This window comes from Hemiscyllium ocellatum, chromosome 2 (assembly GCF_020745735.1).
Source record: "Hemiscyllium ocellatum isolate sHemOce1 chromosome 2, sHemOce1.pat.X.cur, whole genome shotgun sequence".
NCBI classification, from domain to species: Eukaryota; Metazoa; Chordata; class Chondrichthyes; order Orectolobiformes; family Hemiscylliidae; genus Hemiscyllium; species Hemiscyllium ocellatum.
This window is the reverse complement of record NC_083402.1, coordinates 10,942,334-11,230,691: the sequence shown is the minus strand read 5'-3', so window position 1 is coordinate 11,230,691 and position 288,358 is coordinate 10,942,334. Positions and strand designations below refer to the sequence as shown.

Below are 288,358 nucleotides of genomic sequence, written 5' to 3'. Positions count from 1 at the left end.
CTGCAGTCATTTGGATGTGTAATGCTTTATATAAAAGAAAAGGGCTCAAGAAAATAATCTTTTTGAAAACACTTCATTGCTGTGAAAGAGCAGAAGAATAACTTGACCGTGTGTTTCCATAGTAGCGTCAATCAAGGTTCCTGGTCTAATTTGGTAAGGTTGTGAAAGTTTGAGCAAAAGCCTGACAATGTAACCTTTGCCTCAACAGTTACATCAAACTGATTCACCAGACAGCAACGTGTGTCAACTGCAAGAGGAGAACCGAGTGCTCAAACAGAAAGTACTTTATGTAAGTAGATTCAACCACGCCCCCTTTAAACCTGCAGTAAACAAGGCCTGTCTTTTTGTTCTAAAATTCCTGTCCTTTCCCGCCCCTTTTCCCCTTTGGGCTTTCCCGTTTACTGAGCTCTGCACGCTCTTTCCAGCCCTCTCCAGTTTTTGCATTCCTCTGGTTCTGGTCTCTTGAACAGCACCTGATTTCCTTCGCCTCACTCTTGGTGGCTGTGGTTTTGGTACTGAAATCTGGCAGATAGGGGTAAATGTAGAGGAATGGGTCTGGGTGGGTTGCGCTTCGACGGGTCGGTGTGAACTTGTTGGGCCGAAGAGTCTGTTTCCATACTGTAAGTAATCTAATCTAATCTTTAAAAAAAAAACTAGCAGCTCCTGCAAATACCAGTGAGATAAATGGCCAGTGAAGTGATTGGACAGGCCACCAAGAGAGTGTCCTTGCTCTTTTCAAAGTAGTTGCCATGGGATCTTTTACACCACTTGGGAGGACAGATGGTCGGGTGTTGAGTTTAACTTCATCTGAAAGACAGCCTTTTGTCATACTCTCTGATTCAAAGAGTAAAAAGTGAGGTCTGCAGATGCTGGAGATCAGAGCTGAAAATGTGTTGCTGGTTAAAGCACAGCAGGTCAGGCAGCATCCAAGGAACAGGAAATTCGACGTTTCGGGCCAGAGCCCTTCATCATTCCTGATGAAGGGCTCTGGCCCGAAACGTCGAATTTCCTGTTCCTTGGATGCTGCCTGACCTGCTGTGCTTTAACCAGCAACACATTTTCCTCTCTGATTCAAAGACCTGTGTGTTACACACTAAGCCCGAGTGCACTAGAAGTCACATGGTGTGTGTCGCTGGAGTCCCATGCCTGTTTGGTTGCTCTCTCATATCTGACGGTGAATACCCTTATTTACCAGGCTGTTTACAGGATTGACTGTAAAGATGTAGGAGCAGGAGGAGGTCGTTCAGCCCATCGGGTAGCTCCACCATTTGAAGAGATTATGACTGATCTGACTGTCATCAACTCCACTTTCCTCATAACCCTAGATTCCTTTACAGAATAATCTGTCTATCTCTGTCTTGAACATATTTGGCACCCCAGCCTCCCTAGCCGTCTGTGGTAAAGGATTCCATTGAGAAGAAGTTCCTCCTCCTCTTTGTCTTAAATGTGTGACCTTTATTCTGAGATAATACCCTGGTTCTAGATTCTCCCACAAGGGAAAAGAACTTCTCTGTATCCACCCAGTCAAATTCCCATAAGAACTCTTTGTTTCAAGAAGGTTATTCAGCTAAACCCCAATGAGTACAGGCCCGGTGGGCGGCACGGTGGCATAGTGTTAGACACTGCTGCCCCACAGCGCCAGAGACCCGGGTTCAATTCCCAACTCAGGTGACTGACTGACTGTGTGGAGTTTGCACATTCTCTGTGTCTGCGTGGGTTTCCTCCCACAGTCTAAAGATGTGCGGGTCAGGTGAATTAGCCATGCTAAATTGCCTGTAGTGTTAGGTAAAGGGATAAATGTAGAGGAATGGGTGTGTTGCGCTTCGGCAGGTCGGTGTGGACTTGTTGGGCCGAAGGGCCTGTTTCCACACTGTATGTAATCTAATCTAATCTAATCCAACCTACTCAACCTCTCCTTGTAAGACAGTCGTTCTGTACCCAGGATCAGTGTAGTGATCCTTCCTTCATTGCCAGTATATTTTGCTTCTACATAAGGGGTACAGGACTGTGGATAGTATTCCAGCTGTGGCCTTCGGTCTGAGGTTTCAGGATTATCACACTGTGGATGAAACAGTTGCCACTGGGTGTTAGGGAAGGTTGCTGATATTTTTCCCTAATCTCTGCTGCTCCCCTCCAGATTGGAGACTGCAGATCTGGGATCTCACTGAGTGCAGCACTATACACACAGCACTAACATAGCTAAGACTGTCCACGATTCCAAGCATGTGCGCTATTTAACAGTTCCTTACTCTTGAATCCTCTCAGGTGGAAGACCTTAATGCCAAATGGCAAAAGTATGACATCAGCCGAGAGGAGTATGTTAAGAACCTTCACCAGCAGCTGAAGGATCTGAAGTCCAGGGTTGACCGAACTGGACTTAGTGCCCCTCAGGCTAACGAGAATGTGCTGCAGCAGGAGATCTTGAGGCTGAACCGGCTGCTGGAGGAGAGTATGAAAGAATGTGGGCGCCTGGCAGGCTTCCGGGATGGCCTGGACAAGGAAAGGGTGACCATTCAACAACTCCGGGACGAGCTACAAACCGCACAGGCAGCTGAAGCTGCTGCCAATGAGAGAGTGCAAATGCTGGAGCAACAGGTACTGAGACAGAGAAACCACCACCAGCCCTGACCTTCCTGCTCTTTTTAAAATCGGAGTGAGTTAATATTGCCTCACTGTTCCGATCAAAATGCATGATTTCACATTTCCCTGCATTGTGTTTCATCTCCTATTTCCCCATCTGTTTGTCATTCTGTCGTCTCCAAATATCATTCTGTTTGCTCTTGATTGCATTATCAAGTTCTGGAAACTATATCCTATGCATCCAAACAGATGGAGGAGTGATGATGTCCGTGCTTATGGAGTTCAAAGCTCATTGGACTGATTGAGTGTGTCCCAGGCAGTTACTGATGCATCTTCAATCTCCCATTAACAAATTGCCCTAATTTCTGGCCGGGATATCTTTTTGGATTTACACATGTTTAGGGGAAATTCCTCTCTAACTCCCTGCAACTCCAGGCTCTTCATGACTCATCTCAGCCACAATTAGCTGGGGATTGGAAATATCATCTATTGTCAGGAACCTAGCAACTTCTCTTTTTTTTCACTAAAAGCCCTGAAGTGAATCATTGCTTGCCTTGGTAGTTCTGTTGTCATGGCCACTCTGACAAACCAGACTATTGTCCATCTTTGAAACTTGGCTTTGGTAGTTAGCAGGAATGTGTATTCCAACCCATCAATAAAGAGTTGACGAACTACTTTATAGTTATTGCAGCACAGAGGCCATTCAGTCGGTAGAGTTCACATCGGCTGTCTCTAGAATTAATATATGATGTCATTTACTGTTTTGGACCTTGACAGCATAAGTATTCTTTTAATGTAGGTGAAGTAGGAACCACCAGTCTCTAGTGAATCTTGTGGTAAAATGTGATTAGATTAGATTCCCTACAGCGTGGAAACAAGCCCTTCGGCCCAACCAGTCCACACCGACCCTCTGAAGAGCAACCCACCTAGACCCATTTCCCTCTGACTAATGCACCTAGCACTATGGGCAATTTAATGTGGCCAATTCACCTGACCTGCACATCTTTGGACTGTGGGAGGAAACCGGAACACCCGGAGGAAACCCACACAGACACTGGGAGAATGTGCAAACTCCACAGGAATCGAACCTGGGATTCTGGTGCTGTGAGGTTCCAGTGCTACCCACTGAGCCACTGTGCTACCCTTGATGATGGGTTGTGTAATGTTTCAGTGACAGTGCCTGATAGGCTGATTTCAGCATGAGGTGTGTTTCACTTTTATTCCCAAAAGGAATTTTCAGGTACTTTGTCTAAAGAATGTAAATCTTTGCTAATCTCAGGAAGAGCTACGCAAACTTTGTCCAGTTGTCTGTAGCCTAGTTTTGAGAGTCAGGTTTAGTATGGCTTCCCCCAGCCTTGGAACTCCTCCCCATGACCTCTCCCTATTCCAACCACAGTCCTACCCTCTCAGCCAGGACCCAGCGATGGACTTGGGATAAAATCTTGAAAATATTTGTTCCCCTCCTCCCACCAGTTCCCCAAATGAGGCAGAGCAAATCAACTAGAAAACCCTAATTCAATGATTAAAATCCAAACCCATCACAATCCAAACCTCTCCCTGTCACCCTGTCTCTGATCCACTGCCTGTGTATCTGCTGGTATGTTCTGGTGTTTTTGTCTTTGTTTTCCCCTCCCTCCCTGCATCCTCTAACTGAAGTTGACTTGGTTCCAGGTCCTCGTCTACAAAGATGATTTCCATTCAGAACGGGAGGACCGTGAACGGGCCCAAAGCCGGATTCAGGAGCTCGAGGAAGAGATGGCTTGCCTGAGGCTGCAGTTGCCAAGGAAACAGGTAAGAAAAAACAAAGGATAAGGCTGAAAAGAGGAAAATACACTGTGAAGGATCAGTGTGAGCTCAGCAAACAGTCTGTGCTGTGGGTTTCAGCCATAGCTCTGTGTGTTAATCCTATCCTTGGCTGGAGGTCCCAGTGTAGTACACTGTATGCAATACTCTCAGGGCAGTCTTTCTCCATACGCTAATCAAAATCTCTCACTGAGGGATGTTAATGTTTCTGTGGCACTGGTTCAGAGCAGGGGAGCTCTCCCTTGTTATCCTTCAAGCATCAACCACTAAAACAGATTACACAGATTTCACTTTGAGATCTTCTGTGCACAGAAGGGCTGGCACATTTCTGTTAGTGAACACACTTCAAAAAAATATGCCTATGTAAAGTGGTTCAGGATGACTGGGATCATATAGTTTTGAGTCTTTTGTTTTAATAATGCCATGCCAGCATCAACCACCCCCTGCCCCTTCATAATAATGTCAAAGGAAAAACAATCCTCTTGTGGAATCTTGCTGTGCCTTCAAATTTGACTACATCAGTGAATTCAATCTAGATTAGATTAGATTACTTAGATTAGATTACTTACAGTGTGGAAACAGGCCCTTCGGCCCAACAAGTCCACACCGACCCGCCGAAGCGCAACCCACCTATACCTCTACATTTACCCCTTACCTAACACTATGGGCAATTTAGCATGGCCAATTCACCTAACCCGCACATCTTTGGATTGTGGGAGGAAACCGGAGCACCCGGAGGAAACCCACGCAGACATGGGGAGAACGTGCAAACTCCACACAGTCAGTCGCCTGAGTCGGGAACTGAACTCAGGTCTCGGGCGCTGTGAGGCAGCAGTGCTAGCCACTGTGCCACCATGCCGCCCTCTGTGATAAAGAATGAATTGTATTTATGTGACAATGTTTGCAGCTTGGAAATTGCTTTATTGCTGAGAAACAATGAATTACCTTCTGGTGTCACTGTTGTAATGTTTATTTGATGAGGCTGTTGTATAAAGCCCTGAGCAAGGCTCATCGTGCCTGTTATCGTTTTGTAGGAACACCGGGATGCAGCTGCCCGTCACCATGGCAGGGTCAGCCCCTACTACTTGGAGCCTAATGTGCAGGCACCATTCCTTGGTAATAGTACGGAGACACCAGCAAAGATCTCCCACCCCTTACAGTCCAGCGGGAGCCCAGGTACTGAGGCCAGGCAACAAGGACTTCTGCAGTGCCCCAAGTGCATGAGACTCTTCAATGATGAGGTGAGCGATGAGTGCCTCAGGCACATCTCCGAGTGCTGCCAGTGAACCTACACCTCTCTCGTATCAAACCACCAGCAGCAAACATTGACTCTGAGGTGCCTTCATCCTGGGATCTTCCCATTGACACTGATTACATAACGTTCAGCACCATTTCTGACAACTCAGATACTGAAGCAGTCCATGTCCAAATACAGAAATACCTGGACACTGGCTGTTGATGAACCAACGTCAAGAAAATTCCTGGATTCATAGGAAAAGCCTGCACAATAGTAACTTTTAAACATTTTCGTACAAATGGTTCATCAATTACTTTTCATGATAAGGTCAGAAGTGGGAAGATTTATGAATTGTTAAGCAGTGTTTCATGGTTCCTCATGTACTGAAATAGTCCATGAGAGCAAACCTTGGACAATAACCAGAGAATGGAGAAGAGGCAAGCAACGTCGTCACATCACACAATTAGCAGACAATGGCCAATTGAACAAGAGAGAGTCTAACTATTATCCTTTGACATTCAATAGCACCACCATCACCGAATCCATCACTAACAACACCCTAATGGATCACTATTGACTAGAAATTGAACTGGACTATCCATGTAAATACAGTGCCTATAAGAGCATAAAGAGATGGAGTTTAATTTGGAACGTGAGGTGTGCATTTTGGAAATGCAAACCTATTGGAAGGATATTGTGAAACTTGAAAGGGTTCAGAAAAGATTTACAAGGATGTTGCCAGGGTTGGAGGGTTTGAGTTATAGGGAGAGGCTGAATAGGCTGGGGTTGTTTTCCCTGGAGCATTGGAGGCTGAGGGGTTGACTTTTATAGAGGTTTATAAAATCATGAGGTGCATGGATAAGATAAATAGACAATGTCTTTTTCCAGGGCTCGGGGAGTCTAGAACTAGAGAGCATAAGCTGAGTGGAAAGATATGAGAGTCCTAAGGCGCAACTTTTCCACACAGAGGGTGGTACGTGTATAGAATGAGTTGCCAGAAGAAATGGTGGAGGCTGGTACTATTACAGATTTAAAAGACATCTGGATGGGTAAGGTTTACAGGGATATGGGCTAGGTGCTGGCAAATGGGATTAGATTAGGTTGGGGTATCTGGTTGGCATGGACAAGTTGGACCAAATGGTTCTATGATTCTAAGAGCAGGTCAGTGGTTGAGAATCCTGCAGTGAGTAACTCACCTTCTCACTCCCCAAAGCCTGTTCACCATCTACAAGGCACAAATCAGAAGTGTGATGATATACTCCCCACTTGCCTAGATGGTGCAGCTCCAACATCACTCAAAGTTCGAGACCATCCAGGACAAAACAGCCTGCTTGATTGGTACCATACCCTCAAGCATCCACTTCCTCAACACCAACAGCAGCAGTGTGTTATATCTACAAGATGCACTGCAGAAATTCACCATAGATCCTAGGGCAGCATCTTCCAAACTCGTGACCACCTCTATCGAGAAGGGCAGCAGATACATGGGAACACCGCCACCATCCCGACCTGGAATAATATCAGTGTTCCTTCACTGTCACCAGGTCCCATTCCTGGGAACCCCCGCCTACCCCAAACCCCGATTTATGAAGTTGCTGTTTCTGGAAGCTTGCACATTACTTCATTGGCTGTGACGCATTTTGGAGCATTTGAGAAAAGCACTATATAAATGCAGAAGCCATGTGGTAAAACTAAATCTGTTGTTGGAGCCAGGAATAAAGCAGGTTCCAGCATTTAACACTATGTAAAGTCACTGTCTGGATACAGTGCACATTAGCTGGGGTTAAGTTACACCTTTCTCATTGAAAGTGTGGAACTGGGTTGGGAAGGAGGAGAGGGCTGAGGAGGGAAAGGGTATACCAATAGCAAGAGCTTGCATCCTGAAATTAAATGTGAGAGAGAGAGAGACAGCAAAATAGAATGTGGAATAAAATTAAAAATCACTTTACAAACAGCTGGTAACAGAGCTAATGAAGTGAGTTTTAAGTTGTAACCAAAAGAAGTTAATCACTTTAACCAAATCTGCAAGTGTACAACAGGTCATAAAATTAGTCAAATGAAGGAAACAGCCATAGTCCTGAAAACACCAGGTCCTCCAAAGCATGCCACATTCCTCACACATTGTGTCTCTGGTTCCTCCTACACTCAGCCTCAAACTATAACTGTCTGAGACTGGTACCTCCTGTTTCTGATGCCTGGGCCATTGTGCAAATGGGTAGCTTTCCCTTCACTCCTGAGATTGGTGCCTTAGGCATTGGGAAAATCCCATTAACTGCTGCTGGAATCATCAGCTTCACACTGTCTCTGAAGGCTAACACTAGTAGCCAGATGTGTCTCGCCACAAAGTTATGGTAGGATGGAGATTATCTCGAGTGCCAAACTTAAAATGTGTGTCGCACATTGAAGCGTGTAGGTAAAGCTCAACTATTGGGGAAATTCCACAATGGAAAATGGATTAAATCAAACAATTATTTATTGAGTTATTTAAAAAAGTGATAATTTTATTGCGCCAGTTTGTGTTAAGGCTCATTTGAAAACTCGTTATTTTAAAACTGATAAAGGTTGAGCCTGTTTTCTCTGCCATGAAGTTGTTCTGTGTCTGTACTTATTCAATGTAATTTTGCAGGGATTTCACCTGCTCAACTTTCTGACGTTGCTGAAAGTCTTGTTCTAAACCATTTCATCCTGGATAAAGAGGTTTGAGTGACTTGTTCTAAAACCATACAATCACATGGTACAATACACGTGAACTTGGTTAGGATGTGCTGGAAGTCACCTGTGTTTTGGTTTTACAAAGCTGACTGTGCGTGGGGGAAGCAGTACAGTGTCAATATCTGGGCTCAAGCTCTCATTGAGCACCAGAAATGATACTTGTTTGAAGAGCTGTTGCAGGTACAATGGGCAGAACAGCTATCTCCTACATCACAACAATTGTGATTTTTTTTTTCTGAGCTCTGGCGTCGCATGCAACCCCGAGCTGAACAGTTAGTCCAGGGTAGGCTGTGATCAAGCCTCCATACAAATGGAGCATCGGCTTTGTAATCCAACCACTGGGGAGGAGTGGAATAACAAAAAATGTTTCTATGGGCCAGCTACTATTGCGTCTTTCCCTGAGCCTCGACAACTTTGGGAGGCAGATTCCCACTTCCCCCTCTGAAGAAATCCTGATTTACCTGACTGGTCTAATTTTAATCAAAATTCCCTTCACCCTCACCCTTCTCCAACCAGAGTTTCCATTCAGCCTTGTGACATCTCCACATCCTTTAGTCATCTCCAGTTCCTCAACAGGGTATGAGACAGTAAAATACGTGATGGAATTTCCAGAATTCTTAATCAGGTTTCCAGATGTTTGTGTATGAAAAACACAAGAATGGACATTTTGTGAATAAATTGGTCCATTTAACGGTAGCAGCATCATTGGATCCAATACAGAGTATGGGCTCCAGTGGTCATTCATAATTGCACAATGTTTCAGCTGTGTCAGATCTATAATAATCTTTAATAATGCTCTAACTGTAATTTTCCTTGCATATTAGTCATGCTGCTTTGTATTTTTGTAACTTGTTCTACCAAAGTTTTACTTCCTGAATCCCCAGCCTTTCTCTAATAGGACACAACTTAAATGTGTTTAAATTATTTTTATATTAAAATAATTTTAAAGATTTTGGTGTATTGTAGCATTCAATATTTCAGTTTGAGAGAAATGTTAAAACCAACAATGCAGAAGGATGTCATTCAACTCATTGTCCTTGTCCGTCCATCTGATCCTGTAGATGTAGATCCTGGAAATCTGAAACCAACAAGAAAATGCTGAGACAGTTGGTAGGTCTCTGCAGACAGAGGGAGAACTAGAAAATGTTAACAATATTTAAGCGAGAGGTTTTTTTTGGGAGGTAGTATCTGAGCTGCTAAGAAATGACCAAGCAAGCACATCATGAAATTATATCCAAAATGGCAGCTTATCACCAACTTATTTAGATGGGCAATAAATGCTGCCTTTGTGTGGCCTGTCTTCTCCTGATTTGAATCTCTATTTGAACATCTATAGCTCTTGTTACAAACTGGATAAGAATTATTGCTCTATCAAATAATCCCCCAATATCAACATCCTGGGGGTTTATATCATCATATAAACATAGTGGCTACAAGAACAGCTCAAAGGTTTGGAATGCAAACTGCAGCGAGTAATTCACTTCCTGATTTCCCCAAAGCCTGTGAGGGAATACTCCTTGCTTGCCTTCATGAGTGTAGCTCCAATAACACTCAAAGTTTGACATCATCCAGGACAAATCAACCCTTTTGATTAGCACCACATCGACAAACATCCAGCCCTTTGCTACTGTTGCTCACTACCAAAAGCATGTACTATTATTCATAAGATGCATTGTAGAAATTAGGCAGCACCTTCCAAACCTATAAATACTTCCAACCAGAAGGACAAGGGCAGCAAGTAGATGGGAAAACCATCGGTTGCAAGTTCCCCTCCAAGCCACTCACCATCCTGGCTTGGAAATATATCGGCGTTCCTTCAGTGTCACTGCGTCGAAATCCTGGAATTCCCTCCCTAAGAGCATTATGGATCTACCTACAGCAACTCAAGAAGGCAGCTCATCACCCCCTTCTTAAGGGGGATCTAAGGGTGGGCAGTCCACTCGGACCCAGGCAACAATAAATAAATCAAAATCCACGATTCACAACCTCAGAATATGGCTTTCATTCTTGTTGTTTCTGGTCTTTGGCTTGAAGGTCTGACATCACAGCAAAACTGAAAAAACTGTGGATGCTGTAAATCAGAAACAATAACAAAAGTTGCTGGAAAAGCTCAGCAGGTCTGGCAGCATCTGCGAAGAGAAATCAGGGTTAATGTTTCAGGTCCGATGAGCCTTCCTCCGAAGTGAAGAACTGAGTTTTGAGGAAGGGTCACCAGACTTAAAACATTAACTCTGATTTCTACTCTCAGATGCTGCCAAACCTACTGAGCTTTTCCAGCAACTTCTGTTTTTGTTTCTGACACCACAGTATTTGGCTAACCTCCACTTTGCCCCGGGAAAAGAATTTGAATGAATTGAACATTGTAATTAAGATCACATGGGAGGTCTGAAATTGTGAAATCAAGAATGAGAAATGGCACAAATTCTGAGACCATACGTAGCAGAATTTGACATCTTTCATTTTGTAACACATTGGTTTATATATAGGACATGATGTGTCAACTAAAATGCCGTTGGCAAGTGTTTCCTCTGAGTCAGAAGGTTATGGGTTCAAGCGCCACTCTGGAAGTTGCCACATTGTGTAATATTGTATGAATACTGCCCTGAAAGAACAGCCAGTTTTCAGAGGGAACACTAACAAGGTGATGTCTACCTGCTCAGCTGGATGTCACGATTTGCACTGGCATTATCGTGAAGGAACTGACTGGTGGCTTCATTAAAATTAATTGCCCAGATAATTGCAGAAGCTCTGGCTATCTCTCATTTTATGGGTGTTTACTGGGTGTCGACTGCTTTTCCCACACTGCAGGCTGGACTTGGTGGTTTCCAATGGGGTGGGGCAGCAGATTGTATGTGAAAACAGCAGTTTGCTTGTTCCTTTCGTTTGAGCCAAGCAGGGGCTGGATGCAAAGATGTTAGTCAACTCTTATAGTGAAGGTGAGGTTTGTGGGGCAGGGGTGGGGATTAATCTCCATATCGAGCATCTGGGAGTGGGTGGGGAGGAGGAGTGAACTGGAGGTCAGCTCTATAGAAAATGTGTTCAAAAGGTATGGGGAGGAAACACTGGCTCATGGAATATTACAGTGCAATACAGGCCCTTCAGCCCTCTATGGTTTCACAGGTTTGTGCTACAATGTCAAGCCCATTTCACCTACAATATTCCATTATCATTCATATGTTTCTCCAATGACGATTTAAACCCCCTTAAAATTGACAAGTCTACTACTGTTGTAGGCAGTGCATTCTGCACCCTATCACTTTCTGAGTAAAGAAACTACCTCTGACATTTGTCCCATATCTATCACCCCTCAATTTAAAGCTATGTCCCCTCGTGCTAGTCGTCACCAACCGAGGAAAAAGGCTCTCATTGTCCACCCTATCTATCTAACCCTCTGATTGGAGGTTTAGATGGATAGGGTGGACAATGAGAGCCTTTTTCCTCGGTTGGTGACAGCTAGCACGAGGTGTCTTAGATCTAAGGCAGATGTCAGAGGTGAGAGGTGACTTAATTGAGATATCTTAGATATCTCAATTAAGTCACCTCTCAACCTCCTTCTCTCTAAGAAAAGCAGCCTGAAGTCCATCAGCCTTTCCTCATAAGACCTTCCCTCCAAACCAGGCAACATCCTAGTAAATCTCCTCTGAATCCATTCCAAAGCTTCCACATCCTTCCCATAATGCAGCAACCAGAACTGTACACAATATTTAAAGTGCAGCTGCACCAGAGTTTTGTACAGCTGCAACATGACCTAATGGCTCTGAAACCCAATCCCTCTACCAATAAAAGCTAACACACAGTATGCCCTCTTAGCAACCCTATCAACGTGGGTGGCAATTTTCAAGGATTTATATACATCGCCACCTAGATCTCTCTGTTCATCTACACTGCCAAGAATCTTACCAATAGCCCGGTACTCTGTATTCGTGTTACTCCTTCCAAAGTGAATCGCCTCACACTTTTCCACATTAAACTCCATTTGCCACCTCTCACCTCAGCTCTAGAGCTTATCTATGTCTCTCTGTAACTTATAACATTCTTCAGCACTATCCACAACTCCACCGACTTTAGTGTTATCTGCAAATTTACTAACTCATTCTTCTACGCCCTCATCCAGGTCATTTATAAAAATGACAAACAGCAGTGGACCCAAAACAGATCCTTGCAGTACACCACTAGTAACTGAACTCCAGGATGAGTTTCCCATCAACCACCACCTTCTGTCTTCTTTCAGATAGCCAATTTCAGATCCAAACTGCTAAATCACCCTCAATCCTATGCTTCTGTATTTTCTGCAGTTGCCTATCATGGGGAATTTTATCAAAACACCTGACTGAAACCTATATACACCACATCAACTGCTTTACCCTCATCCACCTGTTTGGTCACCTTCTCAAATAACACAATAAGGTTTGTGAGGCATGACCTACCTGTCACAAAATCATGTCGACTATCCCTAATCAAATTATTCCTTTCTAGACGATTATAAATCCTATCTCTTATAATCCTTTCCAATACCTTACCCACAACCGAAGTAAGGCTCACTTGCCAAGGTTGTTTCTACTCCCATTCTCGAGCAAGGGGACAACATTTGCTATCCTCCAGTCTTCTCGCACTATTCCTATAGACAATGGTGACATAAAGGCCCTGCAATCTCCTCCCAGAGAACCCTAGGATAAATCCCATCCAACCTAGGGGTCTTACCTATTTTCACACTTGGCCTCCTCCTGCATCACAACAATTCTATGATTCAGTTCTGGCCATCAATTTAATAGAGTATTTGAGTTCTACAGCACGTAAACAGACCCTTCAATCCAACTCATCCATGCTGACCAGTTATCTTAAATTACTCTTGTCCCATTTGCCAGCAGTTGGCTTATATCCCTTGAAACCCATCTTAATCATATACCCATCCAAATGACTTTTAAACGTTGTAATTGTACCAACCTCCACCACTGTCTTTGGCAGCTCATTCCATACACACCACCACCCTCTGCAAAAAGGTTGTCCCTTAGGTCCATTTTAAATCTTTCCTCTCTCACATTAAACCTGTGCCCTCTTGTTCTGGGCTCCCCCACCCCAGGGAAAAGACCTCATCTACGCACCCTATCCGTGCCCCTCATGATTTTATAAACCTCTATAAGGTCACCCCTCAGCCTCTGACGCTCCAGGGAAAGCAGCCCTAACGTATTCAGCCTCGCCCTGTAGCTCAAATCCTCCAACCCTGGCAACATCCTTGTAAATCGTTACTGAAGCCTTTCAACTTTCACAACATCCTTCCAATAGGAAGGAGACCAGAATTGCACATAATATTCCAACAGTGGCCTAATCAATGTCCTGGATCAGTGGTGCTGGAAGAGCACAGCAGTTCAGGCAACATCCAACGAGCAGCGAAATTGACGTTTCGGGCAAAAGCCATTCATCAGGAATAAAGGCAGTGAGCCTGAAGCGTGGAGAGATAAGCTAGGGGAGGGTGGGGGTGGGGAGAAAGTAGCACAGAGTACAATGGGTGACCTGGGAGTTGCAGTGGAGTTGCAGTGGGAGAAGGACTCCCTGAGATGAAGAAGTTTTCCTCCTCTCTCTATAAGAATCTCGATTTCGCTGCTCATTGGATGCTGCCTGAACTGCTGTGCTCTTCCAGCACCACTGATCCAGAATCTGGTTTCCAGCATCTGCAGTCATTGTTTTTACCTAACCAATGTCCTGTACAGCCACAACATGACCTCCCACCTCCTATACTCAATACTCTGACCAATAAAGGAAAGCATACCAAAAACCTTCTTCACTATCCTATCTACCCGTGACTCCACTTTTAACGCACTATGAACCTGCACTCCAAGGTCTTTTTGCTCAGCAACACTTCCCAGGACATTAGCATTAAGCGTATGAGTCCTGCCTTGAGTTGCCTTTCCAAAATGCAGCAACTTGCATTTATCTAAATTAAACTCCACCTGGTACTCCTTGGCCCATTGGATCAAGATCCTGTTGTACTCTGAGGTAACCTTCTTCACTGTTCACTACACCTCCACTTTTGGTGTCATCTGTAAACTTACCAACTATACCTCTTTTGTTCACATCCAAATCATTTACATAAATGATGAAAAACAGTGGACCAAGCACTGATCCTTGTGGCCCACCACTGATCACAAGCCTCCAGTCTGAAAGCTAACCCTCCAACACACCCTCTGTCTTCTACCTTCAAGCCAATTCTGTATCCAAATGGCTAGTTCTCCCTGTATTCATGTTATCTAACCTTGCTAACCAGTTTAGCATGAGAAACCTTGTCGAATGCCTTACTGAAGTCCATACAAATCGTGTCCACTGCTCTGGCCTCATCAATTCCCCCTCTTTGTTACTTCTTCAAAAAACCCAATCAAGTTAGTGAGACATGATTTCCCACACACAAAGCCATGTTGACTATCCCTAATCAGTCCTTGCCTTTCTAAATACATTTACATCCTGTCCCTCAGGATTCTCTCCAACAACTCGCCCAGCACCAACATCAGGCTCACCACTCTATAGTTCCCTAGTTTGTTCTTACCATCTTTCTTAAATAGTGGCATCATATTAGCCAACCTCAAGTCTTCTGGTACCTCACCTGTGACTATCAGTGGTACAAATATCTCAGCAAAGGACCCAGCAATCATTTCCCTAGCTTTCCACAGGGTTCTAGGGTACACCTGATCAGATCCTGGGAATTTGTGTTTTAAGGCATTCAGCACCACTTCCTCTGTAATATGGATATTTTTCAAGATGTCACATCAATTTCCCCATATTCTATATCTTCCATGTCCTTCTCCACAGTAAATATTGGTACAAAATACTCATTTAGTATCTCCTCCATCTCCTGCAGTTCCACACAAAGGCTGCCTTGCTGAGCTCTCCCTAGCTACCCTTTTGTCCTTAATGTATTTATAAAAACTCTTTGGATTCTCCTTAACCCTATTTGCCAAAGCTATCTCATGTTCCCTTTTGCCCTCCTGATTTCCCCCTTACTCCTTTATACTTTCTAAGGATTTGTTTGATCTCTGCTGTCCATACCTGACATATGCTTCCTTCTTTTTCTTGACCAAAACCTCAATTTCTGTAGTCATCCAGCATTCCCTACACCTACCAGCCTTGCCTTTCACCCGAACAGGAACATATCATCGCTGGAATCCCGTTACCTCATTTCTAAAGGTTTCCCATTTTCCAGCAATCCTTTTACCTTCAAACATCTATGCCCAATCAACTGTTGAAAGTTCTTGCCTAATACTGTCAAAATTGGCCTTCCTCCAATTCAGAAGTTTAACCTTTAGATCCAGTCTCTCTTATTTCATCACTGTTTTAAATCTAATAGAATTATGGTCACTGCCCTCAAAGTGCTCCCCCACTGACACCTCGGTCACCTGCCCTGCCTTATTTCCCAAGAGTAGGTCAAGTTTTGCACCTTCTCTCGTAGGTGTATCCACATACTGAATCAGAAAATTTTCTTGCATACTCTTAAATTCCTCTCTATCTAAACCCTTAACACTATGGCAATCCCAGTCTATGTTTGGAACATTAACATTTCCTACCATAACCACCCTATTATTCTTAGAAATAACTGAGATCTCCTTACAAATTTGTTTCTCAATTTCCAGCTGACCATTGGGATGGTCTATAACACAATCCCAATAAGGTGATCATCCCTTTCTTATTTCTCAGTTCCACTCAAATAACATCCCTGGACATATGGCCAGGAATATCCTCCCTTTGTATAGTTGCAATGTTATTCCTTATCAAAAACACCACTCCCCCTCCTCTTTTGTCCCACTCCCTCTTCCCCTTTCTATCCTTTCTACAGCATTTGTAGCCTGGAACATTAAGCTAATACTACGCAAATAAAGTCTGCTCACAGTCAAACATGTGACCTGTTGCAGTGGAGTCTGCTGCCACATGCATTGTGTGACCTCCTCATACCTGGTATAACTCATTCCCCAATGGTTTTGCTATGTAACTAGCAAACATAAAACCCAGAGTGGACAATGTAAATTTGAAGTTGATTTTCTTTTTAACTTGCGTAGTCATTCTGCCTCAGCTGCAGCCATGCACCCAGCTTTGGCACTGCACTGTGGTCTGCAATGATGACACTGGAGAGGTTTAGGTAAAGTCCAATCTTTGAATCTGTTCCTGTCCCATGAAACTCATCTCTTCCTACCTCGACTCAAATTCTTTTTCTCTTGCCCTTTCCCTTCCCACTTACACCCGCAATTCCTTTGATGCTTTGTGTCAGTTTCAAAATTTCCAGTTTGTGGGCTCTAGCTACCTTCTTTTTCCCATGGACATGCACTCCCTTAACACATCCATTCCTCCATCAGGATGGTCCCAGGGCTCTCTGCTTCTTCCTGGAAAAAAAAAGGCCTGATCTTTCCCTACCCACCACCGTCCTCCTCCGCCTGGCCGATCCCGTCCTTACCCTGAACAATTTCTCTTAACTCCTCTCACTTTCTTCAGGTCAAAGCTGTGTCTATGGATAACGACATGGGCCCCAGTTGTGCCTGTCTCTTTGTGGGGTACATGGAACATTCCTTGCTCCAGTCTTATTCCAATTCACCACCCACAACGCTTTCTCTGGTACATCGATGATATCATTGGTGCTGCCTCCCTCTCTCGACAAAATTGGAACAGTTTTATCAATTTTGCCTCCAAGTTCCACCTCATTCTCACCTTCACCTGGTCCATTTCTAACTTTCTTGGCATCTTGCTTTCAGTTCTGAGAATAGGCTGGCCACCAAAATCAACTACAAAGCCACTGGCTCCAACAATTACTTTGACTCTACATCATCCCACCTTACTTCCTGTAAAGACTCTATTCCCTTCTCCCAGTGTCTCTGTCTCCCTCACATATGTCCTGATGATGCCAACTTTGACAAAGGGGGGGGGAGGGGCTCCACAACATCCACCTTCTTCCTTAGCCAAGGATTCCCCAGCACCACATGTGACAGAGTCCTCAGCCAGGTCCAACCTATCCCCCACACTTCAGCCCCCACTCCATCTCTTCCATCCCCAACAGCGATACAGTCCCTGGTCCTCATTTATCACTCCACCAACATCCACATCCAGAGGACCATTAGCTGCCATTTCTGCCACCACCAGTTGGATGCCATCACCAGATACATTTTCACCTCCCCTGCCAGCCTTCTGCCAGGACTGGAACACACTGGTCCAGTCCTCCATCACTCCCATACCCACAACCACCTCTCCCCTCCGCTTAGGAGTTAGACAATCAGCCTCTCCTGCCTGTTCTGCCATCAAATGAGATTATGGCTGAGATGTGGCCTGACTATATAATATATATCTCAGTATATATTAACAAAAAATGATTTAACTCAGTTTTACAATTAACAACTGATCCAACCTCCACTGCTATTTGTAGAAGAGCTCCAAAACTCTACCATCCTCTGTGTGTAGAAGTGCTTCCTAACATCACTCCTGAATGGTCTGGCCCTAATTCTCAGACTCTGCCCCTAGATTAGATTAGATTCCTTACAGGGAGGAAACAGGCCCTTTGGCCCAACAAGCCCACACCAACCCTCCGAAGAGTAACCCACCCAGACCTATCTCCCTCTGACTAATGCACCTATCACTTTAACATGGCCAATCCAGCTGACTTGCACAGCTTTGGACTGTGGGAGGAAGTCAGAATATCTGCAGGAAACCCACGCAGACACAGGGAGAATACGTAATCTCTGCACAGTCGCCCAAGGCTAGAATGGAACCCAGGTCCCTGGCGCAGTGACAATGCTAACCAATGTCACTGAGTTAGCATTGGTGACTCAGTGCTAACCAATGAATCACCTACCTCAGGTATTCTGTTTGGACCATCACTGCATTTAACTTCACACCATCTAAAAAGTACCCTGATTTATCCATGATGAAAATACTCCCACTTATGAAGGGATTGAGAATGAGAGAGCATAGACTCAAACAGATTAGAATCCCCACAGTGTGGAAACAGACCATTAGACCCAACAAGTCCACACTGACCCTCCGAAGAGTATCCCACCCAGACCCATTCCCCTACCCTATTAATTGCCATTACCCCTGAACACTATAAACAATTTAGCATGACCAATGCACCCAACCTGCTCATCTTTGTGACGGTTGGAAGAAACTAGAGCACCCAGAGGAAACCTGCACAGATAGTCGCCCAAGGCTGGAATTGAACCTTGGTCCCTGGCACTGTGAAGCAGGAGTGGAAACCACTGAGCCACAGTGCCGCCACTGGATTAGTAAAAGAAGCGCAAGTATTTTGAGGAAAAACCTTTCACTTTATGAATGGTTAGGACGTAGAATGCACTGCCTGAATATGTGGTGAGGGCAGGTTCAATTCAAGCTTTCAAAATAGAATTGGGTGGGGAGAAGGAAGGAGAGTGGCACTAAGTTATGATGGGCAATATGGCTTCCTCCTGTGCTGTAACAGTTCTGTGATTTTGTAATTTTCTTTGAAAAGGATGGACAGGTTTCTGATTTCAGCACCTATTTGCCTTCCATTATCTAAGAGATTGCGTGACCATGTTGGATTGCCAAGAATACAACATCTCACCCTACTTTACATAAATGGGATTGGGAGTGATAGGGGCACTTGATTTGCAGCTGTAAAAATCAAGTCCTACATTAAATTGAATTTGATATGTCTTGTAATTGTGAAAGTCTCATTAAAGTCTCATCCCAAGACCAATTGATGTATACACCCTCCCTTATTCTCAATCTCACTCAAACAGAAAGGTTTGTGCTTGGATTAATAACCCAGAGGGGGAGTTAACAGCCTGGAGCCATGAGGTCAAGTCCGACAGCAGCTCGAGGAAATCTGAATTCTCTCAAATGCCAGCAATAGTGACCATGAAGAACCCCATTAGGTTTATTAATGTTCCTCCATTTTAGGGAAGGAAATCTGCCACTCTTACCTGCTCTGGCCTACATGTAACTCCAGACCCACAGTAGTGTGACTAACTCTGAAAAAACCGAGCAAACCACCCAGTTAGTAAGAGGACTGCTCACCTTCAGTGCTCTCAAGGATAATTAGGATAACTGAGAAAAGCTGACTTTGCTGACACTGCTCACATCCTGTGAATGAATGTTTAAAAAACCCCAAGCAGAGCTCAGTTAACTCATGAGAGGCAAACTTTTTAACATTTAAATAAAACGTGCTTCATGAGTGAACAGTTTGCAGGAAGGAGTATTCTTAAAAATGAGGGCAGGGCTTTCCCCACCTCCCACATAGAAGCTAACCTGATCTATTACACCAGACCTCAGAACCACCTCTTACACTCCTCGACACACGCCCCCAAAGTCCTCCCCATCACTCTTCAGTCAAGGATGACAATCAAACTCCCCCTGACATTGAAGAATGACTGTCACCTGTTTGAAAGGTCTGCTGGAAAAAAGATAGTCATCACACTTTGTGCTTGGTGGAGACAGAGGAGAATGGGGTTTGTTCCCCTTGTAATGAAGAAGGCACATGGGAGATTTAACATAAGTGTTCAAAATAGTGAAGAATTTTCAGAATGTCAGTAAAAGCTTGCTTCCAGCAACAGAAAGGTTAGCATCCAGATTTGTGATCATTGGTAAGGAAACACATAAGATCCTGAGGGGACCTCACCTGGTGAATGTTGAAAAGATGTATCCTCTTGTCGTGGAATCTAGGACTAAAAGTCAGAGTTTAAATGTAAAGGCACGCCCATTTAAAGACAGATGAGGAAATATTGTTTCTCTCGGAGGCTTGAGATTCTTTGGAATTCTCTTCCTCGAAGACAGTGGATTGCAGGATCTTTAAATATTTTTAAGGCAGAGGTAGACTGATTTTTGATTCCCAAGAGGTTGAAAGATTATTGGGAAATGCAGGAATGTAAAGTTGAGGTTAAAATCAGATTAGTCATGATCTTATTGAATGGATGTTCAACAAAAGTAAGGCAGAAGTAAAGTTAATTCATTTTTTTTTAAAAAAAAGAAATACAGCAAGTTCTGGTGATCCAGAATGCACTGCCCAAAAGGGTGGCAATTGATGTTTGCAAAAGACAACGGAACAAATATTCAAAAAGGAATAATTTCCCAGGTTGTGGGGACACTGCAGTGTAGATGGCACTAATCAGAAAACCTTTTCAAAGAGATAGAACAGGGATGATGGGCCAGGTATCCACCTTCTGTGCTGTTCCACTCTGTGTCACTTGGAGGTCTAATCACGATAATTAAAAACTTTATAAAACATAAATGGTATGTCCTGGTTCCACATTCTTTATTATTCTTCACTATAGCCTTCTGACACTAACCATTTGATAATGAGGTATCAGCATGTGGTATTATGGGTGCCATGTTGAAGTAGCCTGAAATGTGGATTTGATGCCTGGGATTAAGTTTCGCATCCACCAGCTAAAGCCTCTCTTTCATCTCAGGGATGGAAGAAGCGTAAGTAGCAGAACAGATTTTTCCAAACTCAACCCCTCCCCACAAACTTCAAAAGGATAATCAACCACTCTCAGATTAGCTGCTGGTTGATTCAACAAGAGTTTAGTGCTGGCTACAGTTAATTCCAGTCTGTGACAACACAGACTTCAGAACTGTAACAACCGTTCATGGATTGAAAGAATCAGCAATAACTTTCAGAATAAACTGTTTCTTGAAATGAAACGTACAAGGAGAAACTGTTATAAAGGGATTAAAAGCAACATGTGAATTAACCATCTCTGAAAGAAGCAACATGTACAATCTGGACACTTTCAGAGAAAGACAGTGTTGGTGAAATCCTGGCCAGATTGCACCATTAATCAGTAATAGGCAAATTAGGTTGACAGGTTTAACTTACTTACTTGAGAGAATCTTATATAGTTGCTACATGCAATAAAGTTTCAATCATTGTTTCAGTAATTGATTGTCTGCGAGATTTCTTAATAAGTCACCGAATTAAAGCTAAGTTGTGATGATTTATCCACAAACTAGAATGATTTACAGGGAATTGTTGCGACAAGCTCTGAAGGAGGTTTTTTTTCCTCTGATGTCAAGTTTCCACTCAGACCAGCTGTGCCCTAGCGTGGGTGGCCAATTGGAGCTTCCTCTGCGTTTTTGTTCACTGTTCCAGCTGTAGTTTACTGGTGCCCAATGCATCATCATGTGCAGATTTAGCCTCATTGTAAGCACAGATGGCTAGAGTGACGCTGACGATGAAAGCGAAATCCTTTCACTTGCAATAGCAGTTCATGGAAGCCCTGGCTGGCCTCATGCTTGGGGAATGTTGCCCCTCAAGCTATACATAACCAATTATCTCTGCCTACTGTTTAAAAAATCTATTACACTTCAAATTGACAGTCAATGTTTATATCTGGTACAGTAAAAATACTAGCAACAGATCCACAAGCATCCACTCCCTCCGCTGCTGATGTTCAATATCAGCAGTGTATATCAGCCAAAAGAAATTCACCAAAGATTCTTAGACAGTTCATTCCAAACCCAAGCCCATCTAGAATGACAAAAGCAGCAGGTACATGGGAACACCACCACGTGCCACTCACTATCCCGATTCGGCTGTTCCTTCAGTTTTGCTGCATCGAAATCCTGGACAACTTCTGAAGAATACACCAGTTTAACTTCACAAAATTATAAATGTTACAAATTATTAATGCACAATATGATGTCATATTGACTCAATCAGGAGAAAAACTTTGGAACTTGAATAAGTCAGCGACAACAGAGGTCTCCCTCAGTCCCAGTAACAATGCCAATTGAACCAATAGAACTCAGAACACAAAAACAGAAATTGATGAAGCAGCTCAGCAGGTCTGGAAGCAGCTGTGGAGAGAAGAGAGACTTAATATGTTGAGTCCAGTGATCCTTCTTCAGACCCTGTGATCAAAATATTTGGTCTTGACTGGGTCTTGCAATAAATTACATTGTGTGTAAAAGCCTGTTCCTATCAGACTACTAAGTGATCTCCTTCTATCAAAATAGGTCAAGCAGCTCCCGTAGATCATGACTAGGAGAGGGGTAATGGTAACACATTTACCAGATGAACCTAGTAGATACATGGCAGCAGCAGCAAACTCAAGTTTGGGCTGTTGATGGCATCAGTTGTGGCAGCATTAGCAAGGTCCATTGAGGACTCTTAGTGACGAGTGCATTGTTGAGGGTGAGATAGTGCTGAAGAGAGACTGACTTTCATTCCAGCAGTGGTGGGACTCATACCTGGCCACCTCGCCTCTGGCGGATTATGTAACAAAAAGAACTGTAACTTCAAATACTTTAAAAAAAAATTTTGTAATTTCTTTGCCGTTATATTCTAATTTTTGGTCTATTTTTCTGAGCTTTAAGATGACACTGGAGAGTGGCGATGCTGTGCAACACTTTTCATTGTTGCTGACCTATAGGGAAAGGCTGAGGCTATTTTCTTGGAGCGTCGGAAGCTGACAGGTTACCTTATAGAGGTGCATAAAATCACAAGGGGCATAGAGAGGGTGAATAGATAAGGTCAAGGTTAGAGTAGTGCTGGAAAAGCACAGCAGGTCATGCAGCATCAAAGCAGGAAAATCAACGCTTCCGGCAAATGCCCATTCCTGATGAAGGACTTTTGCCCGAAACGTTGATTTTCCTGCTCCTTGGATGCTGCCTAACCTGCTGTTCTTTCCCAGCGCTACTCTAATCTGGACTCTAACCGCAGCATCTGCATACCCACTTTCACCTGAGTAAATAAGGTCTTTTAGGAGAAAGTGAGGTCTGCAGATGCTGGAGATCAGAGCTGAAAATGTGTTGCTCGAAAAGCGCAGCAGGTCAGGCAGCATCCAAGGAACAGGACATTTGACGTTTTGGGTGTAAGCCCTTCTTCAGGAATGAGGTCTTTTCCCTGGGGTGGGGGAGTCCAGAACTAAAGGATATTGGTTTAAGGTGAGAGGGGAAAGATTTAAAAGGAATCTAAAGGGCAGCTTTTTCATGCAGACGATGGTGCGTGTATGGACTGAGCTGCCAGAAGAAGTGGTGGTGGCTGGTACAATTGCAACATTTAAAAAGCATCTGGATGTGTATATGAATTGGAAAGGTTTAGAGGGATATGGGCAAAATGCTGGCAAATGGGACTAGATTAATTTAGGATATCTGGTCAGCACGGAAGAGTTGGAGCGAAGGGTCTGTTTCCGTGCTGTGCATCTCTAAGACTCTATTTATAGCAAAATACACAATAAATAAAATAAATCCAATCAATCTTCTAAATCCCAATACGCACAACTCCCGTCAGTCCCACTTTCCTCAAAGTAACTCCTTCATCCCAGAATTCAGTCAAGCAAAGGGATTGTCAACGTAGAAGTAAATTTGCAAAGATGTTCTATGAAATTGCCTTTACAGATTGTGAGGAACATGTTTTGTTAGTGTAGTGAGTTCACAACAATATTGGTCCCTATGTGAATGAGTGCTACGTTTGAACTTGCAAGTGTAGTCCTGCACTGTATAAATGTGTTATTTGTGTGCGTGTTCATGAGTATACATGTGTTTGAGTCCTAGAGCTCTATAATTCAAAAAAGACTCCCTGAAGGCAGAGGGGGTTCAGGAGCTGTTTGAACTTCAACAGTGGCAGATCTGATACAAGTAATTAAATAACCGACCTGTAAATGAAAGTTTAGTGTTGAAAACCACACACAGCCCACGCAGAGATGTCATTAATGGGACCAGCCTGGGTGTGGGGGAGGGGGTTGGGGAATTCCTGCTGTAGTTGACATGAAAGCAAGTTGTGGGATAGAAATCAGAGTCCAACCCATCATTATTCAAAAGTGACAGGGGGATTTACTAAAATGATTTGTGGATGTGGCAAGAGCTAGTGGGGGGAGGTGGGCAGTTTCTGTTTCTAACAAATAGGCGTGAAGGGTATTTTAGAAAACCAAATATGATTGGGTCATGCTTTATTTTACCCCACTAGCGGGAGAGCCCCATTACCTATCCCCCCCAGCTCAGTGGACGTGTCTGACATCAGAAGTGGTCTCATCTATTTACTGCAAGAACCCTTTAAAAGAATATTTCCTCATGAATCTCCATAACTCAAGAACCGGCTGAATTATACAGATTCATCAATAGACCTCAGCATAGACACTCAGCCACTGCATGGGATGTTTTACTGCTGGAGACAGCTGGAAATGTGAGTGAAATTAATAAATTGCCAGACAGTTGCTTGTGCTAATAAACATTCAGCTACACATTTTCTTTGAGACCCATCAATATGTCTCCATGTTTTTATTTCAAAAATATACTTTATTCCTAAAAATATCTTTATATACATACAAAGTCACTAAAGCAGCTTGGTTCTGTACAATAGCATATGAAGCAAACATTGGAATTTGACTCTATCCAACAAACAAACCAAGGCATTTCTAACTTGTACAAGATGAAATTTACATACATTTGACGCACTAGGAGTGTCCAATAAATGAATAGACCCCCATTTAACTTTGGCAGAAAGGTCATTGATGGTGGTCTGTCCCCAGTGTGCCCTTGGTGGCAACTGCCCTAAGCTTTAGTACGTCCCTCAGCACGTAGTCCTGGACCTTGGAATGTGCCAGTCTGCAACACTTGGTCAAGGTCAACTCCTTGCTCTGGAAGACCAATATGCTTCAGGCAAATTAAAGAGCATCTTTCACTGAAGTGATGGCCCTCTGGGTGCAGTTGACGTTTGTCTCTGTGTGCGTCCCAGGGAACAGATTATACAGTACAGAGCCACTCGGGATGAACCTTGACAAAATCCACTGCATCTTGCTCCAGACTTCCTTTGCAAAGGCACATTCCAGCAGATGTAATACAGTCTCTATTACCCTGTGCCACTTTGAGGGCAGTGTGGTGGTACTGAGTCTGGGCATATGTGAAGGCTCTCACCAGGTAATGCACTTTTGCCAAATGACCGAGTCTGCACAGGGAACAACCCGACAGCTCCCACCCTCTCCTTAGCCCTCAGGATCTCAAGGACGCTACATGCTGACCACTTCCTGATGGACTTGTGGTCAATGATGGTTTTCTTTCCAAATTTCTCCACAAAGGGCAGATAGTACACAACAGTATGCCTCCACTGCCCTAATGACTGTTGCTGTACAAGACCTTGATTAGATGACAACTCTGTGCAGTTCTGCTCACCACACTATAGGAAGGATGTGATTATACTAGAAAGAGTGCAGAGGAGATTCACCAGGATATTCCGTGGGCTGGAACACCTTATTGGAAAAGAAACTGGATCAGCTTGGATTGTTTTCTCTGGAGCAGAGAAGACTGGAAGGGGACCTGATAGAGGTGTATAAGATAATGAAAGGCATGGACAGGGTGAATAGAAAGCATCTGCTCTTCTTGTCAATAACAAGGGGACATAACTTTAAGGGGAAGGGCTGGAGGTTTAGAGGGAATGGGAGGAAAAGAATTTTCACCCAGAGGGTGGTGGGAATCTGGAATGCAGTACCTGGGAATCCCACGGTTCTTGGACGAGTACTTGAAATGTCATAACATTCAAGGTAATGGATCAAGTGCTGGAAAGTGCGGCTAGCATAGCATAGTGTAGTCTCAATAGGTGATGATTCTATGATTAACATCTTGAAAGTCACATCTGCATAAAGCAAATACTAATTAGTTTTGGGCCCTGGTTTTGGACTCCAGTTGAATGGCTTGGATAATATTTCAGTCAGACTGGCAGCAGAGGATTCTTTGAAACCTGAAATCCAGATAAATGGGAGCATTTTGAAGCAAGGGACGTTTTACAGTGAAAGAAAGGTTGAAAGGGAGTCAGGGCAGATAACCAGAGATGGTCTAGGTAGGAGAGTAGGTCAGCAACTAACAACCAAAAAAATTAAAGCAATTAGTTTAAGGATTTGAGAGGCATAGTGGTGAAACCTTTTCACCCAGAGGATGATAGTGAGCATTTGCTTTGTCTACTTGCTCAATGCAAGATGACACTGTGGAAACGCTAGCAATCATTGCCACTCAAGAACAATTGCTGAGGGCATGGAGTCACTTGTAGGCCAGAATAGGTAAGAACAATAGATTTCCTTCTCCAAAAGCTGTTAATGAACCAGATGTGTTTTTACAAAAATTGACAACGATCGCTATTAATTCCAGAGTTTAATGAAATTTAATTCAAATTGCATGATCTGTCACTGTGGGATTCAAACCCATGTGCTCCAAAATTTAGCTGGGGGTCTCTGAATTACTGGTCCAGTGACATGACCACCACAGCACCATGACCCAATTCTGGAAAGCTCTTGCAGAAGGGATGTTAGAAAGAAGCAGAAGCTCTGAACACACATTACAATTTTCACACCTTATTGCTGTAACCTACAGGCTACAGACTAAGGATTGCAAAGTTCTTTTACGATTGCAATACGTTCCTTTTCCTGTTGTAAATTTCTTTGATTCATAAAAATTAAAAATGCTGTGACCTGTGGAATTGCAATTCAGGACGTGTACAAAATTAAATCAAAACACTGGCAGAACAATTGGGAAGAGAAGTGGAGGGGAAGAGAGGGAAAAAGGTGAATGAAGAAATTACAGGGAGTTGGGAAGAAAAATGGACAGGTGAGCAAGAGAAGCTCTGTTATTGAACTGCACTGAGTTAGGGTTCAGATTGCTTACCAGGCACACACGAGATTTTTTTTTAATTAAGAAAAGCAGAACACACTCTGAACTCAGGTTTAAAATTTTCAAATTCTCTCATATGTGTATCCATGTGTACCAGCAGATATGTATTACACTATACCTTTAATGGGCTATTTAACCAGTAACTTCCCTCTTTGGCTGCAAGGAAGTGGTTAGACATTAAAGTCTGATGCACAACTTATTAATAACATAACTACTAAACTTCCTGTGGATTTACAGGGAGACTTCCTTGCTCAGGATATGTCAGCAGATAACTGAAGGGACTGGGAAGAACCTCAGGCTGAGAATCTTTATTAATGATCCGTGTCCGAGCACTTGAGTGCCCTGGTTATCATTTGTCCCTGAACCTACACCATCAGGAACAGATTACTTGGTCGTGGAAAATATTATTGATCATGGATTGTGAAATCCTGCTGTGTGCCAATTGGCCAATATGTCCAGCGTTACATTTGAAAAGTACTTAAGTGGAATTTTTTAAACAAGTTCTTCCACTGGACATAGAGGTCACTGGCAAGAACACAATCTATTGCCAGCTCCCAGTACTGCAAGACTTACTAAGCCATTTCAGACATCATTAAGAACCAACCATGTTGCTGAGATCCTGGAGTCACATGGAGACCAGACTGAGCACAAATGGTAAACTTTCTTCTCTAAAGACTTAGTGAGGCAGACAAGATTTACAACAATTGATGATAGCTTCTTGGTCACCATTACCTTGATGAGCTTTACATTCCACATTTAACTTATTGAACTGAAATCCCTCCATAGTGGGATTTGATCACATCTCCAAAGCATTAGCCTGGGCTGCTGCTATCCTAGGCCAGTGACAACACCACCATACCACTGCCTCCCCATAATCAGATGAGACTTCTCCTTACCTCATGAAGGCTTACATAAAACAAATTCTTTTATCTTGGCTCACTATCATAACTTAAGGGAAATCCCACCGTTGATCCAATAAACACAAATATCATCAAGGGATTAGTACTATCAATCAGGATGAAGTTCAAAAATACCGATCTCCAGAGAGCATTACCAATGATTTCAACATGTAAATTGAGATTCCCCTCTACTGTGGCTACTCAAAACATTCATCCTTCAGCATTTCCCTGCTTAAAGATCACTGGCGCATGCCAGTCAGTTTAAAGATCAGTGGTTGCTAAGGCTTTGGAAACAATAATCACTTGGAAGTTGGAGTGAATGAAGAAGGGTAAGGATTTGGAAAAAACTGACTGCACTCAACAAAATCTTATTGTTATTACATCCAAAACTTCAAAGTTGAAGAAAGGAATATGGTGGATGTCATGCAAATGGATTTTATGAAAGCATTTGATTAACTACCTGGTGGTACAAAACTAAGGCAGTTGGAACAGGAAACTCAATGAACATTTGGGTAAAATGGAGATAAGTTCAGATAATGTTTTCCTGATTGGAGCGTGGCAGACAGTGGTGTTCCCAAGGGCCAATGCACTGATCATTTGTTTTTTGCCATGTATAAATGAATAGAAATTTGAATACAAAATAAGATTTTGAACTCTGATGATGATACCATACTTGAAGGAGTGGCAAATGGTTAGGATTGTAATCTCAGAGATTGCACACTTAAGACAGAGATGAGAAGGAGTGTTTTTTTTTCCCCCTTAGCAGGGAATCTGTAAAATTCTTTACTGCAGAAAGCTGTAAGGTATATTCAAGACTGAGATAGATTTTTAATCAGTCAGCGAGGAAATCAATGTTCTGGGGGGATTATGGGGTAAAGGCAGGAATTGGATTTGAGGATTTTTAGATCAGCCATAATCTCATTGAATCTCAGCAGACTCCACGAGTTGAATGGTTTACTTCTGCTTCTAGGTTTTATGTTTTAGGATGAAACAAATTTCCAACAGGCATAGAGTAGCAGAAAGCGCTTTGGCAGAAAGGACAGGTAGAGGTACTACAGAGTGAATGGCACAATTCTGTGAGCAACTGCATGGAACAAAGGAACCTGAGGGAGAATGGATGTCAATCTTTGAAAGTTGTAGAACATATTGAGAGAGTAGTTAGCAAAACGTAGAAACCTTTGGATTGACGAGTGGGGAATAAAGAGTATAAAAGTAGGGCGGTTATGGTGAATCTTTATAAAACTCAGATCAGGCTCCAAAGAATGTACTGTGTTCAATAATGGTCAGCACACTTTTTTATTCATTATTATGTGAAGATACTCAAGGGCTACAACACAGATTTGTCAGAATAGTTCTAGGGACAGGAGCTTTAGGTTCAAGATTTGGCTGCAGAAGTTGGGGCTGTTTTCCTTTGAGCTAAGGAGAATGAAGGAAAATCTGTCATAGGTCTACAAGGTTATAACAAATCTAGATAAGGTACACAAAGAAACTCTTCCCATTAGCTGAAGGCACAAAAGCAATACTGAAGGCAAATTTTGGATTCTGGGCCGGTGATGTTGGAGGAATGTGAGCAGCAAAAGGCAATAACCTGGAACTGGCTTCTCATAAGGGCAGTGAAAGTTGGTCTGAAAGGCATATACTATACAAATATTGGTATTTGGATTTTAAAATAAAGATGAAGAACTTGGGTCAGGTCTGTAAAACTATTTGGTTTTTGAACAGGTCAGGAAGTCACTTGGGACAGTGACCAGGGGCATTAATTCCAGGAAAGCATATGACTGCAGTCGGATGCTTGGAAGACCCCTTTAACGTTGATGAATGGAATGTTTATTTTTTAACGAGTGAGATGGATGTGGGCTTCTCTATTTGGGTCAGCATTTATTGCCCATCCTAGTTACTCTCGAGAAGGTGATGGTGAGCTACCTTCTTGAACTGTTGTAGACAATGTGCTGTAGGTAGACTCACAACGGTGAGATTTCCAGGATTTTGATTCAGCAACACTGAAGGAACTGTAATGTATTTCCAAGACAGGATGATGAGTGGCTTAAAGGGCAGTTTGAAAGTTGTAGTGTTCCCTTGTACCCACTCTCCTTGTCCTTCTAGGTGAAATCAGTTGCATGCTTGGAAAGTGCTGTCTAAGGATCTTTGGCAAATTACTACAGTACACCTTAGCCTCTCATCTGCTCTTGTAGCCCATTGTATTTACATGGTGATTTTGGATTAGTGGTGCTGGATGAGCACAGCAGTTCAGGCAGCATCCGAGGAGCAGCAAAATCGACGTTTCAGTCAAAAGCCCTTCCTTTTACCTATTTACATGGTGAGTCCAGTTCAGTTTCTGCTCAATAACCCCTTGGATATTCATAGTAATAGATTCAGTGATGGTATCACACAATGTTAAAAGGCAGTGATGAGATTCTCTCTTATTGGAGCACTGCTGCTAGACTTGCTGAGTTTAGCCCTTTGTTTTTATTTCAGGTTGCTAGCATGCATACTTCTTTGTTTTATTTTAATCAAACTTTGTTTCCCACTTTAAGATCTCTCTGATTATCCTCTCAATAGCTTAAGAATATTCTATTGTTAAATACATCTTGTGTGACTGTTTTAGTGACTAATCACGATGGTAACCAAACATACAAACTGAACACATGATCTATCAAGCCAGGTCTACACCTGGAATCTGACTTGCCCAGTAACATCATCAGTTGGGATCATAATGACAATGACTTCCTTCAATGCAGTAAACACCTCTATCGACCAGATCAGTCAATCAATTAGTCTATGCTGGTGTTTACAAACAAGCCTCCTATAACTTCTCATCCAACTACCATAATTGTCCTTTCTTCATGACTCTACTGACTTAAATTACACTCTCACTTCTGCCTCTCCTTCCTTGGAAGTTCTCCAGCAAGTTCCTCAAGCAGAGGAGCTGGCTAGACAACAACTTCCTGAACAGCCAAGGGTGAATTTCCCTGGGGAAGTACCTCCGCTTCTATGCTTAGCCCTTCTTTGCACACTGAAAACTCAGTACTCTGGGCATTAGCAAGTAGAAACCTGCACATCCCCACTAGGCCTACTGAATAATGTCTTTTTAGAAATTACTTAGCTAATGTAAATCCCCAGAGTGTCGCCACAAGTACAACAAGTGTTTTCTAACAAGGAACCCAATGGCAGAGATTGACTGCACAGTAGTTCTAGTTTGCTCTAAAACTGATTAGCAAGGTGCTATTTTGCTGTGGTAGTTCAAAGCCCAACATTTAATAAATAGGGTCTGCCACAAGGACCCTGTGATTTCCTGTACTTTGCATTCCATGATTCAATGCTACCTGTTGGTGGACTCTGCTCAGGGAGCTTGCTCAGAAGTGAAGCCAGCAGTAGGGGGGTTGAAAAGGTCATTGTGGAGTGGGCAAGCGAACAGCATTATGGATGGTTTCACCAGCTTGTGGGTTTCCGTCAACCAACAGATGTGCAGAAAGAAGAGTGATGCTTGTGAAGACAGAAAGCTGAGGAGGGTTGTTGAGCTGCGTTTATTGATGCACATTGCTGCAATATCTTATCAGTACGGTCGAATGAGATTATGCATTAATTAGTCTGTAGCCATCGTGGTAGATGAACAGTTCTTTGTTGGCACTGGCATCGTGAAGATGGAATATAGTGGATATGGTTTTACAGAGTTTCCATTTGAGATGCTGTGTACTGTTATAGTCTGCCAATTTCCCAACCTCTTCATTAAGAATCTGTCCAGAGTGCAGAAAGATGGAGCTTAGATGATTTCAGACAGAAACGAGGAGGAATTTCTTCTCTCAGAGGGTTGTGAATCTGTAGGATTCTTTACAGCATGGGCTGACAAGGCTGTGTTGTTAAGTGTATTCAAAGCTGAGACATTTTTAAATCAGCAAGGGAACCAAGGATGAAGGGGAAAAGAAGTGGAGCTGAGGATTATCAGTGTCAGTCATAATCTCAGTGAATGTCAGACTAGTCTTGAAGGACCGAATGCCCATTTCTGCTTCTACGTTTTATGGTGTAATGGGAGGCACAACCCGTCATCAGCATTGAAGACGAAGGATGCGACAGTCAGCTGGCCATTTATATACATGCTGAATAGCTTTAGGATTGAGCTAATATTCCAAATAATGAGTTCCAACAAATTCAGGACGATATTTGACCTTAAATGGACACAGCCAGAGTGCCTGAATTAAGATCAGTTTAAAATAATCTGGTCAAGTGGTCAGTCTCACCGGGGCTAATGTTGGAGTGGTAATGTTGACCTCAATACCATGAGTTTAGGTAGAAGACACAATGTCGTAGATACATGGAATCATGCCGCACAGAAGGCAGCTATTCAGCCCACCATACCTATGCTAGCTCTCAGAAAAAGTCCTCTTCGTTCTTTCCCACAGTGAATTTACCTTCATCTCTCGGGGAGTTACAAGTAAATCCACTCCCAGCAGTCTTTGTTTTCCAGGACGTACGATAGTTCTGTGCCACTGGAAACAGCTCCTCTCCATTCAGTTATGAAATCCTGCACCATCTTAAAAATCACTTTCAACTCTCAACTTGCTCAGCTTCGATTAGCTTTCATCCGTTTTAGATGAGAATACAATATCAAACTAACAAAGGCTTTTGTTAGCTCAATCATTAAACTCAATCTATTGAGATTCCATACATCAAAACCTCTTCCAACCATCTCCTCTTAAGTTCACAGGGCACAAAAACCTTTGCATCCCATGGAGATTATTACCTACTTACTGGAGTCCAATTCCCAGGTTTCTGTTCTCCATTCCAGCAATTTGGCATCACAGTATGCCAGACTTATCCACATTCATCACACGAACCTTCTACCATTTCAATGGGTAGTTGCGTCTGTATGCTGTACTGAAAAATAAGCTCATTCTGGTCCTTACGGAAATGAAAGTTGAAGCCAGAAACAATAGTCATTTGGACAAATATAGACTAATGAAGGAAAGTGATGTACATGGACTTCCAAATGGTACCTATAAAAAATACGTCACTCAACAGACCTGCAAGTGAAATTAGAGCTCATGGAATGAAAGGGACAACAGCACCATGGATACATAACTGGCCCAGTGACTGGAAAGAGAGAATGGTGACTTTTCAGATGGGAGGAGCGACCCTTTTATTTTGTGATATACAGGTCACTATCCTGCATCCTGTTAGAACTAAATCCACTTCCACAGCCCCTTGCTTCTAGTGTATAGGAAACTGTCAAAATTTGCAGTTGTCACAATGCATTATGAATTAAGAAAATGAGAATGTGGACCTTCAAAAGAATATCAACAGGTTGGTGGAATAGGCAAACAAGCTGATGACATTTAAGGCAGAGAACTAAGCAGGAATTCACTCTGACAGAACAAACCCAGGCAATATAAAGGAGGTTCAATACAAAGGAACACAAAGGGGCACATGGACCAAAGCCAAACAGGAGCCTGGGTTTTATAAATAGGATACAGAATACAAAAGCAAGGAAATTCTGACTAACCAGTAATGGAAAGGTTGCGTCCGCCTCAACTAGAGCTTCGGGCTCACGTGTGGGCACTGCATATCAATATGTACTTGAAGGCAAACACTCTCAGTTCTGAATGTGAATTCAAAATCTTGAAGGGTCTGCCCATGGTAAAGGAGAAATTATTCCCGTTGATGGAGGGATCAAAAAACCAGAGAACATGGATTTAGGGAGATAGATAAAAGTAACAATTATGACTTGAGGAAAAAAATGTTTTAGTCTGAGTGGTTTCTACGTGGAACATGCTGCCCGAGAGTGTGACTGGGACAGATGCAATTGTGGCATTCAAAAAAGGAATTGGATTATTATCTAAAAAGGATAAATGTGCAGTGCTGCAGGGAAAAGGCAGAGAGAGCAGCGCTGGGGCAATTCCGCTTGGAAACAGTTAGACTAGGCACTGTGGGCCAGATGGTTCTGCCTATAATTCTAATCCACCTCCACCACAAGTACCAGCACTTTGTAGTCCTAAAGCCAAGACAGAAACAGTTTGTGCTTCATTTCCGATCTTTGAGTAATTTCATCAGTAGGTTAACAGGTGACAGAATGCTTGGATTTGCAAGTCCTTCATGTTCTTTGTTCTTGTGTGGCGGAGGCACTGATGGGAACCTGCTCTGTAACAAGAGAAAGGAAGCAGTGAAGCGTTTGGCAGGAAATGGTAAATAGCAGTTGGAAATATCAACCATTCACAAGTGACTGTAATCCTGAGATCTTCTAACATTCCTGTAGCGTTCTGTGGGTGTTTCTTCAGTTAATCAAAAGACTAGCAAACCTTCCTGTAAATTATTTGTTCTCAGCTATGTACTATTATCTAATTTACAGGGAAGGCAAAGAATAAGCAACACAGATACCCCAAAGTCATGCCAGAGTATGTGATGGCCTGGCAGTATTACTGCCAGACTATTAATCCACAGGCCCAGGCAATGTTCTGGGGACCTGGGTTCGAATGCCATGGCAGATGATAGTTATTGAATTCAATAACAATCTGGAAATAAGAGAGTCTAATGATGACCATGAAATCAATCATCAGGAAAACCCATCTGGTTCAATAATGTCCTTTTAGGGAAGGAAACACCATCTTTACCTGGTTTGGTCTACATGTGACTCTAGACTCTCAGCAATGTGGTTGACTCTTAACTGCCCTCTGGGCAATTAGGAATAGGCAATAAATGGTGGCCCAGCCAGTGATGCCCACATCCTGTAAATGAATAAAAAAGTCATTGCATCTACCTTACCAAAAGTAGTCGCCATTTTTTATTTCCCTCATTAGTAAGGCCTAATCTCCATGGAAGGAACAGCAATCTGGTTTAGGAATTTACATGATTTAACCTCACTGTCTCTGTCTAAAATCAGCTCCACTCCCATAACTCTCTAAGACACAAACATAAGAAATAGGAGGTGATTAGCTATGATCATTTGAATTGTGGATCGAGATCTTGTTCCACCAGAATATGATCGTGTCTGATCTAACTCAACTCCATTGATATTTGTGCTTCCCCAACTCTTGCCTCTTGCACCTCCCTGATTTCAATCACTTTCATCAGAGGAGATGCTCAGTAATTGCAAGAGATTGCAGATATCTGGGTGATGCTCTGGGGACCTGGGTGCAAATCCTGCCATGGCATGGTCATGGAATTTGAATTGAATAAAAATAACCTTGAATTGAGAGTCTACTAACTATGATACTATTGGTGAATTGTCAGAAAAACCCTTCTGGTTCACAATACTATTTAAGAATGGAAACTGCTGTCCTACTTGGTCTGACCTACATGTGACTTTGGACACATAGCAATGTGGTTGACTCTTAACTAGGGTTGGATAAATGCTGATCTAACCAGTGATGCCCACGTTATCTGTATGTTGTTTTGGGAGTGTGAATGATATAGCCTATCGCAACAGTAGTGGAATGCAAGTGGCAACCAGGGCTCATGAAAACTGAAGCAGAGGAGGTGCCTCTCACTGAAGGTGGAGGTCCTAAACTGTGAACTGCAGGAGGCTTCAAGCACAATCTGTTACTCGCCCCTAGGACAGAATGGACCGGCTGCAGAACCCCAACCGTTCCATCCTGAGTACACCGTGTATGTGTGCTTGTCAATATTACTTTATATTTCAAATCAAAATGTAGCATCTGGGAAAGTAGAGAATAACAAAAATGTTTTTTTTTAAATTGCAGCATAACAACTTTCACAGATCAGCAGTCATGGATCTCACAAGACTAGAACCATCGACATTGTTGCAGATGAGTGAGATTCTCATGTCGCTATTCAATTGCATGGGGAGAACCCAGTGCTCATTCAGACATCCTCTATACTTCTCTGCAGTACCCATTCGTCACTGCTTACCACTTGGAAAAAGACCGATTTATTCCTATTTCCTGCCCTACAACTAGTTCTCTATCCGTATCAATATACTAACCCCAATCCCACATGCTTTAATTTTACTTGCAAATCTTTTATGTGGAATCTTATCAAAAATTCAAACTACATCCACCAGCTCTCCCTTATCAACTCTTACATCCTTGAAAAAGTCCAATAGATTTGCCAAGCATGATTTCCCTTTCAAATCAATCAGTTTATCCTCCTTTGTGAAAATCTAAATGATTGTCAAACCTGCTGCTTTTGTTGGCCTTTCCTTGGGTCTAGCAAAAGGTCTAATTTTTTTCTTTAGGCATGGTCCCTTTCCTGTTTTATCTTGTGCCAGAGGAATGAACAATTGTTGCAGTTTGTCTAAGTGCTGCTTAAATGTTTATCATTGTCTACCCACCATCATCCCTTTAAGTTACATTCCTCAATTTATCATGGGCCGCTCACACATCATATCATTGTGGTGTTCTTGATTCAGATTCAGGACTAAGAATCTAAGAACTGATGCCTAAGTTTCAACTATGAAATGCTCCATCTTATTAAAGAATTGTATCAAATTATAGTCACACTTCCCCAAGAGGCCTCACAGTTAGACTACCATTTATTCCTTTCTCATTACACAAAGGATGGCCTGTTGTCTAATTGGTCTAGATCTAGAAAACTCTCATATATATATATATATATATATATATATATTCATATTCGAGGAACCCCAGGTCTATAGCATTGTTACTATCCAATCCAAATACGGATTACACTTGCCCATGATTACAGCTACAACTTTATTGTTTGTGTCCCTCATTTCCTGTCAAATACTTTCCCCAACATCACCCTTTCAGTTTATAGGTTATATACAATCCTCAAGTTTTTTTGTCCCTTCATGTTGCTAAGCTCTACCAAGTCAGATTCCCCTTCACCACTTTATCTTTCGTCAATACTGCATTGTTTTCTTCTTTAAATAGGAATGCTACCCCGCTGTCTTGTCGTTTTTGTCTGTCTTCTGAAAAACTGAATAGACTTAGATATTCAGTTCCCATCTCTTATCACCATGCAGCCACATTTCCGTAATCACAACGATATCATCCTGTTTACATTTATTTGCATTGCTAACATTTCCTTATTTCCTATTCTTTCATTTTTGCCCTCGTTTCCCTGTATAGGTTCCTACTCCCCTGCCATTTTAGTTTAAAGCCACCCAAATGTATTAGCAAAAGCTCTCTCTCAGACATCAGTTCTGGTCTTGCCCAAGTGCAACCTATCCCAGTTCGAGTTAGCCTCACCTCCCCAGAACTGGCCTCAATGTCCCAGGAATCTGAAACCTTCTCCATTGCACTGACGCTCCAACCACATACTCATTTGATATATCTGGCTATTCCTACTCTAGGCAGCATATGACACTGGTAACAATCCTATGATTACTGCCTTTGAGATCCTACTTTTTGACTTGCTTCCTAACTCCCTGTATTCTGCTTTTCTGTCGTTGATACTGAGATGTACCACAACCAATGGCACCAGCTCCAAAATGTCCTGCAGGTGATCCGAGACATCATTGATGCCAGTACCCAGTGGGCAGCATACCAGCCTTGTTTATGGTCACAGACATGTCCACCGATTCACCTTACAATTGAACTCCCTATTACCAAAGCCTTCCCACATTTACTCCGTCCTTCTCAAAAAGCTCAGCCAAAAATGGTGCAAGAAATTTGGCTGCTATCACTTTCCTCAGATGCCCTGGCGTGTAGCATCCAAAACACAGTCTGTTTGGCAAGGAAATGGCCACAGGGGATTCCTGGACTGCCTCCCTTGTGGTCATCCATTCATAGGCCATTCAATCCCCTGAACCATTTATTGCGATCATGGTTGGCCTTTGGCTGAACTTGATACACCCACTTTTGGTCCATATCCCAGAATATTTTTGCTCAATGAAGAATTTCTCATATTTAAAATTACCAACTAATCCACAGCTATTGTGGAACAGAGTTCCAAACATATACCACCTTTGGTGTGCAGAAATGCTTTTTAACATCTCTCCTGAACAGTTTGGGCCCCTAGTTCTCCATTCCTCTCCCTAGGTGACTCTCTGCCTGCGCAGTCTTAATCTATGAGTGTTCGCCTCTCTACATATTCTCAACCTCACCAGTACTCCAGTGTCTCCAGCCACCACTCCAACTCCAGCAGCTTCAGCTCAACAGAGTTTCTGCACACATTCTGATCCCAGGCCATCGAACTGCTCAAATTCCCAGTTACAGTAGCATATCACAGCTCTCCTTCCATGACTCAGTCTGTTAAATTAAACCCTTAGATTGCCCTTAAAATAAAATATTAAGTAATTAAGATCCTTTTTTCCTGGATCTCTGCATTATTTCCTTTCCAAACTAACCCAAAATATAAGTGATAAAAAATAACATAAATACTCACCTAATTGTATTCAGTCAGCTGTTTTCTCTCTCCATGTGACTTTTTGACAACCTTCTCCAACTGCTTCACTGTGATGCTGACTGTGGGATACTCTTCCCAGACTGCGTCACCATGCTGTTGACTGTGGTACGTGTCCTGGACTGCCTCATGGCTATGTTGTCTGCACATTTTTTCCAGCTATATTTCCACATATAACTTTAAAGATATCTTCATTATCATGTTCATGGATAAAGTATTTACAAGGTCTTTTCCCTGGAGTGGAGAAGACCAAAACTAGAGGCCTAAGCTGAGAAAGGAAAAGATTTGAGAGAGACCTACGGCAATTTTTTTCACGCAGAGGGTGGTGTTTGTATGGAATGAGCTGCCAGAGGAAGTGGTGGAGGCTGGTACAATTATAGCATTCTAATGGCATCTGGATGGGTATTAGAGGGATATAGGCCAAATGCTGGCAAATGGGACTAATTTATTTCGGATATCAGGACGGCATGGACGAGTTGGACCGAAGTGTCTGTTTCCGTGCTGTACATCTCTGTGGCTCTATGTTTAAAACTTCTTGAATGTCAAACTGCAACCACAGCAATCAGTATCCCTCCTCCTAAAACCTTAATCATGGGAGGTGGGTTTCACAGTTGTCCAGCCCTAAATGCCCCAGCAAGGTGGTATATTTCCAAGTCAGGATGGTGAGCATCTTGAAAGAGAATTTGCTGATAGTTGTGTTACCATGTATCTGCTGCTTGTGTTCTTCCATATGGTAGTAGCTGTGGGTTCGGTAGTTGCTAGAAGTATTAGATTAGATTAGATTAGATTACAGTGTGGAAACAGGCCGTTCGTCCCAACAAGTCCACATCAACCCTCCGAAGAGCAACCCATTCCCCTACACCAAACACTACGGGCAATTTAGCATGGCCAATTCACCTAACCTGTACATTTTTGGACTGTGGGAGGAAACCCACGCAGACACAGGGAGAATGCGCAAACTCCACACAGATAGTTTGATCTCAGAGTAGGATAAAAGGTCGGCACATCATCGAGGGCTGAAGGGCCAGTAGTGTGCTGTACTGTTCTATGTTTTTTGTGTTCTATATAGGGAGAGTTACAATGGGACACAGTTGTTTCAGAAAGTTGGAGATGAGATCTGAAGGAAGAGACACAAATAGAAGGGGTTGCGAGGAATGTCAGAAGTAACAGAGACAGCAATGGTCTGATCTGGAGCAGACGATCCAGGTTTCGAGGGATCTGGGGATTGGACGTGGTTTCAACTATGAAGGAGGACCGTAGAGCCACAGGGTGTTTCAAAAATGTGGAGAGCTATAGGCCTACAGGAGTTCATGGAGATGGGGAGGTTGTGAGGGATGGACCAGTTTAAAGGCATAAGGATGTTGGGAGGATGGAGTGGCTTACACAGACAGGGAGTGCTTTAAGAGCAGATCACGGAGCTAAAGTGGGTTGTACAAATTGAGAGAACAAACAGACATATGCAGGGTAGTGAGACCGAAGATATTCATTGATATAGGAAGGCTGAAGTTCTGGAGTTTATTTGGATATGGAGGGTGTGGAGTCTGACAGATCTTCTGAGAGATAAGGACAGCTATATTGATTGGAGACAATTTCACAGAAAAAAGGGAACATTAGTGAGCTCCTGCAGTTTGGTCAAGGGAAGGGTTATAGGGGAGAGTGACATTTACACATATTGGGATGTCAAAGCTGGAGAAGATTATGGAGATGAGTAGATGGATGGAGAGACTGGAGGCGCTTACATTGACAAGGTGTGCGCTAGCGACAGAAGGATGTTACACAGATAGTGGGTCTTGTAGGAATGGAATCAGGAGAGTAACAGGCATTGGAGTGAGTTCTACAGATCGGGAGTGCGACAGGGACCTAAGAGCATTGTAGGGTCTCCACAGATTGATCGTGACTTTCGGACTGGAAGAAGTTACGTAGATACAAAAACCTTAAAGCCAACATATGCGGTTTTCTTTTTCCTGAACAGAGCCTCAATATCCCTCATCAGCCACATTTCCCTAAACCTGCCAGCTTTTCCCTTCACCCTAACCGGGATATACTGGTCCTGGATTCTTGAGATCACACTCTTAAAAGCCTCCCATTTGTCAGTCGTTCCTTTTTATTCAAACTGACTCACCCAATCGATAGTAGTCAGGATTTGGAAATGCTGGTGTTGGAGTGGGGTGGGCAAAGTTAAAAATCTCACAGCACCACGTCCAGCAGGTTTATCTGGAAGCATCAGTTATCGGAACGTTGCTTCTTTATCGGATTTCACTGCAGGATTTATTGGCCAGTTATCATTGTGCATTTTGTAGATGGTGGGGACAGTCAGAAAACGGGCTGCTTTTTCCGGGCTTCAAGTGATGAACACTGTGGAAGGAGGACTGGGCATAGGTGGGAGATGGTAAAGTAGCACTGACACAGAGGCTGATCTGTACTCTCATAAAGGTCACTGTAGACAGGAAATGAGAAAACCAATCCCCTAAAAGAGGAAGACAGCACAGATGCCTGCACTGATAGACTCAGAGATCACACAACCCACACAAACTGTTCAGATAAAACTGACAGCCTCCTCCTTTTGTCACAGCTTAATAAAACCCCATGGTGATATTTTTAGGGAATTACTGAAGCCACAGCAGATGATTCTAGTGTATACACACAAACGCCCACCCCCTTCTTTTCCAGTGGTGGACCTTTATTGTCTGTGCTCATTGCTTTTTATATTTGAGATGATGTCATAACCAGTAACTGAACTGAGTGAGGGAGACTGTCGATTTTCACCTTGGTATTTCATTGTCCTCAAGTGGACGAAAGAAACACTACTTCAGATGGGAACATGGTGGGGAACATCGGTAAGGATCAAAAGTAGCCAACAGGATGAACTTCAGAGGCAAGGGGGTCTGAGGATTACATATTGTGCCGTGAGGATTACATATTGTTCAGAGTCCAATCATTTCCTTTTACCTCTATCAGCTTTGGCTTAGTGGGCTGCAGACAAGGCTCAGTGTTCAAGTCGCACCCCAAGGATCTAGCACAAACATGAAATCTGATACTCAATCCATTTCTGCACTGTCAGAGGTGCCATCTTTCAGATGAGAAATTAAACCAAGGTCCAATTGGTTTGTTTGGTTCGACAAAGCATCCTACTGAAATTATTTTGAAGAACAGGGATTAATGTCAGTCCCATATTGATATTTTCACCTCAAATCAAAATGACAAAAACATTATTAACTATCACAGTGCTATGCTGAGAGTTTGTTGAGTGCAAATTAGGAGTGATGGGTGAATGGGTTTTTGTGCAGATTAAGATATGGGCAGCAGTGAATACGAGAAAATGCTCTAGGCTCCGACAATATTTCAGCACAGATACAACATACTTGACAATGTAGAAAACTATTTACGTCCTGACTTTTTTTTTGTCGATTTTTAAAGAAAATGGATAGAAACAATATAACCTTACTCAGGAAACAGTACCTTACAATGTCCCAGTCATCATTTCTAGATATGACCTGTTCAACCAGTCATCAAACCCAGAAGAGGTGGTGGAACCGTGGTATATAATTAGGAAGGAGTTGCCTTGGGAGCCATCAAGATTAATTCCAGGATACCAAGAAGTTTCATGGCATCCAGGTACCATCCTCCGTTGGCTGATGAATCAGTGCTTCCCAATGTTAAGCAACATTTGGAGGAGTGGCATGTTGTGCCCTTAAGGTAGCAAGGTCACAGAATATACCGGGTGGAGAATTTCAATGTCCACCGCCAAGTGTGGCTTGGCAGAAGCATCACTAAGCTGGTAGAGTCCGAAAGAATATAGTTGTTAGATGAGCTCTGAGATAAGTGGTGAGGTAACCAACATGAGGGGAAAAAACATACTTGACCTTGTTCTCAGCAAGCTGCCTGTAGCAGATGTCTCTGTCCATGACAATATTGATAAGAATGACACCATTCAGACCTTGTGGAGATGAAGTCCTGCCTTCACACATATTACCTTACACTGTGTTGTGTGACAGCATCACTGTGCTAAATGAGAGTGTTTGAACAGATCTAGCAACTCCAGACTGGGCAGCCATGTGATCTAAGTCCTGCCACATCAATCATGCATGATCTTGGACAGTTAAACAACTCACTGGAGAAGGCAGGCCCACAAAAATGCCCAACCTCAATGTTGGGGAGCACAGGACATCATTGCAAAAGGCAAGGCAGAAGTGGTGAGTAGATGATCCATCTTGGACTCTGATCCAGAGGTCTCCAGTATCAGATGTCAGACTTCAGCCAATTCAATTCACTCCATGCAATATCAAGAAATGGTTGGAGACACTGGATACTGCAAAGGTTGTGGGCCTGTTGACATTCCGGCAACAGTACTGAAGACATGGGCTCCAGAACGTGTCATATTCCCTGTCAAGTTTTTGCAGTTCAGCAACAACACCGGTATCTATTCAACAATCTGGAAAACCAGCCATACAGGAAAACAAAAGTACAAATCTAAGCTAACCCCATACCCTTGATCATCAGTAAAGTGATGGAAAGTGTCGTCAAAAGTGCTCAGCAATAACCTAATCACTAGTGCCGGTTTGGGTTCTACTAGGGCCACTCAGCTCCTGACCTCATTATAGCCTTGGGTCTGACATGGACAAAACAGCTGAATTCCAGCAGTGTGGCAAAGTGATAGCCCTTGACAAGGCTGCATTCAACCAAGTGTAACATCAAGGAATCTTAGTAAAACTGGAGACAAGAAGAATCAAAGGAATTTCATTGCTGGTTGGAGACACAACTAGCACAAAACAAGATGATTGTAGTTGTTGGAGTCAGTTAACTCCACAGGAGTTCCTCAGGGTAGTGTCCTAGGCCCAACCATCTTCATAAATGACCTTCCCTCCATTGTAAGATCAAAAGTGAGGTTGTTCGTCAATGACTACACAATGTTCAGCACAATTCATGATTCTTCACAAAATGAAACAGTCCATGTCTACCTGCAGAAAGACCTGGATAATATTCAGGCTTGGGCTGAAAAATGGCAAGTAACATTCATATGACACAGATGTGAGGCAATGATCATTTCCAATAAGAGACAATCTAATCACCAACTCTTGACATTCAAAGGCATTACCATTACTAAAATCACACACTGACCAGAATGTCAACTGAACTATCCACATAAATTCAGGATAGAGGCTCGGAATCATGTTGCAAAAAACTCACCTAAGTTCCCAAATCCTCTCCACCATCTAGATGCACAAGTAAGGTGTGTAATGGAATACTCTCCACTTGCTTATGCAGCTCCAACACTCACGAAGATTGACACCATCTAAGACAAAGCAGCCCATTTGACTGGCACCATATCCACTCCCTCCACTACCAATGCTCAGAAGCAGCAATGTGTATCAGCTACAAGATTCATCAAAGCTCTTCAGACAGCACCTCAAACGTCACGGCCAGTTCCTTCCAGAAAGATGAAGGACAACAGATACATGGGAATTTCACCACTGCAAGTTCCCCTCTAAGCCGCACACCATCCTGACTTGGAAATGTACTGTCATTCCTTCAGTGCCACTATGTCAAAATCCTGGAATTCCCTCCCTGATAGTATTGTGGGTCAACCTACAGCACATGTATTGCAGTGGTTCAAAGTGGCCGTTTGCTGCCACCTTCTCAAGGGCAACCAGGGACGAGCAATAAATGCTGGCCCAGCCAGAAACACCTACATTTGGTCCACCTTTGACTGGTGGGTGTGCAGTGGGCTAAAGGGTCTTTTCTGTGCTACAAATTGGAGTGAATAAAATTTTGAAATAAAGTCTTCATTCCAAAGTGCATGACTTAACATTTGTCTACATTAAACTCCATCCCCAAGTTAACACTTAGTTATGAGCAGGGGAAAATTGGATTGACTGGTCTTTCAAAAACTGACACAGGCAAAATAAGCATAATGGTCTCGTATGTTGTATGATTTGGAGAGATATTTCAATAGATGATGATTGCTAAATCAGTACTGTATAACCTAGCTAATAAATTATTGGGCAAGTCACTTCAAATTTGCATAACACAACATAAAATACATCCACATTATCTGTGTGCCATCAGTGAATACACACTGTTCAGACAGGTAAAATACCTACAAGGAAATATTAAAACATATGCAATGTCATTCTTTAGACAAATCAATTAACACAATGGGAAGTTACTTAATTAACTCAGCATTGGCTAGGTCTGTGCGAAAGTTCAGAAAAATGGGTGAAAAGAGAACAGAAGGGAAAAAAAAATCAGGAAGTTGGACTTTAAATGCATCTGGCATGAGCCCAGGATGTCTGTGTTTTATTGCTAAATAAATATTTCTGAAGTATAATCACTTGTAAGATAAGTGATATTTTCACCTTTTTTTTTCCATATTTAACACTGCTTTAGTTACAAACTGAGCCAACAGAATCTGATGACAGTATTGGTTTAATCAGAAGAGTAGCTTACTTTCATTGACCACCTTGCTCTTGAATTATGGGACCGAAGTGGGTAGATGGACTTAGTATATAGATGAACCATGACTGAACTGAATGACACAACAGGCCCAAGGGTCTGAGTAGTTTATTCCCATTCCTAAGCTATATTACACATTTTGTTCTCTCCTCTGCTTTCCAGAGGAGAAATTCTGCTCAGTTAGACAGTCTTACCTACTTTTCCTTGGACCAGATCTTGAAAAGACAAGTTTAATGATAAATGTCTTTTCAGATTTTGAAATAGATTTGATAAGGTAGCAAAAGATGTCTTCATTATCTGTGTGAACTTTAAAACTACAGAACATCAATTTAAGATAACTACTTACAAACAAATCCAATAAGGAATTCAGAGACACTTCTTTATCTCAACTGTGGCTAGAACGCAGCACTTGCACCAATGAGTAGTTGAGGTGAAGAACCATACTTATGTATTTAAGGAGAAACTGCATAAACATGAGGGCAGTAAAGGTGAAAATCAATAGAAAGTTATACTGATAGGGTTAAATGAATTCTGGGTGTGAGGAGTATGAAGTGTGGCATGTTTGTATGCTGGCTTTTCTATGTAACTATTGCAGTTTCAGCTGCAAGAAGGGACTCAGCTCAACCATAAATCTCCCACCCTTTACTCTGGTAGTACAAATATAACATCAGATGGGATGACTTGCACTATCATATTTATAAGTGACAATACACAAATCATTGAATTTTTTTTTCTTAAACTCATTCACAGGATATGGCAATGCAGGAGAGGACAGCATTTGAATAGAATTAGAATCCCTAGGATGTGGAAGCAGGCCAATTGACTAGAGTCCACGCCAACTCTGAACAGTATCCTACCCAAACCATTCCCCCTACCCTATCCCTGTAATTCTGCACTCCCCATTGATAACCCACTTGTCTTGCACATCCCTGGACACTATGGGTCAACCTCTTTGGACCGTGGGAAGAAACTGGAGCAATTTAACAATCCTGAATTTCCCTTAGAAAGTGGTGAACTTCCTTCTTGAAGATGACTGATCTAGGACATTTCAGAGGGCAATTAAGAGTCGTCCACATTACTGGAGTCACACATAGGTCAGACTAAGGAGTGCTGATTATCCCCCAACAAACAAGATACTTTTTCACAACAACTCAGTCGTTTGATGCTCACTATAACTGATGCACTTCTTAGAAATTCCAAATTTTTCATTTTGTTAATTGAATTCAATAACCTGCACTGTGGGATATGAACACTCACCTCTGATGCTAAGTCCAAGCCTCTGAATTACTAGTTCAGTAACATAACCACAATGCTCATGTAAAGTCATGCAACCAGACCATAGGGATGCTCTCTCATTAAAAAGGGAGATGACTGCTGGTGGTTTAACCTGAGGGTGTCCATGCCTCAAGGTGAGGGGAGATGACGGAAAGAGCCCTTCATGGTCACAGTTGGTATGGGAATTGAACCCAAGCTGTTAGTATCACTCTGCAAATCAGTTGTGCAGCCAACTGAGCTAACCAACAAATGCTAGCGTATGTCCTGTAGGAAGGGGTAAGCCAGAGTGCAATCAGGGTAAACTGTGAGGCAACATTCACAGGTAACGTTTGGTGTCACTAGACATTGAATTGACAGTTCTTGGAATTAAAACTAATTGCAACGTATCTGTGTTGTCTGCGTACCAAGTACTGAGGGACTTTAAGAAATAACACTGCACAAGTGGATGCTCTCAATTCCTTTAATTTTTGAAGCCATTTAATCTGTGATAGATATAAAACTGCCCTCCTCCTGTCGTGACTTGGACTGATTGCAGGTGTGGGGTTCCCCAGGGCACTGCTCAATCTCAGGCAATCTTTCTCTGAGAACCTTGAAAGCAAGTTTCAAAAGACTGTTCAACCATAGGGAAGAAGAATGCAAGGGTTGACTGGATGGTGATGGAGTGGTCGAATCCAATTCTACCTTACCATCAACACAGTATCGATACTAACTGTTAGGCAAAGAATTATAATTCCACCTTATTTTAATTCATAAATTCCAGACTCCCTTTCATAAATATAGCTGTGATCAGTACAAATAGCAATAACTTGCCTTTATGCAGTTTATTTAACATAGTAAAGCTATTTTGATCAATTAGGTCAATGGATGTAGTTTTGCTCGCTGAGCTGGAAGGTTTGTTTTCGAAAACGAACCTTCTAGCTCAGCGAGCAAACTACATCCAGAACCTCAACCTGAGCTAAAAGTCTTCTCAAAATTCGCTAATTAGGTCAATCAGCTGAGGAGGTGCAGATGAAGTTTAATTTAGAAAAATGTGAGGCATTTTGGTAAAACAAACAAAGGACTTTTACAGTTAATGGTAGGACCCTAGGTAGTGTTGGAAAACAGAAACCTAGGGGTTCAGATGCATAGTCCTTTGAAATTTGTGACACTGGTAGTCAAAGTGGTTAAGGCAGCATTTAGCATGTTTGCCTTCATTGTTTAGTTGCTGAGGCCTCTTCTGGAGTACTGTATGCAGTTCTGGTCACCCTTTTATAGGAAGGATATTATCAAACTGAAAAAGATTCAGAAAGATTTACCAGGAATGTTGCCAGGAGTGCAGTTATAAAAATAGGCTGGGACTTTTTTCCCAGAGCCTAGGAGGTTGAGACGTGACCGTACAGATGTTTATAAAATTGCAAAAGTCATAGGTAATGTGAATAGCAAAAGTCTTTTCCCTAAGGTGGGGGGAGTTCAAAACTAGGGAATTTTTTTTGAAGGTGGGAGGAGAAAGATTTAAAAAGAATATGCGGGGCAACTTTTGTTTAATACAGAGTGCGGTTAGTATGTGGAATGAACTGCCAGAGGGTGCAGGTGCACTTATAACATTTAAAGGACATTTGGATAAATTCATGAACAGGAAAGATTTGGAGGGATATGGGCCAGGTGCAGGCAGATGGGACCGGTTGAACTGATGGGTCTGTTTCCATGTTGTATCACAGGAAGGTCAACAAGCAAAGGCTTATCAATGCATAATGTGAAGAAATGAGGAGGAAAGGTGGCCAACAGCTCAGTTAAATAAGTTCTTAAAGAATATCTTCAGCAAAGTTGACAAAGTGAAGACATTCAGGGAAATAATTCCAGAGGTTTTAAATTGCAACAAAATTTGATGGCATGAGTTAAAATGCCTTGCGCCAATTGTAGAGAATCTTTGTGGGACCACTTTTGGAGTGCTGTTCAACAGAATGAATCCTGAGGAAGTGGGACTTCCCTTTGAAGAAAGACTGAGGAATCAAAGCCTGACTTTTCTGGGGTTTAGAAGAATGGGAAGAGATCTCATTGAAACATCAAAATTATTAATGGTATCTATTTAGCACACTGCCTCCATTACAAATACATATCCCTTCCATTGTGAACCTTTATTTTCTGCAATAGCCTTTGATGAAGCAACTTCTTAAATGACTTCTGGTAATCTAAGAAAAAGATTTTATCCTTTTCAGCACGTTACTCCTTCAAAGTCACCAAAGAAATTGGTTAAACATAATTTCTTCTTCATAAGATCATATTGACTCTTTATTACCTTGAGTTTTTCTAAATTTATGACTATAATCTCTTTAATGAATTATTTTAACACTTGCTCCATGACAAACCTCAAACTGACTTATGATTTCTTTTTTTCTGCCTTCCTCCCTTCTCAATGCAGAGGGATTTATCACCTCTTAACTTACACTATCCTCCAATATTCAAGTAAATATTATTTCTTAATATTGGAAAAATGGCACCTTGTGTAAGAATTCTGTTTATTTCAACCATCTTAAATGTCAGATTAAATTTTAACACAAGGTAAAGAACTAAATTGTATGCATTATCAGGAGTAAGAGACATCATCCCTCGACATCTTAGGTTTCTTGGTTGATCTCCAATAAATTAACTGAGAATGCACACTTGTGAGAACAAGAATTGGCCATGCAGCTCATGAGCCTGTTCCACCGTTGAACTGGATCCTGCCTGATCTCTATCGTAATTCAATCTACCTAGCTGTCCTCCCCTCAGATTTGATTGTCGCTCAAGTTTGAAATTTTCAAATTAATGTTAATTCTCTTAAAATTCTGAGCAACATACCCCCATACTTGAGTTAACATGATTATTTAATTTGCTGGTTACAACCTAAAGGACCAAACATAGATATCTAACATGTTTACTGGGTTGTTCAGTGATCGCTAATTAAGAAACCTGGTGATTGATATTGCTGATTCTATCTCAAACTTCCTATAGCCTCTGAATATCTTTTCTTCTCTCGTACACCTCCAATTCCCATGGGTCTGACACAGATGGCCCCAAGTTCGGGAATTCCTTCTTAAACCCCTCTGCTTCAGTGAATTGCTCCTTCAAATTTACCACTGCTTTGGAGTTTTTGGCCATCTGCCTTAATTCTATGATTATGCCAAATTCAGCCGGGGAGTGTTTCTATGAAGGATCTTGTTATATTAAACAGAATTGCACTTACCATCCTGTTGTGACATACTGTAGCACCAACATCTCAAAGGCAGTAAACAATAATACAAACGTGACTCTTGGATTATCATGACATAAATCATCCTCACACACTTCAACACTGGTTTTGGAAGAAGCAAAATTAAAATACAAACCCATGTCCTACCTGTTGGCAGCTGACTTTAGAATCGTGTGTTGTTCTGTTCCATAGGTTACACACACAGTTCATTCACCAATGAGTGAGCCAGCGAAATCAAGGATATCCAAATGCTTAGCAGCACTCAGCCAATACTTAACTCTCCTTTACCACATAACCCTTATGTGGCAATCAGATCAGTCCAAAGTTATCAACTTGCTCTATAGAAACAGAAGTACGGCTAAATTCATAAACAATGCTCTGGCCATCCCACCATTATACTGCAGAAACACCGATACATTGAGCAATATGCAATAGGATGCAAAACGTGATGGGACACGATATATGAAACAAAATCAATGGCTCGGGCTTTCATTTACAGAAGGAGGGAAGAGAAATTACAGGCCAGAGGGCTTCAGGCAACAGGTCAAATGTGTGAGAATGAAGATGCACAGGAAAGAAGGGAAGTGATCATGGAAAGTGACTGAAGCAGAAAAGACCAATATATGATAGGCTTTGAACAAGGCAGATGGATGAGAATGGTCTTCTCAAGTGTAAGAACTGACAGCACCAAGGCCATTCACCTTATCGCACTGTTGGCAGCTCTGAAACACAAACATTTATCTGTACATGCCTCTGCCCAGCACACTTCTCTCTTTTTTTCCAGAATAATTATCTAAACATTATTAATGTATACATATCAGATTCAGCTTTCTGGGTAAAATGGATCATAACATGCTGCAATTCAAAAAAACATTCCTCACCTTCCTATTTGTTCCTTTGTCAATAATTTTCAACGTAGGCCCACTTGTGACTGAATCACCACCACCGAAATAGCTTTTCCTTCAATTTAATTTTCATAACTTCCCATCATTTTGGAACACTTTAAGGGTATGGTTTTCTTGCCAAATTTCAAGATCCTCATCCCTGGAATCACTTCAGTGAGAATTTTCTACCCTCCATGGCCTTGATATGCTTCCTGAGACAGTGAATCTAAAGCTGGGCACTATTTCAAATGTGGCCTTAAAATGAGTGGTTTCAGCATTACCTTTTTACTTCTGTCCTCCATGCTACTACACAACTTTATGTGCTATGAACCATGGCTCAGAGAATAAATATACAGACATATAAATGAGCAAAAGTAGACCATTTGAGCTTGCTCCCACATTCAATAAAATCATAGACAATCTAATTAATCCATGCTCCTGCCTACCTCAGAGAACCTTTCATCCCACTGAAAGTAGTATTCTCACCTCAGAATCCAATGACTGTACTTTCAAGTTCAACTTCAGAGGCGAGTGGATGTAATTTAGGTTCAGTTCACTGGATTAATTGGGGGGAGGGCTGCACTGTTGGAGATACAGACAACATTTAAAGAGAACACATCATTGTATGAGTGTATGTAGAAGACACCACTGAACTATTCAGAAGATGGGGTGGCATGGTGGCTCAGTGGTTAGCACTGCTGCCTTACAGCACCAGGGTCCCAGGTTCAATTCCAGTGGAGTTTGTGTGGGTTTCCTCCGGGTGCTCCGGTTTCGCCCCACAGCCCAAAGATGTGTAGGTCAGGTAAATTGGCCTTGCTAAATTGCCCATAGTGTTAGGTGCATTAGTCAGAGGGAAATGGGTCTGGGTGGGTTACTCTTCAGAGGGTCAGTGTGGATTTGTTGGGCCAAAAGACCTGTTTCCACACTGTAGGGAATCTAATCTAATCTAATCAAATCAAATCATCTGGGAGCTCTTAGCAGTGCCTAGCCAAGAAATATCACTGAACTGACATCAATAAAATTAGATATTGTAACATTGCTGTTTGTCTGAGCTTGCTACATGGAGACATTTTGCCACATTTTCTACAACACAATACTGATAATTCAACGAAGTCTCATACTGGCAGTAAAGCACTTGTGACATCGAGGCTGATAAGTGCAATAGAAGTGCAAGTCTTTTGATCAATTAATTATTCCACTTGTAAAAGTTGGTCTATCTCAAGACCCAGATTCTTGACGTTTGCTGAAAAGAGACATGTTGCTGAAGTATTGTGTCTGGCACTCATTAGGACAATGCAAGAATGCTAAATTTAATCAATCAATCACAACAACTTATACGACCAGAGCAGAGTGTACTGATTAGTTGGCTAGTTGATTTGGATTGGGTAGTCAATGCCTTGAAGAAAACGAGGAAATACAAGCTCCCAAAGTCCCTGTTAATTCATAAAAAAGGCTTAAAGCTTGAACATAGTAATTCCTCCGGATACAGGAGGGTTCCGTTCCTGAGAACCCCTGTCAATGATGGAATTTGTAAGTTTGGAGCTCATTTAAAATTAAGTTTAAAATTGCAGACATAATTTTTGCCTACAACTGTTGATTTTTATTGATTTAATTTTTGGCACGGATAGGCAAATCCACAATTTGAGAGTTTGTGGATACAGAGGATCTACTGCATTCCTTTAGCTTGTACAGAACAGATCCCTGTGAATGAAAGTATATCACTTCCAGCAAATGTAAATGCACCACTTTGCAAACTTAATGATTATCCTTAAATGTTCATTTGTGCAGCTATTAGCACACAAAATTGTTCAAATGCCTAATCTCTCACAATTGTAGATGTTTTGGTTTGGGGTTTGCATGTGAGAGCTGGTTGAGCCCTGTCTGCATTCTGTCCAATATGAACGTACTGTTAGATTTGATTAACCATTTGTGACACATACAACCCATGTACCTGGGAGTGCATGATACGCAAATCTATGCATGCTCAATCGTGTGGTTCTCAGGACATCCTTTTGGACAAAAGGCAGCATCCTTCTAGTGGAAAATACCACTTGCATACCACTACACGACAGCTGCAAGAATCAGCTTTCTTAATCTATTTTCACAAAGTTGAGACATGGTTTGTTGCCGGCCCTGGCAAACCAGGGCTCTTTTCTCCAACAGCAGAAATTGCTGTGATTCCATGAGCCTTAGCGCACTTTGTTTGTCTTGAGTGAAGAATGAAATGCTTTGCAACATGCCTTTCTTTTCAGCAATATTCAGATTCTTTCCTACCAACTTTCAACTCAAAATGCCTTTTACAGTGTTTCTGTTTACTATACATGTCCCCTCTTCAGTCTTCATCTTACGTACATTCGAAAGAAATGCAAAGCTATAAAAAGACATTTTTAGATTGAGAAAAATGCAAGTCAGACGTTCACCTTTCTGCCATACTACTGTATTCCATCTTTCAAAAAGAAAGACATGATTTTTTAATATTACTTAACAATATGTTAAAAAAGTAGCCAGTTTAGGCTTCAGTGTTAATACAATTATACACTCTATAACAGGTCGATAGTGTGAGCATTGTTCTTTTGAATTCATTCTGCAAGTATTCTTACACAAGCTGGCTACAAGTCAGAAATCAAACACAATATAGCGTAACCTTGTACACTTTAAACAGTGAATTTGTGAAGGAGTACTGGAGGCAACTGGGATTTCACTGCCCAGTTCAGTATGAGCATTCCCATCGGTCAATTCATCTCGTTAAGGGAATGCTGGAGCAATGACGAATAAAAACTGATGAAGTCCATTCCCTTGTCAGTAGTTGGATTGTATGTACAGTGCTGAATGCAAGACGTGAATAAAAAGTCACGGTGGATTGATGCAAAGGAGGGAACAAACAGATTGACCTTCACCCAAGCACATGCTTGGGCAGACACTAGGGAAGAAGAGTCAGAGACAGAAGATTGTTTGAGTTCCAACCCGAGCAGGTTATGACTACTTTTGAACAAGTCCCACTCACAGACTACAAACACACAAGCAAACAAAAGAATAAATCAGGTAAGGAGGATGTGGAGTGACATCCAGCCAACTCTTTCTCCAAACACTGTAAGGAAGTTTCTAGGGCCAAGGCGCCCTGCACCTATCCCAGTGCAGAACCACACACAGCAGTGGGGAGATGGGATGGTGAGGGCAGAAGGATGAAGGGCAGAAAAAGGCAAGGCAGTTCCAGAACAACCTGGTTAGCTCTCAGCGCAGCAGAGTACTGTATATTCGGGTGAGAATATTCAGTGGAGTCACAAGTTGGGAACTCTTAATCTGATCAGTGAGCAGCAAACGTGGTTTTCTTCAGGCTGAAGTTCGACCAGTTGATGGAGAGTCTCTGTCTGTTTTGCCGGGCTGAATCTAAGCAGAATCTGTGAAGGTAAAGGAGAAGATAATGAATTTTAAAATAAAAAGTGCACTGGAAACGCTCAGCAAGTCTGACAGCATCCATGGAGAGGGAAACAGAGTTAACACTGGAGGTTGATAATCTTCCGTAGAAGAATGCAATGAGCCCAAGGCAAGCCAAGAGACATTGATGAACAGCTCGTTAAGTAAATACAAGTCATAAGAATGGCTTGCTGTGACCCAACCACCTGAAAACCTGATCAGCTTCCACATCTTTCAATGTTGCTTTCATTCTCTCAACTCTTAGTTGAGCTAACAATCAGGAATGACCATCATATTTTACCTTCTCTCATCTGTGGAATAATGGTTTATTACGAGTCCCAACCATGAGTGCCGACAGGTCATTCAATAAGGGAAATGTGGACCTCACCGATAAGCCCAAACTGATCCCTGATTTCATCTTTCCATGTGGAATGTGGGACAATTATCAGGAATGTGCCCAACAGCCAAGAAACAAGAGTAGGCCACATAGCTCTTTGAGCCTGCTCCGTCATTGGATATCCTTGATAATCTTTCAACACGGGACAATACAGGAACAGGAGGCGGCCATTCAGCCTCTCGAGCCTGTTCTGCCATTCAATGAGATAATGGCCCATTTGTGACTCAACACCATAAACCTGCCTACATCCCTTAGTACCATTACTTAACAGAAAAAAAAGATTTAAAATTAACAATTGATCTAGCATCCACTGCTATTTGTGTGGAAGAAAGCTCCAAACGATCACCCTTCGTGTGTAGAAGTGCTTCCCAACATCTCTCCTCAATGGTCTGGCCCTGATTTTCAGACTATGCCCCTTAGTTCTAGAATCCTCAACCAGTAGAAATAGTTTATCTACCCTTACTATCTTGAAGACTTCAGTCAGATCACTCCATAACCTTCTAAATTCTCTCGGAAACTGGCCTTATTTGCCCAATATTTGCTTGTAACTTAACGCCTGAAGTCTAGATATCAATCTTGTACTCCCTTAAGGCCTATATATCTTTCCTAAGATGCAGCCCCTAGATCTGCACTCAGGGTACTCCAAGAAAGATTGAACCAGGGTTTTGTAAAACTGCAGCATAACTTTTTGAATCCTTAAAGCCAAGTCCTTTAGATTAAAAAAAAGTCAACATTCCATTAGCTTCCTTGATTATTTTCATCCCCTTGCTAATCAAAAATCTATTATCCTGCTTTTAAAATATTTTAAAATTATGCAACCATTGCTTTTTGAGGAAGGGAGTTCCAAAGACGTACAACCCTCAGACAGAGTTAAAAAAAAGTTTCCTCATCTCAGTTTTTATTTTTAAACTCTGACCCCTGATCCTTTTTAAACTCTGACAGTTCGAGATAAGAGGAAACATCCTTTCAATACCAACTGAAAGCTTTCCAATTGATCTAGTTAAGTTGCCACACTTGCTAAAATGACAAGTTGCAGAAATCAGGCTCACATTTAACACAGCACATTGTTGAAACACACGGCGCCATCCTACAGAACTGCAGACTAGTTACAGAACAGGTAGAGGTCATTCGGTCCATTGTGCCTGTGCTGGCTCACTGCAAGGAATTTCAACTCCCTCCCTCTCGTACCTCTTTATTTTTAAAGCTAACCTATTTTTGTAATCAGTCTAGTCAGAGAGACTTTATTATACACCTTTGGAGCAGGTGGGACTTGAACCTGGGCCCCTCAGTCCAGAGGTAGGGACACTATTACTGTGTCAGAACAGGTCCTCCCTCCTGTGCCTCTCAGTCCATGGCCCTGCAAATGTCCTGCTGCTTATCCAATACAGTTTTAAAAACCTGAATTAACCCTTCTTCCACCACACTTGGGCATTGCATTCTACATTTCAACCACATTCTGCATGAAAACAGTTTCCTCACATCAGAGATGATCCTTTTACCAACTAGTACTCTCTGGTTTTAAATCTTGCTGCTAATGGGAACTGTTTCTTTTATCGACACTGATTATAGCTCTCATGAATATGAAACCAATCTGTTTCTGAGATTAATTAGTAAACAACTGTTTGATGCACTCTTGGACTGAACGAAATGCTGTGAAAATTCTGTGTTAAGTCTAGTTTGAACAGAGCTGGATCCAGGCTTTATCCCTGGACCATGAAGAAATATCATAATTAGCCATTGCAACTCTGAATGTAGAGCACAAAAAACATTACAGTACAGGAAGCCAGGCTGTTTTTTTCTCCTGATCTTGCATGTGGATGTAGTGATCTGTGCTAATTGGCGCGCACTGGAAGATGACTCTGTGGTCAAATAACCCCTGAAAAGTCAGCAAGATGGCAGCAAATACAAGGCTACAGCCGCATGCACAGCAATGCCACCACACATCACCAAACCACCAAAAATTCATACCTCTTGAAGTATTCCACTTCACGCTCAGTCTCATCCATCTCCACACTGTCTAAGTCAATGTCTTTAGGGAGAAACACATCATCTGTTTTAAAGACAAGATAAAGTGGTCATGAACAGATATTTCCAGATGCAAAAGTTAGATTTCTTAAATAACGTTGTTGATTATGGTACAGGAATAATCTGAGACAGTGTTTGTGATGAGGAAGTGAATTTTGTGCTTAGGGTTGCCAAATCTCTGCACAGGGTTTATTTTCCTCGTTTCACATTGAGAGGAACTGCTATGATCATCAACAATTCTAGTACTGTTGCACCATATAATGATCAGACTTTTAGATGGACTTACTTTGCTGTCATCTAGCAGTGTTGTTTCAATTATAATCCTTAGGAACATTAGATTACATTGACTGAAAAGGTAGGTTTTTCTTCTTCCAAGCAGAGTTTTTTTTTGTAGAAAATGCCAATGTTGTTCAGAATGCAGGTCATTTTGTTATAACGTGTATTTCAGCAACTTGAATTCGCTGTAACGCAATTGACGAATTGGGGACAGTGTTTCTACAATGTGAACTTTAAAAACACAATTACAGCACCAACACTTTAAGTGCTGTTTCTAAAGCGTGATTTTTCTATAATGTGAGGTTGCACAAGAATATAATCATCACAAAGTGGAAGAGCTGACTGTTGTTTTGCAAAAGGAGCATTGAAATATAGAAGTGGAATAGGCCATTCAGTGCATTAGTGAAAAGTGAGGTCTGCAGATGCTGGAGATCAGAGCTGAAAATGTGTTGCTGGTTAAAGCTCAGCAGGTCAGGCAGCATCCAAGGAACAGGAAATTCGACATTTCGGGCATAAGCCCTTCATCAGGCTTATGCCCGAAACGTTGAATTTCCTGTACCTTGGATGCTGCCTGACCTGCTGAGCTTTAACCAGCAACACATTTTCAGCTCATTCAGTGCATTAAGCTTACTCGACTTTTCATTCGATTGTGGCTGATCACGCCACTGGGGCTCAACAAACATATTTACCTAGATGATTTGTTATTAATTTAATGCCTTAAATCGCACTTCACAAAACAATATTACCCCCCAAATGAATCAAAAGCAATTTTGTCTTCTGAGGTGTAAGAGCCATTGCCAATGCCTTAACTGTCTGTCCATTCATAGTGTGCTTCCAATTAAACCTGTTGGACTATAACCTGGTGTTGTGTGATTTTTAACTTTGTACACCCCAGTCCAACACCGGCATCTCCAAATCATGTCCATTCTTAATTATCCTTGGCAAGGTGTGTTAAGCTGCCTTCTGCAGTCCATGCATTGTAATGACACCAAAGATATTGTCAGGAGCTCCAGAATTCTAATGTAGTAACAATGAAGGAACAACAATATAGTGCCAAATCAGGACAGTGTACCTCAACCGGAGGGAAACCTATAGGCAATGGTGTTGGTGTTCACAGCCATCTTCTGCCTTTGCCATTCTAGGTGAGAGAAGTTATGGGTTTGGAAGATGCTGCCAAAACAGCCTGGCTAAGTTGTTGCAGTATGTCTCAGAGATGGTACATATGGCTAACACTCAAGTGTCATGAATGAAAGCTCCTTTGTCATGAATGATGAATTCCCGAGTGTTATTTCGAACAGTAAAATTAGTGGCATCTTGAAAGCACTACATAGCAAAAATGAAGAATACTACATTAAAGAACACAAGGAGTATTAGGCATACAGGCCCAAAAGCCTCCTCCACCATTTAATAAGATTCTGGGTGATCTAACCTTGGGCTCAGCACCACTTAACTGCCTGTTCACCATATACTAGACACCTTTATGGTTCGAACATACTGCTCTGAATACAGAAGTGCTCCACAGCTCTCCTGGATATAGATGTTCAAAGATTCATCACCCTTGCAAAAATTCCTCATGACATCAGACTGAAATGGGCAATTCCTTATTCGGAAACTGTGACCTCAGTTCTGAAGACGGGTCACTGGACTCGAAACATTAACTGTGCTTTCTCTCCACAGATACTGCCAGACTTGCTGGATTTCTGCAGCAATCTTTGTTCTTATTTCAGATTTCCAGCATCCCCACATCTTGGCCTTTTTTTTGGTCTTTAGTTCTAGATTGTTCAAGGAGTTTTCAAGATCAGTAGATATATTTGTTAGATAGAAAGACAAAGGAGTTTGGTGCAAATCAGGCATGATTTGAATTGGGGTGGCACAATCTTCTTGGACAGGATGGCCACTCCTGTTCCTTTGTTCTTGCACCATGATTCACGTACACTAGTCATTCACTGTGACCACTGGAACATTGAGAATACTATCATATCACTGTAAAACTACTCTCTCAAACTTCAGTCTGGGTCACCAATACAGGAGGATCTGTATGAATCCATACAACTAGCAATGAAACAACTGACCAACTCTTCCTCAAGACTCCACAATGAGGAGTGAACACTTGGTGCAAAGTGCCATTCAGACAGAGCCAAAAAATACTGAGTATCACTGCAAAGAGAGTCAGAGTCAAACAGCACAGAAACAGACCCTTTGGTCCAACTCGTTCATGCCCACCAAGTTTGCCAAAATAAACATTTGCCTGCACTCAGCCCTTACCCCTCCAAAGCTTTCCTATTAATGTACTTGTCCAAATGTCTTCCAAACCTTTCAAGTGTACCTGCATCGACCATTTCCTCTGGCAATTCATTCCATATACTTATTAAATCTTTTTCTTCTCACCTTAAAATTATGCCCTCTAGTTTTTAACTTCCCAACCCTAGGGAAAAGGTCTTTGCTGTTTACCTTATCTGTGGCTTATCATGGCTTTACTCCTCAACCTCCTACACATCAGTGAAAGAAGTCCCAGCTTATCCAGCCTCTCCTTGTATTAAACTGCTCAGCCTCAGTAATATCTTTTTAAATTTCATCTGCACCCTCTGCAATCCTTTTAGTTGGGTGACCAGAATTGTGCACAGTACTCCAAAGGGGCCTCACCAATGTCCTGTAGAACCACGACACCATGTTCCAATCCCTATACTCAATGTTTTGAGCCAATGAAGCAAGCACACCAAATGCTGCCTTTACCACCCTGTCTACCTGAGACACAACATACAATGAATTACAGCAAAAGGAAGGGAATTAATTATCAGCTTCCAATGAGGTTTTCCAATACACAGTAAAATACTTCAACTCAACTGTTTTACAGAACCCTGACTAACAGGAGGAAGTTTAATGATATAAATTAGTGAATCAAAAAACATCAGGCAACCCAAAAGGCAAAGAGATCAGAATAACGAAGCAATATTGAAGAAAAAAAGGAAAGATTTATTTTATAGACTGTAGTAACGGATGGCATTGACAATAAGAAAGTGCCAAAAGAGATTGAGCAATTGGGGGTGGGGGGTTAATTTTAAAACCTCAATCAAGTAAACATAAGGAAAACTCAGCAGGTCTGGCAGCATCTGTGAAGAGAGAAACAGAGTTAACATTTTGAGTCCGATTATAGCTCTTCTTCAGGAAAGACCCAGGTCAGATTTCAAAATTGACCAAAAAAAGTGTTAGTGTATTAGGGACAGATTACTTGGCAGTAGTCCTCCTTCTGTAGTTTAAACAAGAACCTCTCAAGAAGCACAGATATCACAAGTTATGGCTTGGTTATGACAATCTTTATGATGGGTTGGAGAAAAGGATCAGTGTGGGTATATGCACTTGGAGTTGATTTTTGAGACAGGATATCAAGATTTTGAAGTTATTTACAATACGATTAAATGCTACAGAGGAAACATTAATGAGCTTTAGTGTGCTTGTTCTAATAAATGTTTAGAATGTTAAAGCAAGGTTATAAGTCCAACAATTTTATTTGGAGGTACAAGCTTTCAGAGTGCTGCTCCTTTGTCAGATAGCGAGTGGGACAGTATCATAATGCGTAGGTTTTATAGCAAAAGACCAAAGTGTCATACAACTGATGCGATGTATTGATTGTTAACAGCAATCTAGGTTTGTCTAATATATCGCATCAGTTGTATGACACTTTGACCTTTTGCTATAAAATCTGTGTATTATGATACTGTTCCACTCGCTATCTAACAAAGGAGCAGCACTCTGAAAGCTTGTACCTCCAAATAAAGTTGTTGGACTTATAACCTTGCTTTAACATTCTAAACAAGTCCAACAACTTTATTTGGAGGTACAAGCTTTCAGAGTGCTGCTCCTTTGTTAGATAGCGAGTGGAACAGTATCATAATACACAGATTTTATAGCAAAAGGTCAAAGTGTCATACAACTGATGCGATATATTAGACAAACCTAGATTGTCTCATATATCGCAAACAAACACATCAATACATCGCATCAGTTGTATGGCACTTTGATTTTTTATTATAAAATCTGTGCCCTATGATGTTGCCCCACTAGCCACAGGATGAAGGAGCAGCACTCCGAAAGCTTGTACCTTCAAATAAACCTACTGGACTTTAACCTGGTGTTGTGTGATTTTAAAGTAGGCTCTGCAGTAATTTGTTTTAATCAAACTAATCTCAGAGCTCCCTCTCCTGGCGAAACGTACTATAGCATAACAATCTACAGAACTCTGAATGCTGTTCATTACCACCTCAAATCATTGGGATCGTCATATGGGTGAGGATTACCACGGAATAGGAGTGCAAAGAGAGAGAACGGGAATGCAAAAGGGAGAAGAATATATAGAATGAGATAATATGCAAGGAAGACAATTCTGATATCAATACTGTGCACACATGCATGCAGGACAGGGTGTGTGAAAGGTGTTTAGCTGGTATAGAAACATGATGAAGTTTTGATGGACCAGCTAGCTGGTCCTTCCCTGCCTATCATTTCTGTATGCTTCACAAAAGCCAATCAGTTACAAAGATCGACCAGAGGTATGTTGAAAGTGATTAAAATATATTAGCACACAACTAAACAGACACTTTTTAGTACTTGCAAACAAGAAGGTTTTTTTTGTTTTTAAAAAGTTATTGCGATATGAATGTTGCTGGTTCAGCCAGTACTTCTTGCCAATTCCTAATTTCTCTTCAGAAGATGGTGGACAGCTGGATTCTTGAACTTCTGCAGTCTAATTAGTATGGATTTTGAATAGCTTTCAGAGTGTAGCGCTGGAAATGCACAGCAGGTCAGGCAGCATTCAACGAGCAGGAGAATAGACGTTTCAGACATGAGCCCTTCATTGGGAATGAGGCTTTTGGGTGGGGGGCTAAGAGATAAATGGGAGGGTGGTAAGGAGGTGGAGCTTGGGGCGGGAGGGGGCAAGGTAGCTGAGAATGCAATTGGTAGATTAGAGTGGTGGCGAAGGTGATAGGTCGGAGAGGAGGGTGGAGTGGATAGATGGGAAAGACTCTGGACAGGTCAAAAGGATGGTGCCGATTTGGAGGCTTGGGACTGGGATAAGGTGGAGGAAGGGGAAATGAGGGAACTAGTGATACCCACATTAATCCCAAGTGGTTGCAGGGTCCCAAGGCAGAAGACGAGATAAGATTACCCACAGTGTGGAAACAGGCCCTTCAGACCAACAGGTCTACCACCCCTCCCTCTGACTAATGCACCTTACAACTACGGACAATTTAACATGGCCAATTCACCTGATCTGCACATCTTTGGAATGTGGGTGGAAACCCACGCAGACACAGGGAGAATGTGCAAACCCTACACAGACAGTCACCCAAGGCTGGAATCGAACCTGGACCCTGGCGCTGAGAGACAGCAGAGCTAACCACTGCCATCGTGCCGCCAGATGTTCTTGCTCCAGGCTTCAGGTGGTTAAAGTTTGGAGATAGAGGAGGCCCAGGCATGTCTTTGGTGAAGTAGGACGGGAGTTGAAGTGTTCAGTCACGGGGCGGTGGGATTGGTTGGTGCAGGTGTCCCAGAGATGTTCTCGGAAACGTTCCACAAGTTGAAGTCCTGTCTCCCCGATGTAGAGGGGACCACATCGGGTGCAAAGGATACAGTAGATGATATTTGTGGAAGTATTGGTGAATTCCTGTCGGATGTGGAAGAATCCTTTGGGTCCTTGGACAGAGGTGAGAGAGAAGGTGTGGGCACAGGTTTTATACTTCCTGTGGTGGCAGGGGAAGGTGCCAGAAGTGGGATGTGGGCTGGTGGGAGGCATGGATCTGACAAGGGAGTCATGGAGAATGGTCTCTCTGAAACACTGATGGGGTGGAGAGGGAAATAAATGCCTTGTGGTGGGGTCTGTTTGTAGGTGGCAGAAGTGGTGGAGGATCGTGCAATGTATACGGAAGTTGGTGGGGTAGAAGGTGAAGGGGGGGTTCTGTTCTTGTTGCGTTGGGAGGGGTGGGGTTCAAGGGCGGAGGTGCATGAAATGGAGGAGATACACTGGAGGGTATTGACCACCATGTGGTAGAGAAAATTGCAATCTTTGGAGGAGGCCATCTGGGATTTATTTTATGGTGGAATTGTCATCCTGGAAACAGATGCAGCAGAGGCAGAGGAATAGCGTGAATAGCATTGGCCATGACTGATTTAACACTAAAACTTCTTTTAGCTGTCCAAGCGAACACTGATAAGTGGTATTCACTCACATGACTGAGTAACATTACTGGCAAGGCTAACTGGGTCAAAGCATTCCTTCTTTTCAAACAAAAGTAGTGTGACACTTACCAATAGAGTTGTTTAGCTTGTCGCCTTTCTTCTTTTTGTTTTTCTTGGTTTTTCCTTTGGGTTGGGGTGATTCCGCAGTGTATTTGTTAACTTGTTGCTGGTCATTAGAAGGGGCAGGCTCACTCACTGCTAACACCTTTTCTTCTTTCACATGGTTGAGCTTCTTCCCGTTGCCATTAACTCCTTTTTTCTCCTCCTTTCTGGTTTCCACCACCATTTGGCACTCAGACAGCTTTGGTTTGGGTGTTCCCAATTCTGCCTGACATTTGGCTGAACTTTTCGGATGCATCTCGCAAGGTCTGAAGCCCTCAGTTGGTTTCAATGGCCGTTCAGTACTCTGTTTGACCACCTGCGATTTTACCTTCTGCTTGCCATTTACTTCATTGTGGACTGAGAGTTCCAGGCTGATGTTGGCGTCTGGTTGCTTGGCCTTACCCTCCCGCTGAGATGGTGCCTGGGGCAGTCTGGGATCTTTGCCATTAGCTGGTGACTGCTGTGTTGTACTAGATTCTGGCAGCGCTTTCTGCTCCTCTTTGCTGTTTGTTTGTATCAGTGGTAGGTTGGGAGGTTTTGCTACAGTATCTGGCTGCTGGGATTTGCAGTTATCATTTACCAGATCCACAGCAGTTTCCTTTAAACGTGCATTTTGTAAAAAGCATTCATTTTTTTGGGATTCTTTAATTCTCTCTTTTTTCTTTTTCTTAGCTGATCTTATTTGCTGCAGTTCTTGAAGCCGTTGTAATTCCTGTTTTAGCTGCTCTGCCTCTTCCTGCCGTCTCTGCTCCTCGAGTAGTTGTAACTGTTCTCTCTCACGGGCTTCAGCCTCAAGTCGTGCCTTCTCTTCCTGCTGGAGGAAAACAGCAGTAAGTTTATTGAGCTAAAGCTTTTGTGGCTGTTATAAGAAGGTGTATTACTCACCCCATTGTAGTTCTGTGGTCTTCAGTTAAGCTTTACACCCGAGCTAACACATTAACAATCAGGTTCCTCAACTTGGAAGTGAAAAAAATTACATACACCTTGCTTTCTTCATGAAATTCATTTTTTTCATGACTCAAGCTAAGCCTACAGAAAATACATGACTGGTTGAGACGTGTCTCCTCAGAAACATGTCTCTCTCTCTCTCTCCACAGTTGGTGCCTGGCCAGCTGAGTTTTCCAGAAACCAACAATAACATAAGCTTTTGGCTTTTCCATATGATAAGTGTATTTGAACAGTTCAGTTGCATCTCATTAGACTCAACTTGGTGACCTCTTCAATGTTCAACGGATGTTATGCATTTTCACTTTCACACAGGTAAGTTTTGTTATCCAATCAATACTGCAACTCCCAGAACCCTGGGGAAGCAGGAAGTGCAAACTGCTCACCCTGACTGAAAAACATAATTTACTTCAATATAAAACTTGGCCAATCCAATCCACAAGTGCCAATCTTTGTAATACAGAATTGCAAACAATACTCTAGTTACATAAAATAGAGCTATATACAAGTTCAAGAGTGTGGTACTGGAAAAGCACAGCCGATCTGGCAACACCCAAGGAGCAGGGGAATCGATGGTTCAGGCATAACTCTTTGATCAGTAAAGTGAGCAGTGTTTACATTCTCACAGCTGATTATACACAAGCTCAACATAACTTCTCCACTTTGGCAGTCAACACTCAGATTTATGAAGGAGGAGAAAGCGAGGACTGCAGAGCTGATGAAGAGCTCATCCTTGGACCGTTGATTCTCCTGCTCCTTGGACGCTACCTGACCTGCTGTGCTTTTGTAGCACCTCACTTTTGGACTCCGACCTCCATTTATGAAATCTAATATCCCATTTATTTTTTTCCTGCCACTTTTATAAATCTAGATTAGCAAACCTAGAGGTGTCCCTGTACACTAATTTGAACAGTGCCATTTAGTTTATATCACTTCCCTCTAGTCTTTCTGTTAAATGAGAAACGCAATGTCTTTAGAAACTCCCTTGTTTCTAGAATTCAAAACTCATTAACAAGTACTCAAACCCCAAAGGCCTAAATCTAATAATGTTTAAAGCACAGATTCAGCCGTTCATGCCAGCTCACAAGAACAATACCAAACTAATTTCTTTGTTTCCACACATTCCCACAGCCCAATGCCTCCTGCACAAGTCAGGCTGGCTCTCAAAACAGAAGTCCTGGCAACCTTTACAGTAATACACAAAATTAAACAAGTACTAAGCAAGTTAAAGCACATTTTCTCCACTTCATGAGTTCCAAATGGTGAGCTTCAATGAGGATATCAATTTGTTCAATTCAATTTAAAAAATTATAAAACATACAAAATTGCATAAAAATTTATTTTGAAATTTTCAAATGCAAACACAAATAGAGTATTTTACTTTTATGTGGGATTCATTTATAAGCCACAAAATTCTGATGCTGAATTTATTTCCAATGTCTTACCCCATACAAAACATAATTTGGTCAAGACAAATGAAAAATATATAACTATTCCAGAATGGAGAGACAATCATATTGATAAACTGGCAACTTAATATTCCCAACTCTATGAATAAAGATGTTGAAATAGAGGTTATAAAAGAACATAAGGAAACCTACAAATGGATATGAGTAAGATAGTGGGCAAAAATTTGGCAGATGGAGTATGTGAGAAAATAGTAACCCCATCTACTATGACAGGAAGAGTAGAAAAACAGCATGTTGTTTAAGTGGAAAGAGATTGCAGAATTCTGCATTACAGAGGAATAGGAGTGTCGTGAATCTCAAAATGTTAGTATGAAGGCACAAATGGAATGTTGTTGTTTATTACAAGGGGAATGGAACATAAAACCAGCAAAGTTTTGCTCTGGTTGTACATGGCATTAATGATGTTATGTGCAAAGTTACAATCTCCTTACTTTATGAAATGCTGACATGGAAAGGAAAGGTCAGACAGGTTGGAACTGCCTAGACCTACATTAGTTGCAGAAAAGATTGGAGAGAAATATAATATGTATGTTCAAAAGATGAGATGAAACAAGTCATTGAATTTGGACAAGGAATTGAGCACCAAGTGACAAATACAATCAATCAGTCAAAGGCTTCGAGCATGGATGGTGATCTGGAGGAACTTTTTCTCCCACAGGGCGCTGGGTCTATGGAACACTCTCCCATAGGTTAAAGTTTCTTTGTTGTAATTCCTTTGATGGGAAAACAGTATCACTGGCCTTTTCTCAGTGTCCTCAAGGATCCAAGCCATGTTTTTGAACCATTCCAGTCCATTTCATGACAGCACACACAGTGTTGTTAGGAAAACAGCTCCAGAATTTTATCTCATGACAGGGAGGGAACAGTAATATTGTTCAAGTTCAGATTTGTATGTGGCTTGGAGAGGAACCTGGTTGTGTTCCCGTGTTTTTAATATCAAAGATGGTAGGTTTAGAAGCTGCTATCAAAGGAGCCTTGGTGAGTTGCTACCATTTATCTTATAGATAGTATGTACAGCTGTCACTGGTGATGGAAGGGATGACTGTTGGAGGAGGTGGAAAGGATGTAAATCAAGTGTACTGCCTTGTCCTAGATAATGTTCAAAGTATTGGGATTACAATAGGTGGCACAGTGGCTCAGTGGTTAGTACTGCTGCCTTACACCGTCAGGGACCCGGGTTAGATTCCAGCCTCAGGTGACTGTCGGTGTGGAGTTTATATATTTTTCTCGTATCTGCGTGGGTTGCCTCGAGATGTTCCATTTCCTCCCACAGGCCAAAGATGTGCAGATTAGGTAAACTGACAATGCCAAATTGCCCTAGTGTTCAGGGATGTTTAAGTTACGTACATTAGTCAGGGGAAATATAAGGTAATGCAATAGACGAATGGGTCTGGGTGGGTTACTCTTTGGAGGGTCAGTGTGGACTTATTGGGCCAAATGGCCTGGTTCCACAATGTAGGGATTCTATAATGCTTCTATAACACAACATCTTGTACAACAACAAATGCGATTTCAATAACAATGTCTACCTTAACAAAGAAACATAACGTTGCCATTTCTGCTGTATAACTTGAGCACTGAAAAGGACTACATTATCCAACTGAATGACCACCTTTGTCTCAGTTAGTAGAGTTGCAAAAGACTGACAAAGGGCCTGTAGTATGGAGAAATCTCTTACCTTTCGCTGTTTGTGCCGTGCTCGTTTAGCTGCCCTTGTGCTGCTGACTGGTTTAGATTCTGTGCTATTTATAAATTGCAATAGGTCTTCCACTTTTCGATGATCTACTATCTGCTCCTTCTCAAGGATCTGGTCTGCTTTCTTTGGCTGTTCTTCTTTTCGCTTTGTGAGTCGTAACCGGAGTTTTTCACGCATTTCTGCATAGTTTCTACTTGTTGGTGCAGCAGGTGGCTGAAAGACATGAGCAGTAACATTTAGTTGCAGGCCATGATTTATTAGTTGTGTTAATTCAAACCAATGATAAAGTTAATGAGATAACAAGTTTAAACCATCACGCAAAGAAAAATCATGTACCATTAACAAAATCTGCCAATTAATTGTTGCTGCTTTTGCAACTGCTAGGAAAATGAATCATAAAAGCACTACCATTGTATCAAAGATCACATCTACAGGCTATGCAATGCACAACCTTGACAATTAGACATTATGCAAATTACTTTCAGCTGTTTATATATAGTTACTTTAGTTGAAGTTATGAACCAAGTCAAGACATCAAAATCGTGCATTTGAAAGGAAGTAGAAAACTGGCCTTTGGAAGTGCGCTGTGAACTTGGTGCATATATAACTGAAGCTTTTATTCTTCCTCAATTCTGTGGCAATGCAGCCAAACTTGATTGTGATGGTGTGAAGTGTACTGCATTTGGCATTGAAGCTTACCCACCTGCCTAACTCCCCAAACACTTTGCCAAAATTTGGAAGATCAGAACTCCCACCCATGATTTCTAACTGGTAAACCTTGCATCGTGTGATAAACACAAAATCTCACACGTGGTTACAATGGTTTTAACAGAACCATTAATGCTGGCAAGGGTCACAAATGACTAATAGCCCTTCAGGTGAGGCATTACAGAAACTATTCCTCCCAAGCAATCACCACTTTCAGAGAATAACAAATTACAAAAAAACATTAAAACCAAAAAAGCCTCTGCATTATCACAAGAAAATTTTATACAATAAACTTCTTCACAAAGCAACTGAAGGAGATATGGTATAAGGCTACATTCTGATTCTGTCCAACTCGTCCTAACCTCCACTGACATAAACTGTTTCAAATATCCAAACGCTGACAAGACAGGATCTGAAGCAGGGACAGTGAATATCTCTAAGCAAAAACTGTTCCATTAGAAACATAAAGAATAGGAGGAGACCATTCGCCCCACTAGTGGCAGATCCTCCATATCGCTGCCATATTGCTGCTCTCCTCTGATACACCTCAACATTGTGAGCATCTAAAAATCTATTTTTTTTAAAAAACAATATTCAGAAACATTACCTCCATGTCGCAGCAAATTCCAAGAGTTCACCACTCAGTGAAAAAAATTCTCATCTCTGTCCAAAACTGTCTACTGCATATCTTGGATGGGGGTGGGGAGGGGAGGGGAGGCGGGGGGGGGGGGGGATATCATCCCTGCATTCAGTCTGTTCTACTTTGTCAGAATTTTACATTTCAAGGAGATCCCCTCATTCTTTACTCCAGTAAAATCAGGTGAAATCTTTCCTCATACGACAAACCTGCACATTGCAGGAATCAGTCTGGTGAACTTTTGCTGCAGTCCCTCAATGGCAGGTGAATGTTTTCTTCAATAAGACGACCAAAATTGCTCATACTCCAGCTGTGGTCTGACCAAGGCCCTGCACAGGTGCTTGTTTCTGTACTCAAACACTCTTGCAATGAATGTCAATATACCATGTGCCTTCCTAACTCTTAGCTGAACCTGTATGCTTGTTTTCAAGATGTGTTTCCCAATTTATCACCATTTAAATAATATTCTGGCATTTTGTTTTGTCCAAATTTCATATATCTAGTTTATACTGCGTCTGCTAAATATTTAACCACTCACTCAACCTAAACTTTCCTGAAGCCTCAAAGCATTCCTAATCAATCACAGTCCCACCTAGTTTTTGTCGCCAACAAACTTGGAAATGTAACCTTTCATTCCCTCATACAAATTCTTAACATACATTGTGAATAGCTGGCACCAAGCAACAATGCCTGCCTTCTTCACTGAAGCTTTTACTTCAGAAATGACTCATTTATTTATTTTCTGTCTGGTAACAAATTCTCAATTCATGCTGGTATATTATCATCAATCCCAAGTGATCTGATTTTATACACAAAGATTTTATGTAGGATTTTATCACTTTCCAAAAATCCAAATACACCACATCCACTGGTTGTCCATATCCATTCTACTAGTTATGCCCTCAAAAAAAATCCAATAAGTTTGTCAACGACTTCCCTTTCATAAATCCATGTTGGCTTTGAGAGATCCCTTTGGTGTTTAGTAAGTGTTGCCTCTACTCTTGATCCTAATCTGAGTTGGAAGGGCACTTGTATACAACGTGACTATTATTTGTTGCCAGGTTCTGCTGCCAGAATTAATCTGTACAATCCTCCTCAACCTAAAACAAGTTGTACAATTTCCTTACTCAAATAAAGCTGAAAATGTGTTGCTGGAAAAGCGCAGCAGGTCAGGCAGCACCCAAAGAGCAGGAGAATCGACGTTTCGGGCATGAGCCCTTCTTCAGGAATGTTCTCCAGCATCTGCAGTCCTCACTTTCTCCTTACTCAAATAAGCCTGTTGGATTCATCTGCCATCATGGGACCAGTGAGAATAATTCTATTTGTTTTAAAATAGTGATAGATAGGATCTAAAAGTTAAAGGTCTAAATTAGAGGAAGGCCACTTTTGACGGTATTATGCAATAACTTTCATAATTTAAGTGGGGGCAGATGTTCGCAGGCAAAGAGATGGCTGGAAAATGGAAAGCCTTCAAAAATTAGATGATGAGAGTCCAGAAACAGTATATTCCTGTTAGGGAGAAAGGCAAGGCTAGTAGCTGTAGGGAATGCTGGATGACGAGAAAAGTTGAGGTTTTGGTTAAGAAAAAGAAAGCATGTGTCAGGTATACACAGCAGAGATCGAGTGAATCCTTAGAAGAGTATGAAGGCAGTAGGAGTATACTTGAGAGAAATCAGGAGGGCAAAAAGGGGACATGAGATAGCTTTGGCAAATAGAGTTAAGGAGAATCCAAAGCGTTTTAATAAATACATTAAAGGAGAATAGGGTAACTAGGGAGAGATCAGCAAGGAAGCCGATTTGTGGAACTACAGGAGATGGAGGCAATACTAAATGAGTATGGTGCATCAATGTTTACTGTGGAGGAGGGCATGGAAGATACAGAATGTGGGGAAATAGATGGTGACGTCTTGAAAAATGTCCCGATTACAGAGGTGGTGGTGCTGGATGTCTTAAAATGCGTAAAGGTGCATAAATCCCCAGCACCTGATCGAAGTCTTTTCCTGTGTGGGGCATCCAGAACTAGAGGGCATAGGTTTAGGGTGAGAAGGCAAAGATATAAAAGAGACCTAAGGGGCAACTTTTTCACGCAGAGGGTAGTACATGTATGGAATGAGCTGCCAGAGGAAGTGGTGGAAGCTGGTACAATTGCAACATTTAAAAGGCATCTGGATGGGTATATGAATAGGAGGGATATGGGCTGGTTGCTGCCAGGTGGGACTAGATTGGGTTGGGATATCTGGTCAGCATGGACGAGTTGAACGGAAGGAAGGGTCTGTTTCTGTGCTGTACATCGCTATGACTCCATGTTACTTGTTCCATCCAGTGAGGAGGATGAAAATGCATAATGTAGAGCGAAAATGATATATAATTTACGGCAGAGGTCTAGCCACCTTACATCAAAAATGATCACTGTATGCACAATATTATCCGCAATTTTCACCAAATGTAGAATGGGGAGGCGTTTCACATGCAGAAGTGAAATATTCGTTTGCACTGTAGCCCTTTTGGGTAGGTGGGGAAATCAATCTTTGACTCCCCAAACAATTTGTTTTTGACCCTCCCCCACTGGAAGTTTCTTCTCCAAATCAACTCTGGTGTAATTTTAAATATCTCTATTCACTGAACGTGGATATTTCTTTGGAAGTGTCTCAGTCTGCTAGATTATGCACCGGATAGTACGCTTTCTATGTGCATCTTTAAAAGTTGGTGAGGATCCTTACGAACATGCCAAATTTCCTAAGCTGCCTAAGGAAGAGGTGTTGGAGTATAAGAGTCGGGAGTCTTTGTAACTGTACAAGGTGCTGGTGAGGCCAAATCTAAGTTACCGCCAATAGTTTTTAAAGATACAGTTTCATTGCAAGCAGTTCAGAGAAGGTTCACTTGAATGATCTAGGTGGGATTGTCTGATAAGAGGCTAAACAAGTTGGGACTGTTCTCACTGCAGTTTGTAAGAATGAGAGGCGATCTCATTGAAACATGTAGAATTCTTAAGGGGCATGACACGGTAAATACTGAGAGGATATCTCCCTACATGGGAGAGGTGAGGTCCATGCAGCATTGTCTCAGAATAGAAGGGTACCAATTTAAGACCAAGATGAGGTGGTATTTGTTCTCTCAGAAGGTACTGTGACTTTGGAACTCCTTGCTACAGCCAGCCATAATGGTACAGTCCTCCTTTATACTTAAGGCTGAGACGCATAGATTCTTGATCTGGAGGGGAATCAAGGGTTATGAGGAAAAAGGCAGGTAAGTGGACATGAAAAACTTATGCCTGTACCATCGATTCTCCTCTCCTTGGATGCTGCCTGACCTGCTGTGCTTTTCTAGGATCACACTCAACTCTGATCTCCAGCATCTACAGTCCTCACTTTCTCAATGAGAAACGTATGATCAGCCATCCTACTGAATGGCCTATTCCTGTTTCTATTTCTTATGGTCTGTCTTAAGTGGAGGCAACAACCTTGTAGAATTATTGCTAGATATTGCTATTAATCCAGATATCCAGGTAGTGTCCGGGGGACCTTGGTTTGAATGCCACCATGAGGGCTGGTAAATTTTAATTCAATAAACATCTGGAAGAATGAGTCAAATGACAACCATATTCCCAATTGTTGGGAAATATCATCTAGTTCCCAAGCAGCCTTCGGGGAAAGCTGTTGCCTCCTTACTGATCAGATCTACATGTGACTCCAGACCCAGTGTGATGTGGCTGACTCTTAACTGCTCTCCGGTTATTAGTGCTGGGCAAAAGATGCATAGCCACATCCAAATCCTCTGAATTAAAAGAATCCAAAGCTGGATAATGTACATGAGGGAAAAAGAAATGGAAGAATATGATGATTGAGGTGGATACAAGTGTAAGATTATTTATTTGGGGCACGGCCACTAAATAGACCTAATAGGTCGATGTCGTGTTTGTTTGCAAATTCTATATAGCTCTCTGGATAAGGCAGGGAGAGAAATATTCGAAGCCTGAGGGAAACATCTGCAGGTTTAGTTCATAACTGATGTATCTCTTGAACTTCGTTGGAATCACAAGAGGAGGGTTGAGGTCTTTAGTACAACTGTTTACTTCACAGGGCACTGTATTTGGTATTTCTTGGGATAAATGTCGGTCTTCATGGTCTGGTTGGCAATCCGGGGTGCAATACACTGGCCTGGGTGACAACTTGGTTGATCAACTTGGAATTAAGATGCAACATCTTTCTAGAAGGCAACCTGAAAGAATGGTTACTGCATAATGTGGAAATCCATGTAATCAAAAATTTGCCGAACAGGCAGGTTAATGAAATAGCTCCACGAAGGCCAGTATCCCATCACCAAGTTACCTGTTATTTACACATGGAGTGTCTTTGACACTGATCCAGTTCCCTCAGAGCCAGCTCTAAGAGTGAACAGAATCTCTGACTCTCCTGTTCTTCTCTGTCAGCCAGGGCTCCCTGATTGGACAAGACTAACAGTCCAAATTAGGGATCTCATTCTGAGATCCACCTCGACGTCCTCATTACAATTACTACATTCCTTCCCCCTCTGAGTCCGAGAGCATCGGCCGGTTCTTTCTTTTGTAGCACCTCCTGAGGCATTTCAGCACCAGATCAGGTTCCTCCAACTCCACCTCTGATACAGGCAGCATGCAATGTACAGTAGCTTGCCTCTTGCACCTGTGGCGCCTTGGAAGAAATTCATTCCCTTCTTCAGGCTGCAAGGGCAGTCAGGCAAGATCGAGATATTGTCAATGCTTGATGGAGAGGGAGACCCCATGGGTTCTAGAACAGTCAGAAAGGCTGTCAACCTATTTTCTCCTGCATCGTTTGCAAGTTCACACCTTTCATATGGTCAACATGCTTGTTCAGGGTAGTCGCACCTACCTGAACTGTGTGTCAATGAACCGGACCTCATGTCAACCGTGCCTTTTACCCAGGCAAAGCCAATCCCATGGTTCCTGCACCAAAATTAGTCCTCTGAAGTAAAAGGTCTCTCTTGTTTAGTGGAGTCTTATGTTTGACATTGGTGTTCCTGATGCCATTTCATCCCCACCTCCCCTCCCCCTCCTTCCTGCCCCCAAGTTCCAGGAAGATCAGACTCAACCTGGTGTGGAGTCATTTCCCCATTAGCAACTCTGCTGGAGCTATCCCTGTACTTGCATGAGGGGTGACCCTATAACCAAATAGGGATCTGGACAGTTTGATATCTAGTGAAGTGTAGGCTGCTTATTTAAGTCCGACTTCAAAGTTTGGACTGCTTTTCTGCACGCACCCAACCCCTCATGTAGATATGTCTGCATCCAAATCTAGCCATCAGACATAACCACTTGCCAACATCTTCATTTTGGAAACCCCTGGATGACCCTAGCAGAGTTCAGCCAATATCTGGCTACAACTTTTGCTTGGAACAATACTCTTGGTCTCCATAACAAGATGCCGCTCTTTACTGTGATATGGTCTCTTCAAGTGGGAAAAGATTTCAACTCTGGTTGAGGTGGTCCTTTTGTTTCCACCATCACCAACAGCTATTCCAGTTTTGGCAGGAGCAGATTTTTCTGCGTCCAAAGTCTGATATTGTCAGCTGTGACGGCAAGTCATGGAGTCATACAGCATGGAACCAGACCCTTTGGTCCAACCAATCCATGCTGGCCATGTTCTAAAATAAAACTACGCCCAACTTGCCTGCCTTTGGCCTACATCCATCCAAACCTTTCCTATTCATGTACTTATCCAAATATCTTCTAAATGTTTTTAACTGTATCTGCATCCATCACCTCCTCTGGCAATTCATTCCACAGATAAACCACGCTGTTTATAAAATTAGATTTTCACTCATGTCCTTTTTAAAACTTTCTCCTGTCACCTTAAAAATGTACTCTAGTTTTGAACTACTAGGGAGAGAATAGGATCCCTCAACGATTGGCAAGGCTGTCTTTGTGTAGAGCTGCAGAAAATGGGGGAGATACTAAACAAGTATTTTGCATCAGTATTTACTGTGGAAAAGGATATGGAAGATATAGAATGTAGGGAAATAGATGGTGACACCTTGCAAAATGCCCATATTAGAGGAGGAAGTGCTGGATGTCCTGAAATGCATAAAGGTAGATAAATCCCCAGGATCTGATCAGGTGTACCCTAGAACTCTGTGGGAAGCTAGAGAAGTGATTGCTAGGTCTCTTTCTGAGATATTTGTATCATCGATAGTCACAGGTGAGGTGCCGGAAGACTGGAGGTTGGCTAATGTGGTGCTACTGTTTAAGAAAGGTGGTAAGGACAAGCCAGGAAACTACAGACCAGTGAGCCTGACCTTGGTGATGGGCAAGTTGTTGGACGGAATCCTGAGGGACAGTGTATTTGGAAAGGCAAGGACTGATTAGGGATAGTCAACATGGCTTTGTGTGGGGGAAATAATGTCTCACAAACTTGATTTGAGTTTTTTGAAGAAGTAACAAAGACGATTATGAGGGCAGAGCAGTAGATGTGATCTAGATGGACTTCAGTAAGGCATTCGACATGGTTCCCCATGGGAGACTGATTACCAAGGTTACATCTCATGGAATACAGGGAGAACTAGCCATTTGGATACAGAATTGACTCAAAGGTAGAAAACAGAGGGTGGTGGTGGAGGGCTGTGACTAGTGGAGTGCCACAAGGATCGGTGCTGGGTCCACTACTTTTTGTCATTTGCATAAATGGTTTGGATGTGAGCATAAGAGGTACAGTTGGTAAGTTTGCAGATGACACCAAAATTGGAGGTGTAGTGAATAGCGAAGAAGGCTACCTCAGATTACAACAGGATGTTGACCAGATGGGCCAATGGGCTGAGAAGTAGCAGATGGTGCTTAATTCAGATAAATGCGAAGTGCTGCATTTTGGGAAAGCAAATCTTAGCAGGACTTATACAGTGCAGGTTCATAGCTCCTTGAAAGTGGAGTCACAGGTAGATAGGATAGTGAAGATGGTGTTAGGTGCAGGGGTAGGCTATTCTGCCCTTCGAGCCTGTAACACCATTCAATATGATCATAGCTGATCATCCTTAATCAGTGTCCTGTTCCTGCCTTATCTCCATAACCCTTGATTCCACAATCCTTGAGAGCTCTATCCAACTCTTTCTTAAATGAATCCAGAGACTGGGTCTCCACTGCCCTCTGGGGCAGAGCATTCCACACAGCCACCACTCTCTGGGTGAAGAAGTTTCTCCTCATCTCTGTCCTAAATCATCTACCCCGTATTTTTAAGCTGTGTCCTCTGGTTCGGCACTCACCCATCAGCAGAAACATGTTTCCAGACTCCAGAGTGTCCAATCCTTTAATAATCTTATATGTCTCAATCAGATCCCCTATCAGTCTTCTAAACTCAAGGGTATACAAGCCCAGTCGCTCCAATCTTTCAGTGTAAAGTAATCCCTCCATTCCAGGAATTGATCTTGTAAACCTACGCTGCACTCCCTCAACAGCCAGAATGTCTTTCCTCAAATTTGGAGACCAGAACTGCACGCAGTACTCCAGGTGTGGTCTCACCAGGGCCCTGTACAGTTGCAGAAGAACCTCTTTGCTTCTATACTCAATTCCTCTTGTTATGAAAGCCAGCATGCTATTAGCCTTCTTCACTACCTGCTATAGCTGCATGCTTACCTTCATTGATTGGTGTACAAGAACACCCAGATCTCTCTGTACTGCCCCTTTACCTAAATTAATTCCATTTAGGTAGTAATCTGCCTTCCTGTTCTTGCCACCAAAGTGGATAACCATACATTTATCCACATTAAACTGCATCTGCCATGCATCTGACCACACACCTAACCTGTCCAGGTCACCCTGTAATCTCCTAACATCCTCATCACATTTCACCATGCCACCCAGCTTAGTATCATCAGCAAACTTGCTAATACCATCTTCTATATCATTAACATATATTGTAAAAAGCTGCGGTCCTAGTACTGATCCCTGCGGTATCCCACTGGTCACTGCCTGCCATTCCAAAATGGAACCGTTTATCACTACTCTTTGTTTCCTATCAGTCAACCAACTTTCAATCCAAGTTAGTACTTTGCCCCAATACCATGCGCCCTAATTTTACTCACTAATTATGCTTTCCTTTACTGGTCAGAGTATTGATTACAGGAGTTGGGAGGTCATGTTGCGACTGTACAGGACATTGGTTAGGCCACTGTAGGAATATTGCGTGCAATTCTGGTCTCCTTCCTATCGGAAAGATGTTGTGAAACTTGAAAGGGTTCAGAAAAGACTTACAAGGATGTTGCCAGGATTAGAGGATTTGAGCTATAGGGAGAGGTTGGGACTGTTTTCCCTGGAGCGTCGGAGGTTGAGGGGTGACCTTATAGAGGTTTACAAAATCATGAGGGGCACGGATAGGATAAATAGACAAAGTCTTTTCCCTGGGGTCGGGGAGTCCAGAACAAGAGGGCATAATTTTAGGGTGAGAGGGGAACAATGTAAAAGAGACCTTTTTCACAGAGGGTGGTACGTGTATGGAATGAGCTGCCAGGGAAGTGGTGGAGGCTGGTACAATTGCAACATTTAAAAGGCATTTGGATGAGTATATGAATAGGAAGGGTTTGGAGGGATATGGGCCAGGTGCTGGCAGGTGGGACTGGATTGGGTTGGAACATCTGGTCGGCATGGACGGATTGGACCGAAGGGTCTGTTTCCATGCTGTACATTTCTATGACTCTACTCCATCCTACGGGAAAGGCCTTTGCTGTTCACCTTATCTGTGCTCATGATTTTATAAACCTCTGTCACCCCTCAACCTTCTATGCTTCAGTGAAAAAAATTCCAATCTATTTTTATACCTCAAACCCTCTACTGCCAGCAACATCCTCGTAAATCTTTTCTGAATCCTTTCCAATTTAATAGTATCCTTTCTGGGGATCCAAGATGGCGGCGACCCAGCAAGACTGAGTCCACAGTGCTCTACCCAAAACTTGGGAAAAGTGGGCTATCCACCCCCACCACACTCACTAAACCATTTATAATAGTTGTTAACCTTAAATAGTTACCTATTAGTACATTTAAATAGTCTAATACTAGCTGGAAAATGAGTAAAGGGAAGGGAACAGGCGGCTCTAAGAAAGCAGGGACCCCTCCCCCACCCTCTCCCTCTTCAGCTGCAACAAAGGTGTCTTCAGCTACTTCAGGAGATTTACCAATGAAGATGAGCTTTGAGGAGATGTTTGCCAGGTGGGAGGCGAAGATTGATGCTTTTATCGATCAGTCTCGGCAGAGCAGAGAAGCACTATCAGCCGAGCTGCAGAAGCAGGGCAGAGACATTCAGGAATTGGAGTGCCGAGTCAGAGAGGTGGAGTCGAAGGCCGCAGCCTCAGAGACTGGGATAAAATCAACAGCCGACCACATCCGTTTTCTCGAGAATTGAGTCCAGAACCTAGAAAACCACACTGATGACCTCGAAAATCGATGTCGTAGAAAAAATATTCGGTTGTTGGGCCTGCCCGAGCAGGAACAGGGAGGTCAGCTGACAGCATTCTTAGAGCATTGGCTGCCACAACTTTTAAATCTGCATAATGGATCAGGCCAGGTAAGGGTAGAATGGGCCTACCGGGTCGCAGTACGTGGGCCCGGCTCAACCCAGCGCCCACGCCCGGTCCTGTTCCAGCTGCAGAGCTATAGGGAGAGGCAGATGCTCCTGGAAGCCTCAAGAAATCTGGGAAAAGATCCCCAAGCTATGACCCACAAAGGATCCAGGATCATGCTGTTCCAGGACTTCTCCCCAGCTTTGGTCCGAAAGAGGAAGGCATTCGATGAGGCGAAGAAGCGTTTAAGGGACTTAAATATCCAGTACTCCTTACGATATCCAGCGACGCTACGCCTTAGCCACGAAGGATCCATATATAACTTCGGATCACCAGAGAAGGCTAAGGAATTCTTGGACTCTCTTAAATAAACTGTAAGAGATTGTGGACGCTGGTCTGCCTTTCCCATTATTTTGGTTTACATCCCTTCATCTTTTCTTATCTTTCCCCCTATGCGTGTATATATATATATATATATATATATATATGTTGGGGCGTTTGGTTAATGTTGATGGGGAAAGGTGGTTACCTTATTCTATTTTACTTCTGTTTTTAGGAGCGGGGTTGTTTTTCTTTCCCCTGTTATTTTGTGGTATTATATTTAAGTATTACATGTTGAGATTGTAATCTTATAGTTATATATGGTATTAATATTCCCAAATATATTTAGATGTGGGTGGGGGTGGGGTGTTCACTGTTAACTCTAGCTTTATATTATATTTGAATTCTCCTCATTTTATTGAGGAACACCTGGGTCAAGGGTGGGGCACTGGTTGGAAGAGGGTAAGATGGACTGTGGGAGAGGAAGTGACGCTCCCTGGGAACAAGGGAGAAAATCTCCAATTCGGAATGTTTTATATTTTTTATACTTAGAAAGAGTTTTTTGTTATATTGTTTTGAGTGTATCAGAGAGTCTTTACTTTTGTAAATCTTGTATGCTCCATGCTCGGGATGTTCTAGATAGGGTTTCCCCTCCCGAGGGGTCTCGGATCTGTCCAGATGATTATGGCTGAACAGTCGGTTAAGTGGTGCACCTGGAATGTCAGGGGGAGTAATTCGCCAGTTAAAAGGAAGAAAATATTATCAAATCTTAAGAAGGAGAGAGTTGATATAGCTCTCCTACAGGAGACACACCTGTCGGATAAAGAACACTTAAAATTACGACAGGGCGGATTTGATCAGGCCTTTTTTTCCTCTTTTAATTCAAAAAGCAGGGGAGTCGTTATCCTTGTCCAGAAGAACTTCCCTTTGAAAATTCTAAATCAGATAAAAGACGAATCTGGACGATATATTTTGATTAAAGCCCTCATAAATGGAGAGGAATATGGGATCTTAAATGTATACTGCCCCCCGGCACACCCCTTTAAATTCATAACGGAAGCTTTTTCAAAACTGATGGCCTTTGGTGCCCGTCATACAATTATAGGGGGAGACTTTAATTGTATTATGGATCCGGAAATAGACAGGATTCCCAAGAGTGCCGCTGGAGTATCTCCCAGATCTAGACAACTGGCGGACCTGAATAAAGAATTAGGATTGGTAGATGTATGGAGATGTCTCCATCCACAGGGTAGAGATTTTTCTTTCTACTCTAATCCACATAAATGTCACACAAGAATTGATATGTTTTTTGCCCCATCGATTTTTCTAAACTCTATAGCAACCTGTAAAATAGGTACTATAGCAATCTCTGACCATGCCGCTGTATACATGGAAACTAAGGTAAAGAACAATGGGACATCTGCTCGGCATTGGCGTATGGACCCCTTCCTGATAAAAGATAGCAAATTTTTAAAGTACTTCTCCCAAGAACGTAAAACTTTTTTTTAGAAATTAATACTGGTACGGCTAGCAATCCGCCAATGATGTGGGAGACCATGAAAGCTTATGCACGAGGTTTGATCATCTCCTATTCAGCGACCCAGAGGAAAATGAAGGGAGAGCAACAGCGTCTGCTCGAAGCTCGCCTAAAAGCAGCTGAAACAGCATACGCTGATAGACCTTCTATCGCAAAATTGCAGAGGATTACAGCTCTTAGGACAGCTTTAAACACCGCGCTTACTCAAACGGCTAAAAGGGAAATATTATTTGCGAAACAAAGATTATATGAATATGGCGACAAACCGGGTAGATACTTAGCATTTCTTGCAAAGAAAAAGAAAGCCCCTCAAACTATTCCGACCATCAAGGAAAGTACAGGTACCCTGACTCATGATCATAAAAAGATCAATGTGACCTTTAAAGAATTTTATTCTGAACTATATAGATCGCAGGATTGTGAAGATAGGATTAGGAGGATGCAGTCATTTTTTAAAAATTTGACCTTCCCGGGCCTGACTCCGGAACAGGTGTCGGCCCTAAATACCCCTTTAACAGTCCAAGAAATACTTGAGGCAATTAGGCAACTTCAGAGTGGAAAAGCACCGGGCCCGGATGGTTTTCAAGCTGAATTCTATAAAGAATTTACAGGAATATTGGTTGACCCACTTATGGATATGTATAATTTTGCGCATAGTCAGGTCTGTCTCCCGCCCACGCTGAAAGAAGCAAATATTTCTCTTATCCTCAAAAAGACCCAGAAGATTGTGCATCTTACAGACCAATCTCCTTACTAAATGTAGACTTTAAAATTCTCTCAAAAATGTTAGCACTAAGACTAGAAAGGGTACTGCCATATATTATAAAGGAGGACCAGACGGGATTTATTAAGGGCCGCAGATCATCCAATAATATCAGAAGGGTCTTGAATATGATCCAAGCCTGTCATCAGGGAAAGATACCAGGAGTAGTAATTTCATTGGATGCGGAAAAGGCATTTGATAGGGTTGAATGGTCATATTTATTTTACACATTGGAAAGGTTTGGCGTTGGACAGGTGTTTACCAAATGGGTTTCAACATTGTATAATGACCCCAAAGCAGCTGTTATTACTAACGGGTTAAGATCGGATGGCTTCAGTGTGGGTAGGGGTTGCCGTCAAGGATGTCCTCTCTCACCATTGTTGTTAACACTGATAATCGAACCATTAGCAGAAGCCATCCGGACTGATCCTAATATAACGGCCCCGAGGATTGGTACAGGTAAACACAAAATTACCCTCTATGCAGATGACGTTCTCTTATTCCTCAGTAATCCTTTAATGTCAGTGCCTCGTCTAATTTAAGTTATTAATACATTTAGTGCATTCTCAGGCTATAAAATTAATTTTTCAAAATCGGAAGCCATGCCAATGGGTGGTCTGGCTATGATACCCCACTTAATGGACGGATCCCCTTTTCCCTTCCGTTGGTCCCTGGAGGGCTTCTTATATTTAGGTATTTTTATCACGCCAGTATTTGATCAGCTGTATAGGGCTAATTTTGTACAATTAATGGAAAGGATAAGGCAGGACCTCCAGCGATGGAGAGACCTTCCGATTTCCTGGCTAGGGAGAATAGCATTAATTAAAATGAATGTTCTGCCCCGTCTCTTATATCCTATGAGAATGCTCCCGCTGATGCTGCCAAGGCTAGCCCTACGTAAATTATATGGCTGGTTGGGCTCCTTTATTTGGAACCATAGACGGCCCCTTATTAAGCTGAAGAAGCTACAGCTTCCACAGGCAAGGGGAGGACTGGACTTCCCAGACTTTAGGAAATATCAGTTAAGCTCCCTACTAGGTTACATAGCTGATTGGGTTTCATCTGATCCACAATCAATTTGGCTGGATATCGAAGCCTCCCAAGGAAAATACCCACTTATTAACCTTTTATTTTCAGATAAGAGGAAAATCATCACAGACCACTGTAAAAATCCCATAATATTAAACACAATCAAGGCCTGGAATATAATGCGGCAAAATGAGGGTAACTCACATAAAACATCCCCCCATGCACCAATAGTAGGCGCATGGGGATTCCAACCGGGGATTACAGATGCCACCTTTAAACTCTGGAGATCCAGGGGCATCTCATGCTTAGGGGACCTATTTAAAGATGGGATCCTGATGTCCTTTGAGCAGCTGCGTCTGAAATTCGGAATACCTAATGGGGATCTCTTTCGATACTTCCAAGTTCGAGATTATATACAGAGGAAGACTACATTAATAGATAGTCTTTATAAATCAGACAGAGAACGTAATGTCTTACGACCAGCGGGGGCATCCTCCGTTAGTACTATATACCATTTGCTACATGATGGAGTCTCAGGAGACATGGATGACCTGCTTAAAACATGGGAGCAGGACTTGGGGCTAGAAATCTCTGAGGATATGTGGAATGACATTTGGGAAAATGCTAGAAGAATTGCTATCTGTAACAGAACTCAGGCTATCCAACTAAAGATACTTCATAGGGCCCATATAGCTCCGGCTCGACTGGCAAAATTTAAGGCAGGAGCATCTCCAATGTGTCCTAAATGCAAAATAGAGGTGGGTACTCTTGTACATTGTCTGTGGACTTGTCAGAAAATCCGCAGATACTGGACTTAAGTGGCAAATACCCTGACAGAAATTTTAGGAACGGAAATTAGGGTGGACCCTGTATCTCTCCTTTTGGGCTTTTCGAACCTCTCATCTCTGGATATGCATGGGAAGAGACTATTTTCTATTCTCTCTTTCTGTGCAAGGAAAAATATTTTGGTGAACTGGGTGGCTGAGGGCCCCCCTGGACTTTCAAATTGGCACAGATTAATTATGGAATATACCCCCCTTGACTTCCTCACAAATATGGTGCACCGAAAGACTGAATTATTTTATAAAATATGGCAGCCCTTTTTGAATTATATAAATGCAGATATTTCGGCTATCCTAACAAGGGCTTTTATTTAGTGAAGATTTCAGACCGGGCTGCTCCGGGGCCCCTTGGGAGAGGAATCCTGCGCGAATACGGGTTTTATTATATTTGATGTTTATACATTCCGAGCATGTAAGAGACTTAGGTATACACTCTGGTTAGTTAAAGGTTAGATTAGTAGAAAGTTGAGTGTTTTTTTCTTTTTTCGTTTCTTTTTTTTCTTTTTTTGTTTTCTTTCTTTCTCTTTTCTTTGTTAAATTATGACTATTGTATATATGATTTAATTGTACATCAATGTTTGTATTTGAGAGTTTTGTTTATTTTTGTAAATTTGCAAAAATGTTAAATTTCAATAAAAATATCTACAAAAAAAATAGTATCCTTTCTATAGAAGGCAACCAGAACTGTACATAGTACTCAACAGGAGGCCTCACTAATGTCCTATACAAACTCAACATGACATCCCAATGCCTATACTCTGAGGAATAACAGTAAATATGTTAAATGCCTTGTTAATCACCATCTACGCATTCAGATAGCGCATCCACAAAATTTAAAACCATTACAGACTTCACTGAGACAGCCATTTCTTAATTGAAAAATGTTGAGCCAAACTAGGTGAATTTTTCTCAACTAATTTTACTTCATCAAGCTTGGGCCCGAGACTTGTACAACAATCAGTGATAACTGAACCAGATACTTCTTGTAAGAGACTGGAACTGAAGTTGTACCCTCAGTCTGTAAAGGTTCCCTGGTGTACGTTCTCTGTCTAGCCAAGGTCTTGTGCAAACTTCTGAGTTGGAGTCCAGAGCGAATTTTGTTAAAGATTGGTTCTGCGATCACTGAAATGGCTGTACCGGTATCGACCTCCATTACACCAAGGTGACTATATAACCAGATGCTTATTTTGATTGGTTGCGAGCAAAATCCAAATCAGATATAGATGTACTTTCCAGGGTGTTCACTCTCCTGGATACTGGCCTATGAATTCTCTTATTCCACTTCGGTCTAGTAGGATTTATTTGCTGTTTCCGCATACTGACAGCAGTACAATGGCTTTCCAGCCCGAATCCTGAAAAAACGTCAACTGTTCAGTCAAGGCTTGGCTTTGTTTTGCAGAGTTTTGCTGTGGGCTGATCTAAAGCCCCTCTAATCAGAATATGTCCCAAGTGTGGCTATTCAATTATTCGCACTCAAGTGGTGCTCCCCAAACTCAGTTGGACTAACAAGGACGTCCACTTCCACTGGAATTCCCTGCAAATGTCTTTGCTCCATTTGCCGCATTTTCCAATGACAAAGCCAGTTATACTGCCTGTTTGAAGTCCACTTGGGCTTCAGCTAGTAGGCGCTTTTACATGGATACATCATTACCCCACTCTGGTCGCTGAAGTAACTCCAGGGAGATTGGTATCCCATCACTAAGTCACCCATTATTTACACATGGAAAATCGCTAGCACTAATCCAGCTCCCTCAGAGCCAGTTCCCAGACTGAACAGGATGTCTGACACTGCTACTCTCATCCATCAGCCACGGCTCCCTGATTGGGACAGTCAACCTGGTCCAATCAGGAACTCATATTCTAAGGTCAAGCTGGCTAACCACATGACAGTCACTACAGTTACTATTCAGAAAACGGTGTTGGAAATGTACCCCTATTTCATTGGCTATAAAACAAAGTTGTCATTTGGCACAACTTGTTCATTCCTGTCTTTCTGCACTACCTCCTTCCACTTCTCTTCACGCGACTATCTGCACATGCTTCTATTCCCTTCTCCCTTGCAATTATCTAACTTCCCCTTAAAAGGCCGTTATTCCATTTATTCAACATCCTTGTCATCTTGAGTTCCACATTCTGTCCAACCTGAGGAAGAAATTCCTTGTTTGAATTTTTTTAGTTATATTACAGTCATGGCTGTGATTATTATTATTCTCCCCTATAACAAAAATATTTCTCTACTTTTACAATTGACTTATGTCACTGGCTGGTATAGCACTGCAATTCACACTCATTACAATAATACGAAACAGTGGCTCTTAACTTATTAAGAGCAAAAAGCAATTCCTTGAGAAAACCCATGCCTTTCTTTTCTGTGGAAACATACAAGGTGCATGTTTGCAAGCATATAATGGACCACAGTTGGAACCAAAAGCAGCAGCTCTTGCTGAATCATGACTCCATCTACCCAAACCACCCAACAGCATGAATCACTCACCCCGCCATGCCCAAAGAATTCACAGTAGCAGCAGTCACAGTATTTTCCTTCCTTCTGATTGGTTGATGTTGAGGTACTAGAGCTGTGTTCAGAGCAGCTGTCTTCATCTTGACTCTCCTCACCATCAAATTGCTGATGATCGTACACATTGCTGCTTTCACACGGGTGTCCCTCGCAGTCAGGGTCACTACAGAAGCAACAAATTGCATTTAGACGAGAGATGAACTGAACTCATGAGGATGGGATGAGCAAGAAATACACAAATATGATTTCATTTCTACAATTTCATACAAGTACTTTTCAACCGCCATTATCCTCTTAAGCAGCTTGCTTTTATAAGTTCAATGATTGATCTATTACTCAACAAATTATAATTTCTCTTCAATCACAGCTCCCATGCTCTCAAATTCTGAGCAACATGAAGCATTTTTTTTCCTCCATAGATGGTGCCAGTCCTGCTGATCTTTATACTTGTTTTTGGTATAGCTCTGAGACACTTGTTGCAAGACTTTTCCTTACTCTTTGCCATTGCAAGTGAGTTAGCAGAAGGCAGTTCCATCTTGTTCCCTCTGTTGAGCCTGTTCCATCATTGAATGATGCTGATCAGGGGTAAATTCAACTCAGAGTAAACACTCAGTCCCACCTGAGAATCTTTCACCACCTTGTTTACCAAGAATCTATTCTCCTTGGTCTTATAAACATTCAAGAATTCTCTTTCTCGAAAGGTGGTGGTAGCAGAGTTCCAAAGTTTTGAGGCCTCCAAAAAAAAATTCTTATCCTTATTTAACAACTCAGTTCTAAATTCTCCCATGAGATGGATGATCTTCCCCATGTCCATGCTCTAGACTGTAGATAGCAGGTACTTTGGGGGGAAAAAAGTCAAGGTAATCAGGCTAAGTCAGCATGAATTTGTGAAAGAGAAATTGTGGATAAGGCCGTGAGAGCTCAAGAGCTCAACAGGTGCTGCTGTTGGACTGAAGTAGGCAAAGTTAAAAATCACACAACATCAGGTTGTAGTCGAATAAACTTGCTGGACTATAACCCTGGTGTTGTGGGATTGTTAACAGACTCTAGATAGGCTAGGCTTATATTCATTCATGCTTTCTTACAAGATATCCCATTCATTTTAGGTATCAAACAAGTAAATCAGATATGGTGTCACTAATGCCCTATATAACTGAAGGATAACTTCAATTGCAATCAATTTCTCTTGCAACAAATTATAACATTTTATTAGCTTTCCTAATTAGTTGCTATACCTGAATACAAGTCTTTCATATTTCATGAATTAGGATTCCCAGGTCCCACTGCATCTCAAAGCTCTGCGTCACTCACCATTTAGAAAACGTGTTTAGTTTTTCTCTTGCCAAAATGTTCAATTTCAAATATTCACATCATACTCCATTTGCAAGATCTTTGCCATCTCACTTGTCTATCTATAGCCCTTGTAGCCGTATGTCTGACTCCTATCTCCTGTTTTTGCCAACCCACTGTTACTAGCAAATTTAACGACCGTTTCTTGGATCCCTGCATTCAAATTATTTATGGAAATTGTAATATGTTTAAGCTCCAGCCACTGATCCCTGTGACACAATACTGGTTTTGTCCTGCCAACCATGAAATCTATGCTGACACACTTTGCTGTGAGCTTACTGGTCTGGCTATGCCAATGTGCTATTCCTTACTTTACTAGCTTTTATTTCCTGCAATAAAGCTTGATATAGCACTTCATGAAACATCTTCTGGAAATCTAAGTCGAATCCGCCCACCATTTCCCTTTTATCCAAAGTACATATTACTTCTTCAAAGAAATCCACTGAATTGGTAAAACACAATTTCCCTTTCACAAATCCATGCTGACTTGGCCTGATTACCTTGACTTTTTCCCCCCCAAAGTACTAACTATAATGTCTCCAGCAACAACTTCTAGCATCTACCTTATGATAAATGTTAAGTTTACTACATTTTCACATTTGTCTGATTCCTTTTTAAATAATGGAGTCACAACCTTTTGATCTAAGGAAGCTTTCCCTGAATCTAGGGAATTTTGGAAAATTGAAACTAATGCATTATCGTCTGCCTGGCCACTTCAGTTAATCCCCAGCTCTAACAAGTGATTTAGCACCATTATCCTGGTGATTACAATTTTCTCAAATAGTTCTCTTCCTTCCAATTCCTCATGTAAAGTTGTTTGGGATGTATTACATGTATCCTATACACTGATGAAAAACACTGCTCAATCCATTTGCCATTCTTTATTTACCATTAATTTCTCCAGACTTACTAAGTCAATGTTCACTGTGTTAACTCTTTTCAACAATTAATGATAGGAACTTGTTTTTAATAACTTTCTCTCAGATTCTATTTTTGTGACCTTTATTAACCTTTCAGTCAACTTTCACTCTTTTGTCTAGTCTTCTGACTGATCACTAATATGTGCAAGTAATGGCTTCTCCTTAAGTTAGATATCTTTAACTTCTTTAATTCACCCCTTGAAATGTTACTTTTTTTATATACAATTGTACTTTATCTTAAAATATTCCCTTGAATGTTTGCCACTGCATCTGTGTTGACCAATCTTTTTAACTTAACTTGGCAGCTCAATTTCATTAGCTTTGCTTTCATGCATCTACTTAGTTTAAACTAAGAGTATTGGACCCACTTTGCTCCCCCTCAGCTCTGCTGTTCAGTGAGACTTGCTGTTGCTCCATAATACAATTAGATACTTCTATGTTTAAATTTTTGTATTTCAGTCAACTTAGCAACTTTGCTCTCTCAAAATTGTCTTTGTGCACAACAAATTATGTAGGTAAATGTAGAAAATAATGAATGTATTGCACAATGCCACAGGGCAGTAATTCAGTGTAGCTGGTAGTACTGGGTGAGACGGGAGTCACAGGACCACTTACTATTCATCTGAACCAAATAAACTGACAACTCATCCAAAAGGTGGCATGACTAACAATGTAGCTCTCCCTCTGCAGCGCATAGGAGTAGTCTGCATCATCTATTAAGATTGTCCGTTTATCAATATTTGGGAACAAGACTTTGGTGACTGCCTAATTTACATAAAGAAAGTAGAATGAAATCAGGATCAATGCTGCCTCCACCATTCTAACATCAGCTGCTGCCAAAGGACAGCAAACTTCTTGGGTGAATGCAACTCAGCAGCAGGCATTTAATTATTCAACAGGAAATTTACATATAAATGTTAGATACATTTTGTTCCAGAGCTGCTTTGCACAACACATTACATAAAGATGCTTCACTGAAACGGAAATAAATAACAGGAAGAAATACTCACCTGCAGACACTGGCTGAAGCACTGACTGAACCTTCTGTCGTTGCTGTAGGGGCGGCAGTTGAGGTGGGACAGAGTCCAGAATGGGGATCGACAAAACCTGGAGCAGTTGAAGCTGTCTTTGGAAAAGGCGAAGTCACAAGGTTAGACATGTGAGGTGCAGAGGCAGGGGACAGCGGCGTGGGTGTGAGAGATGGAAGAGATGTTAAACCTGTGGGGCTATTCCTCGGTGCGACTGGTGTGGGATGCCTGTGATCTTCTTTACCTAAACTGTGGAACACTTCACCTGTGCCAAAAGCAAAACAAAAACTGTCAACATCTTGACTTAGCACCATCTGAAATGTAAACACCCAACAGCTTTGGTTGATGCATTTCCTCAATTACATAAACATTTCAAACACATGCTGTTCTTTTGCAACAGTTTCTAGTTTTTTTAAGCTTAGAAAAGCTCATAGCCTTTGCCTCCCATATTCATTTTTTCCCATGCAACACTGTCTGCATCCCAACTTTCAGTTGACCTCGTTTAGGAGTCAGGCTATATTCAGTGTGCAAAATTTTGAAAGAATTTGACAAGGAGTAGTTTATCAAGATCTACCCTATGGAGAAGGCAGAACATAAGTGGACATTCATTAACTCCCCATTTTAAGCTGCCACATTCAACACTATATCTCTTTAGTACCAGATATTTTAGATATGACTTGGAGGTGCTGGTGTTGGACTGGGGTGGACAAAGTTAAAAATCAGAATCAAAAAGTTACAGAATCAGTGTCAAGATTAGAATGGTGCTGGAAAAGCACAAGTCAGGCAGCATCTGAAGCAGGAAAATCGACGTTTGTCGATTTTCCTGCTCCTCGGATGCTGCCTGATCTGCTGTGCTTTTCCAGCACCATTCTGATCTTGACTCCAATCTCCAGGTGCTGGCAGGTGGGACTAACTGGATTGGGATATCTGGTTGGCATGGATGAGTTGGACTGAAGGGGCTGTTTCAGTGCTGTACATCTGTGACTCTGGGACTTTTGCCTTGTACAGATTCAGTGCCTGCTTGCCTACCTGAATGTCCTACATACACAATGCTCCTGAACAGAGCTGAATTCCAGATGTGGATGAAATTGATTGCCCCTTGACATCAAGACCATGTTTGACCTTAATTTGACAAGAAGCAGCCCTAGCAAAACGGGAATTAGATGGAAAGCTCTTCACTAGTTGAAGTCATATGTGGCACAAAGAAAGATGGCTGTGATTGTTGGAGGTCAATTAGCACTGAGTCAGGACATCTGTGCAGGAGTTCCTCAGGATCAGCCAAACACCTTCAGTTGCTTTATCAATAACCTTTCCTTGGTCATAAGGTCATGAGTGGGAATGTTCACTAATGATTGTACTATGCAGCATCATTTGTGACTCCTCAGGTACGGAAGTAGTCCACGGCCAAATACAGCAAGACTGGGACAATTTCCAGGTTTGGGCTGACAAGTGGCAATTAACATTCACGTCACACAAGTGCCAGGCAATGAGCAGCTCCAACTGGAGCAATCTAACCATCGTCCTTTGACATCCAAAGACATTTTCATCACTGAATTCTTTATTGATCATAAACTGAACTGGTTTAGCAAGATACAACGTTATACCAACCATACCTAATCAGCCCCTTACTTTCAAAGTGCATGTAAATCCTGTCTCTCAGAATCTCCTCCAACTCAGTGACATCAGGCTCACCGGTCTGTAGTTGCTTGGCTTTTTCTTGCAGCCTTTCTTATACAATGGCGGAATATTTGCCACCACCGATCTCCTGATACCTCATCCATGGCTATCAATGATATAAATATCTCAGCTAGATGCCTTGCAATTTCTTCCCTTGCTTCCTACAATGTCCTGGGAGACCCTCAAACAGGTTAAAGCGAGTTAATGACCTTTATTTGTTTCAAGACCTCCAGCACCACCTTTTCTATAATGTGGACTCTTTTCAAGACATCAGTATTTATTTCCCAGAGTTGCCTAATTTCCTAGTCTTTGTCCTCAATAAATACAGACGTAAATGATTAGTTTAGGGTCTCACTGATCTCCTGCGGTTCCACTGATAGATGGCCTCATCAATCTTTAACTCTCCCTAGTTACTCTTTTGCCCTAAATAATAATCATACTGGAGAGTTTCTTAGAACAGCATGTTCTGAAGCAGATTATATCAGACCTCATATATAACAAAGAGATAGGAGTGTCTTTGCTATAAAAATTATAAATTCTGTTTCAGAAACCATACTATGATTTAATACTCCATTCCGTTTGAGGGAGAGGGGAATGGATTTGAGTCTAGTATTAATAACTTAAACAAAGACAATAATGAGACCATGAAACCATAGCAAGAAAAAGTGAATTGGCAAATCAGATTAAATGTTGGGTTGAAAGAAACGCAATGATAGAATGTTAAGGGATATTTCAGAATACACAGAATAGATACAATCCAATGAGTAAGAAAAATTCCAAGGGATGAACCCAACATCCAAATTCAACTAGAAAGATTAAAGACTGTGTCTACCACAAAGTAAAAGTATACATTTTGCAAGGAGAGTTGGCAGATCAGAAGTTTGCACTTTTTAGATTATGTCCAAGGAATAACTAAAAATTTACAACGGAAAACATAATTGCACAAGGGAAAGGGCAGCACAGTGGCTAGTGGTCAGCACTTCTGCCTTACAATGCCAGGGATCTGGGTTCGATTCCAAACTTGGGTGACTGTCTCTGAGAAACTTGCACATTCTCCCAATGTCTGCATGTCCAAAGATGTGCAGGCTAGGTGTATTAGCCACAGAAAATAGAGTAGGGAGCTGGATCTGAGTGGGAAAGTGTGAAGTTGACCATTTTTGACATGAATGAAAAGGAGAATAACATTACATGGTTAGAAATTGCAGAGTTCAGAGATGCAGAGGGATCTGGGTATCCTATTACATGAATTGCAGAAAGTAATTACACACACAAAATAATTAGGAAATCTAATAGAATGCTATTATTTATTGCAAAGGAAACTGAACAGAAAAGGAGGTTATGCCTCAGTCATACAGGGCACTAGTGATACCACATCAACAGTACTGCTTCACCATCAAGCCAGTGGATTAAGGGGGTGCAGTGGCAGTTTGGTGCACTGACCTCTATATCTCTGAAGCCAGAAGCCAACTCGAAGACACCTCCTCCTATAACCCTCTCGACCATGACCCCACTGCGCCCATCACCAAGCCATTATCTCCCAGACCATACAGAACCTCATCACCTCAGAAGATCTCCAACCCACAGCTTCCAACCTCATAGACGGGAACCCTGCACCGCCTGATTCTACCTCCTTCCCAAGATCCACAAGCCAGACCACCCAGGCTGACCCATTGTCTCAGCGTGCTCCTGCTCCACCGAACTCATCTCCACCTACCTCGATACTGTCCTATCCTCCCAGTCCAGGAACTCCCCAAATACATTCGAGACACCACCCACACCTTCCAACTCCTCCAAGACTTCAGTTTCCCCAGCCCCCAACGCCTCATCTTCACCATGGACATTCAATCCCTCTACACCTCCATTCACCATGACCAGGGCATCCAAGCCCTCTGTTTCTACCTCTCCTGACGTCCCCAACAGTACCCTTCCACTGACACACACATTTGTTTAGCTGAATGGGTTCTCACCCTCAACATTTTCTCCTTCGAATCCTCCCAGTTCCTCCAGACCAAAGGGGTAGCCATCGGCATCCGTATGGGCCCCAGCTATGCCCGTCTCTTTGTCGGCTACGTAGAACAGTCCATCTTCCATAGTTACACCAACACCACTCCCCACCTCTTCCTCTGCTACATTGATGTCTGCATCGGCGCCACCTTGTGCTCCCGCGAGGAGGTTGAGCAGTTCATCAACTTCACCAACATATTCCACCCCAACCTTAAATTCACCTGGACCATCCCTGACACATCCCTCCCCTTCCTGGACCTCTCCATCTCCACTAATGACAACCGACTTGACTCTGACATTCTTTATAAACCCACCGACTCCCACAGCTACCTGGATTACACCTCTTCCCACCATACCTCCTGTAAAAATGCTATCCCATATTCCCAATTCCTCTACCTCCACCGTATCTGCTCCCAGGACGACCAGTTCCGCCATAAAACACACTAGTTGGCCTCTTTCTTTAGAGACTGCAATTTTCCATCCCACATGGTTGAAGATGCCCTCCAATGCATCTCATCCACACCCCGTACCACCGCCATCAAACCCCACCCCTCTAACTGTAACAAGGACAGAATTCCCCTGATCCTCACCTTCCACTCTACCAACCTTCGCATAAACCAAATCATCCATCGACATTTCCGCCAACTCCAAACGGATCCAACCACCAGGGGTATATTTCCCTCCCCACCCCTTTCCGCAAAGACCGTTCCCTCCGTGACTACCTGGTCAGGTCCACGGTCCCCAACAACCCACCCACCCATCCTGGCATCCTCCCCTGCCACCGCAGGAACTGTAAACCCTGCACCCACACCTCCTCCCTCACCTCCATCCAAGGCCCCAAAGGACCCTTCCACATCCAAAGCTTCACCTGCACATCCACCTACGTCATTTATTGTATCTGTTGCTCCTGATGCGGTCTCCTCTACATTGTGGAGACTGGACGCCTCCTAGCAGAGCGCTTTAGGGAACATCTCCAGGATACGGTGGCACAGTGGTTAGCACTGCTGTCTCACAACGCCCGAGACCCGGGTTCAATTCCCGACTCAGGCGACTGACTGTGTGGAGTTTGCACATTCTCTCCGTGTCTGCGTGGGTTTCCTCCGGGTGCTCCGGTTTCCTCCCACAGTCCAAAGATGTGCAGGCTAGGTGAATTGGCCATGCTAAATTGCCCGTAGTGTTAGGTAAAGGGGTAAATGTAGGGGAATGGGTCTGGGTGGGTTGCACTTCGGTGGGTCGGTGTGGACTTGTTGGGCCGAAGGGCCTGTTTCTACACTGTAAGTAATCTAATCTAATACCCACACCAATCAACCCCACTGCCCCTTGGCCCAACATTTCAACTCTCCTCCCACTCTGCCGAGGACATGCAGGTCCTGGGCCGCCTCCACCGCTGCTCTCTCACCAGCCGACACCTGGAGGAAGAACACCTCATCTTCCGCCTCAGAACACTTCAACCCCAGGGCATCAATGTAGATTTCACCAGTTTCCTCATTTCCCCTCTCCCCACCTTACCCCAGTTCCTAACTTCCAGTTCAGCACTGTCCTCATGACCTGTCCTACTTGCCAATCTCCCTTCCCACCTATCTGCTCCACCCTCCCCTCTGACCGATCATCTTCATCCCCACCCCAACCATTGTACTCTTTGCTACCTTCCCCCACCCGCCTCTCTAACTTTTCACCTCCATCCCTACCCCCATTCACCTACTATACTGTTTGCTACCTTATCCCCAGCCCCACCTGCCCGCAATTATCTCTCCACTCTGGAGGTTCCCTGCCTCTATTCCTGATGAAGGGCTTTTGCCAGAAATGCCGATTTTCCTGCTCCTCGGATGCTGCCTGACTTGCTGTGCTTTTCCAGCACCACTCTAATCCAGACTGTGTACAGTACTGGTCACCTTATTAAAGGAAGGTTGTAAATACATTGCGCAAAATTTTCAGTAAAGGTTTACCAGACAGGAATGAGTGGATAGGAGGAAACATTGGATACATCTGGAGTTCAGAAGAGATGACTTGTTTGAACATATAATCCTGAGGGATCTTAATAAGGTCATCATAGAGAGGAATAAAGCAGGACGTGAGATCACTCGTTTATGTTAGAGAGGAGGCACAATTTTTGCTCTCAGAGGGACTCTCTTGAAAAGGTGACAAGAGCAGAGGTAGATAAACTCTTGCTAAGCAATGGGGTGAAAGGTTATAAGCAGTAGGCAAGAATGTGGATTTGAGGTTACAATCAGATCAGCCATGAAGATCAAAGTATTACCTTCAAGCCAGACCATTAAGAGTTAATTGCTCAGGGCAATGAGCAACTGAAGCAAAGTGGAAAGATATATGAAAAATAGGCCTGATGCAAATAACATGCCTTTTTTGACCAGGAGATAACTACATAACTTTGATTGGTTATGGGAACTTGCTTTTTGTGTAGTTAACATGGAACCACCTGGAGAGGTTTTCAACTTATTTACTTTTCCAGAGATTCCATTGTGGAGAAAAGTGTTACAAAACGGGGATTCATGATCTTCGATTGCAAAAAAGAGTTAAATATTAATATTCGCCCCATTCATCAGACTTTTCATCCTCAATCTGGGGCTCACAAAAATTGTGCCTGGAATCTGAGATATGACTCAGAGTGCCACCGTCACCAAAGTCCCCAATAGATGGGGCGGCATGGCGGCTCAATGGCAAGCAATGCTGCCTTACAGCACCAGGGACCTGGGTTCGATTCCTGCCTGTGTGGAGTTTGCACATTCTCCCCATGTCTGTGTGGGTTTCCTCTGGGTGCTCTGGTTTCCTCCCACAGTCCAAAGATGTGCGGGTCAGGTGAATAGGCCATGCTAAATTGCGCAAGTGTTAGGTGCATTAGTTGAAGGTAAGTGTAGGGTAGGGGAATGGGTCTGAGTGGGTTACTGTTTGGAGGGTCAGTGTGGACTTGGGCCAAATGGCCTGTTTCCATACTGTAGGGAATCTAGTCAGATAGTAGGCTGTGTGGGACTCACTTAGATAATTGATTCACTCAGTTATTTGCATATGTCTCTAATATACATCAAGTAGATTAAGCTAATAAATTTGATTTACATTGAAGTGCACATGTTTTTTGTAATCATTTTGATCAGACCCTTGGGCGGCACAATGGTTAGCACTGCTGCCTCACAGTGCCAGAGACCCGGGTTCAATTCCTGCCTTAGGTGACACTGTGTGGGGTTTGCACAGTCTCCCCGTGTCTGCGTGGGTTTCCTCTGGGTGCTCCGGTTTTCTCTCACAATCCAAAAAAATGTGCAGGTAAGGTGGATTGGCCATGCTAAATTGCCCATAGAGTTAGGTGAAGGGGTAAATGGGTGGGTTGCGCTTCGGCGGGTCGGTGTGGACTTGTTGGGCCGAAGGGCCTGTTTCCACATTGTAAGTAATCTAATCTAACCCATGAGGTACTTTTAGCCTAACAAAGCCTTCTGGTGCCAAGCGGCTTACTTCTACTCCTTGTCTGTTTGTAAACAAAAACTGAAATAATTAGCGAACCATCCTTTTTGAATGAAAATGATGACGTTGACAGATAAGTACTGGTTAGAAGTCTGGGAAAAAGTGCCTGACTTCCTGGCACTTTTTACACACTGCTGAGTGTGCACGCAGATCCTTGGTTTAAGGCAAATCTGCTTTGGTGCAGTCCAAATTTTAAAAAAATTGTTCAGAGTGTGGGCGTCAACTCCTTGGTCAGCATTTACCGTCCATCCTTAATTGCCCAGAGTCACCAAAATTCCTGTGGGTCTGCGGTCACAAGGACAGATCAAGTAAGGACAACGGATTCCTTCCCTGAAGGATGTAAGAGAACAAGATGGATTTTTCCAACAATCGACAACGATTTCATGGTCACCATTAGATTCTTAACTGCAAATATTTTTTATTGATTTTAAATTCCATCATCTGCCATGGCAGGATTCAAAGCAGGGTCCCCCAGAATATCACCCAGGTCTCTGGATTACTAGTTTCATGATAGTACCACCAGGCCATCTCCTCCCAAGTCAAGAAATTAGATTATGTTAAAATCTTTGGAGTGGGGCTTGAACACAATCCCTCAGCAAGAGCCACAGCTATAAAATGCACAAATATCTAACATCATTAAGGTGAGATCATTGTAGCCCTCTTCCCAAAAGGAATACTCTCTAGAGTGGATAAATTTATTAACCTTCCAAGTTAACTGATCTAAACAGTTGAACTTTGGGATGGCAAGAGAACACTACATTTACAGGAGGATAGCACTGGGACTTAGCTGCAGCAGCTTCAGTTATCAAATATATTTTTAAAAATTATAATTCTGGAAATATTATGGGGACCTGCCCAACACTTCTGGAAATGGAGCCTAGCATGTAGCAAACCTGTCAAGAAATTAGACCAATGACCAACAGAAGGAAAACCAACAAGACAACAATAATATCAATAGCAATGACAAAAATGAAACCTCTGTAGATATGATCAGCTAAAGGCATTCTTCTGTACAACACTGACTGATTAAATCCAAACACACTGGAAGATATATTGGATAAAAGAGCATTTAGAAAGGACACCTGTGTAAATTTGATGTGTCAAATAATGTGGCTTCACCTGAAGTGAAACCACATTGAATAGGTTGGCTTTACCTAGCGACGTTGGTCTTTTGGATGAAACCTTAAATTGGTTGGAGCTAGATTGTACAGTTGTGGCTGTTGATGAGACAGAGGAGGTGGCTGAGGATGTTGCCATGATGACTTTATTTGTTTCCACAGAAGGAGGGGTGTTGTAGAGACATTTTTTCCTAGATGTGGGCTTTTTCTCCTTGGTGTCCGTGACAGCTGTTTCTGCGCTCGTTGTGGGGGGAAGTGCTTCGGGCCTAATCTCTGGGAGTGGTGACCCCAACATATCACCTATAGTAAATGAGAAATGTAGATGGTAGTTACTGCAAACTAATCTTCTGCCTTTACTAAATTACCTTGGACCTGTAATACCTTCACAGGGACCATAATTTCAGACCATACTTGGATCATGTTAATATTATTCCAGTTTTTTTTTAAGAAAGGTATTAAATTAATTTGTCCTCCAGTCAATAAAGCCTCATCTAGCAGGCTGATAAAGGTGCAGGCAAGACTTCGAACCACTGATTTAGTCAGAACATTTATGTATGGACATATCAAAGTCTTTTGAGAATATTTTGACCAGCTCCTTGGGTGTTTTGGCATACGATATTAAATGGGTGAACCAAATTTGCTGAGACAAGTATTCAAGGTGACAATGTTCTCATGCGGCTTGCTAGTTGACTTTCAGAACAGGTGAGAAAATACCAGAGCTGCCCTCCAGCCACACAGCTGGTATGTTGCCAATTCACTCTTCTGCAAAGAGGTGACAAGCCCATCTCATGACTAGAATCACCACAGTTGAATTGAACCCTCTTTTCACAGGTCTAACTCTATTGGCAGTGCACTTAAGTAGGACGGAAATAGACTAATTTCACACAGGGAGCAGGATTCTGCAAAGTACAAACTCAATGAGGTTAGTTACAATCATAATTGTGTCGGGGAGAATTTGGTGATTAGCGTGCATTTCTGAACACAGACATTTTGTCCAAAAGTTTCATCTTACATATGAGAATTCATAAAAATGCGAATAAAAAATTAAAACTTTATGGAAGTAACCTGTTTTTATATGAAAGGACAGCACTGACTCATTGGTAGATGCGCTGCCGGAAAATATGATAGTTGGATATAAGCTTCCCAAACTTAACATGCACATGACCCTTATGGCTCAAGGAATTCCATTCCTTCATCCTGGACTGGACTTAAACATGCAATAAAGAGTATAAAGGATTATCTGACACATTGCCCGTTCCTGCTGTCTGTAAGTTTTGAAAAAGGAAAGGGATGCAATCAATTAGATTTTTTGTTCAAAGATACCAGAATTTAGAAATTTCAAAGTTACTGTTTTAGAATCAAAGCTATAGTATTAAATTAATGCTGCCTTCTGAAAAGTCAAGCAGTAGCAATTTATAGGACAGTGTCAAAGAGTGACCAAAATTAAAGGGTTTCTTTTCCTTTAAGTTAATTGAAATATGAAGTGCAGTTCCTTACCAGATAATGTCTCTGGTAGAAAAGCAGCAGGGTTCCACGGCTTATCCCCATTGATTAACTCTGATCCCCACAGACTTGCCAATTTATGGGATGTAAGCAGTGGGTTGTTCCAGTCTGTACTACCAAAACAACTTGGATAGATGTGGTCCTGCAGGGAAGCATTGAACACCTGATGTTTGCTCGTATGATTGGGAGGTGGGGCTGATGGAAGAGCCTGCAAAGGAAAGCAAAATTATACAGTTATAATTAATTACACCATGGCACTGTGTTGAGACCCAGTACTCTACATTATATAGAGGAAAGACTCATTATTGATAATAGTTCTGAACAAACATGTTTTGTAATATAATTATTAAAGAGAGAAACACAACACTACAGACAGAAAAAATGTCAAGTTTCAGCTGTCAAAGGTTAGCAGCATTCTTGCTTCAACACACAAGGTTCTGAGGTTTTAAAAATTCAGTGGGTGTGCATTTCGCCGCTTGACTCAACAATGAATGCCCACCCTCCCATTCCCTCAAGATCTTGCTGGCGCCTTCTTGAACTGCTGTAGTATATATGGTGCAGGTACATCCACAATACTGTTAGGAAGGGAATTCCCAAATATCTGACATCATACAACAGCGATGTATTTCAAGTCTGGATTGTGACTGCCTTGGATAGTAACTTGCAGGTGGTACTCCCATGTACCTGCTGCCCTTGTCCTTCTAGATGATCGTGGCTATAGGTTTAGTAGGTACAGACTAATCAGCATTGGTGAATTTCTGCAGTGCATCTTGAAGATGGTACACACCCCTGTTATTGAGCACTTGTAGGTCATGAATATTTGTGATGTGGTGCCAACTAAGTGGTCTGTTTTATGCTGGATGGCATCAAGCTCCCTGAGCACTGTTGGAGTTGCACTCATCAGGCATAATCCTGACTTGTCCTATAGATGGGGGACATGCTTTAGCATGTCAGCAGTTGAGGTTATTCACTGTAGGATTCCTAAACTCTGGCTTGCACTGGATGTAGGTTTGCTCACTGAACTAGAAGGTTTATTTTCAGACATTTTGTCACCATACTAGGTAACATCTTCAAGTCAGCCTTTGAATGAAGCACTAGTGGTGTAGCCCGCTTTCTAATTTATATGTTTGCTTCTCCTTGGGTTGCTGAAGTCATTCCTGTGGTGACATCATTTCCTGTTCTTTTCCTCGGAGTGGTAAATGGAATCCAAGTCAATGTGTTTGTTGATAGAGTTCTGGTTGGATCATCAAACATCTGAAAATGAACCTTCCAGCTCAGTGAGCAAACATACATCCAGAATCTCAACCTGAACCTCAATTTTCTCAAAACTCACTCTGACCCGTTTTTGTGGCTGTAGTATTTCCACAGCTTGCCCAGCTCAAGTCTGGTCAATTGCTATTATAAGTCAATATTATATTAAAATATTCTCTCCTGTTGATGATCATTGGTGCTATACAAATACCAGACAATATTACCTGCCACTTTTTTTCCCAAACCTGAATATTGTCCAGACCTTGCAGCATTTGGCCATTGACTACTTTGGTTTCAGAGGAGTCACAAAACAGTGCTCAACACTGTAAACATCAGTTAGTATTTTTTTTACTTCTGACCTTATGATGAAGGGAAAGTCATTGATGTAGCAGCTGAAGTCAGTTGGACCAAGGACAACCTTGAGGAATTCTGCAGAGATGTCCTGAAGCTGAAATGACTGACATATAACTATTTTCATTTGTGCTAGGTATGATTCCAACCAGCTTCGTGTATTCGCACTGAACTTTATTTTGCTTCACCTCCTTGTTGCCCTACTTGGTGAAATGATGACCTTATGTCAAGGGCAGTCACCTCACCTCATGACTAAGGCTGCAATAAAGTCAGAGGCTGAGTGACACTGGCAGAATTCAGAAATGAAAATCAATGAACAGGCTACTGCCAAGCAAATGCTGCTTGATAGCAATATTCTTGACCACTTCCATCACTTTGATGATGATTGAGAGTAGACTAATGGGGCTGTGGTCAGCTAAGTTGGATTTGTGCTGCTGTATGTGTACAGGACTACCAGGTCAATTTTCCACATTGCCAGGTAGATGCCAGTGTTGTAGCTATATAACGCTTAGCTAGGGGCACAGCAAGTTCTGGAGCAAGAGTTTTAGTCAGGATTTATCAGAGCCCCTACCCCTTGAAGTTCTTCAGTTTCTTGCGTCAGTCTTCACAGTGAAAGACATGAGTAATATCCCAACAATTAAAGGGAGTCAGGGGGCTGAGTTGAGTATGGTTGCCATTACAAAACAGAAAGTGCTAGAAAAGCTAAAAGGTCTTAAAATTGATAAATCTCCTGGCCAAGATGGGCTAAATCCTAGAGTTCTGAGAAAGGTGGCTGAGGAAATAGTGGAGGCATTGCTTGAGATCTTTCAAAAGTCACTGGAGTCAGGGAAAGTCCCAGATGATTGGAAGATCGCTGTTGTAACCCCCTTGTTCGAGAAAGGATCAAGACAAAAGATGGAATATTATGGGCCAATTAGCCTAACCTCAGTTCTTGAAAAAATTCTAGAATCCATCATTATGGATGAGGTTTCTAAATTCTTGGAAGAGCAGAGTCTGATTAGAACAAGTCAACATGGATTTAGTAAGGGGAGGTCGTGTCTGACAAACCTGTTGGAATTCTTTGAAGAGGTGACAAGTAGGTTAAACCAGGGAAACCCTGTGGATGTGATCTATCTAGATTTCCAAAAGGCCTTTGACAAGGTGCCACATGGGAGACTGCTGAGCAACGTGAGGGCCCATGGTGTTCGAGGTGAGCTACTGGTATGGATTGAGGATTGGCTGTCTGACAGAAGGCAGAGAGTTGGGATAAAAGGTTCTTTTTCGGAATGGCAGCCGGTGACAAGTGGTGTTGGGGCCGCAGCTGTCCGCATTATATATTAATGATCTGGATGAAGGGACTGGGGCATTCTAGCAAAGTTTGCCGATGATACGAAGTTAGGTGGACAGGCAGGTAGTATTGAGGAAGTGGGGAGGCTGCAGAAGGATCCAGACAGTTTGGGAGAGTGGTCCAGGAAATGGCTGATGGAATTCAATGTGAGCAAATGCAAGGTCTTGCACTTTGGAAAAACGAATTCAAGCATGGACTACTTTCTAAACGGTGAGAAAATTCGTACAGCCAAAGTACAAAGGGATCTGGGAGTGCTAGTGGAGGATTCTCTAAAGGTAAACATGCAGGTTGAGTCTGTGATTAAGAAAGCGAATGCAATGTTGTCATTTATCTCAAGAGGGCTGGAATATAAAAGCACAGTTGTGCTACTGAGACTTTACAAAGCTCTGGTTAGGCCCCATTTGGCGTACTGTGTCCAGTTTTGGTCCCCACACCTCAGGAAGGACATACTGGCACTGGAGCATGTCCAGCGGAGATTCACATGGATGATCCCTGGAATGGTAGGTCTAACACACGAGGAACGGCTGAGGATCCTGGGATTGTATTCATTGGAGTTTAGAAAATTAAGGGGAGATTTAATAGAAACTTACAAGATAATACATGGCTTGGAAATGGTGGTCGCTAAGAAATTGTTACCGTTAGGCAAGGAGACTAGGACCCGTGGACACAGCCTTAGAGTTAGAGAGGGTCAATTCAGAACAGAAATGCGGAGACATTTCTTCAGCCAGAGAGTGGTGGGCCTGTGGAATTCATTGCCGCACAGTGCAGTGGGGGCCGGGACGCTAAATGTCTTCAAGGCAGAGATTGATAAATTCTTGATGTCACAAGGAATTAAGGGATACGGGGAGAATGACGGTAAGTGGAGTTGAAATGCCCATCAGCCATGATTGAATGGCGGAGTGGACTCGATGGGCCGAATGGTCTTACTTCCACTTCTATGTCTTATGGTCTTAATATCATACGGAATCAATTTGGCTGAAGACTGGCACCTATAATTATAGGGATCTCTGAAGAAGGTTGAGATGGATCTTGGGACATCTGGCTGAAGACTAACAAATGAGTCAGTCTGATCTTTTGTACTGATGGATATGCTCCCCACTATTGAGGATGGGGACACTTGTGCAGGCGCCATCTCTTCCAGTGAGTTGTTTAATTATTTGCAACTGGATGCAGTAGAATTGCAGAGCTTTCACCTGATCCATTGATTATGGAACTGCTTAGCTTGTCTACCACTTGCTACTTATGCTGTTTGGCATGCAAGTAGTCCTGCTTTGTAACTTCACCAGGTTGACACCTCACTTTTAGCTACGCTTCGTGCTGTTTCTTGTATGCCTTCCATCACTCTTCTTTGAATCGGGACTGATCACCTGGCTTGGTGATAATGGCAGAGTGGGGGATATACCAGGCTTTTGGTAGCAGATTGTGTTTGAGTACAATTCTACTGTTGCTGATGCCCTACAGTACCTATGTCCAGTCTTGAGTTGCAATATCTGTTTGAAATCCTATTTTGTGTGGTGATACCCTCCATCATCATGTGGGACCTTCTTCAATAAGACTCCTACTACTAGTGATACAGACAGGCTAGCAGGCTGATTAGTGAGGATGAAGTCAAGTATATTTTTCCCTCTTGTTGGTTCCCTCACCACCCTCAGTCTAGCAGCAGCCATGTCTTTTTGGATTTGACCAACTCAGCAAGTAGAGGGGTTAGGCCACATGTAATGATGGACACTGATGCCACGACCCAGAACATATTCTATGCCCTTCCCATCCCAAATAGCTTCCAAGTGGCGTTCAACAAGCAAAAGCACTAATTCATCAGCTGACTGGAAGGTGTACATGGTAATCAGCAGAAAGTTTACCTGTCAATGTTTAATTGAATGCCATAACACTTCATAGAGTCTGGAGTAATGCTGAGGATTCCCAAAGGAACCCTCTCCCATATACATCATTGCACTGCTACCCCTATTGGGTCTGTCCTGCTGGTGGGACAGGTCATACTCACTAATGGCACCTGAGACACGAAGGTACAATTCTGAGAGCATGACCATGTTTTGTTATCATTTGAGTAGTTTGTCAGATAGCTCTCCCAATTTTGGCTTTAAACCTCAGGTGTTACAAAGAAAAACCTCACAAGGTTGACAGAGCTGAGTGTGCTGCTGTTGTTTCCAGTGTTTAGGTGTTGTTCCTGTATCATACATTTTCTGACATTTTTTAGTGGTTATATTACAACTGAATGGCTTGTTAGATCATTTCAGAGGTAAGTTAAGAATCAACCACAGTGCTTTGGATCTCGAGAAACATGTAGGCTGGGCAAGACCAGTTAAGGATGGTAGATCTCCCTTCCCAAAAAGAAAACTGTGAATCAGATGGATTTTCACAATTGGCAATGATAATATAGTCTTCTGACCACCTGCTGTGGTGTAATTTGAGCCCAGTCCCCCCAGAGCATGACTGGCATCCTGGATTAGCAAGCTAGTGACATCACCAATATACTACTGCCTTTAACAAAGTTCCACCTCATGACTTCAGCACAAAAATCACGATCATCCTCCCAGTGCAGTTCTGTGCGAGTCCTGCAAAGTTACAGTTATGATCTTCAGGTGAGACAATAATTTGAGATCATTATTTGCTTGGGAGCTAGCTTCCATGGCACTACTCTGAAGAGCAGAAGTTCTCAGGTGTGCTGCTCACACTTTGTCCTTCAATTAACTTACAAAAGGAGAGATCTGGTCAGTATTACTTCGCTGTTCATGTGAGGTTTCTATGAGCAAGCCAGCTGCTCTGCTTCCTACAGTGCAGCAGTGATTACACTTCAAATGCATTTAGTTGGCTATGAACTGCTTTGGGACTAAGGTGGTCATACGAAGTGTCATATAAATGCGAGTCGTTCTTTAAGAAATGCATAGAACCCCAACAAATACATAATTGACTGCACTTCTAGGAAAATAATGTAAGGAAGTGAAAAAGTTACTTTATGCACATCAAGACAGCAACGAGATATCTAACAGTTAGTCTAAGTTACATGTTGTCAGAAGATCATTGGCCAGAACATGCAAGGAACAGATTGCTCTTTAAATGGTGCAACAGGTATAACACCTGGCCTGAGCTCTTGCAAAAAATCTGTCTGTGTCTGTCTCTCTCAATGCACTGGGGCACCAATTTCAGTTTATTAATTTTTACTATTTCTTTCCCCTTGCTGACTAAACTACATCTGCTTGCTATTCCTATTTATCCCAAAGGAACATCCATTCTTTCTAATAGTGCTCCAACACTGGAGACCATTCAATCTTGAGCTTATTCTGCCATTCACAGAGATCATGTGTGATCTGTATATTAACTCTATCCACGCACCAGAGTTGGACATGCTTTTCTAAATTGGGTGCATAAAAATTGGCTGATAATAGATTTAAAATAAATTGAGTTTGGTCTACATGTTTTTGTGGGAGAGGGTTCCACACTTCTCAAACTTTGGGGGATAGAGTGTTTCCTAACTTCTCCTGAAAGACGTGGCTTTAAGGTTGTTTTCCCCTTAATCTAGGCATCCCCGATCAGTAGGAAAAACTTGGATCCTCATTTGGAATTCATTTCAGAATCTTAAAACATCAAATGGATCTTCAGCCTTCTAAATTCCAAGATGTACAAACATGGTTTAATGATCACTCCCCATAATCTAACTTTCATCACAATTCCTTCGGATTCCAATGGGAATTCATACATTACACAGGTACATGTGTAGCATTTGGATAACTGCCCTCTCAGCCCACTAAGCTAATGTGTTCCAAATGATTTTCCTTAAAGCGAGAGACAGAATGACAAAGATACTAGGAACAGAAAAGATAGATGTGCAGTCTTCAGCCATGTATCAATGGGGAGTTTCAGCTGTTTGCCAAAACAAAGAACAAAATCAGTTCCAAAAATCATACAGCGTAGAAACAGACCCTTTAATCCAACTTATCCATACTGACAAGACATCCCAATCTGACCTAGTCCCATTTGCCAGCATTTAGCCCATATCCTTCTAACTTCTTCCTATTCATGTACTTGCCCAAATGTCTTAAATGCTGTAATTGTACCAGCCTCCACCACTTCCTCTGGCAGCTTGTTCCATTATATACACCATTCTCTGCTTGATAAAGTTGCCACTGAGGTCCTTTTTAAATCTTTCCCCTCTAACCTTAAACCTACGCAGTCTAGTTTTTGGACTTCCATATGCTAGAAAAATTATACTGGCTACTCATCCTTTCTATGCCTCTCAATTTTATAAACCTCTATAAAGTCACCCCTCAGCCTATTCAGCCTCTCCCTGTCGCTCAAACCCTCTAGTCCTGGCAACATTCTTGTAATTCTTTTCTGCACACTCTCACAACATCCTTTCTATAGAAGGGTGACCAGAATTGTACGCAGTATTCTGAAAGTGGCCTCTCCTAAGTCCTGTACAACCACAATGTGATGTACCGATTCCTACACTCAATGTCCTGATCAATGAAGGCAAATGTGCCAATGCCATCTTCACCACCCTGTCTACCTGTGACTCCACTTTCAAGGAAACAAGTTGTTAGGTTTGAAGCTAAAATCAACTGAAATCCTAAATACAATACGCGTCAAATCTGTACTGCTGGTGCACATAAAAATTAAACGATTTTCAAGATAATATCATTCAGAAAGGTGCTTGGGTACAAGTCAAATATTCCTGATGAAGGGCTCTGGCCCGAAATGTCGAATTTCCTGTTCCTTGGATGCTGCCTAACCTGCTGTGCTTTAACCAGCAACACATTTTCAGCTCTGATCTCCAGCATCTGCAGACCTCACTTTTTACTACAAGTCAAATAAACATGGAAGGAAAACTCTCTCCTTTCCACACCAGGAGAATGTCTTACCTTGTTGTGTGTGAATGGTGGAGTTGCTGCATACAGAGTCGGATGGAGAAGAGGCCGAGGCAGATGAGGGATGGTGTGTAGTGGTAAATGCCCATGGATATGGGGGTAGAGGTGAAGAGCAGGATGGGAAGGCTTTTCTGTGGGTAAAAACTGGTGGCTGCTAGGGAGACGCCCAGCTGCAAGTGCAGATGTGTTCAACCCTGAGCCTTCTTGCTTACAGACATGGCATTCACAAACATTTTGGACCTGGTCAGCCTTTGAAAGAAAAGAAAACACCTTAAGCAGTTTTATCAGACATTAAATACTTTTTAAAAAAATGTGCATCTTGTATGAACTGACACCATTACTGAGGGGTCGACAATACATTAGTTCTATTGTTGTCTGTAAATTTTGTCAGACTTGCTGAGTTTTTCTGCATGCTCTCTCTCTTTCACTGATTTAATATGAGTTGCTAAACAACTCCAATTTTTCAAGTACTGTCTAATACAAAGATCTTCATACCTTTTATCATTGTGGTAAATCTTTTTTGCCACGGTCTTGAGTGTTGCACAAATTCAAAAACAGAAATCTAACAGCAGCTTAACCAATGACTTATGTATATTTTGTATCACCACTGGAACACAATGTCCCATTTTTTAAAAAGGCTACAATTCCATTAAAAAAAACAGCCTCAAACTTATCCTCCCTCCAAAAACATTAACATATAATAATGTGGTTGGTTGTAAAAGAGATTGCCTTGGCTGATGGGCTAAAGAATGAGATGCAGGAGGTTCACTGCTGCTTTCTCCATCATCACCATCTTCATCATCAACCTATGAACAGCTACTACTAGTGCTGCTTACCTGTAGAGACTAGAGTGTAAAAGATATTGTACATTTAGTAAGTTCATATCTACAGCTTTCTGTGGTACAGATTTTCAAAATCTAAATTTCAACTATCTTCCTTTTCACTGGAAATGACCAAAGAAGAGTCGACACTATCATTTAGATGTTACCTCCGGTTTTATTTCCAGAATTTGTTTTCAGTTATTTCATTTTCAAACACTGGTCTTTCTTGGCCCTGCACCCCTTCTTAGGTTGTTAATGCATTGAGTACCTGCTGACTTGGATAAGATGGTGGTGGACTGTCCCTCCTTACTTCCTCCTTTCTAGCAGTTCTCTTCCCAGCCATCTCCTCTGGATGAGACGCAGGAGGTTCACTGCTGCTTTCTCCATCATCACCATCTTCATCATCAACTTCTGAAGAACTACTACTAGTGCTGCTTACCTGTGGAGACTAGTGTGTAAATTTAAAAATAATAAAAAGGCATTAAGAAATGAATTAATTAACTTGCTTCCATAAAGCACATTATATGTTCTTTGGGATATCCCAAGTATTCCACAACTTCAGAACTGTTAATTATGTGAAAATATGAAGGCTAATTGTTACAGCAAATTCCCACAAACAGTAATGAGACAAACAGGAACATAATTAGTCTCAAGCATGAAGTCAGATATACAGCGTGGAAACAGAACATTCAGTCTAACTCATCCATGCTGACCAGGTATCTTAAATTAACCTAGTCCCAATTGCCTCTAAACCCTTCCTATTCACATATCCATCCAGATGCCTTTTAAGTATAGCAATTATACCAGCTCATGCCATACATGCACCACACCCTGCTTGAAAAGGTTGCTATTAGATCCCTTTTAAATCCTTCCACACTCACTTTAAATGCATGCTCTCTAGCTTTGGACTCCCCCCAATCCAGAGAAAATACCTTGTCTATTCACCCTATCCATGCCCCTCGTGATTTTATAAACCTCTATAAGGTCACCCCTCATCCTCCGACATTCCAGGGAAAACAGCCCCAACCTATTCAGCCTCTCCCTATTGCTCAAATCCTCCAACCCTGGCAACATCCTTGTAATCTTTTCAAAACCATTTTAAGTTTCACAACATTCTTCCTACAGCAGGAGACCAGAATTGAATGTAGTATTCCAATACTGCAACCAATATCCTGCAGCCACAACGCAACTTCCCAACTCCTATACTCAATGCTCTGATCAATAAAGGAAAGCATACCAAACCTTCTTCACTATCCTATCTACCTGCGACTCTGCTTTCAAGGAACTATGAATCTGCACTCCAAGGTCTATGTGTTCAGCAACACTCCCCAAGACCTTACCATTAAGTGTATACGTCCTGCTCTGATTTGTCTTTCCAAAATGCATCACCTCACATTTATCTACACTAAAGTCCATCAGCCACTCCTGGACCCAACTGATCAAATCTTATTGTAATCTGAGGTAATCTTCTTTGCTGTCCACTACACCTCTATTTTTGTGTCATCTGCAAACTTACTAACTATACCTCCTATGTTCTCATCCAAATCATTTATATAAAATGACGGAAAGCACCGGACCCTGCACTGATCGTAGTGGCACACCGCTAGTCACAGGCCTCTGTCTGAAAAGCAATTCACTACTAACACGATCAGTCTTCTACCTTCGAGCCAGGTCTGTGTCCAAGTAGCTGGTTCTCCCTCTATTCAGTGTGTTCTAACCAGTCTACCATGAGGAACCTGGTCGAATGCCTTACTGAAGTCCATCTAGTTCATGTCCATCACTCTGCCCTCATCAATCCTCTTTGTTACTTCTTCAAAAGACTTAATCAAGTTAGTGAGACACTATTTTCCACGAACAAAGCCATGTTGACTATCCCTAATCAGTCCTTGCCTTTCCAAATACATGTACATCCTGTCCCTCAGGAGCCCCTCCAACAACTTGCCCACCACCGATGTCAGGCTCACTGGTCTATACTTCCCTGGCTTGTCCTTATCACCTTTCTTAACTGGTGGCACCATGTTTGCCAACCTCCAGTCTTCCAAAGCCTCACCTATGGCTATCGATGATACAATACCTCAGCAAGGGGCCCAGCAAATCACTTCCCTAGCTTCCCAGAGTTCTAGGGTACGCCTGATCAGGACCCAGGGATTTATTCACCTTTATGCGTTTTGAGATCATTCAGCAGCACCTCCTCTGTAAAATGGACACTTTTCATGATGTCACTATTTATTTCCCCATGTTCTTTATCTTTCACATCCTTCTCCACAGTAAATACTGATGCAAAATACTTATTTAGTATCTCCTCTACCACCTGCAGTTCCACCCATTTGCAGCCTTGTTGATCTTCAAGGGGCCCTATTCTTTCCCAAGTTACCCTTTTGTCCTTAACATATTTGTAGAATCCCTGTGGATCCTCCTTAGCCTATTTGCCCTCCTGATTTCCCTCCTAAGTATATCCTATTGCCTTTATACTTTTCTAGGAAATCACTCAGTTTCTGCTACCTATACCGGATGCATTCTTTTTCTCGAATGAAACCTCAATTTCTCTCGTCATCCAGCATTCCCCACGCCTATGAACCTTGCCCTTCACCCTATTAGGAACATCTTTCTCTGGATCTTGTTATCTCAGTTTTGAAGGCTTCCCATTTTCCGCCCTCAATTAAGTTTTGAAAGTTCTTGCCTAATACCAACAATATTTGCCTTCTCTAATTTAGAACTTTAACTTTTAGATCCAGTCTATCTTTTTCCATCACTATTTTAAAACTAATAGAATTATGGTCACTAGCCTCAAAGTGGTCTTCCCCCACTGACAACTCAGTTACCTGCCCTGCCTTATTTCCTAAGAGTAGGTCAAAGTTTTGCACCAGTAAATACTGCCAAGAATGTAGATGAAATAGCAGGAATTCTATCAGCTAACCCCATATAGTCCCAGAATGGCAATGTGAAAAAGTCACATGCTGTTTAGAATGGAATGTTTAACAGTCCCAGATCTTAAAGCCAACATAAGGTTCGATGAGGCACATCAGATGTCGAGAAACTGTTGTGTCCAATTAGTTTTACTCATTGAACTATATATTGGAATTTACATTTACATTCCCTGATCCTTAAAAGGAGTAAAAAGAAACAAGTGAAGAGTAATAGCACACAAAAAAAAAATCAGCACAAGAAAAATCTGATCTCTTCATTGGTGCTAATGGTTTCATTGAAATTTTAAAATACAACTTGGGTGGAACCTGGAAAGAACAGAAAAACTGGACACAGTCTATTTGGAATCCAAAAAAATCTTGGTGAGCACTGAACAAGGTTTTTGCAGTTACAGACACCCCTTGTTTTGATCATTTAGAGCACAGGAAGCTATACAAAATCAATAACTTGCCCTGCAAAAAAGAAAAAACGAAAAGAACAGCTCCATTAAAATGAAATTGTGGTAACTTGTGCACTGTAGTATAGGCAGAAAAATGGAACTCAAAATCTCCTGGAACAGTTTATGAAGCACAGGGATGCGCTGCATCTCATTTCCCAGCTTTTATTTATGTTACCTACCTCATCCTTTAATGCCATATTTTCACCCCCACCATTGAGTTCTCCATGAATACCATTCATGTTGGCTACAACTTCTGCATCATCATAGCTGTTGAGTGGGTATATGTCAGCAAATTTAGCCGATAAAGGGGTGACATCTTCATCATCACTGCCACTGAGGAAAAAAAAACAAAACTGACATGATCAGGCTATAAAGTCATGATGCGGAGAAGCCTGTGTTGGACTAGGGTGTACAAAGTTAAAAATCACACAACACCATATCCTTAGACTATGAAGTGTTTAACAGAATCCCATGGTACTCGTGAAAGACTAACAAATACAGTCCCCCATGTCCCGACCAACAGTTAACTTCCAATCAACGTAATTCACCTAAATGTGTAATAAGGACAGTATTGCAAACTGGCTAAAGTATTTCTGACATCGCAGTAATGCCAATACTTCATGAGCTCAAATGGAGCCTAAACAGTGGAATGGATCCATTAGACTGATTGTCTGTTTGTGTTCTGTCCTATGAAGCAGTTAGGGATTCCCAGGCATTGTAAATGATGGTACATAAAAACACATTCTTTCTAGCTGAATAGGGTAACAGTCTTAACTGTTCAGATGAGGGAATGGTATCAAAAACAGTGCCTCACTCAATCAGGCACTGTATTACCAAGCAACTGAGTTAATTTCAGATCCCCAAAAACAGTCCTTTTGGACCCAGACACGAGAATTCACTGAGTCAAGCATCACAAAAATACACAAGCAGCTGTCCACAAAGCGTTTGCTTGACTCAGCTTTAGATGTTTAATGTAGGATTACAAAATACTTCAGAGAACTCGCGTTAAGAGTTTAGCCTCCTTCTGCTCCATATATCATTCTCAAACATCGTAAGCAACGCTGCGGACTTGAGCACTTACAAGGTGGGGGCTGAGTTGCTATCAGCCAGAATGAGTCGCGGGTGTTGCTGAATGGTGATTGGCGAGCTTGAGCCAGATCCCGAGCTTGCAGATGACATGCTAGGTGGGCGAATCTCCGAGAGGTAATCTGGAGCAGATTCCACTTGTAACGGTAATGTGTTTATGGAAAGGTCATCAGGAATGGGTGAGTCCATGATGCCACACGTGAGTATATGAGACAGGCTGCAATCGTCACAGGTACACCTGCAGAAAGGTCAAAGCAAAGTTAAAGCATCTGAATAATATACAGATGTGTAATATCTTGTGTAATATACAGTATCACAGGGGGCTGGATGGGTAGCAGAAAGTCAAACGTGCTCTCTTTTAACATCTCGTATATGAGTAGGCACTTGGCCACAATTCACTGAATGAAAAGCTCCTTTCTTGCTGGATTGAAGGCAGCTAAAATGACTCACTGGGGAAGATGAGAAGCTTGTTGTAGTGAGGAGAGGACTCGAGCACTAAAGAATAACAACTATTTCTCCAAGGGCTTCCACAAGGGCTCAGTTACCTAAAACAATGAGCCCCATAAAGAATCGAAGTTAATTCTGAGAAAACCAATAGGATTGGTTTTACCAGATTTTACTCTCCACTTAATATTGTTGTTTCAGTCCTCTGCATTTCCCAACTGGCAATGTTAGATTACAATGACAGTCTTCATTTCTGCTGAATTAACTAACCTCAGCTACTAGGGGGCACTTTCACTGATCTCAATGCTCCACTGTGAAGGGAAGAACTCACTACACTCCCCAATTCTGATCACCATCCAGTGACTTGGTGAAGGATGTATGGACATCAGATTCAGGACCAGATTCTTTTGGGCTATTATGCTCCCTGGGCTGACAAACCTTTCAGCACTCACCATCAAGACTCACAAGAACTGTACCCAGCATGGAGCCAAAACCTTCAGGGAGCGAGAGCACTGGCAGCGTGAGGGATAAAACTTTACATACTGGAGGTCTGAAAATATACCCATGGATATCTGACTGAATAAACAGACCAAACCGATATTTAGCATGATGATGAAAACGTTAATAAATATGGCTTAGGATGAGGGATTACATACAGATATATGGGAAAATGTCAGTTGAATAAAACAACTGCATGAGAAACTTTCTAGCGAACCTTCTCCCTATCACTATTCTAGGAACAAAATGGATATAAGGTACAGGGAGAAGACTACTAACAAAAAAAAATTCCAATTTTTTTTAAACACTTAATACAGAGAAATATTGAGTCATAATCATTCCACATACATGTTCTCTGGACACTTACCTACGCCTATAATTACAGTTGGGACAATCAGGCATGCTCAGTCGTGATGACAGCATATGCCTCATTGTGTCTGTGAAATTATTCTCCCCAGTTAGTGCTTTCTTGCTGTTTGTAAGCTGGAAGAAAATGGTGATTCTTAACAAATAGAACACAGAACATGAAAAGACCATAAAGAATAGGAAATGTCACGATTGCATTATCACGACATTAATACAAAGTAGAGGGGTAAACAATTAGGGTCTTTCAACTTTAAGAACTTGACCTCAAATCTAGTCCAAACTATGGTCATGAAAATCTTCCCTCTCTGCAGATCCTGAAGTAGCTTATATATAGTCCTATTAATGCAGGTTAAGGAAACCTGCTATGCACAAAATGGCTGCTGTGTTTACAACACTTAGTAAACTTAAAAAAACGATTGCCTCCAAAAGATTGCAAATGCGCAATTCAGAATTTATCGTGTTTTAGTATATAATTTTAGTTTTAGGAAGTAAAGTTTAATGGTAGAAAATGGAATAAATGCAACAGAAGTACTTTAAAGCCTCGTGCACTTGAAACATTAGGGTCATGCTGATTTGAAACATGAACAACTAGGCAGGAAAGGTAGTTAACACGGTGGGCTTTAGTGATTGCTAGAAAACCTAAAACAAATGTCATTTTAGAAGGCTATCCATATTTGTTTAATAAAATCAGAATAAAAGATGGATTCACAAAAACAGCAAGTGGCTAACTTAGCTAGAGGTGTGTTGCAAAAATGGTAGACCACCGCTTAAAAGCTCAGAGTAAATGCAAGAATAGAAATTGTTTTGGGGATGGCTGGGAGTGTAATTCCATGCTGTAAAATTGTTAAACTCAAAGGTTGTAAGATGCTGAAAATGTAGTGTTGTTCTTCCAGCTTGCATTGAGCTTCGCTGGAGTGTGGATATATCCTGATGTCATGTAAAATGTACATTTATTGTCCACCTCCTAATCTTTCCTAATTATTTTCATTCAGTCGCTAATTTGTGTGTTAACAATTATTAGTCTGACAGGAAGGTGCTGTTTTAATCTCATTCAATTTGAATCACTGGATGACTTGAATATTTCCAGCACAATTTATCATCTCAAACAACCTTCCACTCATTAAGTAATGCATCATTTTAGAACATTGAACAAATTAATTTGTCTGTGTTCCCTCCCATGAAGCTGACAGGACAACTATCAAGCAACCACAGGCCATGAATGAGCTATCTCAGATGGTGATCTAATTATCAAGTTGTCTGAAGGAGCAGCTGCTTAGCCCAGGAATAACAGAAAGGCTTTGGCCTATGCTGTCAATTTTCTTGACTTTACATCAACTTCAACAAAAAGATAGGACCTTGGCAATTAACGCCTTTTCCAAGTTACAGCATTTCTGGTGAAGTAGCAACCTTTCAGTGATGCACTGAAGTGGCAAACTCAGTTTTAGGTACTTCAGTGCTGGTATAGAGCTCAAGTTCCCAGTCATCTGACTGTGAGGCAAACAAGCCAAGTAGTCAGTTTAATATTTATATATGATGCGACAACCCCCTTGGCCATATTAACTCTTGTAAATAACAATTTGAATCAGCGTTCTAAACTCTGCTGCTTTGCATTCAAATCTGAAGATTTATCAAATAATCAATTGAGAATGATTTGTGATACAAGGGAACATAAGGACATAAATTATCCATTCAGTTCTTTGTGCATGTTCCATTACAGGGAGATCAGGCATGGTTGTTATTTTAACTCAAGTTAACCTCTTGATTATGCAACCCTTAATAACCTCTCCCAAACAATCAATTTCCATTCTGAAATTTGCAACCTTAAAAGGGAAAAGTTACAGATTTTCATTCTTGAATGAGAATTATTTCCTGACATCATTTCTAAACACTAAAGTTTAAGATCATGTCTCTTTGTGCTGTACAAGCCAAGATGTTCAGATCACATGATTCACAAACACGTTAGCAGAAGTTATCAGCTTACCTGCTCTTCCAATAAGCGACGCTGTTTGAAGAACTCCCAGTCCTCCTTCAGCATACGTTGTTTTGTCTTCATTGCCATCTAACAACGAGAGAAAAGTAGCTATTCAGATGTGGTCCAATAGTTCTAGAGTCCAACTCTGTTCACTGATTTTTATTCTTCAAATCAAATCATCTAACACCAAGTGATTTCTTAACTCAGCAGAAGCTCTCGTGCCACCAGAACATGCTACAAAGTCCAGTTCAGGGACTTGAGCACATCACCACAGCAAAACTAGAGTCAATAAGAATTAAGGAGAAACTTTCTTCTGGTCGGTGTTATATCTAGCACACAAAGGAAGATGGTTGTAATTGTTTGGGGGCAATCACTTCAGCTTCAGGTCACCTCTGCAGGAGGTCCTCAGGGTAGTGACCTTGGCCCAATCATCTCTATCTAGCTGCTTCATCAATGACCTTCTCTCCATCATGAACTCAGAAGTGGTTCACTGATGATTGTGTAGTGTTCAGTACTGTTTGTGATTCCTCAGACACTGAGGAATTTACTGCCAAATGCAGCAAGACCTGGACAATATCCATTGACAAGTGACAAATCACATTTGTGCCATTCAAATGCCAAACAACAACGGTTGCCAACACCTGAGCATCTCACTATTGCTTCCTGACATTCAATGGCCTTATCATCACTGAATACCCCATTAGCACCATCCTTTGGGTCACTGACCAGAAACAGAAGAGGACTAGCCAAATAAATTTTGTCACGACAGGAGTAAGTTGGAAGCTAAGAATCCTGCAGTGATTAACTCACCTCCTGACTCCTCAAAGTCTATCAATTATCTCCAAGGCACATTTCAGGAGTGCGATGCAATACTTCCCACTTGCCTTGATGAGTGCAGCTTCATCACTACTCAAGAAGCTTGACATCACCTGAGACAAAGTTGCCTGCTTGCTCGGCATCATGCCCACAAACATTCCTTAAGACCATGAGATAGTGGTGCAGAAATTGACTATTCAGCCCAGTGAATCTGCTCTGCTATTCAATAAGGTTCTAGTTCATCTGATAATCCTTATCTTCACCCTCCCGCCCTTTCCCCATAATTACTGATATCTTTACTGAATATAAGATTTTCCATCTCTGCTTTGAATATATTTAATGATCCAGCCTCGGCAAACCTATATGGTAAAGAATTCCACAAACTTTCTACCTTTGAGAAGAAATTTCTCATCTGTCTTACATATGTAACACCTAAGTCTGAGATTATATACTTTGGTCCTAAGACTCCCCCACTAATGGGTAAAACTTTTCCACATTAGCCTGTCAAATCTCCCATGAATCTTGTGTATTTCAATAAGGGCACGTCTCATTCATCTAAATTTCAATGAATACAGACCCAGCCGACTCAACCTCTCTTCTTAAGATGGTCCCTTCATACCCACCAACAGTTTTGTTAAGTTTCTCTAAACTTCCTCCAATGCCAATTTATCCTTCCTTGGATAAGGGGATCAAAACTGTTCACAACGTTTTAGCTGTGGTCTTCAAACAACTTGTTAGAATAAAGGCCTGCATTCCATTTGCCTTCCCTACAGTGAGGCAGGATGACTCAGTGGTTAGCATGCTGTCTCACAGCGCCAGGGACCCAGATTCGATTCCAACCTTGGGCAGTTGTCTGCATGCCCACATGGGTTTCCAGTTTCCTCCCACATTCCAAAGGTGCACAGGCTGGGTGGGTTAGCTATGCTAAATGCTGGGTCCGGGGAATAGAGTGGGGAGTCTGGATCTGTGTGGGATGGTCTTTGAAAGTCAGTGCAAATTGATGGGCCGAGTGGTCTCTTTTTGTACTGTGGAGATTTTATGATTCTATTTCCTGTAGAACTTAACTCTTTGTGATTTATGCACAAGTCCTCCCAAACCCCTTTGTGCTGGAGTTTTCTGCAATCTTTTTCTATGTAAATGATATCTAGCTCCTTCATTCTTCCTCCCAAATTACATAAGCTCACACATCGCTGCATTATATCCCACCTAGCAAGTGTTTGCCCATTTTCTTTGCCTATTCTAAATCTGCATATCATCCTCACCACTTGCATTCCAAACTCTTCGTGTCATCCACAAACTTGACTTTCACTTTCTTCACTAATACCAATGCAGAGTAGTAGCAATGTGCAACAGCTACAAGATCCTTTGCAAAAATTTACCAAGGCTCCTTCAACAGTAACTTCCAAACCCACAATCATTACCACCTATAAGGATGAGAGCAACATGGGAATCCTAGCACCTCACAGCCTAATGGCATAAAGTATCGAAAGGCATTTCAGCAGAGAAGAAGATAAAATTTGACACTACATTTGACAATGTAGTGTCAAGCAACTTCTAGATTTTACCTTCTCATGGTCTCACTACTGATCTTTGTAATCTCCTCTAGCTGCACAATTGCCCAAGACTTATGTTCCAAAAAGTAACTGGTTTTTGAAACAGAATTCTCGTCCATACTTTTACATGAGCTATATTTCAGTTAGACGCACTCACCTCACTGACTATTAATGCGCCACAGTCATAAACCAATTCAAACTTAATTCGCTCAGCTAATATATCCATCACCTATTCCTCATTCCATTAGATCTAAAGTCTTCTCCACATTAGATCACAACGAGATGCCTGCACTCCTCTTGAACAGCTCTTAACCTCTTCACCATGGGTGGTCTTCTCGTCAGTTGCACAGCTTCTGAACTTTGGAATACCGTCCTTGAACTTTCTACCTCTTGGTTTTCTCTGTTGAGATATTCCTTCAAACGTCTCCTTACATGACTTGTTGTGCTGCTAGCATTACACTCTTTACAAGAAAAGATTTACTTTTTTGGGGGGGGGTCATGGCAAGTGAAAGAAGAGAGTAGGGGAGGGACACAGTATGATGGGATCAATTCACTTTCTCAGAAATCCTGGGACGCTGCTGGACATTGTTGAGAAAAGCAAAATAGATGTGAAAAGTATTTGGGAAATCCCAATTTTTGAAATTACATTAATATAAAACTCCTTTACTTGATAGCTAGCTCTGAGGAAGCGTTATAACAGTGGTCTTACTTGTCCTTCTTCCCAGGGACATTCTACCCACCTCGGCTAGAATTAGGATATGTGCAGTCTGTAGACAAACTGAAACAGATGACAAATGGCCTGTGTTTGCTGCTTGCTGCAGTGTTTTATGCTTTGAATTGGTTCGTTAAAAATGAAGTCATAACAAATAGCTATTACACTATATAAAAATTGGATAAGACAATTTAGTTGATCTCCACTGTAAAGATCGTCAGACCTATAGTTCTATAATTAACGTAGGCATTTTTCAAATACATTCCAGAAAACAAACTGGTAGCAGTCATTTTAAGACTCATTGAAATGTGTGCATACTTTTTGAAAAATGTTTCAAAGCATTTAAGTTTTGAGCTTGAAATTGCAAAATGATTGTAGTAGGAAAAAACTTCACCTGTTCATCCACATAATCATCTATTCGCTTTTGACACTCTAACCACTCTGCAGCAACTCGACTCATCTCTTGGTCCATCTGTAAGTACCTTTGTAGTAATGTACTATACATGTCCTCACTGTACGAGTCGTGCGATGCCGTCCCCAGCCTTAAAAGATCAGTGTCAGTATAAATATCCAAGTCAAACAGATGAGAATATAAACTACAGAGCATTGTTACATAAACTGCAATAAAGTACACTACCAATCCCAACTACTGTCAATATTAATTACTGGGTGGGAGGATAAAAAAATAACAGAGGGAAAATCTTCAGCAACCAATTTCAGAAAGATTATTATTGTACAGGAATTTGAGGAAATCATTGACTGGAACTGAAACTCAAAAAGTAACAAAAATAAACAATAGGGCAGTTATTTCACAGAACAATATATTTGATGGGCCAAATGGTCTCCTTTTGTACTGTCTGGCACTGGGAAGGGTTATGATGAGATAGACAGTTATAGATGGACAGGGCTTTCGTTGACAAATATGCTGAAAGTGAAAGGGGTTTAAAAAAAAGTGATGATTGGTTTAAGGCTACAAACATTTGCTAACCTACAGGTCACTATCTCTTATAGATTTTCTGTAAGCAACAATAAAATGCAATGGAAGCCCACTGCATTTTCAATGAGCTCTCAAACTCAGTCTCAGGATGCATAATCAATTGATTACAATCCTTGACTGAGTTACAGAAACAGGGGTGGCTCAAACTGTCCTTAATATGATCATAATCTTCAACTCAAAAGGACAATAATTTAGCAAATGACCAGTGCTTCTACAGCATGACTCAAGGAGGCAGCTGAAATGTCAGTGTGCTAATTTTCTTTTGATATTGTCCAAATCTCTAATGACACTGTTCAATACCAAGAACCCATTATGGTGGTACAATAGATTTCTAGTTTAACTATGTTAGTCAAAATAATGCAATTTTACAGGATGTAAAGTCCAGTAGATTTCATTGGCATCAGGATCTTAATTCAGGTACCAATGATTTGTTATTATGAGAATGAGGACACTCATTGAGCTATGAGACATGCCAGGTGATGGTTAACAAAATTGATTAACATAGTGCAAGCCACTCTCAAGATGAAAGGCAACAAATGTATTCACAATCTAACAGTGAACAAAGGCACTAACATATGCAATAGCTGGCCATAGTTTTAAATATTCTTCATTAAAAAAAATTCTGTCATTTTACTCCTCAGCTCTCGCTTTTCCTGTTGAAGGCTGTAACTTGTTGCAACTTTCGTGGCAACTCAAATTAACGGTCATTTGTCTACTACCTCAGCTGTTGTTCAAATGTTGACAGGTTATTTGGCTACAGGTGACATCGCATCAACACTATTTTCAGTTAGTATGAACATGCGATTGGATTACTAATACACATCATTGAGTCAAGATTAATGGGAGGAGCCTGCTTCTCTAATTCACCAGACTGGCTGTAAACAGCCTTTCCAAAGAGGCAGAAATCAGTATTTGTTAAGATAATTTACAAACATTTTTTCAAACACTAAATAAATTCAACTTAATTTCTGATAAACTGATCACATACTGACCACAATCATTAATAGTGCAAGAACTCCAGCTTGAATTCAAAATTCTTAGCAATGCTGAAAGAAGTAAAATGTGAAAACAGAAAAAACTTAAAACTAAAAATAAAAACAAAAAATAAATAAAATGGAGATCCTAACGCAGAGACTCTCCTTAAATGCAGTGGGGGAGGGTTTCAGCTGTGTATCATTGCGATGGTTTCCAAGAAAGGCACGATTCTATCAAAGAAGAATGAGTAGCACCTAAACTGTGTGCGCACGCGTACGTGTGTGCACAGGTGCTGATGGTGGTGGTGGTGTGGGGAGTCTCCTAGCAGGGAGGATTGATAATGCTATTCAGGAAGGTTTAAACTAGTGTGGCAAGGGGGTGGGAACTGGAGCAGCAAGTCAGTTGTATAGATACTGGAGAAGGGCTTAAGACTAAGGCAAACATAGATAAAAGGAAGAGCAGTCATGGAGAGGTTGCTGAGTTCAGCGACACTGGAGTTTTAGACTGTGTTTGCTTCAATATGAGTATAAAAGGTACAGCAGATGAACTGAGAGCTTGAATTAATGCATGCAATTATGATGTTGTTGCTATCACAGAAAAATCGTTCAAAGAGGGATAGTATTGGCAGTTTAACAGGACATTTATGTTTAAGAAAGAAAGCAAAAAAGATGGGGCAGTTGCATTACTGGTTGAGAATATATCACAGCTGAGGGATGACACCTTGGAGGATTCTTGTAGCAAGGCATTATGGGCCGAGCTCAGGAACAGAAAGCGTGCAATCACAATGCTGGGATTGCACTACAGATCTCATAGTTGCCAGTGGGTGATAGAGGAAGAGATATATAGTCAGATTGTGGAAAGATGTAGGGGTAAAAAAAAAAGGGCTGATTTAAATTCCCTCATATTGACTGGGATTCCCTAGGATGGGAGCAATTTGTTATGTATTTCCAGGAGGGTTTGTTAAACACAGTATGTGGATAGTCCAACTGGGAAGGGGCCATTCTGGGCCTGGTACTGGAAAATGAACCCAGCCCCATGATTAAAGTTTCAGTGGGGATCATTTTGGGAATAGTGACCATAATTCCATAGATTTTCAGATACTTACAGATGATAAGAGTGGATCTTGGATGAAGGTGTTAAATTGGGGGAGGGCAGCTATAACAGAATTAGGCACAAATTGGAGGATGTGGATTGGGAACAGCTGTTTAAGGGTAAATCTGCATCTGAAAAGTGGGAGTCTTTAAAGACTAGTTGATTAGAGTGCAGGACAGGAATGGCAGGATTTGGGAATGCTGGATGACAGAGGAAATTATCAGCTTACTCAAAAAAGGAAGGACACCTAAGGACAAGTGAAAAAGAGACAAAGTCCTTCAAGCATATAAGAAAGTGGGAAGGAACTCAAACATGGAGTTAGGAAGGCTAAAGGGGCCATGAAATGTCATTTGCCATCAGGGTTAAGGACAATCCCAAGGCATTGTATACACGTATCAGGAGCAAGAGGGTAACTAGGCAAAGAGCAGGCCCACTCAAGGATAAAGGAGGGAGGTTACGTGCGAAGCCACTGGAAATGGGCAAGATCCTAAACAAATACTTTACATCGGTATTCACCAGAGGGACGTGAGGGATGTTAAGGTTCGGGAAAGGTGTGCAAATACTCAACATAATGAAGGAGGAAGTGTTGGGTTTCGTAAAATATATTAAGGTTCACAAGTCCCCAGAGCCAGTGGGATCTATCTCAGGATACGGTGGGAGGCAAGGGAGGAAATAGCTGGGGCCTTGACAGATATCTCTGCATCCTCTTTGACCTCAGTTGAGAGGACTGGAGAATTGTCAATCTTGTTCCTTCGTTTAAGGGAAAGAGATAATCCAGGAAATTACAGGCCAGTGAGCCTGACATCAGTGGTAGGAAGCTGAAGATATGGAGGACAGGTTTATTCAAATTTGGAATCAATGGACTTGTTAGTGATAGGCAGCATGGGCTTGGTGCGGAGATGGAAATGTCTCACCAACTTGGTTCATTTTTTACTTAAGGTGGTGACAAGAATGATGAAGAAATGATTGATGTTACCTATGTGGACTTTAGTAAGACATTTGAAAAAGTATCTCACGGCAGGCTGGTATAAAAGGGATCTGGGGTAGGCTGGCTCAATGGATACAGAACATAGAAGACAGAGTAGGGGTGGAAGGGTGCTTTTCAAATTGGAGATCAGCGACTAATGGTATTATGCAGGGATCAAAGCTGGAACCTTTACTGTCTGTAATCATATATACAAAATCTGGATGAAAATATAAGAAGTCTGATTAGCAAATTTACAGATGACACCAAAATTGACTGAGTTGCAGATTGTGAGGAGGATTGTTCAAAGGATACATTGGGATATCGATAGAACGCAGATTTGGACAGGGTAACTACAGGTGGAGTTTAATCCAGACAAATGCAAGGTGATGCATTTTGGAAGATCAAATTCAACTGCAAAATATACTATAAGTGTCAGCATCCTCAGGAGCATTGATAGAGGGGGATCTGGGCACACAGGCTTACAGATCCCTGAAAATGGTTACGGTAAGGGTCACTCAACCTGAAATGTTAACTCTGATTTCTCTCCGCAGATGTTTCTTGGCCTGCTGAGCTTTTCCAGCAATCTCTGTTTTTGTACCAGTATGTGCAAGTTCTCCTCTAAGTCACTCACTTTCTTGACTTGTCACTGTTCCTTCAGTGTTGTTGCATCAAAATCTCAACTCCCTTCCTCATGGCATTGTAGGGCTAGCAAATGGACTGCAGTGGTTCAAGAAGCCAGCTCACCGCTACCTTCAAGGTCAACTAAGGATGGGTAGTAAGTTTTGGCCCAGCCAGCCATGTTCACACCCCACATGGTGTACAGAAAAGTGAATACATGTGGGGAAGCTGATGCATTTTCCAATGATTTCACCAAGTATAGCACAAAGATAAGAAATGAGGAGGAGGCAAGGACAAATCTTTGGTGAACACGAGAGGCAATGATGCAGGAATATGAAGAGAAGCCAAGTCAGTTGAGTATGTGCTATGATCAGACAGATGAGATGAGAACCAAGTGAGTGCAAAAGCATCTAGCTGGACAACAGTGGAGAGAGATTGGTGGAGGGAATGGGGAGAGTAAGGTGCACCACGTCAAAGAATGACACATTTAGATGGAACAGAGGGTGAAAGTTTACATTTGTCAGTTATACACAAATGTTTGAGACTTTGCTAAGAACAATTTTAGTAATATTGCAAGGCAAATCATGGAGGGACTAAAGTATGGAGCTCTGGGAAAAATGGGCGAATGTTTTGAATTTAAAATGGCTTTTCTCCAGTGAAGAGGAGTCATGCCAGATTCAAAATATTAACTTTGTTTGTCTCTCCACAGATACTGTTTTAATAAAACATTCAATGACATTACATAGTAAAGGGGATTTGAAGTTGGGCAGTTGTTTCAAAGAATGAAGAGACCAAGGTTTTGTTTTTATTTGAGGACAGTGCTGAATACAATATCCACATCAACTAACATGGGAGCCAGGAAGGATATGGGGTTGTCAGCAACCTAGAATGGATTCCATCTGGATGAAGTGACGTAGCAAATTTCAGTAATTTTAATCTAGTAGTACTTGTGTGTTTTATGTTCAATTTACTGGAAGATCTCTCTGCCAGCACTTCTCTCAGTACTCAGACTAGATTATCCCCTCAAGTCTCTAAAATACATTCAGACGGCCACTAAGGTGCAACGTTTAATTGGTAAATTAATTCATAGCTCTCCAGAGGTCATGCAAATCAACTTCCAAAATGTGTCACCATCCTCATTCCACATACCATGAGCCTAATGTAAGAGGCCATAAACATGGATAGCATCAAAGAGGAAATACTGGCATTAGAACAGCACACAATGTCTTTTGGAGGTCAGTAAACTGAGTTGAATAGAAGATACTTTACACTTCATATTATCCAATGATATCTGGCAAGGACACTGGGTATCAAAAAAAAAATGAAAAAAAGGACTTGTCCATGTCAGCAGCGGTGTTAAGTACAAAAACACCATTATGAACTATTATGCTTTCCTTACTATCTTTATCTAATAAATCATTAAATCTAAAGCTTGTAAGTTGTAGAGAATCTTACCGGAGCTGTGCTACTAGTGATGGTAAGCTACTCTGCAGAAGTGGCTCAGAGAACACCAAGTTTTCAAAGAGGTGCTTATTATGTAGTTCCCACGTGACCTGGAATTTCTTCAAATGTTCACTTTCCTAAAGGAGAAAACAAAGAAGACATCTATAGCTCATGCAACTGGAACAAGTTTTCAGTATATAAGGAATGCAATGAAGCAGGGAATTAATACATCCCACAGAAGATAAATACAAATCCAGGGCTACTGAAAAGTTCAGCTGCAAGAGTTCAACAGATTTATCACAAAAACGTCCATCATTTAGCAATCTCGCTCAAAGTCGCCATAGGAAGGAGTACATTCTGGAAATAGTGCTGATGACAGTAGTAGGTCTGCATCCACGATTCAAATGGATGCTTGTATTTTAACCATGATCTAGCTTTTCTGTATGATTCACAAAGCAGTACATTACTGTGACTTGCTCTCTGAAAATTACAGTCTTCAACTGTAAGAAAATGATTTGGATGAGAATATAGAAAGCACGGTCAGTAAGTTTATGGGTGACACCAAAATTGGGAATACAGACAGTGAAAAGGGTTTTCTAAGATTACAAAGGTATCTTGATCAGATGGTCAGTGGGCTGAAAAATGGTAGATGGAGTTCAATTTGTGTAAATGTGCGGCATTGCATTTTACTATAACAAACAAGGGCAGGACTGAATAAATTAGGTCTTGGGTAATGTTGTAGAACAGAGGGACTAGGGCGTAGGTACACAATTCTTTGAAGTTTGTATCACAGGATGGTTAAAAGGCATTTGGCATGCTTGCCTTCAGTGCTCAGTCCTTTGAGTATAGGAGGTAGAGGTCATGTAGAGGTTGTACAGGACATTGAGGCCTTTTCTGGAATACTGTGTCCAATTCTGGTGCACAGTTATAGGAAGGATATTATCAAGCTGGAGAGGGTTCAGAAGAGATTTACCAGGATGTTGCTGGGTATAGAAGTTTTGAGTTATAAAGAAAGGCTAAATAGGCTGAGACTTTTTTCACTGGAGCATAGGAGACTGCGAGGCAGTGTTAGTTTATGAAATGAGGGTTTTAGATAGAGTTAATGGTGCTTATTTTTTCCCTTAGGATGGGGATTTCAAGACTAGAGGAAACCTTTTAAAAATTTTTCTTTCTCACTTTAAAGACATGGGGAAGATTGTTTCAAGAGGGTAGCTTGTGTACGGAATGGACTTCCCAAGGAAGTGGTGGATGTGCGTACAAATCCAAAATGTCTTAAACGTTGTGAAAGTACATGAATAGGAAAGGTTTGGAGGAACATGGGCTAAAAGCAGTCGGTGGTGGGGTTGGGGGTGTGTGGTGTGTATATATGTGTGTAGACACCTAGTTTACTTTGGAATTATGTTCGGCATGGACAGGTTAGACAGTTTCTGTGCTGTGTAACTCTATGACTGAAGTGTTTAAGATTCTGAACAGTATTGACACTGATAAATGTGAAAAGGATGTTTCCTCTTGTGGCTGAGTTCAGAACTACATTTGGGTTAGCTGAGATTATTACATGGCAGAGCAAGTTCAAGCAGTTGAATGGCCGGCCCCCACTTGTCTGCATGTAAGGTAACTTTTATTTTCAGAATTTCAACTTTTATTGCCCAGATTAGTAATCTAGAACATTATTTCAGTCACCTTTTAATATATTTTGTTTAAAATTGGTAACAAAAGGGTACTGATTTCCTTTATTTAGGATAAAGAGCCAGATGCAATGAGAACTTAGATGCAACAAGTGGTTAGCAATTGAAATGCATTTATGGTGATGGGTACGGATTCAATCGTCTGTCTTTCAAAAGCATATTAGATACATGTTTGAAGAACAATGACAAAATTAGGGAGAAACTGGGACTAACTGAACTTCCCTTGCCATTGACACTGATATGGGCTCAGACCAGTCACGCTCAGGGCTATTCTATAGTTCTAGTTAAGTTAGTGAGTTTTGAGAAGATTTGTAGCTCAGGTTCTGGATGTAAGTTTGCTCGCTGAGTTGGAAGGTTCGTTTTTGGACGTTTCGTCACTATACTAGGTAACTTCAGTGAGCCTCCGGTGAAGCACTGCTGTTAATGACCTGCTTTCTATTTACGTGTTTAGGTTTCCTTGGGTTGGTAATGTCATTTCCTGTGATGTCAGTTCTTGTGGTGATGTCATTTTCTGTTCTTTTTCTCAGAGGATGGTAAATGGGTCCTAGAAGCACAGAATTCCAAATGAACCTCAATCAACAAACATATCAACTTGGACCTTACTTACCACCCTCTGAAAAAATGAAAAGGAAATTACATCACCAATCCAAGGAAACCTAAATACATAAATACAAAGCGGGTCAGTAATACCAGTGCTTCACCAGAGGCTCACTGATGATGTTACCTAGTATGGTTACGAAATGTCTGAAAACGAACCTCCCAGCTCAGCAAGCAAACTTACATCCAGTTCTAATTAAGCATCTAGGTTTTTTTGCCACAACAGATGCTATGCAAAAGTAAGTGTTGTATGCGTACACTAAACTGTGATGTCAACAATGGTTCTTCTATTGGAGCAAGTTCCATGATGCTAAATGCTTGCTATTGGTGAAAATGGAGGATTAAAGATCATTTAAGATCTTGTGGAAAAATTACATTTTGGAACTGGAAAAGATAACTTGCTCATTTGCTGTCCATGCTTTTCACCATCAGTCATTCCCCCTCTCATAATTGCTCTCATGCCTTGAGCTCATTCACGGTAGCTCTCCCAAGGAAAGAAAGAACTTTATTTAGTGCTTAGCATGCTTGCCAGGCATCCCAAAGTACTTTACAATTGAAGTACTTTGCAATTCTTGTAATTTGGAAAATCTGGTTGTCAGTTTGTACAGTGCAAGTTGCTGCAAACAGCACTGTGACAATATGATGTTGGTTGAAGAATAAATATTGGTCAGAACAGTAACCTTGTAATTTATTCCACACTCTTAATATCTGTGTTGAGGTGGGGAATGGTCAGCCAGGTAAGCTAACTGTTTCCATTTCTCATTGATAACCTCTTGAAATTGAATCCCCATTACGTGAAGTTTAGTCCAGAGTGAGCATGTTTTACCTGGATCAATTACTTAAGTTTATAATTTGCTTGGCTTGATTTTCCCTTATTCACAAAGATAACGTGCCTAACCTTCTCCCAAAATTTCAGTTTCCTGATGCCAGGGAGTAGCTTTGCTTCCCTGTTTACCCTGAGGGTAGTTCTATGGATCAATGGATAGAATTCTCTCCTTTGAGTCAGCAGATTGTGGATTGACATCCCACTCCAGAGTCTTCACTCAATCTATAGTGACACTCAGCCATTTTTGGGTGAGGCATTAAAATGAAGCATCCTTTGGTCTTTTGGCTGATTTTATAAACAATTGGGGAAGTAGGAGGCCAATCAGCTCCTCGAAGCTGCACCCCCATAAGATCATGACTGATTTGAAAATTTCACATCCTGCCTGTCTCGATTCCCTTGTCTATACCTGGCCAACATAATTTGTTTTCAATCTTTGTGAAAACATATGGTGGGAAGCATAATTTTATAAAATGACCAAAGAATTCAAGATTATGTTGTTTGACATGGACTGGTTAGATCGAAGAGTCTGTTTGTGTTGTATGACTATGATCTCAATTCTGTTTGTGGGAGTTACTGATGCATTTCCTACTTTACAATAGCAATTGCACTTCAGAAATATGCAGTCAATTGTGAGTCACTTTGAGCCACTGCAGTCTTGAAAGACACTCTGGAATTACATTTTATATTTGACTGTAAATAGTGTTCCCAGATTAGCTGTAGCCAACATCCTGTCAATTAAAGCAGTCGAACCTGCTCAAATTTGTACCTTATCAAAATGTTTTAACAACTTTTATGAAATATTAATTTGTGAAATGTTTGTAAGCAATCTAAATAGTTTAGGCCCATATTGCAGAGGCATTTTGCAATGAGTGTTTGGGAGTAAAATGAAACAAGGTAACTGCAACTTTCTGCTTTGGTGGATCAATCTATTCTGGTGACATGTTTTATGTGAAGGGAAACATTCTGTTCATAACAATACATCAAAATTGGCGAATAATATACCAAGGGCAGGGCCAATTGGTCCCTCACTAATTAGAGAAAATCTTGTGATTTGGTGCCTATTATTTGTTCATGGATATGGGTACTGCTGGTTGGGCCAGCATTTATTGCCCATCACTAATTGCCTAGAAAGCGGAGTTAACCAAATTGCAGGTCTGGAGTCATGTGGAGGTCAGATCAGGTAAGGACAGACTTAATTTCTGAAAAGGATATTAGTGAATCAGGTAGGTTTTTTTCTTAGTAAGAGATGAAATTGGTTGTTATTAAGCAATCTCTTTATTCCAAACATTTACTGAAATCAATTTTCACCAATTTCCATGGTGGAATTCAAGTGTATGACTCAGAGCATTGGCCTGGGTGCCTTGTCTGTTACTCCTGTGTTATTACCATGAAGCCACTGCCTTCACTAAAATTATATTGCAGGGAGACATTGGACCAGCATCTACACTGAAAACACATATTTTTCATAAAAAGCAGAAGAGTGCATTAATTAAACCAAAACAATGTCTTTATGGCTGGAGCAATGCTGTAGAACTTTTCAGATCTTGAAAGTAGAGTTGATGCAGAAGATCAGCCACAATTATCGAATGGTGGAGGGGACTCAAGGGCTTGAACTTCACTACTGTAAGTAACTCTCAGGACCTGTTGTACTAGTGAAGTTTGCTGCGAAAAGGAAAGCAATTTTGAGGAACAGTAATGAGTATAAGCCTGTCACTAAACTTCCCTGGCATATAATGACATTTGCGATTTTTGAGAAGAATTGTAGCTCAGATTGAGGCTCTGGTTGTAAGTTTGCTCACTGAGCTAGCAGGTGTGTTTTCAGACGTTTCATCATCATATTAGGTGACATCATACTGAGCCTCCGCTGAAGCGCTGGTGTTATGTCCCACTTTTTATTTGTGTCTTGGTTTCTTAAGGTGGCTGATATTATTTCCACTTCTTTTTCCTCAGGGGATGAAAGATGGGGTCCAAATTGATGTGTTTATTGAAGTACCAGTTAGAATGCCAGTCATCTAGGAATTCCCATCCATGTCTCTGTTAGCTTGTCCTATGATGGATATGTTAGAGGAAACCTACAACACCATCAACAATATCCTTACTGGCATAATATTCACAAAAGAAGAGGAGAACGATAACAGACCCCTATTCCTAGGTGTCACAGTAGAACGAACACTGACCAAATACTTAACTAGAGAAGAAATCATCGCATTCAGAAAGTATTTTAACTCAAACCTATACAAAGCAACAAAGTAATTAACTAAGCAGAGATGGCTGGGCAGGTAAGGTGCTGTAGCTGTATGATGTGGGAGCTGGCTGATCCCATTGTGAACGGCAGTGACCACATCTGCAGCAAGTGTTGGTTGCTGGAAAAACTCCGGATCAGAGTTGATGATCTGGAATCTGAGCTCCAAACACTGCGGCACATTCGGGAGGGGAGTGTTACCTGGACGCTTTGTTTCAGGAGGCAGTCACACCTGGGAGATTAAGTAATTCACACTCAATTAGTGATCAGGGACATCAGAGTGTGACTGTAAGTGAGGCAGGTAGGGGGAACCTGAGTTCAGGAGTCTCAGTCCTTGACCTTGTCCAGCAGGTATGAGATTCTTGCTCCATATACGGATGAGGAAATGGGCTCTGGACAGGATGAGCCAGCTGACCACGGCACCATGGTGCAGAAGGCCATTCAAGAGGGGGGAGCAAAAAGACAAGTAGTTGTTATAGGGGATTCTCTAATTAGGGGGACAGATAGTATCCTTTGCAAGCCGATCGGGAGTCTCGCATGATGTGTTGCCTGCCCGGTGCAAGGGTGCAGGACATCTCGGACTGGCTTGAAAGGATATTGGAGCGGGAGGGGTAGGATCCAGTGGTTGTGGTCCATGTTGGGACTAACAACATAGGCAAAGCTAGGGTGGAGGACCTGTTTGGGGATTATCAAGCACTAGGAAGGAAATTGAAGTCCAGGTCCTCAAGGGTCATAATCTCCGGATTACTGCCTGAGCCACGTGCCAACAGGCATAGGGATAAGAAAATTAGGGAAGTAAACACGTGGCTAAGGGATTGGTGTGGGAAAGAGGGATTCCATTTCATGGGGCATGGGCATCAGTTTTGGAACAGGGGGGATCTGTACCGTTAGGACGGTCTCCACCTGAACCGATCAGGTACCAATGTTCTAGTGAAGAGGATAAATAGGGTGGTCAGTAGGACTTTAAACTTCTGAGCTTGGGTGGGTGGGTGGGTGGGTGGGGGGAGTGAAAGCGACAGGGAGTATGGAGTTAAATGGAAAGATAAGCAGGAGGATAGCATATGTGCAGGCGGATTTAACCTTGAGGCAGACTGGGAATGCAGCAAAAAGGAAGGATAACTTAGGACATCTTATGACTTCCAATATCTCTAATGATAAAGTTAGCATTAAGGCACTTTACCTAAATGCTTGTAGCATTCGGAACAAAGCAGGTGAACTAATGGCACAGATCATTGTGAATGATTATGATGTAGTAGGCATCACAGAGACGTGGTTACAGGGGGGTCAGGACTGGCAGTTAAACATCCAAGGATTTTCAACTTATCGAAAAGACAGGGAGGTGGGGTTGCCTTGTTAGTTAAGAGCAAAATTAAATCTATGGCACTGAATGGCATAGTGTCGGATGATGTGGAGTCTGTGTGGGTGGAATTGAGGAACCACAAAGGCAAAAAAGCCATAATGGGAGTTATGTACAGACCTCCTAACAGTGGTCAGGACCAGGGGCGCAACATGTACCGGGAAATAGAGAAGGCATGTCAGAAAGGCAAGGTCACAGTGATCATGGGAGACTTCAATATGCAGGTGGACTGGGTAAATAATGTTGCCAGTGGATCGAAAGAAAGGGAATTCATGGAATGCTTAAAGGATGGTTTTTTTTGGAACAGCTGGTCATGGAGCCCACAAGGGAGCAGGCTATTCTGGACCTAGTGCTATGTAATGAACCAGCCTTTATAAAAAAATCTTTAAGGAAGGGAACACTTAGGAAGCAGCGATCATAATATGGTAGAGTTCAGTCTGCAACTTGAAAGAGAGAAGGCAAAATCGGATGTAACGGTGTTTCAGTTAAATAAAGGTAATTACGAGGGCATGAGAGAGGAACTGACGAAAATAGACTGGAAGCAGAGCCTAGCGGGGAAGACAGTAGAGCAAAAATGGCAGGAGTTTGTGGGTATAATTGAGAACACTGTACAGAGGTTCATCCCCAAGAAAAGAAAGATTATCCAGGGAGGGATTAGACAGCCATGGCTGACAAAGGAAGTCAGGAAATGTATTAAATAAAGAGGGATCCTATAAAGTGGCCAAGAGCACTGGGAAATCAGAAGATTGGGAAGGCTACAAAAACAAACAGAGGATAACAAAGAGAGAAATAAGGAAGGAGAGGATCAAATATGAAGGTAGGCTAGCCAGTAATATTAGGAATGATAGTAAAAGTTTCTTTCAATACATAAGAAACAAACGACAGGCAAAAGTAGACAATGGGCCACTTCGAACTGATGTTGGAAGCCTCGTGATGGGAGATAAGGAAATAGCAGGAGAACTTAACAAGTACTTTGCGTCAGTATTCACAGTGGAAGACATGAGTAATATCCCAACAATTAAAGGGAGTCAAGGGGCTGAGTTGAGTATGGTTGCCATTACAAAAGAGAAAGCGCTAGAAAAAGGTCTTAAAATTGATAAATCTCCTGGCCCCGATGGGATACATCCTAGAGTTCTGAGAGAGGTGGCTGAGGAAATAGTGGAGGCGTTGGTTGAGATCTTTCAAAAATCACTGGAGTCAGGGAAAGTCCCGGATAATTGGAAGATCGCTGTTGCAACCCCCTTGTTCAAGAAAGGATCAAGACAAAAGATGGAAAATTATAGGCCAATTAGCCTAACCTCGGTTGTTGGTAAAATTCTAGAATCCATCATTAAGGATGAGGTTTCTAAATTCTTGGAAGAGCACAGTCTGATTAGAACAAGTCAACATGGTTTTAGTAAGGGGAGGTCATGCCTGACAAACCTGTTGGAATTCTTTGAAGAGGTGACAAGTAGGTTAGACCAGGGAAACCCAGTGGATGTGGTCTATCTAGACTTCCAAAAGGTCTTTGATAAGGTGCCACATGGGAGGCTGCTGAGCAAGGTGAGGGCCCATGGTGTTCAAGGTGAGCTACTGGTATGGATTGAGGATTGGCTGTCTGCCAGAAGGCAGAGAGTTGGGATAAAAGGTTCTTTTTCGGAATGGCAGCCAGTGACAAGCAGTGTCCCGCAGGGTTCAGTGTTGGGGCCACAGCTGTTCATGTTATATATTAATGATCTGGATGAAGCAACTGGGGGCATTCTAGCAAAGTTTGCCGATGATACGAAGTTAGGTGGACAGGCAGGTAGTACTGAGGAAGTGGGGAGGCTACAGAAGGATCTAGGCAGTTTGGGAGAGTGGTCCAGGAAATGGCTGATGGAATTCAATGTGAGCAAATGCAAGGTCTTGCACTTTGGAAAAAAGAATACAAGCATGGACTACTTTCTAAACGGTGAGAAAATTCGTAAAGCCAAAGTACAAAGGGATCTGGGAGTGCTAGTCGAGGATTCTCTAAAGGTAAACATGCAGGTTGAGTCTGTGATCAAGAAAGCGAATGCAATGTTGTCATTTATCTCAACAGTGTTGGAATATAAAAGCACCGTTGTGCTACTGAGACTTTATAAAGCTCTGGTTAGGCCCCATTTGGCGTACTGTGTCCAGTTTTGGTCTCTGCACCTCAGGAAGGACATACTGGCACTGGAGCGTGTCCAGTGGAGATTCACACAGATGATCCCTGGAATGGTAGGTCTAACATATGAGGAACAGCTGAGGATCCTGGGATTGTATTCATTGGAGTTTAGAAGATTAAGGGGAGATCTAATAGAAACTTACAAGACAATACATGGCTTGGAAAGGGTGGACGCTAGGAAATTGTTTCCATTAGGCGAGGGGACTAGGACCCGTGGACACAGCCTTAGAATTAGAGGGGGTCAATTCAGAACAGAAATGTGGAGACATTTCTTCAGCCAGAGAGTGGTGGGCCTGTGGAATTCATTGCCGCAGTGTGCAGTGGAGGCCGGGATGCGAAATGTCTTCAAGGCAGAGATTGATAAATTCTTGATGTCACAAGGAATTAGGGCTACGGGGAGAATGAGGGTAAGTGGAGTTGAAATGCCCATCAGCCATGATTGAATGGCGGAGTGGACGTGATGGGCCGAATGGCCTTACTTCCACTCCTATGTCTTATGGTCTTAAAACCCACCAACAGAGCTGCATCAGGACATTATTTCAACAAGCCACAACATACTGCAACACCCAGGAACTATGAACAGCTGAAGGAAAATACCTATACAGCGTATTCAGGAAGAATTGATACCCAATAAGCCCAGTCTGCAGATTTCTCAACAACAAATTCAAACAAGCAGACACAACATGCCCAGAACCTCTAACCACATTACCTTACATCAAGGGCATCTCTGAAATGACTTCCAGACTACTCAGACCTTTTGGCATCATGGTAGCCCACAAACCTACCAAAAGAATTGAACAGTGGCTGACGAATCAAAAAGACCCTAAACAAACAACCAGCAAAACGAATGCCATTTACAAAATACCATGCAAGGACTGTAACAAACATTACATTGGACAAACAGGGAGAAAACTAGCCACCAAAAGATGTCACCCACTATCACTAATATCCTTACATATAGACGAAGAATGACCCCACTTTGACTGGGACAACGCATCCACTGGGGGACAAGCGAAACAGAGACATGCTCAGGAATTTCTCGAGGCCTGGCAATCTAACCGGAACTCCATCAGTAAACACACCAATTCCAACCCCATCTACCATCCTCTGAGAAAAAGAAACGGAAATGATATCAGCCACCTGAAGAAACCATGACACAAATAGAAAGTGAGATGTAACACCAGCATTTCACTGGAGGCTCACTGATGATGTTATCTAGTATTGTGATGAAACATTTGAAAAAAGCGTTTCAGCTCAGTGAGCAAACTTATAACCAGAATAATGGCCTGTTAGCTGCTTTCTGCCAGTCTGATGGATTGTACCAATGCTTTGTCACTTGATTTCCCAATCTTGGAAGAAAGGAAACTGAAGTGGCTTGCGTTTTGTTGTTTAACATGGTCAACTTAATCTTCAGGAAAGTTTGCTACTTAGCCAGTAAGACTAATTATTTGTTCAGGCACATCCATATGTGACACAAAGGCTATTGGTGCAGATTAGTACATCCAAATATCACTACTTGATAACAGGAAAATGCCAACACCATCTATGACCAGCATGCACTGTCCTGACCAATGGCTAGAAGTTTGACAACAATGACTGCAGTAGCCAATACAGACAATTTTCAATGCTTGCAAGCTTCATGTTTGGCACTCGTGACAGAAAAAGATTCTGCCACAGATCGGCCTCTACATAGTGCATCTTTTGCTGATGTATGAAGACAGCGCATCTGAATTGGATTTTGTTTTTGTCTTCCTCCTTTCATAGACGGAAGAATGCTGAATGAGTGGGACTGAAGGGTAAATAGTGCAATTTCTCAGTCAAAAGTTAGTTTAGAATAGTTGGGAACTGAGAGAAGTATCAAGGCTTGGTTTTTGCATTGAAATCTTACAAACTTAATTCTGCAAGCCCCGGTTTATCCTACCTGTAGAACATGTTCAACAACTGTATACTCATAAATGCTACAATGAAACTTTAGAATTGAATGGATTTGATCACTGATCCTAGACTTAAATCTAACCAAATCTTTAAATCTTTTGAAATACTGTGTGCAATTCCGGTCTCCCTGCTATAAGAAAGATTATATAAAATTTGAAAGGGTTCAGAAAACTTTACAAGGATATTGCCAGGGTTTGAGCTATAGAGAGGCTGAATCAACTGGGGCTGTTTTCCCTGGAGCTTCAGAGACTGAAGGGGACCTGAGAAGTTCATAAAAATCATGAGAGGCATTGATAGGGTAAATAGACAAAGTCTTTTGCCTGGGGTAGGAGAGTCCAAAACTAGAGGGCAGAGACTTAAGGTGAGGGAGGAAAGACTTAAAAGGGACCTAAGGGGCAGCTTTTTCATGCAGAGGGTGGTGCGTGTGTGGGAATGAGCTGCCAGAAGAAGTGGAGGAGGCAGGTACAGTTAGAACATTTATAAGGCATTGAATGGGAGGGTTTAAAGGGATATAGGTCAAATGCTGGCAAATGGGACTAGATTAATTTAGGATATTTGGTCAGCATGGATAAGTTGGACTGAAATTGTTTCCATGCTGTACAGATGTATGACTCGATAACCAAAAAGTGAGGAATTAAACTAAGAAAAAATTAGGACAAGCTGCAAAAGATCGATGTACAAATTGCCTTACTAGAGAATTCAGTCATGATCTAATTATATTTTCCCAGTTTGACTCCATCTCCCTTTATAACCTTACCAAACTGAAAACTGTTTTAGTTACCCCAAAATCTACAGACTTCTCAGAGGAGTGTTCCAGATTTTGACTATTCTGTGTGAAAGTGTTTGCCCTATTTCTCTCCTGACTGGCTTAGCTCCAATTTTAATACTACTTTCCATCCAAAGGCAAAAAGTTCTTCTGGATCAGAATCACTCCCGATGAAGTAGAAGACGACATTAGGGACAATACTGAAATTATTCATGAGAAAGTTTCATGTCCTTTGAACCAATTTCCTGAATTTCCTGATCAGGTCTGCTCTCAACCTTCTTTGAAAATTTTCCAATTTTCCTTTTAAATCATAAGAGATCTGGCCATAGTAGACAGTGCAAAACCAATCACATTGGAGGGAATACCAAGAAGCAGAGGCCACTGACTTAAGATGATTAACAAAAGAGATAGTATGACATGAGAAGACTTTTGTAGTGAATGTTTAGAATCCAAAATGCATTGTGTGATGGAGGCAGAGGCTTATAAAATCATGAGGGGCATGGATAGGATAAATAGACAAAGTCTTTTCCCTGGGATGGGGGAGTCCAGAACTAGGAGTTTGAAGTGAGAGGGCAAAGGTATAAAAGGGACAATCTTTTCACGCAGAGGGTGGTGCGTGTATGGAATTGGCTGCCAGAGGAAGTGGTGGAGCCACTTATTTAAATTACAACATTTAAATAGCGTCTGGATGGGTAGATGAACAGGAAGGGTTTAGAAGGATGTGGGCCAAATGCTGGCAAATGGGACTTGCTTAATTTAAGATATCTGGTCAGCATGGATGAGTTGGACCAAAGGGTCTGTTTCCTTGATGTATATCTTGATGAGAATGCTATGTTTAACAGGGAGAGCATTTGAGTTTGAATCATTGTCAAGGTAAGTTAAATCATGAGAGGATAGGAAAACAGCAACCATGTTTACCAGCATGGATTCGATGTGCCAAAGGGTCTCTTGCCATGTAACATACACCACTACTTTTATAGTATGAAATGAGAGATCAAACAAAGTTAAACTCTATCTGACTAAAAAAAGCAGATCTGCACAATGCAAAAAAGGGATCCAGTCAAAATAAACTGAGTTAAAAACAGAAGATAAACATGCATCACTTTGTATTCTGTGAGAGGATCAAAAGAAGTGGAAGCTGGGTCACTGATTATTTTAGACAGAGCTAGATCGATTCCTGATGAGCAATGGGTGAAAGGTTATTTGGAATGTGTGGAAATGTGGAGTAGTCAGGTCAGCTATTATCTAATTGTATGGCAGAGCAGGTTCAAAGGCTGAATGGCCTACTCTTGATACATAGGTTCATATGAGTCAAAAATAAGAAATAAATTCAGAATGGAGAAAAAATGAAAAAAACAAAAGAAGAAAGATTTAATATCATATCAACCTTCAGTTCAAAAGAGTTCAACAATCTCTTCTACTAAGTGACTGATGAGCAGAAATGATTAACCTCCACCATATTTTCATTAAAGCTCTTGTTAATTCTGGATCTCTCATTTAATGTCTTCTTAAATGTTTCTACTCTGGTGAAAAAATTTCCAGTTGCTCATGTCTCATAAGTACATCTTATCCCTGGTATCAGCTCAGTGAAACTCTGGCGCATCTTTCAAAGCTTTCCAAAAACAAGACATGCAAAACTGGATAAAATATTCTAACTACAGCCCTGTTAACAAGTACTGTTCAGTAGTCTCTTACTGCTTTACTGTTATGTGCCAACTTTCTCATTTTTGTCTATTGTTTAAACATTTATGTATCTGTACCCCAAGACTTTCTCCTCTTAAACACATTTATTGTATTACCGTTGTATGTTTGACACTTTGCATTTCCTCTTGAAATCAAATTTCATCTAACATTTATGCCCAATTTGTTAATCTGCCTCAGGTTTGCAGAATTCACTCAGTGTTCTACATCATGAACTACAATTCCTAATTTGCAAATGCTGCAATTTCGGTTCAGTTCGAAAAGGTTACATGAAATAACTGTTGAACATTTTAGCAATAAGCAATTTTTAGGAATAAATGCTGTCTTTGGACTGATTCTGAAGTCCTTGGAGGTCTTCACACATTTGTGATGCTGTTCGGACCTTCATAGATGTGGGTAATAGGCCTGATAAATTGACGCAGAGTATTGTGGCAATAGCTTATTCTTGTAACTTACCAGTGTAATGAGGAAGGTGCTGATTGTGCGAGCAGCTTGACAGAGTGCGCTGTATTCCTCCAATAAGAGTGAGATGAACTGATGAGCCTGTGGTGGGCCTTGAGCCACAGTTGTGATCTTGGACCCAAGTGACAAATGTCGGAGCAAGCGTACCTTCATTTCCAAAACATACTCTCTGGCCTGCTGTTCTAAACGTTGGTATAGCTGGTAGGGGTCCCGTTCACATAGCCTAAGGCCAAGGAAACAAATAAAAAAGACAGCACATTAAACATCTACAAGTCTCCATTTTCACATTAAAAACAAAACTATATGTGTATAAAAATAATTAAGCCTACTCCAGCAGGCATTCATACATCAGGAATACAGTCAAGTGAGGGAGTACAGTGTAAGCCTCGCGACATATTACATCTCATTCACAACACATTCAAAACACACCACGTTTTGGTTTAGAGACTTCCAATGTAAAGTGCCTTTTGTGCTATGCAAAACTTAATTTATACGGTGCTCTATATAATTTAATGCAATTATCTACGATAATTAAAATTTGTCATAAACAAACAGAATTTAACAGAGTTAATCATTCAAGTGGAGAACAGCAGGAAGAGAAATCCAAATTTATCCAAGCCTAAACTGATCAAAAGTTGCTACAAAGTTTAATGACTTCCACATCAACAGAACGCAAAAGTATTCAAGGGCTTGGTTTCCACTACCTTAACAGGAGGAGTTCCAAAGTCTCATGACCCTCAGTTTCTAGTCTGCTTGAATGGGTGAACCTTGATTTACAGATGCTGCCAGACCTGCTGAGATTTTCCAGCATTTTCTCTTTTGGTTTCAGATTCCAACATCTGCAGTAATTTGCTTTTATCAAAGGGGTTTGAGCTGGCTGTCATCTTCATACAATTTGCATCAATGGCTTAGGTGAGGGGAGGAAAAGCATGATAGTTAAATTGTCAGACAACACCAATTTAGGTAGAAATGTATATTGTGAGGAAGACTCAAGAAAGCTGTGGGGATAAAAAAAATCTGGCAGATGGAGTATAATGTGGGAAAATGTCAAGATTCTGACTTGGGCAGGAATTAAAAAATACAAAGTTCGAATTAAATGAAGAATGAATGAATGTAGAATTCCAAGGTGCAGAGATATTTAGGTTTTCTGGTGCATGAGTTGCAATAAGTTCGAATGTAGGTCAACATGAAATCAAAAGGATTATAGGAACATTATCCTTTACTTTGAAAGGAACTGAAATCGGGATAAAAGGAAGGACGTTGTGCTTCATTCTACAGGGCATTGGTGAGACCAGCAGAAATATTTGCGCAGTTTTGTTCTCCTTATTTAAGGAAGCATATAAATACACTGCAGACAGTACAGAAATGGTTTGGGAGATCGATACCTGGAATGAGCAGGTTGGTAGAAGGATAAGTTGGACTGGATGCCTTGTTTGGACTGGAGTTTAGAAGATTGAGAGGTGACTTGGATTGAAGTGATGAGATCCAGAATGGCATGAAAAAGATATTTTCTCTACTGGGTCAGTCCAGAACTTAGGGACACTTTTAAAAGTTACGGGTCACCCCCTTTTAAGACAAATGAGATTTTCCTTTTCTCTCAGAGGATTGTGCTCTGGAACTCTTCGCTTCAGAAGGTGCTGGAGGCAGGATCGTGGAATATTTTAAAAATAGAAGTTGATAGATTCTCGTTAAGCAGAGGAATTAATGAATTGGGGATGGCTAGGAGTATGCATGATCTTATTGAATGGCAGAGCAGGTTCATGGGGCTAAATGGTCTACTTCTGATCCTATTTCAGATGTTCACTCACTTAATTCTTCTCTATCTTTTTGCAGCCTTGTGTCACCTTCACAACTTACCATCTACTTAGATTTGTGTCATCAATTTGGCAACTGTACTATGCAACCCTTCATCCAAGTCAATTGTACAAATTATATAAACATGCGAAATCCCAGCACTGATCCCTGCAGAACAGTACTCATTACATCTTGCAAGCTTGAAAAAGACTATACTTCAAATCTACTCTCTTCTACTCATTAGCCAGCCAACCTTCTGTACAAACCTATTCTAGTCCCTACATCGCAAGCTTTTATTTCCTATACAACTTTTGATGTGGCACTTCATCCAGTAAAGTGTATCTATTGGTTCCCCTTTATCTGTAGCAGTGGTTATTTCCTCAAAGAACACCAAATAGGTTGGTTAAACATAATGTCACATTCACAAAATCATATTGAGTGTACCCAATTATCTTGAATTTACCCAAGTGCTATACTATAACTTATTTTATAGATTCTAATATTCCCGCTTTCTTCCAGATGTTAAGCTAACTGGCCTGCAGTTTCCTGCTTTCATTCTTGAATGAAGGATTCACATTTGTTAATTTCTAATTTAATGGGACCCTTCCTAAAATAGAGAAATTTTTGAAAATTAAAACTACTTAATTAACTATCTCACAAGCCACTTCTTTTAAGACCCTTGACATTTTCAACAAGTGTACTTAACTCAATCATTAAATGAGCATTCATAAAATAGAAACCATTGAAAAGGAAGAGAACAAGGTTCAGCCTTTTCTATTCTTTGGATCTCTTCCTTTGAATCTTTAGAAATTACTTGGTGTTGCCTTGGATAACATTCACAGAGAAATGGCACAACATTTAAAGATGTACATAAGCAAATTTAGCATGCCAAATTAAATCTTCCAACTTGTCTTTTGTACATAGTATTTTCAATGGCTCCACCTTGGATTGGTCAACCATCCAATGAGAAAATGGATTTTTAAAAAAGGGTTTTTCAAGCAACTATAGGGATTTCCACAATACATTTTAATAAATTATTAACCACCTACCTGTCTACCAGTTCTTTCATTCCCTCCTTATCTGGCACCAATGACTGATCCTGATCATCAGCTAACGGTGTCCCAGCTTGGCGATAAATACATCGAACCATGTATCGTACCTCTGACCAATAATGCTGAAGCTGTTGAGATTCACGCTCGTTCTCTGCTGATATTTCTCTGCAAAAGGGAATATTCAGTAAATATTATCTCGCTCTTCAAGGACAAAATATTCACAACTTTAAGCAACCGCTTTGTTGAAACAACTCCTGTTCACAAAACAGAACCTACACACTGATTAAACTGTGCGTCTTCAAGTTACTGAGAGGCACGTAAATTTGGAGCCAGGCAGCTTAGAAGCGACGTCAGGCGGACATCCTCACATTAAGAGTAGTGGACATTCAAAACACACTCCTCCAAACTGCTATTGAGACCATGCAACAGTGAAAATGTCAAAATTGAGATCACCTTGCCTTTATGAGGTGATAATATTAAAGGTTATTGAATCCAAACCAGGTAAATGAAATTAAAATACACATTTGATCTTGAGTTTAAGGAGTGAGTATACACTCCTGTTTTTAATTTCCTGTTCACATTAGAACAAATTGCAGTTATTGAATCAAATTCTGTAACTTATAAAGCTACTCTAAAATTGATTACTTGCTCTTGCTCGTGAAGATGCAGAGGAAATATCCAATTTTCCCATTCATCATTCCCATTCCAGCAATGATCTTTATTTTTCTAGCCTCAACTCCACCTTCATATCTGCCACCCATTCAGGAACGTAGGCACTCAGAAGTACCTCCACATAAGCATCTATTCTCTGCACACAAGCTTGAACAAAATTGTCACCAAACTATTCCACTATAGAAGTCATCACTATAAAGTCAAACCTATCCTTAAATAACATCCAAGTACATAAATCTCCAGTATTTGAATTGGCAACTATTAGGCTGACAATTATTCAAACTTGGCAAACGCCAGATTCAAATTCAATGCTCCGGCTCACATTAACACCCACAGTAACTCTGATAATTGACAAATTAAGGAGTTATGCTGTATTTAAGGACAATTAAGTATTAAAGAAACTGAAGGAAAAAATGCCTTGCACTCAAATAAGCAACACTGCCTAGTTACACACAACCTAATAAAAATCCACACATTTGACTGTGAAAACTGGGAAACTGAAGATGTTGAACTGATTAAGAAAGAACTGCCACTTTCGTTACCATGAAATGGAGGAACAAGTTGGGAAGGGAGGAGGGAAGGGCAAAAATGATACTTCCAAGAGGAATTGTAATATGATTAAATGTAGCTACCACAGAAGCTGCTGGGCTAAAAAAGCTATTTCAACCTTGAGTTACGTGAAGGTCCCTCACTACCTCAACTTAATGAGGGTCTACAACATCATTGTCATGATCATTCTCAATTTGTGAAACATTGGAAAATCTTTGTTCCAATGCACTAACCTGTAACAACCTCTGATTTTTATACCGATGACCCAAATCCAAGCACAACCACATCTACATAAGTATTCTTGAACACAGTAATCGAGTCACCAGTGTTCTCTAAAAGCATACCACGATCACCTACTTACATTTCTAAAGGTACCTAAAAATACAGAAGAATCATTCAACTGTGTTTTTAAAACAGGCAAATGGCCATGAAATAGCCAATTTGCTGGGGCTGCAATGTAACAATGTATACTTGCAAGGACGGATCTCAGGCCTCAACTGTGTAAATGGTGTGCAACATTCATCAGTGAGGCAGAAGTCATTATTTTGGAGAGGGATAGATAAACTGAAAGCTACATAGCTCACAAAAGCACAAAAATCAAGAGGTCATTCAGCCTTCTAGAGACTGTTCCACTATTCATGGCAATCTGATTTCTAGCCTCAACTCCACCTTCATACCTGCCACCCATTCTCATCCCAATTTCCAGAACCTGATCCACAACTTTTGTGGGTTACAGTGCTTCAGGTGCAGATCCAAGTTCCTTTTAAAACAGGTTTCAACCTCAGCTACTGAAAGCAGCTGCAAATTACGGGTGCCAACTACCCTTCAAGTGAGAAAGCTTTTCCTGGTAGAATCCTTTTATCGATCATCTGAAACAAACCTTTTTGTTGAGGAAAACATTCTATTCAAACCCTTTCATTATTTTGTATATCTCAAATAAGTTACTCTTCAGTCTCCTGTGTTCTAAGGAAAACAACCCTAGCCTATGCAATCTTTCTTCTTTAAATTTCAATCTGTAATGTAGTCTCCCTGCAGCATTAACTGTGTTGACCAAGCGATACCCAAAACTCAAGGGCTGGCCAATCAGGGTCTGATATAGTTCCAACATTATATCCCTACTTTTATATTCAATACCTTGCCCAATGATAGAATGCATCCCAGATACCTTCTTTACTACCTTATCTACCTACCTTTCTACTTAAATGGAGCTGTGGACATGCCATATCAAAATGTTCTATGATTCCCTTATTATCTGTGTTCTAAACTCCAATATGTATAGGTCCAAACTTCTCAACTTTTCCGTTTATGACATGCTCTTCAACCCAGAAACTGAGCTGTTTCATATATGTACTTTGTGTACTAACCTTTTACATGGTTCAATGCCTTATGAAAATCTAGGTACACCACATCCACAGGTTAGAATTATAGAATCCCTACAGTGCAGTTAGATGCCATTCAGCCCATCATGTCTCCACCGACCTTCCAGACACCATCCCATCCTATCCTTACAGCCCTGCATTTACCGTGGCACATTCCTGGATACTATAGCGCAAATTTAGTATGACCAATCTACCCAACCTGTACTTCTTTGGACTGTGGGAGGAAACCAGGGTCCTGGCAGAACCCATGCAGACACGATGAGAACATGCAAGTTCCTCACAGACAGCCATCCAAGGCTGATATCAAACTGGGGTCCCTGGTGGTGAGAGATGGGAGTGTTAACCACACAGCCACCATGCCACCCCTCAGCTCCTCTCAACATTTCAAGGAATTCTAATATATTAGTCAAATAATGATTCCACCAAAATTGGAGGTGTAGTGGACAGCGAAGTGGGTTACCTCAGATTATAACAGGATTTGGACCAGATGGGCCAATGGGCTGAGAAGTGGCAGATACAGTTTAAATCAGATAAATGCGAGGTGCTGCATTTTGGGAAAGCAAATCTTAGCAGGACTTATACACTTAATGGTAAGGTCCTAGGGAGTGTTGCTGAACAAAGATACCTTGGAATGCAGGTTCATAGCTCCTTGAAAGTGGAGTCGCAGGTAGATAGGATAGTGAAGATGGCAATTGGTATGCTTTCCTTTACTGGTCAGAGTATTGAGTACAGGAGTTGGGAGGTCATGTTGTGGCTGTACAGGACATTGGTTAGGCCACTTTTGGAATATTGCGTGCAATTCTGGTCTCCTTCTTATCGGAAAGATCTTGTGAAACTTGAAAGGGTTCAGAAAAGATTTACAAGGATGTTGCCAGGGTTGGAGGATCTGAGCTATAGGGAGAGGCTGAACAGGCTGGAGCTGTTTTCCCTGGAGGCTGACGGGTGACCTTATAGAGGTTTACAAAATCATGAGAGGCATAGATATGATAAATAGGCAAAGTCTTTTCCCTAGGGTCAGGGAGTCCAGAACTAGAGAGCATAGGTTTAGGGTGAGGGGGGAAAGATATAAAAGAGAACTAAGGGGCAGCTTTTTCACGCAGAGGGTGGTACGTGTATGGAATGAGCTGCCAGAGGATGTGGTGGAGGCTGGTACAATTGCAACATTTAAGAGACAGTTGGATGGGTAAATGAATAGGAATGGTTTGGAGGGATATGGGCCGGGTGCTGGCAGGTGGGACTTGCTTGGATTGGGATATCTGGTCGGTGTGGATGGGTTGGACCGAAGGGTCTGTTTCCATGCTGTACATCTCTATGACTCTCACAAAACCATGTTGATTCTGCCTCATTGGATTAGGTTTCCTAAATTGTCTTGCAATAACTGCCCAACTGCCTAACATTTTTCTAGAACAGGTGTACGGTTAAATTGTTTGTAGTTTACTGCTCTGTTTCCCTCCTTTAGTTCAAAAGAGGACTCTTAGTGATTTTCTAAAACTGCAACTTCAGTTCTAATACACAGGGTCCATAACACCATAAGTTTTGGAGTGCAAGTAAGCCTTTCAATCATGGCTGATGGGCATTTCAATGCCACTTACCCACACTCTCCCATATCCCTTAATTCCTTGCGAGATTAAGAATTTATCAATTCCTGCCTTGAAGACATTTAACGTCTCAGCCTCCACTGCGCTCCTTGGCAGTGAATTCCACAGGCCCACCACACTCTGTCTCCTCATTTCCATTTTAAAGTGACCCCCACTAATTCTAAGGCTGTGCCCATGAGTCCTAGACTACCCATCGGACAGAAACAATTTCCTAGCGTCCACCCTGTCTAAGCCATGCATTATTTTATAAGTTTCTATTAGATTTCCCCCCAACCTTCTGAACGCTAATGAATACAATCCCAGGATCCTCAGCTGTTCATCGCATGTTAGGCCTGTCATTTCAGGGATCATTCTTGTGAATCACCGCCGTACATGCTCCAGTGCCAGTATGTCCTTCCTGAAGTGAGGGGCCCAAAAATGGACACAGTATTCTAAATGGGGCCTACCCAAAACATTATAAAGTCTCAGTAGCACTTCACTGCTTTTATATCCCAACCCTCTTGAAATAAATGACAACATTACATTTGCTTTCTTAACCATGGACTCAATAAGGGTTTTGTGGCCCAGTACCTGCAAATTCCTTTAAAAGGAATGGCACAGACATTAAATGAATATTAAGAATATTTACTAAAACTATAAGTGACACAAGACAACATAATGGAAACATTTTTGTGAAAGCAATAAGATTCAGAAAAGAATTAGAAGATGAACTTCTAAATAAAGCCATCCATAACACAGCAGTTTGCCTGATTGGCACCTTTGCCACTAATCTCAAACATACACCTATTTTATCAATAACATATTGCTGCTGCAAAACATATATAATCTGTAGGATGCATTGTACTTGAATGATCTCTACCTCACAGTACAAAAGCAGCAATGAGGTGGGAATACCATTATTTCCAAGTTGTCCGATCAAACAATAGAATATTCTGATATATTTCTGATATTACATTGACTGTTGGGCTATGTTCCAAGATGTCCCTAATTGACACAATCATGGAATCACTATAAAGATGGCAGCAATACATACCGAATGCTGCCTTCTCAAAGTGCCTGAGGGCAATAAATCTCAACTATTAACAGTGGTATGTGACTACTTTTGAAGTATGACATGATCCACTGGTAGTAGTGAGTCTAGATCTGACTCAATCCATTATTATCAATATTATTATTATCATTATTATATCTTCCCCCATACATGAAAACATTATAAGTCTGGAAGCAAGTGGCCAAACAATTAGATCATAGATAATACAACAGTGAGGACCAAAGCCCAAAGTATAATATTTCATTCAGGCAAATTTTAAATTAAACTAGGTTGAAATAAAATTATGTTCAACACAAAATGATTAGTTCAGGTATAATTGGAAACCTTAAGAGTTTCAATGAAACGATGTTAAGGTAACTAAACAAAAATAAGCTAATTCAACAAACAGTGGAAAGACAGGATGCAACATGGGAATAAGAAAAACAATATAAAGCAGAAAAAAAGGGTGATACAAAACACAACAGGTTAAAAATGGGAATCGTGTTTCAAACAGGACACTAGAGGGCTACACTGGAAGAGATGTGCAGCACACTAATGAAACAATTTATTACTGTAATTATGTAAGGATTGGCTGTGGGAGGAATTCAACCTTTGAAGGATAATAGTAGAAGAGAAATTGAAAATGAAAGGCAAATAGCAAATTACTGAATGATTGCTTTAGAAAACTATTTAATTGACAGAAAAATACTGATTTATTATTCAATTACCACAGTGCATTGAATTTCTGAGGGGAATTTTAACTTAGCCTGCAGTAGATTCAACAAATGAGCAGAAGACTAATACATTCTCTGGAAGATAGAGCAACAAGTTGGATACTAAAAGAGCACGAAGGAAACATGAACATTTCAGAATATAATCACAAAACAAGAAATTACCTATTCCTGGGGCTGTACAGATAGGAGGGGCATGTAGTATTTAATAATTCAAGGCCTTAATGATGGGATTGAGCACAACATTTGACTGGAAGACAAATTACACGAAACAATTTCAATCTTAGCTTCTAATATAGTAGGCAAAACGTACTAGAGGAATCTTGATTATCCAAATATCAGATTATCTGAAGGAGATCTCAAAGCCCTGATAAAAACATTACATCAAAGATGTGTTTCCAACAGTGATCGCTGTCTGTTGTAGACAGTGATTAAACAGGCACCGTCTCCAAATGACTGACCTCCTGCCCCCCCCCCTCTCTTCCCACACTTACCCTGAAGTTCTACAGAGGGGTGTACCCTAAACCCCCCCCCCTTCCCCAGATAATCTGACCAACATTGTCCTGTACAAGGCAAAGGTGGAACCTGTCAAAAAGTTGCAGTAAAAAGTCGTGTGCGCGGCTGTGTGTATGTGTGTGCATGCGTGCACGTGTACTATTTGGAGACTTACCTCACAAAGGCAGCTGCAGCAGCAGCAGTGTTATTGTTGGTGTCTAGTCCGGCTGCCCCGGAGAGGGAGCGGGAGCAGTGATGGAGGGGCGGGGCAGGTGGTGCAGGTGGAGGTGTTGGATGGGGTTGGGGGGCGGGGGTGGTATTGGTTGGGGTTGGGGTCGGGGCAGGGTCTCACATGCTGTGTGCTGCTGCAGTCTCCTGAACAAGGAGAAGACTTTAAAAACTCTGAGCCCCAGATGAAAGGCATTTAATCGATTAACCGAATAATCAATTATCCAAACAAAATAGTGCCCGCCCACCTCGTTTGGATAATCGAGGTTCCCCTGTGACTGGTTTCTTCAAGCATGGTGACATAGACCAATAAAAGCAGAAATTGTTGGAAATAGCCAGATTAGGGAACATTTGTAGATACAGAAGCAGAAATAACTTTTCAGATTAATTGCTTTTCTGTACAATTTCTAACCCATTTCCAGAATTCGCTATTTTTATTTTCAAGTTCCAGCATGTTTACATTTCCACTTTGACTAGTGGCGTACACCACCTTTCTTTAGGTATGTTTCATCAGACAGAGAAACCTATCTGAAGCATTTCTTCCTTCTTCGCAATTGTTTTCTCATTTCATTGCAGTCTGAAGTTTGCTTGAGAGGAGACCAGTGCTTACAGGCTGCTGTTTTTTAGCAGCTTGCTCAAATGGCTAGACTTCACATGGTCAGAATTACAGAAGCAAGGGCAAGTTTCTTGATGGGTGTGGGACAGCATTTATCTAAAATTCTAAGGAACACTTACCTGCGCTCATTGCATGCCTCACAGTTGCAAGCTATTTCTGAAGGTGTGGTCGTGTTGACATCCGTACCAGGTACGGACTGTGTTCCGACAGCCAGTCTTCCACCTATTGAATCCTGGGGCGCTCCATTAGTAGCCATTGGCATATGCAGCAAGAAATCCTGGTTCTTTAGATATGTTGCACAGAAAAACAGAAAGGAAATCAAATTAGTGACCTGAACTAACTTTAGAAAACAAATGCAGCTATACATAACAAAATTTGGAGATGCCAGCGTTTTACTGGGGTGTACAAAGTTAAAAATCACACAACACCAGGTTATAGTCCAACAGGTTTAATTGGAAGCACACTAGCTTTTGGAGCGACGCTCCTTCATCAGGTGATTGTGGAGGGCTCGATCGTAACACAGAATTTATAGCAAAGACTTGCAGTGTGATGTAACTGAAATTATACATTGAAAAACTGATTGTCTGTTTAGCCTTTCATCAGATAAAACCCAATGTGAAACAAAGCAATTAAAAATGAAAATAATATGCTAGCCTTTCCTAGAGGTTGGTTGGAGTGTACAGCTAATGGAAGTGTGCTGAAATTATGTACTGACCCTTCTTCTGTCAACATTCCAGATTTGAATCCCTGCAGGACAGATAATAAATAAACAATTCTGGGATTAAGAGCCTAATGATGACCATTAAACCACTGCGGATTGTCAGTTTGCTGATGCCCTTTAGGGAAGGAAACTGCCATCCTTACCTGGTCTGGTGTAAATGTGACTCCAGACCCACAGCAACATGATTGGCTCTCAACTGCCTTCTGGGCAATTAGGGATTGGGCAAGAAATGCTGACTTAGCCAACGCCATGTTTGAGGATTCATCTACTGAGCTAGTATGGGCTGAGATTAGAAACAGGAAAGGAGAGGTTACACTGTTGGGAGTTTTCTATATGCATTCAATACTTCCAAAGGTGTAGAGGATAGGATAGCAAAGATGATCCTCGATAGGAGCGTGAGTGACAGGGTAGTCATTATGGGGGACTTGAACTTTCCAAATATTGACTGGAAATACTGTAGTTCAAGTACTTTAGATGGGTCAGTTTTTGTCCAATTTGTTCAGGAGGGTTTCCTGACACAGCATGTAGACAGGCCAACAAGGGGTGGAGCCACAGTAGATTTGGTTCTGGGTAATGAACCCGGCCAGGTATTAGATTTGGAGATAGGTGAGCACTTTGGTGATAGTGACCACAAATCAATTAAGTTTATTTAGTGATGGAAGGGGACAGGTATATACGCAGGGCAAAAGTTACAGCTGGGGGAAAGGCAATTACGATGCAATTAGGCAAGATTTAGGATGCATCGAATGGGGAAGGAAACTGCAGGGGATGGGCACAATTGAAACATGGAGATTATTCAAGGACCAGGTACTGCGGGTCCTTGATAAGCATGTACCGGTCAGGCAGGGAGGAATTTGTCGAGCCCGGGAGCCATGGTTTACTAAGGAAGTTGAATTTCTTGTCAAGAGAAAGAAGGTGGCTTAAAGACCTAAAGAGAGAGGTAAGAGGAGTCAGGAGGGGATATGAGAAGTCACTGGTGGATAGGATCAAGGAAAACTCCAAGGCTTTCTAGAGGTATATCAGGAATAAAAGAATGACTAGAGTAAGGCTAGGGCCAATCAAGCACAGTAGTGAAAAATTGTGCGTGGAGTCATGGGAGATGAGGGAAATGCTAAATGAATACCTTTCGTCAGTATTCACGTTAGAAAAAGACAATGGGGACAAGAAAAATGCTGAGATACAGGCTTCTACATTAGGTGGGATTGAGGTGCATAAGGACGAGGTGTTAGCAATTCTGGAAGGTGCAAAAATAGGTAAGTCTCCTGGGCTGGGTGGGATTTATCCTTGGATTCTCTGGGAGATTGCTGAGCCTTTGGCTTTAATCTTTATATCATCATTGCCTACAGGAACAGTGCCAGAAGACCTGATGATAGCAAATGTTCCCTTGTTCAAGAAGGGGAGCAGAGACAACCCTGGAAATTATAGACCTGTGAGCCTTACTTCAGTTGTGGGTAAAGTGTTGGAAAGGTTTATGAGAGACAGGATTTATAATCACCCATGAAGGAATATGTTGATTAGTGATAGTCAATTCAGTGTTGTGAAGGGTAGGTCATGCTCACAAAGCTTATTGATTTCTTTGAGAAGGTGATCAAACAGGTGGATGAGAGTAAAGCAGTTGATATGGTGTATCTGCATTTCATTAAAGTGTTTGATAAGGTTCCCCATGGTAGGCTTTTATACAAAATATGGAGGCGTGGGATTGAAGGTGATTTAGTGATTTGGATCAGAAAGTGGCTAGCTGAAAAAAGACAGAGTGGTGATTGATGAAATGTTCACCCTGAAGTTCAGTTCCTAGTGGGTACTGCAAGGATATGTTTTGGATCCATTCTTGTTTGTTGTTTTCATAAATGACCTGGATGAGGGCATAGAAGGATGGGTTAGTAAATTTGCAGATGATACTAAGATCGATAGAGTTGTGGATAGTGACGAAGGATGTTGTAGGTTACAGAGAGACATAGATAACCTGCAGAGCTGGGCTGAGGGGCGGCAAATGGAGTTTAATGCAGAAAAGTGTAAGGTGATTCCCATTGGAAGGAGCACCAGGAATGCAGAATACTGGGTTAATGGTAAGATTCTTGGTAGTGTAGATGAAAGAGAGATTTTAGTGTCCACATACACAGATCCTTGAAAGTTGCCACCGAGGTTGATAGGGTTGTTCAGAAGGAATACAGTGTGTTAGCTTTTATTGGTAAAGGGATTGAGTTTCGGAACCATGAGATCATGCTGCACCTGTACAAAACTCTGGTGTAGCCACATTTGGAGCATTGCGTATAGTTCTGGTCACTGCATTATAGGAAACACGTGGAAGCTTTGGAAAGGGCTCAGAAGAGATTTACAGGAGGTTGCCTGGTTTGGAGGATAGGTCTTATAAGGCTGAAGGACTTGAGGCTATTTTCCTGAGAGGAGGAGGTGGTTGAGAGGCAGTATTCCTGTAGACAATGATGATATAAAGGTTAATTGAGACATAAGATAATCGGAGGGTTAGATAGTTTGGACAGTGAGAGTCTTTTTCCTTGGATGGTGATGGCTAGCATGAGGTGATATAGCTTTAAATTGAGGGATGATAGATAGAAGACAAATGTCAGAGATAGTTTCTTTACTCAGTAGTAGTCATAGAATGCACTGCCTGCAACAGTACATAGAACATGGAACATTACAGCGCAGTACAGACCCTTCAGTCCTCGATGTTGTGCCTACCTGTCATACCAATCTGAAGCCCATCTAACCTACACTATTCCATGTACATCCATATGCTTGTCCAATGACGACTTAAATGTACTTAAAGTTGGCGAATCTACTACCGTTGCAGGCAAAGCATTCCATACCCTTACTACTCTCTGAGTAAAGAAACTACCTCTGACATCTGTTCTATATTTATCACCCCTCAATTTAAAGCTATGCCCCCTTGTGCTCACCGTCACCATTCTTGGAAAAAGGCTCTCCCTGCCTACCCTATCTAACCCTCTGATTATCTTATATGTCTCTATTCAGTCACCTCTCAACCTTCTCCTCTCTAACGAAAACAACCTCAAGGCCCTCAGCCTTTCCTCGTAAGACATTCCTTCCATACCAGGCAACATCTTATTAAATCTCCTCTGCACCCTTTCCAAAGCTTCCACATCCTTCTTATAATGTGGTGACCAGAACTGTACACAATACTCCAAGTGAGGCTGCACCAGAGTTTTGTACAGCTGTAGCATAACCTCATGGTTCCGGAACTGATCCCTCTGTTAATAAAAGCTAAAACACTGTAACCAAATCATCCGCCGACATTTCCGCCACCTCCAAAAAGACCCCACCACCAGGGATATATTTCCCTCCCCACCCCTTTCCGCCTTCCGCAAAAGACCGTTCCCTCCGTGACTACCTGGTCAGGTCCACGCCCCCCTACGACCCACCCTCCCATCCTGGCACTTTACCCTGCCACCGCAGGAACTGTAAAACCTGTGCCCACACCTCCTCCCTCACCTCTATCCAAGGCCCTAAAAGGAGCCTTCCACATCCATCAAAGTTTTACCTGCACATCCACCAATATCATTTATTGTATCCGTTGCTCCCGACGCTGTCTCCTCTACACTGGGGAGACTGGGTGCCTCCTAGCAGAGCGCTTTAGGGAACATCTCCGAGACACCCGCACCAATCAACCACACCGCCCTGTGGCCCAACATTTCAACTCCCCCTCCCACTCTGCCGAGGACATGGAGGTTCTGGGCCTCCTTCACCACTGCTCCCTCACCACCAGACGCCTGGAGGAAGAACGCCTCATCTTCCGCCTCAGAACACTTCAACCCCAGGGCATCAATGTGGACTTCAACAGTTTCCTCATTTCCCCTTCCCCCACCTCATCCTAGTTTCAAGCTTCCAGCTCAGCACTGTCCCCATGACTTGTCCGGACTTGTCCTACCTGCTTAGCTCCTTTTCCACCTATCCACTCCACCCTCTCCTCCCTGACCTATCATCTTCATCCCCTCCCCCACTCACCCATTGTACTCTATGCTACTCTCTCCCCATCCCCACCCTCCTCTAGCTTATCTCTCCACGCTTTCAGGCTCACTGCCTTTACTCCTGATGAAAGGCTTTTGCCCAAAACGTCGATTTCGCTGCTCCTTGGATGCTGACTGAACTGCTGTGCTCTTCCAGCACCACTGATCCAGAATCTGGTTTCCAGCATCTGCAGTCATTGTTTTTACCTTCTTAACAACCCTTTCGACCTGGGTGGCAACTTTCAAGGATCTGTGTACCTGGACACTGAGATCTCTCTGCTCATCTACACTACCAAGAATATTACCATTAGCTCAGTACTTTGCATTCCGGTTACTCCAACCAAAGTGAATCACCTCACCCTTGTCTGCATTAAACTCCATTTGCCACCTCTCAGCCCAGCTCTGCAGCTTATCTATGTCTCTCTGTAACCTACAACATCCTTCATCAGTACCCACAACTCCACCGACCTTAGTGTCATCTGCAAATTTACTAACCCACCCTTCTACGCCCTCATCCAGGTCATTTATAAAAATGACGAACAGCAGTGGACCTAATACCGACCTTTGCGGAACACCACTGATAACGGGACTCCAGCATGAACATTTCCCATTAACCACCACCCTCTGTCTTCATTCAGCAAGCCAATTACTGATCCAAACTAATATATCTCCCACAATCCCGTTCCTCCGCATTTTGTACAATCGCCTACTGTGGGGAACCTTATCGAATGCCTTGCTGAAATCCATATACACCACATCAACCGGTTTACTCTGATCTACCTGTTTGGTCACCTTCTCAAAGAACTAGTAGACTCGTCAACTTTAAGGGTATTTAATGGTCATTGGATAGGCATATGGACAAGAATGGATTAGCATTGGTTAGATGGGCTTCAGATAGGTTCCACATGTCAGCACAACATCAAGAGCCAAAGGGCCTGTACTGCCACAGATGCTGCCAGATATGAGTTTCTTCAGAATTGTTTTTTTTCAAATCTCCAGCATCATAGTGTTTTGCTTATAATTCCTTGAATTTAGTGGGAGAGATAATCATATTGCAGAAAAGAAATTGTAAAACAACTAGAAAGTTTTACCTGGCTAGGCAGATGTAACGGAATAACAGGTCATAATCTAAAGTTAAAGAGTCAACTCAAAGACTGAGACGGAGAGAAATTTCTTCACTCACAGGGTTGCAATTATGTGAGACTATGTTAGAAACTTGCAGATGATCAATTACTGAGATACTCAAGACTGATGTCAATCACCTTTCATGGGGCTCAAAAATTAGAGAAGCAGGAAAGAGAAGTTGAAGATTCCTCAACTGTGATCTTATTGAATAGAAGATCAATCTCGAAAACGCACAAACAGTTTACTCCTGCTCATATTTCTCAACTCCTTACAAATTTGAGTGTGGACAAAAAATGGGTTTCTTTAAAACAAGCTGGGGCTCAAGCCAGAGTGACCCAAGCCTGAAGGATCTCAATATGGGGTATAGAAACAAACTAACTTAGACATAACCAGGGGAAAGTGGAGAGGATGGGAAAACATGAACTAAAATTGGTTACAAAATTGGGGGGTGGGTGAAATCGACTTAGGTGACAGATACATAATACAAGTTATCATAAACATGCAAGACACCATGTAATCCTGTCATAACACAACCAGGACTTAATCAAACTTCACAAATCAAATGAACCTTCGTTTCAGCCATTATATCAAGCAGAATCCAAATGTCACGGATATCAGAAACACAGACTATATTTAAACAAAGTTAATGCAATGAATGTCAAGTAAAAGCAACATTTCAGCAAAAATAGTATTACTTATAGGTCTGATCTCATAAAATACACGATTTATTATAAAATGTTCAACATTGTGCCATGAACCATTGAGAGAATGCTGTGCTACCAAAAGATTTATGCACCTTAAAATTTCTTTTGTTATTAAATATGGTGTAAGGAACATTAATGAGGCTGTTTTTATGAAAACTCTATGCATGTTTTATTGAATTTTCCATGTTTGATTAAATTCTATGCTATTGCACCATGACTAGAGCACATAAGATGCCAAACCTGAACAGTTACTCACAACCTGCTTTCACAAATAATGAAATGTACCATGTGAAAACAGATGGGAATGATTCTCAATAGAGCATATTCTTCACATCTGTGACAGCAACACACTGAACATGTCATGAAAGAAGATTACAAATCAAACCACAAATTATCCAAGCAACTTCTGCACTGATTTCTTCAGCTAGCAGAATAGGTTACATCTGAAAAGTACATCTGCAACCAAAACTAAAGAAAAAGAAATTGCAATTCAAGAGCATCTTTCAAGACCTCAGGCTGTTGAAAAGACATTGCTGCCAATGAGATACTTTTTGTGAAGTGTAATTATTTTTGCAATTACAATGAAGGCTTTATTCTCAGGTTTTGTAAAATTGCATTTGATGAAGTGGACACTTCGATTGACTTTCTTAAAAAAGTGAAAATACATTTGAATATTTTTTTTGAAAAACAAGGTGCATCTTGGAAATTCATGTCTCTAGATAATTACTGGTCTTGTTTGCTTGAACTCACTTGAGGGAAAATAACTTTTTACTACTGGAAGAGTGCTAGCTCTGCTCAAAGATTATGTTCCCTCAAGTTTTTCCTGTTACAGCATAGATCTCTGGTACGAGAAGTCAACATATTTGCAAGCCAATCGGCATTCAACAGACCCTCAGAGGTTATGCTGTCTTGGAGGATACAGGGAACATTATTCCAAGAACATGTGGATTTAAGTTGGGGATGAGCCGACTGAAAGAAACAAATCATCAGTTCAATTGTCCTGTTTCTGTTGTAAGTTCAGTATGGGACCCTTGTATACAACACGGAGAAAAGGCAGGAAAGTTGAGTTGAGAATTATCAGATCAGTATGGTTTCATTGAATAGTGGAGCTCATTATTTGGGCTGAATAGCCTACTTCTGAGCCTACACCTTATGGTCAGAGTGCACGTGTTTGTGCGTTTTGGGTTACTTAGATTAGATTTTCTACAGTATGGAAACAGGCCCTTCGGCCCAACAAGTCCACATAGATGCTCCGAAGAGTAATCCACCCAGATCCATTCCCCTACCCTATCTTTACTCCCAACTAATGCACCTAACACCATGGGCAATTTAGCATGGCCAATTCACCTGACCTACACATCTTTGGACTGTGGGAGGAAACCGAAGCACCCGGAGGAAACCCACGTAGGGAGAATGTGCAAACTCCACACAGTCACCTGAGGCAGGAATCGAACCCGGGTCCCTGGCACTGTGAGGCAGCAGTGCAAACTACTGAGCTACAGTGCCGTCCCAGACTTAAACATTTATATTTTCAGATTGTAAACAGTATTAATAAATTCAGTGTTTGTCCAATAAGTTTTGTTTTATATAAACCAATGTTTGTATTTATTGCAGAATCTTGGCTATCATTTATTTGGTTCAAAGTCTGATATCCTGAAAGGATATGTCTGGTCTTATGAACCAATTAAATATACGTTGTGACCTGCAGAGTCATGGAGTAGTGAAAGACAATGCATTTATCCTGTCATAACATAGCAGCCATTTCCCACACAGCAAGCTCCCACAATTTGCAATTAGGTCAACAGAATATTCTTTTTAGTGATGTTAGTTGGAGGATAAATATTGAACACAAAACCAGGGAGAACTCTTTGCTTCTTCTGGAATCATGTCCAAGGTAACTCTTAAGGATGATGAGGGAGGAACACAGGCCCTTAATGTCTCAACCAAAAGACAAGACACAAGATAAACTGAATTTGCCTTGTCCACACATGTTCTTTGCGATGTAAACAATATATTGGATCCACCAAAACTAGAGTACAACAGAATGTGTTGACATCATCTACAACCATTTCACACTTACTCTATCGTCCAAATATCTGGAACAGGAAGTGAAGTGGAGTAAGCTACGAATATAGCTGTGCAAAAGCTTTAGCGAGAGCAAAGAAATAAAAGAAAATGGATTGAATGGCCAATCAGGATCATTTGGGGAAACTGTTGGGCAACAAATTCCACTGCAGCATTAACCACTGGGTAGTGGTTAATCATTCATAATTAGATGTGGCAGGCTGGCCGAATTTTAATTTGATTTAGGATTGCTCACTCTGCCTATTGCATGCTGCTTCTGCTGTTTGGAATGCAAGTAGTCTGTGCTGTAGCTTCATCTGATAGACACCTAATTTTTAAATATTCTTTGTGCCAGACCCAGCACGGTTTCCTGTCCTCTTCAACAAACCAGAGTTAATCTTTTGCCTTTATGGTAAAGGCAGAACAGGGATAGGAAGAAACCGGCCTTTTTCCAAGCAGTGACCATTGACTAGGAGGGTACCACAGGGATAAATGCTTAGACCCCAGTTATACACAACACAGTAAATCCTCTGTATTCGCAAGATCATGATTCGTGGATTTGCCTATTCATGTCACAAACTAAGGAACAACGAAATTCAACATCTGTGAGCAAAACTTGTATATCTACAATTTTTATCCAGTATGTTTTAACAAACTCCACACTCGCAAATTTCATCATTTGCAGGGGCTGTCAGGAACGGAACTCTTGCATCTATGGAGGAATGACAGCATATATTAATGATTTAGATAAGTGAGCCAAATGTAATATCTCTAAGCTTGCAGACAGCACGAATTTAGGTGGGAGGATGAACTATGAGGATATTGCAGAGATATGTTGGTACCAAAATAGATAATTTCACATTCATTGAATTAGAGAATCATAGAAGCATACAGTACAGAACAGGCTCTTCAGTCTATCAGGTCTGACAAAAAAACCTCTAAAATCTACATTAGCTCCACTTTCCACCACTAAGGCCAGAGCCTTCAGCGTTACCATATTTCAAGTGCTCATCCACATTGTTTTTTAAGGTTGTGAGGTTTCCCACCACAACGACCCTCTTAGTGTATTCCAAATTCCCACCACCCTCTAGATGACATAATTGTTCCTCAACTGCCTTCTTAATCTCCTGCCTTTCACCTTAAAAATACATCCCTTGTTACTTACCCTTCAACTGAAGGGAACAGAACTTAACCTATTCTATTCACCCTGCCCATGCCCCTCAATAAGATAACTCATTGCCTTCTTTGCTCCACAGTATATGACCCAAGCTGACCCAGTCTCTCTTCATTACTAAACCTCTCCATCACAGGCAACAAACCTGTGTATCTCCTTTGCAATCCTTTCAATGTAACAAAATCCTTCCTATAGTGCAGTGGCCAGAACTGTGCACATTACTCCAGCTACTGAGAATGTGTATAGGGTATAAGCAGGCAGGGAAAGAGTTAAGTTGAGTTTTGTGAAACAAGAAGTTCAGCTGAGCATGACTCAGAGCAGATAAGAACTTAGTTAACAATGGAGTGCTGCAGGCAAGGGTTATGGGTTAACAAGGTAGAAAAGCATTCATTACGAGAAGCCATTTAACATGGTGAGGTAGCATTCAGTGAAAGGTCAGTTTAACAAGGTGAAAAGTATTCATTATGTGAAGCCAGTTATTCATTGTGTAACAGCAAACTGTTTAATCTTTACTATTGATACTCGTTGATTGTAACAGTCACCCAATTAGTATGTATGTTGTCTAAGATTAGATTAGATTACTTACAGTGCGGAAACAGGCCCTTCGGGCCAACAAATCCACACCGACCCACCGAAGCACAACCCACCCAAACCCGAACACTACTGCACATTTTTGGATTGTGGGAGGAAACTGGAGTACCCGGAGGAAACCCACGTAGACACGGGGAGAATGTGCAAACTCCACACAGAGTCGCCTGAAGCAGGAATTGAACCGGGTCTCTGGCACTGTGAGGCAGCAGTGCTAACCACTGTGCTGCCCCTAATCTGGAAGCTCCTTCCTGTAAAATGACTATGTCTCTGTGGACATGGGTGATCGCACTCTCTCCCCCCAGGGCCTGGAATAAAGATAAAGGTAAAAGTATACTGTGTCTCTGAACATTTTGCTTCGACTGAGGGAGGAAATGGGACGTCGCTGTGGCCTATCAAAGTTTTGTATGACTTCACCACAACCTTCCTGCTCTTTTAATCTATGCCACGACTGATAAAGGCAAGCATTCTTTACGCTGTCTTAACTACTCTCTTAACCTGTAAGTAAAAAATGAGGTCTGCAGATGCTGGAGATCACAGCTGCAAATGTGTTGCTGGTCAAAGCACAGCAGGCCAGGCAGCATCTCAGGAATACCTGCCACCTACAGGGGATCTATGAATAAATACCACAAGCCCCTCAGTTCTTCTGAGCTTCTTAATGTCATGCCATTCTTCAAATATACTCATGTCTTGTACTTGGAAGCAGTAACACCAACTCATATTTATCAGAGTTAAATTATGTCTACCTGATCTCCCCATCTGATCAATCCATCAATGTCCTTCTGTAATCCAAGACCACTTTCACTCTCAACCACCTGACCAATCTTCATTTTACCAACAAACATTTCCCCCCACATTTCTGTATATCACGAACAACAAGGGATCCCTGTAGTATGCCATGAACAGTCACACATGCAGCTTTCTACAACCGCCTCCAAGCCAATTTTGGATCCAACTTGCCAAGTTTACTGGATCCCAGGTGCTCTTAGCTTTTAATTTAAAAAATCAGTCTCCCACGTGGGGCCTTGTCAAAACCCTTGATGAAACTTAGAACTTTAACTGCTCTGTCCTCATCTACATTACTGGCCATCTCCTGACAAAATTAAAATTAAATGTGTTAGGCATGACGCCCCTCTGGCAAAACCACACTGTCCATTCCTGAACAAATTTTGCCCTTCCTTCAGGACTTTCTCCAATAATTTTCCTTCTGGTCTGTAATTTTCCTGGTCATCTCCACTACCTTCTTGGAAAGCAGGATCACATTAGCTATCTAGGAGAAAGTGAGGACTGGAGACCAGAGTTGAAAAATATGGTGCTGGAAAAGCGCAGCAGGCCAGGCAGCATCCGAGGAGCAGGAGAATCGACGTTTCAGGCATAAGCCCTTCTTAAGGAATGAGGCTGGTGTGCCAATCTTTTTGGAGGAATTGGGAATATGGGATGGCGTTTTTAGAGGTGTAATCTAGGTAGCTGTGGGAGTCGGTCGGTTTATTGTAAATGTCTGTGTTGAGTAGGCTGCTTGAGATAGAAATGGAGATGTCTAGGAAGGGGAGGGAGGAGTCTGAGATGGTCCAGATAAATTTGAGGTCAGGGTGGAAGGTGTTAGTAAAGTGGATGAACTGTTCAACCACCTCGTGGGAGCACGAGGTAGCGCCCTATTTGGTACACCAGCCTCATTCCTGAAGAAGAGTTTATACCCAAAACATTGATTCTCCTGCTCCTCGGAGGCTGCCTGGCCTGCTGCGCTTTTCCAGCATCACACTTTTCAACTCACATTAGCTATCTCCCAGTCCTCCGTGGTCAGTGGAAAATTAAAAATTTGGTTCAGAGTTGTGTAATTTCCACTCTCATTTGCAACAGCAATCTTGGATACAACTCATTTGGACCTGGGGATCTGTCCTGGCAAAGCTTCCACTTCTCTTCATTCACAACATCAAATTAGATCCTTTCGTTCCTCTTCCTGAATTCTGGATCCACAACATCTGTCTTCACTTGGAGGAGGAGGATAAGTGGTTGTTTAACACCTACCAATGCTGTCAGGCTCAGAGTGTCCACTTGGGCCCCAATGCACCCTATTCGTTCCCTGGTTATCTACGTTCCCTTGATTCGCCCTCATCTTACCTACCAGTGTATATTCATGCCTCCTTTCGCTGTAATTGCTTTCTTAGGTCACTCCCAGAACTTTCTATACTCCATTAATGCCTGCTTTGCATTGCTTCCCTTATATCTATTAAATGGCTCTTTTCTTTTTTTTGAATCAATTCCTGAATATTCTTCTATATCCAGAGTTCTTTAGGTTTTCCTACATTGGATTTCACTTTATATATTCGTTCATGGGATATCGCTGCTAGTGAGGTCAGTATTTATCGCCCATCCTTAATTGCCTATGGGACAGTTAGCAATTTATCACTTTTCTTTGTGGGTCTGGTGGACAGGCCAGGTAAGGAATGCTGATTTCTAACTCTAAAAGGTATTTGTAAGCCAGACAAGTATTTACAACAATGGCTGCATGATTGCCATGAGGCTAACTTGTCATTCCAGATTTTTATTTAATTCAAAGTTTTTAATGATAGAATTCAAACCCACGCCTCCAGAACATTACATTGTATTCTAGGTTTCTAGCCCAATGACATTACCATTATGGCACTGCAATGTATTTGCCTTTTCACTGAACCTCTCTATCTTTTCACTGCATACTCTTTAGGTCTTCGTCACAACTTACTTTCTCAACTAAATCTGTATCATGAGTATATAACCCATTTATGCCTACACTGTTTCCTGTTAGCCACTAAATCTTCCATCCTTTCATGAACTTTTAGATTCCACAACAATTCTTGTCATGGCACATGAACATACGGCAATGCTGTTGTTGTTAAGGAACTTATACACCCAGAGGATGGAGACAAGCCCATCGACCAAACAGGTCCATGCTAATAATAACGTCTATCAACACTAATTCCATTTCCCTGCACTTGGCCTATATCCTTCTAAACCCTTCCTTATCCATTTATTTGTCTAAATGCATTTTAAAATGTTGTTAACATATTCAACCACTTCCTTCAACAGCTCATTCCCAGATGTGTACCACCCTCCATGTTAAGAAAGTTGTCCCTCAGGTTCCCTTTTCTCTTTCCCCTCTAACCTTAATCTGATGCCCTCAAGTCCTCAATTCCCCAACCCTAAGAAAATGACTGAGCACATTCACCCTATCCATGTCTCTCATGATCTTATGCACTTCTATAAAGATCTCCCCTCACAGTCTCCTACGCTCTAAAGAAAATAGTCCTAGATTGTCCAACCTCTCCCTGTTATGCAGACCCTCGAGTGCTGGCAACATCCTTGTAAATTTCTTCTCCACTCTTTCCAGTTTAATAACATCCTTCCTATAGCAAGGTGACCAAAACAGAATACAATACTCCAAGTGCAACCTCACCAACATCCTGTACAACTGCAACATAACTTCCCAACTTCTATACTCAGTGCTCTGACTGAGGAAGGCCAGTGTGCCAAAAGCCTTCTTTACTGCTCCATCTACCTGTGACTTCAAGTTCAGAGAACCGTTCACATGAACTCCAAGGTCCCTCTGTTCCATTACACTTCTTAATGCACTACCATTCGCCACGAAACTCCTATCTTGGTTTGACTTTCCAAAATGCAACACTTCACACTTATCTATATTAAGCTCCATTTGCCATTTCTCAGCCCACTTCCCCAGCTGATCAGATCCTGCTGGCAATCTTTCTCAATGTCCACGATATTTTGTAGCCTGTCATCTGCAAACTTACTAATTATGCCTTGTACAATTAACTTCTTGCTTTTGTCATTTCTCATGTCTCCATTTCTTTTGTTTCTTCACTTATTCGTGTGATTTCTGACATAATATTCAAGATTATGGGCCTAGGCACTGGGAAGTGGGACTGGTGTAGGTTTAGAATAGTTTTTGTCAGTGCAACATCAACACAATTGAAGGTCCTCTCATGTGAGAGGTGAATTCCCATGCACAACTGTATGATTCTACAGTTCTTTATTGTGCTCATGCCATCATTAACTAACACAGCCAGTTGTTCACTTTTGTTTGACACTGTCCTTCCTATATGCCCTGTCCCCTTCAAGATTCAGGTTCTAAACCATGTTACCCTGCTAACACGTGTGTATCAGCTTTCAGATTGTACTTATTTCTATTTGTGCTCTCAGTTAATCTGTTTTGTCTCCAAAGCTACGTCCATATCTTTTATTCTAGTGTCCAGTGGTACCAACATTGTAAATTCTAGTCTAACTGTTGGTTTATTCTTAGGTTTGTACTCTCTACCCCTTTTTACTATGGGATGTTTACCATTTATACCTCTCTCTCTGGCCTGGACACTCAGCTTTCATTCCTTACTATCACTATTTAGTTTAAAATCACCTCTATGTTGCTAGTTATGCAGTTGGCAATAACATCAGCCCTAGAATGGTTCAGTTGGGCATGTCCCCAATGCACCATATACCAGAATCATGCATTAATCCTCCAACCTACACCAGACTGGAGATTACAGTCAAATGCTATTTTGCTGCTGCGTATGTCCCACAATAATTCATCAATGCCTAAATCTGGAGATGCTAGCTCTGTTCTAAATGCTTCAATTTAGTATAGTGATAGCGCTGCACAATATGGTGGAGGGTATCCTCAGCGTGAAGTGAACTGATACAAGACAAACAGCATTCCCACCGCACAAGTGCTGGCCAATAACTAACAATGATGAGTCGATTCATTTCACTTTGATTTTCAACAGGATTACTACTACTCTTATGTTCCCATCATCAATCCACAATTCTGGATCAGTGGTGCTGGAAGAGCACAGCAGTTCAGGCAGCATCCAAGGAGCAGCGAAATCGACGTTTCGGGCAAAAGCCCTTCATCAGGAATAAAGGCAGAGAGCCTGAAACGTGGAGAGATTGGCTGGAGGAGGGTGGGGGTGGGGAGAAAGTAGCATAGAGTACAATAGGTGAGTGGGGGAGGGGATGAAGGTGATAGGTCGGGGGTGGGGGGAGTGGATAGGTGGAAAAGGAGATAGGCAGGTACGACAAGTCTGGACAAGTCACGGGGACAGTGCTCAGCTGGAAGTTTGGAACTAGGGCGAGGTGGGGGGGAAGGGGAAATGAGGAAACTGTTGAAGTCCACATTGATGCCCTGGGGTTGAAGTATTATGAGGTGGAAGATGAGGCGTTCTTCCTCCAGGCGTCTAGTGGTGAGGGAGTGGCGGTGAAGGAGGCCCAGGACCTCCATGTCCTCGGCAGATTGGGAGAGGGAGTTGAAACGTTGGGCCATGGGGCAGATGTGGTTGATTGGTGCCGGTGTCTCGGAGATGTTCCCTAAAAAGTGCTCTGCTAGGAGGCGCCCAGTCTCCCCAATGTAGAGGGGACCGCATCGGGAGCAACGGATACAATAAATGATATTAGTGGATGTGCAGGTAAAACTTTGATGGATGTGGAAGGTTCCTTTAGGGCCTTGGATAGAGGTGAGGGAGGAGGTGTGGGCGCAGGTTTTACAGTTCCTGCGGTGGCAGGGGAAGGTACCAGGATGGGAGGGTGGGTTGTAGGGGGCGTGGACCTGACCAAGTAGTCACGGAGGGAACGGTCTTTGCGGAAGGCGGAAAGGGGTGGGGAGGGAAATATATCCCTGGTGGTGGGGTCTTTTTGGAGGTGGCGGAAATGTCAGCGGATGATTTGGTTTATGCGAAGGTTGGTAGGGTGGAAGGTGAGCACCAGGGGTGTTCTGTCCTTGTTACGGTTGGAGGGGTGCGGCCTGAGGGCGGAGGTGCGGAATGTGGATGAGATTCGTTGGAGGGCATCTTTAACCAAATGGGAAGGGAAATTGCAGTCTCTAAAGAAAGAGGCCATCTGCTGTGTTCTGTGGTGGAACTGGTCCTCCTGGGAACAGATATGGTGGAGGCATCCAGCATTTCCTCCTCTATAATATGGACATTTTTCAAGATGTCACTATTTATTTCTCCACATTCTCTCTCTTCCAAGTCCTTTCCACAGTAAATACTGATGCAAAATACTCATTTAATATCTCCCCCATCTCCTGCGACTCCACACAAAGGCCACCTTGCTAATCTTTCAGAGGCCCTATTCTCTCCATGGTTACCCTTTTGTCCTTAATGTATTTGTAAAAACCCTTTGAATTCTCCTTAATTGTATTTGCCAAAGCTATCTCATGTCCCCTTTTTGCCCTCCTGATTTCCCTCTTAAGTGTACTCCTACTTTCTTTATACTCTTCTAAGGATTCACTCGATCTATCTTGTCTATACCTGATATATGCTTAACCAAACCTTCAATTTCTTTAGTCATCCAGCATTCCCTGCACCTACCAGCCTTTCCTTTCACCCTGACAGGAATTATTTACTCAATCTTAATTTATTTTGTTGACATTGCCTCCTCAAACTCTTAAACAAGCTAACTCAGCTCACCCATTTCTTAACATTGGCTCGTTAACACTGTCATGAACACCTTGTAGATTATCTTCCTCTCTGACATGCTTCTGTTTCTGGCTTTCTTTTAAGCAACTCAGGACATCTTCCCCAGCTCCAAGACCCTGGTTTTGATCTCAGCCGACATTAATACACCGTCACTATATGTCAGATGAATAACATCTGACTTGACAGACCAACTTCTAAACTTGATATGATGGTCCTTTCATTGGAACGTAAGCGCATCAGCTTCAGGTTTGGATTCAACAATAAACCAAGTTTATTATGCAAAAGGGAAAAAAAACAAACTACACTATCTACGTAGAACAGAGTTTAAAATATTTCAAACATGCAGTACAATAATCTCATTTACTCCCAACACCATCAGTTTACAGTTAATCAAAATCTAGGGAATATTTCCATCCCCATAAGAACTGGAAGGTGACTTCACTGCTTCTTTTCAGTTCCTGTCATATGAGCTGCCAAACCTTTTGACTCTCTCAGCTGAGATCTCATCTTTGAAGAACCAAAGCAAATTCCTAACTAGAACACCCTAGTCTGAAGAGGTATTCAAGGATTGAAGTGTCATTGAACTTGAAACTCTAACTTTGCTTTGTCACCACAGATGTTGCCAGATCGGAGTCCCATCAGCAATTTCTGTTTTTGTTTCAGATTTCCAGCATCTGCAGTTATCTGTTTTATTCTAGTTCGGAAGCTTTCAAAAGCTTACGTCCTTATACTGAGCTAACGCATTTCTGTAACTGCTCTGAACAGATTCCTTTCCCTAGTAGAGATTATGCTTGTGCCTGATTCTGATTCTAGTCAGGTTTCCTTCAAATTTCATTCAAAAGCTCTTAACTTTTGTAAGCCTGTTCATGTTAACTTCTGCTAGTTAAAAGTGGCTTAACTTAGTTTTCCCTCTTGTCGTAGACCCCACAATATGAACAAATTTCCATTAACACTCCAGAAGGCAGTCAGCTGTAGTCTGACAAATCATGGTTATGAAACAATTATTATTTTGTGTTAATTATTAAACCCCTTCACACAAATAGACCAAACTCATATGCCAATAGCTTGAAATCCAAACTCCTTAAAAAAAAAATCATCCATCTTTCAAGAGAATTGCTCATAAGAACACCTTCGAAATTAAGGATTTATTTTCATCTATCTTCTTTTTCACATTCTGGGCTGTAAAACGCAAGTCACCAAACACCCCAGTCATTATCTCCTCAATGGCTTGTAGCCCATTTATTTAAAATCTCATGATTTCTTGGAAATGTTGCTGTTTATTAAATTCTGCCCTTCACAGAACTAAGACTCAAATTCATCTTTCCTCTCCTATCAAACCCAAGTTTCCAAATAACATATTATGAGCTTTCACTACAATCTGCACTAAAGAAAACAACACAACAAACTTCATGGATGGAATGACATGAGAGGATTTGCAGCACTGAGGGACTTCTAAGTATTATCAAACACTAACGTTCATTGCAAAACACTTTCCAACAATGAGGTTCATGACCTGTTGCACATTTACAACAGCCCTATACATTAGAAAAGAATCGTATCACAGAATGTTAATGCTTCATGGTAACAATAAACCACAGGATCTAAAACCCATCTAGAACACTAAGGTAACTAGAAGTAGAATATTTAAACTGCCAAGAAAAAACCTCAGAGCACTGTAAACATCAGCAGGGCAGAAACACATATAATGCCAGCGTTGTCAACTTGAAGAGTTTGTTAACTTCTCAACTGTGCATCGGAGGTGTCAAACACAAGTAGTAGTTTGTGGTCCCTCAAGCAGACAATTAAAGCATCTTGCAATGTTCATTTTACCTCAAATTTTACAATACAAAACAAACTGCTAAATATTTGAGCATCATTTTTGTGGTGTCCAGAAAAAGAATCTCACACTTGAGACATTTTGTTTCAAGTTTCAACATGTAGCACAGAAACAGATCATCAGGCCCAATCAATCCAATCCAGTTTTTATATTTCAATCAAGCTTTCTCCCATTTTTTTCTCATCTAAATCTACCATTATAATCTCCAATACCCTTCTCCCTCAAATGCTTGCGTGGGTTTCCCCTGTGGGAGCAAGTGCTACATTCTTACGAAACTTTAAGTAAATAAGTTTCTCCTGAAAGCTCCTGAAAGGTTTGGCGTGAAATTGGAGGCTGTAGTTTTTCCGTTACAGCACAGAAATGTCTTCTGTATAACACCATTCTCAACTATGGATCAAATTCATTCAGCTTCGGAGCCAGCCTGGGTCCAGCAACACACTTTGCAAATCACATTCGAAACATATCATTTTTGAAAAAAGAGTTTGAACTGCTTATTCAGCACCACTACCAGGCTAACTGGTAGACTTTCCATTGTTAAAAGACTATGTTGCATCAATAAATTAAAATATACATGCAATCCAGTGTTACCAAAATCTCTCAAAGTGAGTTTACCAAAAACTTTCAAACCTACATTTCCCGAGTTTGAAGTTGGTTCGCTATTCCTATGATAGAAAAATCCAGCCTCTCTCTTCCCTTCGGTTTGCTGGGCAGATCACGCAGGAGCTAACCAGACATAACTATTGCATTCATCAATAAAAGACTTATTTGAGCCTGACTGCCCACACATTCCCTGCTTCTATTCCTTATTCAGGCGGCTCTTCAATTATGTCATCTTCATTCATGCAACGATTCCAAATTTTTGCCCTCATACTCCACGGCACCACAATTTAACCTCTGCAAATGCTACCACTCTTCCTTCCATTTTTCTGAATCTGACCACAGACACAATCCACCATCATTGAACATGAGCACACAACTTTTAACCAGTGTACCTTGATGTAATGCTCAACATGCTAAGCTTTAAACATGATGTCATCCAGAAACAATCGCTTAAGGGAGCTGGATTGCTCAATATGTGGAACTGACCACAGAACTTCACGAAGAACTAGCCTGAGCTGTCCTGCCTCAACACAATTTGCAGAGGAGTTGCTGGCTAACTCAGACGTAGCAGTGTGAACAGCCTGTCCCTGCTCTATGGTATTGCTCTACCCAGCATAAGAGGCAAGTTACTTCAAGTGTAGAATGGAGAAAGCACACCATTGTGCCCCAGAACATGGCTTCTTCCAGAAAGAAGCAGAAAAGAAGTCAAAGTGAACTTTAATACAGTTCAGCCTGTAGCTTGCAATCAAGCTTGCCTCACTAATTGCTCATAGTGGTGAGACTGAGATGCAGGAGTTCTGTCATGATCCAAAAGAATACTTCCCATCAGAAGTCAATGAAACATGGCATGCTTAGTTGTGTCTCAAGTGTTTGAGGGTTGGTGTCAGCTACTGCAAGATTTTTCTCCACAAGTGAAGACACACCAAAATAAATTCTGTTGACTATAATTGAGAGACAACACTCCCAAGGAATATCCTCGACTGCAGATGCATACAGCCTGAAGATCTGAAGTCCTCAACCCTTAAGCCACAGCCTACATGAACAATGAGGGGAAAATGTATAGCAACACAACAAGATGGTACTCTACCACCGTCATTAGAGATTTCCTCTGAAGTGCTTTTCCTGATTAGTTCTTTCCCTATAACAATCTGGAGCTCCTTGAGAAATCCTTTCATTAAGATTATGATATTAATACAAAATGTATTTTACTAACATTCATACCAGGAAAGGGAGTAGATGATGTGGCCCTTCAAGCCTGCTCCACCATTCAGTAAGATCATGGCTGATCCAACTTGAACATCAACTTTACATATCTGAATACCCCCAAAAATCTTCATTTTCTTTCATAATCAAGGAGATATCTAACCTGCCTTAGAATTATTTAATGTCTTCTGTATCTATTGGTTTTGAAGAATTCCAAAAACTCTGAAGCATTAATTCTTTTTCTCTCATCTCTGCCTTAAACAGGCAAAGTTAAAAATCTCACAACACCAGGATATAGTCCAATAGGTTTATTCGGAAGCACTAGCTTTTGGAGCGCTGCTCCTTCGTCAGATAGCTAGTGGGATACAATCATAAGACACAAAATCTTTTGCACAAGATCATAGTTTCATGCAACTGATACAATATATAGCTTAAACCTAGATTGCTGTTAAGTCTTACATCTTTTAGAATGGACTACAAGTTTCTATTCATGAATATGTAAAATCCCAGCGATAACAAAGTTTTATTTTAAACAGGTGACATCTCAGCTCACACAATGCATTAAAGAAGTGAGTTAGAGTCTGTTTGTATGCCAATCTCGAGCCACGCTGATTCTATTTCCAAAATAGGAATTTATAAAAGTCACATGGATTGACTGCCTGCAGATTGTGTATTTTTTGAGCAAAATAGAATGTATCTACAAATAAAATTCTGCAAATACAAATTTACCCCATAGACTTTTGTGTGTGTGTACACGTGTGTGTGAGGTAGACAGAGAGAAAAAAGGCATGTCCTTTTTAAAATGATGAGCCTCAGTTCTTGGGGGTTCAAGGCCATAGCTCCCTGAAAGTGACCAGGCACACAGATAGGGTGGTAAAAAAGGCATATGGCATGCTTGCCTTAATTGATCAAGGAATTCAATACAAGAGTCAGGGTGTTATGTTGGATCTTGAAACCCCAAGATCCCTCTACATTCCAATACTGTTCAGGGTCCTGCCATTAACTGTATGCTTTTCCTTAACATTTCATCTCCCAAAGTGCAGCACCTTACACTTATCTGGATTAAACCCTATTTGCCATTTCTCAGCCATATCTGCAACTGATGTATCTCCCATTGTGTCCTTTGACAACTTTCTACACTATCCACAACTCCAACAATTTTGGTCTCTGAACTGCTTTCAATACACAAAAATCCTTCCATAAGTACGGTCACCGCACTGTATACACTATTCCAGAGGCAGTCTTACTGCGTATGCTGCATAACTGAAGCACAACGTCACTACTCTTACATTCAATTCCCCTTGTACTAAATCATAAAATTATATTATCTTTCCTGATTACTTACTATACATGTACTAACCTTTGTAATTCATAAATAAGAACACCCAAATTTCTTGCAACTGAGAACTCTAACGTCCTACCATTCACCATTTTTTTCTCTATTCTTTTTGCCAAAATAGGCAACTTCACTCTTTCCCACGTTGGACAAAGATTCGGTAAATGCAGTCTGCTCAGTTAACTATCTATATTCCTTTGCAGGCTCCTTATTTCCTCTTCACAACTCATCTTCTTACCCATCTTTCAGTCAGCAGCAAACGTAGCCCTACATCTTTGGTCCCTTCATTCAAACCATTGAAGAAAAACATCGGAGACACCAGCATCAACCTCTGTGCTGACCTAAGAAAGATCCATTTATCCTTACTATTTCCTGTTAGCAAACCAATCTTTTATCCATGCCAATACCGTACCCTCGACACCATGAGCTTTCATTTTCCACAATAATCTTTTCAAATGTCTTCTGTAAATTCAAATACACTAGATTCTCTGGTTCCCCTTTATCCACAGCACAAGTTAACTCTTCAAATAACTCCAACAAATTAGTTAAACATGATTTCCCTTTGACAGAATTCTGCCTGAGTACCTTGAAATTATCCAAGTGCTGTTAAAATTTTTCTATTAATAGTTTCCAACATTTTCCCTATGACAAATGCTAAGCTAACTGGCCTGTAGCTTCCTATTTTCTGCCTACTTCCCTTCTTAACTAAATGACTGACATCACCAATTTTCAAATCTGAAGGAACCTTCCACGAATTGAAGGATCAGAAAATAAAACCCAACATCTCAACTATCTCACTAACTAGATCTTTTAAGATTCAAAACTTGGGGCCTTGTCAACTCACAGTTCTAACAATTCGCTCAATACTTGATAAAACTGCAATTTTCACCCTCCCTTTCAACTCCTGATTTTCAGCTGGAATGACTACTTGTATTCTCTCCAGTTAAGACAACGGCAAAACTGTTCATCTGCCATCTTTTTAGCTCCCATTTTGAAATCTCATTTTCTTAGGACAAGCTACTTTGTTAACTCTTTTCTCGAAATGTCAGAACAAACTTTTCCTGCTTTTATATTTTTGACGAGCTTTCTCTTGTACGCTAGCTTTTTTTCCTTATTTATCCTTTAGTAAGTCATTGTTATTTTAAAATATTTTGTCCAATTTTCTGACCCGTCACCTATCTTTGCACAATTGTAAGTCTTTTCTTTGAGTTTGGTACTATCTTTCATATTAGGTAATCACAAATTGTATAAATATTTATTTGTTGGAATGTCACTCTACGTGGTCCGTAACCCTTGATTCCTTCTCTATCGTATCTGTCAAGATGCCTTTAACACTGCAACTGTATCTGCCTCCTCCTCCATCTCTGGCAGTGTATTCCAGGAACTTACCACCACCTGCATAAAAAAAACTTACCTCTTGTCTCCTTTAAACATACTTTTTATCTTAAACCCGTTCTTTGTATCTATTCTGTACTTTCCGGGATATCCACTTAAATGCTTGTCATTGTATCTCAATTGACTTTTCACTTAACCTAAATTTTCATGACTTTATAATTCTTTTTGTTTAAATACAAAATAGTGGTCTTGGACCCACAGTTCTCCCCCTTAAACTGTATGTAAAATTCAATCAAGTTATGGTCACTGTTGCCCGGGGACACTTCCACTGGGTGGTCAGTAGTTCTGTCAAAAACAAGTCTAGTGTAGTCTATTTTCTCTTTATCTGACTCAAACATAACCTCCCTTCTGCTGAATTCAATTCCAGAGTAAAGAACAATAGCATTCTATTAGATTCCGACCAGTCGAACAGTTTGAATTATTGCATGAAGACACCCAGATTCCTTGCAAAATCTTAACATTTGGGTAACATGCTTTTCTTTCATCCTTCCTACCAAACAGACAATTTCACATTTTCCCACACATTACTTTATTTGCCAGATCTTTGCCTACTCATACTTGTATCTTTTTGCAGCCCTCAAGTCCTCTTCACAATTAGTTTCCTATCTATCTTGGTGTCATCAGCAAATTTAGCTAGGATGTTTAAAGAAAACTCGTGCAAATCTAATAAGTGTTACTGTTCTGGGAGACTTGAAAAAGACTGTACAAGGTGCATAGGCATAATACCATGTTGAACAAAAAAAAAATGTTGGAAATCTGAACCAAAAAGAAATTGCTGGAAAATCTCAGATCTGGCAGCATCTGTGGAGAGAATCGAGAGTTAACCTTCCAAGTCCAGTGACCCTTGTTTTGAAGACGTGTTGCTGGACTTCAATTCCACTCCACGCATGCTGTTACAGCTGCTGAGATTTTCCAGCGATTTCTGTTTTTGTTTCATAACAACATCTTTGTTGCCAGGGGATGAGTGTACAAGAATACAGAAGCCTTCTCATAATTATAGAGGATTCTGAGACGACCACATCTGGAGTACTGTACATAGTTTTGGCCTCTAAGAAAATATATATTTGCAATGGAAGGGATACAGAAAAGGATATATTAAGCCTGCGATGTGATGCTTGTTTTATAATGAGCGACTGACCAAATTAGGTTAGAATCTCTGGTATTTAAAAGGAGTGGCAATCTTATTGAAATTAACAAAGATTCTGAAGCAGCTTAACTGTTTCAATCGTTTGGTGAAACTAAAATGCAGGGTCAGAGACATATCAAAATGGTGCTGTTCATTTCAGACTGAAGGAGAAATATCCCCACTTGAAAGTGCTGTGCATCTTTGGAATTCTTATCTCATTAGAGTTGTTGAGCCTCAATTTAACACACTTAAGACTGGGATAAACAGATTTTTGGTGTCTCAGGGAAGTCAAGGATTTGGGGAGCAAGCTGGAAAGCAGAGCTCTATAAAAGGAAAATATTGCAGATGCTGGAAGTCTAAAATGGAAACAGAGTGTGCTTGAGAAACTGAGGTCTGGCAGCATTTGCAGAGAAGCAGCATTAACATGGAGTCCAATGTCTCTTCTTTGGATGGAGATGGGCTGAAAAATGATGTTTTTTATGTTCATGGTGCAAGTGTAACACATGGTGAGGGTGCCCAGAGGAAAAGACAAATGGACTGTCAAAGGAAAAATATAGATGTACAATGGATGCAAATGCTGCATGTTAATAGCAGAAAATAAGTCAACTCTATTCAGAGCAAACCCAGGAGTGAGAGAATGAGAGCAATGGGCACGTGCAGCGTCGAATCAGAAGACAACAGTGTTCATGCTCTAAAGTTTTTGAACTCAATGCTGTGCCCCGAAGGCTCTAAAATCACCAAGTAGAAAATCACTGTTCCTCCAGTTTGCATCAAGACACAGCGGCAAGGCTAGGACACAACTAAGTCCTCTGCTGAGCACAGATCTTTCAGCAGAGAATGGAAGGTTAGGAGGAGGGATGGAGTCAAAGAGAAGAGGAAGACAAGAAGAATTCAGAGCAATGCCAGTCCCTCAGTGTTTTTGGAGTTTGCATTCTCTAACACTTGAAAGGAGAAGAAAAATTTTCTTTTTGAAGTGTTAAATGAGACAAAGAGAAAACCAGAAATAATAAACAGGACAGCATCAAGATTGAGAGGTGGAGCTGATGGAGACAGTTCCAGAGTGTGTGCATGCGATGAAACAGAATGGTTGAGAACATGTATGTGAAAAACTAGAACAAGATTAGTTGGGGCAGCAAATTGATAGACTTCTTTTCCAAACTTTTTTTTAAAAAAGTCAAATACAGCACAGACTAACGAAGAACAGACGCCTTTATGTCAAACAAAATTAATACCAAGATACTCCTTGGTTTGTACTGAAGTGGCAATCTCACTCGTCAGACATGCAAAGGCTAATAAGGAATGGAAAAATTCTTAATGGAACAGTGAGGGCTACGCATTGGAACTTTGGATTAAGAAATATTATTTGAATAGAGCGCAGGAAGCCTTGATCTACAAGTGTTTTGTGCCAAAATGCATTCTACTGCTGAGCACAAAGAAGTTTCAAAGTTCAATGAGGGCCAATGAAAAATTACCTTTGAACCATATCATCATCACTAGGTCAGTTTACTGAATAATAGTATACACTACATAATTTTAATAACTATCCTACTACCGAAATTCTCTAGATTCAGGAATTCTGTCAAAGGATCAGTGATTTCAAATAGCACCATCTTTATTTAAGAAAAGTTAGAATAACAGACTAAATGGTTCACCATTAGCAGTGAGGAATCTGCTGGAATCCACCATCAGGGACAAAGTGACTGTACACCTTGATGGTACAAGCTGATCAGAGAGAGACTGTGGATGGACATGTGTTAGGATGTGTGTTATGCCTATCTAATCTAGATGTGGTATCTGAAGCTCTGCATCTGAAATCCAAAGACGACAAATCAGAAACACTCTTTCAAAGACTGAGAGCTATGCAGGCATAACGCTATCACAGAATCATTAAGTGCCTGTAGGGGTTCTCATAAGAATTTCTTTTAATGCTGTTCTTACGCCTTCTCCCTACAACTGTACACATTTTACATTTTCAAATAACTGTCTTACTTGTTTTGGAATACCTCAATTGAACCTGCCTCTACCACACTCAGGCAGTTCCAGGTGGTGCCCATTCACCAGAAGAAAAAGCCTGGTCTCAGATAATCCTTGTTTCTTTTGCCAATTTGAATCTGTGCCATTTCCTTCTCAGTCAACCTTTGCCATCAAGAGGGTTTGAACTCACGGGTGGAAGCACTACTTCAGTTGCAAAAATCTCCATGAGACCCCATCTGAAGCACTGCATTCAATTTAAGGTACACTACCTCACAGAAGGTGGCCTCAGAGAAATGCAACATTAATACATCCAAATGATAAAATATTTTCAAGAGTTACCATTTGAGACTTATTTTGTGTTCCTTAAGCTTCAAAAAGGTCGAAGATTCATTATATTAAGGTTTGTAATATGGCAAAATTATTCCCTCCGATAATAGAATCCTGAACAAAATAATCTTATATTCAGAGCGATGTTTTTCATAGAGTGAAACTTCTCACAACAAAGGCCAGTAGAAATTTGGAAACCGCTCCACACAATTCTGGGGATATTGGGCCAACTCAAATTTGCAGACAGACACTGACAAGTCGATTGTTGTTAACCAAGCACTTCATGAAATTTGGAACAATGGGTTTGTACTCTTGTTCCAAATGTCAAACAGTATAGACAACTAGAGGCTTGAGGTGGTTAAATGGCATGTTCATGCTTCCACAGACCTGTTCAATTTCAGCAGTAATTCTAACAACATGCTTATTGGTTAATTCAGTTGCGAAATATTTACATGTACATCTCAAATGCCTAATATTGTTAACAAGTGAGTTAATGTATTTTCATTAAATTCCTTTAACTGTTTAACAAATATTAAAATCACACTGCACAATTACAAGGTAGAGACAGAAAAACACAAATTTCCCCATTTTATACAGTCAACAACAGTCTAATATTCTACTTGGATCACAGGTGACATGTAGCGGGGAGCTGGGAGTGCTTGGGCCAAGACAGCAAAGTGGTAATAAACACAGCATACACATTCTGAAATTTAAAAATTAAGCAGCACCAGGCTGAACCTATGGAAGACAAATATTAAATTAATCCTACTTACCACTAGAGACTGCTCTAGAGAAACTTGCCGATCATCCTTTTCAACTGTGCGCCTGCAATCCGGGCAAACCCACAGTGGAAGGTGCAACATGCTATTAGTTTTTGGAGATGTAGAAAGTGCCATTTTGTTTGGGTTTGTAATCCCACTCTCTGAGAGTGAAGAGTCTTTGCGTTCACTTCGACATAGAAGACATCGTTCTCCTGTTGAGTACGGTGCTCTCTGACCCAGCCCAAAAGTGAAGGGAGTCTAAATAGATAAAAATGCAAGGTAAGGCCATTTGCAAGTGACAAAAACAATTTACTTGAACTCCTTTAGCTTTACACATGTGTTTCATGGCTTCTCAAAGGCTGAATAAGTCAAATTAATTTTCATTATTATTTGAAATTCCAGGACTTTGATATTCAGATGCTACTTTCATTTTATCAACCACCGGTCTTGTACTTCACATTTAATTCTCAGATCTAGAATACAGACATAGCATAAATTTAAAGACTCGAGGTCATGCATAACTTGCTGGTACACTTATGCCCAATCTTCAAGACTTGCATTGCCCAACAACTAATAACCCTTCGGGCCATCAACTGCAACTAATTTGTCCAAACTTATTTTAATTAGCACAATTTTCAACCTTATTGCTGAAATCCCATATGCCCTATTCGGTCTCTAACGAAGAAAGAATTTTTGAAACATCTGAGCATATTGAATAACCCACTGGATATCAACCATCCAGAGGCCCACTTGCTGGGACAGTGGGAACTGGCACTTAGATCATCCACCTTTTGAAATTGAGGTGGTAACGCTGCCATGAAGACACAAGACTTGCTCAAAAGGGTGCTAGTGACATGATGGAGACCTTGTGCCTCAGAGAAACAAAAGTCAGTTTGCGCATCTAACTGCAAAAGTAAACTCAAATAAGATGACTGCCCTAAATCTATAACAATTTCATTTAATAAATGTTTCAAATAGATCAAGGTGAACAAACATAGTAAAGCCAAGGGTTATATCTACTAGAAATATTCATGAATGAAAATATTTGAGGTAGCAAATAGGGAGAGAGTATTTCTTCCTCTCACTGAATGTTTAAGTGAGAATGTCAGAAGGAACATTTCTTCAGACACAGGCTTACTAAGACAAGAGTCTGTCAAAGGTTAGGTGGAAGTGGGTATTACAGATGCTAGACATTAGAGACAAGATTAGAGTGTTGTTGGAAAAGCATAGTAGGCCAGGCAGCATCCGAGGAGCAGTAAAATCGACATTTTAGGCAAAAAACCTGATGAAGGGCTTTTGCCCAAAACATCAATTTTCGTGCTCCTTGGAGGCTGCCTCTCCTGCTGTGCTTTTCCAGCACCACTCTAACCTGTCAAAGGTTAGTCAATTAACTGGCACAAAGTAAATGGCTCAAGTGCTGCACACGATATGCAGGCACCCGGAATTCAGACTTCATTCATGGGCAACTGCAATGCTATTGGATTTAATAAACATCAAAGCTTCCAGGTGACAAATTTCCAACATCTTCACTATAATCCTTCATAAAGGAGCACTTTCCATCCTACCACATCTTGTTTTTATATGTGGTATCAGCTCTACACTAACTTAGGACATTGGCTTCTGTCTGACTCAGTGCTAACTTTCACCAGGTCTTGCCTGAATTGTTACAACCTCAAACAAAAACAAACTGAAGACACTGGAAATCTGAAACAAAAGCAGAAATTGCTGAAGAAGGGTGGCCACTGAATTTGAAAAGTTGACTCTGCTTTCTTTCCAGAAATGCTGCCAGACCTGCTGAATTTCTCCAGCAATTATGGTTTACTGTGATGATCGCAGCTGAAAATGTGTTGCTGAAAAAGCACAGCAGGTCAGGCAGCATCCAGGGAACAGATCTCATCCTAATTTGCATAATAACCAGGACTTGCACATCATGTTAAATGGATAAAAAAAACTTAGGGGTTCACGTGAATCATTGTCCAGTAATTCCGATAGTTCTGGCAACTTTAAAAAAAGTTATTTCAAGAGATGTGGATGTCACTGTTAACATCAACATTTTTTGCTCGTCACTAATTTTCCTTTATCTGATTGGCTTCTTAGGCCACTGTAGAGATCATTGAATTTCTGTGGCACTAGGATCACAAGTAGGCCAGTCCTGGTTATGACAACAGATTCTGTTCCCTGCGGGACATGAGATGTTTGTTTCAAACAGCAATCTATGATAGTTGTCAGTCACCAACACTAATTGCATGTCCAACTCTCACTAGCACAGCCACCAATGCCCATTTTCAATGAGTGAATAAGAAAAAAAAGTGAATTTAAATTCCACAAGCTGAATCACCACTCCAGTGTGATGAAGCTATTTATTTAAATAAGTTTTAAAGTATGGATTTCAAAAGTAGTGGCATATTGGCATTGGCTACTTGGTGAAGAATTTTCTTTCTAAATCAAATAGTCAGAGTTTCCTTTAAGAAGTTATTCCAGCACTGCTCAGAAAGCAAGTGGATATAGACTCTAGAGTGTTAGCCAAAATTTCCTGAATTCACTCATGGGATTTGGGCATTGATGGCTGGGCAAGCATTTAACAGGCCCTACATAGTTGCCCATGAGGTGGTGATAGCGAGAGGCCTTCATGAATCACTGCAGTCTATCTACTGCAGTTTATCCGCTTTGCCACCACGAAGGGGGCTCCAGAACTTTTCAATATATTTCCAAGTCAGGATGGTGATTGGCTAGGAGAGGAACTTGCAGATGGTGCTGTTCATACAAATCTACTGCCTTTCTACTTTTTTTTTAAAAAAGATATTTTTATTAGAAATTTAATATTTTGACAGATTTACAAAAATAAACAAAACTTTCAAGCACAAACATTAATATAAAAATAGATCTTAAATATATAATCATCAAAATTCAAAGGAATGATACTAAAGAAGAAAGAAAAACAATGAAACTCAGTTAACTACTAATCTAATCCACAATTATCCAGAGTGTATAGTTGAGTCACTTACATCCTTCAAACAAGAGAAAATGTTCTCTAATACACTCATAACAGTATAATAAAAAGGAAACTATTTCCAAACAATAAGAACAAAAAAAAAACATGTTTGAATGGAGATCCTCCCCCTTGTTCTCAGGGGGCCTTACTTCCTTTCTAAAGGTCCACCATATCCTCTCCCAAACAGTGTCCCACCCTTGACCCGGGCGCTCCTTAATAGGATTTAGATATAATACCGAGCTAGAGTTAACAGTGAGCGCCCCACCCCCACCCCTCCCCACCCATACCTGAGTATATCTGATAGCATCAATGCCACGTACAAACACATAACTATAAAATTACAACTCCAACAAATTACAGTTAAGTATAATAACATAAAATAGCAAAGGAAGACAACCCTGCTCCCAGAAGCAAAAGTAAAGTAAAGTATCCACTTCTCCCCACGGAGTGTGGAAGAGACAAGCCAACATAAATTGTCTCTTACGATTTATTTAAACGAGTCTAAAAGTTCCTTAGCCTCTTCTGGTGATCTAAAATTATACTCGGATCCTTCGTGGGTAAAGCATAACGTCGCTGGGTAACGTAAGGTGTATTGAATATTTAAGTTCCTTCGACATTTCTTCACCTCATCAAACGCCTTCCTCCTTCGTGCCAAAGCCGGGGAGAAGTCCTGAAATAACATAATCTTGGATCCTTCATGGATCATGGCTTTAGGATCCTTTCCAAGATTTCTGGAGGCATCCAGGAGTATCTGCCTCTCCCTATAACTCTGCAGCCGGAACAGGACCGGGCGTGGGCGCTGGTTTGGGCCAGATCCGCGTGCTGCGACCCGGTAGGCCCACTCCACCCTTACCCGGTCAGATTCAGCCCCCAGGTTTAAAAGCTGGGGCAGCCATCGCTCCAGAAATGCTGCTAACTGTCCCTTCTCTTCTTGTTCAGGGAGGCCCAGAAGACGGATATTCTTTCTCCGATTTCTATTATCCAGGTCATCCATGTAGATTTCAAAGGCCCGGACTCTCTGCTCCAGAGCTCGCACCTGTTCTGCAGCTGTTTGTGCTGCAGCCTCGGAGGTCGTGGCCTTTAGCTCCGCCCCCTTCACTCGGCCCTGTAATTCCTCGAGAGCCTGGCTATGTTTCTGCAGCTTTTCTTCGAATGCATTCCATCTCTGTCTGGATTCTGCAATGAAATTGACGAGTGTCGTTTCCAGCCTGGCAATCATCTCTTCAAGGCCTGTTTTTACATCAGCTGCAGCCGGAGGAGGAGAGGAGGGTGGGGGAGGGGTCTTTGTTTTCTGAGAGCTGCGGGGTCCCTTTGGTTTACTCATTATCCACTTAATATTAAACTGCTTAAATATAATAATAAACAGCTAATTAAGGTTAGAAATTTTTTTGGGTGGTTTGGTAAGTGTGGTGGGGGTGAGTAACTCACTTTACCCAGGTTTTGGGAAGAGCACTGTAAACTCAGACTTGCTGAGTCGCCGCCATCTTGGATCTCCCTGCCTTTCTACTTAAAGGTGAAGTGGATGTTGATTCGAAAGGTGCTGTCTGAGGACCTTGGTTAATTCATGCAGTACTACTAAGCATCTACAATGGAGAGAATGGATGTTTGTTCAGCCAATCACATGGGCTGCTGTGTCTTAGATGGTTAGAGACAAAAAAAACTGCAGATGCTGGAATCCAAAGTAGACAGGTAGGAGGGTGGAAGAACACAGCCAGCATCAGGAGATGACGCAGTCAACATTTTGGGTGTAACCAAGGGTCACGCCCAAAGCATGTCCTACTTGGTGTCAAACTTCATGAGTATTGCTGAATCTGAACTCAACTAGGCAAGTGAGAAGTAATCTGTCACACTCCTGACTTGTGCCTTGTAGACAATGGACAGGCTGTGGAGAGTCACATGGTGACTTACTTGCTGCAGGATTTCTTCAAGTTCCTGTGAATAGTTCATGGAAATGCAGATCTTAAAAATTGTGCCTAGGCCAAAAAAATACCCAGGGTGCTTCATTATTTTCTGATGTTAAGCATATGTAAATTACATATGTTTTATTATATTAAACAAAGAAAAACAAAAGGTTTTTTTTGCTCATGGCGAATGATAGGGCTCAAAAACAAGTTTTTTTTGTATAGCATCTATAATATTACAAAACGTCCCAAGACCTTTCATACAACCAAAAAGAAAACACTGAAACCTTATTATTAAGCTTTATTAAGTAGTGAATTTTAGAGTGTTTTATTGGAGAGGACATTCCACTGCTTCTTTTAAATGCAGCTGAAGACAGATACCGATATGGTAAAGTTCAGTGGGAAGCCAGATGATTTGGGAAGTCTTTAAAAACTAGAGGACAACTTAAAAAAAAACATAAGTATAAAACTAGCTTGTAAGATAAAAAGACTGCAAGAGTTTAAGGTATTTAAAGTCAAAAGAGACACAAGCATTGGACCACTAGAGAAGCAGTATTGGGGAACAGAGAAATGGCAAAGGAACTGACTGGATACTCTGCCTCTGTTTTCACAGAAGACAGACATCTGTAGTCTACCAGAACTTCGAGTGTGTCAGGGGGCAGAGGTGAGTGTAGTGGCTATCACTAAGGAGAGGATGCTGGGGAAGCCAAAAGGTCTGAAGGTGGATAAATCACTCAGACCAGATCAACTACACCCCAAGGTACTGAAGGAGATAGCAGAGGAGATTGTGCAGGCACTGGAGATGACCTTTTAGGAATCATTGGAATAATGGAAGGTGCCAGACGACTGGAGAATGGTGAATGTAACACCCCTGTTTAAAGGAGGGAGGGGGCAGAAGGCAGAAAACTATAGGCCAGTTCATCTGACTTCAATCATTACCAAGATTTGAGAGCCCATTATCAAGGAGGGGATTGCAGATTACTCAGAAGCACATAGTAAAATAGGACTGTGTCAGAATGAATTGTCAAAGAGAAGCTGTACCTGACAAATCTGTTAGGATGCTTTGAGGAGGTAATGACCAACTCTGACAAAGGTGAGCCAGTGGTCATGATCTACTTGGATTTCCAGAAGACCTTTGACAAGGTGCAACACAGGAGACTGCTCAACAAGATAAAAGCCCATTGTGTAAGGGGGAAGGTACAGATATGGATAGAGGATTGGCTGACTGGCAGAAGGCAGAGTGTCAGTAGAAAGGTGTCTTTTGCAGGATAGCAGCCAGTGACTAGTGGTGCTCCACAAGGATCAGTGTTTGGACCACAACTATTCATATTAAAACATTAAATGATTTGGATGAGGGGGAGGTAGTGTTGAGGAAGTAGGGAGGTTGCAGAAGGGGAAGGGGTCGCAGAAACTAGGGGAGTGGGTAAAGAAGGGGCAGATGGAATACAATGTGAGGTTATGTACTTTGGGAGGAAGAATAGAGGCATCGACTATGCACGAAATGGAGAAAGCCTTTGGAAATCTGAAGCACAAAAGGACTTGCCAGTCCTAATTCAGGCAGTAAGGAAGGAAAATACGACGTTAGCATTCATTTTGTGGAGGTGCCGGTGTTGGACTGGAGTGAACAAAGTTAAAAATTACACAAACACCTTGTTATAGTCCAACAGGTTTATTTGGAAGTACTAGCTTTCGGCGTGCCACTCCTTCATCAGGTAGCTGTGCAGCAAGATCATAAGACACAATTTATAGCAAAAGACCACAATGCCATGCATACAACTGATAGAATATATTGAACAAATCTAGATCGCTCTCAAGTCTTTCATTTTTTTAGAATGGGTTGCAGGTTTCTTTCATTAATACGTAACTCCCAGAACTGCTTTCAAATCACATTCTTGAGATAAATATAAAATCTCAAGTTTAAAAAAAAGTGACATCTCAACTCAGACAAAGCATTACAGGTGTGAGATTAGAGGATGTCTATATCCCAATCTTGAATCAGACTGTTCTATTTACAAAGTAGGAGTTTATAAAATGTTACTTGGATTGACTGCCTGCAGATTGTGTGCTATTTGAACAAAATAGAACGTATCTGCAATTACAATTCTGCAAATGCAAATTCACCCCATAGACTTGTATGTGCATGCATGCGCTTGTGCACGTGTGTTTGAGAGAGAAACAGCATGTGAGGGCTAGAATACAAGAGCACAGATGTACTGCTGAGGCTTCTTAAGGCTTTGGGTTAGACTACCTTTGGAATATTGAGAGCAGTTTTGGTCCCCATATAGAAGCAAAGTTCCAAAGAGATTTCAAAATAATCCTAGGATGAAGGGCCTGTCATATGAGGAGTGGTTGAGGACTCTGGGTCTGCATTCAACGGACTTTAGAAGAATGAGAGGTGAATCTGACTGTAACTTTCAGAAGGCAGCACGGTGGCTCAGTGATGCCTCACAGCACCAGGTACCAGAGTTCAATTCCAGCCTCTGGCGATTGCCTGCGTGGATTTCCTCTGGGTGCTCCGATTTCCTCCCACAGTCCAAAGATGTGCAGGTTAGGAATTACCCATAGTGTTCAGGGATGTGTAGGTTAGGTCAAGTGGTCAGAGGTAAATTTAGGATAATGGGGAGGGAAACGAGTCTGGGTGGATTACTCTTCAGAGGGTCGGTGTGGACTTGTTGGATCGAAGGGCCTGTTTCTACACTGCAGGGATTCTATGAATACTGGAGAAGACGGAGAGGCTAGGACTGAAGGGCACAGCCTCAATGTGAAGGTACCTTTTAGAACTGAAACGAGGTAAATTTTCTTCAAGTGGACAGACCACGGTACTCATTGCCACAGACGGCTGTGGAGGTCACATCATTGACTGCATTTAAAATAGGGATCTACGAGTTCTTGATAAATAAGGGCATCAAACCCTTCCTTTCGTACGTACATCCAGTTGCCTTTTAAATGTGGTATTTGTAGCAGTCCCCACCACTTTTTTGGCAGGTCATTCCACACATGTATCATCCTCAGCGTGAAAAGGTTGTCCCTTAGATTCCTTTTAAAATTGCCCCTCTCATCTTAAACCTATGCCCTCTAGTTGTGAACTCTCTCTCCGCCTCCGTGCCCCCCCCCTCCACAGGGTATGTCTATTTGCCCTATCCATGCCCTTCATGATTTTATAAACCTCAATAAGGTCACCCCTTAGCCTTCAATGCTCCGGGAAAATAGCCCCAATCTATATAGCGTCTCCCTATAGCTCAACACTTGAAACTTGGTAATATCCTTGTAAATCCTTTCTGAACCCTTTCAAGTTCCACAACATCCTCCCCGCGGCAGGGAGACCAGAACTGAATGCAGTATTCCAATGGGGGCCTAACCAACATCCTGTACTGCCACACCATGACCTCCCAACTTCTATATTCAATGCACGGACCAACAAAGGCAAGCATACCAAATGCCTTCTTCACTTTCAACTCCACTTTCAAGGAAGTATGAACCTGCACTCCAAAGTCTCTTTGTTCAGAAACACTCCCCAGGATCTTACCACTAAGTGTATAAGTCCTACCCTGATTTGTCTTTCCATTAGCCCATCTAATCAAGATCCCATTGTACTCCAGGTAACCTTCTTCACTCTCCACTACACCTCCAATTTTGGTGTCTTCAGGACAACCTTACTAACCATACCTCCTATCTTGGCAAATTGCAAGGCTGAAGATGATTACAGAAATGGGAACAGTTAAAGTCATAAGGAACTTGAGCTGTTTTAGTCCAATGGTGTAGGTAGACCCACAGCACAATTTGCGAGGGAGTTTTAAGATTTTGATTCATCAACAGTAAAGGAAAAGTAATCTATTTCAAAGTCAGGATAGTGACTGGCTTAGAAATCTGCAGCATGGCAAAAGGCTTTTTGGTTTGGAGGAGAACTGTAGGTGGTACGAATCTCATGCTCTTGTCCTTCTACTTGGTAGTGGTCATGGGATTGGAAGTATCATCTCAAGTGCCTTGGTGACTATTTCTTATAGCTAGTACACACTGCTGACACTGACCGTTAGTATTGGGGGAGTGAATGCTTGTGGATGAGGTACCTATCAAAAACTGGTGGCAAGCTTCTCGGATATTGTGGGAATGACACTAATGCAGGCAAATGAGGACACCTTATGCTGTTTGGCATGCGAGCTTCTTAGCTTCATCAGACTGACATTTCATTTTTTGGGTATGCCTGCTGATATAATCTCCTGCACTCTTCACTGCACTAGGGTTAATCACCTGGCTCAAATGTTACAGTAGAATAGAGGTTATGCCAGGCCATGAGGTTGTAGATTGCAGTTGAACAGAATTCTGTTGATGGCCCACAGCGTCTCATGAATGCCCACTCGAGTTGCTAGATCTGTTAGAAGACAATCCTATTTAAAACAGTGATAGTGCTACACAACTCAATGGAGAGTATTCTCAATGTGAAGATGGGATTTGAACTCCACAAGGACTGTGTGGCGGTCACTCTTACTGATAATGTCATGGAGAGATGAACCCGAGACAGGCAGATTGGTGAGGGCGAGGTCAAGTCTGTTTTTCTTTCTTGTTGGTTCTCTCTCAACACCTGTCGTAGACCCAGTCATGCAATTATTTCCACGAGTATTCAACCAGCAGAACCAGTTGTCATACTGCTAACCACTGTGGATGACAGACATTCAAATCCCCTATGCAGAGAGCTTGTACTTGCCACACTCAGTGCTTCCTCCAAGTCGTGTTCAACATGGAGAAGCATTAATTTATCCACAAAAGGTTTCCTTGTCCAGGGTGACCTGATGCTAAGACATGTCATGGATTTCAGAATAAATCAACTCCCTCCTGTCTGTATACACTCTGCTGGGTCTGCCAGCTTGGAGGAAAGCAAATACCCAGTGAAGGTGATAGTACTGTCTGGGGCAGTGCTTCAGGTAAAAAGAGTATAAACGTCAAGACTATTGATTCGACTGTGAGACAGCTGTCTCAATTTTAGAAAAGTGGACTTTGTAGAGTTGACAGGGCTGAATTTGCCACTGCATCCTCAGTCAATTCCTTCCTTTTGAGATTTTTTAGTAGTTGATGCATTGATACAACATTGCTGGTTCATTTCCAAGGGAATTAAGAATTAACCATCTCCCTGCGAGTCAGATGTCTGCAGATTTCCTTGGGCTCTATGCTTTTATGATAATCAACAATGGCTTCATGATCATCATTAGATTTTTAAGAAAATCAAATTCCAAATGCCATGCCAGGATTTGAATCTGGGTCCCTGGAACATTACCCAGGTCTCTGGGTTACTAATCCAGCAACAGCATCACTACACCATTGCTTTCTCATTCAAACCAAAATACTTCTGAAATGAAGTCATTACAACAATGTAGTTAATATATTCCCATCTCAGCGATGGATGAGCCCAGCACATCACTGCAAAAGACAAAGTATTTGCATTCATCACAATAAGGATGTCCCAAGCAGATGATCCAGTTTTGTCTCCTCCTGAGGTTGCCAGATCACAGGTACCAGCTTGTGACCTATTTGATTAAATGCATATAGATTCCAAGAAATAGCTGAAGGATACTGGGTGTTGCAAAGGCAATAAGTCCTGGCGATATTTGGTACTAATTCTTTAGATTTCTGCTCCAAAATTAGCCAAGTCCCTGGCTAAGCTGCACAGGTACGGGTACAACACTGACAGGCAATGTAGAGTATTACCTAGTATGCTGTGTTCATGCAAAAGACAAATTCAATTATCACCACATCATTTCACATCATTATATCTTCCAGAGTGGCAAAGTAGGATCAAGGCATCACATGCAATTTGTGGACGTTCGTTATTAGTCTAAATGCAGGTTTAGCTGTGCATCTTAAATTTGATAACTTCAGCATCTCATTTTCTTCTCGTGCAAAGTTTGCCATTTATGATTCTGAAGACAGCATTTTGCACACTTGCCTTCGTTGGTCAGAGCACTAAGTATCAGAGTTGGGACATTATATTGTGCTGTGTAAAAGGTTGAGGGGTGATCTTATAGGAGGTTTATAAAACCATGAGCGACAAAGAAAAGCTGAATAGCGAAGATCTTTTCCTTCTGGTCAGGGAAATTCAAAACTAGAGGACATAATTTTAAGGTAACAGGGGAAAGATTTAAAAGGAACCCGAGAGGCAATCTTTTCACACAAAGGGTGGTGCATATATGCAATGAATTGCCAAAGGAAATGATAGATGCAGGTACAGTTACAACATTTAAGATCCTTTTGGAAAAGTACATGGAGAGGAATGGATTTGGGGGGGGGGGGGGGGGGGGAAATATAGACCAATGCAGGTAAATGGGACTGGTTTAGTTTAGGAAACCTGGTTGGTATGGATGAGTTGGATTGAAGAATCTGTTTGGGTGCTGTATGACTTTAACTATTATTATAACAATATCCTTGGGCTTATTTAAAATTATTGTGGGGATAGCTGGATTTTTGTTGGAAGAGATCAATGAAAAGATTCATTGGACTTTTTTTCATTAAAAACAAGGCACTTTTCTGGAAACATTATAGCTCCAAATGACTGTTGATCTCTGTTGCCTGAACTAACTTCAAAGAAAACAGCTGGATTTTAATGCTTTATGGTTGTTTTGCAGATATGATTTTGATAGATGGACTGGGATTGTCCAGGGAAGCCCGCTGCAGAACACTCTTCATCTCATGCCTCCTGTTTCTGAAACACCTTTGGGTAAATTCATTGTTGCAGCTGACTGCCCATTAAGAGCAACCAGAAAACTTGACATTGCACCGCCTGAGAAGTTGCACAAGCCAGGATACCAGAGATAGCTGCCCATATTTGGTTTGTGCTTACTCATGCGAGAGAATGACAGACTGACTGCCATCAGAATACCTCAAAATAGTTTTTAAAATTCATTTATGGGACGTGGGTGTTGCTGGCTGGCCAACATTTATTGCCCATCTCTAGTCGCCCTTTACAAGGTGGTGAGCTACTTTCCTGAACAATGCAGTTAACATGCTGTGGGTTGGCCCACAATGCCCTTAGGGAGAGAATTCCAGGATTTTGACCCAGCAAAGGAATGGTGATATATTTCCAAGTCAGAATGGTGAGTAGCTTGGAGGGGAGCTTGAAGGAGGGAGGTATCCACATGTAGGGAAAAGGGAGGACTGCTGATTAGAGTCAGAAGTCTGGTGCTGGAAAAGCACAGCAGATCAAGCAGCATCCGAGGAGCAAGAGAATCGACATTTCGGGCAAAAGCCCTTCATCAGATACTCCCATGTACCTGCTGCCATTGGGCCTTCTAGGTGGAAATGGTTATGGGTTTGGAAGGCATTGTCTAAGGATCTTTGGTGAATTTCTGCAGTCTATCTTATAAACAGTAGCACACAGTACTGCTATGGAGCATTAATGGCAGTGAGTGGATGCTGTGCCAATCAAGCAGGCTGCTTTGTCGTGGATGGTGCTCAGCTTGAGTGTTGTTGGAGATGCACCCATCATGAAAATGGAGAATATTCCAACATACTTTTGACTCGAGTCTTGTAGATGATGGACAGGCTTTGGGGAATCAGGAAATGGGTTACTAACCACAGCATTCCTAGTTACTAACCTGCTCTTGCAGCTACTGTGTTTATCTAGCTGGTCCATTTGAGTTTCTGGTCAATGCTAACCCCAATATGCTAATAGTGAGGGATTCAGTGACGGTAACACCATCAGAACATGAAGGAGTGTTAGCCTCTTATTTGAGATTGTAATTGCTTGACATTTGTGTGGTGCAAATTTCACTTGCCATTTGTCAGCCTTAACATGGATATCATCTCATTACATTTGAGCAGGGAGTGCATGTTGTCTGAATGCAAGTCACTCCCATATCTCTGCAGCTGGCTGGGAAAGAAATGACCAGGTCACTGGCACTGAGGGGGCTAACAGGGACCAGGCATCTGATCATCCCCAGGCATGAGAGGGCATCACAGTGTCTTCCATTAATAACTTGACAAAATCTGCATACTTTATAATGCTCAGCAAAAGACAGGTTTGTCAGAGGCACTGAGGAACATGATTTGAAGATCGGAAGACAATATCTGATCATCATACAGGCCAAAGCAACTCAGCTGACTGATGCTCCATTCACCACCTTCATCATTCATCTCATTTGCCATGGATGCACAATAGTAGCAGAGAGTAACATCTTCAAAATGCACGAGCACCTACCAAGCTTCCTCTGACAGCACCTTCTGAATCCATTACCTCTCAGAACCCATTATTACCTCTATTACCTAGAAAAGCAAGGACAGTAGCTTCATGGGAACACCACCAAACACAAATACTCCTCCACTCTGGCTTGAAAGTATATCATTGTTCCTTCACTGTTTCTGGTACAGCATCTTGAACTTTCAGAAATTCCTAACAGTACTGTTAGATGCATTAGTCATAGGGTAGGGGAATGGATCTGGATGGGTTGCTCTTCGGAGTTTGGTGTGGACTTGTTGGGCTGAAAGGGCTGTTTTCAAACTGTAGGGAGTCTAATTTTATCTTTTGAGAGTGTGTCCCAACTTCCCAAAGGGTGCAATAGCTCAATGTGACAATTCACCACCAGCTTTTCCAGGGTAATTAGTGACGGAACCAATGACACCCACATCCTATTCATAAATTATTAAAAAGCTTATACTTGGTTTGAATTTGCTTGCTGGGAAGTTGATGGCTTTTCCTTAGAGAATTTATTTTTAAATTAAGTGTATTCTGTAGTAAGTCTATCGCAAAGACTGTGTAAAGGTCAATACACAATAAATAAGATTCACAATTAGATACCTTCATTCTTAGGCTTCAAATTGTTCAAAAATCCAGAAATAGCAAAGGAGATCTTCAGATGAATGATTCTCAGTCCCAGCACTGCTGGTAACATGGCAACTCCATTAATTTCTTGGGAATAATCTTCTTGGAGAGTTAGTGGATTTTTGTCACAACATAGAGTCAGTCATGCATGATTCACCAATTTTGAATCCCCTTCATGTCCCCTAGCTACATACTCTGTGGATGGCCTAGCACATACTGCTCAGTTAATAACAAAAAACCTGATTTTTGTTATAAAAATGCCAGAGCACAAAAGGCGAACAATAAAATTATGCCCTGCTTCTGAATCTTAAAATTTGAAAAGAACTGGGATTTTCAGAATCCCATTGTATCCATAAACAGTTTTGGTTATGATTAGATTAGATTCCCTATAATGTGGAAACAGGCCCTTCGGCCCAACCAGTCCACGCCAAGCCTCTGGAGAGTAACCCACCCAGACCCATTTCCCTCTGACTGATGCACCTAGCACTATGGGTAATTTAGCATGGCCAATTCACCTGACCTGCACATCTTTAGACTGTGGGAGGAAACCACAGCACCTGGAGGAGACACAGGGAGAATGCGCAAACTCCACACAGACAGTTGCCCGAGGCTGGAATCGAATCTGAGAATTTAAATAGGCAAAAGATGAAATATACAACTAATCCTACCTGAGGGACCTCTGTAAATTCTGATCCCACAGTCCCATCTGACAGCTGTGTGCCATTTATAGAAACCTGCAAAACAAAATATTGATACATATAAATACAATTAAACATGATAAAGCCAACCAAAAATAAGTACTTCGCATGCTGGAAACCAGAAAATAAAAAACAGAAAATGCTGGATGCACTCAGCAGATTAACAGAGTCAATGACTTTTCATCAGGTGTTTCATCAGTTGACCATTTTTCTTTCTTGAATGCTACCATTACTTGTTATATTGGAAGCATCAAGTATTTTTTGTTATTGCAGAAAGCTAACCAGGTTATGTCAATACATAGAACAGTACAGCACAATACAGGCCCTTCAGCCCACAATGTTGTGCAAGCATTTATCTTAATCTAAGGTCAACCTAACCTACATATCCCTCCTCTTGGGGTCCACATACATAGGTCCCTTCAAGTTGCCACCCAAGTTGATAGCGTTGTGAAGGAGGCATATGGTGTTTTGGCTTTCATTAACAAGGGTATTGAGTTTAAGAGCTGCAAGGTTTTGCTGCAGCTCTATAAAACACTAATTAGACCACACATGGAAAGCGGTGTCCAGTTCCGGTCACCTCAATGTAGGAAGAATGCAGATACTTTAGAGAGGGTGCAGAGGAAATTTACCAGGATGCTGTCTGGATTGAAGGTCATGCTAGTATCTTATGTTGATTCAGTGATTTTCTGTACAAACCGGAGCATTCCAAAATTCATGCCATTGCTCCACCCTTCTCCCCTCAGCCCTGCGTGCTCCTATGTTATAAACATTGATCCATATTTACCAGCGTCTACCTTAACAACACTCTGCAGAAATAAATTTCTCGCAAACTCTGACTATTATAATAATTTTAAATCAAGGACACCTTGGTACCAAATCCAGACTTTCAGATTCACATCCAAGTTCCTTCAAAAAAAAACAGCATTAGATTGTTCTCTCCGTCTCTTCGCTGAATAGGGCGGCACGGTGGCACAGTGGTTAGCACTGCTGCCTCACAGCGCCAGGGACCTGGGTTCAATTCCCGCCTCAGGCGACTGACTGTGTGGAGTTTGCACGTTCTCCCCGTGTCTGCGTGGGTTTCCTCCGGGTGCTCCGGTTTCCTCCCACAGTCCAAAGATGTGCGGGTTAGGTGAATTGGCCATGCTAAATTGCCCGTAGTGTTAGGTAAGGGGTATATGTTGGGGTATGGGTGGGTTGCGCTTCGGCGGGTCGGTGTGGACTTGTTGGGCTGAAGGGCCTGTTTCCACACTGTAAGTAATCTAATCTAAAATTACCTTCTAAAAGGAAAATAAATCTCTCCTCTTTGCTCTAGTTTGTTCCTAGCACTGACCTGACTAATTAGCAATACTCCAACACAACTCCACCATCCATAGCTCAGAGTTTAGGCAATACTACCAATCCTCTGACTCCACCACTCCAACAGAGCTGCATTGGAAACAGCAGAACCTCACAACCTACCTGATATAAAAATACATCAGCACACTTTTCAACAAGACATCAGAACATTCATACAGATATTCTGATCAACAGACCATTCAGCCTTAATTTTCTGCAAGCTGTTATTCAAAAATATGTAAAGGATTCTGTGTGACCTTAGGATAGAAAATCCTAGCTTAGTCTCCCAGGCTTTTTTCATACAGAGCACCTGCAGGTGAAATGACTGACTCAAGTGCATGATCTGAGTGATTGGCTTGACACTCAGCTGGCAGTACTATGACAAATTTTGCCCCTTGGAGGAAGGAGCTCCAGGTGTGTTAACAATGGTGCTGATGACATGGTGCTTGTGACAATAATGGGAGGCAAGATAGTTAAGAATTTATTAAAAAGAACATGGTGCCAAAACACCAAATTACAATACTTCCCCTACCATTTGTCTAAGCAAATGGTACTGTGACAACACCAATACTTAGCACAGTGCCGTCTATTTTAAGTAACTGGGGATCTTCCACTGAAGCATATATGTTAAACTCTCACCTCAGACACATTGCAAATGTATTAATATTTAATACACTGTAAGTGAGAAGAACCAGTCTTATTGTGAAACAGACATGCCAGCAGGAGCTGGCAAGGATAGGGATTGAGGGAGTGGACGAGGTAATATCAATTAAAATTTCCATTTGGAAACCTTTTACTACAGGTTCAGCAACCAAGGTACCCGGGCATTTGAAACTAAGCAAACAACACAACTTTTATTGGGCAGGGAGAAAATAGCATGTATGTTTTGAAGCAGCTTATTCAATTCCCTAGTAACCTAGACTTTGTACACACTGCAAGGTTTGCATTTTTTGGAAGGCACTGCCATCACATTAATACTCAATTTCATTCCTCCACATAAACAAGTGGCAGTGACACAATTCAGCGCTTATATTACATCATCCTAAAGAGACAGCACAGAGTTCTATATGACCAGCTCTTTTGCTATCTGTGCAGTTCTTTTGTGAAATCTGTTGCAATAATTTGCTTTTGAAAAATAATGATGCCCCTCTACAAATAATTCCTGCCTGGATGGACAATTGATCATGCTTCGTAACTAATGTTATGGACCAGGCCAGACTGGAGATATTAGTTAATTTTTTTACTGATCTGCAATTGAATGCCCTGAGGGTAAGGTGGAGTGTCTTTGTCTTATAGGTGGAAGGTAGGAGGTTTCTATAGCCATTTCCTTGCCATTCAGGGATGATTTATATTTTCATCCAGAAATCAATAAGAACATTACTGTTGGAATTTAACTACTCCCCTATTGTTACATAAAAATGATTTGCAACACATTTGACCATTAAGGGATGAGTTGCATTGCTTTGTTTCTGGAAGTGGGTGTTCACTGCATTGTATCTCGCGTGGCACTGACTATGAGGGCATGGCTGGAGGTTGTCTTGTGGGCAGTACTAACTGTAATGTAAAGATTTTTGTATAAAGGAAAGACTGCTTCCTTGTTCAGAGAGACACACACCTGGACACGGCTCACGAGCATGCGAAGAGTGTTCAGGGTTTCTCCAAAGCTTGTACTGTATGGTGCTTTATAAATTTGGTTGCTTGTTCACAGAGGTTGGTGCGTTGCAGTTGCATCAGGAAAAAGAACTTAACAGACCCCTCAAAACATTTCAAGAAGGTAGCCCAGACTCTAGCTTTGCTAGTTGTTTTAAGCAGGTATAAGTGGGTATTCCAGGAGAGAATCAGCTAGTTAAACCACTCAGTTTTAAACAAAACTGAATTAATTTACACGATTATTGAATGAAACACAACAACAGAAACTAGAATACTGAATAACTTAACGTATCCGAAAACTCAACAGACTATCCTAACTTAATTATGCTTCCAAATACTTGCAACAGTTCCCATAAACACCCCTTGGCACAAGATAAAATCAAACAAGTTCTTACAGGATAGAATCAGAATACTGGCCTGGACTTGCTTCTGTGCGTCCAGCAGCCTTTCTTCACACTACTAAACAAAAACCAAACCAAAGAAAAGCTAAGCTGGGAGAACTGGCCACACTCTTTTCATTGTACGAGTGTTTATTTAAACTTCAAAGCCTTCTACCCTCTGCTAACTATTAGAAAGTTGGCCCTAAAATCAGTCAACCCCCAGACTTTTCAGAGTCTGTGTCGTGTACGACCCCTCTGAAAAAAAAAGCCAAGGACAGCATAACCTCATTAATGGAGCAGTTTTGTCACACTAACAATACAAATCAAGCAGCTTATTCCAGGATGCAAACACATGGCTTTTTTTTGGAATTTTACTCATTTCTTTACACCAATCTATAGCTTCTTTCAAAAAAAAAACCAAAAAAATGTACCTTCACCCCTAGACAATGAGGCCTCAATGTAATCAGTTGAACTCTCTTGTTCATGCCCATTATAGCTTCCAACAATTTCATAATAATGTTACTTTCAGTCTCTCGTTTCAAGGACTGGAAAATTGACAATGCACCAGCAAATCCAGATTCACAGGAAGGATTCACCTGACATCAATATGCACCTGACTGACCTGCTTGGCAAAGCACACCCAATGAGTCAAATAGTCTACTTCTGTTCCTATGCCTTAAAGAATTTAACTACCATGTTGTGGTTATAATGGAGATGTCACTTATAAAAAGACAGGAATGTTATAATCAGGAAGAGAAAGCAATGCAGTGCTACTCAAATGGATAATGACTGCAGAATTTCATAGTGTAGAGGGATTTAGGTATTCTGGTGCATGAGTCACAAAAAGTGAGTACGCAGATCAGTACGTACTTAATGGGATGTTTTAATTTATTATGAGAGGATATGACATATAAGGAAGGATACTATGCTTCAGTTGTACAGGGCATGCCCGAGAACACATCTCCAACACTGTTCAGTTTTGGTTTCCTGATTTAAGAATGTATGCAAATACATTGGAAACAGTTAATTAGATTGATTCTTAGAATGAATGGGTAGTCTTACGATGATATGCCAGACAAACTGGAGTTTAGAAGAGGGTGACATGGTTGAAGTGTATAAAATTCTGAATCATCTTGACAAGCTGGACGAGTCCAGAACTAGGGAACAATATTTTGAAGTAAGGGCGAACCATTTCAAGGCAGAGGAGAATTTTTTTCGAGGATTGAGACACCTCATAGCAATGGAGACAGGGTCATTGATTTTTTTTTAATGAAGAGGTGAAGGGATTCTTGCTAAGCAGGGGAAATCAAGGGTTATTAAGGGCAAACGGGAATGTCAAATTCAAAACACAACTGATTAGTCATGGATATAAGCAAACGGCAGAGCAAAATCAAGGGCCAGATAGTCTAATTCTGCTCCTATTTCGTATATTTGTATGTTCTGAATGCTTTATCTCAGGAAGAGAGGGGGAGGGGTGGTAACACTGACCTAGGAGGACATTTGATGCTGTCAGCCAAAAACCAATTGGAAAGATACACAGTAATGGATTTCAAATGAAGTTAAGAAAGGTGCAAAAATAGTACAGTAGTTATAATGGAGGACTTTAATTTCCCAAAAATAATTTGGAGGTAGTGGCGTTGTGTTACATCAGGACTATTTATCCAGAACCCGAAGCTAATATCCTGGTGTCAGGGTTTCCAAGACTGCAATGGCAGATAGTGAAATTTGATTTCAGTAAAAATCTCAACAAGCTAGCTAGCACAATGGTGATCATGTAATCATTGTCAATTACTGTAAAAACCCACCCGGTCACAACTGTCCTTTAACAAAGGACATCTGCCAACTTTACATGCGACTCCAGATCCATAGCAATGTCACTTCTTCACCACTACCCTTCAGGGCAATTACTCATGGACAATAAATGATGGCTTAGCTAGTGATGCTCATATCCCAAGAATGAAATTTTAGAAAACACTGCAACAGCGGTAGTATAAAGGACAGAAGAGACAAGACTGCCTACTGCATTTACATTTCCTACAGTATTCAAACTAGTATGAAGATAGTAGACAGTGCTGATGGTAGAGGGTTGCTTTTCAGACCGGAGACCCGTGACCAACAGTGTGCCAACCACATGGATTGGTTCTGGTCGCACTACTTTTCTTCATTTTCATAAATGATTTGGATGTGAATATAGGAGACACCCAGTCAAGGATTAACACATTTCCACAAAGGTGAATGATAGCTCAAGTCAATCCAGAGCTCTATGGATGATTAAAAAATAGGGATTAAGAAGAATAAGCATACTAATAAAACTAAAGACCAGTTGGACCTAGTCAGTTCAAAGGCAACTGTAAAGAGTAACAGAATGTAAAGGAACTAAAAGCTAACAACAAGTGCCCAAAGGTCTTCTGCATGCATATAAATAAATAGTGAAAAGATAGGTGGTGATGGTTTGGGTGAGGTAAGGGCAAATTGGGGATATATACAAGGCAGTTCTGGAGCACTGTGTACAATTTTGTATCTAAATTACAGTATATAGTTTTGGTCCCCCTTACTTGAAAGTATAGTAATGGCATTGGAGGTAGTTCAGAGAACGCTCACTAGATTAATTCCAGAGATGAAAGATTTGGTTTTGAGAAAAGATTGAACAGTTTAAGCCTAAACTCTGAAGTTTGGAGAACGATAGATCTAACCGATGTATATAAGATGCTCAAGAGGATTAACAAATGTAGATATAGTGCAGATGTTGCCCCTTGTAGGGCAATGTATAATAGGGCAAATCTTTAGGAAAAAGGCGACAGATTTAAAACAGAGATGAGGAGGAATTACTTCTCTCAAAGGGTCATAAAATCTGTAGAATTTACCACTCCACAGGACACTGAATAAATCTGAGAAGGACTGGTGGATTTTCATTCGTAATGGGTTAAAGGGTTATGGGCAGTAGGTAGGAAAGTGAAGTTGAAGCCAAAATGAGATCACCATGGCCATGTTAAATGGCGCAGCAAGCTCACGGGCTGAAATGCCTAGTCCTTTTCCTAATTGGGCAGCACAGTGGCTGTAGTTAGTACTGTTGCCTCACAGCTCCAAGCACCCAGGCTCGAATCCACCCTTATGAGATGCTTTGCGTGGGTCTGCGCAAGTTTTTTCCGGATGTTCCGGTTTCCTCCCACAGTCCAAAGATGTGCAGGTTTAGTGGATTGGCTATATTACAGTGTGCAGCAATGTGCAGGTTAGGTGGATTAGCCAGGGGAAATCCAGCGTAAAAAGGGAGAGAGGAGGAGGGTGGATCGAGGTAGGCTGCTCTTGGAGGGTCAGTGTGGACGCGATGGGCTGAATGGCCTGCTTTCACACTGCAGGGTTTCTATGATCTACAATCTAGTTCTTATGTTCGTGTGTAAGATGGCAGCAATGGCTGAAGCACCTGCATTTTAAAAGATCCTGCTGCATAGGTGATGGAGGAGGAGGAGACAATTCAGATACTGGATGCATTTAAAATTGATATAAATGGCTGCCTACACAATGTCAATAAGGTACCCAGATCAGATGACATGTATCCAGGCATACTAACAGAAGTGAGAGTGGAAATTATGGAGGCACTGGTCATAAAGTTTTCCAGTCTTCCTCGAACTCCGAAACCTTGATCAAAAACCAAAAGAGGGCAAAGATTGGCTTGTCAGTGTTACTTTTGTGGTGGAATGCTTCTTGAAATGACGACTCGGGAAAATATTAACAGTCGTTTGGATAAGTATTAAATAAACTGAGCTTTTAATTAACTTGTAGGAGGTAACAGAAGGTTGATGAGGGGAATGCTATTGACTTGGTGTATCTGGACTTGCAAAGGCATTTGGTAGGAGTGTCACAAAACAGACTTGTTAGCAAAGTTAAGCTTATGAAGTAGAAAAGGGCAATAGAAAATTGGCTGAAAAGGAACAAGCAATAGTTAACGTCTTCCTGCTATATATATTAATAACTTGGGCTTTGGTCTATGGGGTGGAATAGCACTAAAAAAAACAGATCGCTTGGTGAAGTCAGCAAAGATCTGAAATCAGTTTGAGTATCTAACTATACATTGTAGTGCGAAGGAAAAGAAAATGAATGCAGACCTGATGGGAGCTCTCCAGCAATATTAAAATCAATTAACTATGTTGAAATAAATGAAACTATAATATGGAATTGGCAAATGGTCTCAAGAGTTCATTTTCCAAGCAGGGAATATGCTTTGAATGTCTCTCAATATTATGGATAAACAGGTCACTAAACAATCACATTCTCCTGCCTGAGATTGTTTCTAGCTTGTAATGTCATATTTCTTGTCAACCATTATCTCAGTATGCAAATGTATTATTAGAGTCAGGGTTCCACAGCACGGTGACAAGCCCTTTGTCCCAAACTGGTTTATGCGAACCAAAATGTCCATCAACGGTAACCCCATTTCCCTGCACTTGGTCTACATCCATCTAAACTTTTCCTATCTATCTATTTGTTCAAATGCCTTTTAAATGTTGTTAATATACCTGCCTCAACCACTTCTGCTGGCAGCTCATTCTATATGCATACCACCCTGTGTTAAAAGCAGTTGCCCCTCAGGTTCCCTTTTATTCTTTCCTCTCTAACCTTAAACCGATGCCCTCTAGTCCTTGATTCTCCAACCTTGGAAAAATGACTGAGTGCATTCACCCTATCCATGCCTCTCATGATCTTATACACCTCAAGATCCCCCGCAGTGTCCTACACTCTAAAGAAAACAATCCTAGCTTGTCCAATCTTTCCTGATAACTCAGGTGCCTGAATCCTGGCAACATCCTTATAAATTTCTTCTGCATTCTTTCCAGTTTAACAACAATCTTCCTATAGAAAGGTGACCAAAACTGAACACAATACTCCAAGTGCGGCCTCACCAACATCCCGTACAACTGCAACATAACTCCCCAACTTCTATACTCCGTGCCCTGACTGATGAAGGCCAGTGTGCCAAAAGCCTTATTTAGTGCTCTGTCTACTTGTGATTCACGTTCAGAGAACCGTTCACATAAACTCCAAGGTTCCTCTGTTCCATTACACTTCTTAATGCGTTACCAATCACAATGAAACTCCTACCTTGATTTGACTTCTCAAAATGTAAGACCTCATTTATCTATATTAAACTTCATTTGCCATTTCTCGGCCCACTTCGCCAGCTTATCAAGATACTGCTGTAATTTCTGACAACCTTCCTCACTGTCCACAATACCTTCTATTTCAAATGTCACCTGCAAACTTGTACATTCTGATCTAAATCATTGATATAGATAATAAACAGCAACAACCCGTGCAGCACTGGGTAATCCATGATGGAAGACGGGAAAAATTCCTGGCTGTAAGAGCTGCTCCTTTTTTTTTGAGGTATTTTAGGTACTGGAGGCGATTTCCTCGAATTCCAGGAGCAGCAATTACTGTTTTATATGCTGTCGCATTGTTTGGGAACTTAGGGGGGAAAAGTCAAAACAACAGCAGTTTTAAAAGGGAGAAGAACAGGAAGCACGTGGTGAGGACAGTGCAGGAGAGAGAAAGGGAGCGAGAGGGAGAGAGGGAGAGAGAAATTACAGAAACATGGCTCAGGGATGGGCAGGACTGACAGCTTAATGTTCCAGGATACAAATGCTACAGGAAGGTTGGAAAGGGAAACAGGAGAAGAGGGGGAGTGGCATTTTTGATAAGGGATAGCATTACAGCTGTGCTGAGGGAGGATATTCCCGGAAATACATCCAGGGAAGTTACTTGGGTGGAACTGAGAAATAAGAAAGGGATGATCACCTTATTGGGATTGTATTATAGACCACCCCAATAGTCAGAGGGAAATTGACAAACAAACATGTAAGGAGATCTCAGCTATCTAAGAATAATAGGGTAGTTCTGGGAGGGGATTTTAACTTTCCAAACATCGACTGGGACTGCCATAGTGTTAAAGGTTTAGATGGAGAGGAATTTCTTAAGTGATTCAGTATGTGGATGTACCTACGAGAGAAGGTAAAAAACTAGACCTACTCTTGGGAAATAAGGCAGGGCAGGTGACTGAGGTGTCAGTGGGGGAGCACTTTGGGGCCAGCGACCATAATTCTATTCATTTTAAAATATGATGGAAAAGGATAGACCAGATCTAAAAGTTGAAGTTCTAAATTGGAGAAAGGCCAATTTTGACGGTATTAGGCAAGAACTTTCGAAAGCTGATTGGAGGCAGGTGTTTGCAGGTAAAGGGACAGCTGGAAAATGGGAAGCCTTCAGGAATGAGATAACAAGAATCCAGAGAAAGTATATTCCTGTCAGGGTGAAAGGAACGGCTGGAAGGTAGAGGAAATGCTGGATGACTAAAGAAATTGAGGGTTTGGTTAAGAAAAAGGAAGCATATGTCAGGTATACACAGGACAGATCGAGTGAATCCTTAGAAGAGCATAAAGAGAGTAGGAGCATACTTAAGAGGGAATACAGGAGGGCAAAACAGGGACATGAGATAGCTTTGGCAAATAGAATTAAGGAGAATCCAAAGGGTTTTTACAAATATATTAAGGACAAAAGGGTAACTAGAGAGAGAATAGGCCCCTCAAAGATCAGCAAGGCAGCCTTTGTGTGAAGCCACAGAAAATGGAGGAGATACTAACTGAATATTTTGCATCAGTATTTACTGTGGAAAAGGATATGGAAGATATAGACTGTAGGGAAATAGATGGTGACACCTTGCAAAATGCCCATATTACAGAGGAGGAAGTGCTGGATGTCCTGAAATGCATAAAGGGACTAGATTGGGTTGGGATATCTGGTCGGCATAGACAGGTTGGACCGAAGGGTCTGTTTCCATGCTGTACCTCTTATACTCGCATCCAAATCATTTATGTAAATGACAAAAAGTAGAGGACCCAGCACCGATCCGTGTGGCACTCCACTGGTCACAGGCCTCCAGTTTGAAAAACAACCCTCCACCACCACCCTGTCTTCTACCTTTGAATCAGTTCTGTATTCAAAAGGCTCGTTCTCCCTGTATTCCATGAGATCTAACCTTGCTAAACAGTCTTCCATGGGGAACTTTGTAGAAAGCCTTACTGAAGTCCATATAGATCACATCTAATGCTCTGCCCTCATCAATCCTCTTTGTTACTTCCTCAAAAAACTCAATCAAGTTTCTGAGACATGATTTGCCACGCATAAAACCATGTTGACTATCCCTAATCAGTCCTTGCCTTTCCAAATACACGCACATCCTGTCCCTCAGGATTCCCTCCAACAACTTGCCCACCATCGAAGTTGGGCTCACCATTCAATAGTTCCCATTTTTGTCTTTACTACCTTTAACAAGTGGCACCACGTTAGCCAACCTCCAGTCTTCCGGCAGCTCACTTGTGACTATCGATGATACAAATATCTCAGCAAGAGGCCCAGCTTCCCACAGAATTCTACCTGATGGACTTCCCAGCAAATTCTATTAGGAACTTATAAACATATTGTTCAGCCCCCATGTTCAACGAGTCATACAGTCATGATTGTCTCCTGTCATCTCTGATATTTTGCTTATTCTTTAAAAAAGGGAAGGTCCCAGAGGACTATGCTTCATATAGGACCATATCACTATTAAATGTGAACTTCAAAATCTCTCTAAGACTCTTGCATTAAGGCTGGAGACTGTGTTACCTTCTATGAAGGTGCAAGGTCTTGAGGATCGATTCCCATGCAAGTGGTCATAGCGGGGTTGAGAGAACTTGGGCATATACATCACTTCAGGTCTTGACTGGTTGTTCAAAGTTAATAGTGTTCAATTATTCGACAAAAAAAATCAAACAAAACCCTCAAAGATAGGACGCATTTCCAGTCTCATGGTTAGGTTGGAGAGAGCTTAAGATGAGTATTCTCCCCTGTTTGTTGTACTCTACATAGATGCTCCTCCTGATTTTTCAATAAGCAAACATTCAGGACACTGAACAGGTGGTGCAACTCTTATTTGGCATTGTATCAGCCCCTTATTAAATTGGCTAAACTGCAATTGCATCAGATTGGCATGGGGGGGTGGGAACATTAAAAACTGTGAACTATGCTCACTTTTATCTTGTGAGTGATCAGGCTTGTGGGGACCCTCTTTCAATATGGTTAGATATCGAAAACCCTCAGGCAGGGTGCCCCTTAGTAGCTTGCCGTTTTTGGACAAAATGAGGACAGTTAGGGAACATTGCTATAACCCACTAGTTATCAATACTGTTAAAGCATGGAGGGCAATTTGATAAAGGGAAGGCAATACTGGCAAAACATCTTCTCTTACACCTATAGTGGTTATGCCAGGTTTTCAACCAGGGATGATAGGTTTAGGATTCAAACATTGGGAGGCTTCAGGTGTGTCTTGCATGGGCAATTTATTTGAGGGAGACACAATGACAGCCTTTGATCAGTTAGCATGGAAATATGAGCTAACAGGGACCTCCTTCGGTTTTGTCAAGTTATGGATTTAAAAAAAATACACTTTTGACTGATCCCTACAAATCCGACAGAGAGGAGAGTGCTCAGTGCTAAGAGTACACTTTCTGTCGGGGGGGGGGGGTGGTGGTGTCTGCTCAGATGAGTTTGATTGACTCTGCAGGTTGTGGGAGAGAGAGCTTGGTGTTGAGGTCTTCTCAGAAGCATGGGAAGATGTTTAGGAAAACGCAAGAAAGATATCAATTTGCAACAGGACCCATGCTTTACACTTGAAGATTCTCCACAGAGTCCACTTGGCTCCAGGCCATTTGTGAAAATTTAAACGGGACTATCTTCAACATGTCCCAAGTGCAAGGCTTGCACGGGCACTCTTACCCATTGTCTCGGGTCCTGTGGTAGGCTTCAAACGTACTGGAGTGCTGTGGTGGGTACAATTCAGGGAATTTTGGGTGTAAGGGTGGAGAAGGACCCCATCTCTCTTCTTCTTGGCCTGTCCAGGGTGTTCCCTGCAGATGTGCAGGAGGAAAAAAAAACTTTTCAACATCCGCACTTTCTGTGCAAGAAAGAATATTGTTAGGTTGGGTATCCGAAAATCCCCCGGGCCTGTCGGGTTGGCAGAAGATTGTTATGGAGCATATCCCTTTGGATTCTCTCAAGTATGATACACCACAAGACGAGAATTTCTCTACGATATGACAGCTCTTTTTGGAATATCTGGAGATAGATTTGTCTGCCCACTAATAAGGGCTTCTACATAGCTATAACAATTCGTGCTTTACAAGTCCAAAATCCAAAGAGACGGAACTGCGAACATATGAATACGTGAAAACTAATGCTTCTCGATATTAGAGGCTGAGTGTTTTGTTTGATTGGGCTATTACTATTTATTAGTTTGTTGTTGAATTAGTTGGAGTTTTTTAACACATTTTTCTACACATATTTATACATTTGTACATAAGGGTGGTTTGGATTTTTAATTGTTTTGCTGTTCTTTATCACTGTTTCGAATTGTACTGTTTTGTATTTGTCGTAATATTAAAAATCAATAACAATATTTTTAAAAATCTAAACAAAAATAGTAGTTAGCCTAAAACAAACGATAGCACAGTGGAAGTAAATTCTGATCTGTTGAATGGTACTGTATAGTGCAATTCATCAAAATCTTTAATTGTTCTCAATTGGCATCTATACTTGTTGGCTGCACTACATTCTAGCCAGTCTTCTGACCCTATCCAATGGTAATACTGAACAAGTCAGATCCCAGAATGACAGATCAAGGGGTGAATCTTAGACAAAGAAATTAAGTGTCAGTTTTGACAAGTGTTTTGGACGGTTTCACATTGTGGTGCTTGGGGATGTCTATCATCTTATTTTACAAAACCTGCCTGATTTATTACTTACCACACCCTCTGGTGCCCCTCTCATACATTCTAGCATCTTCATACCATGTACCATTTCCAAAACAACTCACCACTTCCTAGGTATCTCAGAATTGACCTACCTTCCTGGTGCAGCACCATTTTTAAAAAGAAATTGTGCACCCAGACAAGAGCAGTCAGTCCAGAGCTGCCTCTGACATTGGTCCTGGACATGGCAGACAATGGAATACTGGTGCCTCTTTTTGTTGGCTGCAACACAGATGCTGCTAATGGGTACGGGAATGGGGTGGTGCAGAGGCAGGATGTCCTTTTTCTCCTTACCCAACAGCCGACACCATTCTATAGCAACTATACCAACCTGGACCACGGTTACCATCCGGGCCAGTGCAGTCTCAACCATCTGAAGGAATACGCAGCATGTGGGAAGAAGATCAATGACTTTCTCCACTCTGCCAGCGAAAGCACCACCATCTTCTCACTGATACCTCACACTCATTCTATCTCTTCTATTGTACCCCACTCACACTCACCCTCGGGTAACATCTGATCCTGACTAACCCTGAATCTCTTCTACACAGCCTACTCACCCCCTCAGGTCATCTCCACATATGCACCAAAAGTAAGTGTGCCACTCACCTTTCTCTCTCTCACCCACTGTGTGCAGAGTTTCCTGACTCTGACCACCCTAAGCAGCTGACTGACCATATCCAAGCACCATATTGGTTTTTTTTTTGCAGTTGGCTACCATAGTGATTAGTCACAAACAGATTCAACATGAGTCTTTAACATCTAAAGATATTTTTAATCAAAGAGGGAAAAAAGCTCTTAACACAAACAAAGCCAAGTTGTAAACTGCTCCTCAACACTGTCCTTTTACTGTTAGTCAATTCCAGTGAAATTTCACATTTCAAATCTTTAAATTTTTTACATTAACAGATTGCTCCCAGCTCCTTGTCCTCAGGCTGTGCAGACATCTTCACAATGCTTTTCCAAGGCCATTAGCACAAACATTTCACAATACTTTTCACAACACTCTTCACAAGGAAGTGCATGACCCGACTGATGATGTGATGCTGAAGCAGAGTCCAGTCCTCTGCACACTGTGACACAGTGCCGGGGCTGAAAATCGCGTAACAGCGAATGAGAGTTCACTTTATTAATAATAGTTGGCAATTCACAAATCGCATTTCAGAGAAATCATGTTTAATACACGCACGTTATAGGAGTACTACTTATAGGTCATGAATGGGTCTGAGAGCACGAGATATCATAACCCATTGTCACTTCAAGGCACATTTGTCACTGCTGAGTTTCATCTTGATTCATACATCCGTCAGTCCAGGTATAACTAACACATTAGGTTTCTTCTTAAGAAGAAGCAGACTTAGAATATCAGACTGATTTACAGCACAGAAGGAAGCCATTTAGTCAATCATGTCCACACTGGCTCTCCATAAAGCAAATGTCAGTTTCATTCCCTCATTTGATCACCACATTCCGGCACTTTTACGTCATGGGCCCATGTAAATTTCTTTCAGCATAATTAATTGCGTGTGTTTCCAATACCCTTGTCCGAAGCAAGTTCCACGCCCTTATCATTCACTGTGTAAAAAAATCTTGCTCCTACGTTCTTTCCCCAAAACCTTACATGTCTCTCTCCCAGGTCTTGCACTAATCAACAGGGTCATAATTGCCTTGTCGCCTCCTATATTCACATGCAAACCATTTAGATAAACAACAAAAAGCAGCGTACCCAGTACCGATTCTTGAGGCATACCGCTGGTCACAGGCCTCCAGTCTGAAAAACAACTCTCCACCACCATTTTGACTCCTACTTTTAAGGCAATTTTGTATCCAATTCACTAGGTCCCCCTGGATCCCATGTGATGACACCTTGCTAACCAATCTACCATATGGAATGCCTTGCATAAGTTCTGCTATAAACGCACATTTCGTTAATGCATATTCGTTGTAATGTAATTGATGAATTGGAGATATTGTTTTTAAAGTTCCAACTTTTAAAACGTGTGTTGGTTGTAATGTGATTTCGTTATCAACACTAAGCGCTATTTCTAAAGTACAATTTTTCTATAATGTGAGGTTGCACAAGAAAACAAACGGTCACATTATAGAAGAACTACTTGAACAAACTAGACATTGCATTAGTGGAGGATTCAGAGATTCTGGGGAGCAGCTTCAAAACGGACAAATGATGAAAGCTTTTCAACTCAACAGATTAGGCAGACTTTCGCAGCTATCAATAAAATGACTAGGCCTCCTCAATTTTATGAGTGGACTTGAGCATCACCTTTCGTAAAGTTGATTTTGTCACAGATCTGATGCAGAACAAGCATGACAAAGTCGCACTCTCCACTGAGGGTTACAAACACTGCATTTCTGCAGATTGAAGAAAACTCCCAGCTGCTTTCCTCCACAACCATTCATCTCCTGAAACCCTTCTCTCTTTACTCACTGCACACTCAGTTGCAATAACATGTTGAGAATTCTCACGTGTCAGAAAGATTAAATCCATTCCTTGCTGTGGGGGAAAAGAGGCAAAGCAAGAAGTACACAAAAGCAGAACAGCAAAATGTAAAATCTGATGTTAAAATAATTTCATCAATTGAGGGAAATAGTTTCTAAATTATTCTACTGATTGCTTATCAGACTTCATTATATTCAGCAACCGAGACAAAAGTCAAATGCAAAGCTGGGTCTAGACCACATTGCCCAAACTCAGACAGCTGACTGCTGAAAATGACTGAAGTAGTGTAAAAAGATTTACAATTATGTTGCCAGGGTTGGAGGGTTTGACCTACAGGGAGAGGTTGAATAGGCTGGGGCTATTTTCCCTGGAGCATCGGAGGCTGAGGTGGGACTTTATAGAGGTTTATAAAATTATAAGGGGCATGGACAGGGTAAATAAACAAGGCCTTTTGCCCAGGATGGGGGAGTCCAGAACTAGAGGGCATAGGTTTAGGGTGAGGGAAGAAAAATTTTAAAAATTTATGGGGCAACTTTTTCCACACAGAGGGTGCTGCATGCATGGAATAAGTTGCTAGAGGAAGTGGTGGAGGCTGGTACAAAGGCATCTGTATGGGTATATGAATAGGAAGGGTTTAGACGAATATGGGACAAGTACTGGAAAATGAGACGAGATTAGTTTAGGATATCTGGTCGGCATGGACAAGTTGGTCTGTTTCCATGCTGTACATCTCGAAAACTTTAAGTGATGGACCATCTGTTTCAGTTACACCAGAAACCATGAATTGGCCACTCAAAGGTCAGGAATTCCACTATCAACAGCAGAACCCAAAACAGATGCTTTTAGTAAAAGTAATCCTAGGGGAAAGTGAAGACTGCAGATGCTGGAGATCAGAGCTGAAAAATGTGTTGCTGGAAAAGTGAGCAGGTCAGGCAGCATAAGCCCTTCTTCAGGAATCAATTCTCCTGCTCCTTGGATGCTGCCATAAAAGTAATCCTGTCACACTTGGATAGTTTCCATGTTCCAGTGTTCAAGCACAAGAATTGTTATATTTAGATCCATAGTCCTACTGAGAAAACGGAATTTCATTCACAGAAGCATTACTTTCAAAATGCAGCTTGGGAAAAGCTGTTCTTGAGGGAAGAAGTATAATATGTTGGAAGAATAGTGTACTTGCTATACAAGTGAAAAACCCTTCAGAGGTGTCTGCTCCAATATCAACTGACAATAGGACATTCCACTCACTGAACTGAAAGTTCTACCCAACCACAACAATTATTTTGATTGCAATCTCCTGGCACTGCTTTTGGACGATATACCACAATGTCTCATAGGCTGTCCTGCCAGATTTCTATGGAAGCAGTTAAATGCCTTACTCCAATTAATTCCTTATTCAGCCACCTTGAGGTTCAGCATTTTAACTATTCTAAGCCAAATTATGTTAAGCCATGTTCAAATCATTAGAGCAAAACTTTTGCTTAAAAAAACTCCACTGATTTATTCAACCAATTTCAGAATTCAGATTTAAGTTTTGATTCTTCTTTGAACAGAAAGCATCAATTGCTTTCTAGCTAAGTGCATCTGTTAATGTTTTAGATACATAGAAGGATACAGTGCAGTACAGGCCCTTCGGCCCTCGATGTTGCGCCGACCGAATCCTACCTAACCTATACTAGCCCAATAACTTCCAAATGCCTATCCAATGCCCGCTTAAATGACCATAAAGAAGGAGAGTTCACCACTGATACGGGCAGGGCATTCCATGAACTCACAACCCGCTGTGTGAAGAATCTACCCCTAACATCTGTCCTATACCTACCACCCCTTAATTTAAAGCTATGTCCCCTAGTAACCCCTGACTCCATTAGCGGTAAAAGGTTCTTAGTATCTACCCTATCTAAACCCCTAATCATCTTATACACTTCTATCAGATCTCCCCTAAACCTTCTCTTCTCCAATGAGAACAGCCCCAAGTGCCTCAGCCTTTCCTCATAAGATTTTCCTACCATTCCAGGCAACATCCTGGTAAACCTCCTCTGCACTCGCTCTAAAGCTTCCACATCCTTCCTATAGTATGGCGACCAAAACTGCACACAATACTCCAGATGAGGCCGCACCAGAGTCTTATACAACTGCAACATGACCTCAGGACTCCGGAACTCAATTCCTCTGCCAATAAAGCCCAGTACACCATATGCCTTCCTCACAGCACTATTTACCTGGGTGGCAACTTTCAGAGATCTGTGTACATGGACACCAAGATCCCTCTGCTCATCCACACTACCAAGTAGCCTACCATTAGCCCAGTAATCCATCATCTTGTTACTCCTACCAAAGTGAACGACTTCACACTTAGCTACATTGAATTCCATTTGCCACATTTCCGCCCAGCTCTGCAACTTATCTATATCCCGCTGTAACCTACCACTTCCTTCCTCACTATCCACAACTCCACCGACTTTTGTGTCATCCGCAAACTTGCTTACCCAGCTTTCAAGTCCTTCCTCTAGATCATTTATAAAGATAACAAAAAGCAATGGTCCCAAAACAGATCCTTGTGGTACACCGCTAGTAACTGCGCTCCAAGATGAACATAATCCATCAACTACTACCCTCTGTCTCCTTCCAGCCAGCCAATTCCTAATCCAAACCTCTAATGTATCCTCAATGCCATACCTCCGAAGTTTTAGCATTAGCCTACCATGGGGAACCTTATCGAACGCCTTACTAAAATCCATATACACAACATCTACTGCTTTACCCTCATCCACTTCCTTGGTCACCTTCTCAAAGAACTCAATAAGGTTTGTGAGGCACGACCTGCCCTTCACAAAACCATGCTGGCTATCCCTGATCACGTTATTCCTACCCAGATGTTCATAAATCTTATCCCTTACCATTCTCTCTAAGACTTTGCCCACCACTGAAGTCAGACTCACTGGCCTATAGTTGCTAGGGCTATCCCTACTCCCTTTCTTGAACAATGGGACCACATTCGCTATCCTCCAGTCCTCTGGTACTATTCCTGTTGACAACGACGACATAAAAATCCAGGCCAATGGCTCTGCTATCTCCTCCCTAGCTTCCCATAGGATCCTGGGGTAAATGCCATCAGGCCCAGGAGACTTATCTATATTCATCCTTTCCAATATTCCCAAAACCTCTTCCCTGCATATTTCCAGGGCATCCATTCTAATTATTTGTGATTCCATATTCACATCAGCAACAGTGTCCTGTTCCTGAGTGAATACTGAGGAAAAGTACTGATTTAATGTCTCTCCAATCTCCTCCGCCTCCACACACAACTTCCCACTACTATCCTTGACTGGACCGATACCTACCCTAGTCATCCTTTTATTCTTGACATACCTATAGAAAGCCTTTGGGTTTTCCCTAATCCTACCAGCTAAAGACTTTTCATGTCCCCTTCTCGCTTCTCTTAGCTCCCTCTTTAGCTCCTTCCTGGCTACCTTATAACACTCAATCGCCCCTACTGAACCTTCACGCCTCATCTTTACATATGCCGCCTTCTTCCCTTTCACAAGGGACTCCAATTCCTTACTAAACCACGGCTGCCTCACAAGGCCCTTTACACCATGCCTGACTGGTACATACCTATCGAGGACACGCAGTAGCTGCTCCTTGAACACTCCCCACATCTCATTAGTGTTCTTCTCTTGAAGCCTGTTTTTCCAATCCACACATCCTAAGTCATGCCTCACTGCATCATAATTTCCCTGCCCCCAGCTATAGCTCTTGCCCTGCGGCACACGATTATCCCTCTCCATCACTAAAGTAAAAGTCACCGAGTTGTGGTCACTGTCCCCGAAGTGCTCACCTACCTCCAAGTCTAACACCTGGCCTGGTTCATTACCTAGAACCAAATCCAATATAGCCTCCCCTCTTGTTGGCCTGTCGACATATTGTGTCAGGAAACCCTCCTGCACACATTGTACAAACACCGACCCATCTAATGAACTCGAGCTATAGCTCTCCCAGTCAATATCTGGGAAGTTAAAGTCCCCCATAACAACCACCCTGCTACCTTCACTCTTTTCCTGAATCATCCTCGCAATATTATCCTCTACTTCTCTAGGACTATTAGGAGGCCTGTAGAAAACACCTAACAGGGTGACCTCACCTTTCCTATTTCTAACCTCAGCCCAAACTACCTCAGATGGCAAGTCCTCTTCCATCGTCCATTCCACTGCTGTGATACTGTCTTTGACAAGTAATGCCACGCCTCCCCTTTTTTACCCCCATGTCTGATCCTACTAAAACATTTGAACCCTGGAACGTGCAACAGCCATTCTTGTCCCTGTTCTACCCACGTCTCTGTAATGGCCACAACATCGAAGTCCCAGGTACCAACCCACGCTGCAAGTTCACCTACCTTATTCCTTATACTTCTGGCATTGAAGTATACACACTTCAATCCACCTTTCTGGTTACAGGCACCCTCCTTAGAGATCGCTGCATTATTCCTAACCTCCCTACACTCAAGGTCCTGTACCCTAAAGCTACAGTCCTGGTTCCCATGCCCCCGCGGAGTTAGTTTAAACCCTCCCAAAGAGCACTAGCAAACCTCCCCCCAAGGATACTGGTGCCCCTCAGGTTCAAGTGTAGACCATCCTTTTTATAGAGGTCCCACCTTCCCCAGAAAGGACCCCAGTTATCCAGAAACCGGAATCCCTCCCTCCTGCACCATCCCTGTAGCCACGCATTTAACTGCTCTCTCTCCCTGTTCCTCGACTCTCTATCACGTGGCACGGGTAACAAACCAGAGACTACAATGTTTTCTCCACATTAAGCTGGTCTATCAATATCTTCCTGCTGCTTGAGGCCAAGAGACACCACTTTCAACTCTCCGGGTTTTGCTCAATATGTGCTGGTCACTTGCACTGACAGCTCTGAAATGTTAATCATGATGGTCTAGAGTCATGCCTGTTTCTTATGTCACCCTATCTAATAACATCAGCAGAGTAGCAAGCAGGAGTAAGAACTTGTAATAATTAGACTTGTAATAATTAGACTTATAATAACTTGTATTAATTCCTGCCTCAGGTGACTGTCTGTGTGGAGTTTGCACATTCTCCCCGTGTCTGCGTGGGTTTCCTCCGGGTGCTCCGGTTTCCTCCCACAATCCAAAAATGTGCAGGTTAGGTGAATTGGCCATGCTAAATTGCCCGTAGTGTTAGGTGCAGAGGTAAATGTAGAAGAATGGGTCTGGGTGGGTTGCGCTTCGGCGGGTAGGAGTGGACTTGTTGGGCCAAAGGGCCTGTTTCCACACTAAGTAATCTAATCTAGACAGCTCTCCTGCAATTTCTCTTTAAAAAGCAGAAACCAATTCTGTCGTCTTCGGTTTTAATTTGCTCTTTACAGGTGATACTTTCATACTTGACAGACTTATTATGTATTTCAGGCACATACAGGCTGCGGTCAGAGTAAAAATTAAGTTTGCCAATTCTGCAAACCAGATGTAACCACACAAATGACTAAATTCAAGAGACTAATATAATTTGCAACACATACTCAAAAGGTCCAAAGCTCTATATTTGAAAATATTCCAACAATAGTAGATTTACAAATGCTACTTTTAAGAGTTTGAAAGGTTAAGTTGAAAAAGGTAAGTGGCAATTAAGCTTAATTTCAGGGCTAATTTTGAAACTCAGTTCTCTAATCTTGTACCTAAAAGTTGCTCCATTTGGGTGCAGTTAAATTTCTAACACAGGAGTCACCTGAGTTACTCTCAGGTGAAGCTAGTTAATTGAACACCTGGTTTGATCCAGTTCAGAAGCATTGCTTTTGGGGCCTATAAAAAGGAAGCAACCTCAGTGTTGCTTAGATGTGCGTGCTTTGGAATTGCCCAAAAACTGGGTTTTTGAAGAAGCTGAAAAAAAAATCATTGTGGTGCTGTCTGGGCAGTTCAGAAAGTACCATAGTCCCAACAGAAAGAACTAAGTGGTAAGTAATAGCTAAAGAGTATTTACTTACACAGTTTTTAAAGCACATAATACATTCATTTAAATGAATGTTGTGACTTTTGATTATATTAGTGTCTGAAACAAGGGAAGGTCCCAACTTAATTAAATTCTCTTAAATGGAGCAACTAGCTTAAGTTAGAGAGGTCATGACAAGCAACATCAGATCTGGGAGTTCCCCTAGTGTACTGTGGGACATAAGACACATTTCCATTGATTCTGACAACTACATGTACAAAAGTTGTGTCCAAGTGCAGTTACCGGCTCACTGCTTTTGAGAGCTGGAGCTGTGGGTGGATTCACTGTGGAGAATCCGGGATGCTAAGAATGTCATGGATAGCACATTCAGCAAGGTGGTCACACCGCAGGTGAGGATTTTACAGACAAAGGGAATGATGACCATCAGGCAAAGTAAAAGGCTCTGTAAAGTAAAAGCCAAAATAAAAGACCCTTGCGGCCACCCCCTCTAAAAAAGGCATTGGATACTCTTAGGGATGATGGTCTCGGGGGTAAAGTTGCATCAGTCAAGTTCATGGTACTACCGGTCTTATGTTGCACAGAAGGGGAGGAAAATTAGCAGCTGCAGGACTTTCTGAAGCAGATAAGCAGCCAGTGGCTGTGTTAGCCATAAGTACACAAAGAAATGAACATCTGAAAGCTGAATATAGAAAGGAGATAAATTAAAACGTAGGACCAAAACAATTTGGGTCCTAAAATCAGTGGGGGTGGGGGTGGGGAAGAGGAGCATATGTTTGGGAAGTACAGACTAACACAAATTAGCCCTATAGTGTAGAGGATAGATTAGCTCCAATAATACAGATGGGTTGGAGGAGTGGGCAGGAAAGTGGCAGATGAACTTCAACTGTAAAATGAGGTAATGCATTAAGGGAGGTCAATCAGTAAAAGAGAATACATAAATGGGAAATACCAGAGACCCAGGTTCTATTCCTGTACTGCCCACTAGACCTGGGCATTTGCACGCCACGGCATCTTCTGTAATCGCTCAGTCTGAAAGAATTCCTACAGTGTCGATGGAAGCCGTTTGGCCTATCAGATGTGCACCAATCCTCAGTGTCCCAGCCAGGAAACCCCAATCAAATTTGCCTGCACTACTCTGGACATGAAGGGACAATTTAGCATGGACAAATTACGTAACCTGCACATCACTGACTGGGAGAAAACCTGAGCACCCAGCAAAAATCCATGCATCCACACAGTCACCCTAAGCTGGAATTGAACCAGAATTACTGGTGCTGTGAGGCACTGATGCTAATGGGACATGATTGAGATATACAAAATAGTGAGATGTAGCGTAGACAGGAGGCGAGAACAAATCATCATTAAATTTTTTTTTGCTGATCGGTGTCTGCCTGAGAATTTGCTGCCTGAGTTGGAGAACACAGGGACTTTGAACCTGAAGTAAAGATCCACATAATTGAAGTGCTATAAGCTGCAAGGCTATGGGCTATGTGCAGGAAGATTAAATTCGAAAGAGTATCTGGATGTCTCTGGGTCAGGATGGACAAGATGGACCAAATTGGCCTCCTTGCATTCTGTATAATTTCTATGGTCCTGCCTTGTCCACATATGTACTTAATTGGTAGTGCGATCAAGACTGGTGTCTTAAATACACTCAATGACTTTGTCTATACAGCCTTCTCTGGCCAAGAAATCCACAGATTCACCACCCTCTGAAGAAATTCCTCATTAGCACCTAAGGCTGACCCTTTAGAACCAATCTCGCCTACGAGTGGAAATACCATAAGACATAGGAGTGGAAGTAAGGCCATTCGGCCCATCGAGTCCACTCCGCCATTCAATCATGGCTGATGGGCATTTCAACTCCATGTACCAGCGTTCTCCCCGTTGCCCTTAATTCCTCGAGACAACAAGAATATATCAATCTCGGTCTTGAAGACATTTAGCGTCCCGGCCTCCACTGCACTCCGTGGCAATGAATTCCACAGGCCCACCACTCTCTGGCTGAAGAAATGTCTCCGCATTTCTGTTCTGAATTGACCCCCTCTAATTCTAAGGCTGTGTCCACGGGTCCTAGTCTCCCCGCCTAACGGAAACAATTTCCTAGCGTCCACCCTTTCCAAGCCATGTATTATCTTGTACGTCTCTATTAAGTCTCCCCTCAATCTTCTAAACTCCAACGAATACAATCCCAGTATCCTCAGCCGTTCCTCATATGTTAGACCTGCCATTCCAGGGATCATCCGTGTGAATCTCTGCTGGACACGTTACCATTTCCACAACCATTCTATCCAGTCCTCTCAGTATTCAGACTCCTCCTAATCTGCACAGAAAAGGATTACCAGCCTAAACATAATCAAGTTTATAATCGCAAGTATTAAGCTATTACTTAAATGACATTGAAAATGAAGCAGAGATGCTTTTCAACAAATGATACTTTCAAATGTAAAGTTGACTAAACAGTTGGTTTTAAAAATTAATGATCAAAATGAGTTTGGGAGCCAAAGTAGTCCTAAAAGTCAGTGGAGCAAAGATGAAACAAACTGATTTCCAGCACCTGCAGTTCTTTCAAACAAAAACAAATTGCTGTAAAAGCTCAGCAAGTCTGGCAGCATCTGTGAAGAGAAAGCACAGTTAATGTTTCAGGTCCAGTGGCCCTTCCCATAAACTTCCTCCAGACGGGTTTTTACTTTACTCCACAGGTGATCACTAAATACATTTTTTCTTCAGCATTTTCTTTTCAAATGGATGTCTCCCCACTCTGCACATCAAAATTCATACTGTCTTAGTTTGAGAATTTCAGTACTCAAGTTTAGCTGAAACTTCTCAAGATGAGGGGAAATGTCTTGTTTGGCAGTAATATCTATTCCTGAACATCCCAAGCAGAACTGGTAAATTTATCACTGAACAGCACAATTTGGTTTCAAGCATTCTTATTCATTGAAACATCAAGTCTTGGATTTCTAATTGAGTGAACAGCCAGGAGGAGAGGGGAGAGCGGGAAAATGAGTGAAGGCATTTTCACTCATTCGTTTCTCTCTTTCTAAGAGAAAGGTTAGAAGTTTAAAAAAAGAACATGTCAAAAATCTAATTTCCTAGTCGGTCACATGCCAATCCTGCACCTTTTAAAAGCAGTTCACTTCCAAGAAAAGTGTGGACTGCTTTCAGATGCCATACACGATTTAGAACATTGTCTCTCTCAATTTGAGAAAGAAGGGTGGATTTCACATTAACAGATTCAACACATTAATTCAGTGCTACTTTACAATGCCAGTGTCATAACTAACCCAAGAAATGACACTAATAATCTATAGCAATTTAAGGCCAAGTGTTATGCTGTATCAATGCACCTAATTCATCAATACAAATTATTTCCAGGTTTCATGACACCTGTAAATGCTAGTATTTTATCCCAATGTTGTAACACTCGAACAGTAAGCAACTGTGGCAAAAATGTGCAGAGAGAAACCTGTGTTTTAAGTTCATGTGAAAATAGCACTAATGCCCCCCTACAACCCACCCTCCCATCCTGGCATCTTCCCTGCCACCTTAGGAATTGCAAAACCTGCACCCACACCACCTCCCTCACTTCCATCCAAGGCCCTAAAGGAGCCTTCCACATCCAAGGTTTTACTTGCACATCCACCAATTTCATTTATTGTATCCGTTGATACATTGGGGAGACTGGATGCCTCCTAGCAGAGAGCTTTAGGGAACATCTCTGGGACATCTGCACCAATCAACCACACTGCCCTGTGGCCCAACATTTCAACTCCCCCTCCCACTCTGTCAAGGACATGGAGGTCCTGGGCCTCCTTCACAACTGCTCCCTCACCACCAGACACCTGGAGGAAGAACGCCTCATTTTCCGCCTCAGAACACTTCAACCCCAGGGCATCAATGTGGACTTCAACAGTTTCCTCATTTTCCCCCTTCCCCTACCCTACCCCATTTCCAAACTTCCAGCTCAGCACTGTCCCCATGACTTGTCCTACCTGCCTATCTTCTTTTCCACCTATCCACTCCACCCTCCCCCCGCCGACCTATCACCTTCATCCCCTCCCCCACTCACCTATTGTACTCTATGCTACTTTCTCCCCACCCTCCTCTCACTTATCTCTCCTCCCTTCAGGCTCTTTGCCTGTATTCCTGATGAAGGGCTTTTGCCCGAAACATCAATTTTACTGCTCTTCGGATGCTGCCTGAACTGTTGTGCTTTTCCAGCACCAGTCTAACCCATACAAAGTATTAGGGTGTCAGTGAGAAATGTAGAATGGGCATTTCTTAAATTAGTTGACAGATAATTTCTGAGTCAATTTCTTGGTAAAAATGGCGTAGGTCAAATCACTTGAGATAGTCACAGTACAGGTCATTCTGCTATGACATGTGTTTCACTAATGCAAATTCATTGCAATGCAATTGCCAACTTGGGGACACTCTCTCAAGTGCAAACTTTTAAAACATGTATTGACTAATGTAATTACATCGCCAGCCCCATTTCTAAAGCACAACTTTTCTATAAAGCTGGGTTGCAACACAAAAACACAACCATCATGCTGTAGAAGAACTACTCGTATAACTATATGCTTTTGAATGTGGAGTCAACTGAAAGATCTGCCTCTGAAGGAGGTAGCACACTACTGGAGATGCAGTCACTTATTTACACCTCTGCTCACAACATGTGATAATACACAGGCTGTGCTTCACACTTATGGCTGAAGGCATTTACCATCGAGGAGTTTGTAATTAATATCTTTGAACTGACGTATTTACAAAAACAAAACCATTTCACAATAGGGTGGGGTAACAAAAAAACTCAAGTTTGAGTTGAAAAGATTTCACCACTTTTCACCAGTTATTTCAAGTAATCTAAAAGATTTTCAGTCGATACAACTGTGATTCTTAATATATATTCATACTTCCACCCACATGTCCTGCAGTTTCTGCAATTTTAATTTGACTAAAATGACACACTAAAATGGCTAATGCCATTTCAAAGGTGATTCGATTAGTCCTGCTCTGCTGCTGCCACTTCTCCACCCCCACAAAAACGTACAAATGCAGAGTTCTAATTATACATACCTAGCAGATTGTGAGGAAATGGAAGGTTCACTAATATAACGATTAAAGTGACAAGATTATAGCATCTTAAATCCACCACCTGAACATGTGTGTTAAATGACATGACCACTGATGTCACAGGCCCCTATGGGAATAGCTTAAGCTAGTCTTCCGAGCCTGAGCGAAAATACAGCGTCATACACAATGAAACCATCTGCTACAAAAATCACTGCCACTTAGAAATATTCAGATAAATGTTATCTTTACAATACAGCAACCAAAGCTTATTTTAAGCAAATTAGCAGGCTCAGGACATCAGTTGTTAGTTGAGATTGGCAGTGTGCAGTTTTGACACACAGAATGGCCTCGTTCCCTGCCAGAGAATGGTGCACAGCAAGGGACCTGGACTGCACACCAGCAGGGGAAGCAGAGTGGGAGCAGAAGCTGGACCGGAGAACAGCTGAAGAATGAAAGTGGGGATTTGAAAGACAATGTAAGGAGGCAGAGGAATATTGTATCCATGAGAGGGGCGGCTAAAAAGAAAATTATATTTTAATGATCAAATGTTAAATGAAGATGAGATTGAGCCATTTAGTATGCTGGGAAGGCAGGTGCTCTGAAATTGTCCATCACTGACAACCAGAAAACTCTGCTGCATCATTTATTCAGACAGAAAACTAAGCTAAAACTATAAAAGAACCAGAATTGATGATTAGCAGAACATAATTCACAAAACAAAATTAAACAAGGTAGATGAAGCAGCACAGACTGGGAACCAATCATGGAATTTTTGGCATTACAGTACTCAGCACTGCACTTACCCCCAGGCCATCAGCTGATGGAATTAAACCAGGTGATTAGCAGCTCAAATCATCTTAAGTTTCAGGAAGAGTGTTAAATTCTTGAATATTGAAAAATTATTGCATTTTGAGATATTTTGGGTGAAAGTATGACTAGCAACCACCAACACTGCCCACAAATTCACACAAACAAAAAGGGTAATATGCAGTTGACACCATAAATTACCACAATGCAAAAACCCAACTAGTTCATGAACGTCCTTCGGAGTAGAAAACAACCCATCCCTACACTGGTCTAAAGGTGACCCCAGTCCTAATTTCCTAGTTGGTTCAATGTTCTCAGGGTTAACACAGATCTGACAATTAGACCTTCAATTCAGGCATATGAACAACCTTCAGAGTCTACCACAAGCAAATCATATCCCAATTTGGAATGTTCAATAGTCTGGTGTAAATCTCTTTTGAGACATTAGAATTAATGTAATATAAAAATCAGTGCACAGATACAGTGGGATCAGCTCTGGACTGTAATTAAGGGATATCTACCATATTACCAAGCCATTTCTGCCTCATTCAATATCACAATACTAAGGAGTTAAAATACACTTGCTAGGTATCAAAATAAACCGAACACATTTAGGTGATATTATATACGGAGGAGCCTCTATTATCCAGCATTCAATTATCTGGCTAGATCGCAAGGTCCCGATGCTTGGCTAAAATAATGTTATCCGGCATCCAATTATCCGGAATTCAATTAACTGAACAAAATCCTCCCCACCTGTGTCCTTTGGATAATCGAGGTTCCTCTGTAATACTTAATCAACCTTGGCAAAGAGGCAAACAAGGATAATCAAAATCTTCTAAAAATGTCTCAACTCAATTGCCTTCCAGTTGAAGATCAGTACACGAAGATCAACCCTCAAGGGTTATAGGCAAAGAGTAGCAGTTCCCAGGATGTCAAGGGATATAAAGAGTTGATATAAAGAGTTGGACAAAGAAAAAGGAGGAACCAAGTGTCAGGTAGAGCACATTAAAAACAAGGGAGACTGTTCAAAAGTATAGTGAATGCAGGTGGCTGCTTAAAAAGAAAATTAACAGGGCAAAGAGGCACCATGAAATGTCTTTGGCAGATAGGATGAAGGAAAACGCAGTAGTCTTTCATAAAGATACTAAGAGTAAAGGATTACCAGGAAATGGGGTAAGCCCTATTACAGACCAAAGGGGTAACCTGCATGCGGAGCCACAAATGTAGCCGAGAACTTAAGTGAGCATTTCTCCTCTGTATTCACAGAGGAAAAAGACATGTAGCCATGGATTTCAATTGGGATGAAGTTCTAAAAACAAGCAGAGACTGAGGAGGAGGAGGCATTAGATCTCTTAAAAAGACAATACAGGTGGACAAATTCCTAGGACCGGATGAGATGTATCCCAGGCTTCTATTGATGGTAATAGAGGACATTATTGAGGCCCTCACAGAGATACTTAATACTTAGCTAATGAGGTGCCTTTGTAAAAGGAAGACAATAGGGATAAGCCAGGTAATTACAAACCAGTTAGTCTAATATCAGCAATAGAGAAAATGTTAGAAAAAAATCTCAAAAGGGAGGGATTGATCAGGCAGTCAGCATGGTGGGAGAGGGCAATCCTATTTAACTAACTGAATTTTTTAAAAGGGTGACTAAGTTGTATTGATAGGGGTACTGCAGCTTATAGGTGGACTTCGGTAAGGCCTTTAACAAGGTCCCATACAGAAGTCTGATTCAAAAGGAAAGAGCCCATGGGATCCAAGTCAGTAAACTGGAGCCATAATTGGCTTACAAATATGAGGCAAAAGAGTGATAGAGTAATGTAGCATGGAAACAGGCCCTTTGATCCAATGCATCCATGCTCACCCTGTTCCCAAACTAACCTAGTCCCACCTACTGGCGTTTGGCTCATATCGATCCAACCCTTTCCTATGTGAACTTATCCAAATATCTTTTAGATGTTGTAATTGTACCTGCATCCACCACTTCCTCCAGCAGGTTGTTCCACACACTAACCATCATGTGAAAAAGCTGCCAAGTGAACCTGCCTCCAACTGCAGTATACATGTGTGTTTCTTTAAATAATGGGCCTAAATCTGTTCCAGCTGTGGCCTGGCTAGTGTCTTATATAGTTAAGCAACATCGCCCTACTTTTATACTATAGCCCCTTTGAAATAAAAGGTCAACATTCCATTTTCTTTCCTTATTAATCTAATCTCCAAGTTCAACTGGTAAACGATAAGGACTCCCAAATCCTTTCTGCAGTCTTTATCCATTTAAATTATATTCAGCTCCTCTACTCTTCCTGCCAAAGCACATAACCCTGTATATCCCTACATTTATATTCCGTCTACCAAGTTTTTGCCCACTTGCTAAACATGACTCTATCCCTCTGCAGACTGAGTCCTCATCAACTGCCTTCCAATCTGCAAGCTTTGTGTCATACATTCACTTTCCTCATCCAAGAAATTAATATATATTATAATTAGTTACAGTCCCAGCACTGATCACAGTGCCTTTGTGAAAAATGTCCTCCTTATCCCAACTATTAGTTAGCTAATCCTCAATCTGTAGCAATTTACTGCTTCCATCACCATGGCCTCATTAACAGCTGAATGTATGATAGGAAATGTCTTCTGAAAACTCAAATGCATTACAATCATTGCTCCCTTTTTATAAATTCTGCTTGTTACCTTGTCAAAGAATTCTACTAAATTTATCAGGTATGATTTCCCCTTCATGAAGCAATGCTAACACTGCTTGATCATATTATGCGTTTCTAAAGACTCTACTGTTATATCCTTCATAGAACATTTTAACATTTTCCAGCAACAGCTTGAGCATTGTTGGAGCTGCACTCATCCAAGTAGAGAGGTTTCCATCTCACTCCTGACTTGCAGATGGTATAGAGGCTTTGGGGAGTCAGACGGGGAGTTACTCATGGCAGGTATCCTGGTCTCTGACCTATTTTTATAGCAACAGTTTACATTCCTGGTCCAGTTAAATTTCTGATCAATGATAACTCCCAGGATGACAATAGTGGAGATTAATTGAAAGTAACACATTGAAGGTCAAGGGCAAATTTAGATTCACTCTCAGTGGAGATGATCATTGCATGGAACATGTGATGAATGTTACTTGCCACTTGTTATCCCAAGGCTGCTTGTCTACTTTGGATTCCAGCATCTGCAACTTTTTTGTATCTAACTTATCATCCCAAGCCTGGATATTTGGTGACCAATTTTTTACATTTGCCACATGTTGCATGATTTGTTGTTCAAGTGGCTATGGTAGTCCCTTGAAATCAGGTGTCGCAAACTCAGTCAAAACAAAGAGTTTAATTGTTAGATGTGCAATTTGTCAACAGCAGCAACTTGTATTATTCAATTAAAGTTAATCAATACAGTTGTAAAAAAGGGTTTTAAAGAAAAAGGAAAAAGGAAAGAGGGGGAGTGAATTCTAATGCACACATCCAAGACAACTAGCAGCAAGGCAAGCACTGGGTTTGATCCCACTTTGGCTCACTGCAGATCAAACATGTGTATGTGCTTTACCTAGCCTCCATATCTCTGGGATTGTACAAGCTGCAAGAATACAAAAAGGCCCCAGTTTTGTGCTGGAAGGAACAGTTGAGCAGATGGTAAATAAGAACAGGACTAGGCTCAGCTTTAATATCGCTTAAATGATTGAACATCTTGCCAACGCTAAACATACTATCCTTTCACTTGAGGAAAATTCATTCAGTCGAGACAGTGCCATGATCAATTTTACTAACACAGATCAACAGGGAGTCAACACCTTGGAGTGTCGAGAAATTAGCTGAGAAGAAAGAGAAAGGGGGTGGAAGTGACAGACTTAGCCATCTGTTCTATTCTTCAGCATGGGAAAGGTGTTAGGAATACATGTCTGCAAACATGTAAAGCAGGATCACCAACCAAAAAATATTCAGCAGGGATAAAAGTCAATTAAATCCCGATTTTGTTGTTTTCAACTTCCTTTGCTCTTTGCAAACCAGAATTTTATTACAAATGTTTTAAGGACAATTTAGCACACAAAAGGAATGGTCCTCATTCAGTCACTGTTCTACAAAAAAAACAACACTGAGCTGGGATGACAGTGATTAAAAAATGGCCATAGATCTCAAGACAATCAGGGCATGGGAACAATCAATGCAGCTCCTGTCGAAATTCATTGTTTGGACATGATCAAGCTCAGATAAAATATAAATACTGATCCCAAAATATTCTTCTGGCAACAGGTACAAGCTCAGGGAATCAAGTGAGAACTGTGAATACATCTCTGACCTGCACACCAGTCACTCAGATTTGTCAATGGGTTGAGGTGAATGACGACACCATTTTATTTCTGCTTAATAGCTGTAATTCAAGTAGACTAATTTCCTTATACATGACAGTCTCAGTCCAATCAGGGCTATTTAAGAAAAAGGATAGCTTGTATCCTAAATGTCATAGAGGTCTACAGTACAGAAAAAGCCACATCCACCTACTGAGTCGGTGCTGATCAAAATCAACCTAATTAGAGAGGAACCTTGATTATCCAAAGGACATGGGTAGAGTGTATTTTGTTCAATTAACCGAATTCGGGATAATCGAATGCTGGATATCACTGATTGGCCAAGCATCACGATATTACGATCTTGCCAGATTATCTGATACTCGAATAATCGAATGCCAGATAATTGAGGTTACTCTGTATTTTAATCACATTTTCCAGAACTTGGTCACATCCTTTTATGTCTTGGCATCAACAAGTATATATCTAAGTACTTAACTGTTACTCTGATGCTGCCTGACCTGCTGTCCTTTCCCAGCACCACAAGGTGGACTTAACTGTTACTGGCTAATGGTCTCACTGTCATAAGATGTAGCAACAGATTTTGGCTGATAGAAAGGTGGAGCAGATTCAATCATGACTGATATATGTTTCTCACCCCATCCTCCTGCCTTCTCCCCATAACCCTTAACCCCCTCAGCAATCAAGAACTTATCCACCTCTGTCTTAAATACACTCAATGACTTGGCTTCCGCAGCTTTCTGCAACAATGAGTTCCACAAATTAACCAACCTCTGGTTGAAGACATTTCTCCTCACCTCAATTTTAAAAGGGTCATCCCTGCACTCTGAGGCTGTGCCCTCAGGTCTGAGTCTCTCCTGCCAGTACAAACATATCCACATTCACGCTATCCAGGTTTCTCAGAATTCTGTAAGGTGTTCCTTCATCCTTCTAAACACCAGTGAGTACAGACCTAGATTCTTCAATCACTCCTCATCTGACAAGCCCATGATCCCTAGGATCATGCTTGTCAACCTCCTTTGGACCCACTCCTAGGCTAACATATCCTTCCTTAAATAAAGGCTCAAAACTGCTCAGTATTCCAAATGCGGTCTGACGAGTTTTATACACACTCACAAATTCATCACTGCATTCTTGCCCTATAGAATGCTGACATTGAATTATTTTCCTTACTACCAACTGAATCTACATGTTAGCCTTAACAGAACCCTGAACCAGAACTCTTAATTCAATTGTGCTTCAAGGCTTAAAGCTTTTCCCCATTTATTAAGTATTCTAAGCCTCGATTCTTCCTTACAAAGTACATAACTTCAACTTTCCCACAATGTATTCCATCTGCCACTTCTTTGATCATTCTTATAGCCCGCCCAAGTCCTTCTGCATCCTCCCACTTTCCTCAACAGTACCTATTCCTCCACCTACTTTTGTGACATCTGCAAATTTATCAACAATGCCTGCAGTCCTTTCTCCAGATTGCTTATGTATAACGTGCAGAATTCCACTAGTCACCAGCTGCCATCCTGAAAAAGACCTCAATTTCTACTTGCTGTCTTCTGCCAATCAGCCAATCCTCTATCCATGCTAGTACGGTTTCCCTAACACCATGAGCCGTTGTGTTATTTTGCTGCCTCCTATGAAGTTTCTGTCTCAAACACTCTTCACAGGCAGGAAGTTCCAGATGCCCATCATCTTCCTCACATCCCCTCTAAATCTCTGCCCCCAACACTCACAAGTCTTCTTTGCTCCAAGGGAAACAATCCCAGTCCATCCAATCTCTCTTCAGAGTCACAACTCTTCAGCCCAGATAACATTCTGGTAAATCCAGCTGTGGCATAACCGAGATTTTATACAGTCCAGTATAACCTCCCTGCTCTTTATTAGCAGAGGTATAGAGTTTAAGGCAAGTATACCATCTGTCATCTTAACCACTTTATCTATCTGTCCAAATACGTTAAAGAGTGGTGTACGAGTACACAAGGTTCCTCTTATCCTTGGTGTTTCCAGTCCTTTCTTTCATCGTGTATGCCTCGTTTGCTCTGTCCAAGTTCACCACCTCACCGTTATCCAGACTGAAATCTTTTTGGCATTGATCAGCCCATCTGACCAATAGGTCTATATCCTTCTGTAATTCAAAGTTATCCTCTCTATTTACCATCCCAATTTTCCTATCACCAATTAGTTTTGTTTCTCGTCACTTCTGAATGAAAGATAATTGCTAACCGTATAAGAAAATAAAAGATCACATGATCACATGCAGCAGCCATATGCAAAATTAGTTTTGAAATGCGAAATGTTTTGAACAGTGTCTTACAGAGATTCATTTACTAAGACAATAGCCAATTCAAAAACTGAATGAGTATACCTGAATCTAGTCTATGGTGTATTTTACAGATAATTAAGCAGTAACACATGACTCACTAAATATTTTGTGGGATGAAACATGACACCCAAGCCTGAATTAAAACCTGAATAAAGATTATACTGAAAATGTCAGGAAAATCTGAGTGGTTCATCTAAAAAAAATGTAATAATAGAAGTTTTGCAAGAGAAAGATTTATCTTCACACTGACATGTTAAGAAGATGCTACGAAATACTTTATAGCCAAATGAGTACTTTTATCTGAAGCATAATCTGCAACAGTGAACCTGCATGTGGTTCGACAAGATAATGACAATATTGTGTTTTAGTGACGATATTTTAATTGAAAGATTCATCAAAACACCAAGGAAAATCCTCAACGTTTCTTGAAAACAGTATTGTGATTTTGTTTTAACAAACTAACATCTTTAAACAGACTGGCCCAGGTTTGGCATCATATCTGAACGATAAAACTTTCAACAAAGCAGCAATTTCTCAGAACTGCATGCAAGCATCAATCTAGACTTAGTGCAAATATAATTGTTCATATAAAGTTAAATTTCATCTTGTTCATAATAGCTTAGAGAACTTCAACAGACGTTGAGACGGGAGGGCAGGAGAAAATAAAAATTGTTTGTGGCATAGGAATGTAATTACTAAAATAACACCTACTTGATTAAAAAAAACCAAGCAGAAAGAACATGGACACAGATGACCTAGTCAACACTTATGGATTGTCCATTCACATACAAAATTGCAGTTTTCCACACTAAGGGGTACAGTCAGATTCACCCAACTCGACGACCAAGAGATATGCATTAGTATCTCAGCCAGTCCCACTGATTTGAGAAAAATAATAATCTATTCAGACTGCAGAGTATGAGATTTAACAGAGACTATTTAGTAGAAAACAAAGCACAACCTACAGTCGAGGTAATATTTTTCACATTATATTGAACAACTCAAAGATGGCGCTTACTATTCTGTTCTTGAAGAAAACTGTGGTCAGGTCTCACTTGGACAGCATTAGCCAGTTTTTGTTGCTTCTCAAAGCGGTAAGAGTTTTTGGAACATCTCAATATCTCCAGAAAGAGACATCTTAGTTACCAAGATAGACTTAAAAGGAATCTATACAAATGAATTAATGTAGGTGAATGGGTAACCTGACAGATTTAAAAGACAATGAATGGACAATATTCTAAATTAAGTTTGGCTATTAAGATCTAAATTAAAGCTATAAAGACCAGTCTAAAATAAGATGTCAGGTCGTGATTCTTTTGCTCTGGCTTAATGGATCTCCAGATCATACTGCATCTTGTTGGTGTACTTTGATGCATTAATTCCTTCAAGTGAGAATTGGTCTCATTTCTGGTGTATGGAAAGGGCAATTTTCTAGACTACCTTTGATCATTATATGGGGGAAATTCAAATTTGTGTTTCCCAAATTCACTTCACTTTTGGAATCTGGATTTCCAGCACGAAGAAAAAACATCTGGCTTTGGACAGGGCAGCCACTGATTATATAATCTTCCACAAATTGTCTGAGAAAGGCTGAATGACTGGACAGCCTTCACTTTCCATCACTTTCTTTATAACCTTCAAGTTTTATACATAATCTTCTAGAATGAAGGTAATGGCACAGAAGTACTATCAATGGAATAGTAATCCAAAGCACGGTGGTTCAAATTTCATCAGGACAGCAACTGGAATTTAAATTCAACTAATAAAAAAATCTGGAATATAAAAATATAGCGCTGATTTGGAGATGCTGGAGGTGGACAAGGGTGTACAAAGTTAGAACTCACACGACACCAGGTTATAGTCCAACAGGTTTAATTAGACGCACTAGCTTTTGGAGCGTTGCTTCTTCATCAGCAGCGCTCCGAAAGCTAGTGCTTCCAATTAAACCTGTTGGACTATAACCTGGCGTTGCCCGAGTTTTATCATTAGTGATGGTGGTCATAAAACTGTTGTTGATTGTTAAAACCTCATCTCGTTCACTAATGCATCCTATATCAGTACAGCCTACAAACTCCAGACCCAGGAAAATGTAGTTTGGCTTTTAACTGCCCTCTGTAATGGCCAAGCAAGCACTTGGTTCAAGGACAATCTGGGATGAGTAATAAATCCTGGTTAACGAGCAACTGTGTCCCAGAAAAGACCATAAAAAAGTGTACATCAACTCAACTTAATTGACATTAATTGGTGAAGCTACAGAACAGGACTATTTGGATGCCTGAGCTAAGCAATTCCATGAACAACAAATCAAAATTCTGCATTCTGCCACGTCTAATCACAAATAGTGGACTATTAAGTAACTCACTCAATGAGGCAGTTTGACAAACATGTCCATTTCAGTAACAGGAGAGTGCAATACATCTGTGCAAATAAGACTGAAGCATTTGCAACAATCTTCAGCCAAACGTGCTGAGTGAATGATCCTTCTTTAGCCTCTCCAAAAGGTTCCCAACATCACAGATGCCAGTCAATTTGATTCGTTCCACACAATATCAAGCAATGGTTAGAGATACTGGACAATGGGCCCTGACAACATTCCATACTGAAGACTTGTACTCCAGTAATGCTATACCCATAGCCCAACTGTTCCAGTACAGCTACAACACTGGCATCCATGCAACATGCAAACTTGCCTAGGATGCCCTGTAAACAAAAAGCAGGTCAAATCCAACCCAGCCAATTACCTCCCATAAATCTACACTCAATCTGTAAAATGATGGAAGTTAGCTGTGTTATCAAGTAACATCTGCTCAGCAATAACCTGCTCAATGTTCAGTTTGTATTTTAACAGGGCACTCAACTTCTGAAGAGAAAGTGAGGTCTGCAGATGCTGGAGATCAGAGCTGAAAATGTGTTGCTGGAAAAGCGCAGCAGGTCAGACAGCATCCAAGGAGCAGGAGATGCTGCTCCTTGGATGCTGCCTGACCTGCTGCGCTTTTCCAGCAACACATTTTCAGCACTCAACTTCTGACCTTATTACAGCCTTGTTTCAAACATGGGCAAAAGAGCTGAATTCCAGAGGGGAGGTGACTGTGATTATCTTTGATTATCAAGTAACATTTTACAGCATGTGGTATCAATAGGTCCTAGCAAAACTGGAGTCAATTAGAATCAGGGGGACAGCCCTCCCCTAATTGAAGTCATAAGGTCATAAGACATAGGAGCAGAAATTAGGCCATTTAGCCCATTGCATCAGCTCTGCCATTCCAATCATGGCTGATTGGGGTTGAGAAACCTTTCTCCCGGTAACCCTTGATACTCAAGAACCTCTCTCAGTTTTAAATATACTCAATGACCTGGCCTTCAGAGACTTCTGTGGCACTGAATTCTAGATGGTATCAAACTTGAGTGTTGTTGAAGCTGCAGTCATTCAAGCAATTGGGGAGTATTCCACCTCAGTCCTGCATTGTACATGGACTTTGGAGAGTCAGTGGTTGAGTTACTCGCTGCAGGGTTCAAAGGCTCTGATATGCTCTTGTAGACACTGCCTTTATATGGCTTGTACTCAGTGGCAACTCTCAATTTGCTGATAATGGATGATTTAGTGATATTAATGCTATTGAATGTAAAGAGGAAATTGTTAGATTTTCTGTCTTTCAAGATAGCTTGCACAAAAGGAAGATGGTTGTGGCTATTGAGAGGAAACTACCTCAGCTCTAAGACATCTATGCAGGAGTTCCTCACTGTATTGAAGCTCAATCATTGACTGCTAGGAATGTTCAGCACGATTCGCACCATCTCAGATATTGAAGGCAGCAATGCCCAAATGCATCAAGTCCTGAACAATATCCAGGCTTGAACTGAAAAATGCAAAGCAATGACTATCTCCAAAGACAGAACGTAACCATTTGATGTCAAGAAAAAGAACTTTGGAAAAAATAAGCTTGTGCTCAAGAATAAGTTTCGGGTGAGAGGGGAAAGATATAAGAGAGACCTATGGGACAAGTTTTCAATGCAAAGGGTGATATGTGTATGGAATGAGCTGCCAGAGGATGTGGTGGAGGCTAGTATAATTGCAACGTTTAAAAAGATATCTGGATGGGTATAGGTATAGGAAGGGTTTGGAGGGATATGGGCCAGGTGCTGACAGGTGGGACTGGATTGGGTTGGGATATCTGGTCGGCATGGACGAGTTGGACCGAAGGGTCTGATTCCGTGCTATACAACTCCATGACTCAGTGTTATACTGTGCAAGGCTTTATATTTTTCATATCACCAATCTCATCAAAATCCTGTCAGTACAAAAATAACTAACTTAAAAGAAACAGAGGAATTTCCAGGTCTTCTATCCAAAAGATTTCCAAGATGAGGTTGTAAGGTTGTCAAAAAATTTCTATTTGGATAGCAGGGTCATGACTTAAGTAGCTTATATCAGTTCCTGCCACTCTGAACATTTGTTGAACTCAGAACTGAGAAATCATTAGAATTCAGAGATTCTATACATGTAAGTAGTTTGCTTTTGAAGGTCACAGTAGCTAACATAGGGGCAGAGTAGGTACACGCAGACTAGTTTATAAGCCTTTGCTACCTGTGGCCTGGAAAAAAAGATAGCTTGTAATATCCAGTATTTGTGCTTCAGCACTGAGCACTTGCTCATTCTGGGTACCAAAGAAAGCTATCTTCCAGGCTAATTATGTGATACTAATATTATTTCTTTTAACTGCTGAGTTCAAGCTGCCATGAGTAGCTGTAATACGGTTGTTTTTAAAAATGAGAGAAGTGCAATATTAACCAACCACTAAAAGCTGGTACAGGGACAACTGTGGATCAAGTTGTGATGTGCTGCAATGCATCAGATTCTGAACTTGCATTGAGAGCTTCAGCTCAGTTCAGCACTACATTGAACAGGATATCGGGTCAGATGCATGCACCCCTCTTCTATAGGGTAAGTGAACTTCAACACGAGAACCACCACCTATAGCAGTGATTCTCAACAGGTTTTTGGCCATGGTCCCCTTTCAAACTGAGATACAACATGAACAGATAGATAGAAATTCATTTATTATTGAATACCAAGAAAACCTTTTTAAAAACTCTGAAATTAAACATCTACCAGGCCTAATGCGATCCCTTGAGTTTGGTGCTTTTCTGCAAGCTTCATGATATCGGGTTTCAAATTACACAATGACAGTCAAAGGTCACCTTTTTGCGCAATATCAAATCTGCTCCTTGATTTTGTCAAGGAAACTACCTTGCTGAATCCGCTCTCAACCAAATATGTTGAGGGAAAGGTCATCAAAAATATTTAGGCTTTTTCCCAACAGTGCTGTAATTTATTCGGCCGGCACTGTTGATCCAAAAATCTTTTTAAAACTGACTGAACTGACGACGTGCAGTTATATTACTCTGAAGATCAAACTCAAATTTTTGCCTCAAATTGGGTGGGTTGTACTTCAATTGGATTCTATTATAAATAGAAAGGTATTATAAACAGGACAGAAAATATTGATTTCTCAGGCTGTTCAGACTGTCATACACTTATAGAAATGTGTGTCTCTTTTCAGATTCTGCAGTATTTCTCTTCATTTCTAAGTCAGAAGATTCTGAATTAGAGTCTAAAACCAAAGTTAATTAGGTACAGGCAGTCCAGAGGGTGTGGTGGATTATTAGAGTAAGCAGCATTCAATGGCTATTCTTCTTGTCTGAAGAACAAATGTAGGGAAGTAGACATTTCAGCCTTTTAACACTCTACAGCTGAAACTACATCTTAATTTCATTTACCAACAGTAAAAGAATTGTAAACTTAAAGGATGAGAGTAAAAAGACCACGAAACAATCTAGGAGAAAGTGAAGACTGCAGATGCTGGAGATCAGAGCTGAAAAATGTGTTGCTGGAAAAGCGCAGGTCAGGCAGCATCAAAGGAGCAGGAGAATCGACATTTCGGCATAAGCCCTTCTTCAGGAATGAGAAGGGTGTGCCAAGCAGGCTAAGATCTCCCAAGTATAATACATAACCCATCATTTCACTCTTGTATACTTTAATACCAAATAGAACAAGCTTAGCAATTCAAGCTTTTTGGTGAATTTTCTTTGAAATTAATACCATATTCATAAAAAAAGGCTTCAATTCTAAGGATCTGATGAAATAGGTCAAGCTTCAGGGAGCAGTTCTTGCACCATAATGTCAGGTACAATTTATTCTAGTAACGTTTAAACGCTGGCAATGTGGAAAATTGCCCAGTTATATCCTGTACACAAAAACCAGGATAAATCCAGATCAGCCAACTGCTGCTGTATCATTCTACACCCAATCACAAACAAAGTGCTTTCAGAAGAATAACCTGCTCAGTGACACTCAATTTGGTTTCAACCAGAGCCACTCAACTCCTGACCATAGTAACTCCATGTTCCAAACTTGGACCAAAGAACTAAACTTCGGGGGGGGGGGGGGAAAGAGAGAGAGAGAGGAGGGAGGGGGGTGAGACCTGCTGCCACTGACACCAAGCCAGCAATCTACCAAATAAGGCATTAAATGCCCAAAAGTGGATTGATGGGGGTGGAGCGAAAAGTCTCCACTGGTTAGGAGTCATACGTAACAAAAGGAAGGTGTTGCAGTTGCAATTCTAAAGCAGATTCAGCATGACCTTTGCTCTAAGTCATAAGTACGGTACTCACTGACTACACAGCATTAAGTACCATTTGTGACTCTTCAGATATAGAAGCATTTCAAGTTTTATATGTAGCAAGACTTGGACAACATTCAGGATTGACCTGCTAAGTGGCAACTAAAACTCACACCACACAAGTGCCAGTCAAAGATCATCTTTAAAAAACAAACAGCGAATCTAACCATACCCCTAATATTTGATATCATTACCATTGCTGAATTCTTCACAATTAAAAGGGGTGACTGAACTAGACAAGCCATAAAAAAAACTGCAGCTATAAGAGCAGATCAAAAGCTCAAATGCCTGTCCGGAATAACGCACCTCTTGACTCCGGAAAGCCTATCACATCTGCAAGGCACACGTCAGGAGTGAATGAATACAAACCAAGAATCTAGAACAATCCAGAACAAAGTACTGCACTTGACAGCATCCTCTTCTACAAAGATTCACTCCCCCATTACTGACAGTGACAAGTGTACATACCATGTACAAGTTGCACCCACTGTTCTGCTTTTGCATTGAAAGAGTGTCAGGTCACGGAGTACACAAAGCCTTGTCTCTATACCTTCCTCATCTGCTTCTGGACTCAGCTTTTTTTGAGCCACAATTTCCTCCACTTAATCATTAACAAGATCAAAGCATTGGCATCACCTAACCAAGCTCCAGTTGTTTGACGCTTCCTCCATATCCCTTCACTCTCAAAGTCTATTTGGCTCCACTTCCACGACATCATCTCAACCAACACCCCATTAACTGATAAAATGATCTATTCGTGATATCGTCAGATTCATAGCTCATATTCAATAAAAACAATGACTGCAGATGGAAACCAGATTCTGGATTAGAGTGGTGCTGGAAAAGCACAGCAGTTCACCACTCTAACTCAGAATCATAGCTCATATTCCCCTACCAATCTTCCATTCTGCAGCCTCACAAATCTACTGCCCATCTTTATATCACGCTAGTTAATTGAGTTCTGGCGTACTTAAGCAATAGTGACTCCCAATTCCACATCTCTACTGTTCGATCATGTTTTTGTCAAATTCTTTTGAATAAAAAGGTTATAATTGCAAGAGTTTCTCTGAATAGTGCTGCACAGCTAGCAGCCACTAGAGGCCTTCTAGCTATTCAAAATACAAAAGCTACACTCGTGGAAGAGCATAAAGCAATTTACAGGAAAGCCCAGACTTGCTGCTGTCCAATAGTCAGCAAATGCTGACCAGCCAGTCTGCTTTCAAAATAAACAATGCACAGAGCTATTCCTTCAATCTGACTCAGTCCTTTCCTCTGCAATTAACAATCCGATGTTAAGAACACAATGAGAAAGATCAGAAAACAATACAACTATCTATTAATTTCTGTGCTTCAAGGATAGTCTTCCCTTAATTTTTCTGAAGTATTTTCCATCTACAAATTGTAAAGCAAAGGTATATTATACTCTACTTTTTGTAGAAATTTCTGACTTTACATTGGATTTCTGAGAAACGTGTTCAAAGCAATCAGCTTCAAATGCAGTGCAAATGTCTGTGGCAACAACAGTGACTTTCCAACATTGTACACTTCAAGCTAAATTTAGATTATAGCGCCTCAGATTAACCTGCTTGCAGAGTTCACACCTATAAATAAAACATTAAAGCACATTTTGATAATGACTGGAAGCATTATCAATTGTAATTACTTTATTTAAATGATTTTTTTAAACTTTGGAAATTACTATATATTTTAAAACACACTATTACTAAAACAAGACAAAATACATGCAGTATACCCGAGCATTTCAAAGAGATCACTATATTCATTGAAATAAATCAATTTAGTGAGTACTTCTGACCAAGCAGTGGGGAGCTGTCCAAATCTACTCAAAATGTTACTCTGAGCTGGTTTTCAGCTCTCACATGCTCAGTCCTTAGCTATCTCCACCCTCCTGTGCTAGGAACTTGGGAACAGGACAGGACTTATGATTTAGACGGCTGACTCACATGTTTGCATACATTACTGAATCAAATGACAACTTGTGGTGTAATTTTATTCATAAATTGTTTGGAATGTTAGAGCACTGGCATTTCTGAAAGCATGACAAATACTCATTTTGACAAATGCTGGCAGGACTGTATTTATTGTCAATCATTTGTAGCCCGACAGTTGGAAATGAGTTTAGATTCAGAGATATACAGCATGAAAACATGCTGACCAGATAGCCTATATAAATCTAGTTCCATGTGCAGCATTTGGCCCATATCCCTCTAAGCCCTTCCTATTCATAGAGCCACCCAGATGCTTTTTAAATGCTGTAACTGTACCAGCCTCCACCACTTCCTCTGGCAGCTCATTCCATATATGGCGAAGGTGAGTACTGCAGATTAGAGTCAAGAATATGGTGCTGGAAAAGCACAGCAGGTCAGGCCGCATCTGAGGAGCAGGAAAATCAATTTTAAGATCATGGCTGAACCGATTTCAACTCAACTCTACATAACCCTCAATCTTTCATCCCTTGGCATCCACCACTGTCTTAAAACTATTTAAAGATTCTGCATCCACTGCTTTTTGACAAAGAGAATTGCAAAGACACTCACCTGCCTGAGCGTTAAAAAAAAGTTTCCTCATCTCAGTTTAAAAATAAGGGGCATTCATTTAAAACAACGACCTTTAGCTCTAGATTCTCCAAGAGGAAATATCCTCAACTCCCACCTAGTCAACTCCCACCAGGATCTTGTATTTTTCAATTAAGTCATCTCCAAGTTCTAAAGTGCAGAGGATACTAGCGAAGTCTGTTCAGTCTTTCCTAATAAGGCGATCTACTCGTTCCAAATACACGTGTAACAAACCTTCTCTGAACTGATTCCAAGGTATTAACATCCAGTAACCCCAGACGTGGTCTCACCAATGGCCTGTTTCACTGAAGCATAACAACACTACTCTTGCATTCAAGCCCCCCCCCCAAAGCATAACATTCTATTGGTTATCCTGATTATTTGATTTATATCCTCTATACTCCCGCGAGGAAGTTGAGCAGTTCATCAACTTCACCAACACATTTCACGACCTTAAATTCACCTGGACCACCTCTGACACCTCCCTCCCCTTCCTGGACCTCTCCAATGATGACCAACTTAACACTGACATTTTTTTAAACAAATCCACCGACTCCCACAGCTGCCTGGATTACACCTCTTCTCACCCTACCTCCTGCAAAAATGCTATCCCATATTCCCAATTCTTCCGCCTCTGCCATATCTGCTCCCAGGAGGACCAGTTCTACCACAGAACACACCAGATGGCCTACGTATTTAAAGACTGTAATTCCTTTCCCACGTGGTTGAAGACGTCCTCCAACTCATGTCATCCACGTCCCGCACCTCCGCCCTCAAACCCCACCCCTCCAACCTCAACATGGAGGAAGACCCCCAGTCCTCACTTCCCACTCTACCAAACGCCACATAAACCACATCATCTGCCAACATTTCCATCACCTCCAAACGGACCCCACCACCAGGGATATATTTCCCTTCCTACCCCTTTCCACTTTCCGCAAAGACCGTTCCCTCCGTGATGACCTGGGTCAGGTCCCCAACAACCCACCCTCCCCTCCTGGCACCTTCTGCTGCCACCACCAGAATTGCAAAACCTGCGCCCACACCTCCTCCCTCACCTCCATCCAAGGCCCCAAAGGAGCCTTCCACAACCAAAGTTTCACCTGCACATCCACAAATGTTATTTATTGTATCCATTGCTCCCGATGCAGTCTCCTTTACATTGGGGAGACTGGAAGCCTTCTCACAGAGCGCTTTAGGGAACATCTCTGGGACACCCGCACCAATCAACCCCAACGTTCTGTGGCCGAACATTTCAACTCCTCCTCCCACACTTCCGAGGACAAGTAGGTCCTAGGCCTCCTCCACCGTCAGTCCCTCACCACCCAACGCCTGGAGGAAGAACACCTCATCTGCCCCAGAACACTCCAGGGCATCAATGTGGACTTCACCAGTTTCCTCAATTCCCCTCCACCCCCCCCCCCCCCCACCCCACAATAGTTCTAACCTGCCAACTCAGCACCATCCTCATGACCTGTCCTACCTGCCAATCTTCCTTCGCACCTATATGCTCCACCTTCCTCGATCACCTTCATCCCCACCTCCATGCACCTAGTGTACTCTTGGTTACCTTCTCCCCAGCCCCACCCCGCCTCTCATTTATCTCTCCACCCAGAGGCTCCCTCCCTCATTGCTGATAAAGGGCTTTTGCCCAAAACGTCGATTTTCCTGCTCCTCGGATGCTATCTGACCTGCTGTACTTTTCCAGCACCACACTAACCTAGACTCTGATCTCCAGCATTTGCAGTCATCACTTTTGCCTATATCCTCTACACTGTACTAGCTTTGTGATTTATGCATGAAGCCACACAGATCCCTCTGCATCTGAGCTCTGCAACTTCTCACCATTTAGAAAATGTTTTTTTCTTCCTATGTTCTGCCAAAATGGAGAATTTTATACTTTCCCTCATTGTACTCCATTTACCATATCTTCACCTACTTGCTTAATCTGTATTCCTTTGCAGGATCCTTACATTCTCTTCACCACTCACTGCATCATCAGCAGATGTAGCTACCTTACCTTCAATTCTTTCATCCAAATAATGTATATAATTTGTTCAGTCAAAGCCCCAGCACTAACCGTTGTGGCACACCATGACATCTTGCCTGCCTGAAAAAGACCCACTTATTCATATACATGCTTCCCATTAGCAAGCCAATCTTCTATCCATGCCAGTATGTTATCCTCTACCCTAGGTGAATCTTAGCAATCACTTTTAAAATGGCACCTTATCAAATGCCTTCTGGAAATCTAAAGACAACACTTCCTCTGGTTTCCTATTTGATTGACAGCATGAGTTAATCATTGAATCATGGAATCTCTACAGTGTGGAAGCAGGCCATTCACAGCCCATCCAGTCCACCCCCACTTTCCAAACAGCATCTCATAACCCTGCCAATCCACCTAGTCTGCATACCTCTGGACACGATGGCAATTTAGCATGCCTAACTGACCTTGCACATCCATGGACTTTGGGAGGAAACTGCAGCACTCGGAGGAAACCCATGCAGACATGGAGAGAATGTACAACTCTACATAAGACAGTCACCCATGGCTGGAATCAAATCTGGGTCCATAATGCAGTGAGGCAGCAGTGCTAACCACTCAGCCATTGTGCCACCCACTTTTAATGGTTTCAGAATCATTTTTACTGTGGGCATGGTCACTTTCCTGGAATTTAACGTTCAACACAACCTACCCTTTTCAACTTCTTACTACCTTCACACTTCCTTTTAAATCCGGGACCTGTGTATATTTAACAAGCAATTTGTAGAAATAAGCTGTTATTGTTAATTGAGAGAATGTTTACTTCAATTTACTACAGTGTAGTACAGCAGGCAGAACCCTGTCATTCAGCTGAGTGTAAGCACCACCGCAATGTGATACGGTCATACTTAAGCAGCAAAATAATTCTCACTTTGTCACTACATCATCTCCTGGCAGGAATCAGATGCAAGTCAACTAGAAAAGCTGGAATTATGGAGGGACATGAGCCAGGTGCTGGCAAGTGGGACTCGATTGGGTTGGGATATCTGGTTGGCATGGACGAATTGGACTGAAGGGTCTGTTTCTATGTTGTACATCGCTGTGCTTCTATGCCTCTATTCTTCATGAGGCTCAGAAGGCTGGAAGGGGATTAACTAAAAGTGTCCAAGAGTTCTAATACAATAAAAAAGGAACTGTTCCCATTGACAGAAAGATCAGTAACCCAGGACAAAGTTTTAAAGTAACTGGCTAAAGAATCAGAGCAGTAAAGTGAGGGATAATGCACTTGGACAGGGGATTACACAGTGAATGGCAGGATACTGCAAAGTGAAGACACAGTAACCTCTGATGTGCATAATCCTCATGGCAGCAGGAAAGATAGGGAAGGTGGTTATGGTCCTTTAGTGGCGCACAAAATACGTTCACCTCAAAAACTGTTTTTAGAAAGAAATCACAAATGGGCCAATGGAGTTTAATTTAGATAAATGCGAGGGTTTGCATTTTGGAAAAGCAAATCAGAGCAGAACTTATATACGTAATGGCTTTTGCCCGAAACGTCGATTTTACTGCTCCTCAGATGCTGCCTGAACTGCTGTGCTCTTCCAGCATCACTAATCCAGAATCTGGTTTCCAGCACCTACTTAATGGTAAGGTCCTGGGGAGTGTTGCTGAACAAAGAGATCTTGGAGCGCAGGTTCATAGCTCCTTGAAAGTAGAATCGCAGGTAGATAGGATAGTGAAGACGGCATTTGGTATGCTTTCCTTTATTGGTCAGAGCAGTCAGTATAGGAGTTGGGAGGTCATGTTGTGGCTGTAGAGGACACTAGTTCGGCCACTTTTGGAATGTTACGTGCAACTCTGGTATCTCTCCTATCAGAAAGATGTTTGAAACTTGAAAAGATTCAGGAAAGATTTAAAAGGATATTATCAGGGTTGGAGAATTTGAGCTATAGGGAGAGGCTGAATAGGCTGGGACTGTTTTCCCTGGAGTATCAGAGGCTATGGGGTGATCGTATAGAGGTTTATAAAATCATGAGGGGCATGAATAGGATAAACAGACAAGGTCTTTTTCTGGGGTGGAGGAGTCCAGAACTAGAAGGCATAGGTTCAGGGTGAGAGGGGAAAAATATAAAAGGGACCTAAGGGGCACCTTTTTCACAGAGGGTCATGTGTGTATGCAATGTGCTACCAGAGGAAGTGGTGGAGGCTGATACAATTACAGCATTTAAAACACATCAGGCTGGGTTTATGAATAGGAAAGGTTTAGAGGGATATGAGTCAAGTGCTGGCAAATGGGACTAGATTAGGCTAGGACAAGTGGTAGGCATGGACGAATTGTACATCTCTATGACTTAATGACAATGGGTATAGAGATACACACAAATTAATAATTAGGTTCAGATATGCAGCAAAATGTGTTTTATAACTCAAAAACCAGAAACCCAAACTCTCAATAAATAATCCTATGTATACAAATCCCATAGTTTACATCACATCACATAGGAGTGGAAGGAAGGCCATTCAACCCATCGAGTCCACTCCGCCATTCAATCACGGCTGATGGGCATTTCAACTCCACTTACCCGCATTCTCCCCATAGCCCTTAATTCCTCGAGACATCAAGAATCTATTAATCTCTGCCTTGAAGACATTTAGCGTCTCGGCCTCCACTGCACTCTGCGGCAATGAATTCCACAGGCCCACCACTCTCTGGCTGAAGAAATGTCTCCGCATTTCTGTTCTGAATTGACCCCTCTAATTTTAAGGCTGTGTCCACAGGTCCTAGTCTCCTCGCCTAACGGAAAAAATTTCTTAGCGTCCACCCTTTCCAAGCCATGTATTATTTTGTAAGCTTCTATTAAGTCTCCCCTTAATCTTCTAAACTCCAACGAATACAATCCTAGGATCCTCAGCCGTTCCTCGTATGTTAGACCAACCATTCCAGGGATCATTCATGTGAATCTCTACACTGGTAATCACGTTTCTTACATTTCATGTGCTACTAAAACCTTCTCTTTTATACATGCTACTCCAGATAAATGCTAATGGATGGATTCTCTAAAGAGAGCTCCTGTCAATTGTTTAATGTGTCAATGCCTAGTACAATTCGATCACCTCAACAGCTGACATGATATCCTTTGCACACATTCCAAAATCAAACTTCTGCCTGTCAAATAATTCAGGTCTTAGCAACAGCAGGTGAAATGGGAGCTAGTATTATTGCCCTTAAATTTTTTCATGTTTCTCTCCTGCTCACACAATTATGTTTCCATTGTTAATCACCTCCTCCATCTCCACTCATCCCATACTGTGAACATTAACAGCTCATACACATCAGAAGGCGTGTAACTTGCACTTGATTTTATGAGCTTCTACCATAATACTGAGCTCTACTGCTCACACATTTTACAGAGAGTGACAGATGTGAAGGCCCAGAAGCTGACTTCAGAGACTATTGAATCGATGAATCTGGATAAGTGTTGATTAGATCTCAGATCATACTCTCTCACTTTCCACTGAGTTCGAATGAAATGCTTTCCCAAGCCACGATCCTGTGAACAGTAGCATTAGCAAAGGAACACTCAGTTACTTAAGCAACGAATTTGCTCGAGGGAGCCCTAGGATTGAAGCCACAAGGTGGGGAATTTGCACTAATATGATCCGCATAATGTCCAATACACAATTAAATATTGTTCTCTTAGCTCATTTCTTAATACTGTTATCTTTCAGAACACATCCCAAACCTCAATTATCAGTTTATGACAGCCAATGTATAATGAGGTCCTTTTTTCCAATATAACTGCAGATTATGCTACTATTCAGGAATATGATAGATTAAGTTATTCATATTCATACAACATGAGCACCACTGGCAATTCTACCAATTATTTCTCATTGCTAATTACTTTTGAGATTACCTTCATGAACTACTGCAATCCATCTGCTAGAGGTACATCCACAGAGCTACTAGGAAGGGAATTCCAAGATTTTGATTCAGTGTCAATGAAGGGACATCCAATGGATTCCTAATCAGGTTGGTAAAGGACTTGGAGTGAATCTTGTAGGTAAGTGTTGGTACTCCCGTGTCATCTTTCCTTTCAGCTCTCCTTTCCTCAACCCCTCCTTTTTTTTCTACAGTATTTCAGTAGTGGGCATCACTGGTTGGGCCAGCATTTATTGTCCATAGCTAGTTGCCTGGGAGAAGGTGGGCTGAGCTACCTTCTTGAACCGCTGCAGTCCATGTGTTATAGCGCACTATGCCGTTAGAGAGAGAATTCCAGAATTTTGGCCCAGTGACTAAGGAATGGAGATATATTTTTAAGGCAGGATGGTGAGTGGCTTAGGGGGGAAACTTAGAGGTTGTGGTGTTCCCATGAATCTGTTCCTCTTTTACTTCTACATGATAGTACATATAGGTTTTCAAGGTAATGTGTGAGGATTGTTTGGTGAATTTCTTGTTGATCTTGTAGATAGATGACTGTTGTCATTGAGTGCCAAAGGTGGAGGGAGCAGATATTTGTGGATGTGGTACCATTCTACAGTCTGCTTTTTCTCCTGGGTGGTATTAAGCTTGAGTTTTGTTGGAGTGGCACCAATCCAGGCAAGTGGGGAGTATTCCATCACACTCCTGACTTGTGCCTTGTAGATGCTGGACTTGATAAGTGAGGTGAGTAATTTGCTGCAGAACGCCTAATCTCTGATGTGTTCTTCTAGCCGCAGTATTTATATGGAGAGTCCAGTTCAGTTCCTAGTCAATGGTAATATCCAGGATGTTGTTGATGGTGAAGCCATTGAATATCAAGGGTTGATTGTTAAATTGTCTTATTGTAGATGGTCACTTTCTGGAATTTGTGTGGCGCAAATGTTACTTACCAATGTTTAGCTGAAGCCTGATTATTGGCCAGGTCTTGCTACATTTGCACATGGCCTTCATTATCTGAGAAGTCACAAATGATACTGAACATTGTGCAATCATTGGTAAATATCCTCACTTGGTGTGTCCAGGTCTGGATGCCCAGTGAAAGGAAAGATATGATAAAGCTGGAGAGGGATCAGAGTAGATTTACCAGGATGCTGCCAGGTATGGAGGTTTGAGTTATAAAGAAAAGACTGGATAGGTTGGGACATTTTTCACTGGAGTGTGGGCAGTTGAGAGGCGACCTTAAAGTTTATAAAATGATGAGGGATATGGATACGGTGAATGACAGGTGTCTTTTTCCTGGGATAGTGGATTTCAAGACGGGAGGCACATCTTTAATGTGAGGAGAGATTTTAAAAAAAGACTGAGGGGCAATTTATTTACAAAGAGGGTGGTTTGCACGTGGAATGACTTCCTGAAGTAGTGTAGATGTTGGTACACTTACATCTGGATACGTACATTAATAGGAAAGGATATGGGCCAGGTGAAGGCAGGTGGGACTAGTTTAGATTGGGATTATGGTCGGCATGGACTGGTTGGACCAAAGGGTCTGTTTCAGTGTTATTTGACTCTATGGAAGAGGAGAGGGCTAGCTTTGGATGTTACATCATTTCACTGCATACTAATTAAACACCAACCTTTGCATCACCCACTCCCCTATAGATCAGCCACATAAAATTAGAACTTTTATAATGAAATGAGGCAGCTAAGTGCCATATGTTACCTTAATTTACCTCACTATTACGTGGATGCATACAACTTGCCTTTTTTCTCCAACATATTGAAACTAGAATGCTGACCTCTGTCTGTCATGCTTTCTCAGGAGTGTGTCAGGTGCCTGCTGGCCTCCTATACAAAAGATCCAATCTGCATTTACAATAAAGGACTGAAATCGCATGGGACTAGCTACATGCTGCTCACTTGCTACAACAGGAGGCAATTAATCAGAGGATAAATTCACAGACCCATACTTCCATTCATGCTGATTCTCTACTAGACAGGTCATCTAAGATCAAGTGCAGCTGACGGTGGTGGTGGTGGTGGTGGTGGTGGGGGGTGGGGAAGGAGAAAAGTGTGGAGGGGAAGGTTTGTGAATCTCTGCCACAAAATCACTTTCAAAAACCATAAATCCAAAACGAATCCAAGGTGTAATGTAAAGGCTCTTCAAATGAAACGTATGCTACATTGACCACACTGACTCATCTTGACAAATTTTTATCTTTCTGGTCTTGCATGGATTTCAAGTGCCATAGGTTCCTTTATTCACTCTCAATGGAGGCGGCCAAAGATGGATATGTCGAGATCCGCATCCCTCTCTGCCTTCCACAAAGACCGTTCCCTTTGCCACTTGATTCGTGCCACACTCCCCATCACAATCCCCCCAACCCCAGGTACCTTCCCCTGTAACCCATACAAGATGCAAAACCTGCTGGCACATCACCTCTCTCACCTCCATCCAGGGCCCCAAACAGTCCCTCCAGGTGAGAGAGGTTCACCTGCATCTCCTCCAACCTAGTTTATTGCATCCGGTGCTACTGATGTGGCCTTCTCTACACTGAAACATTCTCTTAGTTTATGTTTAGTCTCACCATCGAGCGTCTCAGTTGGCCACATATGGGCCAGCTGCAAATGTGTTGCTGGTCAAAGCACAGCAGGCCAGGCAGCATCTCAGGAATAGAGAATTCGACGTTTCGAGCATAAGCCCTTGAAGGGCTTATGCTCGAAACGTCGAATTCTCTATTCCTGAGATGCTGCCTGGCCTGCTGTGCTTTGACCAGCAACACATTTGCAGCTGTGATCTCCAGCATCTGCAGACCTCATTTTTTACTTACACATATGGGCCAGCCAGATCTCCTGGTCACCACCCTTTTTGAGTCCCCTTCCCACTCCCTCTCCGACATGTTCATCCTCAGCCTCCTCCGTTGCCACAGTGAATCAGATCACAAATTGGAGGAACGCTTCACCTTATACCTGGGCAGTCTCCAGCTTAGAGGACTCAACATGGAGTTCTCAAATTTCAAATAACCTTCCCACCCATTCCTCAAATTGTTTCAGTCCCATCTCCTCCCTTCCATTCCACTTACTGACCCTTCCTTTCAGCTACCAAACAAATTCATTCCTCCCATCGACCAACCAGATCGTACACCTACCACCACCTCACCAGTCTGCCTTTCTCCCCACCCAACTCCCTCCCCTTTATCTGCAGCTCCCCAAACCCCTACTGTCATTCCTGAAGAAGGGTTATACCCGAAATATTGACTTCTCCACCTCCTGATGCTGCCTGACTTGCTTTGTTCTTTCAGCCTCTTGCTTGTCTACATTAGTACTCTTATTGCACCAATGAGGGACTTTTCCATTCTCCACTGTGTATCACATTAATCAGTTCCCCACTTCCTCACCATTTCAATTCAGCAAATGAGAATTTATACCTTGTCCCTCACATCCTAAATCATCAGATTCTGATTTTTTTTTAAATGTTTTACTTATTTTTCTGTTCAATGTTTTATTACATATCTCTGGAGCATGTGGGACTTGAACTTAATCCTCCCAAATCTAGGGGTAAGGACACTACCACAATGCCACAAGGGGGCCAGTTAATGAAACAGCTGCACTGGATACTAAAAATCATACTTGCACTGTTATACCTGTCTCGAAAAGGTGCCGTGTGAAATTGAATTTTCACATTTCAGCCTTTGGCTCTTGATCATTACATCCAAAGGTGGAGTGGATGAGCCACTATGTTGAAGGTGGGCTGTACACGTACAAGAAGATACGACCATCACCACAGTTAAACAGGGCTAGGGTGTCACGTCCAGCCTGTGACCAGAAACTTAATTTAAGTCTTCACTGGATCTCCGAGTACTGAAATACTTCTAATCATTCATGGTCTGCTCCACTGCTGGATAGTCTAAGCAGCACTCTACAACCCACCCAAACTGTTCCAGCTGCACTTCCACCCATCTCCCTTCAACACAGCTCTGGAATGACACGGTGGGAGTAATAATTTTTTTAAAAATATTTCAATTAGGAGACCTCAGGAGAGGCAGAGATTGGCATTGAAGATCTATCAACAAGATATTAGTGAGGTTTAAAGTAGTACAATGATTAGAAAGTCTGCTAAAGCTGACTTGTGGAACTAACAACATTCCTAGCATTGAGCACCTGGCAGCCTAAATAGACCTTAGCAAAATAATGAATGGTTTCAATCACAGCTTTGATACGGGACTTTTCAAATCTGCTTATGCAGTTTCTCTATTTAACATGCAGAGAGTCTTACATGGGATTTCTGTTTCAAAGCTATTAATGTTTACAGTACACAAGATGTATCGGTGAACAGATGCAAAAGGTTGAAAAAAACTTTTCAAATTGTAATCTGGTAATATTAAATGCTTCAATGCCACAGTAGGAGAAAGAAATAGCATAACATTCATGGCATTATTCACAGAGCTTGCAATTCAGTGTCATTGGCTTAAATCACAAATGGTGGTCATCTACTTCCTTCATAGTTGCCTTATGCAAAACATTTATTGAACATATATCAGAAAATTAAACCTCTGTGGGGACCCAATACCATCATGTTTTGGGGATTCTGGGACACATTATGCCATATGCTGAAAGCAGTTGAGAATTCTAAATTGGTGGAGTTTTTTTTATAACTTACAGCATGCGAGAAAGGTTGCCAAGTGCCAATTTAAAAAACATTCGACAGTAATAAGTGAGCTTAGTTTTTGATAAAGAGCAGGGTATTTTCAAGTTATACATGGCCATCTGGGATATTTTCAGGAAACTCCAATGAATGTCACTAATCCTGGGAGATGGTCAAACATGAACAAGGGAACTGTCCTACATTAAGACATGCAGTTAACATCTGTTTACTCTTCCCCAGGCCTTACCTACAGTGCTGCGTGAAAAACAGCAAAATTGAGTGGGAGTTAATTGAAACAACAGAAGTGAAGTCAATCAGCATCTGCATTGTTTTCTGCAGTGCATCCTCTTAGATCCATGTTGGCAGTTGCTACATGGCATCTCTCATCAAAATACAAACTAAGTTTGTCTGTTTTAAAATTTGGGCCATGGAGTCTATATTATTTTCTAATTCCAAGTCAGAAATAAAAGAGGGTGATTTCCAAATTAGCTTGGAGCTGTTGTTTGTGTTTGTAACAGGTGCACAATGTACTTTTTGTGCCCCAAATAAAAACAGAGATGGCATGCTCCTTCACTGCTGTTCTTAACTTCGCTCCAAAAGTATTACGTGAGTTCATATTTCTCATTGGAAAAAACAAGCTTCCAAATCCTTCTCTTGGATATTCATTAAATTTGGCAGCACAGACAAACAACGCAAACTTCAAAAGATACAGTCAAAACTATCATAGGAAACAGGTGCTCACAGGGGTGTTGCAAGACAGAAACCAAGTAATTCAGAGATTACAAACTCTTAAGGCCTCCCATTTTACTTTAAGGGGCATCACAACTAAATCTTTTAACAGCTACTTCACAAATGATCAACATTGCACAAGCTTCAAATGCAGGAGGAAATATGATTTCGCATTTAGACAAATATTTCTCCCCAATATTTTAATATAGACTATATTTTTTAGTTGATATTTTAATTTTGGAATGGGTAAACAGTTCTGTTGAAATTTTGCAAAATGCCAACACCACAATAAACACATTTGATTCCAAAATTACGAATTACAATTTAAGCCCATTAGCATGGTTGCCCAAATACTGCAGAAAGCATGACAATGTAGAAATAGGTCAGCCAGGAAGTTCTATAATATATAGGCAAACCAAGTAGAGCAAATATACATTTTTTTTGCAGCATGGTTTCACCGCTCAGCTGCTAATTAGTCAAGTCCAAATAGAAAACTGCAAGAATTAAAAGCTATTCCTTTACAAAAACAAGACATTCTCCTGCGGCTTGAAGGTCTTACTGTCATAACATGCGTACTTTTTCCATAAATATTCTTCTATTATTTTTATTCAGCCATTAACAGATGAATTATATTTTAACAAAACTGTCTTCGTTGGACAATCAGATGAATGACCATAAGACACAGCAGCAAAAATTAGGCCATTCAGTCTGCTCTGCCATTCGGTCATGGCTGATAAGTTTCTCAAACCCATTTGCCCGCTTTCTCCCTGTAACCCTTGATACTCAAGAACTTATCTACCTCAGTCTTAAATACATTCAATAACCTGGCCTCCACAGCCTTCTCTGGCGATGAATTCCATAGACTCACCTCTCTCTGGCTGAAGTAGTTTCTCCTGATCTCCGTTTTAAAAAGTTAAAAATCTGTTAGAACAGATGAAAGGCTTAACAGACAATCAATTTTTCAGTTACATCATTTTTGATATAAAGTTTGTGTGTTAAGACTGAGCCCTCCACTACCACCTGATGAAGGAGCGATGCTCCAAAAGCAAGTGTGCTTCCAATTAAACCTGTTGGATTATAACCTGGTGTTGTGAAATTTTAAACTTTGTACACCCCAGTCCAACACCGGCATCTCCAAATCCATTCTAAAAGGTCTCCTCTTTACTCTAAAGCTAGAGGTCCTGGCCTTTCCTACCAATGGAAACATCTTCCTAACATCCCCTCTGTTCAGGCCATTCAGTATTCTGCATGTTTCAATTAGATCGCCTTCTCATCCTTCTCAACTCCATCTAGTTGAGACTCAAAATCCTCAAACATTTCTCATATGTTAAGCTTTTCATTCCTGGAACCATTCTTGTGAATGCTCCTCTGTTAAGCAGAACCTTGTAAAACCGGATGCATCAGCCCACTTGGTTACTACTAGTGCTAACCTTATAATCACTGGTGATGCTGAAATCAAAGTAAAAATACCAAAACCACCATCACGCTTTCTGGCTGGTAGTATTTGTCTTGTTAAGTAGTCAGTTACAGTGAAGCATTCCAACTTTCAAACATAGAGGCACTTGCATTTGTTCAATCAATAATTGTGTCAACAGATCTCCACATTTTACCTGTTTTATCACAGAACACAATTTATAGACTTACATGAAATGCTACAAATTGTTATTATTGAGTACCAACAGGAGCAGAGAACACTGATTGATTATGTGAATGTCTTGATTATTCAAACTATTTGATCAATGTAAAAACATACATTAGTAGAAATATAATGCAGGGGTATTCACATCACTATTATACCTTGTTTACAGCATAAATCACTTCAATAGTGCAACTTGCCTGAAATAAAACTTACTGGAGAGATCATCCTATCTGAATGCATCATGGCATGGTAGAACAACTGCTCTTTTCAGGACTGCAAGAAACTACAATCAGCTGTGAACATGGCCCAGCCCATCACACACACCAGCCTTCCTCCACTGATTCCATCTGTCCTACCTGCTGCCTTGGGAAAGCAACATAATCAAAGACCCCTCCCACCCCGTTTATACTCTCTTCCATCCTCTTCTGCTGGGTAGAAGAAATACCCAAACAGATTCAACAACAGCTTCTTTCCTGCTTTAAGACCTCTCAAATGTTAATTCTGATCTGTTTCTGCACTCTCTGTGGCTGTAACACTGCATTCCGCACTCTGTTCTGCTACCCCAATGCACTTTGTATGGTACATCTGCCTGTACAGCACGTGCAAGGCAATACTTTTCATTTATCTTTATACATGTGACATCAATAAATTGAAGAAAGGTGAGGACTGCAGATACTGGAGATCAGACTCCAGAAGTGTGGTGCTGGAAAGGCCCACAGGTGAGGCAGCAGCAGAGGTGCAAGACAGTCGATTTTCCTGCTCCTCGGGTGCTGCCTGATCTGCTGTGCTTCTCCATCAATAAATCAAACTCAACTGACTACTTCTGGGGGTAAAAGTGACCTGTATATGAAAGACGGATTGCAACTGACATGAAGGGGACTAATGTAGTGGAGATATTTGCTAGAGCTGCTTGGAAGCATTTAACCTGTTTTTTTGGGGTGGGGGTGGTTCAACACGACGTTTAGGGAGATCGTGAGGAAAGTGATCAGTCTGAGACTGGTACAGTTGGGGAAAAAATAAAGTTAAAGAGGGCAGGTAGGAACAAAGTAAAGAATGAGGTAGGACTGATAAATTAAACGGCATTTATTTCAATGCAACAGGCCTAACATGTAAGGCAGATGCACTCAGGGCATGGTTAGGAATATGGGACTGGGATATCATCTGCTATTTATTTCCCCACTTTCTCTATCTTCTATATGTTTCTCCACAGTAAACAGAGACGTGGCTCAGGAATAGACAGGGCTGGCAGCTTAACGTTCCGGGGTATAGATGCTATAGGAAGGATCCAACTTTTTATTTTGGGGGGGCGTGCCAAAGGAGATATGAAAGTGGCATTTTTGATTAGGGATAACATTATTACTGTACTTAGGGAGGATATTCGTGGAAATACATCCAGGGAAGTTACTTGGGTGAAACTGAGAAATAAGAAAGGGATGATCACCTTAAATGAGATTGTAACAGACCCCGCCCCGAGTAGTCAGCAGGAAATCGAGAAACAAATTGATGGAAAAGGATAGACTGGACCTAAAAGTTGAAGTTCTAAATTGACTGGGGGCAAATGTTCGCAGTTAAAGAGACGACTAGAAAATGAGAAGCTCAGTATGTTGAATAATCAAGACATTCACATAATCAATCAGTGTTCTCTGCTCCTGTTGGTACTCAGGGCGGCACGGTGGCACAGTGGTTAGCACTGCTGCCTCACAGCGCCAGAGACCCGGGTTCAATTCCCGCCTCAGGCGATTGACTGTGTGGAGTTTGCACGTTCTCCCCGTGTCTGCGTGGGTTTCCTCCGGGTGCTCCGGTTTCCTCCCACAGTCCAAAGATGTGCGGGTCAGGTGAATTGGCCATGCTAAATTGCCCGTAGTGTTAGGTAAGGGGTAAATGTAGGGGTATGGGTGGATTGCGCTTCGGCGGGTCGGTGTGGACATGTTGGACCGAAGGGCCTGTTTCCACACTGTAAGTAATCTAATGTTCCTGTCAGGGTGAAGAGCAAGGCTGGTAGGTATAGGGAATTGAGGTTTTTGTCAAAAATGAAAAGGAAGCATATGTCAGGTATAGACAGCAGAAATTGAATGATTCCCTACAAAAGTATAAACACAGAAGTAGTATACTTAAGGAAGAGATCAGGAGTACAAAAAGGGACATGAGATAGCTTTAGTAAATAGGGTCAAGGAGAATTCAAAGGACAAAAGGGTAACTAAGGAGAGCATAAGGCCCCTCAAAGATCAACAAGGCCACCTATGGGTGGAACCGCGGGAGATGAGGGAGATATGAAACAAATATTTTGCATCACTGTTTACTGTGGAGAAACAAAAAGAAGATAGAGAAAGTGGGGAAATAAATAGCAACATCTTAAAAATGTCCATATTCCATTAATGTCTTAAAATACAAAAGGTGAATAAATCCCCAGGACCTAATCAGGTGCACCCTAGAACTCTGGGAAGCTAGAGTAGAGATTGCTGGGTCCCTTTCTGAGTTATTTGTATTAACAGCCACAGGCAAGGTGCCAGAAGACTGGAGGTTGGTTAACGTGATGCCACTATTTAAGGTAGTAAGGAAAAGCCAGGGAACGATCGACCTGTGAGCCCGACATCAGTGGTTGGAGTGAAGGGACAGGAATTACATGTATTTGAAAAGGCAGGCACTGATTAGGAATAGTCAGCATGGCTGTGTGTGGGGGAAATCATGCCTCACTAACTTGTTTGTATTTTTGAAGAAATAACAAAGAGGATTGATGAAGGCAGAGTAGTGGACACGATCTAAAGGGACTTCAATAAGGCATTCAACAAGGTTCCTAACGGTAGACTGGTTAGCAAGGTTAGATCACACGGAATACAGGGAGACCTAGCTACTTAGATACAGAACTGGTTCGAAAGGAGAAGACAGAGGATGGTGGTGAAAGGCTGCTTTTCAGACTGGAAACCCGTGACCAGCGCTGTACCACAAAGATTGGTGCTGGATCCACTGCTTTTTGTCGTTTATATAAATTATATGGATGTGAACATAGGAGGTATGGTTAGTAATTTTGGAGATGACACCAAAATTGGAGGTACAGTGGACAGCAAAGAAGGTTACCTCGAAGTATAACAGGATCTTGATCAGATGAGCCAATGGGTCAAGGAGGGGTAGATGGCGTTTAATTTAGATAAATGCAAGGTGCTACATTTTGGAAAGACAAATCAGAACAAGACTTATACACTGTAAGGACCTGGGGAGTGTTGCTGAACAAAGAGACCTTGGAGTGCAGGTTCATAATTCCTTGAAAGTACAATCACAGGTAGTTAGGATAGTGAAGGTGGTGTTTGGTGTGCTTACCTCGATTGGTCAGTGCATTGAATATGGGAGTTGGAAGGTCATGTTGCGGTTGTACAGGAGATTGCTTAGGCCACTTTTGGAATACTGCATGCATTTCCAGTCTCCCTGGAATAGGAAGGATGTTGTGAAACTTGAAAGGGTTCAGAAAAAATTTACAAGGACGTTGACAGGGTTGGAGAGTTTGAGCTAATGGAAGCGGTTGAATAGGTGGGTCTATTTTCCCTGGAGCAGAGTGTGAGGGGTGGCCCTATAAACGTTTATGAAATCATGTGGGGCATGGATTGGGTAAATAGACAAATCTTTCCCTCAGGATGGGGGGAGTCCAAAAGTAGAGGGCATAGTTTTAAAGTGAAGAGGGTAAGATTTAAAAGGGAGGTGAGGGTGATGCGTATATGGAATGAGCTGCCAGTGGTGGAGGTGGCAGCTGGTACAATGACAACATTTAAGAGACATCTGGGTATATGAATAGGAAGCATTTAGACATGTGGCCCAAATGCAACTAGATTTATTTAGGTTATCTGGCTGGCATGGACAAGTTGGACCAAAGGGTCTTTTTCCGTGCTGTATATCTCTATGACCTGTAATTTTGTCACCTATCAATCATCACTATATGCTGGGGTACCCTAGTCGCTGTCTTGACATTCAGCAAAATAAAACTAATTTATTCCTAATATTTCCTGTCTGCCAAACAGTTAATGCACTTTAGTGCAGTCTCCAATTCCACGCACTTTAATGTGCATACTAACCTTGTGACAATATTGAAAACTTTCTAAAAATCCAAGTAAACCAGCATGACTGGCTCCCCTCTATCCATTCCATTAGCTACATCCCAGCAGGTTAGTCAAGCATGACTTACCCTTTATAAATCAACACCAACTCTAACCTATCACATCATTGTCTTCCAAGTGCTTTTATATTAAATCTTTTCTTAACGGTGGTACATTTATTTCCTTCTCCTGATATTAAGCCAATTCACCTCATGAAATATTCGCCTTCTCTTTCTGAGGTGGCCAATGTTTGCAAGTTCTATGGGAACTTTCCTTTGATTTATCTAAGTGACCAGACTTGACATCTGAGTTCAAACAAGCAAACACCATCCAAGAATTTCCTGTTCCTTGGATGCTGCCTGACCTGCTGCGCTTTTCCAGCAACACATTTTCAGCTCACCATCCAAGTCTTGCTCATTTAGGATGTCACCAGTCACCTCGGTCTCAATGACAATCAATAAGTGCTTCATTTTCCAGCAAGGGTCACTAAGCAGTGAACAGCAGCAAGGACATGTGCCAATTTGCTCACACCATCATAAACCAAACCGCAGCATCGCACATGGTGCTGACCGGTGATCAATTTACTGAGCCAAGCAATCAATTTACTGAGCTAGGGTCCCTCTGATAGCTATGTTACTAGCCTTCAAAGAACCATCAGGTTTCTGCAACCGAATGAAGAATGTTCTCAACTTCAAGTAAAGGAAAATCTATCCTAGTAATATTATGTTGTAGGATAAAGAGGATGTTCTCCATTTGGGTGCAAACTATCAGAACATACTCATTTTCAGTTATAATGAGTGAATGACAGTTTTTGAGTTGACACCCCCACATCAACGAAGTGAACTTAACCAATATAAATTAAAGCCAAATTTCAAAGTCAACTAAAAATCCCTAAGTGTATGTACTTCAGTGCAGGACAAAACATTAAGATCATGGAGAAGACAAACAGAAGTTCCACCTTAAATGTGAGTATATGCAACAATACACTCTGCTCAATTCAACAGCATAGTTTGAAAGTTGATAATGGTATAAATAAGAAGTACTGAAGCAATAAGGACCACCATGAAGACTCTTCATTATCAAGGGCGGCACAGTGGCACAGTGGTTAGCACTGCTGCCTCACAGCGCCAGAGACCCGGGTTCAATTCCTGCCTCAGGTGACTGACTGTGTGGAGTTTGCACGTTCTCCCCGTGTCTGCGTGGGTTTCCTCCGGGTGCTCCGGTTTCCTCCCACAGTCCAAAGATGTGAGGCCAGGTGAATTGGCCATGCTAAATTGCCCGTAGTGTTAGGTAAGGGGTCTGGTGGGTTGCGCTTCGGTGGGTTGGTGTGGACTTGTTGGGCCGAAGGGCCTGTTTCCACACTAAGTAATCTGAAGACATTTACTTCAATGTAGTTATTTTGTTATTTGTTATTTTCTCATCAAATAACAAACCACAAGATAGTCCCCCACAGCACAAACTGCAGTCTATTTTCAAGTAATCCAACATCCACTTCAATTATTTAGTGCTGATACCTACTCATGATTACAAAATTTTCAGAAACTAGAAACATAGAAGACAGACTTGTATTTCTAAAACAGCTTTTATACTCAGGATGCTGCAAAACACATTGCAGCTGTAATGCTTTTGAAGTGTATAATGTAGGAAATGCAGCAACCAATTTGTATACTGCCACCTTCCACCAACAGCAAAAGTAACTACCTCATCTGTTTTTGTAATCTTATTAAAGATGGTCAGAACACCGATATTTAGTTTGTTTTTTTATGCTTTGACACATCCAAGCTCAAAATTTAGTTTTGAGTTTAATGTCAGATAGGCTGCAGTGCCACACAGTGGTGGAATTCAACTCTACTAATTTCTTGACCTCTGACTTTCAACAACAGAGATGAGTGGAGACAAATATTCACCAAAAGGAAATGGTCATCAATCAGTCCTTTAAGCTGTGATTACGTTAAGGCTCAAAGAATTGAAAAACTGAAAAAAACCACGGATGCTGTAAATCTGCAACAAAAATAGAAGCTGCTGAAAAATCTTAGCAGATCTGGCAGCATCTACGAAGAGAAATCAAAGTTAACGTTTTGGGTCCAGTGACTCTTCCTCAGAACTGAGGAAGGATCACTGGACCCAAAATATTAACTTTGATTTCTCTTCACAGATGCTGCCAAACCTGAGCTTTTCCAGCAATTTCTGCTTTTGCTTGCGACTTCAAAGCTCCTCCTGTCTAACCTTCCAGAAATTTTACCTCATCCAAAACTCTACTCCTAAAGATTTATCAAGCTGACAAAGTTACCCAGATATCCAATACTTCGTCAATATTAACAATGTTTCTTCTCTCTGAACTCTCAAAACCATTACATTTTCACTAACTCACTATTAATGGAAGAACATGCAGTCATAATAACACACATGTTCCACTGAATGAACTTTAGCTTCAGTCTGTTTCCTGTTGTCTGACAGCTGTTTTTTTTGGGGGGGGGGTGGGGAGAGAGGAGAAGAGAAGATGACAGATGTGGAGAGAGCTCCCTTAGTCATTGAGTTTGCAGCTGAGCAGAGAAATCCCAATTTATGTTGTCTGCATTAATCAGCTGAGATTATTGTTCTCTATAGTTGAGTGGGAAAACAAGCCATTGTCATACAATGATACAGAAGTTAAATTTATCTAATTGATATACTTCATACATGAAATGCCTCAAATAATGCTGTGTTGAAGTATAAATAATGGCACTTATTTGTAAATTACTAAAGTATTACTTTGGAAGATACCAGGATCACTTTTATCTGGAAGCTTTAGATTGACTTTCCCATAAAGCAAGGATTTTGATCAGAAATCTGAAATGAAATGAACATTTTTATGGTATCAACTTTTACGACATAATAATTGCTTTGCAGAATTAAGGTGACACATGAAATGTGACCAATGTCATTGCTCTCAGAGCAGAACGTCCTGTTATTCAGTGAATAGCACCACTGGCAATTTATTAATACAAAGAAATGTCTGGCATCTATTGCACAACTGCACTTCAAAACAAAACACCTGCATTTTCATTCTGCTTCATTTCACTTTAACCTGAATTTGCATAAATATTAAATCTAAACCCCAACATATTTTAATTGAAGTTGTAAGAAACTATCAAGTCAGAAAACACTGCTGTCTAAAAATAGTGCAATTAAAAAAAAAAGTCATTCAAATAATACTTGAAAATCCATTTAGCATTGCTGCTTAACAGAGAAACAGTTCTGGAAATCAGTTTAGTAATTCAATAAAGACAAAATAGTTACACAATTTACCAAAAAAAATTCTTAAAAGCTTGAGTTCATGGGGCTCTGACCTATTAATCCATCAACACAAATAGACTCAGGATGTGGCAAAAACGAACTTCCAGAATGCAATACATTCATAAGATAAATCTTTAGGAGCAGAGTTTGGTTTATTTGGTTGGAGTGTACCAATCAACGACTACACAGGAATAAGGAGGGTGCAACTGATGAAACTAGGTTGTACAGAGTTTTATGACTGCTCAGTCTATCAGTCATTTAACAAACTAATCTAGAGATTGCTATGACCATTTTGAACATATTTGGTTATCTGGGTCTTGAGGGTGGACAGTGAGATTTTTTTTTAGATTAGATTACTTACAGTGCGGAAACAGGCCCTTCGGCCCAACAAGTCCACACCGACCCGCCGAAGCGCAACCCACCCATACCCCTTACCTAACTCTACGGGCAATTTAGCATGGCCAATTCACCTGACCCGCACATCTTTGGACTGTGGGAGGAAACCGGAGCACTCAGAGGAAACCCACGCAGACACGGGGAGAACGTGCAAACTCCACACAGTCAGTCGCCTGAGGAATTGAACCCGGGTCTCTGGCGCTGTGAGGCAGCAGTGCTAACCACTGTGCCACCGTGCTGCCCTTTCTGTGTAAGGATAAAACAAAGTAAACGCACTAAAGGGTTAATACATGGCAGGGCTGTGAAGTCAAATACTTTGGTTTTTTTTATTCTTCTGCCTATATATTCTATGTTTTGGTTTATATTTCTTTCACCATATTTCGTAACAAAATACACGTGACAATAAATAAATCAAAATCAAACTTGCCAGAAAAAAAGCGTAAATTTACACAAAATAAATAATTACTTGTGCAATTTAATTGCTCTGAAGACTGAGTACTAGACCAAGTGCTTTGTGGTGGCCATTTAGCAGAATTAGTAGGCTCATATTCAACTACATGAACTTCCACCCAAACATTTGAGTGAATCTGATCAGCAACCGAAGTTATTCCCTTCAGTCCTCTACTGGAAACACTCCAAAACATTGCATGCATAGAATTACTTACTATAAAACTCAGGTAATATTTCCCCCAAAGCAGGACTATGTACATTTCAATGTCATTGGCCCTTCCTTCCCATGAAAATAAACACCTACTTCATCACAAATTGCATTAATTGGGAACTCCCCTTAGTATCCAGGCAAAATATATCCCTCTAGCAAGATCATTACATCAAATTGTCTAGTTATCATGTTCTGGTGCACAAATGGCTGTCATGTTTACAAAATTACAACAAAGGCTACATTTCAAAAGCCCTTCATCGATATTGCTGGCTGAGTCAATATTAATAGGCCATCCCTTATTATTGACAAGTTGGTTGCCTTTTCACTCATTTTGGAGAGATTCTACAGTTTACTCGATGCATTTGAAGTGGCCAAGCATATTCCTCAAAAAGAGTTAAGAGATAAGCTATAAAGACAGGTTGCATAGCTTCAAGGATAAAATCTTTCAACACTAATAACGATAGATTTTGATGTTAAATGTTACAGAATCAAGTGAATAATGAGGATACATGGTTAAATGGAAGGGTCAGTCGGCTCTAGGGGATGAACAGCCAATTCCTATTCAGTTGGACCTAGAACACAGCCATTAGGTCAGTTATATCTGGGCTTCTGTTTTTAACTAATTCCACTTCCCTAATTTTCCCGAAACCCTGAAAATATTTCCTTTTAAAGTTTTACATAGTTCCAAGTCCAGCACATTGGTATTGGACTCTAGATAAGGTTCCTTTTTGTAAAACGATATGAGTAAAATTGGATCACAGGTTCAAGCATGATCCTTCTGTGTCCCAATAAAAGGTAAAGATTCTGCAATCATTGCCTTTAATTCAGACACTAAGAATTGCCACATAGGTGAAAGGTAGTAGTAGGTTGGCAGTACCTGTTAAATTGCTCCAAAGGCATGACTGGCCTCCAACGGAATGAAAGTAAAACAGCAAATTAAGACAAAAAAACAAAAGGTTGTTATATGAATTCAATCAATCAATCACATTCTTCAATAATTCTACAAACCAACAACTGGAATAAGAACTTATGTAAATACAATCCACGTTCAGAATTTAGTAGCAACTCTGAAGATGGCAGTACTCTTTATCAACATTAGTGACAGCAAGAATGTGACCAACTCCTAAATGATTATGAATTCATAATCCTATAGGAGTTTGCTCTGTCACTGAAGCACTTTATTTTGAAGGTACGATAAATGTAATTCAGCACAGTACTTCTGCAGGCTTAATTGGCGTTCAATTATTTAAAAATAAGCCATATCTCCAAATAGTAGCTCCTACTCCTCCCAAAAAGCAAACAAGCAAGCAATATGTGCAGTACTGGTATTTACTCGATGCTTCAGTAAAACGTCAAATAAGTATTTCATGGTTCAAACTACATTTTGAATGTCTAAAGTAGTACAGTGTATGGAATGTAATTTGGTTTGGTTGACTCAAGGCTGAACTACTATCAGTCACTGGTGGTGATAAGATTAATTTAAAAGGATGAATAAAGATGAACACAACTCAATCTTGCAGTTATATACAATCATCTTACGACATTCAGATCCTAGTGCAAGTGAAATTTTGCTATGCCATACTAATACAAATAAGCAAATGGGTCTATTAACAGGAAAAAAAGGACATCCCACCCCTGTGCAAGTGACTTGCTAATCTCAATACAGTTGAGAAGAAAGAGCGGTGACCTGATCAAAATATAATATTTTCTGAAGCAGCTTGATAAAATAGATACAGAGAGGATAGTCCCCCTCCTGAGGAATCTAGGAGAAAGAATCACAGTTTCAAAGTAAAGAATCCCCATTTAAAATGAAGATAAGAGATTGCTTCTCTAAGAGGGTCTTTAACCTAAAGAATTTTCTATACCAGAGAACAGTGACAATCGTATCATTAAATTTAAAGCCAAATTAGACACCCTTCTAACTGTTCTACCATACTGGGAAGTGATGTGTATGGACAGGCAGGAAATTGAAGCTACGGTTATTATCAAATCAGCCTTGACCTTTTTTGAATGGCAAAATGGGCTCAAGGAGCTAAATAATCTACTCCGGTTGTATATCCTTTGATAGGTTATGTTCATGCACTGGTTATCTTTCAGTCAAAATATGGCATCTTCACTTCCCTCAAGATCTTTTATGTAAAACTGCAACTCAACAAGATAACTAAAAAGCAGAAATTACTGAAGAAATTTGCACAGGGCAAACCTATGAATGATGGCTTCTTCACTCATACTGGCAATCAGCTACTTTTATCTGCTTCAAACTTAGCAAAACAGGACACCAGCAACAGAATCAAGTTACAAAATACAGCACAAATTGCACTTACAACCTTTCCCTAAAATAGGACCTTGAAGAAGTCACTTTTATTGATCACTGACAACTGTCAGGAACCAACTCTACAAAAGAAAAAATTGTAAACAAAAATATGCAATATACTGTGGAAGACAAATTTGAAAAGCATGACAACTCTTGCACCAGAATAATCTGTTGATTCCTTATAAGATAGTCTGACTATGCAGGTGCATTTAAATACTCAATTTTTGCAAAATTCTACTGAGGCCATTAGAGAAGAACATTTTAAAAATGAATACTTCCAAGTAGGCTGGCTGATAGTTAATTAATGCATTGCAGCAAAGATTAGTGCACTTTAACCAGCTTTGAGAGCATTCCTAATCCCATTGGTAGCACAGCTGGCAAAGCACAAAATAGATGCATTTCTGCCAAAAATTAGACATCACAGTAAGAGATAACTAGCAGCCTTTTGCATAACAGCATATTAACTAGTGTCTGGAGCAACAGCTGCTGACAACATTTGCCTGTAAAACAAGGATTTAAATAAAAGATATGGGAAAAAGATGTACTTCCCATCCTTCTTTAATTCAATTATGAAAGGAGCTAGTACTTCCAAGTGTGATGCGCATGTGCAATTCTGCAGATGTTCAATTGCCTCTGATGTGTGTCATCACAATCTTGCTATGAAAGGGCAAAGAGGTGAAAAATGAACTTTATCCAAACTTCCAATACTCAACTAAGGATTATTGGTCTTTATTTTGCCCTTTAAGAGGAGCTCAACACAAGGCACACAAACTTCCTTCTCTGCTGAAGGTTTGCATGCCAACTACAAACCACCTCTCTTCACAAGCTGCAATGCTCTCTGGCTCAGGATCCAACAATTGTATAATTACCACAAAATTTTAAGTGTTGAATGAGGCTGTTCAACCCATCATGCCCACAGTGGGTCTCTTAAGATAGGTCATGATTTAGGTGACACTGTCCTGCCTTTTCTTTATAAACCTGAACATTTAAGGATAAATAATCAGCTCTTAAATGTCCCATCTAAACCTGCCTCCAGCAATTTATAAGCATTTCTTTTGACACCCATAATATGTGAACGTTTTCTTCTCCAACATATTTACTTCCTTCCAATTACCTTTTCCCTGTCCCTTCTCATTCCTCATCATTTTAGGAAATGGAACAGTTTCTCCTTATCTACTGTCTGTTCCCTCATGATGTTGAAATCTTCTTTCAAATCTGCTTGAAGACTTTTCCTCTCCAAGGAAAACAGTCCCAAATTCTCGAACTTATCTGGAAGACTGAAGTTTCTCATCTCTAAATAATTCCCATAAGCCTTTTTCTGCATACGCTCCAACGCATTCACTTCTTTCCTGAAGTGTGGTGCCCATAACTGCTCACAGTTCTAATACAATTTCAGCATTACCTTTTTGCTTCTGTATGCTATGCCTCTACCAATAAAGCTCTGGATACTGTAAGTATTATTAACTGCGCACACTACCTGAGCTACAATTCCATGAGCTACAATTTTTCTTAAGTCTACTGGATGCATGGTATTGAACATCTTTTCAAAGTTCATGTACTCTATATCAACAGTATGACTCTAATCAACTCTTAGGTCTGCAAAGATTTCAAAGTAGTTAAGCTCAACTTTCCTTATGAAATCAGTGCTGGCACTTCCTAATTAATCCATATTTTCCATACGGCTATTAATGCTTCCCAAGTAGTTGCATCAACAAGTTTTCCCACCACTGAAGTTAAGCTGACTTATCTGTAATTACAGGACCTATCTTTAAAACTTACAAACAAGGGTGTTGTATTTGCACAATTTGATCCTCTGATGCAATAGAGTCCAGGGAAGATTGGAAGATTCCCCTTATAAGCTAGTGACTAATCCCTCTGCTTCTCCGTCGCCATTCTGAATCTTTTAATTTTAACATAGGACTCAATTTATATCTCCTACCTGACATTATTTTCTTTTATTCATTCAGGGGATGAGGGGTTCACTGGCCAGCATTTGCTTGCTCATCACATTGCTGAAAGTGTGGAGTTGCACGTAGGCCAAACCAGGTAAGGATGGCAGTCCTCCTCCCTAAAGGACATCAGTGAACCAAATGGGTTTTTTTCCAACAATCGGCGATGGTTTCATGATCGTTAGAATCTTAATTCCAGATTCACATTGAGTTCAAATTTCACGGTCTGCCGAAGTGGGATTCAAACCCAGATTTCCAAAACATTACATGGGTTTCTGGATTAAATAGTTCAGCGACAATACCACTAAGTCGGTCTTCCCTCAAGCACACTTTTATCATAATAGCTATAGTTTTGAGAATATTGCAGAACTGTGCCCAAACTAGCCCTTCCTCGAAGGTAGCCCATTGTTCAGCTAGTTTTTTCACAAAAGTCTTTTGAGTTTATCCTGCCCAACGCCATTCATGCCCATTGAAGTCAGCTCTCCACCAGTTAATTCTTACTTGTGTCCTTTTCCACCATCATCCTAAACCTATGATTCAAAGATAACCATTCCCTAACTGCTCTCCCACTAACACTATCTATTTGTCAAACTCATTCCCGAGTATTAAGTTGAGCAGTACCTCCACTCTTATTGGAACGGGACATGTACTATAGAAAATTCTCCTGGACACAATCTAGGAATACTTGTCCCTCACTGCTCCTTATGTTATCACTATGCCAGAACATATTTGGTTCTGGATTAGTGGTGCTGGAAGAGCACAGCAGTTCAGGCAGCATTCCAGCATCTGCAGTCATTGTTTTTACCCAGAACACATTTGGGTCAAGTCCACCATTGCAAATACTCTACAACATATGCACATGTGTAAATTCCTTGCAAATTTGCTCCTCTACATTTTTCCTACTATAGATCAGTAATACACCAACAATTTAATTGCACCCTTTTTTGTTCTTACTTCTTGTCAAAACAAATATTTCCTTGAACCCTCTGGGACTTCCTCTCCCTGCAGCACTGCAATGCTTTCCTTAACTAATACTGCCATCCCTCTTTGTTTTAAAAGCCTTTGCTATCTTGAAGATCTTGTAGCGAGCAATATTTAAAAAAGTGTGGCCCTTTCTCAAGCCATTCCTCTATAACTCACCAATCTTATTGACTATAGTCTGTACATTCAGATACATAGTGTAACTGTGTTTTAAATTCCATTTTTTCTTTCAAAACCAAAATTTCAAGGTTATGCAGATTCTAACCCGTTCTACACATGCACCTATCCAGGTCTTCTTCTACTCATCTGCCACAGGATGGGCATTCCATTTGGCAAAGCTGCCCTGCCATATCTCGATTTTAAATTTTGTTATAGAGTCACACAACAGAAACAGACCTTTCGGTCCAACCAGTCCATGCCAAACATAATCTCAAACTAAACTAGTCTAACCTGCCTGCTCCTGGCCCATATCCCTCCAAAACTATTCCTATTCATGGACTCATCCAAATATCTTTTAAACATTGTAAATGTACTAACATCCACCACTTCCTCAGGAAGTTTATTTCACAAACACCCGTTAAAAAAAAATGCCCCTCGTTATTAAAATCTCTCTTCTCACCTTCAAATATGACCCAAATCTTGAAATCCCCTATCCTAGGGAAAAGACAACTACCATTAACCCTACCTGTACCCCTCATGATTTTATCAACTTCTATCAGGTCACCTCATAACCTTCTATGTTCCAGTGAAAAGAGTTCCAACCTTCCTTTGTACGCAAACCTTCCATACCCAGCAACATCTTAGTAAATCTCTTCTGAATCCTCTCCAGCTTAACAATGTCCTTCTGACCAGAACTGGACACAGTATTCCAAAAGAGGCCTCACCAATGTACTATGCATGCCTTCCCAACTCCTATACTCAAAGGACTGAGCAATGAAGGCAAGTGTATTAAATACCTTTATAGCCATCCTGTCCATATGTGATGCAAACTTAGAATTAAAGCAGGTATCAAGTCACACCCCTTGAGAAATAAAGGTAGAAATAGACTGGAATGACAACCTGAGACCAACGATCAAAAGAGCTGCAGACTATAAATTTGGAGCCCTGAGACTGCAGCACTGGTAGTTAACCCTTTCATTGCCTGGCCAGCATGACGACTCACTGATCACACTTCAGAAGGTAAGCATTGCTTTTTGGGGGGAAATAGATCATAGTACTTTAGAAGATGAGATAGGTACTTACATTTTGTCAAATAAAGTCTGATATTGATTGAATATCCACTCCCCTTTAACCCTGCTGCTCCCCTCCCCTCTACCCCCTCACCTCCAATCACCTTTATCCCTCTCCTCCATCCTCTCCCCTCTTCCTTTCATTTCTTTTTTATTTTAATTTTATTTTTGTGCTAGGTTTTAAAAACATATGCTTTCATCTTTGCTGAATTTGACAGTCTCCAGAAGCAGCTGTTCATAAAAGCAATTTTTCCTCACTGAGAAAAACTTCTCAATCCATCTGTTTTATCTCTCTCCACTATGTCAATAATTCTCAGATCAATTCCTTTCAACTTTCTACTCAAAAAGCTACAAATACATATTACATATTCTGATTATACTTACCAAATGCTCACTCTCGAACACACACTAACTAACCTACTTAATGAACTCAAGACTATTTTATTCAGCCTTCGTGTTTCCAAACAAAAGTCTTCAGGGCTTTAAACAAGGCTTGATTTTATCAAACCATTTTCTGATATGTTTGATCTTCCTTTTGGGTTTTCAACATTGATATGTCCTGCAATCAGTGCTTTTTTTTCTGTAAATAAAGGGCGTTTTGTTTGGTTTACATGGGCTCCTTCGTTATTCTCGATAATTTATTTGATATGTAGTCATATCGTAACAACATCTTCCATATATGAGGTAACATTCAACTTTTCCAGACTTCTGCTTACCACCCTTCATTCAATACTGCCTTCCCACCATGCAACCACTCTAGCCCAACCACCCCCATATGCTTAAAATATAAAAGCCTGATGGTTTAAAGAGAATTTACCAATGAGTAGCTGAGTCATACACACCAAGATCAATTAAGTTAACCGCTTGCAGAAAAAATAACATGTCAATTGCTCACATTGGGTGACTGTACTAGCTCCATGCAGACGTTCTTCTAGTATCTGGGTGGTTTTCCTCCGGGTGCTATGGTTTCCTCCTGGGGGCTAAGGATGTGCAGGTTGGCTGGACTGGCCGTGCTGGGTTGCTGTGGTGTTTGGGGATGTGCGGGCTGGGTGGATTGGCCAGGAGGAATGCAGGATTACAAGGATAGGGAAGGCAGGTGGGTGTGGGTGGGGTGCTGATTGGAAGGTTGGTGTGGACTTGGTGGGCAGGGTGGCCTGATTCCACACTACTGCAGGGAAAAGACCTTGTCTATATACCCTATTCATGCCCCTCAATCTTATAAACCTCTATAAGGCCACCCCTCAGTCTCTGACACTCCACGGAAACCAGCCCCAGCCTATTCAACCTCTCCCTATAGCTCAAATCCTCCAACCCTGGCCACATTCTTGTAAATCTTTTCTGAACCCTTTCAAGTTTCACAATATCTTTCTGATAGGAAGGAGACCAGAATTGCATGTAATATTCCAACAGTGGCCTAACCAATGTTCTGTACAACCGCAACATGACCTCTCAACTTCTAGTCCAGAAACAGAGGGCATTTTGGCGGGTGGGGGGGGAGAGATATAAAAGAGACCTAAGGAGCAACATTTTCATACACATGGTGGTACGTGTATGGAATGAACTGCCAAAGGAAGTGGAGGAGGCTGGTACAATTGCAACATTTAAAAGGCATCTGGATTGATATATGAATAGGAAGGGTTTGAAAGGACATGGGCCAGGTGCTGGCAAGTGGGACTAGATTGAGTTGGGATATCTGGTTGGCGTGGACAAAAGGTTTGTTTCCATGCTGTACATTTCTATGACTCTATCTCCAGACATTCGAACAAGGAACAAAGAGTAGGTCACTCGGCCCTTTGAGCCTGCTCCACTATTCAATAAGATCATGGCTAATAGGATTTTAACCGCAGTTCTACATTCCTAAATCTCCCCAATAAACTTTCACCCTTTTGGTAATCAAGCATCTATCCACAACTACTTTGAAACTATTTAGATATTTTGTATCCATGTCTTTCCAGAAAGAGAATTCCAAAGACTCCTAATCTTCAGAAAACCTTCTTCCTCATTGGTCTTAAGAGGTAATCACTTACTTTTAAACGATGACATACACATGAATGGTTCACACTTGAACCCAATATGCTTATCCAACAAAGGTTATTAAGGAGTAGTCAACCTCTGGCCCAAAGACTAAATGCTAGCTTTTATTTTATCAATTAGATTAGATTAGATTCCCTACAGTGTGGAATCAGGCCACTTGGCCCATCAAGTCCACACCGACCCTCCGAAGAGTAACCCACCCAGATCCATTGCCCTGCCCTATTAACCTACATTTACCTTGACTAACGCACCTAACACTATGGGCAATTTAGCATGGCCAATTCACCTGACTTCCACATCTTTGGTTTGAGGGGGGAAACTGGAGCACCTGGAGGAAATCCATGCAGACAGACACCCCAGCCGGGAATCGAACCCTGGTCCCTAGCACTGTGAGGGAGTAACGCCTACCACTGAGCCATCGTGGTTCCATCTTTGTGGTTATGCTTCCTCCAAACCAAGCCTGCTAATGCAAAGAGTACTAGTGCTTCTCGAAGGATAAATCCCAAATCAGAATCCAAAGCCTGTTAGTATCAGTAACATATAAAACAAAAATTAAAAGACAGAAACGAAGGCTACATTTCGCCTCTCAGGCTTCATGGGGTTTAAGCAGAGGTATCAAATGGCAGCTCTGAACAGTTTTAGAGCAGAGGACATCCAACTCAGACATCCCCAACTCTATTAGCTAATAGTCTTTTAATTTCAAAAAGGTTCCAGGATAGACCTCAGCTAAGAGTCCTTAATTGGTAAAGTGAAGTATTACAATGATATTCTAAACACTTTTCCTTACCAATCTGTAATTCAAAGCATAGGGATTTCCAGTTGAGAGCAGATTTGGAAAACCATTTATCAATCATCGTGTGCAGTTGTCATTTTTGTCCCTACCTTTCATTTGCGTATAAACATTGCAGAGTGAATGATACATTTGATAAATAAATGTTTGTGTATTTAGAAAACAGAAAGGTAGAACTGGACACTGCATCAGCTGTTTTATATAGGTATTTAAAGCTGAGCATGCACTCAACTACAAACGTATTTACTGGCAATGATATTAATCCCCTAGACTGAATCAATTTGCTACTTTGAACATGAGAAAACTGTTGAAAAAGTTGATCCCACTCCCTATTTCCTGCAATACTTTCCCACACAAGTTTTAAATCCACTTTAAAATTTACTGTTGAATTCACTCTCAAGCATCAGCAGGATATTCTGGATCATATCTTTCTGCATAAACAGTTACTTCCAAGTCACCTCTGAGTCATTTGCTAATTATCTTAAATCCTCACTCTTCTTATTCAAATCTTCTGCCAGTGGATACAGTTTTCCTTTTTTATCCTATCAAAACCCATCATAATTCATGAATCACCTGACATAATTGAAAACTTACATCCTAGTACTTTCCTAGTAAATTTCTTATATACTTATAAGGGCTTAGCATTTATCCGAAAGACAAGGGGATCAGTGTTAGATGCAATATTCCATTTTTGATTTTGTAAGTGCAGGCATTAAGTACAAAGCTGAAAGTCTTTTTGGTAGCCTTCTCAACTTGTTCTGCCATCTGCATATACCCCACAATTCTGCTGTTCCAGCATGCCCTTTTAAGTACAGCAGTATTCCAATTAACCAGTCTGACTATACCTTGAAGTTTCCTCTATTGCACATCCAAGTTTCTGGTCATCTATAACCTTTGAAATTACGCCTCAAATATTAAATCTATACCAAATAGAGGAGTGGTCCCAATCATTTGCCCAATAAATCTGTAAAATTAAAGCTATCACCAGCAATTTTTTAAGTCCATGTACAGACTAACTGCACAACCCTCATCTGTGCAGTCAACTCAAAAAGATCATTTTGTTCAATGCACTGCTAAATCCCTGACTTACATGCACATTATATATTCTTGTGTCAGGAAGAAGTTAAATGTTGATAAATATGGATCAGACACCAAATAAAAAAATAGATATAATTACTTCACACTACTAAACTTCATCTTAGTGATATGTTCAAATGTCTTGGGATGAGTACAACCAAAAAATATTTAAGACCCATAATGGGCAAATACATTGATATTAGTACAAAACAGAAAGGTCCAAGTAAATTATGCAGATTGTACAAGTTGCTGCCACTATGCATCTGTTTTGCAGGAGCCACGTTCATCTAGGCAAATGATGAGTATTCCATCACATTTCCATGATTTGGAGGTGTTGGACTGGGGTGTACAAAGTTAAAAATCACGCATCACCAGGTTATAGTCCAACAGGTTTATTTGGAAGCACCAACTTTTGGAGAGCTGCTGCTTCATCAGGTGGTTGTGGAGTATAAGATTGTAAGACACAGAATTTATAGCAAAGGTTTAGTGTGATGTAACAAATTATATATTGAAAAAGACCTGGATTGTTTGTTAAGTGTCTCATCTTTTAGAATGACCATGTTGGTTTCAGTTCTTTCATATGTACATTCCAAAATTTTAAAAAATAATTACATTCTCAAGTATTATTTGGTGTAACGTTGGCCCAGACAATGCATTACCTGAGAGTGTGCGCGCGTCCGTGAGTGTAACGGGTTATGAAGTCTGCATGAGCATGTCCGCGTCCTAGAGTGTGCGCTTGCGTAATGCATGGGGTCACCTGTTGTGTGACATGAACTCAAGGTCCCAGTTGAGGCCATCTCCATGGGTACCGAACTTGGCTATCAGCCCCTGCTCGGCCACTGTGCACTGCTGCCTGTCCCGAAGTCCACATTGGAGGATGGTCACCCGAATATCCAAGGTCGAATGTCCCAAACCGCTGAAGCGTTCCCTGACTGGTAGGGAGCGCTCCTGTCTGTTGATTGTTGTGCAGTATCTATTTATCCATTGGAGAGACAGAGCAGAGGCTACAGCAATGTACCATGCCTCAGGGCATTCTTGCCTGCAGCATGTGAGATGGACAACTTTGGCCGCTTCATGAGTACCTGCCACATACAACTTTTGTCTTTGTATCCTACCCATGACCCTTGTCATTTTATAAACCTCTAGACAGTCACCCCTCAGCCTCCAACGCTCCAGGGAAAACAGCCCCAGCCTATTCAACCTCTCTCTATACCTCAAATCCTCCAACCCTGGCAACATCCTTGTAAATCCTTTCTGAACCCTTCCAAGTTTCACAACATCCTTCCAATAGGAAGACCAGAACTGCATGCAATATTCCAAAAGTGGCCAAACTAATATCCTGTACAGCCACAACATGATCTCCTAACTCCTGTACTCAATACGCTGACCAATAAAGGAAAGTATACCAAGCTCCTTCTTTACTACCCTACTTGCGACTCTACTTTCAAGGAGCTATGAATCTGCACTCCAAGGTCTCTTTGTTCAGCAACACTCCTGAGGACTTTAAGTGTACAAGTCCTGCTAAAATTTACTTTCCCAAAATGCAGCACCTCCACCTGCCACTTCTCAGCCCACTGGCCCATCTGATCAAGATGCTATTGTAATCTGAGGTAACCTTCTTTGCTGTCCACTACACCTTCAATTTTGGTGTCATCTGCAAACTTACTAACTATACCTCTCATGCTCACATCCAAATCATTTATATAAATGACAAATAGTAGTGGACCCAGCACTGATCCTTGTGGCACTCCACTGGTCACAGGCCTCCAGTCTGAAAAACAACCCTCCACCACCATCCTCTGTCTTTTACCTTTGAATAGGTTCTGTATTCAAAAGGCTAGTTCTCCCTGTATTCCATGAGATCTAACCTTGCTAACTAGTCTCCTGAATGCCTTACTGAAGTCCACGTCATTGAAGATCACGTCACCACTCTGCCCTCGATCTTCTTTGTTACTCCTTCAAAAAACTCAACCAAATTGCAAACTACCAGATTTGAAGCAAAGCACACTTTATTCATATACCATTGTTAAAATACAACCAAAGAAAATAGAAATTTGACTACCTTAACTCCACTGGAAAACCTAAGAGTAATCGATTATTTTATGACTAAACAGTCACTGCCCAATATAGTAAGTAACATCCTATAGATACATGCTTAGCAAAAGCAAGTTTAGAAAAATAGATGGTCCCACATGCAACTCCCACAGCAAGAGAACCCCCAGTGTTTAGCTGTAACTGAAAGGGGATGAAATAGTTTCTATTTTAAGACACAACTAGTAACTACTACTGAAAAGAAAAATCTTGGTACTGTGGAAGTTTGACCCCACCCATTCAGGCTGCTTCTATTGTTCCAACTTTAAATAAAGGCCTCATAAAACATTTACTTCAGTGGCTCTGTGTAGACTGCTCAGCATCTCTGCCTTAAAATCTCTCTTCAAAGAAAAAGGTCAAAATACACCTCAAAGCCATAGTATCATTACCGGAAGATGGTTAGACTCCCAATGGAAAAGGTTATTATATGGCACTAGTGTGACACAAATGCTACTTATCACTTATCAACACGAACCGAGATATTGTCAAAGTCTTGTAATGGACACTGGCCACTTCAGTAACTAAGCAGTTCCAAATGATGCGGCATATTCCACAATAAGCGTACGTCCCCACTTTTGACCTGACGACAGAGGCAACATCATTGACAAAGCAGCTAAAGATGGTTGGGGCAAAGACACTATCCTGAAGAATTCCTGCAATGATGCCTGGGACTTTTTGGGGCTCCAGCAACAATAACTATCTTCCTTTGTACTATGACTTAAGCGACTTCAGAGTTTTCATCAATTCCCATTGATTCTAGCTATGTTTGAGTTCCTTGATGGTACACTCAGTCAAATATAGCCTTGATTTTCTCGGTCTCCTTTGCCCATGTTTAGGCAAGGCTGTAATGAGGTCAGGAGCGCAGTGGCCCTGACGTGACACAAAGTGAGAGCCAGTGAGCAAGCACTGATTGTTAGCACTATTGATGACGTATTCCATAACTTTGTTAACAATCAAGAGGCTGATAGAGCAGTATTAAGCCAGAATGTATTTGCCCTGGCTTTTATTGACAGGATATAGCTGAGCGATCTTCCAAATTGTTGGGTCAATTTCATTGCTATATTGGATCTAGATTTCAGTACCGTTGCCACAAGGTTGTCAGGAACCTTAGCCTTTGCAGTGATCTTAGTCAAGGGGCAAATGTTGATCAGGACACTTGACCATGGTCCCTACAGCCACCCAACGAGGCTAAGGTTAGTTTAACACCTTAATTGAAAGACTTCACCTTCACTGGCGCAGTACCCCTTTTAATCTTCACCAGAGTATTAACCAAGATCTCCATACCTTGTCTTTAAAGTGGGACAATCGCAAGCTAATGAAATTAAAAATGACTGATGTCGACTGAATCGCAGCTAACATCAACCCCATGAGGTTCAGACTACAAATATTCATTTCAATCAGGACCCTTACAGCCAGAGATGAAATGATCAGTCCAGGCTAGTTAATGGGCACCAGGGTCCCAAGTTCGATTCCAGCCTCAGGCGACTGTCTGTGTGCAGTTTGTACATTCTCCGTGTCTGCGTGGGTTTCCTCTGGGTGGTCCGGTTTCCTCCCACAGTCACAAAGATGTGCAGGTCAGGTGATGAATTGCCATGGTAAGTTGCCCATAATGTTAAGTGGATTAGTCAGAGGGAAATGCGTCTGGGTGGATTACTCTTCGGAGGGTCAGTATGGACTGGTTGGGCTGAAGGGCCTGTTTCCACACTGTAGGGAATCTAATCTAAAATAAAAATCAAAAGTAACTAATTTATAATTTTACCCGAGCTCATTCTCTCTTTTGCCAGCAATACACCTCCAGAGTAAGAACGATTTTACTATGGTAAGAAAGATTTGGCCAAAACGGACAGAGTGCAGTTACTTGCAAGAAACTCTGTACAGCAGTGGGAGTGGTTTAAAAAGGAAATAACAAGAGTGCAGGACCAACACATTCCTATAAAGGTGGGACCAAATAAATACAGTGAATCTTGGCTACCAAGGGACGTGAAGGACTGGATATGGGAAGAAGGGAATCTTATGGCAGATTCCAAGGGTTCAAGGCCATGGAAGCCCTAGTCGAGTATAGCAGCTTACAGTAGGTTACTATTAAAAGAAGTTAGGAGAGCACAAGGGGAGACATGAATAATCACTGAGGGTAAAATAAAAAACTCTAAAGGCACTTTATAAATATAGTAGAGGCAAATGGGAAAGATAATATAGTAGGGGCCAAAGGGACAATTTACTTGTCAAGCCAAAAGACATAGATGAGATTTCAAATGAGGACTTTGCATCTGTATTCATGATAGCGAAGGATGACTTCGTATAAAAATCAGGAAGGGGGACTTTGATATACTTAAACAAATTAGCGTTGAGAAGGAAGAGGTAGTTTCAGAAGGCTGAAAAATGATAAATTCCCAGCCTCAAATGAGATGTATTTCAGTTGCAGTGGGAGACAAGGGAGAAGATTTTTAAGGGCCTGACATTAATATTCAGACTCTTTCTGGATATAGGAGGGATGCCAGGTGACTGTATAATGGACAATGAAGCAGGTTATCTCAGAGGACAATGGAATCTTGATCAGATGAGCTGAGGGGTAGCAGATGGAATTTAATGTCACATTTTGGTAAGGTAAATCAGGGCAGAACATGGACAGGGTTTGGGTCCTGGGAAGAGTTGCTAAACCCAAGAGGTTGCAGGTTCATAGATCCTCGAAGGTGATGACACATATAGACAAGGCAGTGAAAGCGGCATTTGATACACTTGCCTTTATTGGTCAGTACAGGACAGTGACGAGGCCGCTTTTGAAATACTGCATTCAGTTCTGGTCTTCTGCTAAAGGAAAGATATTGTGAAACTTGAAAGGGTGCAGAAAAGATTTACAAGAATGTTCCTGAAGTTGGAGGGTTTATGCTATAGGGATAAGCTGAATAGGTTTAAGGTGAGAGGGAAAAGAGATAAAAGGGACCCAAGGAGCAATATTTTCAGACAGAGGGTGGTGCATGTCTGGAATGAGTTACCAGAGGAAGGAGAGGAGACTGGTACAATTACAATATTTGAAAGTCATGTGGATGGATATGTGAATAGGAAGGGTTTAGAGGGCCAAACGCTGGTAAATGGGACTAGATTAACTTAGGATATCTGGTCGGCATGGATGAGTTGAACTGAAGGATCTGTTTCTGTACTGTGCGACTCTATGACTGGAGGGCAGCTAATGTGGTATCATTATGCAAGAAGATTGGTATTGATAAACCAGGAAACTGCATGCTTTATGGTTCCTCAACTTCTCCTGTACAGATTCTACACCTTCCAACTCTATCACTTCTTGCTGTCGATTTAATTTCTTACTAACAAGGCAACCGTGCACCCTCTATCTATCCTATTGATAGGATATATATCCATGGATGTTCAGTTCCCAGCCTTGATCCCCTTGCAGACATGTATCTGTAATACCCACAATACTGCACCTGCCAATTTCAATCTGTGCTACAAGCTCATTTGTTTTGCTTCATATACTGCATGCATATAATCAGAACATCCTTAGTTCTGCACTACCCGCCCCCTTGTCTCCTTATCAGCTGTGCCTGAAGTTGAATTTCTAACCCTTTCCGCAGCCTGTCTGAGTATTTGTTCTGGAAACTTCAAACTCTGCTGAGTCCTCCCCCGCTTTAACTTTTTCTATAATCTTCTACACAACTGAACCCAGCCCCCAACCACTGAGCTCAAAGTCCTATCCACAGCCCTAGTTCTGCAACTTGCAAGGACTCTGGTGCCAGCATGATTCAGGTGGAGTGCATCCTATCAGAAAAGCTCCCTCCTTCCCCAATACGAACTCCAATGTCCCGTGAATTTGAACCCATTACTCCCACACCAATCTATGAGTCCTGGTTTACCTTTTTAATCTTTTTGACAGTGCGCTGATTTGTTTGCGCCTCAGGTAGTAATCCAGAGATTACCACCTTTTTGGCTGATTTTCAATTTAGGCCCTAGCCGCTGATGTTCCCTTAACAGAACCTCTTTCGACCTATATTGATGGCACCTACATCGACCATGAAAATTGGATCTTTTCCCTTCCACTCCAAATTATTCTGCAACCCAGATGTTCTACCCTGAACCCAGTCACCAGACAGGCAACACAACCTTTGGGACTCTTGATCCTAACCACAGAACAGTGTCTATTCACCTGATCATTCTATTCTTCATTACAACTACTTTTCTTTCTCCCCCCCCTCTCTTGAAAGGCTCCCTGTATCACAGGGTTATGGTCAGTTTGCTCATCCTGCTACAGCCCATATGTTCACCTACACAAGGTGCAAGAATCTCAAACCTGTTAGACAAGTTAACGGAGGGCAGCACGATGGCACAGTGGTTAGCACTGCTGCCTCACAGCGCTAGAGACCCAGGTTCTATTCCCGCCTCAGACAACTGACTGTGTGGAGTTTACACATTCTCCCCGTGTCTGCGTGGATTTCCTCCGGGTGCTCCGGTTTCCTCCCACAGTCCAAAAATGTGCAGGTTATGTGAATTGGCCATGCTTAATTGCCCGTAGTGTTAGGTGTAGGGGAATGGGTCTGGGTGGGTCGCGCTTCAGCGGGTCGGTGTGGCTTGTTGGGCCAAATCTAGTAACCTAATCTAAAGATTAAAATTCCTTCAGTACCACCTCCAGGATCCCTCTATCCGCCTCACTAGTAGTCTCACACTCCTGCCCTTGACTACTAATCACATTTAGGTTAGTTAATGTAAGGGATTTGATTGCATCCTGAAACACTGCTTCTGGGTAATTCTTTCCCCTTCTAGTGTGTTGCAATGTCTGAAACTCAGTCTACAGCCCATCAACTCAGTTCCTCAACCAACCAATATTTGCTACAGATATGGTCATGACAAACCACAATAGGGTCCACCAGCTCCCACATTGTGCCGTTACAGCACATCACTGGCCAGGAATTGCTATTTTAATGACTGAGCTCTTAATTTGATTTCTTTTAGTTTGGAGCCTGTAAAATTTTCCACTATTGGCCTTCAATCTGAAAGTAACTTATCTAAGATAGTCAAATTGGCAGCTATCAATAAACTTACTGTTTACCGGTGATGTCACTCTTTTTCCCTGGGCCCCTGATCCTGGCTTCAACTTGTCCTGTGAAAAGACCTTACAAACTGAGGGCCAAAAAAACTCAAGCAAAATGCGGCTCTTCCCCTCTCCACCAAATTCCCCAAACTGTATACTGAGCCGTGAATCACTCTGGGATGGTACCTTTCTTTCCTGACCATGCAAAGCTTGTTGCTTACTAACAAATTTGATTGAAGTTTTCAATGAGATGACTAGGTGTGCAGATAAGGGTGGTGCATTTGATGAAGTCTGCATGAACTTTAGTAAGACTTTTGACAAGGACTCACATAGCAAACTAGTTAAAAAGCTATAAGCCCAAGTGATCCAAAGCAAATTGGTTCCTAAATAATCTGAGTGGTAGGAAGCAGAAGGCAATCGTCAAGACTTGTGTTTACGACCAGAAGCCTGTAAATATTCCTACTATTTACCTTCAATCTAAAAGTAATCTACAGTCAAATTGGTGGCTATCACCAATGAATTTACAGTTTGCCGGTGATGTCACTTTTGTGTTGGGCCCCTAGTTCTGGGCTTCAACTTATCTTGTAAAAGGACAGGGGATTAATGCACGAGTTGGTACTGAGTCCCTTGCTGGTTGTACGGCATATTAATGATCTAAACATGAATGTAGGAAGTATGATCAATTGTCAGATAACAAAAAGTGGTGGTATGATAAACAGTGAAGAAGGAAGTCTTAGACTACAGGGCTAGCCAGAACAGTGACAAATGGAATTTCATTCCAAAAAGAATGAGGTAATGTACTTTGGGAAGACTAATAGGCAAGGATCCTAGGATGTATAGAGGATTAGAGTGCCTTGATCCATGAAGGCAATAGGAAAGGTACATAAGGTGGTTAAGAAGGCATAATTAAGAAGGATAATTACCTTTGAGTCAAGATACAAAAGCATGCAGGCTTTGATAGAGCTGTACAAACATCAGTTATATCACAGCTGGAGCATTGTGCGCAGTTCTTGTTACCACACCACAGAAAAAATGTTATTGCACTATAGAGGGTGCAAAAGACATTTAGAAGATGTCATCTGTGTTGTAGCTACTTAGTTATGAAGAGAGACCAGATAAAGTGGGGCTGTTTACCTTTGAACAGAGAAGGCTAAGGACGATCTGACTGAGGTGTACAATAGACTGAGGGGTGACCTTATAGAGGTTTACAAAATTATCAGGGGCATGGATAGGGTAAATTGGCAACGTCTTTTCCCTGGGGTAGGGGACTCCATAAATAGAGGGCATAGGGTCAGGGTGAGAGGGGAAAGATATAAAAGAGACCTAAGGGGCAACTTTTTCCACACAGAGGGTGGTACAGGTATGGAATGTGGTGGAAGCTGGTACAATTGCAACATTTAAGAGGCATTTGGATGGGTATATGAATAGGAAGAGTTTGGAGGGACATGGGCCAGGTGCTGGCAGGTGGGACTAGACTGGGTTGGGATATCTGGTCAGCATGGACAGGTTGAACCGAAGGATCTGTTTCCATGCTGTACATCTCTATGACTCCATGACAAATAAACATTTCCCCCTTCGCAGAGGGGTCAATAAACATGGGCATAGAACTAAGGCAGGAGTTTGAGCAAAATCTTTTTCATCCAAAGAGTGGGGTGTATATGGAACTCAATGCCTGAAAGTGCAGTAACGGTCAAAACTTTTCATAGTATTTGGATGAACAATTAGCAGACAAGGCTAGGGCCAAGTGTTGAAAACTAGGATGAGATGTGAAAGATTTTGTATTAATAATGAAGATATGATAAACTGAATGTCCTCTTTCTTTAAGCATTAATTCCATAATTTTACTGAATTCAATTTTCATCATTTGTCTTGGTAGAATTCAAATTGATTTTCCCAGAACATTAGCATGGAGTCTGGATTACTAGTCCAGTGAGATTATCACTACAAAGTATTTGACATATTTGTAAAGCTTCCTTATTTTTGAATAAGCAGTCCTTGACTCGTGTTGTACTCCCACCCTCTCAGATGCTTTGGAAAATTGAATAATTCTCAGCAGGCATCTAAGTTCAAGTACAAAGAAAGCACCACTAGTGTCTTTGCAAGATCTTTCAAATACAATGGTAACAGGAGTACGTTCTCCCAAATGAACATGCCTAGCAGTGAGGCAGTAATCTCTCAATGCTAGTTCGCCAGATAGGGCATGAACATTGTATGCCTGACACCAGGGTCCTGAAGCAGGAGGTTCCCAGGAGCACAGCAGAAATGATGCCCTCCAAGACAACATCAAATATGTCTGCTATGCCATGGAAGACCATGGCTTGATCCAACTGACCGAAATGGAGAAGGCTCATTTGGAAAGGCATTAAAAGGCAAGAGACTTCATCGTAAATAGAGGTGAAATTAGGACTTCAGAAAGAATGCAAAAATTAAAGTACTCATTCTGCACGCACCGCCTGTTGTTATATGATAGCGTTCATAAATTACATGGTCGAACTAATTAATCATCTCCGAACTCAATGAACTGAAGTGAATTCAAGCCATGCTTTATCATTGAGGACTGCTTAAGGAGAACATTCAGAGAAATATGGCTGGTACCGAGGATGAAAAAGCAATCTCCATACTAGCTCCTCGATCTGAAATGCATTATAATTATGCTCAAAGAAAACTTAGACAGAGGAATGACAAGTACTTAACTGCCAAGGCACCAAAATCATTTAAATCTTCAAAGGCATCAAGTGTTCATGTCAAAATTATATTCCAAATTCAAAACTTCTCCACAATGCATAATATTACCTATTTTGGCCATGATTCTCAAACAACTGAAGACCTCTCATCAACCTTACAGAAGGCAGCTAATGTTTCCATTCAGCATCTCAGGACAAAATCAAATAAATAGTCAAACTCAGTATCCCACTGGAAGCTTCTTCATCACAGAAATAGCATTATCATCACAAGCAAATGGTAGAAAAAACAATCTTCACACTAATTCCTTGATCTGAAAGAATGTTGCAGTTTGAGTTCATAATTTTCATTCAACTTCTGCCTCTAACACAACTCCATAAGCAGGGAACATGCTATGATTTTCCAGAAGCAATGACCAGATGTTCTTACAAAGTGTTCCTCGATTTGTTATTCCATAAAACAGCTAGCTCTCCATCATAAGCAGGCCCCAACAACTCACATAGAACAATTCAGCTCAGAACAGGCCCTTCAGCCCTCTATGTTGCACCGACCTGTGTACTAATCAAAGTCCATCCCCCTACATTATTCCATCATCCATGTGCTTATCCAAGGACTGTTCAAATATCCCTAATGTGACCGAGTTAATTACACTGACAGGCAGGACATTCTATGTCCTTGCTCTAAATAGCATTGACACAGTAGCTTTAAAGGTACATTTTTCACCAAGCTACATAACAGATGACCATTAACTCAACAGGTTTGAGTTCTGGGGAGGGGGGTTTCCAGGACTCAAGGCCTAGAAACTGTAAAGCATTGCTGTTAATGAAGTGAAGAAAATTCATAATGCTTAAAAGACCAGGAGCACAGACATTTGAGGATTGTAAAGCAAGAGGAGGTCAGAGATATGAGGGGTGAAGCCATAAAGGGAAAAACAGTGATAATAAGAGTGATCATTTTAAAATAGAGTAATTGCTGAATTAAAGTCAATGCAGGCTGATGAACAGCGGCAATGTATGAGTCAGGCAGAACTTTTGTTGAGCTCGAGCTTATAATGTGGGAAGCTGGCCAGAAGACCATTGTAATAGTCAAATCTAAAGAAACAATGGCCTGGATGAGAGTTCCAGCAGATGAACTGAGCTTCCTGTCAAGGGATTAACATTGACAGCCGAGTGAGGCCAAAGCTAAGACTACGCAGTCTCAGCTGAGTTGGGTAACGTGGTTTGTGGAGGAATCATAGAGATGTACAGCACAGAAACAGTGAGAAAATCTGGAGACAAAATATATTTTACTGCAAGAGAGTTGAGAAATGTAAGTGACAAAGTATATTTGTACTTTCATTTTAAAACATTGAGATTATACATGGAATGCAATGATTTCGCCCTCTATTTCCCAACCCTGTTCAATCTCATGCTTCTATGTTCAGTTACGGCTTCCTTCTCTACATGTACAAGAGACAACTGCCCAAGTACACCCATCCACATCTGAAGCGCAACCCTCTTCATATTAAACAATTTTTAAAATGGATTTCATCATGACAGGATACAGTAGCACAGTGTTACTGAACTAATGGTTCAGACACCAGTTCAAATCTTACCACTGGCAGTGGAGAATTTAAATTCAATTAATTAAACATGGAATTAAAAGCCTGTGTAAATAATGTTAACATTGAAATTACTAGACTGCCATTAAAATCCTCAGTAAATCAGTAATGTAATTTCAGGAAAGAAACTTGCTGCTCTTACTCACTCTGACCTACGATTTCAGCACCACAGTAATATATTTTTGACTCTCAGCTGACCTCTGCAACAGTCAAGCAAATTTCAATTGAATGAAAATTGTGACCACACAGACCATACTAATTCAAGATAGCAGTTTGCTATCAACTTTTCAACTATCAACTACTACAGATGGATGGACAATGTAATGCTTATATTGCCTTCAGAAAGGAATATTCTTGCATCAAAGTCAGTTCAGGTTTTGGCTGATTCTGGCAATGAATAGGTGGTCTTAGGAGAGAACATGGAGCAGGTTGAGCCTATTCCCATTCAAGGGAGAGAAAACAGAGTTAGCATTTCGGGTCCAGTGACCCTTCTTCAGAACTATTCTGAAGGAGAACACTGGACCCAAAATGTTAACTCCACTTTCTCTCCAGAGATGCTGCTAAACTTGTGTTTTTCCAGCAATTTCTATTTTTGTTTCTGTTTCCAGCATCCACGGTGCTTTGGTGTTATCTTTTCATTTTTACCCTACGAAACTGAACAAAATTGAAAACTCAATCTTATGGCTGTCCCGCACGGAGTGATTTTACTTTTTCTTAAGTACTACATTGCTGTTAGCTGAAATGAAGAAAATCACAATAGCATCAAATCAACATCTTCTGAAATCCCCAACAATAGGATGCACCAGCAGCTGAGCTCTAGATTTTATCCCTAACTGCACTTAATGACTAAATCTAAACCGGAACATAATTATTTCTTCCATATTTATGGCAATGAAATTTTGGAGCATCACAAAAGTGAAAAGAAACACCAAATCAGATCATTTGACCCATTCTGATCTACTGCCATCCAATAGTAAGAATGTTGTGAAACTTGAAAGGGTTCAGGAAAGATTTACAAGGATATTGCCAGGGTTAGAGGGTTTGAGCTATAGGGAGAGGCTGGGACTGTTTTCCCTGGAGCGTTGGAGGCTGAGGGATGAGCGAGGTTTATAAAATCATGAGGAGCATGGATAGCATAAATAGACAAGGTCTTTTTCCCTGGGGGGGGCAGTCCAGAATGAGAGGGCATGGGTTTAGGATGAGGGGGGAAAGATACAAGGCCTAAGGGGCAACATTTTCATGCAGAGGATGGTGTGCGTATGGAATGAGCTGCCAGAGGAAGTGGTGAAGGCTGGTACAATTACAACATTTAAACGGCAACTGGATGGGTATGAATAGGAAGCGTTTAGAAGGATATGTGCCAAGTGCTGGCAAATGGGACTAAATTAATTTAGGATATCTGGTTGGCATGGACAAATTGGACCAAAGGGTCTGTTTCCGTGCTGTACGTCTTTATGACTCACTGTACCAGTTTCAATGTTAACTTTGAGACTTCAATTTGAATGCTGTTTCTCTGTCCTTTATGTTCCCTTTGATATTTTTCAAAATATTTCTCATTCACTCCTTAAAAAAGTGAGTTGGCTTTCTTTAACCACTTATAGTATATTTTCCCAGTAATTCTTTGCATGAATAAACATGTTCTCATTGGAAAGTCCAGAATTAGGGTTCACAGTCTCAGGGAAAGGGGTAGGTTATTGAGGACTGAGACAAAAGATAGCTTTGTACAGTGCCATTCACTTAACGTCATTCCAAAGCACTTTACTGTCAATTATAAATTTTTGGAATATTGCCATTGTTTTAATGACGAGAGATTGTTGTACCCAGAGAATTCCAAAGATTCACCACCCTCAAAGAAAATGAGAAATAGCTGAAAAATCGCAGCAAGTCTAACAGCAGCTGTGGAGACAAAGTTAAGGCTTGGGTCCAGGGTCCTACTTCAGATCAGTTCTGGAATTAAGAGTCTAATAATGATCATGAAACTTATCTGGTTCACTAATATTCTTTAGAGATGGAAACTCCATCCTTGCCTGGTCTGGATTACTTGTGACTCCAGACCCACAGCTTAACTAGCCTCTAAGTTGGGCAATGAATGCTAGCCTAACCAGCTTCACCCTCATCCCATAAATGAATATTTAAAATGTTTCCAGAGTCTGCAGTTCTTTAGAATTGTCTAATGCAGTGGTCTATGGTATTTTCCAGTATTTCCTCTCCAGTATTTTGAAGACTGAAATCAACAGAAACTACATAGAATCTATGCCAACATCTCAGATGAAGGGAACGAACGAATTGTAGCCAAATTTACCAATGACACCACGTTTGGTAGGAAGTTAAGTTGTCAGAGGAGACAGTGAGTCTGCAAAGGAGGTTAAGTGCGTGGGTACTATTTTGGCAGTTGGAATGAGAGAGATAATACAAATTTGTCCACTCGAGACAAAACAACAGAAAGATAACATTAATTAAATGGACAGACAGTGCAGAACTCTGATAGAGAAATGCCAGTGCATTAATTCATGAACCAGAAAGCATTAGTGTGCAGGCACATCAAGTGATTAAAAAGACAAATAGAATGTTGCCATTTATTCCAAAAAAGGAAAGTTGAAAGTTTTACACAATTTGTACAGGGCCTCGGCAAGACCACTTCTGGAGTATCATGTTGTTTTTGTCTGCTTTTTGAAAATAACAATTACCACATTAGCAGTTCAGCGAAGGTTCACTTTGCTCAGTCATGATATGAACTTCTTAGAGGAAGTGTGACCAGGTTGGGACTTATTGTTTGGTGTTTAGAAGAATGAAAGGTGGTCCTATAGAAACATCCAAAAATTTGAACATATGCTGTAAACAGAAAAGATATTTCCTCTACAAGGAAAGAAAACAAGGGGATACAGAAAGAATAAGAGGTCTTCCAATTACAACTTTGAGAAGTTCTTTGTTGTCAGGGGTTTTCTCTTCCCCAAAAAGCAGTGGAGAGCTGGTCTTTAATGCAATACAGAGGGAGATTTTGAATAGACAAGGGAGCAATGGGAGTAGGGATGAAAAGTTGAATGACCTATTCCAGCTCTGAAGTCCTGTGTACTTTTTTATATAGCCACAAAGAGAATTAAGGGTGATGGGGATAATGCAGGAAAATTGAGATAGATGTTGCATGACTCCAAGTGAATAGAGTCATTAGGTCATGGGTCGGCTCTGGAACAGGAAACAGACATTAGAGTTAAAAAGAGGTATTTTTAAGTTGACAAGAATCAGCACTGTGGCCTCAGTTAATGACTTCATAGATTGCAAGGAGAGGTACAACATATGTAAGTTTTCCAACGATACAAAGCTAGATGGGAAAGCAAGTTTGAAGAGTGCATAGAAAAATTGTAGAGCTAAAGATAGAACAAGTGAATAGATGACAAGGTAGCAGATGAAGTACAATGTGAAGTAGGAGGAGATTGGGCACTTGGAATTTAAGAACAGTAAAGTATTTTCTTTTAAAAAAAGGTTCAAAACTTGTAAATTCTGTTGAGCAGTAATCTGGATGTGCCTATACAAAGATCCCAAAGTTATTATGCTGATGCAGTAGGAAGTTATAGAGGCATAGAGATGTACAGCATGGAAACAGACCCTTTGAAGCAACCCGTCCATGCTGACCAGATATCCCAACACAACCTAGTCCCACCTGCCAGCACCCAGCCCATATCCCTCCAAACCCTTCTTATTCATATACCCATTCAAATGCCTCTTAAATGTTGCAACTGTACCAGCCTCCACCACATCCTCTGGCAGCTCATTCCATACAAGCACCACCCTCTGTGAAAAGATTGCCCCTTAGGTCTCTTTTATATCTTTCCTCTCTCACCCTAAACCTATGCCCTCTAGTTCTGGACTCCCCCACCCCAGGTAAAAGACTTTATCCATTTATGCTATCCATGCCCCTCATGATTTTGTAAACCTCTATAAGATCACCCCTCAACCTCCGACGCTCCAGGGAAAACAGCCCCAGCCTATTCAGCCTCCCCTTATAGCTCAAATCCTCCAACCCTGGCAACATCCTTGTAAATCTTTTCTGAACCCTTCCAAGTTTCACAACATCTTTCCAATAGGAAGGAGACCAGAATTGCACGTAATAATCCAACAGTGGCCTAACCAATGTCTGGTACAGCTGCAACATGACCTCCCAACTCCTGTACTCAATACTCTGACCAATAAAAGAAAGCATACCAAACGCCTTCTTCACTATCCTATCTACCTGCGACTCCACTTTCAAGGAGTTATGAACCTGCAATCCAAGGTCTCTTTGTTCAGCAACACTCCTTAGGATCTTACCATTAAATGTATATGTCCTGCTAAAATTTGCTTTCCCAAAATGCAGTACCTCGTATTTATTGGAATTAAACTCCATCTGCCACTTCTCAGCCCATTGGCCCATCTGGTCAAGATCCTGTTGTAATCTTTGCTGTCCACTACACTTTCAATTTTGGTGTCATCTGCAAACTTACTAACTGTACCGCTTATGCCCGCATCCAAATCATTTATATAAATGACAAAATGTAGAGAACCCAGCACCGATCCTTGTGGCACTCCACTGGTCACAGGCCTCCAGTCTGGAAAACAACCTTCCACCACCAACCTCTATTCTTTGAGCCAGTTTTGTATCCAAATGGCTAGTTTTCCCTGTATTCTGTGAGATCTAACCTTGTTAGCCAGTCTCCTACGAGGAACCTTGTCGAACGCCTTATTGATGTCCATATAGAACACATCTACCGCTCTGTCCTCATCAATCCTCTTTGTTACTTCTTCAAAAGACTCAATCAAGTTTGAGAGACAGGACTTCCCATGCACAAAGCCATGTTGACTATCCCTAATCAGCCCTTGCCTTTCCAAATACATGTAAATCCTGTCCCTCAGGATTCCCTCCAACACCACCGACGTGAGGCGCACTGGTCTATAGTTCCCTGGCTTGTCCTTACCACCCTTCCTAAACAGTGGCACCACATTAGCCAACTACCAGTCTTCCGGCACCTCACCTGTGACTATCGATGATACAAATATCTCAGCAAGAGGCCCAGCAATCACTTCTCTGGCTTCCCACAGAATTCAGGGTACACCTGATCAGGTCCTGGAGATGTATCCGCCTTTATGCATTTCAATATATCCAGCACTTCCTCCTCTGTAATATGGACATTTTGCAAGGTGTCACCATCTATTTCCCTACATTCTATATCTTCCATATCCTTTTCCACAGTAAATACGGATGCAAAATATTCAGTTAGTATCTCCCCCATTTTCTGTGACTCCACACAAAGGCCGCCTTGCTAATCTGAGGGACCCTATTCTCTCCCTAGTTTTCCTTTTGTCCTTAATGTATTTGTAAAAACCCTTTGGATTCCCCTTAATTCTATTTGCCAAGGCTATCTCATGTCCCCTTTTTGCCCTCCTGATTTCCCTCTTAAGTATACTCCTACTTCCTTTATACTCTAAGGATTCACTCAATCTTTCTTGTCTATACCTTACATATGCTTCCTTTTTTTCTTAACCAAACCCTCAACTTCTTTAGTCATCCAGCATTCCCTATACCTACCAGCCTTTTAATGCAATACAGGAATGGGGTCAGTTAGCTCAGATGGCTGGTTTGCAATGCAGTGATGCCAATAGAGCGGGTTCAATCCTCACACTAGCTAAGGTCACTATGAAGGTATTGCCTTCTCAACCTTTCCCCTCACCTGAGGCATGGTGACCCTCAACTTAAATTCACCACCAGTCATCTTCAGAGTCCTCTGGGACTATGCTGTCTTTGCCCTTACAAGAATACAGAACCTTTGACCCAAAAAGCTCCAATTCAGGTGCCACCAGCTCCAGAGATGTGTCATAACACAACTGATCAATTTGATTAGGAATATCTACAGAAGCTTTGTTGCATTTGTAAAGCCACACATAGTTTTGGTCCTCATATTTAAAGAAGTGCTTATTTGCATAGGACACCTCTTTCATCCCAGGACCAATGAGAGAAAGAGATGAGGCTAAGTGAATTGGGTCAATACGCTCTACAGTTTAGCATAAGAAGTAATCACATTGGAACATATAAAATTGACATTGTGGTTATTCGCCAGTTGGGGAACCTATATCTCAGAGGCGGAGTATTGGAATAAGGAGCCAAAGGTTCAGGGCTGAAATGAGGTGAAATTACTTCACTGAAAGGGTTGTGATCTTCAGAATTTTCTACCCAAGAGCGTTTTGGATGCTCTATCACTGAATACATTTAAGGTTCAGACACAGATTTTTGGTCCCTCAGGGATATCAAGGCATATGGGAAGCTGGTGAGACAGTGGAGTTGCAGCTGAAAATCAGCCATGGTCTTATTAAAAAGCAGTCACAATGGGCTGTTGGTCAACTCCTGACTATCATGCATATTTAATTCTTCGAAGCTCCCCCTTCATTTCAGTACTAATTTTGGATTTTTATGCCTGTTGTCACTCTAACACCAGAGATAACCATTGTTCATTTGTTTCTTTCTGAAATTTTCTCAATTTCTAAACACTTCTATACATTTTCGCTCCACATAATTTCCCCAATTTGCAAACACACATTCTGGTGAACTTAGGTGCAAAGTATTTAGCGAAGTTACCCAAATGACATATGCAGCATTTTATCGGAACTAAATTGGGTTCTGATATGTCAACTGTATTGAAAATTTAAATGTGACAGGTACTGAAACAATGCAAAAATTATGGTATCAGTAAAAATTATGGTTTATATTCTGCCATTGTCTCAGTAAACAAACAACACATGCATTAATTCTCACTGAAATATTATTTTGAGTTAAACAAACTAAATTGATCACTCATCTAATGTGGCATCAATGAATAACTACCAATTCAAAACAGCTTTTGCCTGAAACATTGATTCTTCTGCTCCTCGGATGCTGCCTGATTTGCTGTGCTTTTCTAGCACCACACTCTCAACCAATTCAAAACAGCCAAGCCTTTCAGTTGGTACTGATGCCCAAACCACATAAAATTGCAATACTTCACATCCAGACCAGTAGGCAATTCATGTCTTCAACACTGTCTACTGTTAATAAATTTTCAAATACATGAAGTACTGAGCAAAGTCACCTAACAATTCATAAGATGTACAAATTAAGATGGAGAACGGACATCGGTAAAAACTAAAATTTATCAAGTAAACTTTAAATATTTGAATGAATTACTTTGAAGATTCTTCTCAAATTTTGGGAGATCTTATTAATTCATGGAACTTGGATGTTGCTAGCTGGGCCACCACTTGCTGTCCATCCCTAATCACCCAGAGGACAGTTAGGGGTCAACCGCATTGCTGTGGGTCTGTAGTGATACGTAGGCCAGACCACATGAGGATCGCAGATTCCTTCCTAAAAGGATATTAGAGGAGTAGATAGATCTTTTTTTAAAAACAACAATTGATGGTGGTTACAAAGTTGCCATTAAGCTTTTTATTCCAGAAATTTTATTGAATTCAAATCTTACCATGTGCCATGATAGGAATTGAACCCAGGACATTAGTCTGCGGTTCCGGATTACTAGTCTATGACATTGTGACTATATCAATGCCTTCCCCTAATTTCTAGTTCCAGAAGTTAAACCTTAACATAACTAGTCAACAAAAACTGATTTCAATCATCCACCTATGAGCCACCACCACGAATTTCTTTCTCTTTACAAATAACCAGTCACAACAAGTATACATCCTACACAACAGGATTTCTGCTAATCTACAGCATTACAGTGTTTGTTCCATCATCAAGTGTCAATCCATCAAAGAGAAGCAAATGGAAACTTATTTTGCGCGGCTCATTATCTCCTCTTGCTCCAAACAAGTTAAAGCCTCTACTTTATTGCACACCTCTGAACAGCTCATCCAACTTACAGAAGGATCTTTTGTCTCTAAAAAGATAGTACGTGCTGCTGAACATCATTAACTATTATCTATTCATCAGTAAGTAAAATCACATCACTTACAACTGACCTAACCATGTGATAAGGCTCAGAAAGTACACACACATAAACGTGTGCACAATTACTCAAATTTCTCCAAATTAGTACTGTAATGACCAAAACTGGGAAATCAATAATAACAGGTTTACATTGAATTAACAAAGAAAGCTAATGACAAGATAGATTTTTAAAGATCATCTAACTCAAGAAATTATTATTCAGGGTCCAAACAGTGAAATTATGACAGAGGACCTGAAATACTGAACTTGAAAAATGTTAGTTATATTGAATTTAAAGCATAAATGCACACCTTTTCAATGCCAGAGCACAAAATGTCATTTCTAAACTAATACACTCAAACATAATCACTTGTATTTGAATTTTTATGCTCGTTAAGACCATGGACCATATCAAAAATTAAAGATCAGCATTAAAGCAAATTCTGATAATTGGTAATAGCAACTCAAGCTGACATACAACTGTGTGTCTGGACTGCCACATGTAAATTTGTAATACACAAACCAAAGCTGAAGACTTCACCATAACAAAGGCCACCTGCTCCTACCTCCATCTCACCTGTCTCCACTCAGCCCACCTGTTGCTGAAACCCTCCTTTACATCTTGACTATAGTCAGACTTGACTATTTTAGCATTCAAGAGGGCTTATGCCCGAAATGTCGAATCTCCTGTTCCTTGGATGCTGCCTGACCTGCTGCGCTTTTCCAGCAACACATTTTCAGCTATTTCAGCATTCGCCAGGCCAACTTTGTAATCTCCAACTTTCACAAATTTGAGATGCCCTAAAACTCTGTAGACCATATCTGAACTGCAAGCTATCATCCATAATCATAAGATTACTCACCTACACTGGCTGAGGCCAGCCCTAGATTTATAATTATTCCCTGTTTAAGTCCTTCCAAGACACCACATTATATACCTAATCAATTCCATCCCCCAACATGCTGATCTAATTCTGACTTTTTTTAGATTAGATTAGATTCCCTACAGTGTGAAAACAGGCCCTTCGGCCCAACTAGTCCACACCGACCCTCTGAAGAGCAACCCACCCAGACCCATTCCCTTACATTCACCCTTGACTAATGCACCTAACACTACGGGCAATTTAGCATGGCCAATTCACCTAACTTGCACATCTTTGGACTGTGGGAGGAAACCAGAGCACCCAGAGGAAACCCACGCAGACACGGGGAGATTGTGCAAACTCCACACAGACAGTCACCCAAGGCTGAAATCAAACCTGGGTCCCTGGTGCTGTAAGGCAGCAATGCTAACCACTGAGCCCCTTTGTACACATCATTAACCCCACCATTGGCAGCTATGTCTTCACCTGTCTAGGCCCTTACATCTTGAATTCCCACAAACTTCTGCACCTCTTTCTTCAAAGGCCCTCATGAAAATTTACCTCTGACCAAACCCCCACCACCCCTTTACTGTGTCAACATGTTATGGCATCATACAAATACAATTGCTACTCTAATAAGTACCTCACGTTATTCTGCAGCTGAAGAGCATGAAATTTCAAATGTAGCATTTTAAAAATACAACTGACCACCTTTATTTTGAAAATAGCAACACACTGAATCACTTATTTTAAATTGGAAAATCAAATGTCAGTTTTCCTCAAGATCAAATTTGGACAACAGAATAAATTTTAAGTATTAAATCAGAGTTCCAATTTGAAAAGGTTACCTTCAACCAACATCTGCCAACAAGTTCAACATAAAAAAGAATTTGTTTTAGTAACAGATAATAGTGCCTGCTTCGATCATTTTGTGCATTTGGCTGAGAAACATTAATACCCATACCAGCGATATGAGGATGTATGTCAAGAGTGTAGTGCTGGTAAAGCACAGGCAGCATCCGAGGAGCAGGAAAGTCAATGTTTTGGGCAAAAGCCCTTCATCAGGAATCAGCAAAAGAAACTCCTCGGGTGCTGCCTGACCTGCTGTGCTTTTCCAGCACCACACTCTTGACTCTAATCTCCAGCATCTGCAGTCCTCACTCACTTTCACCTATGAGGATATATGACTAGTCATTCTAGTACAACACTTTTTGCAAAAAAATTCACCATTTAAATTTTGCATTCAGCATACATGAAACATCCCAACTACTTTACACTCAAAATAACAAATCACAAGCATCCCAAGACAGTACACTGTACAAATGTAAGATATTCTAAATGCAATTCCCTGTACAGTACTGTATACTGTATCAATACCATAAAGAAAGTAAACAACTGAAATACAGATGAGAAAAGATAATAGAAAGTGCATCAATTCAAATAAACTACCTCTTTGGTACATGCAGGTGAACTTCAAAAATAAGAAATCAGTACAAATTAACATCAGATCACTGCACATCTCAAAACCTTACAAATGGAAAATTCATTAATAGACTGCACAGAAATATAGTGCAAACTGCTTTGTGTATGTACACATAGAGAAGAAAAAAATACGTTAAAGATGTACTGAATCAGCATGGATTAAATAAAGGTAGTGAACCTTTCTGGAAGTGAACGGGGGGGAGGGGGGAAGAAAAGAGAGAGAGGAGGAGAAGAAAAGATGGAATACATTGCTTTGAATTGGCGGGGTGGGGGGTTCTGGTTGGGTTTCAGAGTTGCAGGTAGCAGACAAGAGGCCTAGAGACCAAGGCTGAGGTTTACAACGCCCTTTACATGTCCCTGTCAGGCACACCGGCTAATCTGTTTGACTAGGGTGTGCGTTTGTAATTACCTACACCCCCTTCCCCCAAACAAAATCAACCTTTTCATGTCTCTCTCTCTGTATATAAAAGTATGTGTGAGAGAGAGATGCGGGAGGGCTGGCTGCCTCCTTGATTTACCTCCCCGTGTAAGGTGCCGTTGGTGCCGCTGCCTCCTCCGCCGCTGCTCCCGTTGCTGGACGAGGGCGTCAGGGCTTTTTGTTGACGGCTCACTGTCTTGCCACCGCCCCGCTTATTTTTCCTCCTCTTCGCCCTTTTGGCGTCGGCCGGGCTCATTGCGACGGAGGGCCCCGGGTATGTGTCTTGTGGACGGGGAGGGGGGTGGGGGTTGGGGTTTGGGGGGGGGGGGGGGAAGGTGGTGTTAGTTGGTGTGAAGGAGGGAGGGAGGGATCAGGCCCAGGGGAAGGTGCAGACTGTCTGAAGTGGGAAGGGGGGGGGGGGTTTGATGAGGGAGGAGGGTTGGAGATCCGAGGTGGAGGAGGGGTGAAGAGTATCCTTGGGGGGAGAGAGAGAGAGAATCGTCTCCTTTTTTTTGGCTCTTCTTTCCTCCCCACCCTCTCTCTCCCTCTTTTTTTTTCACGCTCCCTGGTGATATCGTACGGAGGCTGGTCCCTCTGTTTCCTTTTTTTTTAATTTAAAAACTCTATTTCCCCCACCCCTCCTCTCGTTCTTCCTTTTGTTTTGGCCCCCCACCCCCCCTCCCTCCTGCTCGCCGGTGGCAGTGTCGCTTGCTCCGGTTTCAGGGCTCGACTCCCGCTCCCAGCGCCTCTCTGACAGAATCCGAACCGATACCAATATGGCGGCGGAGTGCAGGGCCCTATCCCGGCAGCCACCGCGCCGGCGCCGGCCCCGGACCTCTCTCCCTCCCTCTCCGGGCAGGCCGACTCTCACTGCGCCTGCGCTGCCTGCACTGCATTCTGGGCGTTGTAGTCCCTTCCTCCTTCCTTCCCTTCCCCCACCCAGGCAGTCTTCTTTACCCTCCCCCACGCCACCCCCTCTCCTCCTCCTCCTCAACTGCCAGCTCTTCTCATCCCCTTTCAATTTCCTCCCAGGCCCCTGGCTCTCTTCTTAAATCTTTCCATATTCGTCCTCCCCTCTATAATCCTTTTCATCTATTTCTCCTGTCAGTTCTCTTAGACTTTTATATTTAAACCTTTCCATTTTCTCCCCATCTCTCTTTCGTAATCCTTTCCATCTTCTCTCCTACTTAAATCTGAGTCTTTATTCTTAATTCTTCCCAATACTCCCCATCTCCCTTGAATAATTATTTCCATCTTTCCCCCAGTTAAATCACTTTGTGTTTAATACTTAAATCTTTCGATGGCTCCCCATTTCCCATTCTTAAACCTTTTAATATTTTCCCCCGGTTAACTATCTTAGTGTTAATATTGAAACCTTTCCATTTCCCTCTCTCTTCTTAAATATTTTCATTGTTTCCTCCCTCTAAATCTTTTATATTTAAGTCTTTCTATTCTCTCAATCCCTTCCTAACTTTTTCTCCTCTTAGTTGTTTAATCTTTATATATAACCCATTTTTAAAATTTCTCTTCTCCCTACACCCCTTCAAATTTCTTCTTTTATATAAACCTTTTTGTACAAACATACAGGGGAGGAGTCTCTAGTGCGTATTCCAGCATTTAATAACGTCATGGCAGCTCTGATTACTCCAGATTCCTGCCTACATTAGGTAATTTTTCATCCCCCTTTCTTATCAATAATCCTTCTAGGCCTGTCTTAAAATATTTAAAGAACCTTTTTGAGGAAGAGAATTCCAAAACAAACCTCATTACCTTCTGTGAGGAAAACTCACTACCTTCTCTTATCTCTGTCTTAAAACCTAATCACCTCTTATTTTGAAATGGTGATCCTGTGGGAACTTGTTCCCAAGTAGGACTCTTGGCTTTTTTAAATTTCTTTTTCTTATTCACTTATGGGATGTAAGCATCAATTTCCAGGCTAGCATTTATTGCCCATTCCTAGTTGCCCTTGAGAAGGTGGTAGTGAGCTATTTCTTGAACCACTGTAGTAACTTAATAATGCCATTCATCAAAACCCTGAAATGCAGATGGAGGCCATTTGGCCCACAAGTCTGCACCAATCTTCTGAAAACCTGCATTTCCCATAGTCAACACACGTAGTCTGCACATCCCTGGATGCCAAGGAGAAATTTAGCATGTCCAATCTAACTGTGGTGCACATCTATGGACTGTGGGAGGAAACCAGAACACCAGATAGAAACCCACAGAGACACAGGGAGAACATGTAGACACCACACAGACAGTCAGCCAAGGCTGGAATCAAACCCAGATCGCTTGTGCTGTGAGGCAGTAGTGCTACTCACTGTATCACCGTGCTGCCCGGGAAAACAATTAGGCAGATTCTAAGATTTTGATCCAGCAACACTGAAAGGATGGTGCTTATATTTCCAAGTCAGGTGGTGAGTGCCTTGGTGAGAAACTTAGAAGA

The 288,358-nt window shown here is 41.5% G+C and overlaps 2 protein-coding genes across 4 annotated transcripts in view; one reads left to right on the top strand and one right to left on the bottom strand.

Moving 5' to 3' along the window:
• The window catches only part of tnip2 (TNFAIP3 interacting protein 2), a 20,734-nt gene extending 11,511 nt beyond the window's left edge, over positions 1-9,223 (top strand). The window contains exons 3-6 of the mRNA XM_060834575.1: positions 209-289; positions 2,266-2,595; positions 4,252-4,371; positions 5,418-9,223. Coding sequence (XP_060690558.1) covers positions 209-289; positions 2,266-2,595; positions 4,252-4,371; positions 5,418-5,669 — 783 coding nt within the window. The 3' untranslated portion in view covers positions 5,670-9,223. The remainder of the gene's footprint in view (positions 1-208; positions 290-2,265; positions 2,596-4,251; positions 4,372-5,417) is intronic.
• Positions 9,224-52,413: 43,190 nt separating this feature from the next.
• Positions 52,414-286,540, bottom strand: fam193a (family with sequence similarity 193 member A). 3 transcript variants are annotated; one of them, XM_060834543.1, is made up of 22 exons: positions 286,013-286,540; positions 188,648-188,713; positions 174,293-174,538; positions 147,024-147,187; positions 139,604-139,771; positions 136,755-136,983; positions 123,035-123,159; positions 117,325-117,472; positions 113,859-113,936; positions 111,879-111,994; positions 110,565-110,807; positions 109,663-109,816; positions 106,388-106,567; positions 105,293-105,547; positions 97,481-97,694; positions 96,020-96,283; positions 87,699-87,981; positions 84,395-84,581; positions 66,509-66,739; positions 62,384-63,230; positions 55,748-55,829; positions 52,414-53,366 (listed from the first exon to the last, which is right to left on the bottom strand). In XM_060834543.1, exons 1-22 carry the CDS (start codon positions 286,166-286,168, stop codon positions 53,273-53,275), a joined length of 4,530 nt encoding a protein of 1,509 aa, XP_060690526.1. In that variant the 5' UTR covers positions 286,169-286,540; the 3' UTR covers positions 52,414-53,272. The 3 variants fall into 3 exon arrangements, with proteins under 3 accessions (XP_060690526.1, XP_060690535.1, XP_060690545.1); XM_060834552.1 differs by having other exon boundaries at positions 62,384-63,227; XM_060834562.1 differs by lacking the exon at positions 286,013-286,540 and adding an exon at positions 200,851-200,856.
• Between the last annotated feature and the right edge of the window lie 1,818 nt (positions 286,541-288,358).

What these genes read in the sequence shown, in the direction of transcription:
- fam193a (XM_060834543.1), bottom strand. Translation starts at nt 286,168, where the DNA reads ATGAGCCCGGCCGACGCCAAAAGGGCGAAGAGGAGGAAAAATAAGCGG. An exon ending in GAGGCATGCAATGAGCGCAG is followed by an intron (nt 139,772 to 147,023) that starts GTAAGTGTTCCT and finishes TCCCTTTTGCAG; the next exon opens with AGAAATATCAGCAGAGAACG. An exon ending in CAAGCTAAACAACTCTATTG is followed by an intron (nt 55,830 to 62,383) that starts GTAAGTGTCACA and finishes TCTTTAAAACAG; the next exon opens with ATGATGTGTTTCTCCCTAAA.